Genomic DNA, 263,881 nt, shown 5'->3' with positions numbered 1-263,881 from the left:
CAGTGTCCAGGCTGTCCTGCTAGGCTCTGGGCTGCCCAGCACAGCAAGTGGTGGGTGTTCACAAGGGAGATGAAGGGCAAGCCCTGGGGTGACTGGAGGTCGGTTGTGAAGCCCATGGTTTCTGTCTAATCGTTTCTGAATTATGTGAGCAGGGGAGTCTCAGTCTCCACCTTCAGACAGTAAATTGTCTTGTGAATGGCATACATTTTAGGCAGTTCTCATGAGTGATCACATCCATCACTGGAATGTGATTTTGGAGGTGACAAATGCACTGGAATGATTCCGAGCTTTCAGTAGTTTCGTTGAATGGCTGGACCCAATGGACAACAGCCAGAAGATAACTATACTCTTTCCCTCTGTCCCTATCCTGTCCTGGATAAAATTCTTTGCTGCAATGAGTGTTTTCAATAAGTGTTCCTGTTGGTTCCTGTTGGGCTCTCCTCTATCATTCTTGCAAGCCATTCTTCCTGGCCTTCCAGGACTCAGTCAAAATGGAAGCTGAAAGCCTCCCAGCTTAACATTGTTCTGCTATTTCCCAGGATAGCCTGGGAAATCAGTATAGGAAATGTGGTTTACTTAACGGTTTTTGTGGTTTTGTTTTGTTTTGTTTTGTTTTGTTTTGGAGAGTTCCTTTTTTGGGTGTACACAATCCTATTAAAGGCTCTGAGAATTCCTGCAGATAAAAAGCTGTTAAATTTTATTTAACTCAGTTTCCAAAATTATTTGACCACAGAACTCTTTCTCAAAACACTTCTGTTATTGGTTGACCCAAGTCAGCTTAAGCTAAAGAACGGTGAATATATGATGAGGATATAGGAAGTGCTCTGTGAACCTGAGTCAGGAATCCAACCCGCCGTCAGGATGGACGCACCAAGAAGCTGACTGTTGACTCAGCTCTGAATCCCTGCTGCTATTCCTACTGACCTGCCTCCTCTGCCTCCGGCTGAAGTGGAGAACATAGCACCTTTTCCACAGCTTCCACGCTCACAGAACTTTCCAGAGAGACTGCTTGACCCTTATCCTGTCCCAAGTCCAAATGCCTCGGAGAGAGGCCCCAACTGTATCCATCATCCCCTCCCCTCTTGACACACACCGGGTCCTACTTCCAGGTCCCTCTTCTGGGTTAGTGTGTTTGCAGAGGGGATGTGGGAGTAGGGTGTTCAGAGGAGGATCACCAGAAAAAGGAAGGTTGCTGATTTGTGAGCTGGATGGACACCCACAAGGTCTCCAGCATGAGACTTGGATCATCTTGCGGAACACTGCTACCCCAGCTGCACTGCCTTTTCTGCTCCTTGAACACACCAAGCTCATGTATGCCTCAAGGCTTTTGTACTTGCTGCTTCTTCTACCTGCAAAGTTCCCCTTCTGAATGTTCCCCACAGTATGTTAGGGTAGTGGCATTATGCTTGATTTTTTTTTCTTTTTTTAAAAACATTTTTTAATGTTTATTTATTTTTGAGAGAGAAAGAGAGAGAGAGAGAGAGAGAATGAGAATGCAAGTGGGGGAGGGGCAGAGTGAGAGGGAGACACAGAATCCAAAGCAGGCTTCAGGCTCCAGCTGTCAGCACAGAGCCCAACGCGGGGCTCGAACTCATGAACTGCAAAATCATGACTGAGCCACCCAGGCACCCCGGTTAATTTTCTTTTCTAAACTTTATTTATAATGGCATTAAATTGCTCTCATAAATTAAATATATAAGAATGTGGCACCTAAAACTTCGTATCCCGCCTAAGACTGAATCTGTACCTAGACATTTGAACTATTATTTCTCTTGACCTGGATACTATTTATTTATTTATTTATTTATTTATTTATTTATTTATTTGGCGTCAAGTCAAATGCTGAGCCCAATGCAGGACTTGAACTCACAACTCTTTAAGTTCTTTAAGCTAAAGAACTGAGAATGTGTGGTAAGGATATAGGGAAGTGCCCTGGAACCTGAGATCAAGACTTGAGCTGAGATCAAGAACCAGACACTCAACCAACTGAGCCACCCTGGCACCCCTCTAGTTTAGTTGCTTTAGTGAGTAAAAGACATCTTACACACTGTTTGATCATCACAAAACCTGGGCAGAATCATCGGACCAGCCCTCTCCCTCTCTCTGCCTCCTCCTCTGTTTGAGCACATGCACGCTCTCTCTCTCAAAAATAAATAAACATTAAAAAAATTTAGAAGTGGAATTGCTGGATCATACGGTAATTATTTGTTTAATTTTTTGAGGAACCACCATACTGTTTTCCACAGATTTTGCCATTTTCAATCCCCACCAGCATGTGTGAGGGTTCCACTTTTTCTACCAACATTTGTTTTTTTTTGTTTTGTTTTGTTTTTTATGGTAATCATCCTAATGGGCATGGGGATATTTCATTGTTGTTTTGACTTGGATTTCTCTGGTGATTAGTAATGTTGAGTTTCTTTTCATATGTTTGTGTTCCTTTGTATATCATCATTGAGAAAACACAGAAACACTTCTGGGGATATAATGTACAACCATGGTGACCATGGTTTAAAATACTGTATTCTAGGGGTGCCTGAGTGGCTCAGTTGGTTAAGTGTCTGACTCTTGATCATTTAGGTCTTGATCTCAGGGTTGTAAGTTCAAACCCCACTTTGGGCTCTGCATTGGGCATGAAGCCTACTTTAAAAAAAAAAAAAAAGAAACTTATTCTATATTTGAAAGCTGCTAAAAGAGTACATTGTAAAAGTCCTCTCCACTCCCAGACACAAAATTGTAACTATGTGAGGTGATATAAATGTGTTAGCCTTATTTTGGTAATCATTTCACAATATATACATATATCAAGTTATTACATTGCACACCTTTAGCTTACCCAGTGTTATATGTCAATTATATCTTAATAAAGCTGGAAACAATTTAAAAACACAAAACAATAATAGGCTGTGTGACCATATGCAAATGTCCTTCGCACCCTGGACCTTAACAATCCCTTGTGTCCACCATGAAGGGTTTAACCAGGACATCTGGGAGGTCTTGGGTACTGGTTCCCTCAGTATGTCTTGATAATTCACTGGGTCACCAAGCTTAGTACCTAGCAGTAGGGGCTTCATGTTTGTGAAGGAACACACACAAGAATGAATACACGAATGTGTTGGAGCCAAGAACACGATGGCCCTTAATCATATTTTCTGATAAAAAGCAACAGACGGAGCTGCTTAGCTTGGAATCTTTTCAAGCCAGGACTGAAAACCACACGAGCAAGTGATATTTGACAATATTTATAGAACACTGTATGGGGTGCTGGGGGGTGGGGGTGGAAAGGTACAGAGGCTGTACCTAAGAAGTCAACTATTTCATACTCTCATCATGAAAATGTGGCAGAGGTGTGCGTGTGTGTGTGTGTGTGTGTGTGTGGTGAAGGTGGTGGGACAGCAGGAAGATTTCAGGGGCGGGAGGGTGGGAGATGTCCCCACAATGTCCTTCGTGATTTGACCACCACCTGCCACTCCAAGACCACCTCCTGATGGATCCATCCTGTGCCTGTGCTTCCAAAACCACCACACTTCTCCCTGCGCGCTCACGCTCTAAGTGGAAAGAAGGTGGCCCTGTGGGTCTTCGCTGTTCGGGGTCAAAATGGAGCTCCTAGACACGCGCATTGGGACATAGCAGTGTTGGCCATTGCTGTCATCTCAGAGGGTCAGGCTCTAATTGCTCCCCCCTCCTCCAACCTGGTGTGGGGGACACGGCCAAGGAGATGACCGCGTTGTTAAAGGCCTCAGCCAGGTCCCCCTCAGATGCTCACCACAGGCAGGGTCTGTGGCCTCCTTTCCCAGAGATGTGGTTCTAGAACTCCTCACACAGGTCCTAGAGGCAGAGGTTTGGGGAGCCTGCCTCACCCCTTCCTTCAGTACTCTTCCCACCCTCCTCCTTCTTCTCTACTTCGTTGGCTCAACTTTCATTCCTGCCGTTCTTGACACCCACAAACTAGTACTTTGCTTCCCAAAAATAAATGAGACCAGAGGTGTCTTTTTTTTTTCCTGTCATAAAACACCCTGAGGTAAAATGCACTATTTTCAACCGTTTTAAGTGTACATTTCAGCAGCATTAAATGCATTCACATTGTTGCCCACCCACCACACACCATCCATCTCCAGAACTCTTCCATCATCTCAGGCTGCAACTTGTACCCACTAAACAGTAACTCCCCATTTCCCCTGCCCCAGCCGCTGGCAACCACTGTTTTATCTTCTGCCTCTATGAATTTGACTACTCTAGGTACCTCGTGTAAGTGGAATGTTTGCCCTTTTATGACTGACTACTTTCACTTAGCCCAGTGTCCTCAGGTTTCATCCATGTTGTTGCATGTGTCAGAATTTCCTTTTTAAGGTTGGATAATATTCCATTGTACCTATGAATCACATTTTGTTTCTCTGTTCTTCCATTGATGGGCATTTGGATCGTTTCTCCTTTTGGTGGTGACTAATGCGGCTATGAACACAGGTGTGCAAATATCTGTTTGAGTCCTTGCTTTCAGTTCTTTGGGGTATGCACCCGGAAGAGGAATTGCTGAATCGCGTGGTAATTCTACGCTTCATGTTTTGAGGAAATGTCATAATGCTTCTATATTTGTTCGTTAAACTTACTTTATTCAAGTGTGTAAAATTACAGAAGTAATTCATGCTTGCTTTAGCGAATAATACAAAGATGTGTAATGAAGTTTAAAATCATGTACCCCATGTGTGATCGACGTATCCACTTGGTTTATGTCCTTTCTCACCTGTCTGTGTGTTCATACAAAGAAAACAGAGCAAGTTTTGGTTCTTTTTCTTCTTTTTCTTTTCTTTCTAAAATGAGATAATAGAAACTCAAAAGTTCTCCAACATAATTCCCCAAATCCCGATGAGCTACACACTAAATATTCAAATTATTTTATAGTTGGTTATTAAAATAGACAAAAATAACAGTCATGTGGTCATTACAGTGGTAAAAGTATGTATGCGGGAAGAAACAGCCACTAGAATTGTTGGAATCAAACAGGAAAAAAGCAGGAAAAATAGAAAAAAATGTTAGAACTCGCCAGAAGAAAATGAAAACAGTGATTCGAAAAGATCTATGTACCCCTATGTTTACTGCAGCATTATTTACAATAGTCAAGATATGGAAGCAACCAAAGTGTCCATGGGCAGATGAGTGGATAAAGATGTTGTATATATATATATATATATATATATATATATACACACAATGGAATATGCACAGCCACAAAAAAAAAAAAGAACAAAATCTTGCCATTTGCAACAACACGGATGGGCTTAGAGAGTGTTATGCTAAGTAAAATAAATCACAGAAAGACAAATACCATATAATTTCACTTACGCAGAATCTATATAGGGGCACCTGGGTGGCTCAGTCGGTTAAGTGTCCAGCTTTGGCTCAGGTCATGATCTCATGGCTTGTGGGTTTGAGCCCTGCATCAGGCTCTGTTCTGATGGTTCAGAGCCTGGAGCCTTCTTCGGATTCTCTCTCTCTCTCTCTCTCTCTCTCTCTGCCCCTTCCCCATTCATGCTCTGTCTCTCTGTCTCAAAAATAAATAAACATTAAAAAATATTAAAAAATAAAAAACAATACAAAGAACAACAAAAACCAGACTTATAAATACAAAAACAGTTTGCTGGGGTGGGGAGCAGGTGAAATAGAGGAAGATGATTAAAAGGTACAAACTTCCAGTTATAAAATAAATCACAGGGGTGAAAAGGACAGTACAGGGAATATAGTCAATAATACTGTAATAACTTTGTGTAATGACCCCTGGTAACCATACTTTTTATGGTGAGTATTTCATAATTTTCAAATCACTATCTTGTGCACTAATGTATCAACTGTACTTCAATAACAAAAATAAAAATATAAAAAATAAAACAAGAGAAAAAAAACCCTCCACAAGAAACCAAAATAGTCTTCTAGGTAGCTCACTACATCACTCTGCAGATGGTAAATGAATTTTAAACAAGACCATCAGAGAATAAAGGTCTGGTTTTTTCTGTAAAAGTGAAAATGAAATCTGTCATTCAAGTTGCGAAATGAAATCTCACCCAACACAACAGTCCAGAAAAATGCCGGGAAAGGTAAGGAGAGTTCTTTTAGTAGAAGGAAGTCACAGTGGCTACTGCAGTGAGACGTTCTTGATCCTACCCTTGAGTTCACCAGCCTTCAGCCTGTTGTGTGGAAGGCCTCTCCTCAACTCTGGGAAGAGAGTCTCTAAGATCCCCCAACCCGTTCATGTGTGTCTCCACTTCTAGGGCCCAGTAGCACCCCCTGCCTGAAAGAAATCCCTGATGAATGTCATCACTTATGGAGCAAGTAAATCTCTGACTACAAGAAAAGTTTATCTTTCCAAAAGCACGTATACATATATATTTTCAGGGACAGTAGACGAGGTGTTTTATTTTAGAATCTATAATTAGATCAGCCTTAAATGTGTTGAGAATTTTCTTTCAGGCCATTGTAGTATGAAGGAAAACTGCAACTACCATTCCTTAATTGGGAAGAGTAAGGGAATATTCGTTCTTTATACCTGTTCTGACCATATACACTTATAATGATTAGATTTTTTAGTGTGGAAACATGAGCTGAAAGTGTTGATGTTATTTGATCTTGACGTGTGCAAATTATCCTTCCCTTTATCTTGTATCCTCTGAAAAAATTGATTCTTCTAGTTGTGCAAAAAGAGGTCTACATCCTTCAATCTGGTGTTTAATTGCTGTCCCAGGTTTTCTACATTTGTCTTTGGCTATTTCATTCATTTATTCAACAAGTATTGATCAAGGGCCTTTTACATGTCAGGCACTGCTTAGAACACTGGAGATGTCGCAGTGAATTAAACAGACAAAACTGCTTTGGGAAGCTTATGTCCTAGTTTTGGTTTTCTAGCTTAGTTGGCTAGCTAATACATATTTTTTTTCCCTAACATCTTCCACTCTCCTCTTTAGGGACATAATATAACTTTTGAGTTTCTTCTTCCCATGACTAGAAGAAGGCAAACTCTGTCTTTTGACTTCAAACACCAGTCCTAGTTATCAGTAGAGGATCTCTATCTAGAATCTTCTCACACAGTAGTGTCAGAAACTGTTTCACATTCATTTGCTTTTCTTTGATCCGAGATCTTTTGTCAGTGCCAATCATGTTACCCAGCTGCAGATCTCTCCTCATCGATACTGTCTGGAAGACACCTGGCTTGCAGGAATGTGTCCCACAGGTCCTCCTGGGGTTGGCAGATGCAGGAGTGACAGAAAAGCCAGTCCACACTGACACTGCAGCTCAGCCCACCTGGAGATCTGTCACAGCTGAGGCAATCACCGCCGAGCAATGAATGCCAGTGCTGACTACGGTGCACGCCTGACTCTTCGGGGCCAAGGGCCAAGTGGGAAACGGACAATCCTCTCTGTCCTTACTGCCCTTGGACAACTAGCAGGCTGTCCAATTGCACACACATCTCCATGATGACAGCAGTTCCACCCCCAGCCCCTCGGCTCCAACCATTGTATATTTCCCATCACATTGTTTTAATAATTCTAGGACTGTAAGATTTTCTTTCTTTTCTTAATCAGTTGTGTTTTTAAAACTAATTGTGAGGTTGTTTTCAAGGAATTTTTCAATCTGATCTAAAATTGGAGGTGTTTTTATAATATTCTTATTTTTTAAAAAGGTCTGTGGGGGGCACCTGGGTGGCTCAGTCGATTAAGCGTCCGACTTCGGCTCAGGTCATGATCTCGCGGTCCGTGGGTTCGAGCCCCGCATCGGGCTCTGTGCTGGCAGCTCAGAGCCTGGAGCCTGTTTCAGATTCTGTGTCTCCCTCTTTCTCTGACCCTCCCCTGTTCATGCTCTCTTTCTGTCTCAAAAATAAATAAATGTTAAAAAAATAAAAAATTAAAATAAAAATAAAAAAGGTCTGTGGGATCTATAGTGATGTTCTTAAATTCTTGTTATGGATACTTTGTTTTCTCCTTTTGTCCCCTTTAGTCTTGGTACAGGTTTATCGATCTTATTAATCTTTTTAAATAAGGAGCTTTTGGCTTCAGTTGTTTTCTCTATTGTATGTCTACTTATTTCCATGATTGTGCTTCCATATTTATTTCCTTTCTTCTACTTTCTTTGGGTTTACTTTGCTGCAATTTTTTTTCTTCTAGCTAGCTTCTTGAGATAGAAATTAAGATAATTACTTTTCAACTTCCTTTTTAACATACGCATCTAGTGCTATAAATGTCTAAGTACAGCTAATGGCTGCATCCTACAAGCTTTTTCATAGCATAGTGCTAATATTTATTCAGGCCATACTGTATGTTAAGCACTGTATTAAAAGCTTTATAAGCTTTTTCTATTTGTATATTTATTTTCGTAAATATAATTTACAAATATTAAAACGCACAAATCTTAAAGGTACAACTTGACCAATTTCTACCAATTATATATACATCTATATAGTCCCCAGATCCAGATATGAAACATGTTTATCACTTCAGAAATTTTCCTCATGCTTCTTCCTAGTTAACATCCATGTCCAGAGGTAACCACTCATCTGAGTTCCGTTACCATTGATTTAATGTGCCTATTCCTGAACTTCATGTAAATTATATCCAACAGTAATTCAACAGTATGTACACTTCCGTGTCTGGGTTTGTTGCTCAGTTTAGTGTTTTCAGTATTTATTGCACATATAAGATTTTTTAAATTGCTATGTAATATTCCATTGCATGGATGTGCCACAATTTGTTGATCCAGTCTCCTAAAGATGGAAATTTAAAACGTTTTCTAGTTTTTGATTATTATGAATAAAACTGATATGAAAATTCTTGCACATATTGGTAGGTGGACATACGCTCTCTTGGTCTTATGTGGAATTACTTGCTTTGCCATAGGATATGTGAATTTTTAGTTTTAGTAGATATTGCCAGTATTTCTCATATTTAGAATTACATTGTATAAATGTGAATTTTACTATTTTTCTAATTACCTGATATATCTATAGTTGACAGGGAATTTTTAATGTTTGTCAAATACTTTTTTATTTTATTATTTTATTTTATTATTTAAAAAAAATTTTAATGTTTATTTTTGAGAGAGAGACAGAGCATGAGTGGAGGAGGGGCAGAGAGAGAGGGAGACATAGAATCCAAAAGGAGCTCCAGGCTCTGAGCTGTTTGCACAGAGCCTGGAGATGTGGGGCTTGAACTCACGAGCTGGGAGATCACGACCTAAGCTGAAGTTGGACACTCAACTGACTGAGCCACCCAGGTGCCCCTGTCAAATACTTTTATTTTTTATTAAAACAATTTTTTTTAAGTTTATTTATTTTTGACAGAGACAGAGTATGAGCATGAGCTGGGGAGGGGCAGAGAGAGAGGGGGAGGCACAGAATCTGAAGCAGGCTCCAGGCTCCAAGCTGTCAGCACAGAGCCTGATGTGGGGCTCGAAATCACGAACTGTGAGATCATGACCTGGTCGGAAAGTCAGATGCCTACCTGACTCAGCCACCCAGGTGCCCCAGCTGTTAAATACTTTTAAAGGTCAGGGAACAATCATTAATTTTCCCATTGATTATTATTTTAAAAAAATTTTAAGGTTTATTTATTTTTGAGAGACAAAGACAGAGCATGAGTGGGGGAGGGGCAGAGAGAGAGACACACACACAGAATCCGAAGCTCAGTCTCCAGGCTCTGAGCTGTCGTCACAGAGGCCGATGCGGGGCTTGAACCCATGAACTGTGAGATCATGACCTGAGCTGAAGTCAGGTGCCTAACCGACAGCCACCGAGGTGCCCCTCCCATTGATTATTATTATTTTATTTTGAGACAGAGAGAGAGAGCGTGTGAGCAGAGGAGGGGGCAGAGAAAGAGAGGGAGAGCATCTTAAGCAGGCTCCATGCCCAGTGCAGAGCCCCATGGGGGGCTCGATCCCATGACCCTGGGATCATGACCTGAGCCAAAATCAAGAGTCTGATGCTCAACCAACTGAGCCACCTGGGAACCGTGGTTTTCAATATTTTTGATGCTATGGTAAATGGTGTTAATTTAAAATTTTTTTAGTATTTTACAGCTAGCATATAGAAATATAATTGGTTTTTCTTTTTTTTTTTTTTTTTAAGGCTAGTCAAGTGAAGCAGTGGGAATGGAGAGGGAGCAAAGAAATCTGTAACTCACTGTGATCAATTAATTGTGAACACCACTGCACTCAGACCAGCCTACAATTGGTTTTTCTATATTGATTTTGTATTCACTAAATTAACTTATTAGTTTGCTTATAGATTCTTCTGAAAGTTCCAAAAATATAATCATGTTATCTGCCCAGAAACACATTTTTTTGCTTCTTTGTTTTCAATCTTTATATATTTTGTTTCTTGTCATTGCCATTTTGGAATGGCCAAGACCTCCAGTACAATGTTGAACAGGAGTGAGAGCAAAATCCTTGCCTTGTTCCTGATCTTAGATGAAGAGTGTTCAATCTTTTATCATTATACATGATTTAGCTGTAATTTTTTAAAATAAATCCTTTATCAGATTAAGGAACTTCCCCCTTTTATATAAGTTTCCTGAATTTGATTAAATGCTTTTTCTGAATCTGTGGAGATGATCGTATAGTTTTCCCCCTTTATTCTGTTGATGCAGTGAATTATGGTGATTGATTTATGGATGTATAATTGACCCCACATGACTAAAATAAAACCCATTTGGTCATTAGGTATTTCCTCCTTTTAATTCATTTATGTATTTGATTTGCTAATATTTTGTTTAGAATTTTTGCAACTATGTTCATGAAAAATATGGTTCTGAAATGTTCTGTCCTTATAATTTTCTCTCCTTGTCAATATTTGATATCAGGATTATGCTGGCCTTTTAAGTAAGTTAGGAAGTTTTCTTTTTCCTTTGTGCTCTGAAAGAGTTTGTATATGGTTGGTATTATATCTTCCTTTGATGTTTGGCAAAATTTACCAGTGAAATCATTGCTCTGTGGGAAATTTCTTGATATAATTTCACTAACACTAGTGACTATTCAGACATTTACTTATTCTTATGTCAGGGTTTTGTTCAATAGGTTATAATTCCTGATCTGTTTAGTTAAAAATTATTCTATTTTCTGTTGCAACCTCTTCTCTGGCCCATTGATTATTTGGAAATTCTGTTTACTTTTTTAAATAGCTGGAGTTTTTCCAGTTTATTATTTTCTTATTCAATCTGATTGTGGTTAGAAAATACACTTTGTATGATTTCAACCCTCATAAATGTTTTGCGTCTTGTTTTATGGCCCTGCATATAGTCTGTTTTGGTTCTATGTGTGCTTGAAAGGTATATCCTGCAATTGTTGGGTATCATATTTTATAAGTGTCATTTAGATCAAGAAGATTGATGGTATTGTGCAGAACTTCCATATATTTACTAATTTCTTGTCCAGCTATTCCATAAGCTAATGAGAGGAGGGTTAAAATCTCCAGCTATAATTGTTGGTTATTTCTTCTTTTAGTTTTGTCAAATATTGTTTTATGTATTTTGAAGTTCTAATATCAGGCACATACACATTTATAATTATGTCTTTCTAATGAACTCACTGTTTTATTTTTATAAAATGTCTCCGTTTATATTTGATGGTTCTCCTTATCTTAATTTGCCTCAAATGACTATGATCACTTCGGCTTTCTTGCACTTACTACTGATACAATATATCTCTCAATCCTTTTACTTTCAACTTATCTGTGTTCTTAAATATTTTTAATGTTTATTTTTGAGAGAGAAAGAAAGGGAGAGAGAGCGAGAGCGAGAGAGGGAGAGAGTTGGGGGAGGGGTACAGAGAGAGGGAGACACAGAATCTGAAGCAGGCTCCAGACTCTGAGCTGTCAGCACAGAGCCCAATGTTGGGGCCTGAACCCACAAACTGTGATATCATGACCCGAGCCAAAGTCAGAGGCTCAACTGACAGGAGCCACCCGGGCACCCCTCTGTGTTCTTATATTTAAAGTGTGCCATATATGTGTAAAGTTGGGTCATTTAAAAAGCTAGTCAGCAAATCTTTTTATATTTACTTTTTATCGTATTTTAAGTAGGCTCCACACCCAATGTGGAGCTTAAATTCAAGACCCTGAGGTCAAGAGTCTAACGCTTTACTAGCTGAGCTAGCCAGGCACCTCACAATCTTTGTCTTTAATTGTAGCGTTTGTTCTTTTGTGTTTAAGCTAATTACTGATATGTTTCGGGTTAAGTCTGCTGTCTTGTTCTTTGTTTTCAATTTGTTCCGTCTGGTGTTTGTCCCTTTTTCTCCTTTTGTATCATTAAAAAATATTAAGCAAAGGCAGAATAGACAGTTCTTCTATCATAATTGGAGGATTAAACACCCTTCCCTCAGCAACTGATAAAACTAGACATAAAATCAGAACAAAACTATCACACTTTGATTTAATTGATATTTGAAGGACACTGTGCCATAAAATGGCCAACTACATACTTTGTATGTGCTTTACCATATGCTAAACATAAAATTAAAAGGACTGAAATTATACAGAATATATTCTCTGAAAACAATGGAATTAAATTAGAGCTTAATAACAATAAAAAAAACCCCAAAATATTGGTAAATTAAATAGCAATTCATGAGTTCGAGCCCCGCATTGGACTCTGCACTGACAGTGAGGAGCCTGCTTGGGATTCTCTCTCTCCCTCTCTTTCTGTCTCTTCCCCACTCTTGCTCTCTTTCTCAAAATAAATCAATAAATATTACAAAAAAAAAAAAAACAACAGATGAAGACATTGTAGGAAAAGAGAACTACAGACCAATATTCCCATGAACACAGATACAAATGGCAGTGAAATTAAACTGTAGACCCCATGTGTGTTTGTAAATTATCTGTAACCTTCTATGTGCAAACATGTTCTGAAAGATACCAGGAATAATGTTTACCTAATATTAATGATAATTGTTTCTGGTTGGTGGTTAAAAAAATTTTATTGTTGCACTTTTCTGTATTGTTTCAATTGTTTTTAACAAACATGTTTTATGCAGCAGAATAATCATTCTTTAAAAAAAACGGTATGCAAATTTGCCAGCTTATTAGTTCTAGGTGATGGCAATATGAATGATTTTTCTTTGTGCTTTTCCGAATTTTTAAAAATAAAAATAGGGGCATCTGGCTGGCTCAGTCAGTAGAGCGTACGACTCTTGATCTTGGGGTTATAAGTTCAAGTCCTACGCTGGGTGAGGAGATTACTTAAAAATAAAAATAAAGGGGCGCCTGGGTGGCTCAGTCGGTTAAGCGTCCGACTTCGGCTCAGGTCATGATCTCGCGGTCTGTGAGTTCAAGCCCTGCGTGGGGCTCTGTGCTGACAGCTCAGAGCCTGGAGCCTGTTTCGGATTCTGTGTCTCCCTCTCTCTGACCCTCCCCCGTTCATGCTCTGTCTCTGTCTCAAAAATAAATAAACGTTAAAAAAATTAAAAATAAAAAAATAAAAATAAAAATAGATATTAGTTGTTGGACTTCAGGCATATAGTCTTTAAATTTGTAGGGAGTTTCTTTCTATTCCTATTTTATCAAGTGTTTTCTATTGGGAATGTGTACTGGCTTTTATCAAATGGCTTCCCTGAATCTACAGATTTTACTGTGTGGTTTTAAACTGCCTTACTCCTGAGCTATACGTGCACACCCAGTGGAACCAGCTGATCGCACGGATGTCTAGTCAGTAAGGTGCAAGCAGAAAGCAACCTCTTCCCACTGCTCTTCAAGCCCGTGGGCCCGGTACGCCCTCCCTCCCTCTTCATGGCCTCTTGGGCAGCTTGTGTAGCTTTTCCCACCCTTTTTAGTCTAAGAAGAGTTTTGTTTTAGTCATAAAAAGACGCTATTCAATCCAATATTTAAGCTCTAGCCTCTTACCTAATTTAAATTTCCCACTCCCTTAGCTCTCCCTCAGACTGGAAAATCTGTGGTGGGGACGGGGCACCACTTCTTTCCAAAGTACTGGTCAGGGTTCTTCAGAGAAACAAAACCATATCTATCTCTATATATCTAGAGATAATTCTTTATTAAATGTATCTATTTATTTTGAGAGAGAGAGAGCACAAGAGTGGGGGAGGGACAGAGAGAGAGAGGGAGAGACAGAATCCCAAGCAGGCTCCACATACTGTCAGTACAGAGCTCGACATGGGGCTCCATCCCACAAACTGTGAGACCATGACATGAGCCAAGATCAAGAGTCAGACACTTAACCGACTGAGACACCCAGGCGCCCCTGCAGGCCTTTCTTAAGAGAGTCCTCACCCATATCTGCTACCGACAAGGGCCACTCCAACCACAGTCACTCATCTTGAGTCTTTTTTTTTTTTTTAATTTTTTTTTTCAACGTTTATTTATTTTTGGGACAGAGAGAGACAGAGCATGAACGGGGGAGGGGCAGAGAGAGAGGGAGACACAGAATCGGAAACAGGCTCCAGGCTCTGAGCCATCAGCCCAGAGCCTGACGCGGGGCTCGAACTCCCGGACCGCGAGATCGTGACCTGGCTGAAGTCGGACGCTTAACCGACTGCGCCACCCAGGCGCCCCAAGTCTTTATTGGTTTGTACAACCCTCAGGTGTCAGGAGCTCCTTCTTTGACTTGAAGTAGAAGGCCAAGTGGGGGGTGAGCTCATTGACAACATTTTCCAAACACCTCCTCACTCCTACTCCTCAACCTCTCAAGGAAACCTCATGGTCTGGAGGGTTCTAGTTGGGTGGTAGGGGTCAGGTGTCTTCCTCAAGAAAGGGAGGTGTTTGACAACCTTGCTCTTGTTCTGGGCCTGCGGGCTTCTGCCCAAACTCAGATATCAGGAAGTGCTGTTTTTACTATCCCTTCCACTGGGATAAATCCTCCAGATGATAGTGAAGAGCATAGCATTCTTTTCATACACAGCAGATTTATTAGTGTATTTTTAATGTTTGCTTCTATTTTCATGTGGGAAAATTTTTTCTTCCACTTATCAGACTTTGATATTAAGGTATTTCTAGTTTTATGAAATGATTTAGGGACTTTTCTCTGTAGCTTTGTGTAGTTTGAGTGACAAGGGAATTATTTTGGGAAGTTAAATAGAACTTAGCTGTAAAACAATCTTGGCCTGGTGCTTTATAAAGTGATATATCCCTAACAACTTGTCCACGTTTTCTATTGTTATCCAACTGTTCGAGTTTTCTACCTCTTTCTGGGTCATATTTGGCAATACAAACTTTGTCAGAAAGTCATCAATTTTCTTTCTAGACTTTTCAAATTCATCGCAGTAAAGTAGCACATAATGTTCTTGTGTTAGTTTCTTTGGGTTGCTGTAACAAATGACCACAAACTGGGTGGTTTAAAACAACAGACATTTCTTCTCTCACAGTTTTTACAGGCCAGAAGTCTGAAATCAAGTTGTTGACAAGACTAGTTTCTTCTGGAATCTCTGTGGGAGAGTCTGTTTCATACTCTTCCTCCTGGGTTTCTGTGGCTGTCAATCCTTGGTGTTCCTTGACTTCTATTTTTTTTTTTAATGTTTATTTTTTGGGGGAGAGAGAGAGAGGGTGAGAGATAGAGAAAGTGGGGGAGGGGCAGAGAGAGAGGGGACAGAGAATCCAAGCAGGCTCCATGCTGACAGCAAAGAGCCTGACACAGGGCTTGAACCCATGAACTGTGAGATCATGTCCTGAGCCGAAGTTGGATGCTTAACTGACTGAGCCACCCAGGTGCCCCATATTCTTTGACTTCTAGATACATCCCTCCACTCTCTGCCTTCATCTTCACAAAATCTTTCCCTCTGTGTGCGCCTGATCTCATCTCCTTTCTCTTTCCAGGACACCAGATATTGGATTTAGGGACCTCCTCTAAATCTAGGATAACCTCATCCACAGGTCTTTAACTTAACTATACCTGCAAAGACCTGAATTCCAAATAAAATCATGTTCACAACTATTGGAGGTTAGGACTTGGGCATATATTTTGAGGCGGGGCACTATTCAATCCACTCTACTTCTATTTATAGAATCATGAGAATTGGGTTGAGAGTTTTGGAGGAATATGCAAGTTTACTTGTAATCAGAAAAAAAAATCTTTATTTTCTGGAGTCTTCGAGCATCATTAGTAGAGCCTTGTTTACATAGGCCAACGGCCCCTTTTACACGGAAAATAATTCTATCTTTTCTCTCTCTCTACATGTGTGTGTGGGGATTTGGATGGCAATGCTGAGTTCTAGGAAATTCCTCTCTTGGATGTCACTTGGAGGGAAAGGAATGAAATTTTCACACTTTCTGTCAAAAAGATTATTTGTCTATTTGAGATTGTGAGCTTCCTAAAGAATGGGTCTGTACCTCTTGTTCATCCAGGCATCATTCTGCTCCCATCCCAGGCCCGGACCTTCCCCAGGCAAGGGCTCTCCATATCACAGGGGGTGGGTGGGAGCGGGACCTGTACCTCCTCCCCCTTCACACTAGAACAGGGCCACCTCAGTGTCTCTGTGCAACCTTCCCCCTGCCTCCGAGGAGAAAAATACTATAGCTGTTGGAAACAAGATAGATCATGAAATCTGACCATCTGTGAAGCCGGTTGTCACAAGTCAGGGTTCTATTTGCTAAGCAACTGTAACGAAAACATTGCACATTTTCATCAAGATGAAAATGAAAACCACGATAACTTTGAGCACCGTCATATGGGAAGACACCTATCACAACCGTGTCAGTGGTGCACCACACAAGCCAACAATCACATCACTGACAAAACACTTCAGCCCCCTGGAAATGATGAATTAGACCCACCGGAGTTCTGGAGAGAACCATCTGGCGACGTTTGTGGAGAGAAATCCTGTGGCCACAGAAGAGGGGAGAGCGGAAGCCAGAGAGTCTCAAACTTCCCGAGGTAGCAGGATCACGTGGCGGGCTTGTGAAGGCACAGGTTGCTGGCCCCAGCCCGGAGTTCCTGCTTCAGTAGGTCTGGGGTGGGGAGGATATGCGTTTCTTACAAGTTTCCAGGTGATTTGTAGCAGCTGTCCTGGGGCCACACCTGGAGAATCACTGGCCCAACACGGGGCTTTGGACTCTTCCCTGTTAACAAGCTCCATCTGTGATGTGAGGCAGGCGGTCCTCATACAACATCCTGGGAGATGCTGGTTGCAGAGTGAAAGGCCGAAGGTCAGAGGCCAGGGGCCAGGGACTCAGCGTCTCCCAAGCTGGCGACAAGTTGGTAGGGCTATGAATGTGTGTGGAGCCTTGTGAGAACATTTCCGTGTGTCCACCTGGAAAACTTAAGGCAGATGGAGCAGTTCCTAGAGGGTATTTGAGGTCAGCCATGAGGGGGTTTGGCTTTGGCTTTCACCATGGAGTGTTCAGAGGGAGTTAGCCTGGCCTCTGGTGGGGAAGTTTAGGCCCAGAGGGGATCGTCAAACAGTTCCTGAGAAGGCCTCTTGGCCTGGCCCTGTGTGAGCCATTTGGCACAAAGTAGGTACGGTGAACTTGCTACACTCAAGACAAGACCCCAGGTCCCCAGGGTGTACATTAATCTGGGTCCAAGCAGCCCTAGAGGGAGGAAGTCTCAGAGGGCAGGGGTGAGAGCAGGGGAGAGTGCCCTCTGGGAAGCCAGAAGGCTTCCCTACAAACATACTGAAGGGAGGCAGTGGGGAAAGCCACCCATCTGCTCTGCGATGGTGCCACCTGGTGGACAAGCGGGACCCTGGTCTGGCTTCCCAGGCATTCTGGTACCAAGGGAACCTCAAATGGGGATAATACCAACTCCTGCTGCTCCTATCACAATAATAATGCTAGTAGTGCTAAAAATCGCAACTGTGCATTTTAGAGCTTTCTTTATGTGCGTCAGACACTATTCTAAGCTCTCTGAATGCATCAACTCATTTAATCCTCAACAACCAGTGAAGCAAGTACTCCTGAGAACTCACTTTTTCAGATGAAGGAATCCGTGCCCATAGATTTGTAATAACTTGACAAAGCTGCATAGTGAGGAAGTGGCCTCTGATCCCAGTTGGGGGTGTGTGTGGAGGACACGCTTAGAGTCACGGGTTTGCTGCTCAGCTTGTGAGACCTTGGGAGAGTTATTTAACCTCTCTCAGTCTCTCACCTCAGAGGAGTTCAACGTCCTCCTCACCTGGTGGCAGTTGCAGTGAGAAGTGATGGTAAAAGCCCTCAGCACATGCCTTGGTTGCTCTGAAGGCCAGGGGGCGCCATTCACACAAATTCCCATGTGCTTCCCGGGCTGTGCGACTGCCAGGTCCCGCCCAAGACACAGAGAGCCCTCTATAAGCGGCATTTCAGCTCTTTGCCTAAAAAAAAAGGCATCTCTGTTACAAAATCCCAATTCCTTCCCCAACCTTTGATACTATGCTTCTCAGAGAAAATATGTGTCACTGAACTTCCTTGCAGAGGTGAATTATAAGAAGGGAGACTAACACTGAGCCTCAGACAGAGGAAATCTGGCCCTTATTGGACCCGGGAATCAGCAGTGGCCAGAAAGACTGATCCGGTGACCCCCAGGGGACAGCACCCCTCACCTCCTCACTGCCACCCCTCCAGGACACCCCTCCTGTCCTTCCTCAGCTCCTACCTGGCAGGTCAGCTGGATAGGGGCCATGAGCACTTTGGCTGAGCAGACTCAGTGGACTGTGGGAGGAGCATGGTTAGAGAAAACAGGAGTCTCCTTGGCCCCAGAGACCAAAGCGAGGGGAGGATCTGTGGAAAGACTGAGGCAATGTGGCTGAGTGTGGGCTGGGAAAGAACATGGCAAGCTGAGCATGTCTTGGGCCTGCACCCTACTTAGGAAACCTGTCGTGACACAGGACTTGACCTTGGCATGGGGAGAGTACCCGGTGAGAAGGTGAGCAGGGAGCTTTGGAGCGGCCTCATTCCCAGCCCACAGCTTTGTAAAGGGAATTCCCCTTGAACTTTGGGGTTAACACAAAGATTGCATTTCAGCCATAGGCTTTTTGATGAGCGCAAAATGTATAGCACACGATAGTGTTGGGACAACACTGGCTTAACACAAAACTCTAACCTATTTCATACCTAACTCCAGAAAAAATTTCCAGTGAATTAGAGTTTAAATTAATCATAGCTAACAATGAGTACCTACTATGTGCCACTTACTGTTTCTAGAGCTTTCCATGAATTAGCTCATTTAATCGTCACTATAATGGTATGAGGTGTGGATAATTCCATTTTATTATTTTATGGATAGGAAGTCATCTGACAAAAAGGTGTTAAGTTTAAAGGTATGAGAGGGGCACCTGGGTGGCCCAGTCAGTTGAGTGTCTGACTTTGGCTCAGGTCATTATCTCGTAGTTTGTGAGTTCGAGCCCCACGTCGGGCTCTGTGCTGACAGCTCAGAGCCTGGAGCCTGCTTCCGATTCTGTGTCTCCCTCTCTCTGCCCCTCCCCCACTCATGCCCTGTCTCTCTCCCTCAAAAATAAATAAACATTAAAAAAAATGTAAAGGCATTAGAAGAAAATAATATTTGATGAGTAAGGATCCTGTTAGCATCACATCAAAGACAAGAACCATAAAGGAGAAAATGATAGCTTTGAACATTTAAAATTTAAAATGTCTACAGTGTAAAAATAAATCAAATTAAAAGAAATCACATACTAGTGAAAAATTTGCAATAAGTATGACACATAAGTGGCCAGTACACTTAACAGATGGAAACCAATAAGTAAGAATAATAAAATCTCCAATAGAAAACTGAAGTGAGAACATAAATAGGCAATTTATAAGGAATACAAGTTGAAAAATCTTAAAAAGCCCAACCTTACTGGTGATAGTCAAAGAAATGAAGATAAAAGGAATTAGATGCTATCTCCTTCACACTTCCACCAAGCAAAGATTTTGACAAAGAAGATAACGCCCAGGGCTGGCGAAAGGGCAGGAAATGTGTAGTTTTTACACAGACTCACACATCTTCTCTTTAATTGCTGGGTCGTACTCCATTCTGTGGATCCAGCATTATTTATTAATCATTTGCCAATTGTTGTTCACTTAGATCATCTCCAAATTGGCTTATAAATTCAAAGATCATCTCTGTAATTCTTTGCATCTTTGAGGATTTCTTTAGGAGTGGACTTTTTAGGATGGAGGGTTTTAAGGCTCTGGATGCACGAGGCCAAACTGCTTCTCAAGAAGCTCAAATCTGCTGATTGACAAGAAGAGCTGGGTCAGAGCAGGGCTCAGAGTAGCCCTGGGACCAGGAAAGGAGAGGACAACAGGCAGAATGAGTGGAGTGTGGCGGCTGCCTTTCAGAAGAGGACTGAGCAGGGGGAATGAGGCAGACAGGGGAGAGGTGGGAAGGCAGGAGCTGTGGCCAGAGGATAGGGGTGAAGGGCAGAGCCTTCCAGGCTGGCCATCCAAGGGAAGGAGGGCAATGGAGGTGAGGCTGAGCCTCCCTGCTGATATGCACATGGAGGCAGAGCCCCCCCCCCCCCCCCCCCCCCCGCAGGGCAGGTTGGCTTAGACTGAGGACCTCACACCCCACTTACTGGGGCTGCGTGCTTGGGCAAGTGACTGAGATCCTCCAAGTTTTAAGTGACCCATACAAAGCACAATGACAGATACTTGCTAAGTGTTCAGTAATTGGTGGCTGTAATGACTAGTCGGCTCCAAAAGCATTTACTGATTGGATTCTGGGATCTTGGCTAACATTTACATAGAGATTCTGTGTGCCAGCCATTATTCTAAGGGGGTATATCTGATTCAAAGCTGATAGCCTAATAGCCCTAAGAAGTACAAATATTATCATCAACTCAATTTGACAAATGAGGAAATGGAGGCACAGAGAGGTCGGGCAACCTCCTAAGGTCCTCAGGTGGCAAAATAGCTGGGCTAGACTTGGACAGCCGTGTTCTTATCACCACCCACACAGAGTCTGAGTACCTATAAGACCAGGAATCTCAGCAATACCAACCACAAGTAGGGACACAAAAGTCTGATTCACTTGGGGTTTGGGAGTGGGGAGGAGCTCTTATAGTCACAAAAAAAGCCAGTTGTGGTGCCCTGCATCAAGGGCTCCCTCGGACAGCCTTCAAGAGAGTTAGGACCAAGGAGGGGTCCCAGGCGATCCCTGGCTGTGGGGTGCTCCCCTGGGCTGGAGGTCGGAGGCCCTCAGACTTGAGGCCTCTGCTGGGCTAGACTGGGCTGGCCTGGTTCAGGAAGAGGCTGGAGAAAGAGGCGGCAGGGACAGGACTAGAGGCTGTGTCTCAGGGAGAAGGCCCAGGGCAGAAGTTCTGGAAAATGACAGTGGTCTAGGTTCAAAATGCTGCTGCTGAGTCACCCAGGGGAAGTTGATCTGCATTTAGCTTACTTGGAAGAAGGCGGGGATGTGGGAGATACACTGAAAGATTTCCCTCAAGCAAGTTACATTAACAAGGGTGGTGTAGCAAGCTGGGAGCAGCTTGTCTTCAGCGTGGCGGGGGTGGTGGTAAGCTGAGCACGGCTTTGCAGCCAGACCGAACTGGGTGCAAATCAGGCTCCGTCACTCGGCTGTCCCTGGACCTCGGTTTCTCTTTCTGTGAAACAAGCATCATAGCACCTACCTCGCAGAGTGCCTGTGAGGACTAATGAGATAATATGTATAAATAGCATAGGGTCTGGCTTACAGGAAGCACTCGACAAAACATTTGCTGGTAACCAGTATCTGTGGTGCATGGAAGTCCATGCCAAGCCCTCTGCTGAAGGATGTGGATTAGCTAGTGCCGAGCTCTCCAAGTGTGCGACCAGACCAGCAACGTCACATCCTGGGGAAGATCATTGGGCCGCACCCCAAACCTGGTGAATCAGAAGATCCTGTGTCTCCACCAGCCTCCCAGGTGCTTATGATAGTTGCTAACATTGGGGAACCACTGCCTAGTTTAGAGTTATTAGTTCTGCTCTTATAGAATGAGCTGAAAAATGATATTCTTACCAATAGGGTGACCAAATGTTCTGGTTTTAGCACTGAAAGGCCCATGTTCTAGGAAACCCCTCAGTCCTGCACAGACGGGAACCTTTAGTTACCCTACTAACAACTGGAATATTACACCCGTGGAAGCGATGATGGGATTGTGGCAAAATAAAACAAACCAGGCGCAGGTGAGGGAAACTGAGGGGTGGGTGTTAAGCCTACTGAGGGGCGTGCTGATGTTGGGGGAGGAGTAGGGTTGTTGGAAGGTCTAGCATGGCAAGGGCTGAGAGGCCCTGAAAGCAGAGGGGCCGTTCCTGGGACCCTCCCCCCCACCCCAAGTCCTCAGCAAAATTCAGGAATGGTTGCTGAGAGTGAGCTTTCCTTGTGGAAACTGAGGCAGGGGCTGAACTTCAGAGTGGTATGAGTCTATCTGACTTAGGTTTAAGGCATGAAGGCCCCTGCTGATATCTATAGTAATTACTAACTCATTTAATAAGCATTAAGTGTCAGGGCACCGGGGTAGCTCAGTTAAGCGTTGGACTTTGGCTTGGGTCATGATCTCACAGATCCTGAGTTCAAAGCCCCACGTTGGGCTCACTGCTGTCAGCTCAGAGCCTACTTTGGATTCTCTGTCCCTACCTCTCTCTCTGCCCCTCCCCCTGCTCAAAAAGACTCGCTCTGTCTCAAAAATAAATACACATTAAAAAAACAATAAATATTAAATGTTGACTTTGTATTACCACACATCCCCCTGGACTTGGGGATATAAAAATGGAAGGGATGTGAACTTGTGGACTGTGACCAGATGAATCAACAAGTCAAGCCAGGTTCAGAGAGGACCTGCTGTAATGGAAAGAGAAGAATCCCTATGGTCAAGTGTCTGTTTACAAAGGGCTGGGAAACTGGGGTCCTTTAGTAACCTCAGACATCGGCAACTCCAGGCAGCTGTTTCTTTTATTCACTAATTTTCACTAAAAAGTTACAGGATTCAAGGGACCAGAATCAAGTGGAAACAGCTAGTGGTCTCAGCCCTGGCTACCGAACTGAATCACCTGGGGCACTTAAAAAAATCTCCACATTTGGGTCCCAACCCAAGTCAACTGCCCCAGATTCTCTGGGGGTGTGGTGCGGGCACCGGGGTTTCCCCCCCAAGCTCCAGAAGTGATTCTAATATTAACACACAGCCCTTTGCGGACCACTAGCCTAGGTGGCTATGAATTCGAGAAATGGCTTCGGATGTTGAGTGCCTTTGCTACACACCTTACATCCTTCCTCTGCCCCCTTTCCTGGCCGGGCTCCCACCCCAGTGGTGGTCCCAGCACCCTGAAAGTCCTCTCCCCATTTCACCAATTCTAGACCTGTGCTGGGGCCTGAGCAGCAGGTGGTACAAACCCCGGTGGGGGGAGGTGAGTGAGTCATGTGCGGGTCACACACTTAGTCACGTGGGGGAACTGGGAGAAGGGTGGCCGGCCCCCTCCCTCAGGATGTTGTGGAGGCGGGTTCAGGGATGTGTCAACCAGATGAAGAATTTTGTCAGAGCTTCTTATAAAGGTCAATGGATCTTTGCTCCTTTCATTTCCTCTTGCTGCTCTCAGTGGCTGTGAAACTACCAGAAGGACCTGAAGTCTGAAAAGGAGGCTCAAGGGGCCAGTTTTTTTTGTTGGATAAGACACAGCAGTACAGTAAGAATCTGATACCATAGGATAGTCTCTCCAGAAGAGTGCATGTGTATAGACAATTTTACATATGATTTTGGGGGAGGGGGAAGGGTCAGCCACCCCACTGTCACCCCATGGAAGCAAGGTTACTAACCCCTGCACCAGAGTCCCTGGGTTCCAGACCTTGAAGGAACCTCATTAATCAGCTGCTGAAAGGGGAGGGGCAGGCCCTGCACAACTTCCCCAGATTGCCCACTGCTGTCTTGCAGGTGAGAACAGGATAAGTTGCCACTTACCCGCATGTGGTGGGAGTTTTTATTTTTACTTACTTATATTAATACGGTGCTTTTCAAACTTGAGGGAGCATTATAATCTCCTGGAGAGCTTGTTAAAACACACACTGCTGGGTCTCACCTCAGAATTTCTGACTCAGTAGGTCTGAGATGGGGCCAGATAATCTGCATTTCTTTTTTTTTAATTTATCAATTTTTATTTTATTTTTTAGAGAGAAAGAGAGAGCACAGTGGGAGAGAGGGGCAGACAGAGACAGAAAGAGAATCCTAAGCAGGCTCCATGCTCAGTGTGGAGCCCGATGCAGAGCTCGATCCTATGACCCCGGGGTCATGACCTGAGTCGAAATCAAGAGTTGGACCCTCTTGGGAATGCAAGCTGGTGCAGCCACTCTGGAAAACAGTATGGAGGTCCCTCAGAAAACTAAAAATAGAACTACCCCACGACCCAGCAATTGCACTACTAGGCATTTATCCAAGGGATACAGGTGTGCTGTTTCAAAGGGACACATGCACCCCCATGTTTATAGCAGCACTATCGACAATAGCCAAAGTATGGAATGATCCCAAATGTCCATCGATGGATGAATGGATAAAGAAGATGTGGTGTATATATACAATGGAGTATTACTTGGCAAACAAAAAGAATGAAATCTTGCCATTTGCAACTACATGGATGGAACTGGAGGGTATTATGCCAAGTGAAATTAGAGAAAGACAAAAATCATATGACTTCACTCATATGAGGACTTTAAGAGACAAAACAGATGAACATAACGGAAGGGAAACAAAAGCAATATAAAAACAGGGAGGGGGACAAAGCATAAGAGACTCATAAATATGGAGAACAAACTGAGGGTTACCGGAGGGGTTGTGGAAGGAGGGATGGGCTCAATGCGTAAGGGACACTAAGGAATCTACTCCTGAAATCATTGTTGCACTATATGCTAACTAATTTGGATGCAAATTAAAAAAATTAAAAATTAAATTAAAAGAAAGAGTTGGACACTCAACTGACTAAGCCACCCAGGCTCCCCAAGATAATCTGCATTTCTTTTTTTTTTTTTAATTTTTTTTTTCCAACGTTTATTTATTTTGGGGACAGAGAGAGACAGAGCATGAACGGGAGAGGGGCAGAGAGAGAGGGAGACACAGAATCGGAAACAGGCTCCAGGCTCTGAGCCATCAGCCCAGAGCCTGACGCGGGGCTCGAACTCACGGACCGCGAGATCGTGACCTGGCTGAAGTCGGACGCTTAACCGACTGCGCCACCCAGGCGCCCCAAATAATCTGCATTTCTAATAAGTTCTTAGGTGGTGCTGAAGCTGCTGGTCTGAGAACCAAACTTTGAGAACCACTTATAAAATTATTTTACTTCTGTTCATCGGACTGGGCACGGGTCCCAGGACTGACTAGGAAGCTGAGTTTGAGTCAGAGTTAACGGTTTACCACATCATCGCCAGAATGTACATTCTACTGAAAGCATCCATCAGTGCTAGGCTCAGTGTGAACTCAACTTTCTTTTTTATGTTTACACTTTCACATTAGCATGGTAATGACCTATTTGGCACAATGTTGGAGTTTTGCAAAGCGAAAGTCCTGGGGAACAAGCATATCTCCAGCCTGCATAGAATACCCCGTCTTCAGAGTGCCTGAAGAACCCAGAGCCTTTCAGCTTTCTTAGCTCGGATTGTGAGTTCTCTTGTTCTTTGCATTGAACATAGCTACCCACATTTGAACAAAAATACTAGAGTGTGTGAGAAGCAAACTGGGGTCCCACGGGCCTTAGTGTAAAAACTCCTCTTAATTAAGGGCACCACATGCTGATGGGAGGACACTTCTGAGCATACTGCCTTGCCAGGCAGAATCTTGCAGCAGCTACAGGCAGAGGAGCAAACTCTTAACTGCCAAGTTGAATGCCAATGAGGCTTCTGCTGGTTGCATGTGGTTGAACAGGGTCCTGAGGCACAGTGAGTCCAGGGCTGGATATCATTCCGATGCTGGGGTGATGTTCTAGGGCAGTGCTACTCAAACTTTACTGTGATGCACACATCAATCACCTAGGGGTCTTGCTAAATGTGGATTCTGACTGGGTAGGTCGGGCCAGGACCCCCGCTCCTAGGTGATGCCGATGCTGACATCCGTGACACCTGGGAACTTTTCTCCACTGCCTTTTCACAAGTGTGTGGAGACAGAGGTGGAGTTTATTTTAGATAGTCCTGAGAACCTGGGCAGTGAAACCTTTAATCCTCACAAGCAATGGAACAAGTGGACCCAGTCTGTACCTGAAATTCTCATCTAGTCAGTGCACAACCTCCTCATTGACTGGGTACAAAGTCTATGAGAGCCTCTCCTGGCTCCCCCAGGTTGAGGGATTCCTCTGAATGCACAGATCATAATAGTTCACCACCCCCATTAGGGCATGAACCCCTGTGACATGGAGACTTTTTTTTAAATCAAAGTATAGTTGATGAACAGTGTTATATTAGTTTCAGGTGTCCGACACAGTGATTCCACAATTCTATACCTTACTCAATGCTCACCACATTGAGTACTACAATACTCATAAGTGTAGACAGTGGCTGGGCTGGGATGTTTTGATGACCTCAAACAAAATATTTTTAAACACAAAGTACAGCTGACACACAATGTTCTATTATTTCAGGTGTACAACTTAGTGATTGACAAGTTTTGACATTATGCTGTGCTCACAAGTGTAGCTACCATCTGTCACCCTACAACACTATGACAGTATCATTGACTATACTTCTTATGCTGTCTTTATTCCCATCACTAATTCATTCCGTAACTGGAAGCCTGCATCTCCCTCTCCTCTCCCTTGCACTTGTTTTGCCCAATCCCTCTGCCAATAAAAGTTTGTTTTCTGCATCACAGGTCTGATTCTCCTGTTTGTTTATTCATTTGCTGTTGTTTTTTTTTTTACATCCCACTTATGAGTGAAATAATATGGTATTTGGCTTTTTCTTAGTTCACTTAGCATAGTACTCTCTAGGTCCATTCACGTTGTCTCAAATGGCACAATCTTATCCTTTCTTGTGGGTGCATAATATTCCATTGTGTGTGTCTGTATATATGTGTATACATGTGTGATATGTGTGTATATATATATCATATATACATGCACGTGTATATGTATATACCTCACATTTTCTTTTTCCATTCATCTATCGATGGACACTTGGGTTGCTTTCATATCTTGGCTATTGCAAATAATGCTGCAATAAAATAGGGGTGCCTACATCTTCTTGAATTGGTGTTTTCGTTTTCTTTGGATAAACACCCAATAACAGAATTATTGGATCATATTTCTAATTTTTTGAGGAACCTCCATACTGTTTTCCAGAGTGGCTGCATTTACATTCCCACGAACAGTGCACAAGTGTTCCTTTTTCTCCACATCCTCACCAATACTTGTTATTTCTAGTGACTGGGTTTTAACATCCTCTGTTGCCCTGATGTTTGGCTCAGAGCCCAATGAATATTTGTTGCCTGAATGAATGAAACAATTTGACTTCCCTTCTCTTGTGGGTAATGAACATCAGCTCACTTCTAGGTGTTCAGTGGCATAGCTCACTGTGACATACCGTGAAAATGAGGTAGGGGAGCATTTGGGGTGGGGAGGGTTGAATAGAGTGGAGACATTGACTTCCTCCCTTTTACCAAGATTCCTCTGGATGTGGTGCTGAGAAAGAAGCGTAGGAGGACACAAGTGAAACAGGCAGGAATCTTGGTGGCTCAGGCCAGAATATTAGCAGTGGAGGTGATGAGAAATGGGCAGTACATTTTAAGGGCAGGGTCAGCAGGATTTGCTGATGGATTGGCTATGAGGTGTGAGGAAAAGAGAGGAAGAATTAGGGATGATTCCAAGGTTTTGGGCCTGAGTAACTGGAAGCATGGAGATGCCATCAACAGAGCTGGGTGAAGCAGGAATGGGAGACCAGGAACTCAATATTGGAGATACTTTGACACAGTCTACTTGAGACATCTAAGCGGAGATGTCAAGTAAGCAGTTGGGTGTGAGTGGGGTCTGGGAAGAGATAGACCTTTGGGAGTCACTGGCACATAGAAGGCATTTAAGTGTCAAGACTGGACAAAATCACCAAGAGAGATGTTAGGATCAAGGACCAAGCTCTGGGGTGCTCCAATGGAAGAGGAAGAACTAGCAAAAGAGATCAGGGAGTGACCATGAGGAAAGAGAAAAATGAAGAGATGGCAACATCCTAGAAGCCAATGGAAGGAAGTTGAATAAGGAAGAGGCAGGGATCAACTGTGCCAATGCTATGAGATCAAATGTGAGCAGATTGAGAACCAGTCACTGAATTTCACAAGATGGAAGCCATGGCTGACCTTGAGAAGAAGGGTGGTGGTGGCAGAATGATGGGTGGAAGTCTGTTTAGAGCAGTTTAAAGAGAAAAGAGGGGCGCCTGGGTGGCTCAGTCGGTTAAGCGGCCGACTTCAGCTCAGGTCATGATCTCACGGTCCGTGAGTTCGAGCCCCGCGTCGGGCTCTGTGCTGACAGCTCAGAGCCTGGAGCCTGTTTCAGATTCTGTGTCTCCCTCTCTCTGACCCTCCCTCATTCATGCTCTGTCTCTCTCTGTCTCAAAAATAAATAAACGTTAAAAAAAAATTTAAAAAACAAAAAAAAAAAAGAGAAAAGAATGAGAGCAATTCATGGACTGAGTGTAAATTACCCTTTTAAGATGGCTTCCTGCAAAAGACAGCAGAGAAGCCAGCGGTATCTGACAGAGGCTGTGTATCAAAGGAAAGTTTTGTTCTTTTTTTTTTTTTTTTTCAAGATGGGGAAGATCTGAGAGAACTGATGATGCAGAAGAGAGGGAGGTGAAGAGCCAGAGGAAGGTCCTGGATGTGTTCTAGAGAAGAGACTGACTTCAGTCAGGAGCACAGATGGTTCACCTACTGCAGCCAAGAAGGCAGAGTGTGTGGGTGCAGATGCTTGGGGGTGGGTGGAGATGGTGGAAGGGGGCTGTGGAAATTCTGCTCAGCTGGCTTCAACTTTCTCGGTGAAAAAGTGAGCATCAGCTCAGAGGGAGGGAGCCTTGACACAGGGAGGAGAAGGCTATGTGAGGATAGAGAAGAGAGAGATTCAAAGATGCTGGCCTTGAAGACTGGAATTAAATGGGTACAAGCCATGAGATGCCAGCAGCTCCAGAAGCAGGAAGAAGTTCTCCCCCAGAGCCCCCAGAGGGAGTGCAGCCCTGCCCACACATGGACTTCAGCCCACAGATACTGAGTGTGGACTTCTGGCTTCTAGAACTGTGAGAGAATAAATTTCTCTTTGAAACCACTAAGTTTGTGGTAATTTGTTACAACAGGCACAGAAAACCAATACAGGAGTAAAGGAGATCTGGTTACCAGAAGACCCTCTGCCCTACTCACTACCACGTACCTAGGACCCAGCCCAATGCCCAGTAAATACATGCGAAATGAATGGATGGGCAGGCAGCTGGGCCCGGTGGCCGCCACACCACCGCTCCTACTCTAGTCTGCTCCCAGCCCAGAGGGTGTGAGGAGCCCCTGGGTTACATGCTGCAGCCATTGTCCCCCACAGGGATTCCAAAAGAGGGATTTGGTCTCTTGGCCTCTAGTCCCTGATAAAGGACCCAGAGAGGCTCAGTACCAACAGGTTCAATCAACCGGGAAATGAAATCACATTGCACAAAAGACTGCGATCTTGTGGATGGGGGCAGGGGTCAGTTTTCACAAAAAGCCATGTCAGACACCCCAATCAGTGTCCTTTACAAAGAGTGCCATTTCAGAGCTCTGTCCCACAGCTTCGCTTCAGCCCTGGGTCTACTCAGGAGGTACACACTATCATCCCGTTCTCAGGCAGGGCAGCTGGAGACTGAAGTTCAACTGCAATTGAACTTGCTCAAAGGCACAAAAGGTCAGTGGCGGAACTCGAATCCAAGGCTGCCAGACATCAAGAGGCTAGGTCTCTAATCACCCCACTCACTTGCCCTCATCCTCTGGCTCCAGGTAGGAAGGAGACACTTCCTCATGGCCACCAGTGATCTCCTCCTTAGTTTAGGTTTGCTCTGTAAGAATGTGCTCTGGGCCAGACACAGGCCACTTATAATGTCCTCAGCAAAACTTCAGGAATATCTGAGTAAGAGGAAATAAGACAACTGCTCTTCTTTTCTTTATTAATGGGTTGAGCTACACAAAGACTTGATAAAAAGTTACATAAAAGGCTCAAGCATCGTCGAGACCCTCAGGCATCACTCTCCTGTCACAACAATGGCCATCCGGTAATACTGGGTAGCAGAAGCTGTGCGCTCATGGGCGCTCAACAATTCAAGTATCTTTTGTTCTAAGTAAACCCAACATGGAATTTCTAACCCAATGGAAGGACTAACCCAATGGAATTTCTAACCCAATGGAAGGACTCTGTCTGTGGCTCCAGATTGACTGTCACATGTCTGAGGGGCCTTTGGGTCAGAGCTGCCATGTGTTCGTGGGTCACATCTCTTGGCAAAGTGAGACAGGCCACACTCGGCTCCCAGGCACTCTCCACAGCAAGCAACACGAGGTGGGGTCCAAGTCCTAAGAAAAGCCATCCAAGTGACCCCTGTGTGGCAAAGTACAGGAGAAGCCAGTAGCCAGAGCCCCAGGCTATAGGGGTCGGGAAGATGGCTAAGATTACCTGCTGGAGAGAAAAGTAGCCCTCTAATTGGGGTTGTCAAAATTTTAGGAGGAAATCTGAGAGCACACAGGGGCAAAGGCATGGGGTGGGGAGGTTCAGGAAGGGTGTATTCCAGATGTGAAGGTAGCACTATTCAGGTGGTCTGGAAAACCAGTGGAAACACCAAAATGTCACCAAAGATGAGCCCCATTGGGCTCCTCAGTCACGGAGTAGCATGGCCACCTGATGTTCCAACAGACTCTGCCATGTGGCCATGGAGAGGTACTGTGCTGGGGATGCCCCAGGGTACACTCCATTCTGGCCTATCTGGAAGTCCTCACTGCCATAAAGGCCCACAGTTCTCTAAAACACAGACCTGTCTTTTAAAAGTGTTATTTATCTGTGGGCAACACAAGGTCATGGACAATGAAGGCTGACCCCAGACTCAGCAGCAGGTGGCCTTTCCTTAACCAGTTTCCCCCCTTGAAGAACAGAGCTGAGTTGTGGGCTGACTGCAGGAAGGATGTTCTGGAAGATGGGGCCAGGTGGGCAGGAGCACTGCTGGGATCAGAAGCAGATGGAACCCCTTTGTCTGGCGACCTTCATGGCTAAGGAATTCATTCAATGTCAGCCGATCAGCTTCCAATGGGACCCCCCACTCAGTGCAGCCGTGGAGTCACAGGATCTGCAGAGGGCAGGGGGCAGGGGTGTGCTAGAGGTGGTCCGTGCCCGCTAGTTTTCCAGCAGCGGCCGCTGCCCACCACCCCTTCGCCACGGAGCATCTCCGTCCTTACTTCTTCCCCCCATCTTGCTGCCGCCTCCTCGTCTCGTCCGCACACGGGGCTGCTGCGGACTCGGCTCAGAGGAGCATAAGGGCTGGGAAGAGCCTTGTTCTGTTAGTGTTTAAAATGTCCATTAACACTACAGGATCTTGGGACACTCTGAAGTGCTCAATCTGGAACGCTCTTTGTTATCTTTCCTTTTAGGGTCAGACCAAAAAGGCCCCTTTAGACAAATAAAGGAGTTTGATTTTCTAATTAACAAAAGTCCCAATTATTTCATTCTACACAGAATCACTCCTCAGGTGGGCCCCTGGGGCTGGTGATCTTGCTGAGTTAGGAACTCAGCACACTTTCAAAACCAGTGAAGAATCCAGGTGTCTCATGTCCAGTTGGGTGCTCACTTTCCCAGGTTTCTTCCTCCACAGAGTGGCCAGGCCACCTGCTGGGGCTGTTCTAGTTTGCCTAGTGATCTGACTTGTATCACAGGGGAAAGAAGGTCGTTAGCTGTGCTGCCTGGTCTTTCGACCTCCTCTCAGCGGTGCGCTGCTGTTCTTGCTGTCTCTACAAGCACCCTGGCTGGGAAAACCCAGCCTTTGAATCACTCAGAAGCACCCGAGAGGGAAGTGGCATTGTCAGGATGCTGGGGGAGTGTCCCCTTGCAGACATAGGTGTATGGGAGCCATGGCATCACCCCAATCCTCCTTTCTCCTTTAATTATACGTTATAGTTAAGATCCGAGAGGTTAAGAAAAGTGTGTGCCAGGAAGGCAAGCGAATCTTAAGTTTGCAAATGCTTCGAGGGGTTTGCTCATTTACTGGGCTTTAAGAAGTAGTAGTCAGTCAGTGGACTCAAAGGGAAAATGGCTTCAGGTCTTGCTGCTGTTTTAGTAATAACAGTATTGGATCGTTTTTGGTTAAGATTCAGCACGAACTCGAGTTTTCTGCATGGCGCCCACATTAGCTTACTGTGACGTGTTGAAACGTACATGCCCATGTCAGTGTGTCTGTATCCGAGAGGCACCAGGCAGCACAGGCCGTGAGAAAGCGGGAAGAGACAGATTCGGGAGAGCCCTCAGAGCACAGAATGGAATCTGCACTATCTGAAAAGTAAACGAACCCCTCTGCAAAGCCAATCAGCTTAATTTATACATTTAAAAAGGATAAGAAAAAACCTTCTTAAAACTGACACGCCTGTGCCAGCCTCTCCGCTCAGCAAAATAAAATTCCATTTCCTAATACCTACACCCTCAAACACAGCAGAACCTTCTGGGTGAATGCATCTCTCTTCTCTACAGCTTGGAGGCTACGAGTGGGGTGTTCATCCTGAGGCCTCCAGCCACAGTCCTCATTAACTTCCAGGCTCTCGGTCCCTCCACTTCCATGTTGAGCTGAGTTTTGGCACTGCTGGGAAAACTCAGTTAAAAACAACAACAACAACAACAACAACAATATTCCAGACATGTTCTCAGAGAGGCCTGCTGAAGACTTAAAGCTCCACCAGTCAGTGGGCACAGACCCCTTTAATAAAATAATAATCACTAAAATAATTTAAAAATCTAAAAAAGACACCCAAGCTCAGACACTTTGGGTTGGAGGCTGGAGCCGGCGGGGAATTGATCATGGCTTGTTTGGTACTTTGTCTGAGGTACACCGTTCAATGTCAAATCAATACTGTGTACTTCAAAGAAACAACGTAGCCACTGAGAGAGACGGGGAGGAACCGGGTTGAATCAACGTGAGGGGCTTGGGTGCTGCTTCTGTTTAGCGTTGCTTCCCTGTCTCTTACGAGACACGGGAAAGCCTGTGCCCTTTTGGCAAAGCCGGAGCATATCTCCTTCCTGCCCACCCTCCCTTTCTCCCTTCCCGTGCCAGGTCCTCGGGCCAAGGGTCATGGTTAGAAATGGTTTTCAGTGCGGTTAGGCAGTGGAGGGTCCCGAGGGCCGGCCAGTTCACGGTCACTGTGGCCAGGGTCTCAGGCCCGTCACAATATCACGCACTGCAGTTTGTGGGTGCCGGTGGCCCGGTCTCCCCGCCATTTGGTTTTCTTCTTCTTCTTCTGGCTCTTTTCCGGAATCTGTTGCCTTTTGAGACAGTGAAAGGCAGAAAAACAAAGTCAGAATGGGCTTAGCTTCTCCCTGTCCCACCTTCCTGTGCACCAGGCGGGCCTGTTCTGGATGCTGCTGGAGGGCCTGGCCTGGAGAGTGTCTCTGGGACAAAGAGAGTGGAAGGCAGAGAGGGCAGTGCAAAGCCTGTCCTCCTACTGCTGAGAATTCCTGACATCATGCTGTGGCTACAATTATTTAAATCATAAACTACATTATATGTTATACAGTATTGGCCTCTATTTTTGTGTTTCATATTTTTAAAAAAATGATGGGTCAGCTGAGGGCAAAAGCTCTTTACATGTTTTCTGGTAACCATTCCTATGTCTGCAACCTGCCCTTGGAACGACAGGTCCCTAACCAAGACATCACCAGCCCATGGTGTGGCAGCATATCCTAACTGGAGGCCCATGGGAAAATTTTTTCAAGCGTGAAGAAAGTAAGGGCTGTACTATCACAGTCCATGCTGGGGAATGAGGACAAAAGGCGTGCGTGTGTGAGTGCATGCACGTGGATGTGTATCCTGGGGGTGCTGAGAGGTAGCAGGTGGGGAGTACTCTGTCAGAGCCCCACGTGTGATTTCGTAGCTCGAGCTCACCAGCACATGGCCTCACACTACGTGCTAGATATTTGAGGGCCACTGGGTAGGCTGTTCTGCATGTTGCAGATTTCGGAAGTGGGCAGATGGGCGACAGGGGAGCAGCCAGGAGGCTGGTTCAGTCCTCTAAGCACAAGGTGGTTAGGGCTTGGACCCTGACCAAGCAAAGGAATGCAAGCGAGACCACAGACCAGGATTTCCGATAATATTTGCAGACTGGCAGTGTGTGCAGTCTGGAAAGGAGGCTCATGTGCCTCGCTTTAGAAATTAGAACGGTGGTTGTTCAGGTGACATGTCCCAGGGTGCTCTGGGGTCAGGGTGGGAAAGAAGAGACAGACCTGTCAGTGGTGCTGACAGGTGCGGTGGTGTGGGGAGAACCCCAGACAGGGGGAGGGAGCTGCCCTCAGGGAGCCTGAGCTGCAGAGCCTAGGGGAGGCCAGAGAGGAGGAGGCTGAGTGAGCACCACTGGCAGGAAGGCTTCTGGATTCCCCCACAGGTAGTAGGAGTGAGGGCAGGTGTGGGAAGGCAGGTGGGAAGGGCAGGGAAAAGAAATGAATGGAGGTACAAGAAATCCAAAGCAGGCCCAGAACTGTGCATCCTGGGCCTTGGAACAAGCACTGCGTTCCTCCAGCCCTGCGGGTCCCCATCCTGCCGCAGAGGCCCCGCTTCTAGGGAGGCGTGCCATGCTCACCTAATTACCCTCACCAGGTCATGGAAGGCTTTGTCGACGTTGAGAGGTGGGTCCTTGGCACTGGTTTCGATGTATGGAATCTGGAAGGCAAAGCTCGACTTGGTAAAAGTGGCTCGGGGGTCCACCAAGCCCTGTTCCCTAAAACCGCAAAATCTCAGAGGTCCTGAGGAACTGCCTGCCTTTAGACACCCTCCCCCCACCACAGAACCCCAGCTCCAACAACCTCAAGCCCTTTGGTAGCTTCTTGTTCCTTACGGCTGGAAAATTTTACCAACAGCTTTTCCATTTCTCTCTTGTTCTCTAGTCATAGAGATCTTTAATAGCCCCCCAAAAATAGAAAAGAAGTGATCTTTTTATATACTTGAGGACTAAAGACTGTTTCATTTATCAAACTAAAATAGGATCTGAGGCCATTCTTTTTTTCTTTCTGAGGCCCATTTCTCCACCGTGAAGGGGACCTCTGCCTCTTCCTGGGCCCTCTCTAGAGGGGACTGTGGCGGGAAAGGCCGAGGCGAAGCTGGGCCATGGGCAGGACTCTGCACCCTGGTGACCCCTAGCCGGTCTGTGCCTCCCCGCCCCCAGCATCTATGAGTCTGGGAGCTCAGCCATGTTTACAGAAGGCTTGTGCCTGCACGTTTAATACTGAGGGATCATCATCCGCCTGAAAGGCAGTCAGCACATGGAGAGATGTGGCTGAGGTGGCCCCACAGGACAGGTGTTGAGGGCCATGTCTACACTGAGCCTCGGGCCGGTACATGGAGGGGAACGAAGGTTCCATGAGGTCAGGACACAGTCCTGAGCACACCTCTTCTCCTGTAGCAGGGACCCCACAAAGGCAGGAAGCATTCATGCCCACTCCTCCATCAGTGGAGAGGGTGTAGGGTTTGTACAAAATATACAGGCTTCCCCAGGCCAGAGAGGTAAGCAGCTTGTGACCAGACTCAAGAACTGTGGTAAATTTCATCACTTTTTCCTGGTTACAAAACTAAGGCATTTCATTGTAACACTTTCAAAAAAGAAAAGCCCAGTGAAGAAAATAAAAATGATCAACAGTTCAAGTGCCTGGGTAAGGGGGTGACAGAGTAAGCTGTTACTTTGGAAGAATGTGTTATAAACGACTGCCCAGAACATACCCTAAACTATCCTCACACATTGCTGTGGCTTCAGACAGAGGTCTCGTAGTTGACCCAGACCCCAAGGTCAGGGCACAGGAAGCACGGCTTGCTCAGACTTTAGAAGTAGTCATCCAACAAATCTCTGAACCTCTGAAAACACTGAAAGAAAACTGTCCTCCACTGTAGGTTGTTTGATTGAGACGACTGTGGGCCGTTTCGCCCCCCAGGTCTCAACATCCCTGACCTCACTGAACCCTCCCCTTAACCGTCTGCGGTGAGCAAGTATCTCCATTGTGCAGTGGGAGACTGAGCTCAGAGTCTGACACACTTGCCCAAAGCCACACAGAGGCCAGCAGAGAATCAAGGTTTGAAACAGATGCATGTTCCACTTGCTGCCTGGCCTCCCACAGACAAGTAGGGGTGCCGAGGTCATTGGCAGAGCCTCTTCCAAGCATGGCAGGCACCCCTGTTAGCACCTAGAAGCCAGAGACCCGTGGCACCCTGTGAGGCCAGGACAAGGCACTTCTATGTGCACACTGAGAGGGGAAGCGGGAAGGTGCCAGTAGTGGGGCCCGGGACCTAACTGGGACCCCTTCACATCCTGTGACTCTGCCAGCTCAGCAAGTCCACGGATCCGGGGGCCCCAGACCACTGCTGCCTGCTGTTCCCCTGCACCACTCAGAAGTACATCACTTGTAGCATCCCCTAGGTCCTCAGGCACCCCCCTCCTTCTTTCTGGGCGTCTTGCCTCTACCAGTAAAAAAAGGCTGATGTGCATTTTCTGGGTTCTTAGAATTCTAGGGTTTCAGGAGCAAGGAGACTCAAACTAAGGGAAACCCTGTAATAAACGGTAGTACGCTCTGACTCAGCCACAGGGCTAAGAAATGCCATCTTCCTGCACAGGGTGGGGCACCGGCCTTGCCAGCTAAAGAGGAACTTGCCTTATGAGCTCTAAAATAGGATGTTATCGAGAGTAGCTCGCAGAGTCACTTGGTCAAATAAGTCACTTGGCTGCAGGAGAAAGACGGCTGAGAGAGGGGAGACCCGGTTCTGGAGGTGCGTTGCTTATCTGCAGAATGGAGCTCCTGCGGCCTGCACAGCACCCTCCCCTCTGCACCCACCCACCCAGCTGCTTGGGAGGGATGCACACAAGGTGAAAGCCCTAAGGAAGCCTCCTCAGGCCAGTGTATGGAGCCCAAGGCTGTGAAACAGAGCCGGCTCCTCAGGCCTGTCTCTGTTCAGAATGTCCTGCTGCTGAACCAGCTCTCCTCTGGAGACTTCAGGGCAGCCCTGTCCTGGTCAATCACTCCCTCCTCCTTGAGGCACCTTCTTCACTTGGCTCTCATGATGCTCTGCTTCGGCCCTCATGTGTCACTGACCACTCAGGCCCTTTTATGGCTTCCTCCTCACTTCCCCACATCATTGGTTGAAATGTCCCAGCCTCGGTCCCTCAGTTTGGGGCCCTTGCCCTACCTACACCCACTCCCTTGGTGTTCATGGCTTCAAATGCCATCTACATGCTGCCGATTGCCAATATTTACCCCAGATGCTATATCTGACTGATGTCTTGGCATTCCCATCTGATCATCTGCTCAGCTCCGTAAATGACACAGATATGCAAGCAAGCTCCTGTCTTGCACACACTTAATCCTACTGTCTCCTCTGCCCAGCTACTCTCACTCCTGTCTTTTGAAAGTTGCTCACGCCCAAACCACAGGGTCACCTGCCATTCCCTTCTTTTTCTCTCACCCCATATCCAATCTGTGCACAAACCCTGTTGGCTCTCTTAGAGACATGTCCAGAATCCAACCACCTCCTTGCCACTTTCACGAGTCCCACCCTGGGCCATGTTAACCTGTACCTGGATTATTGTGGCAGCCTCTAACTCGTTTCCCTGCTCCCACGATTGGCCCCTACCAACCCTACTCAACACAGCCACCAGAGAGAAGCTGTCCAGCCATAAGCCAGACCTCATCACTCATCACTCAAAGCCCTCCAGTGGTTTCCCGTCTCCCTCTGAGTAAAAGCCCATAAAGCCTTACACCCCTTCTCTGACCTGACCTCCCGCTACCCACCCCTCCCACTCCTGCTCCAGCTGGCCTTGCCGATCCTCAAACTCCCACCTCAGGGTCTTTGCATTGATTATTCCCTCAGGTGGAACGTTCTTTCCCCAGAGGTCTGTGGGGCTTACTCCCCCACCTCCTGTAAGTCCTTGCTGAAATGCACCCTCCCTAGCAAGGCTTTCCCTGACTACCCTATTTGGAAAAGCATCCTCCTCCACCTCACATTCCTGACCCCCTTCCCTGATTTACTTTTTTCCATAGTACATGTCACCTTCCAACACACTGTAATTTGCTTTGTTTATTATCTTCTCTTGTCACTAGACGTAAGAACCATAAAGCAAGGGGTTTTGTTTCCCAGGGCCTAGAGTACAGTTAAGTGAACATGTGAATGAACACAGAAGGCACAGACAAGCAGAAGTAACTTGCAGTGAGCCCCCTTCCTCTACTCACACAGCTGGGCCCACCAGGCAGGGGGAAGGGGCAACCTTGCAGCAGACCTCCCAGCAGGCAGAGTGGACTTCTATGTAACTGACCAAGGAGGCCAGGGGCCTGGGCTGTGCCTGTGGTGGGGAGGGGTGGGACGAAGCCCAGTGACCCCTCCCCAGCACATCCAGAGGGCAAAGGGGCATCACAATGAACTGAGAAAAAGAAAACACATATGTCTGCTGATATTCACGGAGTGGCCTGGGCAAACCTCAGCATGACCAGCCGTAAGATGGGCATAACGATACCTACCTCAACATGCGGCTATGAGGCCTAAATTCTCTCCCGGCATAATACCTGTCATAGAACGGGGCTCGGTGAACTGCAGCTCGTCTGATGATTCTGAGCATAATCAGGCGGCTGGCTCAGAGAACAGGACAGAAGCCAATCCCTGCACAGCCCAATGATGAATCTGCTGTGTTGAAGGCCAGGAGGTGGCCTGAACGCCACAGCTCACAGGCCACTGTGAAGGCCCTTGGTCCCCGCATCAGAGCCCCTTATGACTGAAGAGAGTGCTTTCTCTCTGGTCTGCTATTTTGTTTCACAACATATCCCTTATCACATATGCCCTCTACCCACTACCCAGGAGCCCCGAGGTACCACAGGGGTGATGGGCATGGACTTGTATACATCCCTGACCATCCAACACACACACACACGCATACACACACACACACACACACACACACACACACACACACACACACACACAAAACCTACATTGTGTTTGGTCGCCATTTCTTTTCCTTGTTCCCTGGTGATTTTCCTCAAATGCATCAGATCGACCTTGTTGGCCACGAGGATCATCGGAAATGACTCTCTGGGAAATAAAGGAACAGCAGCTCATGAAGTTTCACGGCTCTCACACCTGGTGATGGGAACACAGCTGCACCTCAGGCACAGTGCAGCCCATATTGCCTCCCTGGTTGTCCTGGGGTCGGCTCAAGAGTCCTTCTCTCCACGTCTCTAGGCAGGGGAAGGGGGGCTCAGGACTGCTGGTTTGGAGGCTTGCTGCAGGGAGAGGAAAAGGGTTTTCCTGGGAAGCTCCTGGCTCAATACCATCAGTGAGGGCCCTGACAGACTGCTGTGCGGGGGAGGGCTGGCTACCCAGACCTGCTCCCTTCCATCTCCTGGCCACGCTGATGCACCAGCCATCCAGGGCAGCTGTGGCCATCAGCAGTGGCTCGGGAAGAGCACCAGGGCCAGCGTCTGGTACACAGCTGGCATTCAATAAATGGCAGCTGCAAAATCAAGATGGCTCCCAGGAGAGGAAGAGTGGGATCACAAGGCATGTCTGCCTTAAAGATTTTCATTGACTTGGGGCACCTGGATGGCTCAGTCGGTTGAGCGTCTGACTTTGGCTCAGGTCATGATCTCGCAGTCTGTGAGTTCGAGCCCTGTTGTTGGGCTCTGTGCTGACTGCTCAGAGCCTGGAGCCTACTTAGGATTCTGTGTCTCTTTCTCTCTCTCTGCCCCCACCCCTCCACTCTCTGTCTCTCTCTCTCAAAAATAAATAAACATTTAAAAAAATAATAAATAAAGATCCTCATTGACGTATGTGGCCACATTGCTGCCTGAAGGTGAAAGAAATGTCAGTCTTACAGCATTTTCAACATCATTGGGCATTTTCATTTTTAAAAATTTAGAATTTCACAGGTAAAAAATACTACTTTATTATTTTTCTTGCATTTCTTGGGTTAGCCAAAAGGCTGAATATTTTCCCATATCAGAGTCATTTATGTTTTCTCTTTTGAAATTCCTACAGTCAGGAGCTTAACCCACATTTACGTCTCAGAGCTTTATGTGTATATGTGAGTGTGTGTGAGTGTGTATCCCTTTCCCTGGAAAAGTTACTAATACTTTGCGTTTGGAGTTGGTGTGAACTAGACTTTTCTGACTTTACTGAGATTTGGTCAAAGCTTGCTCATTTCCTATTCATTTGTCCTTTTACTCTCTTTGCATTGCCTCTTTAAGAGCCAATTAACTGAAAACACCAGTTAGGCTGAAAAGAAACTACAAATTATTTAATTACTCCATATAATGCTAAGGAAAAAACCAGCCTTTAATTAGGTGCTTGTAAATCCCACAGTCAAATGTGATTTAGCCAATTACAATGCATATGGGAGAGAAAATTCACTTTTTCTTTGAACATGATAAAATTTGGTTAAATTGGGGGCATCAGTGGGGACAGTTTAGGAGAGATGGGAAGGGGCTGACTTAAGGCTTGAAAGCAGTTTGGCCCCATGGAAAGAACTGGGGTAGGAGCCCAAGGGACCAATGTCTGAATTCACCTCTGCCCCTCTGTGCCTCAGTGAGAGAGACTGAGACAGACAGAGCCTGCTCTGAGCCAGAGGCTGGGAGGTCCTGGCCCAGCTGCCCTTACCTGTCCTTGACGCGCAGGATGAGCTGGTGGAAGCGGTCCACGTGCTCGAAGCTGGCCTTGTCTGTCACCGAGTAGACGATGAGGAAGCCGTCCCCTGTGCGCATGTACTGCTCCCGCATGGCGCTGAACTCCTCCTGCCCGGCTGTGTCCAGAACTGGAGTGGGATGAGGCCACTCAGAGGCTGTCACCCCCCACTGTGGAGCCCTCCTGGCCTGCAGACCCCCATGCTGCCACTGCCATCCCCAGGGTGGCTCCAGACAAGCTGTCCCCACGAGAGGCTGCATGAGCTCCCTGGGCTGAGGTGTAAGGGACCCAGCAGGGCCTCAGACACTTCAAAGTATGAGGCTCTAAGAGACTCATTTGTGGACCTGCTGATTCCAACCTACTGTGCTCCCTGGGCCTTAACAGCCTGTCTACAGAAAAACCTCACAAAGTCCATGATCAACTCTGCTACACAACCCCTCTGGGGTCCCCACACCTGGGCTTGGATCCTGCTGCAGCCCTTACAGACTGATTTCTGGGGAAGTTACCTGACTCTCTGAACCCCCTTTCCTCTTTTGTAAAATAGACACAACGCTTCCACCTTGTAGCTCCTTGGGAGGAGAGCCCAGGACATGCGCTGGGGAAGCCCTGAAGAGGCCATCCCAGGTCAGGAAGGGTCCTCAGTTCCGGTGTGGACAGACAGCAGGCAGGCCATGGGGAAGGAGAGGCCTCTGAGAGCCAGGATCACTTGCCCCTAGGATGGGGCTGTCACAGGGGTGATGGGAAGGGAAGCTGGGGAAGGAAACAAGAATGGCTGGGGAGACAGAGCAGGGCACCATCTCGGCAAAGGGTCTCTCCCCAACCCATCCATCCCCTCTCCTTCCCTCCACCCTATGGACTTCTCAAGCCAATTCCCCTCCAGCTTCCTTGCTGCTGAGTTAAATGCGCACCCCCAGGCTGTTTCAGAGGGGTGACAGCCACTGCTGGGGGTTCTCCTCTGAGATGCACAGGCCTGACCCCCTTAGGCCTCCTGAAGCCCCTCAGCATCCCGCAAGTCTCTGCTCACCATCCGGCCTCTCCCATTTCCTAGCTCACTCTACTCTCAGACCCACCTGCCCTCTCCCTGGAGGCAGTGGAGTAGGTAGTTATAGATTTTGGAGCCAGATTCTGGGCTGAGTCTGATTCTTCATTCCTAGAGTGTGATTCAGGGCAAGCTCACTTCTCTGAGCCTTCGTTTCCTCAAATGGGGATGCTAAGGGTTGTTTTAAGTGAAAATATTTAGACCCTTGGAGCAACCCCTGCCACAAAGAAGCTCTGGAGGAGTGTCTGTTTCGAGCTTGTCTTCCTCACCTGGGGTGCCATCCCCCAACCATCCCTCCTCTCTTGCTCCCCTTGCCTTGGCCAGCTGACTCTGACTCACTGCATTCTCGTGCCTGAGCCTCCGGGACTCTCCCCACTCCTGTATAGCCCCTTCATGGCATACTGTTCTTGCTGCCCATTTCATAGGCCCCACCTGGACTGTCACCTCCCAGAGGCAGGGGCCTGGTCTATTCGGAACCTGGCACAAACAGAACTCAAATAGTAGCTGAATGAGTAAATGAATGTGAAGTCTACTCAATTTTGTTCATTCATTCACTGAAGAAATATTGGAAAGCCTACGATGTGCCAGGCAGTGTTGTAGGCACTGTAGATGCAACATCAATGAGGCAAAATCTTTGCTCTCCTGGGACTCATAATCTAGTGGGGAGACTGGCAAACAACTGAATGGGTAATATAACATCTGGTGGGGATGAGTACATACTGTGAAGATCAATATAGCCAGCTGAAGGTAATTGATGGGAGTTGGTGTAATTTTGGGTAGGGATCGAGGACACTAAATAAATCCCATCAACAAAACAGATGAAAACATCACCGGTTTGGCTGAAGGGATGGGAAGGCCCAACATTCAGTTGGTATGTAATTAATGTATTCACAGATTTTGAAGGTGTGTATTATCCAAAACAAAAACTAGAGATCTAGGGGTGCCTGGGTGGCTCAGTCGGTTAAGCATCCAACTTTGGCTCAGGTCATGATCTCGTGGTTTGTGGGTTCTAGCCCCACATCGGGCTCTGTGCTGACAACGTGGAGCCTGGAGCCTTCTTCAGATTCTTTGTCTCCCTCTCTCTCTGTTCCTCCCCTGCTCCCACTTTGTCTCTCTCTCCCTCAAAATGAATAAACATTAAAAAAAATTAAAAAAAACCCCAAAAAACTAGAGATCTAGGATAAGTGAAAAAATATGTTCAGAATTTTGAAACCCCAATTTAATAGGGAGCTGAAAATCGAAATGGACCCTCTGGAAAGGAAAAATGGTCGTTTCACACACTGATTGCCGTAGAAGTAATATTATATCCATGCTTTCTAACAGAATTCTTGGAGGAAATACTTCAGCAAAGTGAAAAATCGGTCCATGAAAGAATATAAATAATGATAAGCAAGGAATACAGCAAAACATAAGAGTTAAGTTTAAATAAACATCATTTTAGGATTTGAAGTAAATTAATGACAGTTTAGAACTAAAATCTATGATGATCCATCTGTGAGGGGCGGGGCTGGGGAAAAGTAAGCTACTACTAAATTTCTTGCCTCATTTAGGAATAGACTAAAGATAATAATTACATCCAGATGTTAACAGAAAAATATAATCACACACACACACACCAACACATGTCTGTACATAGAATAACCACTAGACATAAAACTCAAAAGTTCCTAATCATCAGAAGAAAAAAAACCCAACAGAACAAAGTAAATGGGACAAATCCAACAAAAGGCAAGAATAAACTACACAAAAATATGAACGCTAAAAAAGGAGACATGAAAGAAGATGGCAGACGTAATTCTAACTATGCCTAACAATAGTAAATGCAAATGGATTAAACCCACCTATTAAGGCAGACACCCAATACAAAATCCACTTGTCTGCTACTGCAAAAGACACATATAAACCAAAATGACACAGGAAGGATGAAAAATGAAGGGATAAAAAAGGATATGCCAGCCCCATGCATCCACAAAACAGGATTCAAGGCCAACGCACTGGACAGGACAAATCAGAGTATTTATAATGGGAAAAAGTACAAGCATCAAGGAGTGCCAAAGTCATGAATCATAAGCACATAAGAATGTTGCCTAAGATTCATATGTACAAAAACCTGATTTTTAAATACAGTAGGTATTGGCAAATCTCATGATCATTGTGAGAGAACTGAACAGGCCTCAATGGGCACATGAAAAGATGCTCCACATCACTCATCATCAGGGAAATACAAATCAAAACCACCATGAAATACCACCTCACACCTGTCAGAATGGCTAAAATTAACAACACGAGAAACAACAGGTGTTGGCGAGGATGCAGAGAAAGGGGAACCCTCTTGCACTGTTGGTGGGAATGAACCGGTGCAGCCACTCTGGAAAACAGTATGGAGCTTCCTCAAAAAGTTAAAAATAGAACTAAAGGGGTGTCTGTGTGTCTCACTGGGTTAAACGTCCTACTCTTGATTTCAGCCCAGGTCATGATCTTATGGTTTTTGAGATCGAGCCCCACACTGGGCTTCATGCTAACAGTGCAGAGCCTGCTTGGGATTCTCTCTCTCTTCTCTCTCTCCATCTCTCCCACGCATTCTCCCTCCCTCTCACTCTCTCTCTCAAAATAAATAAACAAACTTAAAAAAAAAAAAAGAACTACCCTAAGACCTAGCAATTGCACCACTAAGTATTTACCCAAAAGATACAAAAATACAGATTCAAAGGGGTACATGCACCCTGATGTTTATAGCAGCATTATCAGTAATAGCCAAATTATGGAAAGGGCCCAAATGTCCTTCGATTGATGAATGGATAAAGAAGATGTGGTGTGTATATATATACGATGGAATATTACTCAGCCTCAAAAGAATGAAATCTTGCCATTTCCAACAACGTGGATGGAGCTAGAGTGTATTATGCCAAGTGAAATAAATCAGAGAAAGACAAATACCATATGATTTCACTCATATGTGGAATTTGAGAAACTCAACAGATGAACATAGGGGAAGGGAAGGAAAAATAAGAAAAACAGAGGGAGGCAAACCATAAGAGACTCTTAAATACAGAGAACAAATTGAGAGTTGCTGGAGGGGAGTGGGGCGGGGGATGGGCTAGATGGGTGATGGGCACTAAGTAGGCACTTGTTGGGATGAGCACTGGGTGTTGTACGTAAGTGACGAATCACTAAATTCTACTCTTGAAGCCAATACGACACGATATGTTAACTAACTAGAATTTAAATAAAAATCTGGAAAAAAAAGAACTGAGCAGGCCTGTCTTAGAGACAGATCACCTGGCCCCTCAAAAGTAATGATCTCAATAATGCCAAATTTAAAAACATCATCTGAGAGAACAAACTTTACACTCAAACAGTAAATAAGCATTTTCAAACACAGGAAATTGTCACAAAAATTGGCCATATATTAAGCCATCAATAAAAATTTCAACAAATTTCTGAAAGCAGATGTCATATGCAGCTATCTTTTTGTCTAACGCAAAACTATCAGAAATTAACAGCAACACATATGTAAAAGAAACTATCCACTTCAAAGTTTAAAGAGTGATACTGCTCAAAAATGCTCTAGTTAAAGAGAAAAGCAAAGTACAAGTTACAAACGATTTAGAATTGAATGACAATAAACCCCTGGTTTGAGGCCAAAGTGGTACTCAGAGGGAAAATTACAGCTTTAAATGCACTTCCAAAAACAAGAGACTGAAAATTAACTAAGCATTTAAATGAAGGGGCTAGGAAAAGAAAAATAAAACCAAAGAGAGAAGAAATCATCAATGAAAGTAGAAATTAAGAAAATGAGAGGAAGTAAAAGTAGTAGATATCTAAAAATCAAAATCTGATTCTTTGAAAAGACCAATTAAAGAAAAAAAAGCCTTTAGCGATTCTTATCAGACAAAAAAAAGAAAAAAGAAAAGAAAAAAGACTAATAAGCCTTTGGATTGAGGAAAGGCCTATGACTATGGATCTAGATATATATTTAATTATGAAAGAAAACTATATGCAGTTTTATAGCAATAAATTTTCAATTCTTGATGAAATGGACAATTTAAGGAAAATATAAATGAACAAAACTGGCTCAAGAAAATATATAAAATCTGAATAGGTCAATAATTATCCATGAAATTAAAGAGACAAATCTCCCCCATGAATGGCACAAAGCTCTTTTTATTAGGGACAAACTGTTCCAGAGCCCAGAAAATAAAGAACTTTCCAGCTCATGGAAACAGCCTAGCATAGTCCTAATCACAAACCGGACAGGGATGGCACATGGTTGTGTGGTAACGTCCAGGCCTGCCCCACCTTTGGGGAACAGGAGCAGCCTGCACATGGGACTCTAAGAGGTGCATTCAGTCAGTCATCCATTTGCCAATTACTTCTTGAGCACCTACGCAGTGCCATCCACTCTGCTTGGTACTTCAGGTGGTTAAAAAGAAAGCTGCATCTCACTATCAAGGTACTTACAGGCTAGCTGGGCTGACACTTGAAGAAAAATAATACAGGACAGAAAGTGATACATACTATTGGAGATCTAGGGAAGGGGCGGGGGGGGGGGGGTCCCTTCAGCTTGGAGGGATAATGGAAGGTTTTAGCCAAGAAGGGATACTTATTCTGCCCTTAAAAGAACAGCATTTGACATAAAAAAGATAGGGCCTGGGGAAGGCCTTCCAGGCAGAGAATCAGCATGGGCAACGGCCTGAAGGCTAGGAAGAAAAGAGTCGTGGGGAGGCTGGTGTGCAGGCATAAAAGGTCTGTGATGGGAGAGAGGTCGAGGAGACCAGAGGCTGTGCCCCTTGGATCCTACACTAAAATGTTTGAACTCAGTGGGTGCTGGGGAGCTACCAAAGGTTCAGAGAGGGGAGAGATGTAGTGAGAGGGTAAGTCTGGCAGCCAAAGAGGGAGGGGACTGGAGAGGGAAGCTGTGAAGAGGTGAAGGAGGGACCAGGGCAGAGGCAACCAGGGTGTCAGCGAAGGCAGGTGTGTTTGAAGTGGAGAGAAAAAAATGAATGGGCAGACACTGAAGACACAGAACATAGAGAATGGGGGCCAAGGGGAAAGAGGAGAGTGGAGGGCGCCTTGGAAATTCTAAACCTTAGGGCCCCAGAAGGGCAGATGCAACCAGGAAGGAGCAGATGGGGGCTGAGCTGGGCCTGGTCTGGTTTGGGCTTCATCCCTCCCCTCCACACACATACACCTGGAAGGGGCACAGGCCCCTTGTCAGTAGCTCTGCCTCCAAAAGAGGCTGAAGATAATGGGCAGCTATGCATTTCAGAAATTATGATTCAGCCTGCATTTCCCATGCCTGATGTCATGAAGGTAGGAGGATTCCAGAGAAAGTATTAGTCACTGTGGGAAAAGAGGTGTTTTGCCGATGTGTGTGTGTGTGTGTGTGTGTGTGTGTGTGTGTGTGTGTGTGCATGTGTGTGCGTGTGTGTGAGAGAGAGACAGACAGAGACAGAGACACAGGCACCCAGGGCAGAAGGAGGGAGAAGAGATAAAGATTCTGGAGACAGAGAGGGTCAGCGCTGTGTACCTCTGTCTGCTTTGCCCCAGTCTTCCCATCCAGAGGATAATGGGGCCAGCAGTGTGGCTGAGGAGGGTTTAAGTGGAAACCCCAGGGCTGTTCTTAGATCTTGTGAATTTCAGAATCCAAGTCCCACGTGTGGGCATGGCATGGGGCCCCCCACCCCCGCAGGTGGGCAGTCAGCATGGGTCCCAGCTGAGCCTTCCTCCTTCTCCCTCCTCATCTCCCTCCCACTCTTCCTCTTCCTTCTTCTCTTCTTCCTCTTCTTCCTCCTCCAGGGCTTTCAGTGGGAGGCACACCCTGCCATGGGCTCAGGGCTCTGACCTTGGCGGCAGCCCAGGGTACAGTCTGAGCTCTTTGGCTGACAAGAGTCCTTCCCACCATGTTCCTACTGGCAGAAGGCACTTTGCTGGGGTTTTATGCACACACGCCCTCTGGGTCCTCTTCATGGCCTAGTACAAATGCAGATACTGAGGCCCAGAACGTTAAAGGGATCTGCTCAAGGCTGCATACTGGGAAGGAGGCCACTCCAACTTCCCCAAGACCCAGCTGTCCCTACTCATCCAGTCTTTTATCTTCAACCAGAGGGTGCGGGTCTGGCCACCCAGAACCCGCCGGATTGTGTCTCAATTACAAGCCTTTGCACAAGGCTTGCACAAATGAACCAGAATACCCTCTCCGCCAGCTACCCCAGCCATCCCGCCGCATGGCTGCAGTCTGCCTCCTCTCCTGAGAGCCCAAGCCTCTGACCTGTGTCTTTGAACCCTTCCTGTTGGGTTATGGGTTCCGTGGGTCTCTCCTAGTCAGTGCCTCCAGGCCTGGCTCAGCTCCCCACCACGGCGGGGGCGGGGGGAGGGGAACTCCAGAGGGCGAGTGGGAAGGGAGCCTGGCTTTCATTTCCCTGGGTGTCTCAAAAGCTTCAGCACCCAATGCAGGTCCAAAAAAATACTTACAGAATGACTAGACAGATCACATGCATGCCATAGGAAATGCAGTTACTGTGTTCGATCAGCCCGGGCCAGCTTTAAGGGAAATCACTAAGAAGTGACTTTTTAACTTGTGTAACGCACCCTTCATGGTGAAGTAAGGGTTCTGGAATATAAAACAACAGAGATGATGATTTCTAGAGATAATACGCCTCCAAGGACCATGCCTGCTGTTTTCTACCTTTCTCTAATCCACAGACCCGTAGTGGGAGGCAGGAGTGATCATGCCCATTTCACACGGGAGTCAGGTGGGGAAGCCTGTGCCCTTCCCAGGAGAAGACTCCAACAAATACATGCCACCTAGTTGAGCATCAGTAGGGATGAGGGCTCTTTACTATGTTACTTGTGTTCCCCTTTCTGGGTAAGGGTATACATGGAGTGGGCTGAGTGTCAGGCAGAAGGGCTGGACCCATCCACCATGCACTGTTCCCAGAAAAAGGGCTGCTTTCTTCTCTAAAGTGCTGGCAGGGTGTGGAAAGCCAGGCCACTTGGGACTCTCTAAGGGGGAGGGGGCAAGATCCTGCAGCACATACGGCTGGCTCCCTGGTGATGTGGAAGCTTCCCTCTGGCAGTGGCCCCAACCTCAACTCACTGACTTAAGGATGACAGGACAGAAGTGCTGGCCACCAGCCTTAGGGGACAACTGCTCGAGAGGCCACACTATGGCAGCTGGGGGAACGGGAAGAAGCCCTGGAATACATTTTCATGGGGTCCCTAAATTCCCTGACCTGGAGAACATATTGCATGTGTGGGTGCACATTCTCTCAGGGAGATGGTCTATGGTTTTGTGGAATTCTTAGAAGAGCTGGGAACACCTCTACCCCAAACAAATACCCCTCTCAGGGAAAGAAGAGGGCAGCAGGGGGGTGGGTCTCAGCTGTGTAACCAGGAACATCCCAGGGACAGATGGTAGCAGGGCAGGGGGGTGCTGGTAATGGAGAGGAACAGGGAGGCAAAACGTTGGCCTACAACCCCATTTCTTCCTCACAACCACTCACAATCAGTGGGGGGGGGGGGGGCAACATTTTATAGGTGAAGAAATGAAGCAGGGCAAGGCGATGACCTGCCCAGGTTCCCACTGCTGGCGAGCAGGAGAGGCACGATTTCAACACCAGACCATCTGGAGCCAAGCCTTGCTCTGCTGCTGGCACCAGCCTGTCTTTGACTGGGCAGCCAGCAATGTCCGCAGGGCCTGTGAAGAGGCACAGGTCTACACGGAGGGGGTGAGGACAGAGCACCGAGGTCTGCCGAGACGGAAGACACCATCCCATCTGCTTACCCCTCAACCTTCCACCTACCTCACACCTGCCCCTGGGTGGCCACGCATAGCTGGGAGGAGAGAACTCAGAGCCGTGCTCCTTGCTCCCTTTAAAGTCCTAGCACCGACTTCCGGGGCCCTTAAAGCACCCAACAAATCTAAACGTGTCCCCATCCAGTCTTCTCCTACTCCTGGGCCACAGCTTCCCACGGCCTCCTCTGCTCCAATCTCCATCCCCAGCTGAGTGAAACAGGTGTGAAACAGAGATCATCAGCTAAATTCCACAAGCTTCCAAATCAACCCACCTTACAGACCGAGGAAGCCTCACACACTGCGGGGGAGGCAAACGCAGCCACTGCAGAAAATGGTTTAGCATTTCCTTGAAAAGTGAAACATGGAGTTACCATAGGACCCAGCCAGTCCATGCCAGGGACACACTTGAGAGAAGTGAAAACATATCTACACAAAAACTCGCACACGAATGTCTGAAGCAGCACTATCCATTGAAGCCCCAGAGTGGAGACAGCCCGAATGGCCAGCAATGGATCAGTGGATAAAGAAAATGTGATGCATATCCATATACTAGAATACTATTCGCACATAAAAAGGAACGAAATTCTGATACAAGCTCCAACAGGATGCACCTTAAAAACAGCACGTTGAGTGAAAGAGCCTAGTCACTTTCTAAGTGAAAGGCTACTTAGAGTATGGTGCCATTTATATGAAATGTCCAGCATAGGCTGATCTGTAAAGACAGAAAGTCTGTCAGTGGTTTCAGGGACTGGGGGAGGTGGTGGGGGAGAATGGGGAATGACTGCTTAATGGAGTGAGCTTTCTAGGGGGAGGTGGTGGAAATGTTGAACAATCAGTGGTGATCCAAGTGATTGCTGATTTGTGAATCAGTCAGCAGTTGTGACTGCACAACTGTATATCTATACTATTTAAAGGAGGGAGTTTTCCATGGAGTTACATCTCAATTAAAAAAATGTATGAGGGACCCCCTCTCTTTTTCTCTGAAACACACACTCCCACTGTCTTCTTACTACGGGGATGACCTGGCCCTGCTCCTGTCCAAGCCCATCCCCTCCAAATGGACACTGGATCCTGTCCTCTTCCACCTATACAAGGGCACTGCTGCTATTGTTGTCTCCTGCATCATCCATTTCTTTCTCTAGTGGTTCATTTCCACCACAATGTAAACATACTTTAATTTCTCTCACCTTAAAAAAAAAATTAAAGTCAAAAAAATTACAAGTAAAAACCCTGCCCCTTGACCTCACATCTCCTTCTGGCTGCTGTCCATTTCTCTGTTCCTCTTTACAGCCACACCCCTTGACTTGTCTGTTCTCATTGCCTGCTCATCCTCTCCTCCACTCTCTCTTGAATCCACTATGATCAGACTTCCATTCCTGACCACTCTATCAAAATTGATCTAGTCAAGTCACCAATGACTTTCATGTCACTGAATCCAGTTGGTACTTCTCAGTCCTCAACCCACTGGGCCACCTGCTGACATCTGACATTAATCTGGCTCGTGCACTCAGGCCAGTAGTTGATGGTTCCCTCCTTTCTGAAGAGCCTTGGGACATCGCTCTCTCCGGTTCTTCTCCTACTGCAGTGACTGGTCCTGTTCTGTCCCTTTATCTCTCTACCCTCTAAATGCTGGTGGGTCCCCACACTCAGTCCCCCAATTCACTTCGTTGGCCACCTCTCATCTCATGGCTTTACATGTCTACTCCAAAATTTCCATCTCCAGCCTATACATCTCCCCTTACTCTAGATTCAGACATTCGGCTGCCTGCATGACTTCTATCTGTATATGAGAAAGGCATCTCAGATTTAACATGTCCAAAATTAAACTCTTGATTTCCCCCCAAACTTGCTTTTCATCAGTCTTCCTAATCTTGATAAACCTAACCATTCTACCAGCGTGCAGGCCGAAGGCTTTCTCTCTCTACCCCCACCCCATGCCATATACTCCATCTACAAATGCTGTTGTTTCCTCCTCCAAAATACAACAGGAAGCTAAGCTAACTCCTTCTCACTACCGCCTTCAGCGGTGCCCTAGTCCAAAATCGTCACGTGACTTTTAAGAGCAATCAACATGAAGTTCTGAAATCAGGGCAAAAGCGTAAATTAACTGCAGGGGTATAGGATCTGTCAACAATGTAAGAGGAAACCCACCTGAGGTTTAGGGTACAAACCCCAGGACTGAATCCTGGCTCTGCTGTGACTTTGAAGGGGGAGGGGCATACATTGCATACACACTGTCATCACACAGCCTTGTTGAGCTGACTCGAGGTCACTGCCTGATGGGGTGAACCTCAGCTCCCAGGCCGGCTAGTGGGCTAAGCTGACACAGAGCAAGAGTAAGATCTTTTGCTTCGGGGTCAGAGGAATGGGGCTCTAATGAGCTGTGTGACCTTGGACATGTTATTTCCCCTCTCTGAATCTTGGTTCCCTCCGCCTGCAGGGGCCTTACCGATCGGAGGACGGCTGGACAGGCGCTGGAGCAGGAGGTCTGGGTCCCCAGGGACACAGGACAGCAACAGCAGCAATTTCCCAATGTTATGGAAGCATTTCACTACTTTATCAACTAGTATGGCAATACTGGTGGGTACTGGCTAAGGAGCAGCTGTGCTCACCGGCATGGTGGAGACATTAACCTCAGTTTAGCAAAACTGTTAGGAGGATGAAATAAAACAATCCCTGCAAAGTCCTTAACACAGGCTCTGGCCTTCCAGAAAAGTCTGGTCAGGAGTAACTGCTCCCACTGCAGTGAAGCAGAAGGAGCCACTGTGAAAGAGGGTTTGGCTTCAGTGCACCAGGAGGCACTGCCCTGAACTCCTTGGAGATCAGTAAGCCCCACGTTACTGGAAGCATTCAAGCAGTGATGGCTGGCGGAACCAGAATAAAGAGTCAGGCAGAGGCCTGCAGGGCTGGATTTCATAATCTGAGGCCATGTTCCCTCATAAAGAAAAAGAGGGAAATTCCTCCCACATCACTACCAGCAGGAAAAGAGGAGGATGGGTGGAAAGGTGGAACGACAGGCCAGCTCTGGCTGTACCCCACTTTTAGTTGGGGGGCCACGGGGCGGTGCTTACTCTGAAGCTCTAGCTCAGAAAAATACACTCAATAAATGTTCCTTTTCCTCTCGCTGCCCTTCCAATGTCCTCCTTCCCTCCTCCTCCCCAGAAAGAATGTGGATTCAAGTGTTCAGGGAAAAGCCAGGTCCAGGCTGCTCCGAGAAGACAACAGCACTTGTGTCTGAGGTTTGGGCAGAAGCCAGGGTGGAAACATCCCAGCTTCTGAGGGTGCAGGAGAAGGGCTGGAGCTTTCACTCTGCAAAGACCAAACTGTCAATGGGGACACAGGGGGCCAGGGCGGCTGCAGAGCTGGGCCTGGGAACCCACAGTGGGAAGAGGTGTCGGGAGAGTTAGGGCCGCTGCTGTTCTCCGTTGGTGGAAGAAAGATGCAAGGCTGGGAAGAGGGTGGGACTGGGAACCGTACAGCTGAGAAGCCCAGTGACACCCATCCCTGTTGTAGGTAGGATTGCGGAGGATGCGGTCAATACCCTTCCCTGCAGGGCCAAGGTTTAGGCGCAAACAGGACAGGAAGGGGGATGTGCTCAGCAGAGTTAAGACGCCCTGGGCCTGCTCTGCCTCTAGCTTGACTTAGGCAAGTCACTTCTCCGTCTGCACCAGTTTCCTTAGGTATATAGTGAGGGGGGTGATACCATAGAGTTCAGGAGCCTGCCAGCCCTAGCCTAACAGAAAAAAATAGGCTCACAAGAACTCCAAGACAAAACAACTGGAAGCACGGACTGGAACAGATATCTGTACGCTCGTGTGCACAGCAGCATTATTCACAAGAGCCATGAAGTGGAAAGAGTCCCAGGGTCTGCTGCTGCACAAATGGGCAAACAAAATGTGGTATATACATACAGTGGGATATCATTCAGTCTTAAAAAAAGATGAAATCCTGACACATGTTACAACGTGGGTGGATGGACCTTGAAGACATTGCACTAAGTTAAATAAGCCAGTCACAAAGGAACCAATGCTGTATGAGTCCACATACATATATGAGGTACTCAGAGTAGTCAAATTCAAAGAGACAGGATGTAGAACGGTGCTTCCAGGGGCCGGGGGAAGGGGAGTAGGAGTTATTGTTTGCTGGATGCAGAGTATCAGTTGGACATAAGTCTGCGGAGGGATGGTGGCGACGGCTGCACAATAACATGCACGGACTTAAGGCCACAGACCTATACACTTAAAAACAGTTACAATGTTAAGATTTATGTCTATTTCACCACAATAAAATCATACGTACATACAGATGTACATACATACATACATACATACATACAAAACCTCAAGGCTCTGCCCAAGGCTTGGTTCTTCCTCATTCATGAAACCTGAGAACTGGGATATGGTGAGTCCTGTAGTTGAAAGCCAGGGTGAGGGGGGGACCAAAGTCAAGGACCGAGAGAGAAGGCTGGAGAGCCGGGAGAGGTGGGCACAGCAGAGAGGTGGGCACCGGGCAGCGGCGAGACGTTCCCAGAACTGGGCTGTAACAATGACATGACAGGTGAAGTCAGGGTCCCATAGGACCTGTGGGAAAGAACCCAGAGCAGGCTTGCTCCAAAGCCTAGTAGTCCTAGACACTGGGGACCCCAGCTGCTGGCCCCTGAGGTCAGCTGTCTCCTGTGTCTTAGATTCTGGGAGAACCAGGGCAATGAGGTCCCTTGAAAGAGAGCAAGAAACAAGTCTGTAAGTAAGCAGAAGCCTCTGAGAATCCTGTGTGGCAACCAGAGAAGGCTTTTTGAGCAAGCCTGGGAAGAATAGTTGGCCCTCTGAAGGGCCTTGGGCAAGTTGCAAGACAGGTGAATATGTCTTTTGATCCTGATAATCCAGGCCACGTTCCCCTCTTCCCAGGATTTCAATGTCCATTCCCAGAGGTCCAGGGATCAGCTTGTTAGTGGGAGAGGATTTTCCCACCCAATCAGACTAACAGAGAATCCAGGAGACAAAGGGGAGTTCAAGCCACTGCTAGCTGTGTGAATCTTGCTGTGCTTTATTTTTAGGGAGATAACAACAGTAGCTAGCACAGTACTGTTGTATTAAAACAGAGCATATGCAACGTGCTTGGCATGAAGTTTGCACATAGTAATTGCTCAGTAAAGATCATTACTGCCCTCATAATTATCCCCCTCCTCCTCCTCATCAAGCTGCCATGTTTTTGCTCTTTTTGAATTTGGAAGAAGAGCAAACCCCAGAATTCAGAGCCCTTGGAAGGCTTCCCAGGCTTAGCACTGCGCCCCCCCAGGATGGTATGGCCTCCAGGGAAGCAGGAGGTCAGGACTCTGGATGCCCGAGGAAAGTCTGACCATCCCAGGGCTGCAATCCACCCTAGAGGAATCTAGACTCAGAAGGGGTCAGAATTATACTCAAGCGTAAATATAACCAGCCTTTGATTAAAACTCCCAAAACATGGGGCAGGCATCTTTTTAAATGCCAGACTAATTAATATTTAAAAGGAATGTTTTAAGCCTTTCTTTTCTTTTAACATTTATTCAGTTTTGAGAGACAGACAGTGAGTGGGGGAGGGGCAGAGGGTGAGGGAGACACAGAATCCAAAGCAGGCTCCAGGCTCTGAGCTGTCAGCACAGAGTCTGATGCGGGGCTTGAACTCACAAACCATGAGATCATGACCTGAGCTGAAGTCAGCTGCTTAACCAACGGAGCCACCCAGGTGCCCTGACCTGCCTTTCTTTTCTTAATACAAGACTTAACTCAGTGGAGAAATGTAGCAATCTAGCATCTGTGCCTGAGGATGCCCTGGGTGGGCAATGCCCTGAATTAGGTTGGGTTCAGGGGGCAGGTTGAGAGGCACAGCATCCCAGGGGAGCCCAGGAGATTCAGAACACAAGCTTTGCAAATTTGTGCTTATAAAGTAGTGCTGTGGCCATGCTTCCCTTTTCCCTGCTGCTGCTGAAATAATAAATATTTTTATTGTGATAATAAACATTATCACAAAATCTTCCTAAAAATCACCCTTGGGAACTTTTTTTCCCCTCAGAAACGAATCTAATACCCAAAGTTACTTTAAGAAAAAGTTAGAGAAGTCAACACGGCTGTATAGAGAACTAATATTCATTAAGTCCCAATTATGCACCAGGCAATGATGTTGCTCTCTTACATGTATTATGCCATGTTTTTCGGGATGTTTTCTGTGGAAATAGTCCAGAATGATGTGCTAACAGCGGTCCTTTGGGAAACCCTAAGGACAACCTATCCTACCAATACATTTCCAATATTATGTTTGTATATTGAAGATTCTCTTAAGTCCCACAGTAAAGAAACTGCTTATAGTTCTTTAACTCCGTATATCCCAAAATGCGGCATATAGTTGAATGGGTGACGCATGAGATGATTTTTAGCAGGTGCATAAATGTAAGTTTTAACTTTTAGTGGTTATAGATATTTATTATATAACACAGCTAGCACTTCACACCTGTGACTGCACATATACTGTTCAGGACTTAGTCATACATTCATTTCACACACATTTACTGAGGACGTACGATGAACCAAGCAGTCGTCTAGACACCGAGAATATAGCAGTAAATAAAGTCTCCGCTCTCAAAAATTTATATTTTATCGGGAAGCAATAAAAACTCAAGTAAATATAGGGAGCAAATATATGTTTACCAGTAAAAGGTAGAATAAAGAAAAAGAGTTAACAAGGAGACAGAATGACAGGGGTGGGGTGGCTGCTGGTACAGATGGTTTGGTCAGGGAAGACTTCTTAGGTAAACTTAACATTTGAGTGGAGACCTACACAAAGGTGAGAATGTATTGCTGAAGGAAGAATGTTCTAGACAGAATACCAAATGCAGAGTCTCAGAGGCGGGAATGTGCTTGGTTCCTGGGGAATGATTCAGTTTCACGACTACAGCCAAAGCCCTGAAGGATGGTGGTTTTTAAAACTATGATATAATTCAAATACCATAATATTCGCCCTTCCTAAGAAAAAAAATTTTTAATGTTTATTCATTTTTGAGAGGCACAGAGTGAGTGGGGGAGGGGCAGAGAGAGGGAGACACAGAATCCCAAGCAGGCTCCAGGCGCTGAGCTGTCAGCACAGAGCCCGAGGCGGGGCTCGAACTCACCGACGGCGAGATCGTGACCTGAGCCGAAGTTGGACGCTTAACCGACTGAGCCACCCAGGTGCCCCTCGCCCTTCTTAAAGTACACATTTCAGTATACACACAAAGCTGTCACATTTTTTTTTTAAGTGGTGATTCAGGGGGTGCCTGGGTGGCTCAGTCAGTTAAGCATCCAACTCTTGGTTTGGCTCAGGTCATGATCTCATGGTTTGTGAGTTCGAGACCCACATCAGGCTCTGTGCTGACAGCATGGAGCCTGCTTGGGATCCTCCCTCTCCCTTTCTCTGCCCCTCCCCTGCTTGCACTTGCTTGCTCTCTCTCTCTCTCTCTCTCTCTCTAAATCAATAAATAAACTTTAAAAAAATTTTTTTTAAATGAAGTGATGATTTGGTTCTGGTTCCAGCCAAGATGGAGTAACAAGGACCAGATTTATCGTCTCACTTGAAACAACCAAAGACCAAACAACATAACAGACATTCATACAACGTTCCACCCAACAACGGCAGAATACTCATTCTTTTCATGTGCACATGGAACATTTACCAGAGAGAATATACCCTGGGTCATAAAATAAGCCTCTGTAAGTGTTAAATAATTTAAATCATATATTTTATGTTCTCTGACACAGTGAAATTAAAATAGAAACCAGTAACAGAAGGATCTCTGGAAAATTCCTAAATACTTGAAAGCTAAATATTTCTAAATAACCAATGGGTCAAAGAAAATCTCAGAAGGGAAATAGGAAAGTATTCTGAACAGAATGAAAATGAAAACACAGTGTATTAGAATGTGTGGGATGCTGCTAACCAAGTAGTCTGGGGGAATTTATAGCACCAAATGAAGATCTTGGAAAAGAAGAAATGTTCAAATCAATCATGTAAGCTTTCACTTAAAAAAATTAGAGAAAGAAGAACAAATTAAATCCAAAGTAGGCAGACAAAAGGAAATAATAAAGCTAAGAGTGGAAATCAATGGAACCAAATGGGAAAAGTCAATGGACTCAAGAGGTGGTTCTTTTGTGAAAATCAATGATATCGATAAATCTCTAGACTGTCTGTTTAGGGAAAAGGAGAAGACACAAATTAAAAACATCAGGAATGAGAGGGGAAACATCACTCTGGATTCTACCAACATTAACAGGAGAATAAGAGAATACCATGAACAACTTTACGCCAATAAATTTGGTAACTCTGATGAACTGAACAACTTTTTTAAAGACACCAACTACCAAAACTCACTGAAGAAACAAATAACCTGAATATCCCTATATTTACTAAAGGAATTGAATTTGTAGTTAAAAAATCTTCCAACAAAGAAAACTCCGGCCCCAGAGTGCCTCGTAGGTGTATTCAACTAAATATTTAAGGAAGAAATAATACCAATTTTGTTCAAACCCCTCCAGAAAATTGAAGAAGAGAGCATATTTCTCAATGCATTCTATAAAGCTAGCATTACTAGGCATGACAAGAAAACCACAGGCCAGTATAGCTCTCAAGAACATACACACAAAAATTCTAAACAAAATTTTAGCAAGTCAAAGCCAACATTACATAAAAGAAGAAAGCATCATGACCAAGTGGGATTTATCCCAGGGAGACAATGTTGGTTTAACATTATAAAAATTAACATAATTTGCCAAAATGACACACTAAAAATGAAATACCATATGAGTATCTAAGTAGACACAGAAAAGCATTTGACAAAAATCCAATATCCACACCTCATAAAAATTCTCAGTAAACTAGTAATAGGAAGTTCTTCAACCTGATAAAGGGAATCGATAAAAAACCTACAGCTAACATCCTATTTATTGCTGAAAGACTGAAACCTTTCTCCTTAAGATCAAGAACAGGACAAGTATGTTTTTAGTCAGTGAAATCAGGCAAGGAAAAGAAACAGAAGCCATCCAGTTTGCAAACGCAGAAGTAAAACTATCTTTACTCGCAGACATGACCATCTCTGCAGAAAGCCCAAAGGAATCTACTAAAAAGCCACCAGAACTAATAAGTGAACTTAGCAAGGTTGCAGGTTACAGTTAATACACAAAATGCAACTGCATTACTACATATTAGCAACAAACAAGTGACAACTGCAATAAAAAAATATCATTTATAATACAGATTGTAGATATAAATCTGACAAAATAGGTAAAAGACCTATGCAATCAATTCTGTAAAACAACTGATGAGAGAATTAAAGAAGACCTAGGGATGGGGCGCCTGGGTGGCTCAGTCGGTTGAGCGTCCGACTTCAGCTCAGGTCATGATCTCACGGTCCGTGAGTTCGAGCCCCGTGTCAGGCTCTGTGCTGACAGCTCAGAGCCAGGAGCCCGTTTCAGATTCTGTGTCTCCCTCTCTCTCTGCCCCTCCCCCATTCATGCTCTGTCTCTCTCTGTCTCAAAAATAAATAAACATTAAAAAAAATTAAAAAAAAAAAAAGAAGAAGAAGACCTAGGGGTGCCTGGATGGCTTGGTCAATTGAGCTTGAGTGTCTGACACTTGATTTCGGCTCAAGTCACAATCCCTGGGTCGTTGCATCGAGACTGAGTCAGGCTCCATGCTGAGCCTGCTTGGGATTCTTTCTCTCTCCCCTTCTACCCCTCTCCCCTACTCACACTCATGCTCTCTCTCTCTCTCTCTCTCTCTGTCTCTCTCATAAAAAATAAATAAAAAAAAATAAAGAAGACCTAAGTACATGGAGAAATACTGCATTCATGGGTTGAAAGGTTCAACATTATGAGGATGTCAATTCTTCTCAAATGTGCAGATCTTTAGATTCAACACAATCTCAATCAAAATCTAGAATTTTAGAATTTAACTGGTTCTTATTTTTTTTATTTTTTTTTTATATATATGAAATTTATTGACAAATTGGTTTCCATATAACACCCAGTGCTCATCCCAAAAGGTGCCCTCCTCAATACCCATCACCCACCCTCCCCTCCCTCCCACCCCCCATCAACCCTCAGTTTGTTCTCAGTTTTTAACAGTCTCTTATGCTTTGGCTCTCTCCCACTCTAACCTCTTTTTTTTTTTTTTTTCCTTCCCCTCCCCCATGGGTTCCTGTTAAGTTTCTCAGGATCCACATAAGAGTGAAACCATATGGTATCTGTCTTTCTCTGTATGGCTTATTTCACTCAGCATCACACTCTCCAGTTCCATCCACGTTGCTACAAAAGGCCATATTTCATTTTTTCTCATTGCCACGTATTAACTGGTTCTTAAATTCATATAGAAATGCAAAGGACCTAGACTGGCCAAAGCAACTTTGAAAAACAACAAACTTGGGGACTTAACAATACATGATTTTAAGACTTGTTATCAGTCTACAGTTATCAAGACAGTGTGGTATTGGTGATAAGACAGATGGATAGGTCAAACAAACAGAATATATGGGCAACTAATTTTCACCAAAGGTAAAAAGGCAATTCAGTGGTGAAAGAAGAAACTTTTCAACCAATAGCCCTGGAACACCTGCATCTCCATATACGAAAAAAACAAAAAAACAAACCCCCAACCTCCCCCCCAAAAAACAATTTTGTTCCATACCTCACACCATATACAAAAATTAAGTCAAGGTAGATCCTAATGCTAAATACAGAACCTAAAGCCATTAAACTGCTAGAAGAAAATGTAGGAAGAAAACCTTTGTGACCTTGGGTTAGGCAAATATTTTAGACATGACCAGAAGCACAATCCATAAAAGAACAAGCTGATAAACTGGACTTCATCAAAATTAGAAGCTCTAGTCTTTGAAAGACACTGGTAAGAGAATGAAAAGCATGTCACAGACTGGAAGAAAATACTTGCAAATCACATATCTGATAGTGCATCCCAGTGGCTTTCAAAGCTCACTTCCTACAATTACAGTCTATCCTTAATGGCTCTTTGTTTAAAAGAGAGACTCAGTACGAAGTCATAACCAGTAAGAATCTGGAGCAGCGGTTCTCTACTTTAGCATCACCTGGAGGGTTTGTTAAAACACAGATTGCTGGGCTCCACCCTCAGAATTTGAACCAGTAGAGCCTGAGGGTTTTCATTTCTGGGAAGCTCCCTGGTAATCTTAGGCTGCTGGCCTGGATACCACAATTTGAGAATTGCTAATCTAGACCAATTTAGACTACACTAGAAACAATGTCAAATGCAAGATTTCCCCCTCTCAAAGGGAAATAAACTATGCTTGCTAAAAAATAGTTTGTCTCTTCCCCATTTTTTTAGGAGCCAGAGACATCTGTAAATGTTAATCAGAGCTTCAGATCAGCAAGAAATAACAAACATGACATCACTGGGTTGGCACGATGCTAGCCTCTTTGTTGAATACGCATTTTCGTTGCCACAAAGCTATTCAGAATTCACCCTGGAAAACATACACGGCCTGACACCGACCATCCCATAATGACAACGTGAAAGACACTATCCGCCCCAGGGAAGTTGGTCAACTTCCTCTGACCCTCCGCGTCACGTGCCCCACCCCCATGCAGGGCTACCATCCGTGTCTCACCGTCCAGGATGGCCCATTGATTGTCAATCTCCGTATGTTTCAGGTAGGAGTCTTCGATGGTCGGGTCGTAGTCAGGCACAAAGATCTTCTGGAAAAACTGGATGGTGAGGGCGCTCTTGCCCACACCCCCATCTCCCACCACCACCAGCTTGTACGTGGGGAGGTTGTCACTGGGGACGGCACTGGTTGCCATGTTTCTGATAGGTCAGACCTGGGGAGGCAAGACATGCGTAATGAGGCAGGAGGCTTTTTCCTTTCTGACCTTGAGTGGAAAATATTCATGAGTTTTCCTCCCTCCTTATAGAGTAGTAAATACTCCCAATTATATGTTTATTCAATCATCTATTGAATATCAACTATGTGCCACACCCGGTCTTGCAGACGTAGCACTACTAGATGCCATGAGGTCTTTAACGAGTAAAGCCAAAAAAGCCGTGTTAAAGAAGCTTTTCCATCACTAAAGTCTGCCCTAGTCATGTACAGGTGAACATGTGCGTGCCAGTCTGAGCAGGGATGGCACAGAGGTTCACCTTTTACATCAACTCTAGTCACAGGACTGCTGTGCTTGAGGATTTGAGGCCCCCCAAACTACAGAAAGGACGGGCATAGCAGCCTAGTACCCCCCCACCCCCCGCTCTTAGAATTTAGTGATCCTGGCTCCTTTCTCTCAGTCTCCTTGCCCATGGTCATGCAGAAAGTTGTGCTGGTGGGGCACCTGGGTGGCTCAGTTGATTGAGCATCTGAGTCTTGATTTTGGCTCAGGTCATGATCCCAGGGTCATGGGATTGAGCCCCGCACTGGGCTCCACACTGAGCATGAAGCCTGCTTGGGATTTTCTCAAAATAAAAACAAAACAAAACAAAACAAAACAAAAATCTCTCTCTCTCTCCCCCTCTGCCCCTCTTCCCAGCTTGTGCGCGCGCTCTCTCTCTCTCTCTCTAATAATAAAAAAAAAAAAAAGTTGTGCTAGAATCTCGTGGCATCTGGTCAACCTGTTTTAGTTGGGGGGGGGGTGGAGAATGATGTCACGTCTAGCGAAGGCAGTGGTTCTCAAGCAGGGGCAGTTTTGTCCCTGGGGGACATCTGCAATGTCTGGAGATAATTCTGGCTTATTAGTGGGTGTTACTGGCATCTAGTGAGCGGAGGCCAAGGCTGCGGCTACACATCCTCCTACAACGCACAGGACAGCCCCCCCCCCCCAATAAAGAATTATCTATCCTGCGATGTCAGTAGTGCTAAGGCTGAGAAACCTTGAGCTAAGGAGACCAGGCAGGAGCCAGAAATGTGGCGCCAGGATTCCAAAGAATAACTGAGCCTTAACAGATAAGGACTGACTGTGAAGAGGTGATGGCAGAGGAGTGAAGAGTCATCTTTGGAAACAGTGTCATAGAGAGACAAGGAGGAGAGAGAGGCAGGGAGCATGGAAGGAGCCCTCAGCCAAGGGTGGTTGCCAGAGACTTAAGCCGCTACCTGCGGACGCGCCAGGGGGCCAGGGAGAAGCAATACCACCTCCCGTTCTGGCAATCCTAGGCAGCATGGAGACAGACCTGGTGCCAGGGGAGCACAAGCTTGATCCTGCCTCGGTGTACCAGCAAAGCAACAATCTCTGTGCAACTGGGAGGCAGAAAGGCACGGTGGAACGTGTGACAGGGACACTGAAGGGTCAGGGGACAATGGACTGGGAGTCCCGTGTGCACTGCTGCTTGTTGGGAAGGCCGTGCAGAGCCACCATTTCCTTACCTATCAGATTAAAGGGCTGGATTTTTTACAGTTATTTGCAGCTCTAAAAGAGTCCTCAACTCTAGATTTCAATACAAAAGGTGTTAGACACAAATGTAGGTTATGTGGCCACACTGATTCGCATGGGGCTACAGGAGAGAGTGATTGCATAACCTTGTGCAGTTACGGAAGCTTGGTGTTGACATTTAGGATTTCTCTGCAGTGACAGGAAGTACAGGCGCTTTTATACCCTGCGGGTGGCGTATACGTCTGTCCTAACCAGACTGAGAACACACTCGCATCAATATATCAAAATGTAAAATGACATACCTTCTCTTGGGCCTATATGATATATGAGAACTTATGCTAAGGAGATAATCAGATGAGTGAACGAAGATGTTAGGAAGAGGGGCAAACATGGAAATGACTTAAATGCTGCGGGGGGGGGGGGGTTAAAGAAAATGTTTATCTACACAATGCAATACTATGTAGCCATTAAAAAGGATGACGGTCACTAACCTAGAAAAAGTTTATATTAGGTATGAAAAAAAAACCCAAACAGCTGCGAAACAACACATACGTATGATTGCACGTCCATGAAGTCACCCATCTATGAATCTGTATGTCTAGATGTGGTTCTAGGCAGAGAGAAGACTGGCACATTTGGGGGTACCTGCTCAATTTTCAACTGGCTACAACAAGCTAGTATTATATATGTATCCTGGGAAAGCTTAACAACATTAAAATATTCCCACCCGTAGGACTAAAAGGTACAGCACAGGGAATAGAGTAGATGGTATTGCAACAGTGTTGTGTGGGACCCATGGCAGCTACACCTGCGGTGATGACATAACATACAGAGTTGGTGAATCACCATGTTGTACACCTGAAACCAATGTAACGTTGTGTGTCAACTATCCTCAAAGAAACAAAGTTTTTAAATGTTCCCACCAAATAAAAGGTTCAGGCTACCTGAAAATGTAGGACACTGTGTCCTTCCAGGGGGGATTTAAGCTCCTTTGGTGCAGGATATCAGGTCCATTTGGTGCTGCACCTCCCTAAGCAGGATAAAGGTGGGGACACATTGAGGCCTTGGTGAACTGAGTTCTCCCACATGATGAGAGATGACGATCCAAGGGGCTGCAGGACAGTTGGAAGAAAACAGGGCTAGCTCTCTCTCCTTTGCCTCTCAGGTTTTGAGGAGCGAGATGTTGGTGTGGTCCCCTCACTGTCCTTCCTTACCCGTCATCTTGGCCGTGGGTGGACAGGGACACTGGGCCAGGGTGACCATATTTGCCTGTGAAAGAGGCTCTTTTTAGAGCTCCCTTCCATTCTCTGCTGGCAACGACATGAATAAAAAGTACTCAGTGGGTGGAAAGGTATCAAGAAAGAAAATTCTTTCTCTTGACTTTCTTCTCAAAATAAAACAAGATAAGAAATACACTAGTAAGTATGATAGAGGACACGAACTGAATCTTTGAGGTGGTGCTCAGACCACCCACAGGAGAATCACCTGGGGACCTGCTTGCCAAGCAAGGCAGCTGGCAGGAAACGGTCAGATGAAGGGCTCCTTCCTTTCACAGAGTCCTGCACTCAGGGGTTGAGCTCCCAGGAGACCACAGGCAGCCAACTCGGGGTTCCCTCCCAACTAAGACTCAATGGAAGCAGGTCAGAATGCACAGTTAGCACAAAACTTGGACCGGATCCCTTGTGGTGAAAAACCCTTTAGCACTGCTCATAGCTGATGGGCCAAGTTCCGGCTCCTTCACTGACATTCGAGGCTGGCACTGGTTGCCACTGCTGACCTCTCCAGCGGTAGCTATGCCACAACCTCTCATACTCTACTCTCTCTTTCTCTCAACCAGCTTTGTGCTCACCCAGTGTGCTCTATGGTCACACAGAGTCCTCTGCAGATACCCAGGGCCCCCCTCGGGGAGCATACACCTCTTCACAGGTCAGGCCTGGGCCCAGGAATCCCCTCCTATGGGAGGCATCACCTTCTGGTCTGTGCCCTGTAATTCCTTGTGCAGAGGGCACGAACAAGCTTGAAATCCACACTTAAATGTGCACAAAAGGCAGGGACTGCAACTTGTCCCTCTCTGTGTCACCAAAGCCTAGCAGAGCATCAACAAGGATGTAAGTCTAGCTGAAGGAATTAGAGGCTCAATGCCGGCATTTCCAAACAACTATCAGACCACCTACTGGCCACAGCATTGGCCCTGACCATGCACGGGGCTAAGGGGCAAGCAACCCTCCCAGCCAGGGGTTAGGACTGTCTTCCTCCTTCTACCAGGTCAGACCAATCACATAAAAAAGCCCTTCTGAAAGCAAGTGTGGGCCCAGGAAGGGAAGAAGGTGTTGCAGGGGCATGAGAGTGAGTCCAGAACTCCCCCTCCCCCAATTCTAAAGGCTCTTCTCCTGATGGGCATGTTTTTCCAGGCTTCAACCTCCCCCCAAATAATCCCTGACTAAATGATGTCCTTGTAAGTGCATGCACCACACTCCTACAAAATAAGCTGGACTCGAGTGGTGAAGAGAAAGACTTTTTTTTAAAAGTCACCACAAGCTATGATGAAAATTGGTTGGTGGTTAAGAAGCAAAATGCTTACATTCACAAGACCTCCCCCTCCTCTCCAGCCTGTCCGACTAGAAGATCAGAGCTCTTTCTAGATCTTTTTAGATTAGAGATCATTCTAGAATGTCAGTTCTTTACCTTTTGTAGATCATGGATAGCCCCTCTGAGGTGGGAAGGTAGTGTAAGGTGGACCTAGGGTCTCTCTCTAAAGCTCCTCCACCAGTTTTCTATGCTGGATACTCTCCTACTGACCAGGTAAGGGACCTTGGGCAAGTTACTGTTCATAGCCTCAGTTTCCTATTTTGTAAGATGGGATGGGTTAGAAAATTACTTTGAAATCATCGGAAAATACTTTGCAAGATTGCTCTAAGCATGAAATTAAAATTATGAAATGTTCCCAGCTTAGAGAAGGTGCTTAAATGTTTGTTTTTGCACCTTGTTGACTTTGTTCCCAGGAGAGATTCCCTCAGTCTCTCTTCCCTCCCCCTCTCACTTTGTCCACTCAGAGGCTCCCCCATCAGAGCCCTGCTGCCATCTCAGCTCTGCCGGAGGCCTGTGTGGGATCGTCACCCATCATTTAGAACATTGTTTCCATGGGAAATGGCTCTGAGGTTCTAGGCAGCCCCCTCCACTCAGAAACCAACTTTTGGAACAGCAACCACTTGGGCGGGCGTTGGCGGCTGAGCACTGGTTCCCATGGCAACCACTGCTCCTACAGCCCCTCCCAGTCCACGGGCAACCCAAACCTTCGCTCATACTGGAAACTTCTTCCTAAAAGACAGTAGTGCTGCCTGGACAATTTTAATAACACGTATACAAAAACTTCGGGCATCTCTAACCAGAGAAATAAGCTTTTTTTGGCTGCTGTCTTTGGCTCCCTTTCTCTCTCAGGGTTAGCACCATCTGGCAAGGTTTGAAGTTGTTTCCTGAATGGCAGATCCGTCTCCCCACGTAGCTCAGAAGCTCCACCGGGACAAGAGCCACATCTCCTTATTCCGTTGCCTTTTACGGGGCCAGGCAGGGCCCGAAACACAGGAGGCTCAAGGTCTATTCACTGACTGACTGCTGGATACTGCCCCAGTGAAGCCTTCTACCCACCCAGCTCTCCCTTAGGCCAAGAAGCAGGGGTGATGCTCCCAGGAGGTGGGGGGCTAGGTAGACAGATGACCCCACAATAACCTCTTCACCCAGCAAATTTCAAAGTGTGCTTGGAGGGTTCTAAGAACTCCTGAGGACAGTCTTGTACAAAGCCTCCCTTGGTTCGCAGGGGGACACTAGGGGCAGGGATGTCATTAATAGCCTATGACTACAGTCAGGTAATTTGAGCTCTTTTTTTATGTTTGCTTATTTATTATTTTTGCAAGAGAGAGAAAGAGAGAGCACAAGCAGGGGAGGAGCAGAGAGAGACACAATAGGAAGCAAGCACTAGGCTCTGAGCTGTTAGAACAGAGCTGGACACGGGGCTCAAACTCATGAACTGTGAGATCAGGACCTGAGCTGAAGTCAGACACTTAAATGGCCGACCGAGCCACCCAGGCATCCCCAGGCAGCTTGAGTTCTATTTGTGTCTCTGATATGGACTCCCTGTGTGACCTGGAACAAGTTTCTTAACTTCCAGGAGCCTGTCTGCCCACCTATAAAATAGGAGAACAGGACGCTCCTGTGAGGCCCCTGTGAAAAAGACCAAGGGGCCCTCAGCAAGGGCATATTTGTACTGCAGGTGAAGTGGTTGGACCCCTGGTCTCCCTCCAACCTGGTAGACTCCAGTGGTTTGGACCACTTGCCGGCCGCATCCACAGCCCTAAGAGCGCCTGCACTGCACAGGGCCACTGGAGGACCCAATACAGTAGCCAATGTAAATGCCTGGGACAACAGAGGGCTCCAGCAGCCCCCAAAATGGCTGTGTCCGGTGGCTAGGATCCTTTACCAAGTCTGTTGCATTCTCCCAGATTGCCAGTTTCTAGGGCTTCTACGGGGCTTTTTTCCGAAAAGAATAGCCCAACACATTCCCCGTTTTTTAAGTGGGCGCACAAAAAAGAGGTAGCCTGGGGGCGCCTGGGTGGCCCAGTCAGGCGTCTGACTCTCGATTCCAGCTCTGGTTATGATCCCACGGTTCATGAGTTCAAGCTCCACGTCAGCCTCTGCACTGACAGCTTAGAGCCTGCTTGGGACACTCTCTCTCTCTCCCTCTCGCTCTCTTTGTCCCCTCCCCCACTGATGCTCACTTGCCCTCTCTCTCTCAAAATAAATAAATTAAACAAACAAACAAACAAACAAACAAACAAAAAGAAATAGCTTGCCTTGCAGACATTTGTCAAGGGGTCCACAGGCTCCCTGGCCTCTCTGTGCACCCCATCCCCATAGCCAGCACCACTTCCAAAGCAATGCCATACAGTCCTGGCCAGAACAACTGATGCCCAGGAGAGACTCCATTGCAATTACACTCCCCACCATTCAGTGGGCAGCTGCGGTGGGCTGGCTGGACACCAAAGGTCATCCTGGGAACCGTCACACCACACTGCCTTCAATTCCTTGGGTGATTAGTTTTATAGCATCACAGCATTTCTTTGACTGTCATGGTGACTTCACTAACCCACAGGGCACTCTTCATCCTTGTCCGTAGCTTCCTTGGCTACACGACTAAAGGACCACAGATTCTTGGAGCTGGGGCAGTGGCCAACCCAGAGTCTCTGCAAAGATGCTGCTAACTTTATTGAAAGTTTAGTTTTCATTGCTTTTTGCCTCTCTACTTCTACACTAAACATTTTAAAGATCCCCCCCCCAGGAACCTTATCAGTTGAACTGCAAGTTGTCTGATAAATAAAGCTGGAAGAGGGGGAACACTTACTATTAATGGAGCTGCTGCGAGAGCAAATGGACTTTCCATCCCATTGAGCTGAATCAGCTCTGGGAAGCTAATCTCATCTCCATGATGTCTGGGTGTGCCCAGCTCAGGGATGAGGACACGCTGGGGGGAGTGACCCCACCCGTGTGGAGGAAATGGCTCTGCATTCCAGGAGCTGCCCTTCCCTTCTGCACAATTCCCAGAAATGGGCAGCTTCCCCAGGGCTGCTGCCTTGCAGGCTGAGCATAAATGGTGTGCCGTCCCACCAGGGGTCTAGGCCATTGGTGTATCCCTTAGGACTTCACTCTCCTCTCCCTCAGACCTTGCTCCAGCCTGTTGTCTCACATGGCTGCTAATCCCAGCCCAGCCATGTCACTGCACCACTCAACCCTCCAGGAAGCCAGTGCATTCAGCTCACTCCAGTATTAAGACTTAACCACCCATCCAACCATGTGCATAATTTTGTGCGATAAAGGACCTTAAATACCACTGGCTTTTAGATGGTGAGTATGTGGCGCAGGGGCCATTCCTCCTGTCCCCAGAGCCACGCAGGCATCATAATTGACCACTGTCCTCTTCTGGCTCAGTCGTGAACCCTTTTTGATGCAGCACCTTGGCAGCCAGAACCAGGTGACTGATCCAGAGAGGAAACTTGTTTGCCACCCCAGATCTAACCCACCACTCTTCCGATTCCCTCCAAAACATATCACGTACCGGCCGTCCTGTTCTGGGTGGGGGCGCGCAGGACCTTTAGGGGGAGCCTGCCTGGTTGTCTCTGGAAAATTCTATTACCCAAGTCTTGTGCTAATACATCAGCCCCTGCTTTTCTACCCCATCAAATCCAAACTCCTCTGCCGGGACCACACCTGAACTGCTGGCAGAGATGGTCAGATAGGGATCCAGAGATCCAGGCAAAGGCCAATGTTTGAAGTAAGCCAGGGGAGGGATGCAGTGCCCTTGGCCTTACTTATGACCCCCAAGTCCCACATGCTTCCTTGTATCACTGCTCATACTTGGGTCTTACCCACTAGCCCGAGAGTGACTCCTGACAAGGCCTGGAGCTGAGCCACTTATTTTTTTTTTTTAATTTTTTTTTTTCAACGTTTATTTATTTTTGGGACAGAGAGAGACAGAGCATGAACGGGGGAGGGGCAGAGAGAGAGGGAGACACAGAATCGGAAGCAGGCTCCAGGCTCTGAGCCATCAGCCCAGAGCCCGACGCGGGGCTCGAACTCACGGACCGCGAGATCGTGACCTGGCTGAAGTCGGACGCTTAACCGACTGCGCCACCCAGGCGCCCCAAGGAGCTGAGCCACTTATGACCCAGCAGTGTAAGTCCCAGAGTAGGTGTGTAGAAATACCTACTGTAATAATTACAAGAGTGGTCAATGCTAAAAACAACTAATGATTAATTAATTAATTAATTAATGTAAGTGATGTGTCTGATGCTGTTGGAAGATTTTACCACGTTAGCTCATTTAATTCTCACAACAGCCCTATACGGAATGACTCTGATTATCCCCATTTTATAGTTGAAGAAACTGAAGTACAACAAAGTAAAATAACTTTTCTGAGGTCATCCAGCTAGAAAGGGGCAGTGCTAGGCTCTGAAACCACACAGTATGGCTCCAGAGCCCGTGGCCAGTCCATCATCCTAGGCATTTGTTCATGGCTGGCGACATGGTGAGTGGGTACAGGGTCAGGCCAGGCCAGAGGCAGCAGATCCAGGAGTGCTGGAAAGAGGTCAGCAGTGAGCCGGGAGAGTGATGTCTGAGTCAGAGAGGCCTCCAAGGCCACATCCCTGCTCCTGTGGGGGAGGCGGCCGAGCAGGTCAGGGCCCAAGAGGCACCCAGGGCAGATACTAGTCACTAGGAACAGGCACGCCCCGACTCCCAACTGGGACAAAGTGTGCCAAACAGTGTCCGGCCACATGCTCCTTTCCTGAGGACCAGGGAGGAGGCTGGGGGATCAGGCAGCTAACCCTGTGGGAGCACCAGGTAGCTTTGAGACCCATTTTCCAGCACCTCTGTCTGGGCCCCTCTCCACTGTGCTGGTCGCTGCCCTGGGCCCAGCCTGTCTCCTCGTGCTCCTGGACACCAGCTGGTCCCTACCCAGCTTGGGGCCGGCCCCTCCCCTGGAGCCCCTCATCACAGAGCCTGAGCCACTGACTCAGGCAGCCTGCAACTTTAAGCAAGTTACTTATCTTCTGCACCTTGGTTTCCTCTTCTGTAGAGGTGGGCACAGTGGCTACACTGATTTGCTTGGCTGTGTCTGGCCCACCGCAAGCGCTCAGTAAACATCAAGTTGTTACCATCAGCAACATTCTTCAAAACCCATCTCAAGCCCTTCCTCCTGCAGGAAGCCCTCCTGCCTCCCTCCAGAGTCCTGCCCGAGCTCATGCCCTGCGAACTGGCTGGTTCCACAGTTGACAACTCAACAGAACTCAGCCCTCACCACTCCTTCTGGGGTGTGTTCTCACGCTGGCTGTGTATGGGCCTCAGCCCCCCCCCCCATTCTGCCCTGGGGGGGCATCTTGTCTGTCCACAACTCTTTCTGCCGTCCCTAGGGAGGCTGACCAACAAGAAAAGCCAGGAGAGACTGGGTAGCCCGCAGGGCAGAAACTCTGAATATTCCAGAAGCTCTGAGGAGAGGGAAGCAGATGGGGAAGGGATACAGGGTCCGGTGGGAAGAGGAAGGTCATGCAGGCCGGCCGGCCGGCACAATGAGGCAGGACCATGCAGGGTGGCATTCAGTCTCCCCATTTTACCAGTGGGGAGACAGAGTCAGGAATGTTAGGGCATTTGCCCAGGGGAACAGCGTGGTAACGGGGAAAGCTGGGACCTGGCAACTAAAAACTAAAGCTCTGCCTTGCTCAGCACCCAGCTAGACCAGGGCACCTGGTAGGTCTGAGGCTCTGGGAACAGAGGCGTTAGCGAGGGCCCCAGTGTCTTAAGGCCCACATAGACCTTCAAAACAACATGCCCCCACGGCAACTCTGGCTCACGGGGTATTGACACCGGGCCTCTCAATCTCCAAGCTCCCACCCCAGCATCCTCCACCATGTCTCCATGTCCTACCACCACAGGGAGGGTGGCAGTGAACTCCAGGGGTGCGGGCAGGGCTGCCACCTGGGTCACAGCTTCCTTCAGGGCAGCTAGGGCAGAGAGGAGGAAGTGGCTTTACGACTGAATTCTTACTCTCAGCCCCAGGGGCCTATTAATATGTACCTAGTGCTGGGGCTGGGGCTGGGGCAGTCTCTCCTCAGCCGAGGAGAACTTCGCAGCCTCACATGGGAGCCTGCATGCCCACTGGGAAAGTCATTCTGGCAGTCACCCCACCGGGGAGGGGTGGCTTCTGCGCACTCTGGGAGTCCCCAAAGTGAGGACCCTCAGACCCTGGTGGGCCGCCACCGTCCTAGTCTCTCCTCATTCTGCCGCAGCAGCCTCCTCACAGCTCCTCAGGGGGCTGCTCAGGCTCAACCCTTCTCCGAATGGACTCAGCCAGGGGCGCCTGGGTGGCTCAGTGGGTTAAGCATCCAACTTCATTCAGGTCACGATCTCACACTCCGTGAGTTCAAGCCCCACGTTGGGCTTTGTGCTGACAGCTCAGAGCCTGGAGCCTGCTTCAGATTGTGTCTCCCTCTCTCTGCCCCTTCCCTGCTCACATTCTCTCTCTCTCTCTCTCTCAAAAATAAAGAAAACATTAAAAAAATTTTTTTAATTTTTAAACATTAAATTTTTTAAAAAGCCAACAACCACCCCCCCTCGAGACCCCTTGTCTCTCCTTCCTGCCCTCTTCCTCCCCTAGCAGCTCAAACACCTCTCCTCCCTCAGATCCAAGGCCAAGGCCTAGCAAGTCTGCCACTCATGGCAGGTGCACCTCAGGGGCTCAGCTCTGCCCCCCTTATCCTCCCACCCCTCCAGCACTATCGGTCCTCAAACAGCCCTGGAGCATACTGCTCCTCCCCAAAAAACCGCCCACGGGCGTCGGAAGCTCTCCCACTGACCAGAGCATTCCAGGCCCTCCTTGAACAGCCCCCAGCACCACTGGCCTCCTCATGCAGCCTCTCTGATGATTCCTAGTGTGGCATCCTTGAGGACAGGGACTCCGGCCCCTGGCAGAGCACCTCGGAGTCTGCCAATGAAAGTTCTCTGCCTGCCCTGTCTCTTCACCTTCCCTCCGCCTGCGAAAACATTCCCTCTCTATGGAGAAGCCCCCCTGTTTTCCCCAGCATCCTGAAGTGATCCCTTCCTCCCCAGCCATCTCCTGCCTTCCAGGTCTCCATCAATGCAGCCACCGCGCTTGTGTCTGGGGAGTGCTGGCCAGGTGGCAGGTGGCAGGGTGCTCTGCGGCCATTATGCCATTTGACTCCTCACAGCCAAGAAGGTGCCGTTTAGCACCTGTTAGTGATCAACCCTGAGGTCACAGAGGTTCTGTGGCTTGTCTGTCTGTGAGTCTGACCACAAAGCTCCCAGCTCGGCCACAGGGCCGTTCTACCTCTTCTGGGGAACAAGCCCCCCCTCCTTCTCCCTTCAAATCTGGGAGCTGGGGAGCTGTTTCCCTGTCAGATTCCCCAACTAGGGTAGGGTTGGGGTCTGAGGGCCGGACCTCATCTTCGTTACCTCTCTAGAGCCTGGGCACAGCTTTCTGCACAGAGACACTGCAGGGGTCTGCTGTCGGCATTTCCACAATGCAGGGTTGACACTGGGAGAAGCCGGAATTCTGGCTCGGGTAGCGGGTAGGGCAGAGGTGGTGTGGGCGCTATACCCGATGGGCCAGCTGGGTCCCAGAGTAGTGAATGGTGGCTCTCATAAGGGACATATCACGTGAGGAGTTCCACTGGACACACATGGGCACCGGCCCATCAGGAGAAGTAGGGGACAGTGAGGGAGTCCTTACTTGCCACTCACACTTCCAAAACACCGAGCCCCCTGCAGCTCCCAGGTCCCAGCTCCCTGACCACTCCACCTGCTGGTCTGGGGATGCCACACCCTGTCCCTGGATCCTGCTGGTGACAGCAAGGCAAATCTCCTGGTACTGTCCTTCCCCTGACTAGAGTGTGTGTGTGTGTGTGTGTAGAGCACAGCTTCACAGACTGTCCTTCAGAACTGTGTCAGCCCAGAGCTGCCTGTCTCATGGAACCGTGGCCTCACACTAGCACACTAGGAAGTAAGTGGCCCAGCAGAAGGGCAAGGATGGTGCCAGACAGCACAGGGAAGGCCTCGAGGCCAGGGACAGTCATTGCTCTGTGTCAGCAGCCCCCCTGCCAGAAGATGGACACTTTTGCCAGGCCTGACTATGGCTGAACTTCAGCCCTCCAATCCTGGCTGACCCACTATCTGAACTGCTTTCCCTTGCAGTAGCAGAAAGAGGCATGTGGGAGACAACTGAACATCCCAGCCTCATGTGTTCGCAGAGGCCAGGTCGATAAATGAGAGAGGCAGGTGAGTGCAAGCAGCAGGGAGCAGTGGAGCCTGCAGCAAATCAGAGACTGCTGTTACCCTCCACCGACTGCTCCAACATGAACCTATCTGTAAAGGGGTTGCCAGGTAGCCTAAACTGTTTAAGAGTAGCCAGGAATCTGAATTTTACATGAGACTGAGTTTTTGACGTTAGCTACCTGTTAAAAAGTTTTATACATTGTATAAGGCAAACGAATCACCCTTGGGTGGCTCCGGCCCACAGGGGCACCTGCCCCCAGCCCTGGCCACCTCAAGCATGCCTCAGCATGCCCACATTGAGTGGGAGCCGACAACTCTCTGCACTGCCCTGGCCTGGCTTCGGCCACAAAGAGGCATGATAAAAAAGGACATGGAAATGACACTGAGGAGTAACAGCAGCAGGGGTTACTCAGCCTAGAGACTTTGCAGGGGCACAGTCATTAGGGGGAGGGCACACAGCCCACCCGAGGAGTGTTCAGAACCCAGGGAGGTAAAGGGCAGAAAGACATATTCAGAAACGACCGTTGCTTTGATTTGTTTCTATCATTTATATTCACGATGTCAAGCACCATTCATGAAAAATGTTAAAATTTTTATGTTGAAGCTAAAATGAGAAAGAAACATGGTCCAGGCTCTTGCCTGAGGTGGGAAGAAGCAATCCAATCTCCATTTTAAAAGAGTAACCAGACTGTAGAGATCTGGGCTGGAGCAAAATGAAAGGGAAACTTCCTGAAAACGAGGTGGGCATGACAATGAGCAGCTGGGGAGGTTGTGGGGGTTTCCTTGGAAAGGCCTATGAAACAAGGAAGGAATAGGACCCAGTAGCCTGAATCTGGAGGGGTGCACCAGGGCTGGAAGTGGGGTGGTAACTTTTCAGGGACCCTCTCAAAGTCCCGATTTTAAGCCCACCCCGCTGGAAAGGCAGGAGGCAACTTTTCACATCTCACTCTCCAAGTGCAAAACATTGGTGCATTTCTCCCACCTATTTCTCCCTCCCATTCCTCACCAGCCTAGCCAGGCCAGACAGCTGTGCCTGGGTGGGGGAGGGGGCAGTGGGCACTGCTGGGAGACCGGCTCCATTCCCAAGGGGTGCGACCCACCCAGGAGCCACCACCGGCCTCCCACCTGTTTTTTCCATGTACAGCACTTTTATCAAAAGTCCTGCATCAAAGCATTTGCCCCTCTGCTAGGTATGTGGCCCTAGGCCACTGCTCAATCTGTTTGTGCCTCAGTTTCCTCACTTGACAGAGAGATGCCAGCCCGAGATGGACTGAGGTATTACTACTCCTGCTGCTTGGCCAACCCAGGATTTAACAAGGAAGCACATTTTATTTCTGATGATGGAGGAATGACCAGCATCCACAACCCATGCTGACTTGTTTCAGGGATGCAGAGAAAGAGGAAAGCTTCAGAGCTATGCCCCGCCCTACAGCCCATCTCAGGGGACCGTGAGGGGACCTTCCCAGGGGCATAACGGCCGAAGACAGAGCAGAAGTTAGGAGCATGGAAATAGGTCCGACACGTCCAGTGCTGAATCCTGGATGCATCACGTACTGGCCGTGTAACCTTGGAAAACATTATAAACCCCTCTATGCAAAACTATTGTTGGTAGTAGCAGCAACCAGCTGCAGGTGCAATCAGGCTGGGTCCTGTGGCCAGGACGGAGCATTATAATGCCTGTTTATTAAGTCCTGACAACATCCTCAGCACTCTACATCTACTCCCCTGAGCACGCCCTACCACACCCCAGACTAGGTGACATATTACTGTTACGCTCTTCCAGATACTCAGCTGTCCTTGACAGCCCTTTGCATTCCTTACTTATGTAATGTGTCCGTTCCATGAGCACAGGGCCTGTCCTCTGTTCTATTCTCCACCGTCCCTCGGGTGCCCAGCACATGCCTGATACAGAGTAGGTGCTCACTAAATATCTGTTGATTTACATCAGCTCTAATCCTCACGGCGATTCTGCAAGATGCTGTAACAGGAAGGAAAAAAAATTCACACTTGGGTTCGCTCTGGTCATTGGGAAAGAAGCCCTAATTTAAGAATTTGAGGTGTCTCATACTGAAGGTGCTAGCTTACACCTAGCTAATGGTGTAAGGCTAGGGTGCAGAACTCTGGCTTAGACAGGCTCTTTGGTGGCTCTTTTCTGAGGCCAAAGTGTAGGCTCGCAGCCGAGTCCAGGACAGATGTCATTACTGCTTTGCAACCAAAAGTAATGGAAATTTGGAGTTCTCAGAAGTTCTGGGGAAAGTGTCCAGGAAAATCGGTCCCTGGAAAATGGCAGTAAACTAGGCTTGAGGAGACAGGCAGGCAGGGAGAAATCCTTTAAGGGTGAGCAGGCAAGAGGAGGATGTCTACTACTCAGTTTTAACTCCTGCCCTGTTCTGAACAATGGGTAACCCCCTTTCTTCCGAGCCCTTGGCGAAAGCCTGTTACACACACTGGCTGTGGCTTAGTGGGGCTTAGGGAATGAGGAAGCCAAGCTGATTGTATACATGCGTGGGGCAAAGTGGGGCAGATGACCAGGGAGGCCAGATGGCCAGCAGACACGGTCCCCACTCTGAAATCCTCAGAAATACTGCAGATAGGGAGAGTTTTCATCAACACCTGGGTAATTTTTAAAGAAAAATAAATGATACACTCAGAGAATTTCTACAAGGAGAAAATCCTTTGGGGAGAATGAAGAAATACTGGGGAGAGCACCTCCCCATTTCCACATATGTGGGATGAAGGCCTGATCCAGCATAGCTAGATCAGGAAGAACGGGATGGGGTGGCTGGGACATCTTCACTGTTACCTGTTAGAGACCAGGCAAGGGAGGCTCACACTGATGGGGGGGGGGGGGAACCACCCTAGGTCACATGACGATAGGTAGTGGGGCAGAAATTGGAGCCAGGGCCCTCTGGCCCTGCAGTCCCTGTCCCTTCCTGGTCTCCTGTGGGTCTTCTGAGGTGGGAAAGGAGACTGAGACTATCTGTGGCCCCTCTGGCTGCCAATTCTGCAGCCCTGCTGGTGGTCCCAGACCCTTGCCAGAGACCCTGCCTGGGGCTCTCTCCTTCCACACAAAGAGGCTCTCCCAGCCCTCCACCCTGTCTTTCCTATTCACTCACACCAACCCTAAATAGAAAAAAGTCCCTGTTAAATGCTTTATTAGAATGGTTATTTTGTTGGACTGCCAAGTGACCTACTCCTGCTCCCCCTTTCCATCCCTCCAGCCATCCCCAGTTTGAGTCCAGAAGTAAAACAAAGGCTTTGTTTCTTTATTTTGATTTCCTCTGTAAAATCTCAAACATGCAGGAAACACCCACCCAGTCCCAGATAAGTGGACTCAGGCCGCTGTCCACTGCGGGCGGGCGGGGTCGGGGGTCAGTGAATGGGGGTGGATGGGAAGGTTCTGATGCCAGCTGACCTTAGCTCCCTGGGAGGCCAGAGGGCACCTGGGGCCTGGCTTCCTGGAGAAGGGCTGGATGTGAGGAGCACAAGGCCTTCCCAGCTCCTCTGCCCAAAGAACCTCAACCTGAGGAATGTGGGTGTGGAGGGATGGCTGAGAAGACAGATCTCATACAGTTATTTTTTCATATATGCCCCCAAGGCTTTGGGACAGTGGCTCCACCCTTTTCCATCATCTCTAGTTACAATAAAGCCAGCATTGAAAGAAGAACACGATAGAGGCTATTTTGGGCAGCTGAGCCGACTTGTGAGAGAATGGTCCTTGCCAAGAAAGATGGGCTCGCCTCTATCTCCTCCGTGGGCCCTACATTTCCAGCAGAATTCAGATAGAAAGGGGTGAATGTGTGGGTTATCTAAGAAGGGGAATTTTCAAGAAGGTATGATGCAATTTTGTAAAGGATAAAAAAAGAAACCTAAATGGAATTAAAATTATTTTTGCTTTTGAAATGAATACATAATGCTTTGGGGAGGCAAGAACTTTTCCCTTGACCCCGTGAGAATGATTAGTTCCAATGGGGTAGGTGGGCCTCTCCCAACTCCACCCACCAACCCTCTGGCAACCTCCACGCGGCTCCACATGCCCACAGACATTTTCACTGTTTGAGGACTTGGGTACAGTGTGGGTATTTGGTATAGCAGGGCCAGCCTATACCAAATATATATAGCAGATACTTAAGAAACCAGAACTTTTCTTTTGAAAGCGGGTTGCATTTCAAATAAAAAGGTTTTTTTTTTTTTTTTCAGGAGTGGGGGGGTTGGGGGAGAGGTGATAGGACTTCAGGGAAGGTACTCTATTCTGTTTCATTGACCTATCTACTCCTGTTCCAGGGCCATACCACTTTACCCTAGTTTTGTAGTATTTTAGTATCTGGTAGACCAGCCCCTTCTCCTTTCTCATTAAGGGTCTGTGAGCAAGGGAGTAAAATGCTCAGATTTGATTTTGATATTTCATTTTGCATTTTAAGATGGGTTTATAGGAGGGGCGCCTGGATGGCTCAGTCGGTTGAGCGTCCGACTTCGGCTCAGGTCATGATCTCACAGCTCGTGAGTTCGAGCCCCGTGTCAGGCTCTGTGCTGACAGCTCAGAGCCTGGAGCCTGCTTTGGATTCTGTCTCCCTCTCTCTCTGCCCCTAACCCACTCGTATTCTGTCTCTCTCAAAGATAAATAAACATTAAAAAAAAATTTAAGATGGATTTACAGGGGGCAAAATTAGAACAGAGAAACAGAATGATATTGCAGTAATTTAAGTGAGTGATGTGAAGGCCAGAGCCAGAGTAGAGATGTTCAGAAATAAGGGAAAGAATTAATTAGACATAATCCAAGTCATCAGATTAAAAAAAAAGAGAGAGAGGCATGGGCCTATGAACATAACATGTATGTGTACTTCTGTATAACCAAATAGGAACTTGTTTTAGACCATGTTTAACTGCCTTCACTGGTGCAGTCCCCGGCTGCTTTCATCAGAAGACAAACCCCAAGGAGCAGGTCCCTCTGAGGTCCTGGAGCTCCCGGCTGGCTCCTGTGGCATCTCCCTCAAAGTGAGGGAAAGCAATGCAGGCAGTGTTGTTCTTTACTGGCCACTCAGGGACAGAGAACATTTCAATCCATTCTTACCACTTAATAAAGAGGATTTGGGGGCCACCTCAGGTCCCCATGTTCTCTCATGAAACTAGTTCAAATCTTCATCTCCCATCATGACTCCCTGCAAATGGGATCCGCGTGGGTGTGGAAGGTTTTTCTGGAAGTTTTTGAATCTCTTCTGCAAAGCTTTCCAAAGTGTGACTCTGCTAACTGTTGTCACCCAAAGTTCAAGCTTCGAAGGGTGATGCAGGTTCAGGATCCAGCATGGGAGTCACGCAGGGGTGGATGGCAGAAACAGCTCGGTGAGGGGCTGTCTGGTCATCGTCACATCAGGGAGAGCCACCCTTCCCTATTCACTCAGCCAGCAGAGCAGGGCCCAGGCCCGGGCACTGGTGCCCTCCTTCTGTGGCAGCTGCAGGGGCGAAGCCAGGGATTGGAAAGGTACCACGCTGCACTTTAAAGTAATTCTACACTTGAGAATAGAAAATGAATTTTGCTAGGGTTTGTGTAAGATGAGCTGCTTAGCAAATCACTGCCATCTAATTATAAAAAGAAAATTATGTTTCTTCTCTCTCTATTCCAAATATATATGTCTACCATTTAAATGGCATTTGCTTTGGGCAGGCGGGACCAAACCGTGCTCTGCAGCCTGGCCTGAACCCACAGTGGTCAAGGTAAGTGCTTCTGAGAGTAGGTCAACTTTTTTTGCAAGGGATAAATCCAGGAGCACCCACTCGCCCTGCTCCCTGGTGGTTTCTCCCCAGCTATCAGCCACCTGGATGGAGGCCCAGGGGGCACCTGCTGAATTAGACGGGGACAGGAAGCTGAAAGAGCCAGTATGCAGAAACTCAGGAGCCAGGCTCCAAAGTCTGCTTCAGGCTGAGGACAGGCCCAAACCAGCCAGGCCTAGTGACCAGGGAAACGGCTGCAGTCCTGCCTTCCCATGCAAAGGATGGAGTCAGTGCACAGTAAATGGTTGCATGTCTTCATGTTGGGTACTGGCACATGGTGTTTGTCGTGTGATCCTTTACATTTTCATTTTTTTATTTTTCAAAATTAAAAAATAAACCAAGTGCACAGATGACTTAGGGGTTCGCAGCTGACAATAAGACTAATGGGAGTCAGGGAAAACCACAGCCGCCCAGGCTCTCTCTGCCTCCCTGCACCAACCAGCTGCTTCTGTGCCTCTGTGGCTCTAGCTGCCTCATAACATCCTCATGCATAGGCTGCTCTGCCCCCTCTCCTCACGCATGGGGCCTTTGCTCCACCGCAGCACTGACCATGTATGGTCAGACCCCCGAGGGACATGCCCCATGAGCACCAGGAAACAAAAGACGTGTCATTTTTGGTCTATCTAGTTCTGGGAGCAGCACAGGGTAATTAACAGAAGGACCATGTGCTTGGGGACCAGATGGACCTTGGTCAGATCCCTGGACTCTGGATTCCTCAGGCCTTGACTGGAGGTGGCCTATTCAACCACCCTGAGTCTCAGTTTCCACATATGTAAAAGGCCAACGGCAATTGCTGTGAGGCCTAGACGTGGCTAGTATAAGAGTGTCTAGCCCAGGGCCAGCCCACAAGTCTTTGCTGAAGGGAGTGAAGGAGGAAGGAGGAAAGGAAGGGGGAGGGGAGGGAATGAAGAGAGACTGATGGTCTTTAAACCATACAAGTCGAGGAGCAGTTGAAGAAAGTGGAGCTGGTATTGGAGAAAAGGCAGGATTGTCAGAGATTCATGTGGTACAGAGCCAGTGGGGGGAGGTTAAGGGGAGAAAGGAAAGAACTTTGCAAGGACAAGAGATTCCCAAGTGGAAAAGTGGATGGATTTGGGGGCAGCAAGCTCCCTATCTCTAGAGGGGTCCAGCTGAAGCCAAAGACCCACCACACCCTTCAAAGGCTGCAAGGAAGGGACTTCCCTGTTGAACATTTCCCAGCCTTTATTCAAGGGGGCACTTTCCCATTTGGGCCATATTTATTTACTAGTGAATTATTACTGGCTTAATCTTTACCTAAAAATCACCATACTTTTTTTTTTTTTAAGTTTTTTGTTGTTGTTGTTGTTGTTGTTGTTGTTGTTGTTGTTGTTGTTTTTGTAATCTCTATACCCAACATGGGGCTTGAACTCAAGACCCTGAGATCAAGAGTCGCACATTCTTCTGACTGAGCAAGCCAGGCACCACCCCCCCCCATACTTTTTAACTTAAAATCTCTCTCTAGCTTTAATTTGAACAAAATATCCATTTAAAAAATGGATATGATGTGATGTTTGGGTTTTTTTAAAGTTTTTATTTATTTATTTTGAAACAGAGAGACAGAGAGCAAGTGAGCTGGAGAGGGGCAGAGAGAGGGAGAGACAGAATCCTAAGCAGGCTCTGCACTATCAGTGCAGAGCCCGATGCAGGGCTCGATCTCACAAACTGACACAGGGCTTGATCTCACAAACTGTGACATTGTGACCAAAGTCAAGAGTCAGATGCTTAATCCACTGAGCCACTCATGAACCACATGCTTGGGTTTTATAATACATATAAACAAGTGTATTAAAATGAAATGATGCTGTATGTGTCCCACCTAAAGTTCTCTCCCTGACCACTCTGAGAAATGTGCTGTACGGGATCTGAATCTAGACTAACCATGCTCCAGGGGCCCCTGCTGTGTCTTTGATTCTGTTATCTGCGGTTACAACCCTGAGGGCAGGCAGCAAAGTCACAGATGGGGCCTGGGTCCTTGCAGCACAGGATGCTCTTAATCCTTATGGCCCTTTCTGGTCTCCCAAGCATGTTCTCATGCGTGTATTTCATCTAATCCCATGACAACCCTGAGGGCAGGCAGCAAAGTCACAGATGGGGCCTGGGTCCTTGCAGCATGAGATGTGCCCACGGCCCTCTAGACAGAGGACAAGAGCCGGGGCACAGAGTCCCCAACTCTCCATCCCCTCCTCATTCTACCAGCACATTAGGGCACAGCCAGATCCATCCCTGGTGCTCTCCCAAATCTCGCCCGTTAGCTTCACAACCCAGATGTCAATCATCTGTGATGTGTTTTATCCATCTAGGGGGCCAGATGCCAAGCTCTGGAGATGAAAATATGCCCCTCTGAGACAGAGAACGTCACTTCAGCAACCAGCAATGACCCACACTGTCATTTGGCCACGTGGCCCTCAGTAGTCCCCACCTGATAAAGCTACCAAAAACACCTAAAGGTCAATGAGTGGGACATTAAAGAGTTAAACACACATTGCTACTTCATGAACCCTGCAAGAGGGATGGCTGCATGGAGCTGTCTTGGATCATGCCAACCTGCTAAAAGGCCCTAGAGGCGCAGTGGTGGGGGCAGGGGGTGCAGTCTCTGGGAGCAGGCAAGACCAACCTCATCATACGCAGCAGGAACACCACCTAGAAGACTGGAGATGAGCACCAAGGAATGCATGTCAGGCGCCAAGGGGTGCAACACACTGTCACCTCAACCTCAACATCAGCTCTGTTGTCTGAAGCATGCACTAAAAACTTGCCCGCTCATTTTCACTCTTGACCCCGGACTCTACTGTCACAGCCGGATAGCCTGGCTGGGAGGGCAGAGCCGCAGTGTAGATCCTCAGTAAACAATAGTGAGACAATGTGGCTTAGACCAGGGGATCTAACCTGGAATCCAGGGCTTGTTGGAGATCCATGAATCCCCTGAATTGTATGCCCAACTCTGTACACCCAAGCAACTTTTCTCTGGGTTTCTCACTGGCATATTAAAGAGGCTGTGACCCAAAAAGGCAAAAAACCATTGCTCTGGACACCAGACCCTCAGCCTTCTTGGCTGCCTTTCCCAGTCAAAAGCTTGCTGAAAGTGGCACTAAGAGTCCATCTCTGTGTATAGTGACTTCACAAGAATCTGTGGAAGATCTAAGCTCTGCCTATTACTTTCCTTGAGTTTTGTTATTTGCAGCCGAAAGCAGCCCCACCGACCCCAGTACCATAAGGCCAGTGGCAACACCCAAGATTGGGAAGGTTGGCAAGGACAAAATTCCTCTCAGAACTTGAATTCTCTGCTCAGCCCCTAGACAATGGATACTTGCCAGACGCTCCAGGGCACAGGGAGCTCACCCAGCTCCTCCCTTTTTCCCCATCCCCAGACAAAGGTAGCTGTCCATCTTAGATGGCTGGATGCCTGCCCCAAGCCTGGCAGGGACAGAGCCTCTGGGACTCAGTGCACACTCTTGATGCTTGAGAATATTCCAGCTTTGCACATGCACGTGTTCCCATTCAGCTCACATAAGTATGATTTGTACAAACTATACAACGCTCACGAACAGGTATATTTTCAATCACTTGCAGGAGGAACACTCCATCGGGGCATGCGTTTCATGGGCAGAACTGATTTCAGGCAGCGTAAAATATAAAACGAAGGTCACACTTCCTGAGAACTCACTTGATCCAGCAGGCTGGTCAACATGCAAATCTGACTGACATGAGGACCAGTCACCCCAGGAGCTAGTGTGGTTCATCACAGTCCGGTAGTCCTCCCTGGTTCCAGGTGATCACTCAAACTCGGGCACCAGCCCCAGAGATTTGTCACTTTGTGAGCAGCTCAGATCAACTGAAAGTGTGAAATACCTATGGTTAGAGCTAATAATAGACTAAAAGTTATACCTGCCACAAAAATGTCTTCTGTAGGCGAAAGTATGAGTTGTGGAAAATGCAAAGTGCCTTTTTCCAGAGCAAAGCAGGCAAGCCTGGAAGCCTCACCAGGGTTCAGCAAGGAGCTCTGACCCTCCTCTCCAGAAAGAAATGTTGAGGCCAGGGGTGGGGGTGGGGGCAGTTTCTGCTCCAGCACCCAGCATACTCGACACCACCGGCCTTCAAAGAGGCTGGCAGACCTGGCATCCTTGAAAACCCCAGAGCATCAAAGCCTAATACCTCCCGACCTGGCAGAGAAAGTACAAAACTACACCATAAACCGCAGACAGAGAAACTCACTGGCTGCTGGGAGCGAGAACAGATTCAAGGTTGAAAAACATGGCCCCAAACATTTTCAGCCCCAGTCAGCAGGGACACGCAATTTACAGGAAATTAGGAGAGTTATAAAATGTTGGCCAGCTGGAGTTTCTTCCCTGGGAAGAGAAGCAGGAGAAAGTCTTAAGAACTGTCTCGGTGAAGTACTGTGCTCACTGCAAAGCCCCTGACACGTGTCAGTTATTAATACCAACAACTCACCACCCCACACTTCAACCTGTACTTGGCAACAGGCTGTACCTGGAGCCCTAAAGCCGGGGACAGCCAGACCCTCAGAAGAGGGGCCTGAACAGCCACATGGTCTCTAGATAGGATCCTGGGCAAGTTACTGATAACTTTCTAGCCACAGCTCCTCATGAGCATATGGGGATTACAATAAAACCTCAGGCAGAGTCTTGTCAAACGATGAGAAAACACACCCTGGTCAAGTGCCTGGTCTGTGTGAGCCCTGCTGGCTGCTACTATTGCAGTGGGGCTTCAGGGTTTTAAGTCAGATTTCCTTATTACTCTTTTGAGGCTAGAATCCTGAGCCTTGTCACTCATTCTCTCTGGTCAGGTCCAGGACAGAGTGTGCGTCTTGGAGAGGCAAGAACCATTTAACCCACGGAGGTTAGGTACCAGCAGAGGCCCATGGGGGGAGGAAGGGGAATCCCAGAGCTCTGCCAACCCAAGAGGCGGCCCTTGTCTCTCTCTCTCCAGACTCGGCTTTCTCCACGGCCAGCACAGACCTCAGTTCCAGCCACAGAGTTGAACTGGATGTCCAGTGCCCGTGCTCCTACCAGGCATCACCTCTTCTAGGAGGCCTTCCCTGCCTTCCACACTGTCTGATCCCACAACCCCTGCGCCTCCCTAATCCCGTTATTGAGCACACTGCGCTGTCGCTCATGTTTTACCCTTACCTTCCCCGCAGAGCAGGAACAGGCGCTATGCCCCACACAGTGGGCACCCCAGCCAGGTCCGGTCAATGAATGAGCCGGGCCTCAGTTGTGACCACAGTCCCAAGCCCCGCGGCGCAGGGAAGGGTTGTTTGTGCAGCAGGCTGCTTTTTATTATCGAGATAAATTTGACAACACCCCTGGCAGATCCCTGCTTAACGCCATTTTAAAGGGGGAGAAAGAGTACCCCCCCCACCCCCGCCGCCCACCTCCCCGCGGGTCCTCACCCAGGCAGACCAGAAATCCTAGGGTGGTTCCGTGAAAGGGGCTCTCTGGGCGGCGGACAGGCCCTCCCCACTGGGGTCTCTATTGTGGCGGATTTCTCGCTCGCACAGCGTTATGCCGGAGCCTGCGGTGGGAGCAAAAGGCCACTCCCCGCCAGTCCCAGGGCTCACGCCGCGCGTGGGGAGCGCCGCAGGGCCCGGGGAGCGGCCACACCTCCCGCCCGGAACAAAGCGCCGGGCCCCCTCCACGCCCCGGCGGCTGCGACCACTCACCGCGCGCTCCAGCCCCGGCTCGGCTCCGGCCCTCAGGCCGCCGCCTCCATGCTCGCGCGGCCGAGGAGGTAGCGCCGCGCCCGCCCGGCCCCACTGCAGCCGGACTGGCGGCTCCCGGCCCGCCGGCCCTCCGGCCGCTCCGGCCCGTCCCCGCCCCGGCGCCTCCTTAAAGCGACCGCGCAGCCCGCGCGCGCCCCGAGCGCCTGGCGCGCCGCGCATTCCTTATATTGCAACAGCGCCTGCTAAAAATAGAGCGCCGCTGCGGGCGGGGTGGGGGGGCCGCGCCGCGACCCCGCCGCCCCCGCGCGCACCCGGGCCCCCGGGACGCGCGGCCAGCGCAGTCCCGGCCACTAGCGCCGACTCCCGCGGCAGGCTCGGCGGGGGGCAGGGGGGGCGCGCCGCCGCCTTCCCCGCGCCCCCGCGCCCCCGCGCCCTTACCCGGTCAGACCCGCGGCGCCGCGGGGCTGGCGTTAAGGTGGACGCGGAATGGGAATTCGCCCGGGCCTCTTTAAGAGCCTCTGCGCCCCAACCTCTAAGTCTCCGCTCCGGCCGAGCCAACTTCTGAGCCTCCGGACGCCTCCCCAGTCCTTAGCGATCCCGGCCGCCACCTCCACAGCCTTCGCTTCGAATCCCCGGACGTGTCTCTTCCTAGATCCTCACCCGGCGCCTCTTCCCGCAGGCCCTCGTGGTGCACCATTCCTGGGCCCAAAGTTCGTTGGGATGGATGCGACGGGCTCAGGACTCGCGCTCCATTTTATTGTTTCAGTTCGGCTAAGTCCTCGCCATCAACGACATTTTTTCCTTATTTTAAAAAATGGAAATATAATTTACATACCCTGAAACATCGCCTTTGAAAGTGTACAATGACGTGGTTTTTAGTAGATTCGCAAAGTTGTGAAACCGTCACCATTATTTAATTCCAGAACATTTTCATCCTCCCCCCCAAAAAAAATACCCCTCACCCATTGGCAGACATTCCCCATTCCCCATCCCCCCCCAGTCTCTAGAAACCACTAATCTACTTTCTGTCCCTATGGATTTGCCTATTCAGGACATTTCATAGAAATGGAATCATACCACATGTGGTCTTTTGTGACGGCTGCTTTCACTCAGCCCTATGTTGTCAAGGTTCATCCATGACGCGGCACGCAGCAGCTCATTCTTCTTCTGGACAGAAAATATTCCATTGTACGTAGACACCGCGTTTTGTTTATCCATTTCCGGTGACGGACAGTAAGGTTGGTTGTTCTTTTTGGCTATTGTGAATGAAGCTCCTGTGAGCGTTCGTGTACAAGTCTTTGTATGAACGTATGTTGTCCATTCTCTTGGGGGATAAACCTGGGGGTAGAACTGAGTAGAACTGAAGTAGGGGTAGAATTGTGGGTCATATGCTTAGCTATGTCGAACTTTGTGAGGGCCCCCCAAACTGTTCTGCAGACCAGCTACACCAGGATGTAGCAAGGATGACGAGAGGACCGATGTCCCTACATCCTCACCAACACTTATTATTGTCTTTTTGATTATAGCCATCCTAGGGGGGAGTGAGGTGGTACCTCAATGTCATTTTGATGATTGGTATAAATTTTGAAGACCTTTTTTTTTTTTTTTTGTGGGTGGACCTTGATGATGACCTGGAACCACTTGACACAACCAGGGAACCCATCTGCTTGTCATTTTGAGAGCTTCACTGTCTACCCCAAGCCTAAGAGGAGCTTCCTGCAGAGTCCTTCATGCCATACTGGGGCTTCCAATCCGATGCAGGTTTTGACTGGCACCCCAGGTACCATGCAGCCATTTGGTGAGAGCTGTTGTGTCCCCTGCTTCCACCTGTTGCTCTGAATGAAGTCCCTGTGGACCCCAGGAGTCCCCATGGGGGGCATGTGGATTATGAGCCGTCATGTATCTCACCTTGGTAGGGAGTAAAAGAAATGGCTGAGGAGGGGGTTGAGGGAGAGATGCTCATCTTGACTGGCTGGGTTTTACCCTGAACCTGCTTCTTCCTCTCCCTTCCATTTACCACAGGCCTTAGGGGCGACTGGCCGAGACCTGCGTGTCCTGGTTGTCTGCCAGCCCCTCCTGGGCCCCCTGTCAAGAGACGTCCTCTCCCGGGCCCTGATTGGCACAGCACTCTGGCAGAAATGCCCTCAGCTTGAGCTGAGACAACACCTGCATACGACCGAAGATTTGTTTTTATACCACTTTCACATACAAATCTTTAAAAATCTGCCTTCTCAGAAATGGAACCTAAACAGCTAGCAATCACACACAGGTACCTGGAATTCTCTAATGCAGGTTGTGACTGGGGGCTCAGCTCACAACAGGGCACTTGTCCCATTTGGGCCGTCTCCTCTGCTCTTTGAACCCTAAAATAAAGTATGGTTCAGTCAATGGGAAACAGGGGCTTTGGAGAACAGGGTCGCTGAGGCCCGAGTGTGATAGTCGATTCATTCAGTAAACGCCGCCAGAGGACCTACTGTGCCAAGTGCTGTGGCAGAGACCCACCTCCGGGCAAACTCAGAGTGCCATCCAAGGGTAAGTGGTGTGGAAGAGAGAGGTACCAGTGCCTGTGGGAGCCCAGAGGAAAGACACCTAACCCAATGTGGGGAAACCATGGGTGCCCAGAGAAGGCTTTCTGTGAGAGGTGATGACTGAGCCAGGGCTCAAGGGACAAATAACACTCAGCTAGGCTGGAAAGGGAGAGAGAAACCTTTATATGCCGAGATATCACTGAGATGAACTCTCCAAAACCTCCAGCAGATCCGTGTGGCTGACCAGGTATGTTTGCAGCATGGTAGAAGGCCAGACTTCTGGCCAAAAACCCAGGCTGGACTCAGGCCCAAATTTCAGGCCCTGATGTCCAAGGCCAGCCACAGGGCCAGAAGCCAGCTCCTGCAATAGGACGAAGACGAGAACCACCGGGCTGACCCAGAGAAGAACTTTCCTGCTCAGAGACACAAGCAAATGTACCACATCCTCTGCAGTGTCCTGTGCTGTCCTCTCTGCCCCAAGGCTTGCTGCATGCCATGCCTCAGAGCAGACCCAGGCTGGTGCCTGGAGGTTCAGTGGGCAAACCTAGGAGGCCTGGGGACTTTGAGGGCCAGGAGCCAGCCACTTCATTGTGGTGCAACCTTCCTCCAGAACCGCCTGCCCCAGTGTGGCCCCTGGGGATAAAAGCAGCTCTGGGCCCCTGAGCACTTTGGGCCCCAGACATGGGCACAATGATGAGTCTGTATACCTCCCAACAACCTGTGCGGAAGGTCTTACCTGCCCTGTTTGGGACATAAGGAGGCACAAACCTAATCCCATCCAGCCAGTAGACTGAGAGTCAAGGTCTTCTGACCACAGAGCCTGTACTCTTTCCCTTATCTCTAGTGGCCTCAACGGGCAGTCCACTGTGTGTGTGTCTGGTGTTGGGAAAGCAGGGAAAAGGTGGAGAAGATACTAGTCTCCTCAGGCTTGTGGCTACAGTTAGATCTTTTGTTGACCCTGAAGCACCAACCATGGGTTAGCAGAAGAGCCTCACGCCACCCTCCCACCCCCACCCATTCATCCCCTCAGCTGACCTTTCCTCTGGGCCAAGTACAGGCTTGTATTCACTGGGCCACCCATGATATGGCACCAAGAACTACATGCTCCTCTCTCAGGGTTTTCATGGCTTGTACCAATCCAAATTCGGTTGTGTCTCATCTTCAGCTTTCCCTGCTGCCCCCTTGGTACACCCCCTCCTGCCCCAGTCCCATTAGAAGCTAGGCCTCAATCCTAGAAGCTAGGATTTTCTTCTCTGATGCTTATGGTTCCTGATGCTTGTGCTTTATCCCTCACATGGACTTCCAGCTCCCTGGGGCCAGAAGAGCAGCTTTCAGTCAATCCATGACCGAGTCATGGCCAAACTTCTCCAAAAACTTGTCCATACTCAACTCATATGTTTGTTTCTCATCATTTGTTTTTCTCTCCGTTGGCCCTTCCTCTATTTAAACTAACGTCCAGTGGCTTTTAAATATTTTTGGCCACAACCCATAGAAACATATAGGTTTTACATGGAAAACCAAACATGTACACATACAAGTGAAACAAAAATTTAAGGAAACAATACTGATCTTTACTATATGAGACACACTCTGATCTATTCTATTCTATTCTGGTTCATTAAAAAATGCTATAAGGGCCTGTTAAACTGATTTCATGCCCCATTAATGGGTTGTGACCTACAGTTTGAGAAGCATTGAACCCAGATATATTGACACTCCAAGCCTCAAGTAGTGACATTACAGCATATATTTGGCAAGAAAGAAAAGTCAACTCTAAGATTTTAAAACAGGTAAAAATTTGAAAATAAAAGAGTTTTGAGACTCAAAAGCCTAGGAGATTTCCTCTTCTGGGCAGGATGTAGTAGGTTGTGGGAGCCAGTGCTCCTACTGCAACAAGATGAGATGAGGCTCTCCAGCTGTCCCCTCACTCCTCTCCCTGGACATTTGCCAGTTTGGGGCACTGCCTAATGATCAAGGTTTGCCTAAAAGAAAGACCTCTAATGGAGGAAAGAGAAACCTGTAAAGCTGTAGTGGCTACATGGGACTAGAATGAAAAAGGGACATGGAGGCCTTAGAAACACAACCAATTTTCTCCACAGAGCATTTGCCGAATTCTGGGTCTGAATGTGCATCTAAAAAGCAGAGTGAAATCTTCCACAGTCTCACAGCACTTAGAAAACAAAGGCTTCCCAAGAAGAAAGGGCCTGCCTCAAACACAAGGCCAGCTCCTATCTCATGACGTTTGCCAGATTTTGAATCTGCAGGGGGACGGAGTCTGGATGGTCAGTTTGAGAACTTCTGAAGGGCAGAACTGAATCTCCACAGTCCTTCATGCCTGAGGGTACAGGGAACCTGCAAGGCTCTCAGTCAAAATCCACATGTGAGGAATGCGGGTAAACAGAGAGAGATTGTTTTGCAAAAGTTGAAATCCAGCCTCAAATTAGCTTAATCCTTCACTGGACTGAGACAATCATCCCTCATGGCCATCTGCTTAATGGAGGAAAAAAGGAACATTCTGTGGCAAGTTATATCATCTAGAGTCTCTATACCTCTTACACACAATGTCTGCATATAGTAAAAAATAATGAATCAAGTGAAGAGGCAGGAGACTAGAATCAATAAGCAACAGAAAAAACAGACGCTAGAAACAGACACATAGATGAACACAGCTGAGCATAGGATTGCTGAACTTGAAGACAAATTTAAAACTACACTGAAACAAAAGTCGAGGAAAAAAGACCCAGAGAAAAAGAGATATTAGCATAAAAGATAAGCAGGACATAGTCAGATGTCTAACATTCATATCACTGGAGTCCCGGAAGGAGAGGAGAGAATGAGACAGATGCAACAGTCAGAGAGATAATGACAAAAAGTTTCCAGCCAGTGAAAGACATTAAATTCATAGATTCAGGGGGATTGGTGAATCCCAAAAGGGCAAGCACAAAGAAAAGTACATGTAGACACATCAGAGTTAAACTGCTGAAAACCAGGTAAAAAATAATTTTTTAAGCATCAGATACCTTTCTTCAGTGAGAAAAATCCTTTTATGAACATGTCCTGGAGCTGAGAAGCTGAACTTGAGCTTGGGTGAGAGCCATGCCCCACTACACCAACGCTATGGCCTCGCCTCTCAACAGGAGACATTCTGCACCTAGGAGCCTGAGACCAGCATCCTGAGCATCTTGCCTCATGAATCACTCAACCTCAGCTTGCCAAACAGTCGAAAAATGATCATCCTTCGTAGCCACACGTTTTCATGTGTCTTCGTGTTTGAAACATTGTGACACCAAGTCAGAGAAACACAAATTGCCTGGATTTTGAACCTGGAAGGCAGGATTTGCTCATTTCCATTTAGCCCCATTTTCTGAAGTCCAATTACCATTACCCTTGCTGACAAACAAATTCAAAAACATTTGAATCCTTGATGGTTAGAATTTTATTTTACTTTATTTTTTTAATGTTTATTTATTTTTGAGAGAGCGATAGACAGAGTGCAAGGGAGACCCAGAATCCGAAGCAGGCTCCAGGCTCTGAGCTGTGAGCACAGAACCCAACGCGGGGTTCGAACTCATGAACTGGGAGATCATGACCTGTGCCAAGGTTGGATGCTTAACTGACTATACCACCCAGGGGCCCTGATGGTGAGAATTTTAAAACACTTTTTTTTTAACGTTTTATTTGTTTTTGAGAGAGAGACAGAGAAAGAGAGAGAGAGAGAGAGAGAGAGAGAGAAAATGTAAGTGGGGGAGGGGCAGAGAGAGAGAGGGGAGAGAGGAGCCAAAGCAGGCTCTGTGCTGATGGTAGACATTCCAGTGTGGGGTTCAAACTCAGGAACTGTGAGATCACAACCTTGAGCCAAAGTCAGATGCTTAACCAACTGAGCCACCCAGGAGCCCAAAAACATTATTTGCATATTAAAACAAATATGGATATTGTATGTAGTCTTTGAAAATATGCACACATCTTTTTTTTTTTTTAATTTTTTTTTTCAACGTTTATTTATTTTTGGGACAGAGAGAGACAGAGCATGAACGGGGGAGGGGCAGAGAGAGAGGGAGACACAGAATCGGAAACAGGCTCCAGGCTCTGAGCCATCAGCCCAGAGCCCGACGCGGGGCTCGAACTCACGGACCGCGAGATCGTGACCTGGCTGAAGTCGGACGCTTAACCGACTGCACCACCCAGGCGCCCCTGCACACATCTTTAAAATAAATCTTAGCAAAGTTTAGAGAACCCAGAAGGGCGTTGAGCAGTATGCCCTCACTGGCACAGTCATTCACGAAGCTTCAGGGGACACACTGAAGGAGCAGAGTCTTTAGTATTGAGATCTGTGTGGCTGACTGAGATCCAGATCTGCCTCACAAGCTTCTTTTGTCTGCCCAAAAAGATGGGCAAGGAGTTCTGTTCTAATGAGAAGTTAGACAGGAAATAGGTCCTGCTCTCTAGTCTCCCAGGACAGCCTAAACAATCAAGGGGCAAAACTCATTACCTCTTTGGAGGTGTCAGGAAGTATGAAGGTCTGAGATTTTAACCTACTTGGAAGATAACAAGTTATCTTTCCATTGCCGTATGGATATTGACAGAAAACATGAAACTCCTGGGTCAGAGGTAAAGGCTAGGTTACTCCTCGCAGTTATAGTAGTCATCAGGATATTAGCATTTTTGCACAGGATTCCAGAACCTCCATTCTCAGAGGACAATGCAAAGAGGGCCAGGTACACCTGCATGTGAAGTGGGTTGTGTTATAGAAGAACCCTGAGCTTCAGGAAACAAGCTTTTAAGTGGAGAGTAAATATGCTTGCTATAGATGGAGACGTGACCTCTACCTTCCAAGGCTATAAGCAAACCTGCCCTTTGTTTTAGAAGGAGATGCTCTCTCTATCTTTCAAGGCTGTTCACTGTGTAAATGTTCCTGAAAAGAAATCTGAGAATAAGGGCAGTGAGTGCCTCTGCTTGCAAAGTGTGCAGCAACATGAAAGACAGTTGGAGGAATGCCACTGACAGGAACCTGGGATCAGATGGCTGTTCATGGTGCAGATGTCTCCTTGCTGTCTCCTCTAACCTCTGGATAAGCCTGAGTGGTAGGTAGCACAGGGCTCATTAGTCCTGCTCATGAGCAGAACCTGAGGGTCTATGGTAAGAGTCACTAGGAAGTAGCTGGGACAGCCTGCCCTACAGGGACTCACAATATAGACAGCAGTTAGATGGGACTCCCCAGTGACTGCTACAACATGAAAAATTGTAAGAGTCTGATGCAGGTTGGTGGCCTCAGAGACGGGTTGTTTCCATTTTGTGGCTCAAAGGCTTGTTTTCAAAGTCAGTCTCACAATCCACAAAAAATAATTGAACTAGTAGGTGAGTTTATCAAGGTCTCAGAACACAAGGTCGACATACAAAACCCAGGGGCACCTGGGTGGCTCGGTTGGTTAAGCGTCCGACTTTTTTTTTTTTTTTTTAATTTTTTTTTTCTTTTTTTCTTCCCAACGTTTATTTATTTTTTTGGGGGACAGAGAGAGACAGAGCATGAACGGGGGAGGGGCAGAGAGAGAGGGAGACACAGAATCGGAAACAGGCTCCAGGCTCTGAGCCATCAGCCCAGAGCCTGACGCGGGGCTCGAACTCACGGACCGCGAGATCGTGACCTGGCTGAAGTCGGACGCTTAACCGACTGCGCCACCCAGGCGCCCCAAGCGTCCGACTTTTAATTCAGGTCGTGATCTCCTGGTTGGTGAGTTCAAGCCCCACAATGGACTCCACACTGACAGGGTGGAAGCCTGCTTGGGATTCTGTCTCTTTCCTTCTCTCTCTGCCTTTCCCCCACTTGTGCCTTTTCTCTGTCAAAAATAAATAAGTAGGGGTGCCTGGGTGGCTCAGTTGGTTAAGCCTCCAACTTCGGCTCAGGTCATGATCTCACAGCTTGTGAGTTCAAGCCCCACACTGGGCTCTGCGCTGACAGTTGAGAGCCTGGAGTCTGCTTCAGATTCTGTGACTCCCTCTCTCTCTGCCCTTCCCCAGCTTGTGCTCTCTCTCTCTCTCTCTCTCTCTCTCTGTGTCTCTCTCTCAAAAATAAATAAAAACATTAAAATAAATTAATTAATTAAAAAATATATAGATAGAAAACCCAGTGTATTTCTATGAACTGTCAGCACATAATTGGAAATGAAGTAAAAACATAAAAACAATTTTGCAATAATAGCATTTACAAACATGACATACAGGGGTACCTAGGTGTCTTAGTTGGTCAAGTGTCTGACTCTTGGTTTCAGCTCAGGTCATGATCATGAGGCAGGTGAGTTTGAGCCCCATATCAGGCTCTGGGCTGGCAGTGCAGAACCTGGTTGGGATTCTGTCTCTCCCTCTCTCTCTGCTTCTCCCTCACTCGCTCTCTCTGTGTCTCTCTCAAAAATAAATAAATAAACTTTAAAAAACACATGAAATACAAATGACTTCCAACAACTATAAACATTGCTGAAATGAAAAAGTAAATAAATGGAAAGGTGCCATATTCACAAGTGGAAGAGTCAATATTATTAAGATGTCTATTCTCCTCCAGTTAATCTTAAGATTTAATGCAATCCTAATCAAATTTCCAACAGGATTGTTTAAAAAATACTAAGTGACATTCTAAGATTTACATGAAAATAGCCAAAGCAATTTTCTTTAAAAACATTTTTTTAAAAAACATTTATTTATTATTGAGAGACAGAGAGAGAGCATGAGCAGGGGAGGGGCAGAGAGGGAGAGGGAGACACAGAATCCGAAGCAGGCTCCAGGGCTTTGAGCTGTCAGCACAGAGCCCGACACGGGGCTCGAACTCACAAACCGTGAGATCATGACCTGAGCCAAAGTCGGACGCTTAACCGAATGAGCCACCCAGGAACCCCAAGCCAAAGCACTTTGCAAACAAAAAAACAAAGTTAGAGGAAGACTCAGTCGACCTGATATTAAGACTTACTATGTAAGCAGCTCAGGTTGCTACAGTAAAACACTATAAACTGGGAGGCTTATCAACAACAGAAATTTCTTTTCTCAGAGTTCTGGGAGCTGGAAGTCAGAGATCACGATGCCAGCATGGACAGGCTCAGGTGAAGGCTCTCTTCCTAGTTGTAGACTGCTGACTTTTCTTTGTGTCCTCGCATGGCTACCTCTCTGGCCTCTTTTTATTCTTTTTCTTTTTACCCTTTGACCCTCTTCAACTTTTTCTCCAATCCCTCATTCCTGGTCTCTGCAACCACCAGTCTGTTCTTTATATCTATGAGCTTGTTTTTTTGTTTGGTTGTTTTGTTTTGTTTTCAATTCCACATATAAGAGGGGTCACACAGTATTTGTCTTCGTCTGACTTGTTTCATTTAGCAAAATGCCCTTGAGGTCCATCAGTGTTGTCACAAATGGAAACACTTCATCCCATTCTTTTTTAGAGTTGAATAATATCCCATTATATGTATACCACATCTTCTTTATCCATTCATCCATCAGTGGACACTTAGCTTGGTTTCCATATCTTGGCTACTGTAAATAATGCTGCAATGAACATGGGGGTGCAGATATTTTTTCCAAGGTAGTGTTTTTGTTTTCTTTAGATAAATACCCAGAAATGGAATTGCTGGTTCATATGGTAATTCTATTTTTAATTTTTTTAAGGAAAACTCCATAATATCTTCATGGTAGCTGTACCAATTTCATTCCCATCAACAATGCACAAGGGTCCCCTTTTGTCCACGTCATCACCAGCACTTGTTATTTCTTGTCTTTTTCATACTAGCCATTCTAACAGGTATGAGGTAATATCTCATTGTGATTTTATGTATGTATGTATGTATTTATGTATTTATTTATTTACTTATTGAGGAAGAAAGAGAAAGCATGAGCAGGGGAGGGGTAGAAGGAAAGGGAGAGAGAGAATCTTGAGCAGCCTTCATGCCCGATTCAGGGCTCGATCTCACAATCATGAGACCATTACCTGAACTGAAATCAAGAATTGGATGCTTAACTGACTAAGCCACCCAGGCACCCCTTCCTTGTGATTTTGATTTGCATTTTCCTGATGATTAATGATGTTGAGCATCTTTTCATGTACATATTGGCTATCTGTATATCTTCTTTGGGAAATACCAATTAAACTTTTTAAATCAATATTTATTTATTTTTGAGATACAGACACAGAGATAAACAGGGGAAGGGCAGAGAGAGAGACACACACAAAATCTGAAGCATGCTCCAGGCTCTGAGCTGTCAGTGGAAAATATCAACTTAGATCCTCTGCCCATTTTTTAAAATCAGATTGTTTTTGCTGTTGAGTTGTATGAGTTCTTTATATATTTTGGGTTTTAGCCCCTTATCAGATCCATGATTTACAAATATCTTCTCCCATTCAGTAGGTTGCTTTTTCATTTCTCTCCTTCAGATGGTTCCCTTTGCTGTACAGAACCATTTTATTATGTCATTCCACTTATTTATTTTTGCTTTTGTTGCTTTTGCTTTGGTGTCAAATTAAAAAAAATTCCAAAACCTATGTCAAGTTGCTTACTGTCTATGTTTTTTCTTAAGTGTATTCATTTATTTTAGAGAGACAGAGAGCGTGAGCAGGGGAGGGACAGAGTGAGAGGGAGAGAAGAATACCAAGCAGGCTCCACACTGCCAGCATGGAGCCTGATGCAGGGCTCAAACTCACGAACCTTGAGATCATGACCTAAGCTGAAACCAAGAGTCAGATGCTCAACCGACTGAGCCACCCAGATGCCCTTGTCTATGTGTTTTGTTTTGTTTTGTTTTCTAGGAGTTTTGTGGTTTCGGGTCTTACATTCAAGTCTTTAATCCATTTTGAGCTAATTTTGTGTATGATGTAAGATAGTGGTCAAGTTTCATTCTTTCACGTGTGACTGTCCAGTTTTCCCAATACTGTTTATTGAAGAGACTATCCTTTCCCCATTGTATATTCCTAGGTCTTTTGTCATGAATGATTTGACCATATATGCATGAGTTTATTTCTGGGCTCTCTATTTTGTTCTATTGATTTGTGTCTGTGTTTATGCCAGGACCATACTGTTTTCATTACTATAGCTTTGTAATATAATATGAAATCAGGAAGCATGATGCCTTCAGCTTTGCTCTTTTTCAAAATTATTTCGGCTATTCTGGTTTTTTGTGGTTCCAGACAAATTTTAGGAAGACACATGGCAGAAAGAGAGGTAGCTAGCCCTCTGTCCTGTTCTTAGGAGAGCGCTAATTCCATTCATGAGGGCTTTGCCCTCATGACCTAATTACCTCCCAAAGGTCTCACCTCCAGATACCATCCCATTAGGATTAGGGTTACAACATATGAATTTTGAGGGGACACAAACGTTCAGTCCATAACACTATACAACAGTAATCAAGACAGTGAAGTACCAGCATAAGGACAGATAAATAAATCAGTGGGATCAACTGGAGAGTCCAAAAGGAAACTCACACTTACAACCAACTGATATTTGACAAACATGCAAAACAACCGAAGGGGGTAAAGCAAAGCCTTTTCACTAAATGGTACTTGCATCCATATGGGAGGAAAGGAAACAAACTTGACCCTTACTTCACATCCCACCCAAAAAGTAACTTGAAGCAAACCCATTCATGGGCACACCCATTCATGAGGCATGTAGCAACAACAAGAGAACAAAGTATTGATACATGCAATAGCTCAGAAGATTCTCCAGGGGATTATGCTGAGTGAAGAAAAGCCAATCCCAAAACGCTGCATGCTATGTAGTATGATCTATACATCATTTTCTAACATGTGGCAAAATTTTAGAAATGAAGGACAGAACAGCGGTTGCCAGAAGTTAGGGACTAAGGGGGAGAGAGATGGAGGAGGGAGATGGGTGTGGCTATAAAGGGCAACACAAAGCATCCTTGTGTTCAGGATCCTGACTGTGGTGGTGGATACATGAACCTACACAGATGATAAAATTTTATAGACACACACACACACACACACACACACACACACACACACACACAGAAGTGGAACCAAAACTAGGGAAATCTGACTAAGAGGGGTGGATTGTAACAATGTCGATATCCTGGTTGTGATATTATACTACAGGTTTGCAAAATGTTACCATTGGGGAAACTGGGCAAAATGTACAAAGGATTTCATACTATTTTTGCAAGTGCATGATTCTGCAGTTATCTCAATAAAAGCTTCAGTTAAAAATAAATTTGAGATGGATCATAGGCCTACATGTAAAATTTTAATAATTCCTTTCATTAGAACTTTTTTATAATTCCCAGGAGAAAATAAGGGACTGTCTTCATGACATGGGAGTGGGCAGATTCCTTAGGAAAAGATTTTTTAAACAAGGCAAAGAAAACAATAAATATAGAATTAAAACTGATAAGTCAAATTTCACCAAATTAAAAACATGTCTGGTCATTAAAGTCATCACGGTAACTTCACGCTGGCAGATGGGGGACGGAGTCTGGGGGAGTCCACATCTGATACTTCACCATTTGGGCTCAGGAGCAGCGCTCATCACCTCCACCCTGGCTGAGAAAAAGTAATCAAATGGCTCCATCTGGCTGCCAGGAATGGCGGTGGCCACTGTGATCCTTGGCTGGGAAGCCACCTCCCAGCGATGGCCCCACACTGAGGAGAGAGGATGGCAGCTCAACAACAGCAACAGTAATGGCTTTATACTATCAAGAAAACTTAGGAGGCATTGTCTCTCTCCACAACATCCCTGAAAGTTGAGTACTCTACTTCCCATCTTAAAGTCTAGGAAACTGGACCTGAGGAAGTTGAAATAACTTCCCCGCACTCACACAGCTAGCAGCTGGTAGGTCCAAGGACCCACCCTAAGTCTGTTGGACTTTTTTTAAAGTCGGCTTCACTCCCAGCATGTAGCCCAACCCAGGGCTTGAACTCACAACCCTGAGATCTAGAGTCAGATGCTTAAGCAACTGAGCCACTTAGGCATCCCACAAGTCTATTAGATTTTAATGCTCCTAGCTGCTTTCCTCAGAGCCAGTCACACTAGAGACATGCTGTCATTTATGGCAAAAGAAACCATAATATCTGGAAGCAGAGAGGTGTGAATGTGTCTATGCTTTTATCATCTAACGTGAAAAACTGGAAACTACCTGGGGAGATACATGCATTGGTTTGTGATTTTGCTCTTAAAGTAAGTTCATTCTTGTTTTACACAGTCACAACACAATCCTCAGTGTTTTAATAAAGAAAATGCTCCTGGTATCCAAATTGGATCACAGAAGGGTTTCCCTTGAGCAAACCATCATCTTGTGGCAATGAACATAACCGGTAGGAGTAAGAATAATTTTTGTTTGTTTTTTCTTTCTTTCAGATGCCAAAACACAGCAGTAACCTTTAAGGTTAGAAGCTTTTGCATTAAACAGAGCAACACAAACAAGTGCCTTCCTTAGGGCAGGACTTTTGGGCAAAGCAAATCAAATCTTTGATGGATATCATAAAATACGTAAAAGACAGAAATTTAATTAAATCAAGATGTAAAAAGCTGGGGTGATCCATTTGGGGAAAAACTGAGGTGGCCATATATTGTCCAAACTGTACATTTTATTTTGAAAGTAAAAAGGGTTGATATTAATAATTGCACAGGACAGCAGGCATAACGTCGGAGTATAAAGACATGTTGCCCTAAATTTGTCCTGCGGTTTAACTTGGCAAAGATGTGACTACATTTTATAATAGAGACCAACCAGTAGTGAGACATCTAACCCTTTCAAAAAGAACAAAAAGTATCTTTCAGTGTGCTGGCAGGAATTTGGCATCTGATTTGAATTTTATTTTGGAAATGAAGTTCTAAGGGAGATTTCAAACCATTCAAGAGCTTCAATAACCACCACTCTGTGGCAACACACATTACTTGCATTTAGTAGACCCAATTTGTAATGCTGTGTCTTACAGACACCCCTGTATGGATGTACCATAGTCTGTTTATCCATTCACCTATTGAAGGACATCTTGGTTGTTTCCAACTTGAGGTGGTTGTGAATAAAGCTGCTATGAACATTACATGCAGGCTTTTGTGCACACCTAAGTTTTCCAATCAATTGGATAAACATGTAGGAGCATCATTGCTAGATCATATAGTAAGACTATATTTAGCTTTGTAAAAAAACCGCCAAACTGTCTTCCAAAGTGGCCGTATCCTATTTTGCATTCCCACCAGCCACAAATGAGAGTGTCTATTGCTCTGTTACTCTTCACCAACTTTTGTGAACGGTTATTGTTAGTTTTTTTGGGTTTTAGCCATTGTGATACGTGTGCAGAAATGTCTCATTATTGCTTTAATTTGTAATTCCCTAGTGACAAATGAGGATGAGTATTTTGTTTTCATTTGTTTACTTTTCATCTGTATATCTTATTTGGTGAGGTATCTGTTCACATGTTTTGCCCATTTTTTTAATTGGGTTGATCGTTTTCTTGTTATTGAGCTTTGTGTGTTTTGGATAACAGTCCTTTATCAGATATGTTTTGCAAATATTTTCTCCCAGTTTCCGGCATTTCTATTTAATTCTCTTAACAGTCTTTTGCAGAGCACATGTTTAAATTTTTTATTTAAAAAAAATTTAGGGGTGTCTGGGTGGCTCAGTCGGTTGAGCATCTGACTCTTGATTTTGGCTCAGGTCATGATCTCACGATTTTGTGGGTTTGAGCCCCACATTGGGCTCGGCGCTGACAGCCCAGAACCTGCTTGGATTCTCTCTTTCTCTCTTTATCTCTCTCTCTCTCTTTCTCTCCCTTCCCCACTTGTGTGCTCTCTCTCTGTCTCCCTCAAAATAAATAAATACACATTAAAAGATTTTTTTAAAATTTGAGTATAGTTGATGAGAAGTCGCTAATTTTAATGAAGACTAACTTACAAATTTTTTCTTTCATGGATCATGCCTTTGGTGTCATGTCTAAAAATTCAAATCCAAGATCACCTAGATTTTTTCCTATGTTTTCTTCTAGAAGTTTTATAGTTTTGTATTTTACATTTGTCTATGATTCTTTTTGAGTTAATTTTGTGAAAAATGTAAGATCTGTGTCCAGATCCAATTATTCCAGCACCATTTTTTGAAAAGATTATCCTTTCTCCATTGACTTTCCTTTGCCCCTTTGTCAAAGATCAGTTGACCACATTTATATAGATCTGTTTCTGGACTCTGTTGTGTTCCATTGATCTATGTATCTATTCTCTCACCAATACCATGCTGTCTTGCTTATTGCATCTTTATAGTAAGTCTTGAAGTTCAGTAGCATCAGTTCTCCAACTTTGTTACTCTTCAGTATTATGTGTCGGCTATTCTGGGTCTCTTTACCTTTTTTAATGTTTATTTATTTTTTGAGAGAGAGAGGGAGAGAGAGCACACATGTGAGTCTTTGGGGAGGGGCAGAGAGAGAGAGGGAGTTAGAGAATCCTAAGCAGGTTCTGTACTGTCAGTATGGAGCCCCATGTGAGGCTTGAAGCCACAAACTGAGATAATGACCTGAGCTGAAATCAAGAGTAGGACACTTAACCAACTGAGCCACCCAGGTACCCCTCCTTACCTTTTTATGTAAAATCTAGAATAAACTGGCTGATATCCACAAAATAGCTTGCTAGGATTTTCATTGGAATTGTGCTTAATCTACACATCACATTGGGAGTAATTGAGATCTTAAGAATATTGATTTTTTTCTATCCACAGACATGGAGTAGCTCTTAATTTACTTAAATCCTTTTGATTTCTTTCATCAGCTGGTATTGATTTCTAGTTTAATTCCACTGTGGTCTAAGAATAGACTCTGTATGAATTCTATTCTCTTAAATTTGTTAAGGTATGTTTTATGACCTGGAAAGGGGTCCATCTTGGTGAATATTCCATGTGAACTTGAGAAGAACCTGTATTCTGCTGTTGTTGGATGAAGTATTCTATAAATGTCAGATTAAGTTGATTGACGTTGTTGTTCAGTTTAACTATATCCTTGCTGGATTTGCCTGCTGGAGTTAGTTATTACTAAAAAATGGTGTTGAAGTCATTGGTTATGATGGTGAGTTCGTCTATTTTTTTCTATACAGTTGTATACATTTTTATTTCATATACTTTGATGATCTACTGTTAGGTACATACACATTAAATATTATTATGCCTTCCTAGGCAAGTGACACCTTTAACATTATGTTTTGTCCTCTCTTTATTCCTGATAAACTTCCTTGTTCTGAAGTCTGCTTTGCTTGAAATTAAGATAGCTACTCCAGCTTTCTTTTGGTTAGTGTTAAGATGGCACAGCTTTCTCCACTCCTTTATTTTTGACTTATCTGTGTCTTTATATTTAAAGTGAATTTCTTATAGACAACACACACTTGGGTGTTGCTTTTTTCTTTTTTTTAAGTTTGTTTATTTTTGAGAGACAGAGAGAGAGAGAGAGCGAGCGAGAGCAGGGGAGGGGAGGAGAGAGTCCCAAGCAGGCTCCCCACCCTCAGCACAGAGCCCAGCAAGGTGACGGACTCCCCAACTCACCAATCCTGAGACTGTGACCTGAGTGGTAGTCTGGAGTCAGAAGCTGAACTGACTGAGCCACCCAGGCGCCCCTGGGCCTTGCTGTTTTATCCATTGACAATTTCTGTCTTTTAATTGGTGTCGACTACTCACACCTTGTTTGTAACTGTTTTCCATTTGTTCCACTTGACTTTCATGCATGATTTTGCATTTGTAATTTTGTATTCGTTGTTAAAGGGAATCCCTTCAGATTCCTCAAAACCTGGAGCCCCCCCCTGCCTGGCATGCATTACGTACCAACAGAAACGCTGCACACCAGCTCTGGTTGGGCAGGAGGGATGCACGGCTTGGGGACTCAACCATAAAGTACAGGAGTGCCCAGGGTCTCTGCTGGGCGGATCCCAATCCCCAGACACTGACAAACGTTTCAGCCAATGGGAATGTTCCTACAGAACAATTCAGACAGCAAGGGGGCGGGGCTGCCTCCCGCCTCTCAGCGGGGCCCACAGTGGGCGTGGCTTACGTATAAGCCTGGTTACTACCTGGACGTTTACGCTTTGTTGCCCTGACGACTGTGGCTGGGTCGCAGCAGACTAGATTGGAAACTCGCTTGCAGCGCGTCGAGGACAGTGTACCTGTCGAGAGATCGTCGCGGTGTCTCAGTTTCCCGGGAATACACGGCAGCAGTAAGGATTACAGGGTTCCGTGGCCTTTTCCTGCCTGAATTCTTCGCCAGGAGCTCTGATGCCTGAAGGGCTGTGTCGCAGGCTCCCCGACTCCATGCGGGGAGGGGTCTTGGCAGAAAACCGTCCGGAGAGCCACGACCCTGCGGGCTGCGGGCTCCACTTTCCCCGTGGGGTGTTCATTTTGCATCAGGGCATTTCTTTGCTGCCACTTATAATTACCTCTGGGTTTGTGGGTCTTCGCAGCGGTTTGTCTCCAGGCTGCTGTTGGAAACAGCGGGAGCCCTTAGTAACAGGGCTTCTGTCTTCCTTGCAGAGCCATGAGCAGCAAGAAGAAGGAAATTGCCCTGCAGGTAAGCCTCAAGGGGAGCTTGCTTCCAGCGTCTGGTGGGGGTTAGGGATCGAGGAGGATGGTGTGGAGTGAGAAGAAATGTATAAAAATGATGTTATTTGCCAGCAGTGATAGACAGTGTTCTCAAACTTGAATATTGTACCCTTCCATCTTAAAGGAAAAAAAAAATCTCCACAAAAAAAAAGACAACTTTTTGTGCCCTTAAAATATAAGTAAACATAACATTGGGTATAAGCTTTTTATGTTTATAGTGCTTATGCAAACCTAACCCAAACATGAATTAAAATAAAACTAAAAAGGCAAGAAAATGTGAACAAATGCAATTCGATGCTGACATATTTTTGTTGAAATATAAATGCAGCTTGCCGTGAGAATATGATGTAGAGTTCTCTACATTTTGAGTTTGGGCATGCTTCTGTAACTACATGCTCTCTGGAGACTCAGTTCTCACCACTGCTTTTTACTATCATTTGCTTATTCAAGAAATATGTTTTGATATTTTATGTGCTACACATTCATTGTACAGAGCACTTTACTTCATTTGCACCTGGAATGAATGAATCTGTAAGCCAGCATCTGCTTTTTTTTTTTTTTTTTTCCTGGTCCTAAGCAAGAAGGAGTGTGGGACACCTGAGTAGCTCAGTATTTCAATCGTTCAACTCCTGAGTTTGGCCCAGGTCATGATCCCAGGGTCGTGGGATCCAGCCCCCACATCAGGCTCCGGACTGAGAGTGGAGCCTGCTTAAGATCCTCTCTCTCTCTCTCTCTCTCTCTCTCTCTCTCTCTCTCTCTCTCTCTCTCCCCCTCTCTCTCTGCCCTTGCCACACTTGCACTCTCTCGCTCTCTCTAATTAAAAAACAAAGTGCTTTGTCATAAGCAGATCATGTGGATGATCTGTAATATGTGCACATTTTAAAGCAAACTTACAGTGTCTCTTAGTTCAGCTCATCTGGATACATGCTCAGGCTACAGGCACTTCCTGCAAAGTAGCAGTGACCTTGAGACACCTGATTTCCCTTTCATTGTCCTTCATGGCATGAGCATGTGTTTCAAAAGCCTAGTAATTTAAAAAGGGAGAAATCAATGTCAGTGTAAGGATAGCGTGTACGAGGAGAGGGTGGGAAGAGCTTTGGAATGAAAGTCTGAAGACCTGATAGTTCTTGACTCTTCTCATAGGCAACTGACACTGGAGATAGATCAAATAGGCTCTCTTGCTATAGTTTGCTCATCTGTAGAACAAGGCTGTCCAGTGCACTATCCCTAAGGGCCTTTCCAGCATTGATGCTGTAATACTCCAGAGTTATGAAACTTTTCACATGCGGACATTCTGTCTGTAAATAAATTCTAAGCACCTAGTCCTACCACTTCTTGCTTTGTGAACGATTTCCTCAGCCTCTCTGAGACTCCATATCCTTTCTGTAAACAGGATAATAGATAGCCTGCAGAGTTGTTGTGACAACTGATTGGATTGATTGCTGCCTATGGTGGCTCTAAGATTTTTGCCCTATATGATTGTCTTTTCATCTGTTTATGCCCTATGTCCCCTTTGGGGCTAATACTATTTTTTGGTGACTTCAAAAAAAATGTTATTTCCCAGAGCTCTGAATTCAATGTCGTACTCCGAGTAAGGGCTCCCATTTGCTGAGGTGGAGGGTGATTGGGAGTACATGGGGATATATGTATAAGCATTGCCTCCACCAGGCAAGCTCCTTGAAAGCAATGCCCTAGGGTTTGCCAGCCCAGGAACCCTGTCCTCTCTCTGGGTAAGACTATGTAGGGCTCCTTCTGTCACTGAGACAGAAATCGCAGGACATCAAGAGACAGTTTGGCCAGAGTGTGCCACACGTTCCCTATTCATCCCCTACCAAATACAGGGCTTAGTCAAGTCCAGACATTTCCCATACTGTTCTGCTCCTGCCCCATTCCTGGGAACAAGATTCTCTAACTGTTCAGGTCCTGGCTCCTGTGCTGGTGTGGCTCATTCCATGCCAGGGGCGCACCACAGAGAGTTGCTAGTGACTGACAGTTGAGCCTCTGGAAGAGACTGTTATGAGAGAGGGTGGGGGTGGGGACTCTTCTGAACCCTCGGTCACCTTTTCAGGACTACATTTGGGAGCCCAGGATGAGTTAGTCCAGCTCTCTTAGGTCATTTAAGGCATCAAGAAACTTCTGTTTTTTTCTTTCTTTTTTGTTTTTCATAGGAACAAAAAGCATGGAAATATGATTTCTTTAAAGATGGATCTTTAGGAGTGCCTGGGTGGCTCAGTCAGTGAAGTGTCCGACTCTTAATTTCAGCTCAGGTCATGATCTCAGGGTCGTGGAATTGAGCCCCTCATCGGGGTCTTTGCTGAGCGTGGAGCCTGCTTAAGAGTCTCTCTCTCCCTCTGCCCTTCACCTGCTCTCTCTCCCTCTCTGAAGAAGAAGAAGAAGAAGAAGAAGAAGAAGAAGAAGAAGAAGAAGAAGAAGAAAAAGAAGAAGAAGAAGAAGAGGAGGAGGAGGAAAGGAAGGAAGGAAGGAGGGAAGGAAGGAAGGAGAAGAAAGAAGAAGAAAAGAAAGATGGATCTTTAGTAAAAGGTTTGCAGATATTACATGTTTCCAGCTCTTTTAATGGGACAAAGACCTGAGCATACCTATATTAAGAATGAGTAGTAATTGTCATGGTCTTTTAATTTTTATAGTTTTAAATTAGCCCTACAAAAACTTACTAATTACAAAGGGAAAGAGATTAATTTCACAGTGCAGAAGACTCACAGACCACCTTAAGTGATTAAAGTGAATATCAACAAGAAGGGGGCAGATCGAATTTGTGTGTCACCTGATAGGATGCCATGAGAGAACACTCTTCTGCTTTTCTGATGCTCCAGCCCATCTAACCAATTCCAACCAACCCAGAGCTGCACAGCCTGGATCTAATCAGGGAACATCAAACATGCCTGAACCGAGGGACGTTCTACAACATTATTCCCTCATAGTCATCACAAGCGTCAAGGTCATGAAAATCAAGGAAAGACTGAAGAACTCTTCCTGACTGAAAGAGACTAATCCAGCAGATGATTCCAGTGAGATCCTTTGCCATTCAGGACATTATTGGGATGATTGGTAAAACCTGAATGGGATCTGAAGATTTTTATATTAATAATCTATATCAGTGTTTATTTCCTGACTTTGATGGTTGTATTGTGGTTATATAGGGTAACGTATTGAGGGATCTTGATATATAAGATTGGTAATTTAAATTCAAATAATTTCAAAATAATTCAACTTATTTAATAATTTAAATAATTCAATAAGTTCCTTTGAAAAATTTTAATGTTTATTTATTTTTGAGAGAGAGAGAGAAAGAGCACGAACAGGGGAAGGGCAGAGAGAGAGGGAGACACAGAACTCGAGGTGGGCTCCAGGCTCCGAGCTGTCAGCACAGAGTCTGACACAGGGCTCAAACTCATGAACCGTAAGATTGTGACCTGAGCCAAAGTTGGAGGCTTAACTGACTGAGCCACCCAGACGCCCCTCAAGAAGTTCTTCATACTGCCCTTGCAAATCTTCTATAAGTTTGAAATTGTTTCCAAATAAAGACATTATATAAAAATGTACACTATTAATAATGTACTATGTATAACATAATATGTATTTCTCCTTGACTTTCATTTATGATGGAAACTAGAATACTTTATAGATAAGAGAAAAATGTGAAGAAATGGCAACAAATTCAAATGCTAATTATTTCTGATGTTGATGTTTGGATATATTTAGCAAAAGATGTGCAAAACACATACACCCAAATAGCACAAAACATTGCCTGAGAAATTAAGGAGGATTTAATAAGTGATGAGAAACATGATGTTCGTGGACTAGAAGACTCAATGTTGTCTCTAAGATCTATTTTTTTCCAAATTGATTCAGTGCAATCCCATATAAAGTATCTGCAGGAGTTTTTGTAGAAATGGACATTTCTAAAATATATACAGGAAAGTGAAGGATCAAGAATAATCAAACAATCTTGAGAAAGAAGAACAAATATGGGAGCCCCACACTGCCTGATTCCAAGACTTTTTACAAAGTTACGGTAATCAGAATAGGGTGGTGTTGGCAAAAGAATAGAAAATAGGTCAATGAAACAGAATAAAGTCCAAGATAAACCCATGCTTATGTAGTCAACTGTTTTTCAACAAAGATGCTAAAGCAATTTAATGAGAAAAATAAAAGTTATGCAGAAACAAATGTACCTCTACGTGGAAATAAAATTAACGTCAATCCTTCCCTCACAATCCAGACAAAAATTAATTTCAGGTAGCTCACAGACTTAAATGTGAAAGCTTAAATTATAAAGCTTCTGGAATGTAAGAGCATCTTTGTGATATAGATACACAGTACAATCAAATAATACAAAGGCCAACGGTCCAATAAAGAAAATGGACAGACCAGTGGGCATTTCTCAAGATACATAAATGATAAGCACACTAAATAGTGCTTATTTTAATAAATGCTTATTTTTTAATAAGCATTATCTAATAATTTACAGCGCTTAACACCATCAGTCATCAGGGAAATGAAACTACAGCCACCATGAGATACTGCTACATTACCATTAGTGTGGCTAAAATTTAAAAGAATGACGTCACTACATTTTGGTGAGAATGTGGAGCAACCAGGACTCTTACATGTTGCTGATGAAAGTTTAAAATGGGTACAACCACTTTGGGAAAAGCGCAGGCAGTTTCTTACTAAACTGAACATACATTTGCCCTATGTCCCAGCCACGCCACTCCTTGAGCATCTACTTACTGAGGACAGAGGAGAACATGAGTCCAAAAAGATGTAACAAGTTGTAAGTCTTTGTTTATAATGGCCCCAAACTAGACGTAGCCCAAATGTCCTTCAAGCAAATTACAATACAGTCATACGATGGAATATGCTCAAGAATAAAAATGAACTACTGGCACGCAACTACACAGATGCACCCCAAATACACCGAGAGGAACCAGCACAAAACCATACATGCTGCATTATTCCATTTAGAGGAGGCTTTAGAAGAGACAAATGTACTGTGACAGATAGCAGATCAGGGTTCACCTGGGGTGGGGAGCACGGGTGACTGGGAGAAGACAGAGGAACTTTTGGGGGTGATGGGAAAGTTCTGGATTGTGATAGGGGTGTGGTGACCTGGGTGAGTGCATTTGCCTGAACTCGGTGAACTGTAACTCTTTAGTTCTGCGCATTTCACTGTACATGAATTATAGCTCAAGAGCACATAAAAAGAAAAAGAAAAAAAAATGAATGAATCCCTCTCTGTGTATAAATTTACATAAATGTTAAAACTTGATTTGAGTGAGCACAAAAGTTGCAAAAAGATATCTACAGTATGGTACTATTTATGGACATTTTATGGACACAATACAATTCTATATGTTGTTTTTTGGACAAGCAACAAGAAAAAGCTATTTTTAAAAGTTGACTGAGGGGGAAGGGAAACAAAAATAATATAAAAACAGGGAGGGGGACAAAACAGAAGAGACTCATAAATATGGAGAACAAACAGAGGGTTACTGGAGGGGTTGTGGGAGGGGCAGTGGGCTAAATGGGTAAGGGGCACTAAGGAATCTACTCCTGAAATCATTGTTGCACTATATGCTAACTAATTTGGAAGTAAATTTCTAAAAAATAAAAAATAAAGTTAAAAAAATAGATGAAGATAAATAAAAAAATAATAAACATTTAAAAATTTATTTACCAAAAAAAAAAAAAAAATTTGACTGAGGGCCACCTGGATGGCTCAGACCATTAAGCACCTGACTCTTGGTTTTGGCTCAGGTCATGATGTCATGGTTCCTGGGATCAAGCCCTGAGCTGGGCTCCGTGCTGACAGCTCAGAGCCTTCGTGGGATTCTCTGTCTCCCCCTCTCTGCCCCTCTCCTGCTCACGGATGCACGTGCATGTGTGCTTGTGTGTTCTCCCTCTGTCTCTCTCTCTGTCTCTCTCTCTCTCTGTCTCTCTGTCTCTCTCTCTCTCTCTCTCTCTCTCTCTCTCTCTCTCTCTATATATATATATATATATATATATATATATATATATAAATTGAGATTTTCTTAGGTTAGTGGTGATTCCTAGAGATGGAGACAGGAAGAGAGAAAAGGAGAAAGGTAGCTTGGGGAAAGAAGACAGCTTGAGCTGTGTATTTGTACCTATTTTGGGGAGAAAGGGAGGGACAGAGGGAGAGAGAGAAGTAGGTAGGTATCTGGAGTAAATACATCAAATCATTTCCCCATCTATGCCCTCACTAATACAGCCTTTGTTCTCTTTGATGGTAGGTTAACATCAGCACCCAGGAGCTTTGGGAGGAAATGCTCAGTTCCAAAGGACTAACTGGTAATTTAAGATAATTTTTGAGATCCATCCTTTTCAAAATTGCTAAACAGCATATTGAACCATGAAGAGAAAGGCTGCAATGAATGCCATTTCCTATAATCTTGAGTTTCATAGATAAAGGACGAGGTAACTTCTTTGTGTGTATATATATCTGGCTTGATCATCTGTCAGTTCAGGAAAGCAGTCAGTACTGTCGGAAAACAGGGTTCCCTTGTTTTAAAGCTGACTGTCAGACCCAAGTGCTGTTTAGTGTTAAGGAATGAAAACCTTTTTTTAAAAAAAAAATGTTTGTTTGTTTGTTTGTTTGTTTGTTTGTTTGTTTTGAGAGAGAGTTAGAGAGCAAGTGAAGGAGGGGCAGGGAGGGAGACAGAATCCCAAGCAGGCTCTGCATCAGTACAGAGCCTGAAACAGAGCTCAGACTCACGAACCATGATCATAACCTGAGCCCAAATCAAGAGTTGGATGCTCTAACCAGCTGAGCCACCCAGGTGCCCCTGAAAACCTCTTCCGATTACATGAAGCACAAAGGGGAATGTATGGTTAGGAATGTGAGAATCTCTTGGAACTCAGGGGCTGGTAGGAGAGCTAGACCTCCCAAGGGATGGGAACCAGGGACTGCACAGTCATTAGGAAACAGCAGAGCCACCGTCCCTGGGCCTCCTCGTCCCTGTTGTCCTGTATGTTATCTATTGCTGTGCAACAATTTACCCCAAAGCCTAGTAGCTTAAAACAACGAACATTTATTATCCCACAGTTTCTGTGGATTTGGAATCCAGGTGTTGCTTAGCCTCTGGTTTGGGCTCTCCCCCCAGGCTGCAGTGAAAGAGCGAGACAGAGAATGTCAAGCCCAACTAGAGTCCAGTTTGCTTCCAAGCTCCGTCATGTGGCTTTGGCAGATCTTTAAAAGTCATTTCCAACTTCATTCACGTGGCTATTGGCAGGACTCAGGATCCTGCTGGCTATTGGCCAGAGACATCAAGTTCTCGCTATCAGTTTATCCATCAGGCTACTTACAACACAGTAACTTTCTTCCCTAGGGGAAGAGGGAGAGAAGAGGAGGGAGAGACCTATGAAAGTCATAGCCTTTTTGTAACTGAGTCTCAGAAGTGACATCCCATCGCTTTGCCCTGTTCCGTTTGTTAGAAGCCAGTCACTAGGTCCAGCCTGCACTCAAGGGCAGGGGGTTACACAAAGGCATAAACCCCAGGAGGCAGGAATCCCTGGTGACATCTGAGAGGCTGCCTACCACAACTGCCCCTACTATTCCTTTCTCTTCCTCATTTACCATGCATACCTCTGGGCTCCCCTCTCTCTGTGTATCCACTCACTTCTACCTATAAATACACTGCTCAGCCGGCTTGTCTCTGCTCTCATCTGTCCCCAGCACCACCTGCCCCAAGTGACTTCAGAATTCAAGGCCCCTCCCCCCCCTCCCATGACTCAATTTTTCTTTCCAGTCCCTTCACCTACTGTTCCCTGAGATATGCCCTGAGCTCCCACCTGTTTCCTGAACATGCCACAAGTCTCCCCACTTCTTTACTTTTATCCATGTTGTTCCTACTCCCTGGAACGCCATGGCCCCATCACAACCTGGAGACATCACCCTCATTCCCAGGCCCAGCTCCAAAGCAGCTGCCTTGCATGCAATTTTTCCAGAACCTCTGCATGGTCACTTCCCCCTGGGAGTCACCTGGGCTCCAGGGTGGGACTCTGTCTCAGTCTCTACCCTCCCGCACACATCCAGCTTGGTGTGGCCCCTGTCTGGAGGAGCACGGGTGGCTTTCCCCCTAATCTCTAAGGGCATCGTCTTTTTCATCTCGGTCCGTAGCCGACTTGCCCAGGCCAGGTGCAGAGTGGGTGCTAAATCTCGCTGAGTGTATGTGTGAGTCTTGCCACGCTCCACTACTTGAGGGATTACACAGCTTTTTTGATGGTGCCAGGTCTCAACTATTTTGTGTGCGTGTCTCGTCTGTACAACCAGAACATGGCTCTAGGGCAAAACAAGCATTACCTCTCATCATTCTTTAAGAAGTTGCCATGTTCCAGGCACCCTACGTGATCAGAGCTGACGTCTGCTGGGTGTGGACTCTGTCAAGCCCTGCTCTGAGCGGTGCCAGGGAATTGTGCTGACTGGAGGCAGCAGGGGCTCATCCTTCCCTTCTTATCAGGCTCTTCCTTCTTTCTAGAGCTGTCAGAAATTTGCTTCCAAAATCAACCCCTGTCTTGGAAGTCCTGCCTTCTGCTGGATCATTTTCATCTGCCTTCAAACATGCAAGTCTATTCAGATTTACACACACACACCCCTTTTCATTTTCTCTGCCATTTCTTTCCTTCCAGATGTCTTCCCTGTTTTCCTTCCTGTCTCTCAAACTGTTGCTATACTTCCTCTCCAGTCCTGGTCTCCCTCATAACCTTGTGAAGCGTGCCTTTGTCGCCACCACTGACTGCCCAGAGAGCCAGGGAGTGCCAGAGGAGCTGGGAAGCTGAACCATGGGTGCAAATCCTGTTTGCTGTTGTCCTCAGAGAAACCCAGAGCTTATCCTCCACCTGGGTACCCAGGAGGCCCAAATCTGTCTCCTGCCCCTGCTGGTGTCTGGTTGCCTTTGGGACCACTGGTCTTAGATTGTCTGGTTCATATTGGAAACCCAGCATGTCTAGAATCTAGTTCACTTTTCTCCCTCCCCCAAATGGTCTCTCCCTGCCACCACCCAGTTCTTTTCCTCTGCCAGGCTCCAAGGTGGAGTCCTTTCCATGCCCAGGTGACTTTCACCATCCATCTTTCCCTTCCCTTTCCAAGTCTCATGGATTCCTCCCTTCCTTTCCTCCCACCCCCAGATCCCCCTCTGAGCCTGGCTTCCTCATCCCTCCCACACCCAACTTGGTTCTCGCTTTTCCCCTGCAAAACAATGCTGCTTGGCTGAAACTAACCGATGCTCCTGAATTCATGCATCTTGTTTGTTTCCTGGAGTAGTTGAAAGAGCATGTACTATGGCATCAGACAAACCTGGGTTCAAAACTAGGTTCTACTCCTGCACTGGCAGCACAGAGCCTGTTTGGGATTCTCTGTCTCCCTCTCTCTCTGCCCCTTCCCTGCTTGTCCTCTGTCTCTCGCTCTCTCTCAAAATAAATAAACAAACATTTTGGAGGGAAGAAAAAACTAGGTTCTACTGCTTGAAGATTTAATTATTCTTTTTTTAAACCTTGGGCTAGTTACTTCATCTCTTTGAACTTCACACAAGCTAGCACTTTTTGTGTCATGATCGGGCTGGGCATGTCTCGCATGTATCTGGTGCACATGTGTTGGCTTAGCTTGCTTAGCTTTCCTTACAGGCCCTGTGGCCTAGTGCAGTCAGGCAAGAGGGTTCCCTCACACCCAGTCCTGACACACTCCAGAGACTGGGTGGGACAAACGACCGAAAAAGTATGCAAGTTTCCCTTAGGTATCTATCAGGTACACTTTCTAGGAGAACACTGTTGATTTTATAAAGTAAATAAAACTCTCCTTTACCCAAAACAAGTGGCTTTTAATCCATCAGGGGAAAATGTCTCAACTGTGTTTATTATCAAAGCAGCTAAGAGTAATTTGTATGTTGACAGGCCACTTACAGTGACCTCTTTCTTTTAGAATAAATAGTTTGGGGTGCCTGGGAGGCTCAGGCGGTTGAGGGGCCAACTCTTGATTTTGGCTCAGACCGTGATCTTGTGGTTCGTGGGTTCAAGCCCCACGTCAGGCTCCGTGCTGACATGCAGAGCCTGCTTGGGATTCTCTCTCTGTCCCTCCCCACTCTCTCTCTGTCTCTCCAAAATGAATGAACTTTAAAAAAATACAGTGTTAGTACACTTCAAATATTTATGGAGGGCCTGATTGACCTTGAAAGAAGCCTGAAAATTACTTCAGGTAAAGGATCCACGTTAAGAAAACTGTTTTCTACCACACTTACTCCATCATGTTTAGAATTCAAAACACTGAGTTCGTAAGAATGAGGGGCAGTTTGTCCGTCCCCATGCTTGCTTCTACTCTAACAAGGTAATGAATCCCTTGACCATTAAAGAACCCTGCAAACAGATGTCCACTGGAGAGGAGATAGAATTTGCAGGTATAAATCTTGCCTGATGTGGTGAATGCTGGTGCCCACTAATCGTTCCTGATTCTTGGTTCCATGTAGTTGTCGACGTCTATCAAGGGTGGTGTGGCCCCTGCAAACCCGTGGTGAGCCTCTTCCAGAAGATGAGGATCGAGTTTGGCCTGGACCTTCTGCATTTTGCCTTAGTAAGATCCTCCCCCAGCAGAGCATCATACAACACTGTAAAATAATTAAACACTTAAAAGCAGGAACAGGAATCAGGAGCTGCTTTTTCCAGATCATTGAAAAGGCATCGGTTATGAATTTTTTGGTCATCGGTCATAGATGCTTACAGTTTCTCTAGAGATGAAGATTCCTACCCCCACCCCCGCCTTTCTGACAATCACTCTGGGCTTGGGCATCTCTTGACCCTGTGCACAGGGAAGGGGTCCGTGTCACTCAACACGTGTGCTCCTTCTGGCTCATCAACACTGTAGACTCTGAAGTCTTATTCCCAGAGCACGGCATTTGAAGATCTCTGTGCTCTGCTCCATCATGGGGAACTTCTAGCAAATATTCGCTTGGATGAACGTATGGAAATGGGAATACATTCCAGAAAAGTGTGCAAGAGATGATCGATATGCCGCATGGATTAGAGGTGCATAGGCAGACCGCAGGAGAAAATATACTCTGTACACACTGACCTTCTGACACTTCTGGAGAGAGTGTGGGAGGGAGATGGCTGCATGGGGAAGTGTTAGGCCCCTGCACAGGGTTTATCAGACACCGAAGGCAAAGTCTGGGGACTTTCATTGCTGGCAGTAGTAGGATGTCAGGCAGTGGAGCCCCCTGGTTTGGAGCAGCAGCTGGCTGGGGAGCAAGAGAAACCCTGGCTTCCTCCTTGTGTTATTCTTCAAAAAAGCACACCGTCAACAAGTTTTACCAATATGTTGACAGCAAAGTTATTCTGATGTAAAGACCTTAGAAGGAAAGGCATGAGAGCAAGCCAGGGCCTCACCTGGTAGGGGCAGTCACAGTGTGTATGTGAGTGGAGGGAAGGGTGTGTGTATATGAGTGTTTACGTGTGGGGTGGTGTGTGTGTGGGGGATATGTGTGTATATATACATGGCCTCTGTGTGTGTGTGTGTGCGTGTGCGTGTGTGTGTGTGTGTGTTTATGGGGATATATGGGGTGTGTGCCTGTGTGTCTATTGTCCTGTGTGGTTCTCCCACCATCGTGCCCCTGCGTCCCTGGCACCCCAGAGCCCTCCTGACAGCTTGTTTTCTTTAGGCAGAAGCAGACTGTCTTGATGCCCTTGAAAAATACCGAGGGAGATGTGAGCCGACCTTTCTGTTTTATGCAGTAAGTATATTTTCAGAACCAGAACCAGAACTTGTGCAGATCGTTAGGGTTCAGAGGGAGGCTTCTCACTGAAAGTCACCAAGTGGCTTCACTGATCCAGACAAGTGAGCATTTTCTCCTTGACTGCATTTGTTATTTGGGGTGAGGATAGATGTACTTAAGTCATGGTAATGCAGGTCCCTGCCTAGGATGGTGGCCTTGCTCGTTGGTGGAGGGGGCTGGGAAGACACAGCTCCTGATGGTCACTCTGGGCTCAGCAGCCTTCCTGACTGGCTGTACGTGGGAAAGAACGGGAGTCACTCAAATGCGTATGCTCCTGGCTCATGGACACTTTTGACTGATGCTTCACAATCAGAGCACGGGGTTTCAAGATTTCTATTCTCTGCTCTATAAGAGAGGAGCCTTCAGCAAACGTACTCCTTTAATGGGGTAGACAACCTCCGCATTCACTTTTATGTAACCATAAGATGTGAAGATATGTTTACAGAAATTCGGAAATGAAAGGGACTATTGTGGAAAGCCAAGTAGTTCAGTGTTTTCAAAAATAATTTGGATGTTTTTGGGTGTGACATCCGTGCCCTGGCCCCACGCCCCTCAGGGCCCACCACCTCACACCTGGCTTCCTAGCTGAGGCCCTGAAGGCAACTGACTGGTAGGCTACTCCTGACTCCCGCCCCTGCCCTGTACAGTTGGGGGAACTGAGGCCAACCCACTCCCATCTCCTGACAGCCAGGACAGGGTTGTTTAGCTTGGAAACCTTTGGGCTCCTGTGCTCAGCGCTGTAAGCATTCCAAATTGGAAGCTTATGGTAAACATTATTTGAGCACTGATTTTAAATTTATTTTGAGAGACAGAGATAGTGCAAGCAGGGGAGGGGCAGAGAGAGAGAGAGAGGGAGAGAGAATCCCAAGCAAGCTCTGCACTGCCAGCACAGAGCTTGATGTGGTGCTTGAACTCATGCAACAGTGAGATCATGACCTGAGCTGAGACCAAGAGTTGGACGCTTAACCGACTGAGCCACCCAGGCGCCCCCGCTGAGCGTTGATTTTTGATGGAAGACTACAGTTATGTGCTGAAACATGGGTGGGGATGGCGGGAGAAGTGGGAAGGAGCCAAAGTGACAGCGGAGCACAGGTGCAGAAATGGGACCTGTCACAGGGGTTTGCTTGAGCCTGTAGTGATTAAGGTGTAAATCATAAATCATATCGGACTGTGGGAACAGGTGCGAAGGCAGCAGGCTCCAACCTCTCACCCTCTTGAGGGCCACTGAGGGGCAGGGTGGAAATGGGGGAGGCCCACTTTCTGCTAGCTTCTGTGAGTAATATGCAGAGACTGCCAAAAAGGTCAAAACAGGGAACTTATGTCACCCCAAATGGCACCTCCACTGTGAAGTCTCCTTTGACCACCCCAGGTGGAGCTGGGAATCCCTTCTTGCCCTGAATGCCAAGCATCCGGTACATTTCCCTTTTTTTTAAATTTTTTTTTAACGTTTATTATTGAGAGACAGACACAGAGCATGAACAGGGGAGGGGCAGAGAGAGGGGGAGACACAGAATCTGAAGCAGGCTCCAGGCTCTGAGCTGTCAGCACACAGCCCCCGCGGGGCTCGAACTCACAAACTGTGAGATCATGGCCTGAGCCGAAGTCGGTCGCTTAACCAACTGAGTCACCCAGGCGCCCCCTGTACATTTCCCTCTTAAAGCAATGATCGTATTCTATTGTAATTTTTTCTTTGGTATCACCAACTCTCTACCCCTTGACTTCCCAGTCATTGAGGCAACTAAGCTTTTCAGGTTTAGTGTTCATATCTGTTGCCTCTATCTTGGTGCTTGGCATAGCAAGTGCTCAGTAGACATTTGTCCAGTGGACAAGCCACGTATAGGCCACATTTCATCACTCATGACCTAGTGTGCCCTGCTCCTCCCTTAACTAACTCTCCCCCTCCCCTGGCATTTTCCTGAAGTTTTTTTTTTTTTTAATGTTTATTTATTTTTGAGATAGAGAGCGCGCAGGAGTCAGCATGAGCTGGGGAGGGGCAGAGAGAGAGGGAGACAGAGAATCCCAAGCAGACTCCGTGCTGTCAGTGCAGAGCCCTATGCAGAGCCTGATGTGGGGCTCGATCCCTCGAACAGAACTGTGAGATCATGATCTGAGCCGGACGCTTAGCCGCCCAGGTGTCCCTCCCTGAAGGAAGTTGAAAGGAGAGACATGGGGTAGAGGGCAGAGAAGCGGATGGCGGCCTCGACCTTGGGCTTGCTCCTAAGCAAAACTCCTGGACACTCACAGTCTCTTGGAAGAGAGTGAGATCTGTGCAGACGAGGTCAAGTGGTCTGAGTAGCGCGTGTGTACCGCGTTCTAGGGCGGAGCACTGGTGGCGGTGGTTAGAGGAGCAAATGCCCCGCTACTGCAGAAAACCATCCTGGAGCAGCTGGAGGCTGAAAAGAAGGTGCTGGCTGAAGGCTGCGAACGGAAAGTGGTAAGGAGCACTCCCAGAGCGGCAAACCCCATGTTTTTGTTCCCTCCCCCACTAATTCTCCTGGAGCTGTCAGTGGAAAGCTTCATTAAATGCCTCCCTCTGGGGGCCCTTGAGGGCTCAGGGGGAAGCATTGGCATGGGTTTTAAAGGCTTCTTTAAAAAATTGTTTTAAATGTTTTACTTATTTTTGAGAGAGAGAAAGAGAGAGCACGAGTGGGGAAGGGGCAGAGAGAGAGGGAGACACAGAATCCGAAGCAGGCTCCAGGCTCCGAGCTGACAGCACAGCTGACACTTCACCCAATGAGCCACCCAGGTGCCCCTGAGAGATTTCTTTTAAAAAAGCTGCCCCCTTCTTCCAAAACACTTGATCTTCATTTATCTATGTCCCTCTCATCCCCCACTTCAATTCTTAACAGGGGTTTCTAGAACCCTCACAATGAGTTCAGAAATGAAAATAAAGTTATGGAGTCAAGTAGTGGATAGAAGAAGTCAGCCTCAGGGTGACTCACCCCTGGTGGCCTGCCTTCACCTCCCATTCCTGAAAGGTTTACTTGTGATCCCCCGAGGGTTTGTTTCTTTAGTTTAGAAATTAAGCTGTCATTCACATGAGAAATAGGATCAGCATAGCTTGTGATTTTGATAATTTCCACGATAACACAGACTACAAGTTTTTCACAAATAAGTGGCTGCCTTTGAAAATCAACACCACCTTAGATAGAGGTATTTCCTGGTGCTTTGAGCTCTGTCCAACGAGCCTTAACGTAGCTTAGTGTTCGTTTTTCAAGTTTTCATATTCAATTCCAAGTAGCAAACCCCTATTTTTATAGAGTGGGTTAGAATCAATCATATTTTTTCCCCAGAAAATCACACATTTTCCCTGTGGAGAGAGAATGATCTCTGTCTTTACTACTTCCTTGCATGGTGCAGCCAATTGCTTAATATTTCCTTGTGTGTCGATTATTCCTTCGTCTTCTTGCCAACTCTCGATTTCATCTTTTCTACTTGGCGCTTGTGGAAATGGACAGAATCTAAACCTTAAGATCAGCATAGATTTCTTTGTCTTTGAACACCCTCACCCCCACCATCATCCGGCCACTAAAAAGGATCTTGTAAAGTTTCCAAGGCTGATGATCTTGACCTCCTTTTTTTTGGCTCTGCATTTTGGGCCTTTGCTTTTTTGGCTTCTGTAGGCTTCTGAAGGTCTTTGTGGTAATTTTAATTAGCTAACTACTTTCTGTTTGTGACCAATTTGTCCTAGATTAGAGACGAGGCTCTGTCTGATGAAGATGGCTGCTTCACCTGTGACAAGGACAGTGGTGACGATGAGGACATGGGTGAGTATAGAGCCAATAAGCAAGGTGAAAAGGCAAAGCAGACTCAGATTTTTAAATCTGAGTTTTTAAAAACCTTATGAGTAGGGGTGCCTGGGTGGCTCAGTCGGTTAAGTGTCCGACTCTTGATTTCAGCTCAGGTCATGATTCCACAGTTTGTGGGTTCGAGCCGTGCATCGGGCTCTGCACTGACAACTCGGAGCCTGCTTGGGCTTCTCTCTCTCTCTGCCCCTTCCTTGTACTCTCTCTCTTTCTCTTTCAAAATTGATAAACTTAAAAAAAAAAAAACAACACCTTATCAGTCATCAGTGTTTTGGGCAATCTGAATTCTAGGAAGATTAACCATGAAACATTTTGTTTCCGATCACCTGACTTCAAACACACTGTGTCAGATCTCCCTTCTGCCCTTTCTTGGCATCTTCAGCACCACTCGGACTTCAGCTGATCATTCAAGTATAACCAGTATGACTTTCAAGGCAATTACCATGCATCAGGAAAAGTCCCACCTACTAAAATGGAGGGTAGAATTTCAAGCAGTGATGCTGGTGTTGCCTTGGTCTTCATTTGAGCTAAAGAGCTCACTTCGTATTTTCACCTTTTTTTCTAAAATGTCCAAAAGTCAGCTGTACCGAACACCTTCTCACCCCACAACCTCGCACCAAGTATCAACTCATGGATTTCACACTCCTGGGCCTCACAGTTATTCCCGAACCTTTACTATGAGAGAACAACTTGACCTGACAGAATGGAAAGCAGGAGTCAGAAGGGCTGTTGCTGGAAGGCAGCTCTTCCACAGGGTGACAGGAAGGCACAACGGAGGCCAGGCTTGTGTGACCTCGACTCCAGGTGTCTTGGACTCCAAGCCATCTCTTTGTTTCTGGGGTTCTGCTCCTCAGTGGTCTCTGATCTCTTCCCCACTTTCTTCCCCTCCTCCCTCCCCACCCCCTCCCAGCCCTTCAACCACGTTCCTGTCCCTTGTAGCTAGGTTGAGGTCTGCAGCCAGACCTGTGCCTCTACTAGAGTCCAAGTGTGCAGAGGCACAGTCAAGAGGCCGGGAGGGTGGGGGGACCCGGGAGCTGAGTGCAGAGGCAGCATGGTCCCTGCGGATGGCCCCGTGAGAGCCTCAGAGATGGCTGCTGTGAACCCAGCACCTGAGAGCACCATCCTCGGCTTTTTGCAGCGCCATGGGGGAAGACCTGCACCTTGGCCATCATTAAGCCAGACGCAGTGGTCCACGGAAAGACTGATGAGATTATTATGAAGGTAAGAGAGACAAAGCTTCCCGACAGACACCCTCATGTCTCTCTTCTGGTGGAAAAGCAGGGGCGGACATCGTACAGCCGTGTGCTGGTGGGAAAAGAAGGCTTCTGAGAAGCTTTAACTACAATTCCACTTAAGTAAGTTAAACATTTTAAATCCATTTAGAACAGATACGAAGAGGCAGAGGGTCTCCGCTTTTAATGTTACCTTTCCCATTATCTTTTACTTCTCAACACATTTAGATATGAATTTGGGCTTGATTTACCCTTTCATCATATATGTGTCTTTTTACAGATCCTGGAAGCCGGTTTTGACATTCTAACAAATGAAGAGAGAACCATGACAGAGGCAGAAATGCGACTTTTCTATCAACACAAAGCTGGGGAGGTCAGCTCATCTGCTTTCATACATCCGACATAATCTCATTTCTTTCTTTCTCCAACATTATGTTTATAGGTTGATATTAGTTTGGGAGAAAGCAGAGTATTACGAAGAACAAGAATATGAATTTGCTCTCAGAATAATGATTATAGCCTGTATCAGGTTAAAGTTCTTTGGTTGCAAGGAAGAGATTTTGATTCTAACTTAAGTAATAAAATAAAGAATTTACTGGAAGGCTACTCCATAACTCCCAGAACTAAAGAAGACAGTTGAAGGACTTGAATAAGAAGGTGTTGGGGAGAAGGACCAAGACCTTAGGAGTGGAGTTCCATGGACAGTCACTTTTAGGTGCTGCTGTTGGACAACTCAGATTCAAACACTTTCTTCTGCTTATGACTCCCCTGCTTGAGAGGGAGGCCTGGCCAACCTAGCTCGGCCATAGCCCCCCTCTCAGGCGAGATGTGTGTGTCTGGTGGGGGTGGGGGGAAGAGGCGTCATGGTTGTCAGCCAGGGTTGACCGGGCAGCCGGGGTTGTCCTGCCTTTGCCTTCATCTGGGTTCTCTGGGTGTGGTTGGTCATCACCACCACCCCTCCCTGGGCCTTCCGTGCGCATGCTGGCTCGTGGCAAGGCTGCTCACTGAACCCCTCCTGTCCTGTGGAGGGATGGGCCCACTGACCCACTGTTGGCCCCAGGGCCCCGGACCCAGGTCACTGTTTCCTCTCCTTGTGCTAGGAGGCATTTGAGAAGCTGGTGCATCACATGTGCAGTGGACCGAGCCACCTCCTGATACTCACCAGGACTGAGGGCACTGAGGATGTGATCACTGCCTGGCGAACGCTCATGGGGCCCTGTGACCCTGATGTGGCAAGGAGGGAGCAGCCTGACAGGTGACGTCACCAGCTGTGGTCTTTTCGTTCATCTTAAAACCTGAACCCAAGGAAGCCAAGAGCCCTGCCCTCTATTCAGCCCTGAATTCCCCCTTTATATATATTTGGAGAGACCCTGAGAGTTACACATTTGAGGCAGCCCTGAGGAGGCCTCTCCCTCTGATCCAGTCTTCACTGTTCTCTCTGCAGCCAGAGGTTTCCAGTGTGATCCCAGAACCACACGCACAACTCATCCAGGAAATACAGATTGCAGGGCCCCACCAAAGCCTGCCAAGTCAGAGACTCTGGGCAGGACCTAGGGGTCGGCATTGCAGACTCAACCCCCTCTACCTTCCTCCCCTCCCAGGGTGTCCTAAGGCTCCCTGGAGTCTGAGCACCCTGTTCTGCACACTGCACTAGGCTACCTTGGCCCTGTATTTAGCCTGGCATTGCCAATGCCAAATCCATCATCTTGTCTTTGAAGCTAAGAGAAGCCCAGCCAACAGGAAAGAAATGAGCAAGAGACTAAGTAGCTGCAGTTGTACCTTGTAGTTGTCAGGGCCAGAACATTCATATATGAACATTCATATGTGGGATGAGTAAGACAGCCCAGGGTTCAGATCCTAGGTTGCTGCATATTCAGTCAAGTCCTTTCTCTGAGCCTCAGTTGTCTCCTCTGTAAAATGGGATCACGATGCCTATTATGGGAGGCCACAGTGTTGTAAAGAGCACGTCCTTGGGCCATGCATTAATCCCTCTGTGCCTCAATTTCTTCATCTCAATCATGGGTGCTACAATGCCTCAGACACTGATGTGAGGATTGAATGTGTATATGTGTGTGAGAGTATATGTATGTGTATATATGTGTGTATATACAGGTATATCAAGTACTCAAAACAGTGCTTGACACAAAGGAAGCCCTAGCAATGTTAGTATTATCTTTCGGGGTTACTGACAGATTAACTATGAACACCTACATTAAGCTCTTGGCAGGGTGCTAGTCCCTAGTGGTGCTATCAACAAAATGGCAGCTCCTGAGCTTACACCATGACTCACGCATACTTAAACTGAGAATCACGACAGAGCGTCCCTCATAGAACTGTGGCACACATGAAATGGGATCATGTATGTGAAGCACCTGGCGACGTGCAGAGAAATCACAATGGAATACATGTCAGCTACTATCCTTGCTGCTGTTCTTGGCATTTCCAAAAGAGAGAAAGCCATTCCACAGAAATGCAGCGTGCTAACTGGTAGCTGGTGACCATGTTGCCAGAGAGCAAAACATTTCTCCTCAAATGAAACAAATGTTTCTTGTGCATTTTGCCAATGTTCCCAGTCTCCGCGCTCAGTACGGCACAGAAATGCCCTTTAACGCAGTCCACGGAAGCCAGGACAGAGACGACGCCAACAGAGAACTGGCACTGCTCTTCCCCACTTTTAAGTTTTCAGACGAAGTTCTAGAAGCCTCTCTGGGTAAGTCATCAAGGCAGTTTGGTCTTTATTACATCTGCAGCAAGTAAGCTGGGGGTGCTGATGGTTATGTGGCAATCAGGTCTTCAATCTAATAAGGTCCTGTCTGGTGAAGGGCCCATTATATAACCTCAGTAGCAGTCCTGATCTGTTTTGTAATGATGTCACTTTTTAATACCGCATTACTTTTTTTTTTTTTTTTTTTGCTCCATTCTTACTTTGGAGTCATATTTTCATTGCAAAGTTACTTTTGCAGTTTCTTGTGGAAACTGCTGAGAAGATTTATCTAGCTTTCTAGAATTGTGCTCCAAAGCCAGAGGCCAGATGTCACTTCCTCACTTCCTGTGTGTTTCACACACCCCACGCCGGACCCTTGGTAGGGTTGCTGAGTGGTAGATCGTTATACAGAAGGGCCCTGAGCCTGCTGTGACTCTTGCATCCCTCAGCCCCCACTTTTTGGGAAAAGTGTGCGGGGTCATCTCCACCTCCAAATCTGGGTGAGAAACCCAAGGGGTCCAGAGTGCATGTGACTTACCTCACTCCACAACTAGAAGTAGGCCTCACTCAGAATGCCCCTGCCGCCGAGTTGGGTATCTGTGGTTTGAGCCTGAGGTGAAGGGGCCAGGGGCTAAGAATCCTGGGAAAAGCAAAGGACGTGAGGGTGGGATTCCTGGGAGAAGACTGCGTGCAGATCTGAAATGGTAACAACATACTTGTACACAAACGTTTGACTTTTAACCAATATATTTACCTAAGTGTTTTATATCTTCACGGTCTCCTCAAGATCTGAATCTGGCTGAGTAAGAACATAGGTGGTCTGGGATGGGAGCTGGCCAGCACCAGACCTCATTTAATCCCTGCAGCTGCCAGCAGAGGGACAGGCTGGGTGTGGAGGGCGTAGAGAGATCATGGCCAAGTGCAGCTTTAGGCGGATCAGACAGACCCAGGTTGACACACGCAAACCCATTCCCCTCCTAGGAGGACTGGGGTGACAGTGGCACTGCTAGGGCCAGCTTTCCTCTAGGGACCCACCCTCAGAGACAGCCCATGGTGCATTCCTTTAGGTGTCCAGGGCCAGGCACATCTCTGTCCTTTTGGGGGGTAATTGGAAACAAGTAGTTTAACTCAGGGCCAAGTCTGGGGGAGGAGGAGAGCAGCCTGGCTGGGGAATAGTCATCGGAGCGATTGCGGACAGTGTTGGGAGATCATGAGCCTGACTTCTGGGCCAAGTGATGATGAGCAAAGGGGACAATTACCCAGGGGTCTGAGCCAGACCACATTGTGGGAATAAGTGCACAGCCTCCTGGGAGCAGGACTCTGAAGCAGCCTCATCAGGGTGCTGATGTTCTGCTCATTTGTTTAATGGGCCAGGCTTCCTCAGTCGTCAGGAGCACCGTGTGCTTTCCAACTTACCCGGCACTTTCTCTGCTAAGGGTCAGGGGTCAAGGGCCCTGGAGACAAGACAGTCCTGGGTTTGGATCCTGGCTCCACTATTTACCAGATGAATAGCCTCGGGAAAGTTACTTACCTTTTTTGGACCTCAGTTTCCTCATCTGTGAAATGGAGATAATGACAGACTCATTATTAGCCCTGTAATATCTCCACAATAGCGATCTTCCTCGCAGGGCTGTCGTGAAGATGAAAGGAGACAAAGGATATTCAAGTTCTTAGCCTGGGGCCTGACCCATATTAAATGCTCAACAAATAACTCATTTTCCTATTTTCAAGATTTTTAAGCAACGTCCATACCCAACATGGGGCCCGAACTCACACCCCCAAGATCAAGAGTCACATGCTCCACCGACGGAGTCAGCCAGGCACCCTTCATTCTAATTTTTAATTCCTGGTCCCTAACATACTTATTAGGGCCTCTCTCTGCTGTTTCCTCCACCCTGACCCCTCACTTCATCCTCTGTGATGTAGTTAGACCCCCTTTTCCTGCTTCTTCTGGTGAGTAGGAGAGAGGGCTGGGACAGGGCTAGGTTTCAGAAGTCCTGCAGAACATCTGTCGTCCCACAGGCCACGAGGCCGAAGGAGTGGTGGGCCCCACTGAGGTGCTTCGCTTCCCTGAGGACATGGACTGAGACGGCTGTGCAGCTTTTCCGGAGCATGTGACCAGGGTGAGGCCACGAGGCCACAAGATGGAATGTCTGTGCACTCCAATCAGCTGCACAGAAGGAAACCTCCAGAATTGGAACCTCTTTTCCACACCAGTACTTATTTGGTTTAGCCATCTCTCATGAACAATAAACAGAATATATATACTTTCCTGCCTTATTAAATAGTATATAGAACATATACTTTTTTTTTTTTTTTGCTACTTCTGGGATTTTTATAAAATAAATGGACATCAGTTATTGTATCCTGGTGTGACAGGGTGTCATCTTGGGGGATGAGTTACACAGGACAGTGTTTCCCCAATAATAAATCTATTTATAGATCAAATAACTTTAGAGTTCAAGCTGATAACTACCAACTTGAAAACAGTACAAAAAGATTGGTTAGAACATTTCCAGGCATAGCGACATGGAGGCAGACAGGTACCAGCTTTAGTCTTCACGCTGCCTGCCCAAGCCACAGAGGCTGTCCCGCAAAGCCGCCTGACCTCCCATCTGAGGTTCTCCATGAATCAGGCCGTGTTCATAAAACAATGCTTGGGAGTTACATTTGGAACCGGTGTTCATCTCATTTTCTTGACGCTCCCTTCCCCCATTTCTTTGGTTTCTGACTCTGGCTACAGCCTAATTTTTAAAGTCTGAGAGCTCCCAGTGGAGCCAAGTTGCCTCCAGCTTTCGCTAAATCACCTGGTTTAGCCATCCTTCCATGGGTGTGCCCTTGACAGTCACTGGAGGTTTTCAGGAGAATGTTAACTATTATTACCCCCGTGAATATTAACATGGATAGCCACTCCCTCCTGCTAGTTTGCTCTGTGATCTATTTGTAAATTCACTATGCCCAGGCATCCGCTTTGCTGAGGAAAAGGCTGTGTTTGTCTACTCCCCAAGACAAATGTTAGCGATCTCCTTCTCATTTGCTGGTTTTCTCCAGAAGACTTAGCTTATGACTTGAAGTTCTTTAAATGCACAGTTAGCTCCCAGAAGACTACTCTTGTTAGGTGCATTGCTCTTTTTGCCAATATTATGTTGGCACTGGGGACAGAAGGATGAGTCAGGCTGCAGGAAATGAGTAGCAAGTCTCCTCGGAAGCTAGGAAGCCAAGGATCTTCCATCACTGGAGAGATGAGAAATGGTGTGACCAAAGCCTCTAAAAGCAGGTGGGGGAGATGAGTAGGTGGGGGAACCAAGGCTGTGGGGGTGATGTGTGTTGTTGTCTGAGATGACCTTTAAGCCTTCCCAGGAAATAGCTGGGGGCAGTGGGGCTGGGAAGGGAAGGCAGGAAGGGACACTAGAGTGGTACAGCTGGTGATGTGCTCTTTCCATCTAGAACTTGGTAGAGTATTTTTCTCAGAGTCTGGAAGGCTCAAGGCAGAAGGAATGGGGGCAGGGGGTGGGGTTGGAGGAGAGAAGCCTCCTGAGACTGGCTAAAACGTCAGCCCACACTGAGGATGGAACTCCTTGGCAGAGACCTGGGCCTGGCTTCCTACAATGGAAGCAAACCAGTGGATGCAGGATGAACGCTAGGGCAGGCTCTGCCCCGTGAAATAAAGACAGAGCTTCCTTCCTACCTAAGGACTGGCTCTGGCCCTCCACTCAGCGAGAGGGCTGACTGCTCAGCAGAGCCAAGGCCAGGAGCCAAGGGCTGCAGAGACAGCAGGAAAGGTGGCTAGGTAGGCCAAGACATGGCCCTTGAGGCAGGGGTTCCCTCAGTTTTACTCCAGAAGCCAGGTCATAGGCCACAACTAGCCTCGTGCTGGAAACCCCCCCACACCTCTCTGCCCAGGAAGCAGGAGAAATCTGCAAAGGAGCAGGACTGGGGCAGCACCAGCCCCTATCCCAGGTGGCAAGGTGTCGGGACCTCTCCCCATCGGTTCTCCATCAGAATCTGGGGTCAGACCCCCATTTCCCAGGTCTCACTTCCATGCTTGCCCTGTGGCAAGGGAATTCCCTCCCCTGCCAACCACCTCACCACCCTCCCTCCACCAAGCTCTAGGGTAGATGTCCTTGGCTTTCTGTTTCTAGGGAGCCCAAGAGATAGGAGATGCTTCTCTACGTTTTAGAGATGGGGAAAAGAAGTAGTGTGCAGTAAGTAAAGAGCACCTGGACATCCCTGCAGAGAGAGCGCAGCTGGTCATCCGCCAAGCTCGGGACCTGAGTCCAGTGGGTGGTGGCAGTAGAAATGTGGCTGAGGAGAGGATGGAAAGAGTAGACACAGCACTGGGGAGGTCCCGGTGGCTGGGAGCGGCCACCTGTAGAGGGTCTGCTTGCTTTCAGGAGGCAAGAAGAGGGGTTCCCAGCTTGCTGCAGATGCCCCTGTAGGGTAGCTATAACTCCCACAGGGCACCGGCCCCTGCTCTGAAATATAGTCACTTCCCAGCCTCTTACTCACCAAGAATCATAGGTTCCAAAAGCCAGTACACAGTATCTTCTAATGTTTCCTAATGTTCTAGACATTTGGAAAACAGACTCCTTTTTAGAAGTTGCCATGATTTTTTCTTGGCTTTTATTAGCATGTGTTAAAATCATATTATCCAAACACTACCAGAAGAACATGTATTGTTCTGCATAAAGTGCTTAAGGAAAAAAAAATGCAACTTATTAAACTGGACATTCTTTTCTAGTTCATAAATTTTGGGTTACAATCAGGGCACAAAAGGAGAAACAGAGTGCAGTATTAGAGAGAGCGAGAAGCTTAGTGAAGGACTCGGGTGGAGACACAGACCACGCCCCATTCCTCCCACTTTCTTGCCGACTGAACACTGCACCCGCATAAAGCAGCAAACAGCTTTAATAAATACATTTTTCCTTCATTTAAATCAGAAAAGTTAATTATAGTAAAGCACTTTTTCTCTGACCATCTGTTTATAGCCACAGGCAAGATTTATCCACAGAGTTTAAGTGTGAAAGTGTTGGTTCATTGGGCTTTCAGCTTTCTAACGCTATCTGGGTTCAAGATTGTCTCAGCAATTTGTTATTGGTTTCTTTATATTTACCAACTCTATAGTGTTTTGTGTTACAAATGCCAACCAAGGACATTTTCTCAGTACTAGAAATGTCAATGAGTGGACCTATATAAGGCTTTATTCCCAGTAAACTCGATTTTCTTTAAACTGGCGTTCTCACATTAACACTCTGTTGGCCGCACAAAACCCAAGTCCCTGCTGTGACAGATTTTTAAATCGGTGGTGTTCTGAAAAAAATAACAACTTGGCAATCTCTGTGTTTGAATCTTGGGTGGTCATGTTGAGAACAGGAAAAATTGCATTAAATACACTTAAAAACATTCATTTGCAATCAAACATATTTAAATCCTCCAAGGAAGGTGCAGGTTGGTGATGGGGTGGCTGCGGTGTGAGCAGCCCCATCAGGAGTGGCTGGGAGGCTTGGGGTTCTGTCAGTGGCACACACTCATGACAAGCGGCTGGGTCACAGACCTCGCTTCCGGGCCGCAATGCCTCTGAACTTCTTTTAGCAAAGGGAAAAGGAAGGCTGGTTGTTCCTCCAAACAGTCAAGAGCAACCTCTGTTGAGTTCACCTTGAAGCTGACCCAGAAGCTGGAGCCAGGTGCCAAACTAAAGGCTGCAGCAGGGCGAAGTAGCACTCGCTGTCAGAGAATCCATCTTCCATCCGCTGGGGAGAGTCCCTTTCCCTCGCTCAAACTTCAGTGCTTTGGGCTTCATGCAGGACAAAATCTCAGCCACATCTCTTACTCAAATTTTGATCTCATTTTACAAAAGCACACTGAATAGCAGTCCTGAGTGACTAGTAGAATTAGCTGAGTATAGCTAAGAGAAAAACAGCTTTCTAAGCTATCCTGTTCTTTGCTTCCTTCTACAGGTGAGTCTGTAGAGCATTCTTTAGTTTCACAGTGATATATGCTATTTCAGGAAGCACAAGGTGATCAGACTTTGTTTCCAGGAAGTGATGACCTACTTTAGTTTGAGCATAAGGTTCCACGACTGGCTCTATATCCTGCCAGATACTGCTACACCGATGACAGGATTTAGGGCAGTCGGGAGGCTCTTGGTGCCCAGTTCCTGCCAAGTGTAGCATGCCAGAGTCAGGGCTGGGCTTTCACTATCAGTAGCTATATTTCCCCCTGATGGTTCAAAAATCCTATTGTGAATTTGTTGCCTCACTCCACTCCACCCTGTCCATCTGACTTGGAAGCCTGAGAGCTTATTGAATTAGGCTGAAAAGAGGCTCTGTACCTGCTGATATTGACGGCAGTAAGATGCTAGCTTACTATTTTGCACAGCACCATATATCATGCCTGTTATTCAGGCCAACTACAGCCAACCTTTTTTCTTTTTTTGTTTTTTGTTTTTGTTTTTTTTGTTTTTGTTTGTTTTTTATAAAGAAAATCTATGTAAGTTGAGGTTCAGAAATGCATATATTTTTTACTTACAAATATTCATCTGACCAAAATTCAACATAACCTTTATGGAACACTTAACAATTGTTTTGTTTTTAAAATAACATTTCATTCAAACTGTATATAATTCAGTAAAGTTTTTTATACAGCAAGCAATGCTTAAACCCTGGAAAATCTGTAGAAAAGAGATTTTCACACAAAATAAGAAAAGAAAAATTTGAGGTATCCCTCACGCACACACATCCATTCATTCTGACCCACGTGCACACACACGCACACACACCTATGTGTGCAGAGACACATTCATCCTCACTCACAAAGTGGCTGCAGCATAGGCAAAAAATTGTAGGTCCAAAGGAAAATGATTGATTGTTCTAACAAAGAGTCCAGGTAGCTCAGAAAACAAAACAAAACAAAACACAATAGTCCTCTGAGGAAATTACTACCTCAAAAAAATGTTCTCAAGATGAATTTGAGATCTAAGCCTACCAAATTGCTTTTGCAAAACAGCTCCCTGCAGTCCAAGGTGACTTGTGCAAATAGAAGGAATCAAATGAGGCTAGTTCCTGTACTTCCTTTAACAAGGATGTGGGATGCTCGCAGGTGCCCAGGGTGCTCCCGTCACGCCAGGTACTGCTGCAGTGCCGTCTTTGCCCTGAAATCACAAAGTTCCTGTTAGCCATCATCTGAGAAGTGGAATGAAGGCAAAAGCCCTGTGGCTCAAAGATGGTAACGTGGGGTCTAAAAAGGTAGATCCCCAAAGGGAAGCGGGGTGAGCCCAGCTGGGCGACTACCACACGGGGCAGAGATGTGCGGTCAGTGGGTAACTTCAATCCCAGGCTGGCTGCATTCCTCTTCCTGAGGTTCTCTTAGAAAGGGCTGCTCTTGTCATTACACCTGTTGCAGCTCAGGGGCATTTTATACTTTTCCTTGGTCACTGGCATTTAGGTGTGACGTATCTGGAATTCTTTACTTTCTCCTATTGCCATGCAGGTTTTATCTAGTGCTCCAGGACACTGTGGGGGTACACTTAGGGTTCTGGGAAGCTAGGAGGAAAATTGACCCAGGGAAAGATATTCAGGGGCTGATTAGAAGGTGCCTGGGGGGCCTACAGCTCATGACCCAATGCTGACTCATGGTTTCAAATGCCTTCAAATTGAGGAATGAGGTTACAGTTTCATCTCATTCTTTTTTTCATGCCTGCTGGTATAGACCAGTGTGGGATGGCTGGAAAGAAGGCAGCGAGTTGGAGAGGAAGAGACACGATGTGGGCGGTGGCCTCACCCGTCCTGATCCTTGTTAAAGTGTCTTCCTTTGAGCTAGGACTGAGGTAGGCCTCCTTTACTACTGCAATCATGAACTTGGTAAAGTTTCTCAAGAGGCTACAATTGTGGGAATTACAAAGTCAGGTTTTAGCAATGGTCTCCCCCTTCTAAGTTATGGAAAGAAATGGCTAAAATGTTTAGTTACAATTAGCTGATGAAATTAAGCCAAGGTAGACTGGGCATGCAGTAAGCTCGACACAAATGGAGTGTCTGGTTAAGTAATGGGACCTGCAGTTTTTAAAGTGGAAACTAAGGGGTGTTCTTACAATTATCTAAGACTCTATAAATATAGTAACTGCAAATAGTCCAATCCATCAAAATGGGAAGCCCTGTATACACGGTCTCCGAGTTATGAAATAGTTGGGTTCTACAAAGTCATTTTCCTACAGAAACAAGTTGATGAATGATGCCACAAGCTGCCCTTTAATGACCATCCACCTCACCTCACAATCCCAAGGCCCTTTGAGCCTGAGGTGGAAAGGGCTGGCCGACAATAGCTCCTCATCTCTAAGTGTTGGAAAGTCAAAGGATCACAAAGCCTTAAAGACAGAAGGACACTGACAGATGTCTGTGCCATGGTGGGAATGTCCACATGAGGGTTTTGACTAAAATTAGAACTGCCAATTCAGACTCCTGAATCTTTCTCGGGGGCTGTCTATGTTATATTAGACCTTAGTGCATACCTTACCATCTTTCTGTTATCTCTTAATATCTAAGGAGTCTTTCACAGATGTTTTAGAGGCAAGATCATGGTTCCTTAGATGGACTAGGTAAGGTAGCCCAGACCTTGATTTTTTTTTTCTTAGACCTTGATTCTTTCAGTGGGGTTTAAAAACTGCTGAAAACTTACGTGCCATACATATATGGGAAACAGCATCAGACTGGTCTAAGCAATGTAGGCCAGGGCCAAAACCTATTGTACAGCCTGCTGGTGAGGCCTCTTTTAGTGTTTCAGGTCATCCCAGAAACGATTTTAAGCAGAATTATTTTTGTTTCTCAACAAACCTGAGAAAGGAAAGCCAGGGAACGATCTGGCCCTCAGCCAGGACAGACGGGCTGATAGCCTATCATCTGAGTCAGCAGCCATACTACTGCTGTGGAGGTGGGGGCAAGGGTGCTGGTCCTTAAAGTACCGCTCAAATCAAGGCTTCAACATGTGCCTAACTTTGACTCGCCTTTGATGTGATACTCACCGAGCAGCAGCCTTGAGCTGCAGTTATTTGGGGATTTGTCTACTTTGACTCACAGGATGGCAAACTTCAGGGAGGCAGGAGCCCCATCTGCTCTGTGTGCTCTAGAGTCTGGCACAGCCATTCACTTGAGGAGCAATTAGCAAGTGCCTTTTCCCTCGAGTGGAACAGACGAGCAAGCTGACAGCCACGACAGTGTGGTATATCCTATGGGTGTTATGGGAGGTCCTGGCAGACGGGGTCCCCTGACAAAGCATAGGGTGCAGAACGGATCAGGCAAGACCTTTTGGAGGAGGGGACAACCTGATATGAGTTTTCAAGGATAAATGGCCACTGTTGGGGCATTCTCTTCCCTTGCTTTCAGGATACCTTCTGTGCCTGGGTCTCTGTCTGCCTCACTGGTTGTTCCTTCATTTCCTTTGCTGGATCTTTTTCTTTTCCCCTAACTATTCGAGGGCCCCACAGCATGGTTCTTATAGCCCTCCTACTGCCTTCCTCTCTCTTAGTCTCCTTAGGTGACTTCATCCAGCTTCAGTGCTTTATATACCATCCTAGTTTTTATCCTCAGCCCCATTACCTACCTATGTATTATTAGATAATCCACCACTATCTAGCTGCATCCAAAGTCTGGCATGTCCAAACAAGAATCCTCAATTCTCCCTACCCCAACCCAAATTTCTCTTGTATTCCTCATTATCTTGGTAAATGGCAACGTCCTATTCTGTTGTTCAGGCTAAAACTCTAGGCATTTTCCTTTCCTCTCTTTAACAATCTTACATTAAATCCATGAGCAAATCCTGTTGTCTCTATTTTTAGATTAAATCCTGAATCTGACCACTTCTCAATACTTCTACCACTGCCACCCTCATCTCATCTCTTACCTACATGACAATAGCCTTGAACTGTTCTCCCTTCCCTGCTTGCCCAGGTGATTCTCTACGCAGCCACCAGAGTGATCTTGCACAAATTCAAGTCAGGTAAGGTCTCTTCTGCTCAAAATTCTCCAATGACTTTCTATCAAACTCTGATCAAAATCCAAAGTCCCTACTATGGCCTATAAGGCTTTTTGCTTGCTCCCTGCTGCCTCCCAGAGTCCACTTATTACCAGTCCAGCCCTCATTTATTTATCTGCAGTCCCACTGGTCTCCCTGTTGTTTCTTGAACATGTCAACCTCATTCCTGCCTCACAGCCTTGCACTCACTGTCCCCTCCGTTAGAATACTATGCTTCTGAACATCTGCCTGGCAGACTATTTCATCCAGATCTTTGATCAAATGTCACATCCTCAGAGAGGACTTTACTGGCCCATCTATAGGAAAATAAACTTTTTTATACTTCATTCCTTCACCTTGCTGTTTTTCTCATAGTACCTCTCACTACCTGCTATCATATTACATATTCATTTGTTTGTGGTGTCTTCTGTACTAGAATGTTAAGTTCCACAAAGGCAAGGACTTCATCGATTTTATTCACCATTATTATCTCCAAGGCCTAAAACAGTACCCAGTAGAGGTTACTATTGAAAAAAATTCTCTGCCAAAGGAATGGGGAATTAGGCGGAGAGTGGACTGGGTAGCAAATCGGATGGAACAGAATGTGTAGATGCATGAAGATGTGATACTGTGACAGGGAAGGTGTGGCTGGAGTACAGGGCAGGGGGAGCACAGAGAATGAGAAAGGCAGAGTTAGGCCATGGAGCACTTGTGAGCCACGTCCAAGAGTGTGGAGAATGAACATGAGCGGCAGAGTGTATACAGCTAGGGAGAACATTTGCGGCTATTTTGACGTTACACAGATCTCTGATTATGATTCTTGCTTCTCTGAGTATATTGCGAGGACAGCAAACCCTCAGTGGACACTGCTGTATTCCCAGCAGCCAGGCCAGGCTGACACAAGGCAGGTGCTCAATGAGGTTTTGAGGTAATGGATGTTTTTATTACTGGCCTTCCTTTCTATTTTAATGTCAAGAGAATGATTTCTGGATCCTCTCCAGATATCCACTAAGATGGCCCAGGCTCATGTTAACTCTCAATAAGATGAGAATCTTTAAAAAATTTGCTGATTATTAGTTTATCTTACTCAAAATTCCTACAGTGGCTCACAGTTAATGAAGGGAATTCAAGAATCTAAAAGATTTTAAGTTTGGCCATGTGAATTACTAAGCAAGCCAGACCCTTTCATAAAAGAATCCAACATACCCCAAAGCAAGGCCCTTTTATTTTGATACTCACTTGTCACAAAGGTTTGAATCTGGTGACTGACTCAGTTTGTGTAGAATATCTACGATGCCCATGTCTCGTAATTTATCCTGGCGTTCTTGTGAACCTAAGAGATTAAAGCTAACAGGTTACTGGGAACACAACCCAGGCATCTGCTTTCCTTGATGTACAATCAACAATCTAGAGCCTTACCAGGGTCCTTTACTCCCCATCCTTCCATACCCCTGATCCCCAGTGAAGTTGGATCCCTCATGCTTGGATGCTCAAAAACTGGTCTCCCTGCTCCTTGACCCTCCTTCCTGTGTCCATCCTGGATTCTGCTGATCGAGTAATGTCTCCAAGGACTATAGCATCAAGGTCAGATTCTTCAGCCTGGCACAAGGCCCTCTGCCATCGGGCCCCATCTTCGTCTCTTTCTGGACATGTAAAGCCAGGCTCTTCCTAGTTCAAACAGGTCTTGTTTTCCCCCTTCTAATCTCTTTCACCCTGCTCTAACCTCCCAACACTTCCTGCAGTCTCCTGGTTAGCATGTGGCAGTTCCAACTTCGTACTGCACTGTCCTCCCTTTCAACTAGACTAGGACCTCCTTGAGGGCAGTTTTGTTTCCCTGGTGCTTGGTGTCTAGGCCTACATGTTGAATTCAATTTCTCTTCCTTCCACTTTGTTCTAGACATGGCTGCTGAGTAGAATACTCCTCCTGGAGTCTTTCCTCCCCATCAAGAGCCTGCAGTGACTCACTCATTCACTGACCTCCTCTATACCCAGTGAAGCAGAATCTCTTGGTGTATAGCCCAGAAATCTGCGTTTTAAAAAGTTCCCCAGGTGATTCTTAAGCAGCCAACAGCATTGAGACTCACTGTTCTTCCACATCTGTCTGCCACCTTGGCTGGACACTGGAATCACCTGGAGAATTAAAATACTTATGCCTATCATCTGCCCCCCCACCCCCCATTAAATTGGTCTGGTGCAAAAATCCTCAGGTGACTCTAATATGCAGTCAAGGTGGAGAACCTCCAATCCACAGAGGCCACTTTCCAGACTGGCTGCTTCAGCACTCGTGTATTTCTCCTTTCTCACCAATGCACCCACTTCTCCATTAAGCTTATCTGCCTGGGGTCCTTATATGTGCCTCCTCTGCACACAATCAAAGACCCATCTGCCCACCTCTCATCTTCTTCAAGTACCTCCCACCAACCTCCTCCTCAGCCTTCTCAAGGGCTCCTCCACCCCCATTCTCTGTAATCCGCTACAGCGTTGACTCCAAGGTAGGGGCTCAGTGTTAGCTGTCCAGCTGACTCAGGCTAGTCCCATTGATTCTCATGCCAAGGTGACTCCGCTGGGTACTTGGAACCCACTGAATGAGGCCTGCACCTAGGATCTCAGGGGCACCTGCTGCTTTCCCTCCCGTAATTTTCTTCAGAACAAATCTCACAATCTCTTACCTTCCTCTTCATTCCATATGAGGTTTGATATACAAAACATAGCGGCAAGCTGCAGTTTGACATGTGAATGACCCTATTTGATGCAGAAAAAGAAAAAAACAATATGGAGGTAATCTTACTCGATGTACTTTTTTGTAACATACCACAGGCAATTCCAATAGGCTAAAAGTGTGAATTTGGGCTCTCAAACTCCAGTGGGTGAATGGGTTGGGCTTAAGACAACAGAGAATGGTAGGAAATCTGATAAACTGGGGAGTGAAGACTTGCCAAGAGACATTCACATTCAGATTTTAGAAACCCTCTGGTAAGGCAAACAAAACACCTCCAGGGCTCTATGGGTAGTTTACAATTTATCACTCTCTCTGTTTTTATCTACACTAGGAAACTTTCAGGTCTCCAGTGGTCAATAAATTGGATGAATGTGCCTTTTGTATTTGGCTACTGATGATCTAATTCAAATTACTTTTTTTTGTTTTAAAGTTTATTTTTGAGAGAGAAAGAGAGCATGAGCAGGGGAGGAGCAGAGAGAGAGGGAGGGAGAGAGAATCCCAAGTAGGCTCCACACTATCAGTGTGGAGCCGGATGTGGGGCATGAACCTACCAACTGTGAGATCATGGCCTGAGCCAAAATAAAGAGTTGGACACTCAGCCACCTAAGCCACCCAGGTGCCCCAAATACTCTTATTCCTAAGAGTACTACTCTTACTCTTAAAAGTAAATTACTCTTATTTGTGGGGTGATGTCCCCCAATACTTGATTGAGTCTTTACTTGCTTTATCTAATGTTTCTACTATTAAGGAGCTTCCTCATCTTCTGAAACACAATTCTTATTTTTCTTTATGTACTCAAAGTATAACCACTTTTGTTAAAGTTGGATCATTTACCCATATAGACTGCTTTCTCCTACATGACAGAGGACCCAATAGTAAAACAATCATTACAGATGATTTTCCTATTGATCAATTAAGAAAAAAGTCCCCAGTACATTTAAATAAAATGCATATCTGGAAAATACCAGTGGCATAATATACTCAACAGTTTTTGAAGGCAGAGAGATTTATCTCATCATGTAGGACTGTATCTCAACAACGCACAGACAGGAAGTGGACGTGGCTTTCTTCACTACAATTCTATGGCTGGTTATTCTTTTCCCTTTTTACCTGTCCAGACTTTTAAATTGTACTCTCTCTCTCTCTCTTTTTTTTAATGTTTGTTTTTGAGAAAGAGAGACAGATCATGAATGGGGGAGGGGCAGAGAGAGAGAGGAAGACACAGAACCTGAAGCAGGCTCCAGTCTCTGAGCTGTCAGAACACAGCCCAGCACAGAGCTCGAACTCACAAATTGTAAGATCATGATTTGAACTGAAGTCTGACACTTAACTGACTAAGCCACCCAGGCACCCCATACCTGCCAAGACTTTTAAAGAGATACCCAGTTCAGGTTCCACAAAGACAAAACATAATAAAACTTATCATCTGCTCCCACCTGAATGGGTATTTGTTGAATAAATGAAATGATATACTGTACAAAAATACATGTTTACGATGTATAAGTTCATTCATTCTATACATATTTCTTGAGGAAACAAATTGTGATGGAGGAAACTACAGGGTGAAGGGGTGGGAATCTAATTTAGGTGGAGAGCACAGAAGAGATCTCTTTGAAGGAGGCAAGATTTTTGTTTTAAATGTTTATTTTGAGAGGAGAAAGCACAGGTGCGTGTTGAGTGGAGGAGGGGCAGAGAAAGGGGGAGAGAGAATCCCAAGTAGGCTCTGAGCTGGGCTCAGTCCCATGAATTGTGAGATCATGACCCGAGCGGAAATCAAGAGTCCAATGCTCAGCTGACTGAGCCACCCAGGCACCCTACAGGAGGCAACGTTTAAGCAGAGACTTAAGGGATAGAAAGGTACAAGTTGTGCCAAGAGCAAGGGCCTAGGGGCACCAAGAGGAAGGAAAAGTTCCTGAAAAGGTCTGAGGTAAGAAGGAGCTACCAAGCTTGTGCATACTGAGAAGGCAAAGCGGGGCAACTTTCAGAGAAGTGGGCGTGGCTAAATTGTGGGCCCTTGTAGGCCAGAGAAAGGACTTCAGATTTCACTCTGAGTTGGGAGGAAGCTCCCGAAGGATTTAAGCAGTGGATGGTGAAGATCTGACCTGGGCTGAAGGGACTGGAGGAGTGACCGTGCAGAGGTGTCCAGGAGGCTAGTATAGTCAATCAGGCGTGAGATGCTATGGCTTGGTCCAGAGTGAGGGCAGTGGTGATAGAAAGAAGCAAAAAGAATCCAATTTTGCTTTGGGGGAACGACTGACAGGACCTGCTGAAAAACTGGATTAATGAGGTGAAAGAGCTCGAGAAATCAAGACTGGCTCCCAGGTTTGAGCAGGGCAGAGGTACTATACTGAGATGGGAAAGATCAGGAGAGAGGAAACTTAGGTTTAGGGGAGATATTTAAGAATTCATTTCTAGCGCATCTGGGTGGCTCAGTTGGTTGGGCATCAGACTTAGCTCAGGTCATGATCTCATGGTTTGTGGGTTCGAGCCCCATGTCGGGCCAGTCTGTGCTGATAGCTCAGAGCATGGAGCCTGCTTCAAATTCTGTGTCTCCCTCTCTCTGCCCCTCCCTTGCTCACGCTCTCTAAAATAAGAGTATTAAAAAAAAAAAAACCCAATTTTTATTTTTTTAATGTTTATTTTTTGAGAGAGAGAGAGAGAGAGAGAGAGAGAGAGACAGACAGTGTGAGTGGGGGAGGGGCAGAGAGAGAGGGACACAGAATCTGAAGCAGGCTCCAGGCTCTGAGCTGTCAGTACAGAGCCAGACACAGGGCTCGAACCCACAAACTGTGAGATAATGACCTGAGTCAATGTTGAATGCTTAATCGACCAAGTCACCCAGGTGCCCCAAGAATTCATCTTTAAACATCACCTTCAGGAAGCATCAGACAGGCACATGGAGATGTAGAATAGGCAGGATATATGAGTCCAGAGTTCAGAAAACAAGTCTGGAGGTATATCCTCCATGTGACCCTCCTCTACGCCCTGCCCACATTAAGAAAAGAACAAGGGGCGCCTGGGTGGCGCAGTCGGTTAAGCGTCCGACTTCAGCCAGGTCACGATCTCGCCGTCCGTGAGTTCGAGCCCCGCGTCAGGCTCTGGGCTGATGGCTCAGAGCCTGGAGCCTGTTTCCGATTCTGTATCTCCCTCTCTCTCTGCCCCTCCCCCGTTCATGCTCTGTCTCTCTCTGTCCCAAAAATAAATAAAAATGTAAAAAAAAAAAAAAAAAAAAAAAAAAGAAAAGAACAAGCGTTTGCAGAGCTGCAGGCACCATCAGGAAAGCTTGTTGTCATAGCTTTTGAAGGCCAGTAACCATTACTTTGTTTGTATTTTATATTGTTGGATACTATGGAAAATGTAAATACTATAAATGCCTATTCCATTTATCAAGACTACTAGACCAGAGCCCAGAAACCAAAAAAAGCATATAGAGGATGGTAAAAGCCATGGGAGTGGATGAGATCCCCCTAAACCAGGGGTTTTCAACCACAGCTATACATAAGAATCACCTGGGGAACTTTCAAAAACCCTGATGCCCAAGCCACAACCCAGACCTAATAAATCAGAAGCTTGAAAGGAAAGGGACAAGGCTACAATCTTTGAAAGCTCCCTAGGAAATGCCACTGTGTCATAGTGTAAAAAAGACCACAGGTCTCAGGAGAGCATGTAGGAGAGAAAAGAAGAGTCCAGGGCTAAGCAAGGAGGGATACTGTCATGGAAAACATAAGAAAAGAATGTTTCCAAGAGGAAATGTCAGCTGTGTTGAAGGCTGCTGTACGTGAGGTGAGATTAGGAGAGAAAACTTTGGATTTGGCATCATGGAGGTCATTGGTAACCTTAAGCAGAGCAGTTTTAGTTGAGTGATGAAGTAAAGGCCATATGAAGTAGTTAGAGTGAATTTTAGAGGTGAAGAAGGAGTTAGCGTGTATAGAAGATACTTTTACAAAGCCTGGCTATGAACAGGTATACCTCGGTGGATATGGGAAATCAAGAAAAACTTTGAAAAGATTAGAGATACTATGTGGATCTGGTATTGGAAAGATAAGGGAATTCCTGGTTGAAGCATTACTGCTTCATTCAACAAATATTTACTGAGCACATACTAAAGGCCAGGCATCGTCCAAGGTGATAGATATGAAAATGTACAAAAAACTGACCTAGTTCTTGCCTTCATGGAGCTTAGGAGGGACACAAACACTTTATGTATCACTGTAATTCAGCTAAGTGCTCTGAAGGTAACAAAGTATAACCCACATGGATAAGAGCCCACAAGATGTGTCAGTTGAGCTCAGATCTGAGAGGTTAAAAGGCACACCAAAGAGTGTGAAGAAAAAGTGTTCCAGGCAGAGCAGAGCCAGCATGTGCAAACGTCCCAAGGTAGGAAGGAAAATGCATGGCCTTTTTAAGGAACAGAAGGAGGTCAGTGTAATGAACAAAGCAAAGAGGGAAATGAGAGGAGTTGGGGACACGGATGAATCGGATCATGCAGGACTTCACAGGCCATCACAAGGTGGGTATGGATGTTATTCAAGGTGTTAACAGGGAGCCACTAAGGGATTCTGGCCTCTATTCTCATAATAGAACAGAAGGTGAAGTCATCACTATGAGTGATGAGGGAGAGAAAAGGTGAGGTTTAAAGAACAAGAAGGTAAGAACCCATTTTGCATGAGAGGTGTCAGCTTGCTGGAGAATCACAGAGGGGTAAGTAGACACTGCTGAGTACCCATGGTGGGGGTGGGGGTGGGGGTGGGTTGGTTGTAAACTGTGAAATTAACATGAAACCAATCAGCCTGGTTCTATGCCTTTCTCTGCAGCTGTGGACTCTGACAGGCAGGCAAAGAGAAGACAGGTTCACCCACAGTTAGGGTTTTGTTAGGAGACACTGACAGAATGAAAAGACTGTCAGATTTTGGCAATGGGCAGTTTCTGCTGATGACAAGATCCACGGGATGGCTGTGGCAATAGGTGACCGACGTGTTTGGAAGTAGGTAGCAGATTGTGTTTGCAAGCAAACGGGTCAAAGAACAAGTGCCACGGGTGCTGGAGGCTTAAGAGCTCACACACATTAGACAGAAGCCTTGAGAGTTAAGACGGGTTTCGGGGCACTGAAGGAAATCCAAGAGCCCAAGTCTTCACTGAATAAGGAGGCAATCAGGAGACAACGAGGGTGGGGAATGGGGTGATGGATGGGTGGTAATACTGCCAAACAGCACAAGCTTCAAGGCCTTCCAGTCTCTTTTTCTTCAGGATGAAAGAGAGCTCCTTAAATCTGTTACAGAGTAGTCTCTTCTTTTTTTTAATCTCTGCACCATTTGTTTTGCACTAACAATGCTATAGTCCCTGCCTTCTGATGAAGCTACCGTGGAGCAGTGAAAGGGACAAAGGCCTACCATGTAATACTTGATTTTCTGCAGGATGTCATCATTGGTCATAATGAGTTCTTTTGCTGTAGTCCCATCTGCTATGTTGGCTAGGATGCACAGTGTCTGGAAAAGAACAAAGGGCTGGTGATCAGGAAAGCTCTGTAGTCCCAGAGGCAAGCTCTCAAGAGCCCAGGCAATTTCCCACCTGAAGTACACAGACGCTCACAGGTCCCACTCTGATCTCTTCTCTCCTGACACCATCGCCAATGAAGTAACCACACCTAAGGAAAGTCTACCTTAGGCAAAAGAGAACCCAAATATCTCATTAGTTTCTTTTGGGGCATAAGCCATCACTGGACAAAGGCAGCCATGTCTTATAGTTCATGCTCTCATATAAAACTGTTATCATTTTCTTGAAAATTTCATTCCTAAAACAAACTCTTATTGCTAACCCAATGAGGTTTCTTCAAAAAAGTGGTCTCTTTGGTGGGAGCGTCACAGGTGTTGCAACCTCCCTCCTGCCCGCACGCTCCAAGTGCTACCTGCTCCCAAGCTCCAAGCTACCTCACCTTCTGGGTGAGGGCCTGGATCCTGTCCACTAGACACATGCATTTAGGATCTCTTGACTTTTAAAAACCTGGCTAGAGGAACAGAAAGGTAAGGAAAATGTGTGAAGGAGCTTAGTCCAGGTTGGCCTAATGAGACTGGAGGGAGCCTGTGCCAGCTGGCAGGTCAGGGTAACCTGAGGATAATCACCACAATGGCAGTGGAGGAAGGGACTTTCTGTCAGCTGCTAGGAGTCTCACAGCCAGACCAGCAGGAGGCAAGGGTTAGGCAAAGGTGAGAGAACTGTGGAAAGGATACTGAGCCAGTCAGTGTCAGTATCTGCAATTCAACAAACACTTACTGAGCACCTACAATGTGCGCGCACTCTGCAGGGCATCAGGTAAGACAGGAGTAACACACACTACCTGACTTTGAAGCCACCGCACAATTACATCTCACTGTGATGTGACAGAGGAAAAATGGAACCGAGAAAGCATGACGTGCACTTGCTTGATACTTCAATGGTCAGGGAAGGCTTCATGGAGGAAGTGACAGTGAGTCCTGGAGCACAGCGAAGAACCACTCAAACAAAGTGATGAGAAGTGCGAATAGGGTCTAAATTCAAATACTTTTCTCCAACTCTAACCTTTCTTCTGGCAGACTTAAGCTAATTAAGCTTGAAGATTACAGCTAATTGAGGAGACTGTTTTCTTACTATGGCCTAAAGCCTCAGCTATAAAGAGTGTGTGATCTTATTCTTCTTAGATTAGGGAGTGAGTCCTGAGGTTTGAAAAAAAAAAAAGGAAAAAAAAGTTTGCCTCTGGGATACAAGACACATAGAAAATGCAATTTATAATTCAAGGCTTGAGCAGGCACCGAGGTCTATTCCAGGGCACGAAAGCCATGATTGAGAGTATGTTGATATGCTCCAGAAGTATGTGAGATGCTCTGAGGAGGATGTCAGATTTCAAAGTGAGCTGGAACATGTGAGCCTGTCAACAATCTTGGCAAGCACAATACCCTTGAATTTCTTAGGACTAAGGGGACGGGAAGGGGATAAATAGGTTTGGACTCTTAACCATGGATCACAATTTAAAAGGCTTCATGACCTAGGTATTTCCAGGAAGAGGAGGGAATGACAAACACCTTTAGCCTTATCTAGGCAACAACTACCTACCCCTCTCTTACCCACTAAGACAAATATAAGGGGGATTTCACGAAATATTTCTCAGAATAGACTAGTTCAGCAAGATAGGCAAGTGATTCCCCTTCTTGGAGTGCACGAATACACCCATGCATGCTCAGGCTTGGACAGCATGGCAGAGTGAGCTACAGGTCTGTTTTGAAGCCCACACAACCCCCACTGTAACAGTCTTAAAAGGATCAATTAGTTCTTGGGCCCAACAATTTAACCTGGAAGCTAGGGAGCAGAGAGGAAAGCTACACAGATGTCCATGTGCACATGGCACACACACATACTCGTGTGAACAACGGGAGATTAATGATATGGAGCAGGGACTGGCAAATTATAGCCTGCCGGCCAAATCCAACCCACTCCCTCTTTGGCCAATAGAATGTTCTTGGAAAATAACCATGTCTACTTGCTTACATATTGTCTATAGCTGCTTTCAGGCTAGAACAGCACAGCTGACTGGATGACCTGCAAAACTTAAGGTATCTACCCTGACCTTTGTAGAAAAAGTTTGCCAAAAAAAAAAAAAAAAAAAAAAAAAAGTTTGCCAACCCCTGAAATAGAGAAAATAGAGGGGAAAAAAAATCAATGAAATCAAAAGCTTCTTCTCTGAAAAGATCAATTAAGTTGATAAACCTCTAGCCAGACTGAACAGGAACAAAGGAATCACCAACTAAAAGAACAAAAGGGGAGACAAAATGCAAAGAATACTACAGACTTTAAAAAGATAAGAGAATATTATGAAATACTTTATGTTAATAAATTTGAAAAAGATGAAACGGACAAATTCTTGAAGGACGCAAAATACCAAAGCTCACTCAAGAAGAAATAGGTAACATGACTATTCCTCCTTCTGTAAAAGAAATAGAATTTAGCTAAACACGTTTCCACAAAAGAAATACAATGTTCCAGATGGCTTCACTGGTATATTCCACCAAAATTTAAGAAAGAAAGAATACCAATTCGTCACAAATTCCTTACAAAAACTGAGGAGGGAATGCCTTCACCTCATTCCCTGAGGCAAGCATTCCCCAATAATCAAATATCAATATTAACATCAGATAAAGACATCACAAGCTATACAGCATTATCTCTCGTGAATATAGATGTGAAGCATTTCTTACCAAATTTCAGTAAATTGAATCCAACAAAATATGTCAAGAATAAGACATAGTGACATTTTAATATGGTGTACCTCTCCATTTATTTAGGTATTTAATTTTTTTCATTATCAGTGTTTTGAAGTTTTCAGCATAGAGATCCTGCACATATTTGGTGAGATTTATACATAAGTATATCATGGTTTCTGAGCTACTATAAATGGTACTGTTTTTAGAATTTCAAATTCTACTTGTTCACACCACTATATTAAAAATACAATAGCTTTTTGTAATCATCAAGGCAGTATGGTACTGGTACAAGAACAGACACTCAGATCAATGTAATAGAATAGAGAACCCAGAAATGGACCCACAAACGTATGGGCAACTAATCTTTGACAAAGCAGGAAAGACTATCGAATGGAATAAAGACAGTCTCTTCAGCAAGTGGTGCTGGGAAAACTGGACAGCAACATACAGGAGAATGAACCTGGACCACTTCCTTACACCATACACAAAAATAAACTCAAAGTGGATGAAAGACCTCAATGTAAGACAGGAAGCCATCAAAATCCTCCAGGAGAAAGCAGGCAAAAACCTCTTTCATCTTGCCCGCAGCAATTTCTTGCTCAACACATCTCCGGAGGCAAGGGAAACAAAAGCAAAAATGAACTACTGGGACCTCATCAAAATAAAAAGCTTCTGCACAGCGAAGCAAACAATCAGCAAAACTAAAAGGCAACCAACAGAATGGGAGAAGATATTTGCAAATGACATATCAGATAAAGGGTTAGTATCCAAAATCTACAAAGAACTTATCAAACTCAACACCCAAAAAACAAATAATCCAGTGAAGATATGGGCAAAAGACATGAATAGACACTTCTCCAAAGAAGACATCCAGATGGCCAACAGACACATGAAAAGATGCTCAACGTCACTCATCATCAGGGAAATACAAGTCAAAACCACAATGAGATACCACCTCACACCTGTCAGAATGGCTAACATTAACAACTCAGGCAACAAAAGATGTTGGCGAGGATGCAGAGAAAGAGGATCTCTTTTGCACTGTTGGTGGGAATGCAAGCTGGTGCAGTCACTCTGAAAAACAGTACGGAGGTTCCTCAAAAAACTAAAAATAGAACTACACATGCACCCCCATGCTTATAGCAGCACTATCAACAATAGTCAAATTATGGAAAGAGCCCAAATGTCCATCGATGGATGAATGGATAAAGAAGATGTGGTATGTGTATACACACACACACACACACACTGGAGTATTACTCGGCAATCAAAAAGAATGAAATTTTGCCATTTGCAACTACGTGGATAGAACTGGAGGGTATTATGCTAAGCAAAATTAGTCAGAGAAAGACAAATATCATATGACTTTACTCATATGAAGACTTTAAGAGACAAAACAGATGAATATAAGGGAAGGTAAACAAAAATAATATAAAAACAGGGAGGGGGACAAAACAAAAGAGACTCATAAATATGGAGAACAAACTGAGGGTTGTTGGAGGGGTTGTGGGAGGGGGGATGGGCTAAATGGGTAAGGGGCATTAAGGAATCTACTCCCGAAATCATTGTTTCACTATATGCTAACTAATTTGGATGTAACTTTTAAAAAGTAAAAAAATAAAATTAAAAAAAATACAATAGTTTTCTCTATCTCGTAGCCTTGGCTAATTCATTGATTAGTTCTAACTTTTTTTGATGAGTCCATGGCATTTTCTATCAAGGCATTCATGTTGTCTGGGAATAGTTTTATTTCTTCCTTTCCAATCTACATGCCTTTTATTTCTTTTTCTTGCCTTATTGCACTTGGTAGCAACTCCAGAGGCTGCTGAATAAGACTGGGAAGAATGGACATACTTGTCTTGCTCCCAATAGAAGGACAGTGATAGATATGTTCACTACTTGTCTTGCTCCCAATAGAAGGACAGTGATAGATATGCTCACTATCTTGATTGTGGTGACCACTTCATGGTATATACCTATGTCAACATATCACAGTATACACTTCAAATATATGTAGCTTATTGGATGTCAATATACCTCAAGAAAGAAAAAGACATTATCAGATAATGTCAGAGAAGAATTAAACTTCCAGCTAACAACCAGATAGTTTAAGCCTCCCATCATCACCTACCCACTCCCAGACCATCACCAAGATGTATATGAAGAGTATAATTTGAGTCCTGACAGAACACATTACTGTTATTGGTCTTTTTTTTTTTTTTGGCCCTCATCCAAATCTTGCCTCAACTTTTTGCCTTGCTACACTTTTCAAGTTAAAGGAAATCTATCTAGGTGAGGCATTTTTATAGACAAAATGGACACCTATGCTCTTCAGGTAGAATATTTTGAACAATGCATCTTCTTCATTGTTGTGTTCAAAAGATCACATTCAACCTAATTTCAGTGATGCCTATGAGATTAGTTTTTCTGTGTTAAATTTTTATCAATGAACAAAGTTGTTTATTATTGAATTTTAAGAGAAATCAGCTACCATGTCCATCTTAAAATCACTTTGTCAAATATTTTTGCCTTTTTTGCTCACAAATTCAATCACAGCCCCCACATTCTACCACTCTTACTTCCTGGATTGTTCTGAAGCCTGAGGAATTACTCTCACTCAGGAACACAGAGAATGCGGAGCATGGGCCCTGCACTTAGACTCTAGGTTCAACTCTCCACTGATGACCTTGGGCAGGTTTCCTCCACGCATGAAAGTGTACAGCTCAATGAATTTTGAAAGTGAACACACCATTTAGCCAACATCTATGTCGGAGAGTTGAACATTACCATTGCCTCAGATCTTGTATTAGAAATTTAAGTTTGTAGGTGACCTTTCTTTTTATGACAAAACATACACTATGTTAAAGATCCTATAATAAATCCCAGGAAATACAGAAAAGTAATTCCCAAACTGTCCCCTGATGAATGCAGGGTCTCTGTATTTTTATGCCTACCCTAAACCTGCTGTACTGAAACAAAACAGAAAGTAGAAGTATGGGATAGGAATAAAGAACAGGGATGTATTAGAGTTAAAAAAATGAAAAATGACTCCACCATAAGGGATTATTTTATCAGGGTGTTACAGGAGTTTCAGTTCAGTGCATGGTGGATATAGAAAGCTGGAAATGATGAGTCCTGGAGAGTGGATTCACTCTGGTATGATCAAAGGTGATATCCCTATATATACAGGGACAGTGTGCACAGTGCATGACACAGAGGGTGAAACTACAGACTCTGGTAATGTTTTCTTCTATTCTGGGAGGAAGAATTCTTGAAAACAGTTTCAGGGGTGATGGAGGATCTTTCTTCTCAAATCTTTCTGGTCTCTACAGCACCTCTGATCTCAGCAACCTATCTTTCGCAGATCTGAATATTCAGGAGACTCCTAATGAGGATCCTTCTTGATATTCACACGTGGAAGATTTTCCTCAGGGGAAAATAAAAGGGGGTGGGGGGACACATACCTGCTCTTTGACCTCAATGTTATGCTCTCCTTCCAGAATAAGGGTGACGGCTTGCATAATTTGCTTCCCATGTGTACTCATTATTTTATCTATATGCTGCAAAATAATGGAAAACCCATTATTATTATCTGGGGAACAGAGAAAAACACCATAGAAAAGAACAGAAAGCTTCTCAAAGTTAAACAATATAATACATAACTGCTTGAAAGAGAACTGCATATAGAACTAGATACCAACGGATAGTGTTTATCATAGTATAAAACTGCATTTTGCCTTCTCTCTCTCTCCCTCTCTCTCTATATATGTGTACACATATACATATAGAGATATACATTAGGTACACACACATACATATATATTTTACATTTTTCTGGATGACTTGAAGATAAAGAGAACACAGACTTGGCCTGATAAAATACAGGACTGCAATCACTGGGGATCCTCAAGCCCAAAGATATTAAAGAAAAAGGAATTTTAAAAATGTATGGGGAAGGGGGAGAAGCCAGAGACATGGAAAATATGGCACAGATTTACTAACACCCTGGCGCACAAATGTACGAATAAGGCTCAGAAAACAAGTGAGGCACAAAGGAACCACCATGGTTCATCTACCTGAATGTCACTGACACTGTTGTTCATGGAACATTAGAGAACAAGGAGAGGGACCCCATGAGGCTCAGCCTCTCCTGCTTTGACATATACCCACTGTTCCCCATGCTGACATCTTCAGAGGTCAATCCAGTAAATGTTGGCAGGGTGAGGAGCTATCTATGGAATAGCACTGAGAAGGATTCTTTAAAGGGAAAGAAGCAGAGGCCCCAGAGGTAAGTGATTTAGGCAGATGAGAAAACCCACTCTGGCCAGCAAACCAAGTAAGAATAAAGTGACATAGCAAGGCCGGCTCACATCTAGCATGGAGTAAGGAAAGGGAGACAGGACAGGCAGTGGAGGAATGGAGGGTCAGGTGGCTATATGGTAAAGCAGCTCCCAGAACACCTATGCAAGTGATATTGATACTAACTTCAAACTTCTTTGGAAAGGGGCAGCATTTGAATCACTTCTGGGCAGATATCGATGGGAACAGTGAGGGTGGGCAACGTTTCGCACTGCATATGCAGGGGTAGTTCATCTGGAAACCTGGATGATTTTACTTACAGGCCGAGTAGAGAGGAGATTTCTAAGAAGTCCCAATGTCTTCATCAGCACATTCAAATCTGAATCTGATAATAACCGGAATAGCTGTTCAGTACTCAAGCTTCGTAAAATATCTGCTTTTATTTTTTGTTCAGCCTGAAATGCCATATTCTGAAAGGATTAAAGAAGTTTCAAGAATCATGCATAATTTGCTTTATTAAATTATATTTTAATAGTAACTCTGATAATTTTCTTTTTTTTTTAAATTTTTTTTCAACGTTTTTTATTTATTTTTGAGACAGAGAGAGACAGAGCATGAACAGGGGAGGGGCAGAGAGAGAGGGAGACACAGAATCAGAAACAGGCTCCAGGCTCCGAGCCATCAGCCCAGAGCCTGACGCGGGGCTCGAACTCACGGACCACGAGATCGTGACCTGGCTGAAGTCGGACGCTTAACCGACTGCGCCACCCAGGCGCCCCAAACTCTGATAATTTTCAAAGTAAAAATAAAAGCTGCAGAAATCCTTAAATTTAAGTCACATTATGTTTCTGAATCCTGTTAATCACCTATTAATTATATCAAGAGAAAGATAACTATAACTCCTATATACCCTCCTGCATAAGGAATATGACCACTTCCTGATATGGGCATTTGAGTGTCTTAAGATTTGTCAAATAAATACAAAATCTACTGTTAGTTTTAAAAAATTATTCAATTTACTTAGACTAAAAAAAGGAAAAAAAACCCAAACAAAAAACCAGTTCACCCATTTCTCCCACCACTGCCTCTGGCAACCACCAATCTATTATCTGTATCTATGAGCTTGATTACTTTTGTTTTTTTAATTTTTATTTTTTAAATTTATTTTTGAGAGAGAGAGTGCAAGTAGGGAAGGGGCAGAGAGAGGGGGACAGAGGATCTGAAGTGGGCTCTGCACTAACAGCTGAGAGAGCTTGATGTGAGGCTTAAACTCACGAACTGTGAGATCATGACCTGAGCCCAAGTCAGATTCTCAGCTGACTGAGCCACCCAGGCACCCCTGAGCTTGGTTACTTTCAAGAAATCTTTCTGGTTATCAAATTGCCTTCTGTGCACTTCAATAACAAAATTACTGCTAAGACTATACTGTGCCACCCATTTTGAAAATAACTAAAAAGGACTTCCATATTATGGGTTCAAGTTAGTAGTGGATTTTGTTAACTTTACCAGCCCTGAAACACCTAGTATATTCACAGTACTATGCTAGGGTTGATATGGCTGGGCTATATTATATAGGAAGCTCTTCAAGGGGTAGGAGGTGAATCCAAATTACTAGCAACTCCAGATGGCTGGTGTCTATTTTGCTCCTTTTTCTCCTTCCTGCACAAATTATGGCTTACCCCAGCTTAACCTGAAGCTATAAAAACATCTGAAGAAAATAAAAACACAGCCAATTCCAAATAACTCGTAAATCAACTTCTGGTACAAAAATCTCTTGTAAACTAAAGACATTATAATACGTGGTTATTGCCCTACAGGAACTTATTTTTAATTAAGGAGCTAAGACATGCGAAAGATGAAGTTACCTAATGACACAAGGTGGCATGGCAGAGTAAAAAGAGTACGGGGCTGTGTCACAAAGACCCAAGCCAGGGGCGCCTAGGTGGCTCAATCAGTTAAGCAACTGACTTCAGCTCAGGTCATGATTTCACGGTTCGTGAGTTGAGCCTTGCATCAGACTCTGTGCCGACAGCTCAGAGCCTGAAGCCTGCTTTGGAATCTGTGTCTCACTCTCTCTCTGACCCTCCCCTGCTCACACTCTGTTTCTCCAAAAAAAAAAAAAAAAAAAAAGGAAAGACTCAAGCCAAAGATGATTCCAGGATTTGATATTTGGTGGGCAGAGAAGAAAGCAGCAGCTGGTTATACGGTGACTAAGGAGAATAAGATAGTTAATATGGATGAGGAGTGGGATAAGTTCAATTTTCAACAACAAATTGTACCTGTCAGGGAGGCCACAAATGAAGTCTCACAGGCCATTTAAGTGATAGACCTGGGAAACAAGGGACAATTTTGTTTGGGTATATATATTTCAAAGTAACTTCTATTAGGGGGCGGTGAAACCATGAGAGTAGGTGAAGTCCCTGAAACTCAAGTGTAAAGGGAATTGGAACCTGGGTACTGAAACTGGGGAAACATTCCCTGAGAAGGAGGTTAAAAAGGTGGCTGGGAAGAAAGTGAGGTTTAAAAAAAAAAAAAACAAAGCTAACTCCTGGGAAAGAGTCTCAAGAAAGAGAAGTGCTAACAGCTGATGCAAAGTTTAAGAGAAAAATACCCGAAACTACTGGATTCGGTGTTTGCTTAGAAGATGATTATTTCTATCACAAAGTTTGTCTGAAAAAACAGCAGATACACATGGAACAGGAAGAAGAATATGAGTCTGAAACAGGTTCAAAACCTTTTGTCATCACTTATTACTTGTGACAACCTGGATGATTCATTTACCCTCCAAGTCCCAGTTTCCCAATTATAAAGTGGATATAAACCAATATAACTCAAAACAAGAATTAGAGATAAAACACAGTGCTTAGTGTCTGATGCATAGTAACTAAATTGTAACTACTATAATTATATTTGAAGAAATCCGTGTAGGATTTTCATTTTCAATTTCAACAAATTTTATTTTAGTAAATCTTAAGGAAAAATGGTTATTGACTTCATAATTACAAAGTTTTATAATTTAGATTATCACAAATTATTTACTAGAAGTTGTTAAGAAATTATTAAGCACTTATGCATTGTTCTGTTACACTGGGCAAGTTACTTAATCACTCTGTGCTTGAGTTTACTTGTCTGTGAAATATGAATACTCCTGGCTTATCTTATTTCAGAGTTGTTACAAAGAGCAAAGGAGACATGAAAGGGCTTTGTAAAGCAGGTAGCTTAAGGCAGGTATCAATATATTCATGATAAGGAAAATTGGCTTTCTCCATGTTTGATGTCCAGTTTCAACATGTATCCACTTTCCTTAATAATAAAATGGGAGAACTGTGGCACCCAGTGGACGTGCAACTTGCTTATATTCAAATCTGAAAGTTGACTACTCAGTCTTCCAGGTCCTCGGTCATTAGAAAACTGGGCCAAAATAACATTTTTTAAAAAGCAGATTGCAGACATTTCAAATTACACATTCTTTAGTTTTTACTTTGATAACAGCTCCATTCTCTTTGTAAATGATGACATATATAAAAGAACGAAACATACCATTAAAGCCCAAATTCCATTCACTCGCAAAGCGGGATTTTCACTTTGGGTTAATCCACAAAGTAGTTCCACAGCTCCGGATTCTAAAATTGGCTATGATTGGAAAGGAAAAATGCACAGTTTTAAAGTCAGGTTTGCGACTGAATGTATATATACCCTGGCACTCTATGGTTTCTTTCCTACTCTCACCCAACTCCAAGCGACTTTCACAAGGATACAAAAATTACCTTGAGAAGGGCAAGAACAGTTCTTCTCTTAATAATTCCAACACTAAAAATAGTCCCAGTCATTTCTCTTTTCTATGTAGTTCTGAAAGACTCCGGAGTTGTCTTAATTTCTGTACATTCCACACATGACCTTATGATTCCACTATCTAATTCCACATTCTCATGCTCACCGTCATTTGAGATGCTCACTCCCTGCCTGCTGCACACGTGTATCCCACGTGTTCTTCACCTGCTGGGACTATGACAACATGGTGGCTTAGACGGAACTTACATAACCAAACTCTTCTTTCCAGATTGTCAATGTTATTCCAAACATGCCGCAGAACCCATCTTTTAGAACTACTGTCAGGACTACCTATGAATGGTACGAACAAAACTGCCACATACTTTTATAATCATGCCACATTTTACATCTAACATAGCATACTTTATTACTTAGGATCCTTGGCTGAAAACAGGTTTAATAATTTCTCAAAAAAAAAATTCACACCTTAGAGGAAAGATCTACTGTCACCAAAGAATGCTTAAAAGGCTACCTTTCAAGTGGGTTCCAGAACTGTCTTAAGCAATTCAGACTTACACAGGGGAAAAAAAGGGCAGTGCTTTTCAAAAATTTTTGGAAAAGGGTACACATTCCTCCACTTGTACAAATTGGTTTTGTTCTTTTTGAAACCCTTTTTGAGTATGGTGGACACAAAATATTACATTGTTTCAGTTGTACAACAGTGATTCAACAAGTTTATATATACATCATGCTATGTGTACAGCCCATCACCATATGATGCTATTACAATACCTGTCACTCCTGAGACTTAACTCGTTCCACAACTAGAAGCCTGTGTCTCCCAATTCCCTTTCATCCATTTTGCCCATCTCCCCACCTCCTGTTTTGTTTGTTTTTTATTTGGAAGTAACTTCAAACTCATAAAGCGGCGAGAATAGTATAAGGTACTTCCACTTACTCTTTTCCCAGATTCAACAATTTTTAACATTTTGCTGTATTTGCTGTATCATTATCTCTCTCCTTCTGTATGCCCATATCCACATTTACCTTTTTCCGAACAATTTGAAAGTAGAGCATATACCCCTCATACTTCAATATGTATTTCCTAAGTACGAAGATGTTCTCTTAGATAACTACAGAGCAGTTACCAAATTCAGAGAAATTAACGTTAAAACAATACTTTTATCAAATCTATAGTCCGTGTGTCAATTTTGTCAACTAGCCTAATAAATGCTTTTATAGCATTTCCTTCCCTTGCAGTTCAGGGTCCAGTTTATTTTTAATATTAAAAAAATGGGGGCACCTGAGAGGCTCAGTCGTTAAGTGTTAACTCTTGATTTTGGCTCAGGTCATGACCTCACGGTTCCTAAGTTCGTGCCCTGTTTCACAGTGATAAGGGCGGGGCCTGAATGGGATTCCCTCGCTCCACCTTTCTCTGCCCCTCCCCCGCTTATGCACATGTGTATGCACGCTCCTTTTCTCAAAATAAACTTAAAAATTTTCTTTAATTAAAAAAAAAAAATCAATCACATTAATGATCCTATGCCTGAGCTCATCTACCTCACTTCTAACCAGACCCTGACTATATATTTGGAAGGTAGATCTGAGGCAACAGAAGAGCTGTTTGGGATGATAAATGGTATTGTACTGACTGCAATCAGATCATCATCACGCCAAGAACCCCAGGACCAGGGCAGAGAAAAACAGATGGAAACTATGGCATCCTGTCTAGACTTTCTCTTCCTTCAGATTAACTCCCAGTCTCTCCCCGTTTGTTCCAAGATTTCTGCTGGCTGAATAACTGTCTCTGAACCTCTACCTTGTTACTAAATGCCTTCCTAATTATAGTCAAAAGCCTACAGGTATTGCAATGCCAAAAAGAAACTCAACAAAAATGGAACTACTAAATAAAGGGTAGTGGCTAACCCTTGGCTCGCAACTGGGCAGACCAGAGATATTTTCACATAATAAAACTAACTTTATAAGGCTCCTTCCCTCCTTTATTAAAGCTTATTGTAGTTTTCCCTAGTCTAAAAACAATACATACACATGTAATTTGTAAAATGTACAAAAGGGAAAAAATATTCCCACTTGCAATCCCTCCCCAAACAACTACCGTTAACATTAAACATTAAAAAGATGATTTTCCAATGGCAGCAGTTATTTTCTTGAAACCATTTCCAATCCTGGTTTATAAAATTGAGTCTTCATTTATTCTTTAGTATATACAGTTTGAAAACAGTCTATTACTTTTGTAATTATTCCTTACATTTGCAGTTGTGGGCAGTTTAGGTTAACTGTAAGCTACAATATCTTTTAAATAAGCTTCATATGCCAGACAGAAAAGGGAGAATAGGAAATTAAAACCGTATTTTGAAAAATGATTTAATTTGCATGCACACCCCTCATCAAACAATTCAGAAGTAGTTTTTAAACCCCAATCCTGCAATTTCAGTTAACTGCTGTGAAAATTATTTGACTAAGCTCTAGACTGGGCAAAGCCTAGGAAGAGAAATTGATACTAACCTCTTTGCTTGGAGAAAATTCAAGAAGAAGATTACATAGCATGGAAGATGCTACTACTAGGATTTCATCTGGTGCATTTTGTAAAACCTATGGAATTTAAAAAAGGGATGCTATTAATGGTTTGGAACAATGAAGGTGAGATCATAAGAACAAATGAGAACCAAACACAACTTATCTTGTAACGTGACTTTTCATTATCGGAGAAAGAGTTAGGAAAGATCCACTTGATACCGTGTCAAACCTTACCTGGTGCTCTAATTATGACTAAGACCCTTGCACCTATCTTGCAGGAGAAGCTACAGCCCCACTGCCAGGATGGCAGGTGCTGCACAGAAAGAGACAAACACAAGTCAGGGAGGGCGTGCTCTATACGACAAGTGTGAACACCACAGGATGGCTTTGGGACAAGTTAGCTCCATTTACTCCATCACATCAGACCACTTATGAAACCACAAAGTTGCCCTAGGGCCTGAAACGTTCTGATGTATGTTGTCTCTAGAAGGACCTGTTTGACCAAGAGCATGGATGAGTCAAGCTACTACACAGCTAGGGCAATGTGGGGACTGGTTTTCAGCACTGGAATCACAGCCCTGGTCCCAACCCTAATCCACTTACTAGATGTGCTCAAGTTTACTTAAATATGCTCAAGTTTACTTAACCTCTCTGAGTCTCTGAATTGAGGAAAACTGCACTTCCTTCATAGGACTTTTGAAGATTAAATGTGATACGGTGAATGTTAAGGGAAGCAACATGAGAATAAAGAACACAGACTTCCTGAATGCAAACTTCAGTTCCATCACTAAATAAGTATACTAATTCCTTGGCTGTAAAGTGGGGGATAATGGTATTGTTGTGAGAATTAACATGTGAAAAAATTTTAGAACAGTAACTGGCACACAGAAATGCAAGTTTTTAAAGTTAATTTATTGTCATAACTGTTATCATCCACCTATAACAGGTATGAAGTAAACAAACTGCCATGGACTCCCACTCAACTCGGAAGACAGCAAAGCACAATGACAAGTGTTAGTCACCATTAGCTGTTATCAGAACCTGTGGTTTCTAGATTCTAAGAGAGAAGGCTTCAGAAACACCACCACTTATATGGAATATCCACTTCAACTAAATCCTCTGCACCAGCGATCAGATCAGGATTGGACTCATGGTCCCAAAAGGAATCTTAGAAGATCTAGTTATACAAACTGGAAATGGATCATCGCAAAAAAAAAAAATTCAGAGTTAAACATGTTATCTGCTTTCTTCAGCTAAATCAAGTCTGAAGTTCCCAAGAATAAGCAAGAATTACAAAATAGAAATAGTTCTTTTAAGATACCGCATTTTAACTCTCCTGTGCACCGTTACCTAGTTGATGAAGATCAAATCTCATATACTATGCATCCTGATCTCTGTGTTTGCCACAACCCCCTCTGAGATTATGTATCTTCCCTTGCCATATCCTTCCCTTCCTATATCCCTCAGGTACACGCCCTACCCGTTCTTTAAGCTCGTCCCCATTCCACAAGCTCCCTTGAAGCCCTTCCAGTCAGAAGCTGTTCCATCTTCCTCTGAACACCTCCTGCCTTAGTTTCTGACCTTTCCTAGGACCCTTATTACGGCCCACTATTCAAATTCTTTGTGCAGCCATGCCAATCTCCTTTGCTATTAACAAGTTTAAGCTTCTTAAAGGACTAATCTATCTATGGTCTAATTTATCCTGGCACCTATCAACTGAATGGCAGTGCACAAAAGGGGTGCTCAAAGAATGTGAATTAATAAAAACAGGGGTGCCTGGGTGGCTCAGTTGGTTGAGTGTCCGACTTTGGCTCAGGTCATGATCTCAAGGCTTGTGAGTTTGAGCCCCACGTCGGGCTCTGTGCTGACAGCTCAGAGCCTGGAGTCTGCTTCGGATTCTGTGTCTCCCTCCCTCTCTGGCCCTCCCTCGCTCATGCTCTGTTTCTCTCTCTCTCTCTCAAGAATAAATAAAACATTTTAAAAAATTTAAAAAAAAGGAAAGCAATCATTTTGCAAAAATTATACTACTTAGAATCATTGGTAGAAATAAGTGAGTGTCTACCAAGGCTTTAAAAAGTTGCTTTAATAATTGACTTTAAAAATACTATTCGTTGTTATATAGAGATTAATGCACTTTTATCGAGTTTTATTTTCAAATGAGGTAACAATGATAAAAAACAGGATAGATTCTATGAAAATTTTAAAAACATTACTCAATGTAGTGTAAGATATAACACTGAAATTCAGAAGCAGACATCTAACACTGACCAAACAGAATTTCACCAAAATAAGGACAAAAAATGACAACAAATAAAATTTTTAATTAAAATCAAATGCCTATTCTTCTATAGTTTGCTAACCAATAGTTGAAAACATAGCAAAGCAAAAGGGGAAAAAAATCAATAGCCATGCAAACAGCCTTTGAACAGAAACCTAAAAGTATCTGAAATAAATCAATGATTTACTTCCAAGCTTTTAGTATTACATTTTGTGCAACAAAGTAGTAGTTTGATACACTCACATGTACCCAAGTGAACAAAATCCTTCTACATGGCTCACCAAACCTTTGCCCAGGTAGAACTAGCTAGAAACAGCATGTTGTTCCACTTCTGATTCATATGAGCTGAGCAATTAGAGAAAATGGCTCCAGAGGAAATATTTGGGAATTATTTTGGGAAACAGGAGAGCATTAAAAAAAAAAAAAAAAAATCTTGAATGGACAGAATCAATGAATCCAGATTATGCTACTATGAAAAAGGTGCCATCTGAAAACAAGAGTGCCGATCGCAAAACAGCCTTCCTGAAGAGAGCACTGGTCCAACTCTTTCACCTGGTGCTAATACCCCACCCCTCTACCACAGTATGAAGACATCCTTATGCTTCCTACCTACATGGACCATACATAGTGTTTCTGCTCATGCTGTTCCTCCCTCTGGAAAATCCTCCCGCCTTCCTTTTTTCCCCTCAAAGCCCCACTTCGTATTTTTCCTGCCTGAAGCCTCCCCTATTTCTACCACAATGATGTCTCTACTGTAACCTGAAGCTTTAAGATGAGAGCAAGTGGTCTGTAGTGTGCCCAGAGATTTTCATAGTAGGTACTGAAAACCAAAAACCAAAAACTTAAATAAAAAAAAATTCTGTCAATTAAATGCAAGGTGTATGATGACTTAAAAAAAAAAAAAAATGGTGGACCAGAGACCAAGTTGACCTATGGTTCTGTAATATATCGGGGGGGGGGGGGGGCGGTGGCGGCCATCAGCAGCCACCTGATGCCTAGTTGAAGTCTTGATTCAGACTTATTTGGCCTGAATGACTTTTTTGTTTTTGGCCCTCAAGGAAAGCTATAAGACCAAAGAAGTGATATTGGTGTAGAGAAGCAGAAGATAACACTGTGGTAAAAAAAACATCCAGGGATTCCCAAAAGACTAGGAACAAGTTATATCTCTAAATGGCTGATTTCTTTCCTTCTTATAATTAAAAATTACAAAGACTTTGGATCAAGTCTAAAGTGTAATAATACCAAACATACAAGGAGATAAGATGAAAAACTTAACTTTCGTTTAAGAAAAGATAACTAGGCACCTGTTTCCCTGTCACACTTGAGATGCTGACCCTGGAAACAGTTCAGCAGACCTTGAGATGCTTACAACATCAGATTTGAGGAGATAAATATTCAAAATGTTTAAACAAACATCAGCCATGCTCCTAGACCGGGAGGGCGGTCAGCTACCTCAACTCACGAAAGACTCTGTGGGAATGGGTGCTGCTTGCTGCTTGCTTCTTACCTTCATTAAAGGTTTCCACACAGCATGATCCTGGAAACTGGTTCGAAGCTGCTGCACAGATCTAGATAAACTGTGCAAACATCTACAAAGAACAATCAAAATTAGCTTCAAAAGAAGCTCAAACTTTTGCTTTTCAAACACACTGCTTGGCATTTCACTAATTACTGATATGCACTTCAAGTATATCTATAGACATTGTTAATTCAACTACTTCAGGGCTTCACGGGCTTTTCAAGCTAGCTTCTCTGTTAAACGATGCTACACACTGTATGAGTTCACCTGAAAATACTTTTGAGTAACATTTGGATTCTGCGCTTACTCAGTGAAGGTCCGGAAAGGAAACAGGTTAAACACACGGCAAAGGGTTTTTATTCAGACCATTTAAAGCTCATACCTGACGGCAGCTAACCGCACCTTGACACTAGACTCAGACAAGCCAGTCACAATTCGGTCCATCATATTTTCAGTCTCAATGATCTGGAGAAAAAGGTTAATGCTGCATAAATAACAACATGAAGACGACAAATTTCACTGCTTGTAAATGCAAGTATGTTAATATCCATCAGACGTTTAATGTTGTTTCTAGCAAGAGTTTTGACCCCTGGAACGATCATTTTGTGGTGGGGGCAGGCAGCTAGCTCATCAGAAATATCTGATGAAATACCTTTCATCAGAAAGGTAGTACTACCCACTAAGGACCTGCCAGAATGATAGGCATTAAGGGGGCAGGATTTTTATTTTTTACAAACACTGAAAACAGTAGCTACATGGCATAAATATTGCAGAGGTGTTGCGTAAATAGTATTGAGAAAAAGTAAAAGATATAACTGAATTATCATTGGGCAGGTTCCTGCCAGAGTGAGATTCTAGAAAAATCGTAGTCCACACTCAGCCCTTTATGAGATCTGCAAGTTTCTGACAGAGCCAACCTGTGACTACTTTCTTACCAAGCAAATGGAAACTAAATATTTAGAAAAGTAACCCCTGCCATCTTTTTACTGTAGCTCTATGTCCTGTTACTGCAATCAGAAAGCTTTTTTTGTTTTTTGATTTAAAAACAAGATAGCTTACAATCTTCCTTCATTTAAGCAATGTATACATACAAAATAAATACTGTGTGGAAGAAATTAAACTTAACTTGTGTGGTCCTATGGACAAACCATATATTAGAAACAGTACTAACACAATCCCAACAAAAATGTTAACAAAAAAACCTAATATTCGTTAAGTACGTCTACGTGCTAGGCATTGTGCTAATAAGCTTATTACATTATCTGCTTTAACCCTTTTTCAGGCATTATTATGATTATTCTCATCAGCATATTGGGAAATTGAGGATTCTAGATGATATAGAGTTTGCCTGGGATTACAAAACTGAGAGGAACCCAGGCATCTGACTCCAGAGTCCTGATGCTTAGCCATGCTTGTGATATGGCTGTGGCTACAGAAGTGTGCCTGTGTTCACGAGGTTGTCCCCAACATGAGTGACACATTAATGGGAGTCCTTACTCCCACCTAGGAGAACACCTGGCTGGGAGAACACTTGGAAAGATCAACCTGGGGAGCTTAAAAAACAAAAACAAAAAACTTCAGGCCAATTAAATCAGATTCTGTGGAGTAGGGCTCAGGCACCTGTTGGCAGAGTCCAGTGCGTAGCCAAGGCTAAGGATCACTGAGCTAGACCAAAATGACAGGAGTTAGAAGGCTGACCTCAGAACAGGAGCGGGTAGGAAATCTCCAGATGTTCAAGCCACATGGGAAGAGAAAACAGTGTTGAAATTAACAGTAGTGGGGAGAAAAATACCAACTACTAAGAACACGGAACCATACTTTAGCTATGGAAGAGGAATAATTTTTTATGTATCAATTTGCAGGTTTCAAAGTGACAGAAGAAAAAGTACATATTGATCTACTCCTCTCCCCAGACCAAATATAATCTCACCCTTACTTGTATGCACATCACCCTGTCCTGTTCCTTCTAGGCCCTCAGCTTCTATCTACTTTTGACCCTCACAGACCTTGCTCCCTGACCTGTATGCCCTGCTCAGATATACCACTTAGTAGGCAGATTCCCCGTTTCACTGTCCTTCCACCACTCATTCCTGCTTCATATCCCAGACCACTGATACTACAATGGAAGTCACCAAACCTGGCAGCCTGGTCTCAGTGTATGCTATCCCACCTCAGCAGGACCTTCATTCCTGGGTCCATCAGTGCTGCACTGACCGGCAAGAGATTCCAATATCCCCTAGGATGGTTGCTTCCTATTTCAAATTCTTCCCACCTCCTCATGCCCTAACTCCCTCTGTGCCCACCTCATTTTTGCAGGGACCTTGCTTTCTTCCTGGGACACAACTTCCTACTTCTAATATGTGTCCAATATTTCTCTTCACTCTTTGTTGAAGTGGGGTACTTCAAGCTCAAAGCCCTTCCACCCTGATCCAGCAACTACTTTCCACACCTCTTTCTTGCATCTTTATTCTGCCCCACCCCACTGGATCCTTCTCTGGCTACCCTACTGCCCATTTCCACCTTGACTTAAAAAAGACACAAGTGCCCACACTTTAACCTCTTTAAGCTACAGTCCTCTCACCCCTTCCCTCCCTGAAATGGTCGCATGTCCCAAGGCTCTACCCATCTCTCATCCTACGTATATGACAAGGATGTGACTTCAAAATCAGCTTGATATTCCCTCATCTAACATTCTTTATTCCAAGAATAAAGTGGTGGTGCCAAGGGGTGGGAGCATATGATTACTCTCCAAGAGCTGATTATTTTGAAGATGGTACTTTGGAGATGGAGAACAGTTATTAGACTGGCTGCAGGTGCTTAGGAAACCTGATTAGGGGCAAGACTTGAAAGAAGCTTCTAGAGGCACCGGGGTGGCTCAGTCAGCTGGGCATCCGACTTCGGCTCAGGTCATGATCTCATGGTTCATGAGTTCGAGCCTCGTGTCAGGCTCTCTGCTGACAGCTCAGAGCCTCGAGCCTGCTTCAGACTCTGTCTCCTTCTCTCTGACCCTTCCCCACTCACACTCTCTCTCAAAAATAAACATGAAAAAATTAAAAAAAAAAAAAAGAGGCTCTAGATAATGTTTACTGGCCACATCCAGCCAAAGATGTAAATCTGCCAAGGGACAAGTGTAGCAATCATTAGGCATATAGATTTGCTCTATAATCTTGATCAACTCACTTGACCTCCCTGGGCCTTCAGTAAAATCAGGGAAGAGAGCAATGATTATTTGACTTCCCCCCAAAAAATCACGTTAGATGGGGCAAAATTATCACATTGTTCAGAAGTGACATGGGAAACAAGGTACGGTAGAAAAGACAAGATAGTACAGGTCTAGTTAGACAGGAGGTCAAAATCAGGGAGCGGGCAATTAAGAGCAAACAGGGCACAGCTCCTATTTACATGCTCACATTTACTTATTTATTCCGTAAATACCTGAATGCTAGACATGGTTTTAAAACTTGAAGACAAAATGGTGAGGGAGAGAAAGCCCTTGTTCCCACCAAACTTACAATGTAGGATAAGCAAGTGCAATGAACTATTTAATGAGTGCTATGACACTCTATGGAATCTATGGAAACTATGTTAGCAAAAAGCACTTTAGGGATGACAGGGGCCATACGGTTTAAGGCAGACAGAGTGAATTAAGCATCTACAAATGGTGAGAGGAAAAACATCCATTCTCAGACTAGGATGTTTTACTACTGGCTGGGAAATGGCCATCAATGACCTTACCCAAGAATATTGAGGCTTAGGCCAGCAGACAGTGGAGAACTATGTTAGCAAGGCAGTCATTATAACCATCAGAGCAGAGCCTCATGCTTTAAGTTTCCTGGGGGTGTGGTGAACGGTATTTTGGAGATGGAGAACAGCTATATTCTGGCTGCTACACCTTTCCCCTGTGTTAGGATATAAAATAGTAGGACTATTTGGAGGTATCTTCTCTTTTATGTACAAGGTGACCCTTCTTAGGTTACAGTCTATCCAAATGTCTACAGTAGGAGGCCTGGATCTGTAACCAAACTTGTTGTGGAGAGACTTTAGTAACCCTGCTGAAGTTCTCGAAAGCCCACTACTTGAATGCCTGGTCTACTTTCTCCATCAAGGTATCAGTCTAGGAGCAAAATAATGCAAACTCAGAATGTGAACCTAGGATTCCGATCCACAAAGGTATTCTAAGAGCCTATGTGAATGAGCAACATGATCTAACTATGGTTTTGCATTCTTGAGGGTACTGAGGTCATCTGTGCAGGGATAAAAGGAGCATGATAGTGAATATACTGACCAAAATAAAGATAAAAATGTGATTATAAGGCAGAGAAAGGTTTGTAATCAAATTCAGAGACAAAATTTTCAGGTCACCTGGGAAGGAGTTGGCATTGGTTGTTGCCATAGCACTCGGACCCCCATGAAGGTCTAATAGAGTATCAGATAACTTTTCAGACCTGGGGTTAGAAAGCCAAGCACAATAAAACATGTTCTCCATGGTGCCTTTCAACAACTTCGGTACTGTGCTACAAAGCCTTGATAATGATGGAGAGCCAAGTCCCAGCCCCTGCAAAGGATTGGAGGTCTTTCCAGCCTATAAGAGCAATGCCAAGTAAAGCTTGAAATTGTTCTGCCTCATGATTCTTGCTGGAGATTCCCCAGCCACAGTTCAGCAAATATGCCCTATGGCACAGCTTGTGAATTTGCTTAAAAAAAAAAAAAAGGGAAGGAAAGGAGGGAGAAGTGCCTCTGTTACACAGACACTGTGCCTGACCAGGAATATTAGTGGATGAACCTTCAGAGTGGAAGTGCCATTTTTCTTTCTTTGCTCTTTTCAGGGGCCTGGGTTATAAATTTAACTACAGAATTAACTCATAAAAGAATGCTGCATTCTAAATTGATCAAGTTTTAGGTCAATGGACCAGGTGCTATGCATTTCTCTGCTGGTGTCTTTAGTCTTCATGACTACATGCTTTTGCTAAGCTTTTTTTCTCTGTCATTGTGGCTCTTGCAGGGGTAGATGAGGATCTGACACTTCTGTTATTGGGACAGGAGAACCCTATGGCCTGTGGGAGTAAAGGGCAGTCAGCCTAGAAGGTGCATGGGGGAAATGCAGAACCCAGATAATCCTAAGGTTCCTGGAACACATGGGAATGTTAATAAGATGAAAATGGCCTTGGCTTATAAGGAAATTCCCTAGTCTTCAATGAGCTCTAGTGAACTCACATTTTAGTTGTGGCCAAGTCATATACCATCTTTTCCTCAGAGCATATGAAGAACTGCAAGAGTCAGAATTAAAAACAAGACCCAACAATTCTTCCAGCATGACCCTGGATGAAGCATTTTCCAGTACTAGCAACTTCAGATTGGACTTTGAACTGTAATCGAAACAGGTCAAGCAGAGGATGCGAAAAACAGGCAGATTCTTAGTGGTGTCAAGAAACTTCTTAGACAGCTCAAAGTGGGTGGGTATGGAGTTAAGGGAGTTGGATGGTGAAGTGGGCATTTTCTTAACATCAATTATTTATGCTAATGTGCACAATGGCCAGGCAAATACAATTCAATTCCAGGTAGGCTAAATCCCAGAAAGTTTTAACAGAGGATGACAAGAGAGAACTGGTCAGAAAGAGTGAAGACTTGGAATCAAACTCTGTAAGTCAGAAGAGGCAGTTCTAAGATCTAAGCAGTATGTTATTAAATCCAGAAAGTCTAGTTAAAGCAGCAGGGACTAGCAGCCAAGCAGGATGCAGCACATGGAGGTCAGGAAGAAAGAGTAGGTCTGACAAGGAAAAAGGATCTACAATAGACACTGAACCTATTAGGTGTGGATGGCGACTCTTTCGTCTAATAAGCGTTGATGTAGAGGAGTCCCAGGGGCCACCATTTATGGTCTAGCCCCTCCTAAAACTTATTTTTCTAACGTCAGTGAAATCAAGAGACTCGTTTTAGAAACAGGGTATAGGCTGGAAGGATGGAGAGGGGCCATGAGATGACAAGATAGACCCTAAAGTGAGACAAGCATGTACAACCAGCTCATTTGGTGGACTGAGTGGAATCAACAGGGGTCTGGAGAGGGATCCATTCCTAAAAATGGAAAACCAAACTTTCCCTAGGTTTTAGGAAGTGACCATACTGATTTTGCCACAGAACACTTAACCAAAAGACATGATGCCATGCATATCATGGAAATGCACTTAATATTTCTAATTCTTGAGTACATCCTTCACCAATTCCTTTATTAAAACAAAAGAGCAAAACACACACATACCCCAACAGCACATGGCCTCCCATGAAACAAACAAGGGGCAGCTGCAACTCCTGCTCCTGAACAGGTTCAGCTGGGAAACCAATTCTCTGACTACACTCTTCTCAATGCCATTGAAAGTAGCAGACTTAACTATCTGAAAGAATTAAACACAGGTATGGTAATTTTTTGGCTGAAAAATATTAAAATCTGAAGAGGATTTAGAAATAAATTTGTCCAACTTCTTAAGTTCATCAAAGAGGTCTCTGCAATTCAGGAAGATTAAGTCACTGGTCAAGGTTCTCTAGGCAAATGGGGACAGGGCTAGGGCTCCACTAGGTTTTCTTCTAGTGTAAGGTCCATTCCACTTGTGCTTAAGGATGAGATTTTTGCTTAGCCTTAGTAACTAAATTGAGATCTGACTTGGTAAACCAGGGAAAAAAGAGAAGTTAAAAAGTTATCAGTGCTAAAAATAAATAAATACATACATAAAGTTATCAGTGATATGGAAACTACAGTCTATATACTGACATCCAAGGCCAATAAAAATTAGTACACTATACAAAAGAGGTCATAGTTAATAAACTGAAGAGCCAAGGTGGGGGGGGGGGGGGCGGGAACAGGTACAATTCACAGGGCCTTCAAGAAAGAAAATGACAAATCAATGATTTAGCTTGCCTGGGGGTAAAAATGCCAAAGGTTGAGAGAATGGAAGTCAATGGGGAAAAGATAAGCCAAAAAAAACACTGTGAAGAAACCACAAGAGTTGAGTTCCACTGACTTTTCCATGGAATTTCCTGATGATCTGATCTCCATTCTAGAATCAGGATCTAGCTTCCACAGATACTACCTAAATAGAACTAATACTCTACTGTTCTCAGGCCAAAAGCTCCATTTGTTCTAGATGAGAACAGTAGACTTCCCACCCACAGCCTATTCTCTGTGATATCTTTGCCACTACTCCAATGTACAATTTTCTGACATTTTCCTCAAGCAAATATTTTTAAAATAAAGGGTAGTTTTTACCAAAGGCTTTTTTTCTACAAGAGCTTCTCTTAGGACAAATCACTGATCAACACATATTCTGGAGTCTCACTAAACATTTTACAAAGTTTTTCTTCCATTCTCTCAGTCTTCCATTGCTCTCTACTCCCACATTTATACCAAATTTCTCTAACTTAATGATCTTAGGAGGTAGGGAGTGGCAGGAGATAGTTATCTTCTCTGAGGCAGAGAAGGGAAAGAAAGCATTCTAAGAGTTGATCCTCAGGGCTCATTTTCTTCCTTTCTCTGGAAGGCAGTGAACTAAATTAACACCTAACCCCTCCTATAGGCCTAATGGGAACAACAGCACTTCACTTTAAGAGTGAGGTCAAGGTGGAAGGGGTTCTTAGGGTGGGCCCATTCTAAAGCTTCTATATTTCATTCTTGCTTTTAAGTCCCTTTAGGTAGTATTTTGTAATTTCTACCTCAGGACCTTTTTCTCTTAATAGCTGAGCAACTTTCACTTATGTTAAATGTTTAGAAGAAATACTCAAAATTCTTAACTTTTCTGTGCTTTGGAAAGAAGTGGGAGCTCTCTCTTAGCCCAACTTCTTTTTCCCCCAAAACCAAACACAGTGTGTCAGAAATACTTATGATGTCTAAAAATAGATCAACACTATGGAAAAATATTTCTCTATATATAATAGTTTGATTTTTAAAGCTCAATCATCAACTTAATGGAAGGACATAAATAGCTGCTGACTTATATCAGTACATAAATAAAACCATTAAAAATTACTTCTCAAATAACAGAACTAGAAACTTCCTTTCCATCTTTTACTGTTTTCCATGGATCTGAATAATGGATTGCCAAGAACTGTGCAAACGATGGCTCTGCTCAGCCCCTATTCCTCTATATACACAGCCATGCATGCAACAGTGTTGATTATCCCATAGGTTGGCTGGCTGAATTTTAATGTCCAGACATACACAATTTATTCAATAAACACAAGCATAGCATCTACTATTTGCCAGGTAATGCTTCTATGGAGTTTATATTCTAGTTACGAACATTATAGCTTAACAACGGATAACTATTAAAAGAAGATACAAGTTGCCTTAAGTTTAAATCTGTTCTATAAGAAAGCTATCTTGGGGCGCCTGAGTGGCTCAGACGGTTAAGCGTCCCGACTTTGGTTCAGCTCATGATCTCACGGTTAGTGAGTTCAAGCTCTGTGTCGGACTCTGGGCTGACAGCTCAGAGCCTGGAGCCTGCTTCAAATTGTGTCTCCCTCTGTCTGCCCCTCTGCTGCTTGCACTCTCTCACACTGTCTCTAAAATAAACAAACATTAAAAAAAAGTTTTTATAAGAAAGCTATCTACAAAATAAAAGCTGAAACAGTACCTGACATTAATTCTGGATGCTTCCTTTCTAGAACGCTAGTTTACAACGTGATCACATCTAGACAGTGCCCTTAGAAAAACATTTCCAAATGATGTAGAACAGAGATATGAAGATCCTTCATTCTGTGGGTCACAACTTCTGAAAATGATTTTAATATTTTACAAGGGGAAGGTGAAGCTGCTTTCAAATAAACTTTTTTTCCCCACAAATAAACCCTTATTTGAGATGGACTATTATATAAGAGATGAACTCTTCCAGATTCATTCATAATAGCTATTTTAATTACAGCTGTATCTTAATCATATCTGGCTGTACTGATCATGATAAAATTGGCTTTCAATGTAGACAATGCTTTTTATTGCACACATAAGGTACTGGAATTACTACATAGCAATTAGTGTCTCATCTTCTTAACTACTTTAGAGTGTAAGCTCCTAGGGGCACCTGGGTGGCTCAGTCACTTAAGTGTCTGACTTTGGTTCAGGTCATGAGCTCACGGTTCAAGGGTCCAAGCCCTGCACTGGGCTCTGCACTGATAACTCAGAGCCTGGAGCCTACTAGAGATTCTGTCTCCCCCTCTCTCTGCCCCTCCCCTGCTTGTACTATCTCTCTTCCAAAAAAACAAAAAAACAAACAAAGAAAGCCAGATGAATAAATGGAAATAAAGCATCTCACTACACAGTTTGTACCAAAAACTATGTGATAGAAAAGACACATTTTCTGAATCTGTTTTTAACCAGCTAATACCAGCTATTAAGTTCCCTCAACTGAAAGCATTTTCAACTATTTTAGACTATCACACATTCTCCTGTAAATTTTCTTGCCATCGTATACCATAATTTGGCTCTAGTAATGGTATTTAACGGTACATGAATAAAGTTATCGTTAACAGCATGGGCTTTGGAGTCAGAGACTGGGATATGATATAGGTGCTATCACTTACAATCCGGGTGGCCTTGGTCACATTGCTGATTTCCTAATCTGCAACAGCTATCTCACAGGGTCATAGGAGGTTTAAGGGTGATAACATGCCAATGCTTAGCACAGTGTCTAACACACAGTAAATGCTCAATAAATGGTAGCAGTTATGTTAAATTAGGTTTCCTAAATAGGTTATCACTTGATATAAGTATCTGAGTTATATAAGTTTTGTATGCCCCCATACCATGTAACATAATGCTTCATATGTTGTAAAGGCTGAATAGATGTTTGTTTAATGCATGAACTGGATCTTTATTTTTCTCTTTGGGATGGTGAAAAATCTTATTCAGGCAACTTTGCTAACCAATATACAGAATCTAATAACATTTCCTACATAACTATTATCCAATTTGTCTGGGGTCCGTTATATGCCAAAATCATTCAAACAAGGGAATCAACATGTAGGAAAGTATCCAGTAACAATATCCTATCATCAACACTTGATAATGCCTCTTTTGCAGGAAGTTAGACAACTGACCTCTCCCCCCTCCTGTGGCTTTGGTATGGTCCCATCTTTCTATATAGTCCATTACAAAGAGGCAAATGGGAATCAGAGTTTTTCACCACACCAGTTTATGGTCATTTATATTTAGCTATGCATTACCAGCATAAGGTGAGCCAATTTTTTCTGTAAAGGGCCAGACAGCAGATATTTCAGGCTTTGTGGCCTTAATGATTGTGTCACTAAGTACTCAATCTGCCACTGTAGTGGAAAACAGCCATAGGCAACACAAACAAAGCAACATGGTTTTATTCCAATAATACTTTATGAATATTTTGTCAATTATATTTCGATAAAACTGAAAAAAAGAAAAAAAACCTTTATGGACACAAATTTGAATTTGACTTTTCAAATGTCAGGAAATATTCTTCTTTTGATTTTTTTCCCCCACCAACCATATAAAAATGTAAAAACCATTCTAAACTGGCAGGTTACAGAATTATTACATAGGTAATAAGTACCTACAGGCTATTGTTTGCCAAGCCCTATATTTATATTTATAATTCTGGGGAAAAGTGTAGCAGCAATGGTCCTGGTTCCTTACCACAAACTTGACTTTCTTAAGGTCTACTACTCCACAAATATTGTATCATCCCATACATTTCATTCATTTCCAGGAAGAATGTTCTGAAAACCCAACTAAGTTACTAATTTTAGAGCTCTACAGATCTAATAAAGATATTTTAACGCATTTCTTGGTTTATAAGATATGCCTTAATTGTTAGACTGTAAACAAAATAACCAACTTGTAGTTCATACTTTAAGAATAAGAACTGTAATTCATTGGTTAACGCAACTACAGTACCACAACTAATAACAGAACACTCAATTTTATGTCTCCATTTAATGAAACTCTGAAATAAAAATTCATTACTTCATTTTATAAATACCTCTATTATGTATATAGCATTATCACTCCCAGGTTTGGTTCTTTCAGTATGCTGAAGGCCAACGGTCTCAATTATGTGGGCAAGTGGCAAAACCTGGTGTACTGTCCCAGTTAACTCTTTAAAAATACTTACCATCATGAAAGAATGTTGCAGAGTTCGTTTAAAATTCTTTGGTAGATTAGCCTTAAGAAGATAACTAACAATTTAACCACAGATTAAGTCAAGGAATTCTGAATTCTGCATGAATTTTATTATTCAATAGCAGAGCCAAGTCCTGAAGAGTGCTACTTCTGTGGTACCGTCGAAAACCTTCAAAATGTTCAAGGTGTTTGCTTCAACACGCAGGCTAAGGCTCAGAAATAATTCCTTGCATCTGCCCAATTTCATGGCAGAGGCAAGTACAGAAATTTGACACTGTGCCTTTTAAATGACCATTTAAAATTACTCAACTTTGCAAAAAATATTTAAAAATATAAATTCATGGTATAATCATACTGTTACCCAGAAGACAAACTAGCAATAAAATCAAGCTACAATGGATGATAAAAATATTCAAAAGTGAAATGCTCAGGCAAGTTTTTCACAGCAGAAAGATACTAAGAAAAACTGACCTATATTTATAAATATGCTTTAAAATCTTGTAACTTTAAAATTACAGAAGAATTTACATTTGTTCAAAATTTGAACATTTGTATTTGGGTTAGGATTTTATACAAATGATGACCCTTTGGTGAAATGACATCTAAGGCAACCATGAACAGTAATACTTAGATAACCAAAGTTAGGTAGAATTTGGCCTCTTTACTCTTCTCAAGACATCTATTACCTATGATTTTGACCCATTATTGATTTATATTGTAACATACTATTTAACTCCAAGAAACAAATTATATTTGGTGCTTTGGAGAACATGCTACAGCTATGCCAAGAAAAAGTTTTAAAAACCAGTATTTTAAAATCTAAGAGTAAAAAGACATCATTACAACTAAAGAAAAGGCTTATGCTTCATATATTCTTTTTACTAGAATAAGTTTTGGAAATTTATAGCATAAAATCACTACCTTCATTGTAAACTCTTAAAAATTTATGCCCCAATGCTGTTCAGCTTTTCTAATACACTTGAAAATGTTTATTTTTAATCTTCCAATGAAATCATTTAAGATATTCTAACAAACGCTTCCATTTATTGAGCACCTACAGGCACCATGCTAAATATTTTAAATACATTAGATATCATCCCCACAATGACCCTGCAGATACAACTTCCTTTGCTAGGAAAAAGTGGGTAGAGAGAAATTTTTTTCCTTTTCTTATTTTTCTCTGCCTTTTCAAACAAACAAACAAACAAACAAACAAAAAAACTCAACTGTTCGGTTTAAAAAGAAAAAACATCTCACACTTGGCTACGTTCTTCACATGTAACATACAAACATCTGTGACTAGATGATTTTTTTTTCCCCCACAAGGAACAAAAAATTAAGATTTCATGTTTTCAATTCTTGAAAATATAAAAGGCATGTAGAAGAAATTAAAAATAATAAAAATATTAATTGCCAAATCGATTCCAAGATAGTTATATTGATATCACCATGTGCATTTTAATTGGTTCCCAATAATTCTTTCATCCCCTAGAAAATTCTTACTAGCCATTTCTTACTTTTCTCTGACTTACTGAGGTTTTATTATAAATGCTGAGCTTTAAGGCTATGTCTTACTGCTGTTTACCTCACCTCTGCTTTCCCCTTCCCTCCACCCATTGGGTAATGTTTATACAATGTAGGCAGCTCAATCAATCCAGAAAGAATTAAAACTCTGACATTCATTAATAGGGGAGATATTTTACACAGATGTATAACACTGGTCCAGATTCATACTTGTGAATGCTATACATTTTTCAAACTCATACATGTAGACACACACGCAAAAAAACCCTAAGAAATAATGGTAAAAATTATTTCAAAATTAAACAACTACTACACCATAAACATGTTCTCTTTGATCTATGTCAAAACGAGAAGATACACCCTTGGGATTGTCTGCCTATTAAAAAATGGGAATTTCTTGCATTTTCTCTGTGCTAAGTATAGTGAAACTCCTTGCCTATATGATCAGATATAGATTTCCTGTATTTTAAAGCTTGTCTGTTCATATACCTGTGTAACTGCTAATATAGTTATGAAAATTCTTAATGCAGAGAGGCCATATATAATTGGATTAAGGGTGCTTAATGATGCAATTTTGCAATATGGTTTACTCATCCATCTGTCCATTTTTTTTGTCATCCATTCCTTCTTCAAGTATTTATTAAGTACAAACTACGCACCTGACAGTGTTGTAGATGCTGGGAATATGGTGATGAGCAAAACATAAAAAAATCCCTGCCCTCATGGAGCTTACATTCTAGTTCCTCAAAAGGGATCTGCAACTAAGATAGAAGTACTCAAAATCCAAGAGGAAAACTTTCTCAAAAGCTCCCTTAGTCAGATACCTTAAAGGAGCAAAGGCTACAATAAGTACTGCATTTAACATTTGTAATGTGTCTTATTTTTATCAAAAATAAAAATCATATCTTATTAAGTTTATTAATTTCCTTGAATTTAATTTATATTTACTACTTATTTTCCTCAATTTCACCTTGTTTATGATAAATTCCTCTAGTTCCTTGAAGAGAGTCAAAGTGAGACAATCCTTTTAAATTTCAAACCTAACTGATGATCAGTAGGTATGAATCAAGTGAGAGTCTTCATAAGAGCAATTTTTTGTTATAAAGGATTTGGCTTCATAATTACAGGACTGTCTGCCAGCACTGCCTCTGCATGACTTAACTGCTGACTGGAGTTTTGACTGGGGATGCCAATACCTAAAATCATGTTAGGTATCTTCTTCCCTTTTTACTGTCCCATTAAATGAACATATGCTTCTTAGCATTAATATGCAGTAAAGGCTGTCATTAGAGACTAGACTTTGTCTGTCCATGGCAGAGATTACAGCTAATCTTTACCTGGCCCTGCTGTCAGTACACTTCCTGCTAATGTGCTCTGGACCCTTCTTCCACTGAGCTCTCAATTGCTGCCTCTGCCCTTGCTTTCTCTGACCAAAATCCTTGAATTACAATTCTAAGTTCATTATGGCCAGGCCTCATCTGTTGTCATGCTCAGTGGTCCTTCATCTTTTCTTGGGGCTTCTCCCTCTTCATATTACAGCCAACAGTAAGTAATGTTTTCCACTCTCACCAGCAGAACTTTTCCACCCTCCTTAACTTTCTAACAGGACACTGGGAAAACGGTAAACTTCAGTATGCCACAGGGTGATAATGAACGCAGAGCCAGGAATCAGAATACCAACTTTGCTCTGAACAGAAGGATACAGAAAGATCCAAGCATATTAAAGGAAATGCCACTCTGTCTATGGTTTCTGTATTTTCATTTCTATATTTATTCAGCAAATACTTATTGAGTGCTTATTAGGTTCCAAAGACTATTATACAGTTGATTTCTTTTAATGGAAATCCACCAACACTGCTCCAAAGCTGAAGTGGTAAATTTCTAACCTGTAGGTCATATTCAGTCTTTAGCTTAATTTGGTCTACCTCGGAGAGAAGGATCGAGAAACAGAAAAGCAGGCCTTTAGAAGTCTTTAGAAGCAATAAGATAGACTAACTCTACAAAGCGAGAAGGCCTGTATCTTTCTCCTTTATTGCTATGTATACCTCTCACTGTCTCTACCTCTTTGCTCTAGTTTTTTCTCTTCTTCATTCTACCTCATTTCTTTAACTGGCCATTATATGGCAATGGGATATAGGTTATTTTCTGTATTTATTGAATTACATTCCTATTTTTAATTTAAAAGGCAGACCAAATTAACACTTCATATTTTTATCCTAAAACAGTCTTTTTGTTGCTTTTGTTTGGAGGAGTGGGGAGAACAGGGCTACAGTCCTCGGAATTTCTTTCACAGATTCTCTACTCAATTAACTCAGTAACTGAAATTCCACCTTGGCAAGCAAAAATATTGCATTAAAAGATAAAACAATAATAAACATTGTACTTCAAGAATCTACACAAAAAAAGGATACAAAGTTTATAAGGCATAAGTGTAAAAGGTAAATAACTATTTCATGAAGAAAGCAAATAAAAATCTCAGATAATTATTTCAACAACAAAAAAAAGGAATAGAAATAAATGCATTCAAAGGAAGAGTTATCATTTACCAATTTTTATACACTGAAAATAAGGATTCTCCACTCCTAAGAACCATTTTCATGCAGATTTTTATCACAAATTATATATTTTCCATTTGACAATTTCTCTCTTCAGTAGTTGCTATAAACTGTAAATTATTCCAACACTTAATTTCCCAGGATTAAATATCTTCCTAAAAACTCTATAATCCCCATCACATAAGAATGTCACAGTATCTTTTCTTTACCACACAAAAAAATTATATTATAACTTATTCTTTATTTGTCATCTTTCTACAGAAATTATCAAGATTTAGCCTTGCCAGGAAATTATACACATTATGAATACAAGCTTTAATAGACTACTAATCAGACTATTGTATTCCAAGTATTTCTATAGAACATGATATCACAAATTAAGTCATTAATTCCAAAACAGTAGTTTATTAACAAAAAAGTACAAAGAAGTACAAATGGACATCCTACTTTCCCCCATTATGGTCCATCTATCTATCTCCCTTTCAGTCCATGGCACAGCCTTCTTGAGCTAAAAGAATAGGCAAAATACTTCTCTTTCCAATGGGCCTAATAACCATCCCCAAACAAATCATTACGTATTTAAGTTATACAGTCAATGTCAATTTTTAAAAAATGTTTTATCTATAGGAGTTGCTATAAAAGCCTCTTCCCTTGCAATATATCATGTACCTAAACTGAATGAAACATATCAGCATCAACATTCATAAATCATGCTTAGATACAGGGAATATCAGATCATTAGCATATTTGCCTTGAAGTAACAGATGACGAATGAAAGCGTAGAAGTGTCAAAAGGAATTTTCATAGATATTTACTAAAACACTTCAAGTCAAAAACATCTTGTTAACTAAATTGAAGTACATGGAAAACATTCAGGTTAGTTGTGTTTTTTGCACTGATTTTTAAATCAAAGCTACTCACATATCTCATCTATTATTTCAATTTTCTTCAGCAATGGTTCCTTTTCAATTTATTTTAATAAACCTACAGTTATTCCATACTTCTCGTTCTATAAGCCCAAAGTACTTCTCTGAATCACAGTAAATTCCCAATACTTTTCGATTTTTCTCACAGGGCTACAGATGGGAGATTTAGTGAACTGCCATGTTCAGTAAACAATGCTCAATTTGCTCTTTTGGCTATAATTCTTCAAGACAGAACATGTGGATTAATTTACTGATGTTCCTAAAAGCCATGTGTAAAATTTATCTTACATTTTTTTTGAATGGGAAGCTCCAGCCTTTTAGTTTGTGGAGGCAGCCAGGTCAGAGCTTACTACTACACTTTAGTCCCTGCCTATAACTAGTCTCATGAAGAACAGGAGTTCAGTGTTAGACTAGACTATAGTAACATAAGGTGCTATATCAGTGAAACATTTTTGGGGAACTGGAAAATTCAGATGACCACTCACTAAACATAAAATCATTATTCCACAAAGATTTTATTCACATCAAACTTGCACAGTAGCAAAAAAAAAATCAAAACATAACTAAGCCACATATCAAAGAACAATATACAATAAGGATTTGAATTTCTCAATGGCATTGGGAAGTATTTCCATAAATAACATTTACAATTCTAGTGTTAGATCTTTCAAGGTGTCTGAAGCTTCACAGTGCTAGAATTGATTTTTATCAACACATGCAAAAATGTGCAACATAATAATTCATATTAATGACAGAAAAAAGCACGCCAGTTATTTGTCATTCCAGCACGGCCATGCCACTCTATGTTCTAAAAACAAACAACCCCCCAAATCCGGGTCCCATTCATTCTTCAATTATGCCTTTAGTCACTCTGCTTTATTATATTCAAACAGTCACTGTTAGTGCTCTTCACCACGACTTTCAGGCTGACGTCACTCCCTGCCTGCTGGCTGTCAGGACTGGGGGACGCCCCTCTCCCAGACTCACCTTCTTCCGGATGTCTTCATCGTTTGCTCCTAGAGAGGCATAGAGCTTGAATGCAGCCTGGCGGAGTTCATGAGCGTGTTTTAAGTCATGATCAAGCTATGGACGGGGAAACAAAAGGTATATTGCAACTCAGTCTACATATTTAATTTTCAATAAAACTATCTGAGTTGGAAAAAAATTTTAACCACTATTAAGATATTAGTGCTATCATTGAATTCCTGGTTATTTTGGGGTTCTGTTCACATAGGACTGAGCCACTCCTGTGTTTGTGCCAATATGACCTAGAATGCATGCAGTCTGCTTCTGTCTAAAAGTGGACACAACGTTTGACACTGGAATGGTATATGAAAGACCTTTGTGAAACTCTGACCCCTAAACAGCGTTCCTAGAGAGGAGTTTTAGTGGCACTGATGCTTGCTCACACCAGCTCTTTGAAATGCCCTCCTCAAGAACAAGGCACATTCAGGCCTTTCTAGCCTCAGAATACAGCTGGTAAAACTTGAGTGCTGCTACAGTACTTTTAGAAGGTTTTCTTAAACATGAAGAACAGCGCTGGCCCGATTTCAGTATTTACTAAGATTTTAGAAAAGAGGGAAACCTTTGTGAAAATCCTTAATAAACAATACACCAAGGTAATGATTGCTATGTATCTATTACAATTACCTGAGATTTATATTCGGAGGCTTTTTTGATACATTTATTAAAATTACTTACTGGTATGAAAACAATTAATGCTAACTTTACACATGTAAAGTTTTTAAATGATCAATTCTTCCATACACCTGTTTTGTCACTAAACCACCATAGATGTGAAATAGAAGCATGTTCTCACAACACTTTAAATGACTACAAATCGTTAAGTATATAAAGCTTATCAATAATGTACATAATTTTATAACTAATTCACCCAAATGACTACCACTCCAAATGAGTTGCCTTTGAAAGGTTCACCTTTATGCAATGATGTGTTATTTATAACATTCTAAGACCCTTCTTTGAAACTTCCTGAAGAGCTAAGTGGCTTATTAGCTACAAAACCCTAACAATGATATATCTTCATCAAGTAAGAGTTTTAAGTTAATTGTTACTGACTGTGCTGTGTGAAGATGGGGAAATAAATCCAGCTGGGTAACATCATTTAGAGTAACAACAGTAGTTCTAAAAATATTTTGATCAAAGCAGGCACTGATGGATTATGGGAGGAACTCCTCAATATACAACACTCATTTTGATGTATAAGTTCTGAAATATCTAAAGTCGTAAGTACTTTCTAGTCATAACATATAGTTAGAATATTGACTTGGATTAACATATACCATGAAAATCATGCACTTACTAACATGCAAGAATTTCCGACTATGGGTCTAGTGTCTATATTTTTATGGTCAGAAACCACTGTATAATCCATCATCAAAAACAGAGGAATAATCTTCTCTATACCAGTTAAATGATTTACACATATATAGGCCACAAGTTCTTGTAACTATGTTTCCTCACTCTTCTGTCCATCAGAGTATCCTGTTTGCCTTGTCTGGACAGTCAACTGAGGGTGTTCATGAGGCCACAGTTAGGACTTGCTCATGTATCTTTATACCAGTGAAATACTGTGTCAGCGTGAGGAAGTCCACAAGGGAAAACAAACAAGGTAGCTGGTTCAATGTAACCCATTACCTGTGCTGCAAAAACAATACCACTAAAGGAAGAGCAGGCGCTAACTTTAATACGTAGTGTACATGACTAATACCAGTAACAGTGAAGGTTACTTCGGGCCCTTTCTGAGACAGAGAAAACATAAACCCTTAAGAGTTCATTTTATTTTCAATGTTAAATGCCAAATAAACAGTTGCCTGCCAAATGAAGTTTTGGGAAACTCAGGGGCATGAGAAAGGTCAAGAGGAAAGTTTTTAAAAATTTACCATCGGGACCACTGGCATCAAAAATACAGTCACATTCATGAAACAGTACTGGTTACTAATTAGGAGACAATCAATGCTTTTTCTACCATGATCTCCTTAAAAAAAAAAAAAACAAACTTTCTCTAATTGAATATTGTTCTCCTATGCTTAGAGAAATGGATATGACAAACAGGCTGAGAAGAACAAAGTCAAAAGACCTATCTAGCTATTCTAAGGAACTTACGGTTTGTGAAAAAGTTTGAGAAAAGCACAGTTTGGTTCTTATGGTCTCAAACTAGAGGTTAAATAGTACTTTAGCTGACACTAGCAGGACCAAAACACAATATAAAACTGAAGCAAGGAAAGAGAAGATGACAAAAGTTAGACAGTGAAAGAGAAAGACAATGGCAGAGAGTAAAATAAGGCCACTCAGTCACCTATCACAGAAGAACACCCTTGACCTAAAGAATGAGAATATAGCAACATAGATGATTCTGGGAACTTAAACAGGATTAGATGATGTTGCTGTAATGTCAACACCCAGCTTAGATACACCATTATTTTTGGGTTTTAGTTGGGAATTAGGGACATAATTTTCTTCCTTCCTGATTTCCTGCTTAGTAAAAAATTTCTGGTAATTACATGAAATAGACTGGCTTCAAAAACCCATAAAACATCATCTTTGTTATCAAAGATTCCTTCATTTAAAGGAAGATTCCTTTATTTAAAAGGGCTCTGAACTGTAATTATCAATTGGTTCAAAGTTGTGAGCAGTAAGAAAACCTTTTAAAAAATCCCTTCGCTTGAGCTGCTGAAAAGGAAAACAGAACATACCCTTTTAATATCAGTGATGGCACTCACTGAGCTGGGATACTTGAAATAATCAGCAAGCATGGCAATGAGGTGATCAGTTATGCTAGCGATTCTCTGTAGCTCAACATCTGGTTCAATCAGATAGGCGAGTGTCTCAGCTCCTTCAACTCTCTCCTCTAGTAATCTCTCCTTACTGCACATTCGAACCAAACAAGGCAGTGTCTGGAAGGTAGTGAAATTAATTATTGGCTTTGTGGTAAAGGAAAAAGCTTGATGGAGAGCATAAAATAAGTGAATCAACTCAACGGTTTTTAGTGGCAGTCAGGTTTGTTATCAAATGTTTGAATAAGTACTTTCAGAGAATAAAAAGGTTTTTTTGGAATGTAAAAACAAAGTTCAGAGTATATTAATCATTTGCTCTGGCATACCCAATCTAATCATACAACAGAAGTGCATTAATACAAACTCCCATCAGGCCTTTGTGATGGATAAAATTGAAACTTTATTGTACAACCTACAAAAGACATTTAAGAATCTCTAATAAATCATGTGTGATGTTTCTGTTCCACCTATGTATTTATTTACTTAAAAGACATCCAGCAGTTTAATCAGGAACAACTTTGCCTTAGAAAAAGTATGCTATCTTTTCCTTAGCGAATAATATGGATGGGATGGCTTTTATTTTTTGTTTGGGGATCAATACCTACAGTTGCAAAATCAAAATACAACTTTAAAAATTCAGTGATCTTACCATTACTCAGATTTCATGAGTTTTCCTTTAAGTGAGTAAAATGCATCCATCACAGTTCCTAGGTTTTCCAAGTAACTCCCTAAAATGACTGTATCTACTAGTCCAATTTTACCTGAGGTCCTTCAAAAATCTTAGTTCTGGTCTTGGTAATTTATCTACATTAGGTCCTTGATAAGAAAAAAAAAATCCCATGTATTTATTATTTCTTCTTCTTTTTTAAATTTTGAACATGAGCCGGGGAGGGATAGAGGATCCGGAAGTGGGCTCTGCACAGACAGCAGCAAGCCTGATGGGGAGCTCGAACACACAAACTATGAGATCACGACCCGATCTGAAGTCGGACGCTCAACTGACTGAGCCACCCACGTGCCCCTATTTACTATTTCTAAGGCTGATGAACCCACTTTAAAGAGTAACGTTGAAGTGGAAACTGAAATGCTCTAATTATAGGAAGCTTTCCTCCATTATCATAGTCAACTCAACTGTGCTTTGCTCCTTCCTAAATTTCTACTGTATTTTTATCATAGAGGGTAGCACTTTATTGTTCACTATTGATTTCCTATCAGGCTACTGTGTGCTTTATAATACAACCCCAGGCTTCCAAGAGGAAAGCCTTATTCTTATTTTCTTTTGAACAATTACTAACATTTATCAATCCATAAATTCACAGATTATTGAATTAACCACTCACAAATACTACACAAAGAAGATGCTATTAACATAGTTTACCAATATGGAGGAAACAGAGGGGTAAAGCATTTGAATAAATAAACCAAGGTTACTTGCATGAAAGCCCTTAGAATTTTACACAGTGTTGCTTACTTAGGGGGTCCTCAGATCTCATTAAAATAATTGAGTTGCTTCACCAAAGTCTAAACAAACATTAGTCTTAATGCTCTTTAATCCTTGGGTTCATTTTGCACACTGAAAATGAGAGATCTTGCATTCATAAAATGATATTTTATTTACATCGTTCTTTGTGGCTAATAAAACATTTAACATATTTAACATACTGTTATCTTCAAAATAACCCTGTGGAATAGACGAACAAAAATTATTGCTTCCATTTTCATGAGTCACCAAAAGAATAAGGGATGTGTCCAGGGTTACCCAAGCCAGTTGGTGGTAGGAGTGCTGAAATGAGACTCGAGGTCTTAGAACTTTTAGGGACAGTCTCTTATGTGGGTTTTTCCTGAGTTCTAGTTGCTTTGGACATGTCACAATGATGTTGATGGTTTTCATGTGTTATTTACTTTTCTTTCTCATTATGTCTTTTGATTATCTGCTATGAAGGTGATAAAAAATCTTTATCTGCAGAGCTGGTGAACTGCTTGCCTATAAAACTATGTTGTAAGTTTAATGAAAATCAAGGATTAAAATATATTTTCTATTTCACCTGAATTTTACATATTTTTACAATTTCTATATCCTAATTTAACAAAAATGAAAAAGGTGACAGGAACGATTTCATTTTGACTCTTAAAACACATCTAAAACCAATTTTTGAAAATTACATGGCATCATATGGGGCACCTGGGTGGCTCAGTAGGTTAAATGTACGACTTTGGCTCAGGTCATGATCTCACGGTTCGTGAGTTTGAGCCCCGCGTCAGGCTCTGTGCTGACAGCTTAGAGCCTGGAGCCTGCTTTGGAGTCTGTGTCTCCCTCTCTCTCTCTCTCTCTGCTCCTCCCCTGCTCACACTGTCTCTCTCTCCCTCAAAAATAATTAAATATTCTTTTTTAAAAAATTTAAAATTACATGGCATTTCATTTAAAAGAAAAGCGTTACGTTTTAATAATGTTATTTTATGCTATGCACACAAACCATGGTGATAAATGTATAAAAAGGAGAAAAAAAAAGGGAATACCAATATTTATATTCAACACTTAGGACTGTGTAATGTTCACATGTGTTTAGAATTAATTAGCTCACCTTTAATACAATACAGTTGTCATCTGTCCGAATTGCTCCAGCTCTACACATGTAAGTTAAACTGGAATAAGATGGCAGAGAGTAAATTTCTGCTTGTGTTTTAAAGCTCTAAAAGAAAAACTCCCCACCTTTAAAATATTATGGGTAAAAAAAATAAGACAGCTATTCTTATTTATCTTGAGGGAGAAGGTTTTCACATTACCTTATATGAGGGTCTACCAATTCAAAAACAACTGATAGATCTAGACAGTAAGCCAGATATTTTTCAAAAATACATGCAAAATTGTTTTAAAAATAAAGGATAAGAGGATAAGCTTTGAAGCTAGGTGCTGGACACATTGGAGTTCCTTATACTTGTCTCTATACTGTTTTGTTAAAATTTTCCATAATATAAAGGGGAAAGAGTTAAAAGTAAATATAAAGTTAACACTGTCTAAGATTAAATGAAGTTGGGATATTTTAACTCCAAGAAAGGTAGTGTAAGTATCACAGAAGAAGCACTTAACTTGTCACAGAGCTAGCTATCAGAAATTAACTACTAACTCTTCAGAGCTTGCCAGCAATGGTTTTGAGAACTGGGTCAATGATTTGGTTCTACTGAAAAACAATTTACCTTCACTATTATATCTGGCTTTGAATAAGAATAAAATTACTTGGTCCTCCCTAAGCAGGTACTGAACACTGAGCACTTCAGAAACTTAAATTAATGAATTTCCTTTTTGAATTAGATTCCTTTAGTAAGCTGAGGGGGCAGGGGAAGGACTAAAACACTCAATATCCTGGCTTCTACAGAAAGCTATTAAAAAAAAAAATAAAATTTTTACTTAGATTGTTGAGGACTGAACTGTTTATCTTAAGACTTGTTACCCACATTGTTTTTTGAAACCAGTTCCATGAGAGAATTCACCTTACAAATAAAGAGGCAAATGCTCAATTGCAAAGACAAAAAACACGCAAAAATACAAAACAGTATACTCATATTAAAAAAAAAAACAAAAAATTCACGATCCATTAGTATTTTACTGAAAATTCCTTACTCTCACCAAAATACTAGAGAGCCACAAATTCTTAAATACTGGAACTCAACAATTAATTTAGCAAAGAATAGGTGCTCAACCTATTAACGTATTGATAATTACAGAACTGACATGTACTTAATACTTATATGAGCCAGGACATGTGCTAATAATAAGAACTTGACTATCTTATAAACTGTCACATCTCTATGAGAATTTTATGCTTTGTTTTTCTAAACTTGAGGAAGCCATATTTTATGAAATCATGCCTTGGTTATCAACCTCAACTAATTCTCACTCCATATTTTCACATCTTTATATTTTCTTGTCTTAATCCTTACCATAAATCTGTTAGTTAAATCTGATGTAATTCTGTTTTATTTCAACTGAAATAAGGAGAATGAAACAAAGTAATTTGCTTGAATGAAACAAAGTAATTTTCTGTAGACAGTCTTAGCCATTAATTAAATGAGTGTTGCCACTCTGCATGCTACTAGTAGGAAGCGGAGTAAAAAAATTCATGCCCATTTAATAAAATGTGAGACAATCCCATGACTTGCAAATTCTAAAATCCTGAAAGAAGATAGGGACTGGAAGTGAGCTAATTAGGCTGTTCAAAAATACTCTTAACATATTGATAAAGCACTGTCATTCTTCCCACACTATCTTGATTTTTTACCATTTTGCTGATGTGAGCTGCATCTCAATAGGTTTATCCCTCTGTAACATCTTCACAAAAATTTGTGGTAATAATTCTCCATCAACCAAAACTAGAAATAAAGCAAAGAACAAGAATTAAGGAATTCTTTAAATCTACAAAGTTCATAAATTAAATCATGTAGATGCCATTCAAAGTTCCAGCCTACCATTTACCAGCGTCATCGATACCTGGGGGTTTTCAAAAGCTAAAACTGAGAAGCATTTCAGTGCTTGCATTCGAACCTGTAACAATAAATAAAAAAAATGCATTTATGCATTTTAAATGTCTCAGAATCTAAACTCTTCTGAAAAAACAAAATACTAAAAGAAGGCCTCAAAGGAATAAAAATAACACCTGTATATCTGAAGAGTAGAGAAAGTTAAACTTAATTATAAAAAGCTGAAATTAATTTTGAATGAAAAGAACAGGAAAAAGTGGCAACTAAAATTCAGATAAATTCCTAGTCAAATTTAAAAGAACAATGTACAAAATCCAATGTTAGTAAGACAAAGAAAACTTAATAACAATTAATCACCAACTGCCTTTCAAGTAGGGTACTTCTTCCCAAACTACAAACCAGAGAACTGAAGACGAGAAACTAGGAACAAATGAAAAACAGTGTGCTCTTACAGTCATATACGGGATGGGGTTGGGGCAAAGAGAACAGAAGGAGAGGAAACAAAATTACAGTAAAAATTTGAAAAGGACTAATTTCATTTTTACAACACCCATGAATTGTGTTCCTATTCCTCATAACTAGATTACTGAGGCCAAACTCTTGACCACATACGGCATATTTTACAATTTGTAGGTGCTCCTATGAGAGCTATTATTTTTCACTCTTTCTGTTCAGTTTTCATCAGTCTCATCCTCATTTCCAAGCCTGAGTTCACATGTGATGTTTTTGTGTGCAACTCAAGATTGGCAGGCTGGGCAGCTGAAGTGTGGGGAAGCCCTGTCCCTCACTTTGGCAATGACCTGCTGCCCTAGCATGTGCACACCTAAAATGTGGGACATAAAATATGTCAGTGATACTGACAATGGAGCAAACGTTACAAAAAGCAATGTCACCAAAACCTTTTTCCTTCCACAACCCATATCTGTTACAGTAGATAAGGAAGCTTGGTGCAGAAAAGACAAGAAAGAAAAGGAGGGAGAATTGAGGGAGTTAAAGAAGACAAAGAGGAGGGGCAGTGAGTAGCCACCCCAGCAATCGTTTCTTCGTGTGCCAGTGCTGACTGCTTCCTGCTTCTATGTGGCACAGGGCAGAGGAAGCAGCTCTCTCCCGGCTCTGATTAATTTCAAGCCGGGTCCATTCCCCATTCCTATCCTTGTGAGTGCTTCACCAGGATCAAACTTTGGGTCTCTCAAGTAGAAAGAACATAGGTAGTAGCAGGCTGCAATACAGCCAAGCACCAAAAAAAGAGCAGATCAGAATCAGTGCAAGAGGACAGAAGACAAAAAGGACTACTGCTCTCTCTGCTCTACAACAAACTCCTGGCATACCAGCACTAATGTGACACAATTAGGACAATGCCCCATTATTTGCTATAACTTACTAGTTGGACAACAATGAAGTGACACAAGTTTTAACGTAACATTTGATTATATAACGTGATGCTGTTTACCTATATATAAAAGAGTGAAGAAAATTTAATTAGCAAGTCTGAAAACCTTTGACTTTTTAACCTAAAATACAAAACGGAACACATTTTAAATGTTGATATATATGTGGGTATACACTGTAAGTTTCAGTCACTGTGGCTCAATCAAAGCCCTTTCTGACACAGCAAGCCACTGTTTCCACACACTTCAAGGCAACACCTCATGTGTGGCTTTGGCACCAACATCACAGCAGAGAAAACTATAAAAATCAATAGCAAATCAAGTCACAACCATATTCTGAATAAAATGCAAAGGCAAGGGTGGCTTTTAAAATTTTTTAAAGAGGATGCTGTAGTATAACAATGCCCCATAACATTTTATTGATAAAATGTTATTCTTGGTCACAATATCTATCAAAGCACCAATAAAATAGATGGGCCTCCTAGATGAAGACTCTAGAAACCAAAAGTAAAGTATAAAAATCTGGCCATAATTTTTAACATCTTACTTTGTAAGATACTGAGGTTAGTAGGTGAGCAATATTCTGAACTGCACCATGGTTAAACAAAATTGTTTGATGATCTGGACCCTGTAAGAGAAGAGAATTAACAGTACATTAAAAAGAGTAATGATTCATTCCAACAAAACATTTACTTAAATGTAGAAAAGCACATCCGCTACAATGCAGAATTCTCAACTACCCTTCTCTTGCATAAATCCATCCTAACAAGGCAGAGTAGACAAGGGGCTGCCATTTCTTATGTCATCCCAGTTCTGTAGAACTGCTGCTTCCTTACCCACCACCCCCCCCCCCCCAAATAATGAAGGGGACAAAGAAGCTACCCTGATAGGCACACACTGTTTGCAGTTATTAAATAACACACTATCAGGGCAACAGAATCACTGTCAATTCTACATTTCATGTGCACAACCTTCCACTATGTCCACTGAAAATAGTGGTAATCATTCTTACAACTTTAGACTGATGAGCTCATCAGAGGAACTCTAAAACTAATTAAGTACATGGAGAACTGGACCAAAGCTTAACTCATCTCAATACATCAGGAAAGTTTGAGTAATGGATGGTGGAAAACAAAGCACTCCATACTGAGAAGTGCAAGTGTTTTGGTTTCTGTTTCTATCTGATTTCTTTTAAAAATTTTTTAATGTTTATTTATTTTTGAGAGAGAGAGAGACAGATAAAGAGGGAGACCCAGAATCCAAAGCAGGCTCAAGGCTCTGAGCTGTCAGCACAGAGCCTGACATGGGGCTCAAACCCACAAACCATGAGATCATGACCTGAGTCCAAGTCGGCCACTTAATCGACTGAGCCACCCAGGCGCCCCTATCTCATTTCTCTTCTTAAATCATCATTTCTTAGCACAGGAAGGTGAAGAAATGGGAAAATTCGGGGGTTTTATTTTCCATCAACAATCTTCTACCAAGCAGTTTACTGAAGATCTTCAAAGTGACAGAAGCTAAAGGTTTATGCAGGGCTTTGAGGTTGCCACAGTTCTTATGTGCTGATTTTAATTTTTTAATTTTTCAAAATTTATTTTATTATTATTTTTTAATGTTTATTTGAGAGACAGAGAAAGACTGAGCATGAGTGGGGGAGGGGCAGAGAGACAGAGGGAGACACAAACTCCGAAGCAGGCTCCAGGATCTGAGCTGTCAGCACAGAGCCTGACGCGGGGCTCAAACCCACAAACCCTGAGATCATGACCTAAGCTGAAATCGGACGCTTAACCAACTGAACCACCCAGGTGCCCCTAATTTATAATTTTTTTTAAGTTTCAGTAATCTCTATACCCAGTGTGGGGCTTGAACTTACAATCCAGAGCTCAAGAGTTACATGCTCTAACAACTGAGCCAGCCAGGCACCCCTCCTATGCATTGATTTTATGTACCACTCACCCATTCAATAATGAAGTCAAAGCAAGGATAAGGATGCTACTTCATGCTTATCATTATTCAGAAAAGAAAAACACAGCTGGGAAAGTTGGCTTTCCCTGGACTCACCAAAGGAAACCAGTTGCTAGTCTAGAAAAAAACTCTGAAGCCAATTTTTCCAACCCACTCTTTCGCCAAGTAACAACTATCCTGTAGATGCTCAGTCTTTCATGGACCAAAACATCCATCATATGAAGTGGGAAGATTAATATTCATTGTCCTAAATCACAAAACACCCATATTCTATTTTATAGGTAATAATTCTATTAAAAGAGCCCTTTAAAAAACAAAAAAACTTCAGTCATTTCTCTCTTAATTTCTATACATTTTCTAACTTCTCCTAATATCTGATTATTAATTGATACATAATGTCCACACTTTATTCAGGCAAACCCACATTACATATATTAGGTACTTTCTAATGTCTCACTATTAAAAACAATGCTTTATCGAACTTTTTTTCTAATGTTTATTAATTTTTTGAGAGACAGAGAGCAGGGGAGCGGCACAGAGGGAGGGAGAAGCAGCTGTTGGCACAGAGCCCTACGCGGAGCTCAAACTCATGAACCATGAGATCATGACCTGACCTGAATTCAGAGGCTCAACTGACTAAGCCACCCAGGTGCCCCCATGCACATTCTTTCTAAGAGCTAGTTCATGTATGCAATATCTGTACTGATGAAGCCATATTATGAAAAAGATGAAGCACAATGCAATTTACTTAACATAACTGGTCCCTGCTGCCTACAAGACATAGTTTTTAAAATTCTTCAATTTCTTTGCCCCAAGGATAGCAGCAAATAATGATGACAAAAGCAGCTCTTCCTCCTCTGTGCTTGTACATAGGATTATGTAAAAATAATTACAAGGAAGCAATTACTGACGGAACCAACTAGAGACAGAGCTTTCATTTGTTTCTTATCAAGTCTCTTGATCAACCTGGGCTAGTGAGGCAACATCCACAGGGTGGGAAGCAAATAAGTCACTAAGTTTTTAAGCTCCAAAAGACAGGTCTCAGAAGTTTCGGAGTAACCTGTTTGAGAGCGGCAACAATTTAGTTCCAATTCATTTTACTAGTTCTTTTTCGCTCCTTAATAAATCAGGGAGAGAATTTCAAAGATATAATTAGGATTAGCTTATAAGACAAATGCTTTAATAATCCCTTTTTCTGTCTCCCCCTCCCCCAAAGTATGTAAATGTATTTAATATTGAGACCAGTACAGCTGACCCGTGAACAGTGGATTTGAACTGTGCGGATCCACTTCTATGTGGATTTTTTCAATACACACAGCACAGTACCATAAATGTATTTTCTCTTCATGATTTTCCTAATAACATTTTATTTGTTCTAGCTTACTTTATTATAAGAATACAGTATATAATACATACAAAACACAAAATATTGTAAGAAAACAGTATATAGTACATATAACACAAAATACTCAACTGCTTATCAGAAAGTCTTCCAGTCAATAGTAGGCTATTAGCAAAGTTTTAGGAAGTCAAAGGGTATATGCCGATTTCTGACTGAGCAGGGTTTGGCACCTCTGACCCTTGCACTGTCCAAGGGTCAACTGTATATTCAAATTTGTAAGTCTTAAGTCTATAAACTAAACAACACGAAAGTAAAAGGTTTTTATAGTTAATGACTATACAGAGATCATCAAATCAATTATTTTCAAAGATTCACATTACTAATCAGTAGAAAAATTAACATTTTATTTTGGGCTAATTATCACTGGGTTTATAAATGCTATTACGTTTCCTAAAGTCTAGTTGTATCTCAGAACACTTAAATTTGGTCCTTTAATTACAGTGGCAAATGCTAATTATTATTAGCATATCAGCTAAAAGAAAGCTGAGTTAAGGTGATTTTCTCTGATAACATCTTCAGTTCTGTCAGTGGCATGAGGATGCTGAGTGTAAGTTCTTCCAGCAAAAGAACCAGTGATTTAATGGTATTCTTTCATCCACGATTTCAGCTAAAAAAGCACTGAGAAGTTTTAGATGAGCAAGCCTAAAAGGACTTAAAAGTTTCTGATGAGTCATTCTAAAAGCTATTGGAGGGGCGCCTGGGTAGCTCAGTTGGTTAAGCATCTGATTTTGGCTCAGGTCACGATCTCAGTTCCTGAGTTCGAGCCTGGCAGGGCAGAGCCTGCTTGGGATTCTTGCTCTCTCCTCTTTCTCTGCCCCTCTCCTACTTGCACTTTCTCTCCCTTTCTCTCTCGTAAAATTAACGAGCATACTTAAAAAAAATAAGATAAATAAAAGCTATTTGGGTAACTTCTGGAATGGGATTATTCAAACTTCTCACGATGTAACAGTAATTTGACATGTAGTAGTTACACCCCCAGGTCCAACTTTCAGTGCCCCTTTGGGATTACTGTGGTTATAACTAGTAGATGCTGTGCTCTCAAGCACTCATCACAGAAAGATTTTTAACAAGGCACAGGAGTTCTGGAGTATCCTTCTTTACCTATCTTCTCGGGCTAGCTAGAAGACTTCATTTCACTGTTGGAAAATTCTACACCTTGTTGAGTTCAGCTCCTTTTTAGCAAATGAATTGCAACAAAATTGTCATTTTTCTCAAAGGCTATCTTTGCTCACCTCAAGAGATTAAAGGAGTGTTTGATATCCCTGGTCCTACGAGTTAGCTTACACACTGTCAAATCAATCTGAAAAGTAAACTTCAAAGACTTTTGATAAAATTCTTAAATTCTAAATGTCTTAAATAGAACTGAATAAGCTGTGAAAGTCAGCTAAGATTTGGGGATGGGAAGTGGTTAAACAAACAATAATAATACTTATTATTATTGGAATAATAATGGAACCAAGTGATTTAATTTTCATTTCTTTGGGAAACTGATCTAAAATAGCATAGATCCGTGATCTTCCTAATTTCATATGTTGGTGTTCACTTCTCTTTCCTATATTTCCTATAGTTTCCCAAACTCCTTACTTTGTCTTTGTATTATAAATATAGGTAGGTGAGTAATGCTGTCCTGAACAACTTATAGAATCATCAGGCAACAAAAAATTATTTGTTTAGAAATTAGCAAATGTGTAGAAATTATGAAAGTTCTCAAATAGATAATCACCCATGGCTATCTAAAGAGTACACTCAGTATATAAACTAGTAAGCAAAATAAGTAGCACTTTATGACACTGTTAAGTTTAGGTTCAGGCCCTTTTAGGAACAGAAATTTCTCTCAACAATTAGCACAGAAGAATCTCCCACTTCTCCGCATAGGAAGGACATCACTTAAAACAATTTCCAACAATGAGAGTATGGGGAAATAGTCATGATCACATACTACTGGTAGGAGTATAAAATGGTACAACCTCAAAACAAGACAATAAATATATGGTAAAATTACAAATGCACACACTTTGACTCAGCAATTCCGGTTCTTATAAAATGCTTTACACAAGTTATTTTTGCAGCATTGTTTTGTGATAATGTAAGACTGGAAACAAGGCAAATGTCCAACAATAGATAACTGGTTAAACAAATTACTGTATATACTATATAGTGTATACAATATAATTATTGTATATAGTATATAGTATGTAGTATTTTACTATATTGGACATACTATATACAATACTATATATATATATATATATATACACACACACACAGTATATATGTGTGTGTATATATATATATATACACACACACACAGTGTGTATATATATATATATACACACACACACACACACAGTGTATATATATATACACAGTATACTGTGTGTGTATATATATAGTATTGTATATAGTACATAGTACATAGTACACATTGTATATAGTATATAGTACACTATATATACACACTATATATACACATACATATATACATATATGTACGTATATATACACACTATATACATACATACATATACACACACATATATACATACATACATATACACACAATATATACACATACATATATATACAGTATATATATATACTATACATGTATACACCATATATATATACTGTGTGTATATATATATAGTGTATATATATGTATACTATTGTATACAGTGTATATTGTATATAGTAAAATACTACACTACCGTTGGAAAAAAAAATGAGGGAGCTCCTTATGTACTGACATGGGGTAAGTTTTAAGTTATGAAAAATGCAAGGTGCAGAACAGTATGTATGTAATGCTACCATCTGTGTCCCAAAAGGGAAAGAAAAGATATATACATAGGTCTGCTTCTATATGTATGTTATCTCTGGGAGGATACACAAGGATGGCACGTCTTCTGAGACCATTTAAGATTTTACACTACAGAGAACATTTATTCTGGTTCTTACTTTACAGCAGTGTGAGAAGATCTGACAGATGTACTCCTGGGTGTAGCGGGACCTGCTGAGCAGCGCCATGAGATGTGGGATCACCGTGGCATCCTGCAGTCAAAGGAAAAGAGAGCACGGTAACAAGCAACTTAGGCATTGTGAATACACCTAACCAATTATTTCCATGAGCAGGTACATATGCAAGCTTCTCAGCTTAACCAGTCAATCAAGTCTCTTTAAGGAACACAGCAAAACAAAAACAACACAGTCCCCAAAACTGTTCAGGTAAAGGACAAGGAGAGGGGCTTCAATATTCATCCTCAACAACAAAATACAAGAATGGGAAATTCTCAATTTCTCTCCAATAAACAGCCTACATCCCCACAATAAAACAAAATCATTTCAAAAGACTTGACAGAAATCTGTTCTGAAACCAAAATGTGAATAAGATATACAATAATAAATAGCCTATAAGGAGGAAATATATAAAAATAACAAGCGACAGTTTTGATCTCTGAGATGTTGCAGTATCAGTAACTAGCAAGAATCAGTATCAGTAACTAGTAAGAATTATGATGACTGTAGTTACCTAATTTCAATATTCACAAGACAATTTATAAAATATCAACTTCTCACTTAGAGCATGTTCTCTGCCTACTGCTGACACTTAGCAAGATACATGATGGAGCAGTGGAAGAGAGGAGAATCTGCCCAAACTGCTGCAGGGCTCTCCAAGAATCTCTTTTTTCTTAGGGTGCAAAGGCAATTAAAAGTTGAAAGGTATTTGGACTGAACCACAGATGGAAAAAGAGACTTAGCTCAAGCCTCCTAGTCAATGCTGTCATGAGTCCTGGAACTATATATCCCAAACATGAATGTGCATGCAAAATCCCAGGGGATATTCAGTATGTGCAGATTCTGATTCTGTAGGTTTGGAGTAGCATCTAAGCTCTCAGATGCAGCTGATGCTGCTGGTCCATAGACCACACTTTGACAAAAGACAACAGAGGGCAAAGAAGGCAACTTAAGAATACCATGCTGGGGGACACCTGGGTGGTTCAGTAGGTTAAGTGCCCGACTTTGGCTCAGGTCATGATCTCATGGTTCACGGGTTTCAGCCCCTCATCGGGCTCTGTGCTGACAGCTCAGAGCCTGAAGCCTACTTCAGATTCTGTGTTTCCCTCTCTCTCTGTCCCTCCCCCACTAGCACTCTCTCAAAAATGAGTAAAAACATTAAAAAAAACCTTTTTTTTTTTAAAAGAGTATGTTGGCATGTTGGGATGAACAAGATTTGGGGTTTCCCTTAGAAAGAAAAAGAATGCCCAAGATATATAACAGCTAAGTAGGAAAATAGAAGGCTGCTGATTTCCTATAAGTAGAATCTTTCCCTTGGCTTGTTAGTATAATCCTCTATATTATCATAAGCAGTTTAAAAACAAAATGAAAAATTTAGAAAACTTCAAAGAAAATCACAGAAAGAAAAGGAAGAGAGAAGATGAGAATGTCAAGCACATGTCTGTTTTTATGGGGGGTGGGGGCAATGGTTACATTGATAGAAGACAGGGAAACAAGTAGCAGCTAAGAAAACAGGCAATTGAAAGGATGATACAAAAGCTTCTCTTAAGCTCCTGAAACTACTTCCACCTCCTTTCTTTCCTCCATTGCTCGCTCATCCCGCAGTTTTCCTGTTACACCTGCCTCCTTTCTGCCAATTGTCTCACAGATCTGCAATTTATAGTTGATTAAACAAAGCAAAGAACAGTTGCATAATTTGCCCAAAGGCACCCATCTGACAAAAAGGATTTCAAACTAGACATCCTGTCCTCATCTAAGTGGACTGCCTTGTTTTTCAGTCTACTGCCTGAGTTGCTATGCCTGCTACCTCTATACAATCCAAATCACAGACACCAATAAATTAAACTAAAACACTGTCATTATCCTATGCAACACTTTTCACAGACTTACATTGTCTCTGAGGCATAAAACTGAGATGTTTCATAATTTAGACATTCTCACTGTGAAAGCCACTTAATGTCCCTGAGCCTAATTGTTCTTATGTAAAAGTTAAGTTGGTATAAACCAGTTTTCCAAATTATGTACCATGATCCATTAGTGGGTCATAAAATCATTTTGGAAAATGAGGAAGAAGGAGTTAAAACTGCTGGCCAGGATCAATTCCTCACTGTTACCGGGAATGTAGAGAAACTTATAGGGTAAAGAAGACAAGTGATTGGTTTAATCTCTTTGTAAACATCAAAATAGGACCTTCAGGGAAACTGACATTTACTAGGAGGAGAGCTCTTCTCTGTATAAAGCTTTGTGGAGGATGTCCCCAATTTATGACAGCTTAAAGCATAAATCATTAGTTCTCAAAGAGTGGTCCATGGACCAGCAGCCTCTGAGCTACCTGGAAACTTGTTAGAAAAGCAAATTCTCAGGCCCTACCCCAGACTCACTGAATCAGAAAGTCGGGCAGTAGGTTCCAGCAATCTGTGCTTAATAAACCGGCCAGGTAATCATGGTCTATGCTTGAGTCTAAGAACTGTTGTACTGAACAGTATCGATTTATGAAGAATAGCTCCCTGAAGAATACTGCACAAATTCCTGATGTGTAAAATTGAGATGTTGCATAATTTAGAGCTTCCCTGCTGTGTGAAGTGACCCACGAACCTCAGTTACAGACCTTATGCATCATTATGGGCCAAAGGAGCATGTGTCCAATGTGGGGAGGATGGACTATAGAGACTCATGACATTCCATCCTCCCCCTGCTTGCTATGCCTATGCCTCGATTGCTTATATTTTTGAAATATTCGTAAAATGTGATTCTAGATAAGAACAGGCATGTGTCCTATCTGACACTGATTCTTTGTGTTGGCTCAGAGAAACACAACCAGTATATTTTTAAGAACAAGAAAGGTTAGAATAGAAACCAGAGGGCACCACATTTATAGAATTGTTTTGTGAAGACTGTCACAGGAATATTCTTTCTGTCTTCACCTCCCCCCCCCCGCCGTCCTGCATCCCCTTTCTCTCCCTCTCCCTGTCTGTCTGTCTGTCTGTCTCTCTCTCTCTCTCTCACACACACACACACACACACACACACACACACACACACACACACACAGTGTGGCAATGGAAAATGCATTTCTTATCATGGACTACAGGTCAGAGAGTTTGAAAAATATTGGCCTGGATAATGTTCATTAAGAAGTCTCATGTAATCGATAAATAAATGCCCCCTAATAATCCCTGAGGTTTTTGAAATCTATTGAATGACTCTAAAGATCTCCAGATTCTCTCACACATGTTCGGATTCTAGCCCGGCAAACAAGCCTCCCATAGGCTGGTTCTGGGTCACCTCTCCAGTTGAAACTAACACTGATGACTTTCCCACATTAGACTACTCTGCCCACCGCCCTGCATATTCTTACACAGATCTTTCCTAGAATGGCCTCTTTCCTCTCCACTTCTCTAAATCTTATCCATTATTCAAGATCCAGGTCAAATTCTCTGTAAAGCTGACTCTGCTGGATTTAACCTAAAGTACATTAAATATATTGTCTTTAATTTGGTATTAAGAGATCAAAATGGGTTTTTTAAACAGCTTATAAATTCCTCAAGGTCTGATACTATCTTCCACTTCTTTAAAAGATCTAGAACATCTGATATCTGCCTATTAGCAAACACTGACATACTTGAGATTTTCCTATAACATAGTTATGATGACTTTTGAGATGCCGAGTAAAGCAGAAGTAGGTTGTTAGTGAAAGCTAACTGATGACTCAAACACTTCCACAACTCACTGTATACAGTAGCTCCTCTGGAGTGACGGGACTGGTGAAGATGGTGCGCAGGCACCGGAGGCAAGCTTCAATGAACTTCAGGTCTGGAGACAGTAGTCCTGTCAACAAGAGATGTGAGACTCCTCCTTTCAATCTGTATTTTAAACACTGCAAATTGATTCTAATTTTTACTTGTACAAAAATGACTTCCTTACATACCTTGCAGTAAGGCAGGGATAATATGGCAATCTAGAAGAGACTTGACATTGTTTTCAGTACCCATAGCAAGACTCCCCAATACCACTGCACATTCAGTTTTCAGCTCTGTGCTTGAGGTTTCTTGCTGAAGCAAGTACAATAATCTAAAAAGAAGGAATTTGATAAACAGAGGAGACTAAAAAAAATTAAACACAAGTAAATTAGCTAAAAGTAATGTAACAGAAAAATGCTACCAATACATCCACATACTAAAAGTATGGTTGGTGAGCTTATAGAAGGCTAGGAAATGGTCATTTGTTTATATCAATTACTAACTTAATAAAGGAATATTTGGGTAAAAAAATCAAGAAGAGAGTTTATTCATTTTGAGCCAAAGAACTATTACATACAATCTTAGAATTTATCAGGACTATTATTCTGAAATTTGTCCACAAGTAGACAGAGCAGCACCACAGTCCATGTTATCTTCCACTCCAGGATATGAAGACTCTGGACAGTCAAAGCCAAGTGCTGTCAGATCTTAAATTCAGACTAGGAAGGGACCTGGACTATCCAGAGGTATAGTTCAGAGATCACAGAGGTTTAGCCTACAAGAAATAATCAGACTCCTTGTGCAACTCTTCAAGCAAGGAAAACTCTTCTTTCCCCAGTTCTCCCATTTGGGGAACCAGGAGATCCTCTCATTTCTACCCCAGCCTTGCCTGTCAAGCAAATATTCCCTAAACTCTAATCATCCACCACTTACGACCATCTCCTTTATGTTCTACAGTAAAACACACACATTCCTTAAAGTATATTTACATACACTGAACACTAATCCCCTAAGAAAGGCTGCTGAGAGTTTTATGGTTACCACAGTATATATTTGAGGTCAGTTATGATAAAAACAATAAAGCCATCAATCCTGCATCAAAAGACAGATATGAAGAAAAGAAAAAAACAAAGTATTAAAAATTCTGAATAAAAAACTTACAGCAACTGTATATAAAACTTAGTTCTGAGTACCAAAGGCAAAGAGAAAGTTATACAGTTATCACTGTCTGCCAAAAAGAAGCTTATTTAGTTCATCAGAAAAAAGATCAAACTTTCTAAGTTAAAAAACAGCAAATTCTAAAAATTAGAAATTAAAAAAAAAGCAGGATTAAAAATCAAGCAGGAATTTTTGTCAATTTATTTTAAAAAGGTTTTGAGAATCCTAAGAAATTATTATCCAATCATATAAAACTGCCAAAGCTCTGAGGAGACAGAGAAGAATCAGGCTGGTATATATTGTCTATCTACCCAACACATCTTTATTATAGGGTCAATGATCTTCCTAAATTTCCAAAAAAGTATTAATATATTTCCTTCATATTCCATTCTCTGGTATTTAAAAATTCCTAAAGATATGCTTCATATATTTCAAAGCATTTATTTTAAAAATTAAGAGGCTTTTAAAACAAGATAGACAACATAGAAAAAAGATGGGTCTTACAGAGGAGAATGAGAAACACATCAGAAACTTAGTATGAATAGCAGAAAAGGGGCTGATAGCAAACATACCTTGGAACAGCTCCTAAAACAATGAGATTGGCTTTCTGCTTGTTGTTTCCAATTACAGCATTTTTCATGTCTCTGAATTCAGGGAAAGAGAAAAGGGCAAGGGATGTTGAGACCTCAGAGAAACATCAATGATCAATTCTTTGCACTTTATCTTTACTATGCAACATCTTGGATTGACAAGTATAAATATCAGTGACAAAGTGAAACCCCGATCCTTTTTCACCTGGAGTACCAAAGGAAAGAACAGAGATAGGTACTGAGTGAACCTGAGGGCTGTAATACAGGAGAGTAGGGGAGTGGGGGAAGTGGGAGATACCCTGAGCACTCATAGAAGACTTCCAATACAAAGACTGTTGAGTTCTTCAGAAAAGGCCCACACATTATATCTAACGTTGCTTCAGGGATCATGATTTTGTTCCTTTCTTTCCTATTTTTCTGACTTCTTTGGGCTGATTGTTTCTTATGGTTCCATTTTATCTCCTTTTATTGTCTTATTAGCTGTGCTTCTTTGAGTTTTGTTTTGTTGCTTTTTAGTGGTTGTCTTACAATTTACAGTATGTATGTTTTAACTTATCACAGTCAGTCTTCAAGGAATATTATCTTATTTCGTTTGTGTTCTAAGAGCCTTGCAGGCATATACTTCCATTTTTCCATCCATTCTTTGTGCTATTACTGTCATATGTATTTTTTTAATTGGTTAGAAATAACAATATATTGTTACTATTTTTTTAGTTAAGCAGCCTATTACCTTTCAAAGAGATTAAAAAATAAGAAAAAAAACTTTTATTTCCCACATATTCACCCATATTTTTTATTGTAGCTACACTCAGATCTTTACTTCCTCAGGAGTAAAACTCTATTCCACAAGAACAGTATCTCTATGAATGACCAATTGGTTCACAAACACTGGTCCCAAATGACAGGTTGAGAAAAAATAAATAGCTCCAAGTAAACAGAGTACTACTAATAAGATGATTAATAAAAAATACCCTCATCAGTCAGTAGTGCTATCTTAATATAAAACACTAGAATGCTAAGTGATTCTACACAGCAGTGGTTCTCAAAGTGGGGAAGAGAGGATTAAAGCCCCATAGGGGCATTTTGGAAGTTAATGAGGGTGTCTGGAAATTTCTGGCCATAGTTTTACAATTAGACAGAAAGTGTTTTTTGTATACTTTTAAAGAAAATGGAATTTTTCGTATTGCATTTGTCCTGTAAATAAAAAGAAGATTATACTTTTTATTATAAGTTATTTCATTTTGGGAAATCAGACCACCAGCACAGTGTCCACTCACAGTACTAGAGTTATCAATACCATACATCAGTCCACATTTTCAGCTCTTGCACTCACACTGCTGAAGTTTTCTAATGTATTCATGACTAAATGTTTACATATGGAAACATTATAAATTATCTTAAAATTTTTTTTCACTTATACTATAAGCAGGGAAGGCATTATATTATTTTTGGAGTTATATATGTGAGGAGTTTTATTATTACTAATTTAATTTCAGGGTAGCACAGGCGTCATTAACAAATATTTATGGGGGGATCACGTCTGACAGTGTTAAGACCATCAGTATAGAGCCTCAAAGTTCTTAGCTCACCAATTTCTTTCATATCCCCAATAAGTTCCTCTACATTGCCACACAGTGTCTCTTTTGACTCTTTCTAGGCAACAGAGCTCTAACATATACAGAAATGTTTTGTCAACTTTGAAACTTAGAATCCTAAAAAATTCTGTAATTGGTAAACCATGATTTTGTAGAAAAACAGTGGAAAACAGGGAGAAAAAGCTACTTTAAAAAATCAACAAATGTTATAGTCAGCATGTGTTTCCAATACCAACCAAAATCATCGGCATTAAAAACCCTAATAATTATAATGTCTTTTCTCCTTAATTACCTTCTTCAATTATGGCAGAAAAATACTGCTATGATGCAGTGATGTGCTGAAAGCGGATTCTTGCCACAAGTTTTTGAATGGCATTTTCCCAAGTTTGGAGCCAACCACTGTTGGCCTAGTCTTCCTCCCAGTAGCTCAGTGCCTGAAGGTAGGTCTATTTTTTTTCAGGGCCTTATCTGTTTCTCTCTATAAACCATCATTCAGATCTTCTACATGGTTCACAGGGCAAAAGTAAGAGTATTTTTTCATTTATGGGGACTAAGCTGAATGAAGCTTACTAGGGTTTTAACCAAGTTCTGATAGACAATTATAAAATCATGGGATATCAAAGCCTCACAGAACAAAGCATAGGCTTCTACCTCCTTATGGAGATTTACTTCTCAATCATCAACTTATAGACACTAACTTAGCAGTTTACCATTTACTTTCGTCTTCTTGCCTTCTCTTAATGTGTTCTGTCTATACTAATGTAGCACATCCATTTGTCCAGCAGGTATCTATTGAGAGCCTATTTTTTGCCAGGTACCATTCTCTATTCTGGAATTCCCAACAGGAACATTTCCCCAGATTTCTCTCCACTCTTCCTAAACTAAGCAGAAATGAGGTGTCCTTACATTACCTTATAAATGTGTTCCAAGTATCTGAAACCTCACAAAAGTAAATGTTTTTATAGACAAAAGCAAACAAAACCCCCTCCAAAACCAATTTTCCAGTTCTCTTAATAGTTCACAAAAAAGACATGAAGGAGGTAGCTGGTAGTTACAGAGTAAATGCAGACTGAAGAGAATACAATTATTAAAATGGACCAAGGTCTAAAGAAAATAATTCTTGCTGTGGCTTTCGTAAGTAAAATGTATCTATGGTACATAATGAAGAGACCTTAACACCCAGCAAATAAATTCTCATCAGGTGTTAACTATAAAGGGATACTAGAAGATCATTTCTATGAAATAGTTACAACCAAAAGAAATAATCATTAGCATATATACTTATGTGTAACAGATCTAAATATGGTATAAGATTAAATCTCAGAGCCAGCCAGAGTGTAGCTATTTTCTCTCTCTTCTCCTTATCCCCTCCCTCACACCTTCCTGTGGCTAACTTTACTCATCTTTCAGGTCTGATCATAGATATTCATGTCACTTCTTCCAGGAAGCTTGCCCTGACAACTCCCAGGTCTGGGTTAGGTGTCCCTGCTAGCTACCCTCTATCATAGCACATTCATTATTTTGTTAGAATAGAGGTCTATTTCCTCTTGGGAGGCAAGAAAGCCAGTATGACCTGAAAATATCAGAGAGGTTACTATCAATGGATCACAAAATGCACCATAGAGAAATCCAGAAATTTCTGTAAAATGCAAACTCAAAACTATCATCCAAGATGGGGGCACAAAAAAATTATGCAAACTTATACACTGCCTTGAAGTTTACAAAGGCAGTTTACAAAGGCATATCTATTATTTTATTTAATCTTCATCACAATCTTGAGTAATCTTAACCCCATTTTACTGATGAGGAAGCTAAGAATCAGGTTTGGGGCTTTTCTCAGAGCTCCACATTAAATGATAGAGCCAGTCTCAATCCATGTCTTTTATGTCAAGTGTTTTTTCCATTACCTCCAGCATATCAGGCAATCAGAACAAACTGATCAAAAAGAAGTCAGCTAATGTATTTCCTTTTTCCTCCTGTGTTTCAATTTTACATTTTATACAAGATAAAAGCATTTCTCATTTTAAAGATATCCTTTTCCCAGTAGATCAAAGGAATATATCTCATATATACCAACTTTTTAAAAAGTTTATTTTTGAGAGAGAGAGAGTGTGTGCATGCCCAAGTAGTGGAGGAACACAGACAGAGGGAGATAGAGAATCCCAGCAAGCTCTGTGCTGATAGCACAGAGGGGGCTCGAACTCATGAACTGTGAGATCATGACCTGAGCTGAAATCAAGAGTCGGACGCTTAACTGAGCTACCCAGGCGGCTCTCATTATCTACCAACTTTTAATACTCAAAGGAAAAAAAGCCCTACTTATATACTACTGAAATTCAACAATTAAATTTTGAGCTCAGCACTGTGTTAGGCTCTATGAAGAATATGAAAGCATCACATAATGGGATGTTTGAAGAGTTTACAATCTTCTTGGGAAGATAAAAATAATACTAACAATGTAAAGCAGTGCTATATTATAAATCAAGTGTTTATAGGCCTGAGATAAATGGATGATCAGACAAGCTTACCAGGTTTTTAGGCAATGGCAGGAACTAAATGAACTTCAGAAAACGGCCAGGATTTAGATAGTGAATGGGAAGGGCAAATGGAAAAGCCATTCATAGAAGACCATATTGGAAATGAACACATCTTATTTCTAGGGCAGGACCAGGAGCCTAGATTAAAAAGAAGTGTCCCTTTAAAGTGGGAATACTAAGCAGAACATAAAGAAAAGTGACAGGGAGAAGAGACAAACTAAAGAGGGATAGATTAAGGAACAATCAAGTTTCCATCAGAAAAAGCGTGTCAAGGAAGCAGTGACTAATGAAGGTAAGCTGAATGTGGATTGGATGGGAATGCAGATAATACTAGAGTCAAGAAAGGGAACTAAACGGCTGATGCCCTTCCTCTGTGGTCCCATAACTACTACCCTGTACTTATGATTACCACAGCATTCACTAACCAAACTATAGTGGACTGTCTATTTAGCTATCTGACTCCTTCACTAGACTTCTGGATCTTCCAGAGCAATGACTTTATTATTTATTTGTATACACTCTCACCCTATCACAATGCCTAGCACATGGTAGGCACTCAGGAAACGTTTGCTGAAGGAATTACGCAATCCTTCCAGATATCAGGTTATGTGAGACTAAGATGGCAGCCACGAGAATCATTAATACAGAGCACATTCTGAAGAAGCAGTTAATAAGATGATTTGATGGGTACAGGAAATTGGATATATATCTTGAGTGACTACTTCAAGTCTGAGTTCCTGGATGCAGAGAACAGTAGGAAGCTTGGAAAATAAGTCCCTTAACAAGACAAAGATCTATCTTGATTTTGGACACAATGAATTATCTTTGAGGTGAGATAAAAAATATCCAGGTAGAAAGCTAAAAGGTAAGCCTTGGGAATATCCCACTCTTTGAAGATGGGAGAAGAAGCCAATATTAAGATGTTACAAAAATGCATCTGTTAGGGTATGTTCTTAGCTAAAATCTACCTAGAATCTTTTATTTGCCCGCTAATAAATGGACTCAAGAAGCATCTACTTTTACGTGGAGGTTAACCTTTCTACTTCCTTTCTTTAGTCTGAAAGAGATTAATTTTCAGTGTGGAATAGAAAAAGGTTTAAATATTAAACCAACATGTACAGTGCCTACCAGAACTTGTCTAAATTAGAATATTAGGATAGTGATCAAAACCAAGAGAGAAAGTAAACACTGCACTTTGCAGTTAAACAATAAGAAAAAATTTTTAAAAGAACTGGGATCTAGACCTGCTGGGGAAAGTTTTAGTCAATCGGTCAAAACAGTGTAACAGCCAAAACAGCATAAATTTTAAATGAAAACCTAATACCTAAAAACAGAAAATTATCTTTAAAATCATTGAAGGCTGAAACCACAAGCTAAGGATCAAGTATATCATTTTCATTTTGAACCAGTATTACTTTTCACTTACCTGAAGAAGCTCCTGTTTGGAATATTGTACACTCAATTCTTGGTCTAACTGGTATGAAGTAGCCAAAAAAATACACTGGATACTGAAAACTACAAACTGATATAAACTTTAACCTCCTTCTGAAAACTTCCTGGTCATAAAGACAAAATCACATTTGTGGGTAGCTAGACTAAGGTGACATGGTGAACAACTTACAAAATTATTTGGATTTGCAAAATTATAAACATACTCCCCTGTCCCTGTAATTATAATTATGATGTACTTTTTGGAGAATATAACATGCAAACACCCAAGTATAATAAGCTTTCCATTATCAAGGATGGTTAGGGAGTGAGATATGCTCATATTCTAATTAAAGTTACCAGTGCCACATGTGACCTGCCAATTGTAGAAGAATTAGATAACGGGACATTAGATAATATCCAAATTGAAATTATTTTTAACGTAAGGGTTTGATCCAGGAGGCACTTGAGAAATTTACAGTGAACTTCCCATTTTAAGTCAACTGAGGCATTTATTGTGTACCTGCTATACATACAAATTGAACAGAATTGAAAATGGACAGTACTTTAGGTCTTTTTTTTTTTTAATAAACAAATTATCCGGTTGTGTAGATTTTTTGGAATGTACATGGCATTAGATACAGATCTAATTCACTAGCTCAGAAATTAAAAGTTAACATATTTAACTCTTTGTTTTATCAGTGTGTACTTACAAATCACCCTACATTCTCTAAAAATGAAGAGTGCAATGTAATAACTGCATTAAAATAAATGCCAGATTTTAGAGCATAATAATAAATCTTTTTAACACATGTAATCATTCCAAAGAACATCAAAAATGTTAGAACATTATAATATGGCAGCAGTAAGTTAAATGTTCTACAAATATGACAAGATATATATACACATATGTATACAAATATACAGCTATTCTTGATATTCAAAATTAACAACACATATAAAAACAGCTTACCTATCTGTGCATAAAACTGTATCATCTGATTTAATAATTTCTGGAAAAACTTGCCAACCTTTTAAATAGACTGAATGGTCTCAAAATACATAGGTTTAAACAAATAAGACTTACAGTCATTCCATTTCATTTGGTATATGGTCATTTTTATTTGTCTATAACACTTTTAAAAGTCACTAACAGAACTATTTCTTTTGAATTATCCTAAAACTTATATTTTAATTAAAAACTTCTCAAAATCCAAAGCCTTGATTTTATGAAAGCTCATATCTTTAGCTCATGCAAGGAAAATGGGACATATCTATATTCTACTAAACCAAAGGTACATAATTTCCTGGAACCAGAAAATCAAGTAATCATTACTAAAATAAACTTATATCATCAGCACATTAAAATATGTTGTAAAATAGGGGCTCCTGGATGGCTCAGTTGGTTGAGCATCCAACTCTTGATTTTGGCTCAGATCATGATCTCATAGTTTGTGGGACTGAACCTGTTTGGGCTCTGTGGTGACAACACAAAGTCTGCTTGAGATTCTCTCTCCCCCGCCTCTCTGCCCTCCCCCCTGCTCATGTTCTCTCTCTCAAAATAAATAAACATTAAAAAATAATTAAAAAGGGGGGGGCACCTGAGTGGCTCAGTCGGTTAAATGTCCAACTTCAGCTCAGGTCATGATCTCACAGCCCGTGAGTTCGAGCCCCACATCGGGCTCTGTGCTGACAGCTCAGAGCCTGAAGCCTGCTTCTGATTCTGTGTCTCCCTCTCTCTCTGCCCCTCCCCTGCTCATGCTCTGTCTCTGTCTCAAAAATAAATAAAAACATTTAAAAAATAATAATGATAATAAATAAAATGCCTCAGAAAATAATTTTTAGAAGTGAATACTTGGTGAAAACCTCCCAACAATTCCACAGTACCCTCAACTGAGTTTAACAAGACATCCAGTCTAGTTTCCCCATTCTATTCAACGTGGAAACTACAAAGCCAGCCAAATTTGCTTATATCATTTTTTGCCTGTCAACACAGGGCCAAGTAGGGATATCTGCTGATCTTTTCCTGGAGATTCACTACTTACTATAAAAACCAGATGAGGTGGTCTTATTTATGAAGTTTTTTTTTTTTTTTAAAAGACCACAGTGTTAAGCAGCTTTGACAACCTACATAAAGAGTTGAACAGTTATTCTTCTTCAACTATGAGATTTAATTAACGTGGTTGACCTAATATACTAAAATATCCTTTAACTGTTTTTTAAAGTCATAAACAGATCTCCACACTAGAGGAAACTCAGAACTTGCAACCCAGTATAGTTTATTTGATGCAGCTACTCTGTTGTAGTTGCAGAGGCTACTATTTATGATATATATAACTGACCTCCCTGCTTTCTCTACTCATATCTTACTCCTACCTAATGACCTTCTATTCAGTTAGGCATTTCAAACTTTGCTCTTTTAAGGTTTGCTTCTGTATCCAAACCTTTAATACAATAGGATCATTTAAAATTATGCTAAATATTGTACTACTAACAAAACAGTTATTTCTAGAGAACTCTTCATTTTTCAACAATTAAAACTAAGCACTTCTGTTGCTTAATACTATTTTTCAGAAAGGACATATTCACTAACTATGTAAAATGGTCCTTTATGACGTGGGTTTTCTGCAAAGAAGATCCCTATATGTATGGTGGGCCTATGGCTCTAACACAGCTGAGTCGATTAGTTATACACCATGATGAAAAGTCCTCATTGGCCTTTAATTTCTTCAATTTTCTTTTTCCAGCTCGTATGTTTTATATCTTCACAGTTCTTAAGAAAAATCAAATTTAAAGCTGGAAAAATAAAACTCTGGTTGTCCTATCACTAAAGCTAGTTGTCAATTTTTGAATGTCTTTCCAACTGGTTATTTTGGACGCAAATCTGATTACTTCAGCTTCTATCTTCTCCTTCCCTAAAATTAGGCTACCTTTGATTATTTACACTCTGTGGCTACCTCTCTGCTACCCATCTATTTTGGTCTAGTAATGGTCTCTGTATGACTCAATTATGGCTGTGTAATGTGTCTAAAAAGGAAAAAATCGGTCCTCTCTCTTCCTAAACATCATTTTGGCTCCCCTTTTCTTCTATCAATATTGTACTATTCTGGTATTAAGGTTACTTAATAAAATGTTAAAAAGAGTTCACATTTTATTCTCTTAAGTACAATTAATTTTCAGACAGTGACAAAGTTTAGGACAGAACTGAGTCAGAAAGCATAAATTTTCTCTCTGGAGACAAGGACAGGTTATCAAATCACCCTACACATATCTGTATAAGGCCAGCTCTATTCTGACATAAAGTGAAAAGATTTGGGGTAATCTATGCTTTTCAAATTTTAAACAGATTTTACTATTGTTAAGAAGCAATTGCGTATACTGGAATGTTACCACTTGCATTCTCTTGTCCTAGCCCCTCTCCCTCTTCTGTTAGTTTGAATTGTTTTTATGTTTGTATTTTTATTTTTCTTTCTCTTCTTTGAAAAGAATCATCCTATTTTTGAAGTTGTTTTATATTAGAGTCAATAATGACTAAGCACTTAAGTGCCAATTTGTGGGTATCTACAACATACCAGGCACTGGATTTTTTACCTCTGACTTAATTCTTACAACTTGGCAAAACAGGCATATTACACTCCCTTTACAGATGATGAAGTTGAGGCTCAAGGAAATTATGTAACTTGCCCAAGCACACAGCTAGGAAAGACCTCCACTAGGAAATGTCAAGAATTCAACCTCCTGTTGTCCCAACTCCAAAGACCATACTCTTTGCACTCCACGATCCCTCCACAAAAACCTTTCTCATCTATTTCAGCTAACAGCTTAGTCTTCAAGACTTGATAACTTTAAGAGGCACTATGGCCATCAAGCTTCACCTTAGGTGGTTCATTATAATATGCTCTTCCCACAGTATTTGATGCCTTATTTATCAACTTTCAAGAAGCTATAGTGTTCTTTGATAAATGAGAAATTTCTCAAAGTAACAATTAACACCTAAATTAGCTACTCATTATCAGATACAAGTCAAGATAAAAGACACAGTAATCTTGATTGACAAGATTAGCTTTTCTCCTAAATAACCACTGTAGCAATCATAATAAAAATGATAATAACGTCATCTTCTATCATTCACAGAATACTTAATTGGTCTGATATTTTCAGCTAAACTACTTACTGAACAACCCTAAATAATATCTAGGATTACTAATATACAGAAACTATCTGCCTAAAGAGGAGTATTAATCAAACCTATCCCCACAACTAATCTCTGTGTGTAGGTACAACCCAAACTGATTTATTTAACAAATGGATTTAATACCATTTTTCCTGGCAATAATCAAATTAGTTTACAAAGGGGCTGATTAAATCATTACAAAGTCTCCTAGTTAAGGGGACAAAAGCAAAGTCAACATAATGAGAAAACAAGAACTATAATCTCCTGTTTCTGTAAACTGAGAAAACGTGAAGACAAAGTGTCAAGTATGCCAGGTGGGTCTACATCCAGCTTCTCACCTTTTCCAGCTCATTTTCAACAGTCAAGCAGCCTTACTCACTTTTATCTTGCCCCCACTTTACAAATCCACATCCCAAGATATGCTTTATACAACGCCCTTTTTGTTGGGGTCAGGGTGGGATGAAGTAGGGGGAGAATTATAATCTGTAGAGATTTTTATAAACAAAGCATCCTAGTCTTTCCATGACTGAGCAAAAGTTAAACTGAAAGTACTATTTGGCTGATAACACTAACAGGGTAAGAGAAGAATAAAGTGATTCATGTGTACTATCCCAAATGTCCTGACCTGTTTTTCTTTTCTCCTTCCCCTGGCCACAGTTCAGGCCTGTGGGCGCTCCATATCTGCCAACCCTAAAAGGAGTCTTAGGCTAGACTTTCTTCTTTAGAAGTCATGTGTTAAGAGCATAATTATCTACTCTTGGGATAGAAAATTCATCTTTCAATCACTTGCAATCTTATCACACTTGTCTGACTTAACTTTTTATTTAAGTATTAAAACCTTGGGCATGTTGCTTAAAAATGTTTTCTCTCATTAAACACTAGGGAATTTTGGAGAAAAGAAGGGCATTTTATCAAGAATTTATTTAACTTTTCTAATGACTGCTTTCTAAATTCTGAGATTTAAAACATCAGTAGGAGAGTCAAGCCTTACAATCAATGAGTTAACCAAAAACAAAACAAAAAACCCTACTGACATTCTCCCAGCCCTTTCCAATTATAAAAGATCATCAATTTTATTCCCTTGCTTTTGCTGTATATTAAAGTCACAAAAGCATTCTCCAAAAAAAAAAAAAACAAACATGTTTTAAAATGGTAAAACAGGTATTCCATAAAAAAGTTAACCATGTCAGTTAACAACTATCAGACAACTCTTTACAGTACAATATTAAAGTTATGAATACCAAGGGATCTTTCCAAAATGGAAGAAAAAAGTTCTAATCCTGCATTTTCAGAATTATAATATTTGGCAAATTCAAACACAAAAACAAACAAGACTTTTTGATAGACTCTTAAATACATACTACTTACATGACACCTTGTAGAACTTTCTGGGGATCAGGGTCAAATAGCCTGTCAACATAGTGGCGACTGCTAGCTGTTACTTCCTAGAAAGTGGGGGGAAAAATTATGACATCTGAAGCCATGCAAATCACAAATTCACAGCATCACCCACATCAAACAGCTATTTAATTTAAGGCAGATGCATTAGAATTTCTATAAAAATACTTACTATATTAATCATTCTCAGAAAAGCTTGTGACAAGATAAATAAGATGGGGAAGAGAGAAGATACCTAGTTCTCACTAAAACCGTAATTAGACAGTGAGATCTTTGTGGCGATCCCTGCCAGCTTTGCCAACAGAACTGAGCATAAGTATTAAGAAGCAAGGTAAGTTTCTTAATCAACTGTTGGATGTCACTTTCATATGAACAACAGATAGGACTATTGCTTCTGTTCAGTACCCACTAAAGGGAGAGAAAATCTGGCTCTCAGCAAGGAAAAAAGGGGAAGCACTTGATAAACAGTCCAAGAAGGGTAGTTCACAGGCAAGAGGAAGACATCCAGTCTGATGCAGAGAAGCTACGATGATAGGAAGCAGACATATGTAAAAACAAAAACAAAAACAAAGGTAAACGAGTTGTCACACTTTCTGTGAGGGATTTATCAAGTCCAACAGAGTTATCTAGTCTGAGATGGCTGAGGCTATGTAGAAAGGGGGGAGTTAAACATAAAGAGCAAGCAGAGACACTTACCTCTTTTTATTTGTACTGTGGAATTTCCTCTATTATATTATTTTCTGTAATACTTTGGGGGGGGCAATATTTTTTATATTTAATTTTCATTACTTAACTTTTTAAGATTTTCTTTAAGTAATCTCTACACCCAACAAGGGGTTCAAACTCACAACCCCAAGATGAAGAGCAGCATGCTCTACTGACTGAGCCAACCAGGCACCCCATTTTTTTTTTTAAAAAAAGAACATACATTTAAGAACTAGAGAAAAAGGATTTTTGTCCCTTCTGTTTCTTTCTGATGGCTGCTGAAATATGCCCCTGTACTGCTACCCATTCACAATGAATTATCATGGAGAGGAAGAAATACCGCTCCATTTTACCCAGAACCCCTAATCAGAAACAGCTAATTGACAAGACACAGTGCCAGCTTAAACCTCTGAGTCACCAAAAATATCTCTGGAGAAAAACTGCATAAACTCTAATTTCCTGATAGTAGAATTAATTCAAAATCAAAACATTTTTTTCCTATTATGAGCTTGCTACCAAAATATCCTCATAAGCAACCCAAATGCCTACTTTTAGTATGCACTCCATTTATAAAGAACAAACAGTGGCAGCAAACAAGCAAAACTGATAGAAATACTTGTGCCCAACAGATACCATTAAAGTACCTGCTAACAGGATTTGGTTTACTGAAAATAACAGAATCAGAGAGTTAGAAGGATTCTTAATAAGTATTTGTTCCAATCCCTTAGCTAACAAATGAGGGATGGATCTTTACTCTGATGTGAGATTACCAAAGTTTAAGTAGGGATGCAAACAACAGTACAAATACATCAAAAAATAATATATCAAGAGCAAAATCCAGAGTAAAACTCAAAATAGTATTCCTATAATATAAACAATGAGTTTTGTCACTCCACTTAAACATATGTGCTTCCCTGGGTTTCCAACATTTTAAGTCCTTCTGAGTACCTCAGACCCTTAGTTTCCCTTCTATCCAGGGGCTGATCTTCAGTTTTACTGTTCCTCTTCACGTTCTCTCTCACAGCTCTGGATCTCTTGCCTTTCAATGTGGTTTGGAAAAGGTGCTTGGGTTTAAGACTTGTATCTTAAAAAACTTAAGTTTCACCCACGAACAGCAACTCTCTTTACTACTCTGTACCTGGTTCATTCAATTTTATAAGCACTGAATACCTGCTACATGCAAGGCACTGAGGAAGGCATTGAAGATTTTAAATTTAGCACGGCATGGTTCCTGCCCTCAAGAATTAATTCTCTACTGCAATTGTGTTTACACCTTTATATTCCCTACTAGAATATAAAACAGAAGTAGAAACATATATAGGCAGCACTGAGGAGGGAGTTTAGTAAACTAGGAGAATCTGTGATGAAGGCTTCTTAGAGGAGTTAGTTTTGTCAAACAAATAAGACAAGGGAAGAAAGAATCAGTGTCCCAACACAGTCATAGTGCATATGAAGCCAACACATATATACCATTAGCAAGTACATACCAGTTGCTAGCAGTGAGAAAGAAGGGAGGATAGATGACATCAAGAATGTAAAACACAAAAGGCTAACCAACAGGTGGCCCATAATTGGAGTACAGATTGTCTTTTGGTCACAGTTCTATGCTAGGTGCCAAAGAAGACACAAAAGGATGTTACAGCAGAACCTTGCATTTAAGGGGCTTGTAATCGAGAAGGGTGTCAGGCATGTACACACACACACACACAAAACAATCCTCTGAGCTAACTAGGTAGCAGTGAGCTAAGGGGACATAGTCACAAATTCAATTTTACTCTGTGCTTTTGCCTAACATATTCATTGATTTGTCTTTATGGGACAGTTCTTTTATTTTACTGCTTCCCTTTATAGACTAGGCACCTCTCCCCTTTCAGCCCTCTTCTCTTTCAAAAAGCAACCTGGAAATTTAAGAATTTGGGAAAGAAGGCAATTGATAAAGATAGTAAACAAACTGGCCAGGGAAAGCTTCTCTAAGAAGGTGATATTTGAGCAAAGACCTGAAGAAGATGAAGGAGTAAGTCATGTAGCCACCCAGGGGTGAAGCTGTTCAGGCAGAGAATGCCAAATGCAAAGGCTCTGAAATTGGAAGTATCTTCTGTGATCAAACAACAGGAGGCCATTATAGGTTGGCGCAGAATGAGTGAAGGAGAAAGCCACACAAAATAAGTTCAGAGAAGAGGGGCCAGATGGTAAAGAGCTACACTGTCCAATATGATGGCCACTGGCCTCATGTGGCTATTGAACATCTGAAATTTGGCTAGAACTGAACTTTAAATTTCTTTTTCTGGGGGGGGGGGGGGCGGGGAGGAGGGGCAGAGAGAGAGAGAGAATCTTAAGTGTGCTCCATGCTCAGCAAGGAGCCAAATGTGGGGCTCAATCCCACAACACTGAGATCATGACCTGAGCCAAAATCGATTTGGATGCTGAGCCATTCAGGTACCCTGAATTTTAAATTTTTTAACTTTAATTAATTAATATGTAAAATTTTAAAACCAAGACTGGATTCGGTTATTAGGAAACTTTTAAGAATGTCTGGAACTACTTGGGTATGTATATCTACTTGTTTAACTGTAAACTGTATGAAACCGAAATGCCAATCAAGTATTTCCAATCAAAATTTGGCATCCAAATTGTATAAAATACACACCAGATTTTGAAGACTTGAGATAAAAAAGTAAAATAATTTAATTAATAATTCCTTATGTTGTGTTTTGAAATAAAATTTTAATACATTGGTTTAAGTTAGATATATTTTTTCTTTTTACTTCTAGAGCATGGCTGCTAAAAACTTTAAAATTATATGTGTAGCTTAAATTAGTTTTCCACTGGATAGGGCTGGGATAGAGCCCTGTTAGTCATTGTAAGGATTTTGCTTTTTATGGTTTGAATTGGGACGCCATTAGAGTTTTGGGAAAAGAGAGACATGAACTGACTTGTTTTAAAAGGATCACTCTGGGGGTGTCTGAGTGGCTTAGTCAGTTAAGCCTCTGACTTCGGCTCAGGTCATGATCTCGCAGTTCATGGGTTCGAGCTCCACATCGGGCTCTGTGCTGACAGCTCAAAGCCTGGAGTCTGTTTCAGATTCTGTGTCTCCTTCTCTCTCTGCCCCTCCCCCACTCACACTCTGTCTCTGTCCTTCTCTCAAAAATAAACATTAAAAAATAATAATAAAAAAATAAGTAAATGGATCACTCTGGTTGCAATCTTAGAAACAGACAAACGCATGGAAGGGGATGGAGGACAAAAGCAGGGAGACAAGTGGGAGGCTGTTTCAGTATCAGAAATGCTGTTATTTCAGAGAGATGATGGTAGCCTGGACTAGGACAAGAGTTTTGAAGGTAGTAAAGTTCACTCAGATTCCAGATAAATGTTGAAGTTGAAATGACTATCAAATTGGATATGCTGTCAGAATAGATATGGGCTATGAAAGAAGAGAGGAGCCAAGAGTAACATTTAAGGTTTTTTGCCAGAGTATCCAGAAAGATTTGAGGTGTCAATTAATGAGCTAAGTACGACTGTAAGTGATGCAGATTTGAGAAAACCAAAAATTCAGTTTTGAATATGTTAGGTTTGAGAATTTTATTAGCCATCCAAATGAGAATGTCAAGTTGGCAGCTGGATATAGGAATCTAGAATTTAGCAGAGAGTAGTGGGCTAGAGATACAAATCAGGGAAGTGCCAGCATGTTAATGGGATGAGTTCACTAAGGGAGTTCACTTTACCATGGATAAAGCAAGGTCAGAAGAGTGAATGCTGGAGCACCTGGATCAAGAAGAATTCCCCAAATGAGAGAATGTTTCAAGGAGAAAGTAATCAAATATCCCACATATGAATAAAGTACAGCGTAAGATGATGACTAGGGCCTGATACAAAAACATGGAAGTCATCAGCAACCTTGGTAAGAGCAGTAGAGGCAGACTGGTGAAGCCAATGACCATTTGAAGAGGGCATAAAGGAAAACAGGAAAAGAGGAATTAGAGAAAATACAACTCTTTCAAGGAGTGTCATTTTGCAAAGGAGAGTGAAGAAACAGACTAGTAGCTAGAGGGAGAAGTGGAGTCAGGAGACCATTTTTTTTAAAGATGGAATTAATTAGAGCATAGTTATTCACTGATGAAAAATCTTTTTTAATTTAAACATTTTTAATGTTTATTTTTGAGAAAGAGAGACAGAGCATCAGCCAGGGAGGGGCACTGAGAGAAGGAGACAGAGAATCCAAAGCAGGCTCCAGGCCCTGAGCTGTCTGCATAGAGCCCAATGTGGGGCTCAACCCCACGAACTGTGAGATCATGACCTGAGCTGAATGAAGTAGGACACTCAACCAACTGAACCACTCAGGCGTCCCTGGAAACTTTAATAGAGAAAAAATATGCTGCAATGAGGCAGCAGGAGAACTTTTGGAGCAATGTTCATGAATAATTGAGAGGGAACAAGATTTACTGACCAAGTAGAACATGGAACGTATAATAACTAGAGAGAATTAAGAAGATGGATATGGCAGTGAGCGCTTGTGGACATGGTCTCTAATTACTCCTATTTTTTGAGAGTAAAAAATGGTGAGAGTGGGTGGGGACATGGGTGGTTTGAAGAAAGGAGGAATAAGAAACCGAATGGGCCAGGAAAATGTACCAGGATTGCCAGGCAGCACTAGCCTTCTTGAGGTTCATAATTATGAATTTAAAGTATGACCAGTCAGCATGGCTCTTTTTTCCCCAGCAACATTAAAATGTACAGAAGTAGGCATGAAAAATAGAGCTGAATTTAACCAGGGTTGGAATTTCATCACACAAGGATGACAAAGCTAGGGGAAGGGGTCAGCTGAGTTGAAGATATATACAAAGTTGTGATTGTAATGATGGATCTACTGAAGGCCAGTGAAAGAATGGTAGGACTAACAGACTCTAGATAACAAATGGACTCAAGGATTGTTGACAATGGTGCAGTGGAAGGAGTGGCTTGGAAGGACAGAAGGTGGTGGCTAGGATACCTGAAATTGAGATTATGGACGAACTTTAGTTATCAAGTCAAGGTCTAGGAAATGGCCATGGGAACAAGTACCTCAAGGCAGGATGGAGGATATGGTCATTGGGGAAGCCTACAGCTTAATAAAAATTATCTACATAGGCAATGAAATTTTCATATTTCCATAAATCATCACACAAGTAGTTCTAGAGAAAGTGACCATGAGCTACGAGCTAAATCTTAAAGAAATGAAGGAGAATGAGCCTATAGATGCACAACAAGGTAGAGTCAGAGAAGATACAGATCAGGACTATTTAGAGAAAAGGGAAAGACAGGGGTCTGAAAAGAGCAATGAGGAGCAAGTCTATTTCCATCTCTAGAAATAGAGGGATATCAAAGACATGGAAGGAAAAACAGCCACCAGCTGAAGTTTACAAAAGAAAGCTGGGAAAAAGTGTCACCAGAGGAACTCCCAGGTCAGTCTAAACAAAAAAGATGAAAGAAATGTTCAGAGAAGCAGCAGGAGAAAGACCAAGGGATGTGGATAGAAAACTAAAAAGACAATTATATGGGCATACGGAATGACCCTAGACACCTGGACTTTTTGTGGTAGTTAATGTAAACAGATATAAAGAGCTTAATCCTGATGATCTCAAGGGAAAAAGAAGTGTGGCTGATACTGGGGAGGAGTGGAAAGAGCTTTGGGGCTCTTCTTCATTCTTGCCAACAACAGTGCAGGGAGGGACAGTTTGATCTGGGCACTCCTTATTTACTCCAGAAATAGGAGAAGCACTGGGGTTCCTTCTTCCCTCCTGCCCATAGAGATAAGAGGATTAGGAGGGTTTCTGATGTCCTGTCCTTTCAAGATGTGACTTCACTTTCAATTCAAAACACCAATGCCCTTTTAAATTGCTTCCTGTAACTTCCGGTAGCTAAACACATGGTGAATCTTCCATTCCTCCAACTGACCGAGTGAATGTGCCAAGCAGCCAACTAAAGCTCAGGATACAGTCTGTGCCCACAAAGGAGAGCAAAGCTAGCCAGGGTCAGACTGTGACCTCCGCGATTTGGCACAAGGCTTCAAACAAATGACCTAACAAGTCCTTAAAAGCTGGATCTGAACTCATTTTATGCATTCAAAGCTGCAGTAAAGCTACTACAAATGTATATATAAAACCCCTGTTGCATTTTATACTTACTAGCACTCCCTGAAATTATCTTACATGAAAAGGTACATGGGTACCTTTAGCAGAAAATTTGTAGATACCAAATTTGTGAATCAGAGTTAATTCTAAGAAGAGTTGAATCCACCGTGTGTACAAACAGGTATTAATCATTAAAAAGAAAGAGAAGCCTGAAGCAAATTTCTTTTTGTAGGAAAACAAAAACAGAAACAGGTAATAAGTTGCATTCCATTATGGAGAAGTACTAAGGAAAGCAATCTCCCTTTTATTAGGGTGACCTACTAATGACAGACAGCCTCTAAGATGGCCCCCAATGATACCTACCTCCCGGTATTCAAACCCTGTGAAATGTGTTCCCTTGAGTGAAGACTGGACTTAGTAACTTGATTCTAGCAAACAGAATGCAGTGGAGGTGACGGAATGTCATTTCAGAGTTGGGTGTGTGTGTGTGTGTGTGTGTGTGTGTGTGTGTGTGTGCGTGTGCGTGCGCTGTGCCATGCTGTGCTATGGAGAGGCTCACATGGAATGGAACTGCAGGAAGCCCCCCTAGCCGTCGGCCAGCAAGGAACTGCAACTGCCCACATGGAACTAAATCCTGCCAATCCTGCCAATAACCATGTGAGTGAGCTTGGAAATAGATCCTCCCTCAGTTGAGCCTTCAGGTAAAACATGGTTCCTCCTAACACCCTGACTGCAACCTCTCAAGAAACTTTGGGGCAGAGGTACTGACTAAGCCACACCTGAATTCCTGACCTACAGAAATTGTGAGATAATGAATATAAGTTTTAAGCAGCTAAGTTTCAGGGTAATTTGTTACACAATACAATAAATAATACACCTTCAATTTTTTCATCCAAAATAGGATAATTTTAAACAGTGAACGAGAGCACTATTACTCGTTATCACAAAGTAACAAACATAAATGAAGAGTGCTAGAAACAAAGTAGGCTGTACGATCATCCTACTTTTTATCCTTCTTTAGTAGTACCTAAGAAGAAAAACTTAGAGATACCTCAGAAAACTGGCCAGACAATCCTGAAAAGGCAAACTAAAACAGTCTCTAATTACCCTTCTGAATAAGACACAGACAAGGCACTTTCTCACAGCACTGCTGAAGCCTATGGGTAATCACAGAAGACATTTTTCTGCTGCCTCTCTGAAGCCTTTCAGTCTGCCCCACCCAGCTGCCACACTCTCCAGCTGCCTTGCTGAAGCCAGCGGACACACAATCCACACAGGGAACATCTCATTGCCTGGCCCTGATGACCAAGAAGGGTGGCTTTCCAGAGCTGCACAGGACTATACAACTGGATAGAGAGCTCCTGGCAGGCCACCACCCCCAGGACCCTGCAGAGACAGAAAGAAGACAAATACAACACTCTTCATGTGAAAAAAGCCTATTTGCTTGGCATAGAGCTTCAGCCTGAAGGCCAGGCATCAAATTTCCCACACACTAGAGGCTAAAAAGGCACTCCCAGGGAGACAACATACTTGTCCACCACCTGAGCCTTGGGCTCAGCAAAACTCCCCAGTAATGAGTTTATACACTTGCCTGGAGCCCAGACTTTTGCAACTGTTGCCCTAGGGACACCTCTAGATCCTATGGTTTGGAGGTCCACAGGAACTACAAATGTAGCCCCACAGGACTGCATATATTTGCACAGTTGAAAAACTGCTGCCTGAAGGTCTGGCTTCCAATCAGCCTGAAACTAGGTGCTAAAAGAGATTCCTTCTCTTGGATTGCTCACAGGTCTTGGCACATCCTCAATAACAGGGGCTTATCAAGAATAAATCAGGCAGTTTAAACAATCACAAAAGTACAAGAGACAACCAAGAGCTAATCAAGGTTGAAGGATAAGGATCAGAACCTACATAAAACCACTCCTTCAAGACTGAGAAAGGTAGCTGTTTTGCCTGACAGAAACAAGCGCAGATAATCAAACAAAATGAGGAAACAGAGAAATATGTTCCCAACAAAAGACGACAAAACCTCAGAACAAGACCTTAATGATATGGAGACAAGGAATCCACCTGGATAAGGAATTCAAAATAATGGTCATAAAAATGTTCATGGAACTTGGAAGAATGGATGAACATAGTGAGAACTTCAACAAAGCCAAAGCACCAAAGAAAAGTCACAGGGCTAAATACAATAACTGAACTGAAAAACACACTGGAGAGGTGCAAACAGCAGACTGGATGAAGTAGAAGTACACATCAGTGAGCTGGAAGATAAATCAATGGAACTCACCCAAACAGAGCAGCCAAAAGAAAAATAATCTTAAAAAATGAAAATAAGGGATCTCTGGAACAACATCAAGTAGAATAACATTTGCATTATAGGAAGTCCAAGAAGAAGAAAATACAGATAAAGACACAGAAAACTTACTTGAAGAAATAATGGCTGAAAATTCCCCTAAACAAGGAAACAGACATCCAGGTCCAGAAAGTCTAGAGAGTTCCAAAGAAAATGAACCCAAAGACAGCCACACTAAGACATATTATAATTAAAATATCAGAAGTTAGAAATAAAGAATCTTTTTTCCTTTTTGTTTTTGAGAGACAGAAGGAGCATGAGCAGGGGAAGGCGAGAGAGAGAAACTCGAAGTAGGGTCCATGCCCAGCTCTCAGCCCAGAGTGGGGCTTGATCCCACAATGTGAGATCGTGACCTGAGCCAAAATCAAGAGTTGATCAACCGAATGAGCCACAGAGGTGTCCCAAAAGAGAATCTTAAAAGCAGCAGGAGAAAAACAAATTGCTATGTTCAAGAGAAATCCCATAGGCTATCAGATTTCACAGCAGAAACTTTGTAAACCAAAAGGGAGTGGCTTGATATATTCAAAGGGCTGAAAGGATAAAAACCTCCAACCAAGAATACCCAGCAAGATTACCATTCACATTTGAAGGACAGTTTTCCAAACAAACAAAAGCAAAAAGAGTTTATCACTATTAAACCATCCTTACAAGAAATTAAAGAGACTTCTTTAAGCTAAGAAAAAATGACACTAATAACAAGAAAACATACAAAACTAAAAATTCTTACTGAAAAAGGTAAATAAATATATAGTAACAGTAGTGGATTAATCACTTATAAAACTAAGATGGTTAAGATAACAATTGGTAAAATTAACTAAAACTACAATAATTAGTCAAGAGATACTAAAATAAAAAGATGTAAAAAGGGGCATAAAATGTACGGTGAGAGAAAATAAAATTATAGTTTTGTAATGTATTCAAATTTAAGTTGCTATTAACTTAAAATAGACTATTACATACCCAAGACAATATGTGTGAATTTCACGGTAACCACAAAGCAAAAAACTTACGGTAAACACACAAAATGAGGGGGCACCTGGGTGGCTTAGGTGAGTATATGGCTTTGACTCAGGTTGTGATCTTGGCAGTTTGTGCGTTTGGGCCAGCATTGGGCTCTCTACTGTCAGTACAGAGCCTGCTTTGGATCCTCTCTCTCCCTCTTTATCTGACCCTACCCCAATTGTGTTCCCTCTCCCTCTCTCAAAAATAAATAAAACATTAAAAAAAAATTTTTAATGCACAAAATAAGAAAGAAATCTGAACACTAAAGAAAGTCATCAAACCACAAGGGAAAAGAGAAAAAGAAACAAGGACAGAGAAGAACTAAAACACAGCCAGAAAACAATGAACAAAATGGCAAAAAGTACATACCTATCAATAATTACTTTAAATGTAAATGGACTAAATTCTCCAACCAAAAGACATAGAGTGGCTATATAGATTTTTTTTTTTAAAGGACACATCCATACCTTGCCAACAAAAGACTCAATCCAGAAGGACAAAAACACACAGAGACTGAAAGTGAAGGAATGGAAAAAGATATTCCATGCAAATAGAAAAAGAAAACCAGTGTAGTGATTCTCTTATTAGACAAAATAGACTTCAAAACAAAGACTGTAATAAGGGACAAAAAGAGGCACTACAAAATAATAAAGAGGTCAATCCAACAAGAAGATACACCATTTATAAATATATATTCACCCAACAGAGAAGCTCCAAAATACATACAAATATAAATAAACATAAAAGGAGAAAAAGATAGCAAAACAATACAAATAGGGGATTTTAACACCCACTCCCCTTGCCTTAAATCAATGGATTGATCATCCAGAGAATCAGTAAGAAAACATTGGTCCTGAATGACATATTAGACCACATGGACTTAATAGACATATACAGAATATTCCATCCCAAAGCAGCAGAATATACATTCAAGTGCACATGAACATACTTCAAGATAGCTCACGTTAGGCTACAATACAAGACTCAATTTCAGGAAGACTGAAATTATATGTAAAGCATCTTTCTGACTACAATGGTATGAAACTAGAAATCAATTAGAAGTAAAAAACTGGAAGAACTACAAATACATAGAGATTAAACATGTCACTGAACAACTATTGGGTCATAGAAGTAATAAAAAAATACCTAGAGACAAATGTAAACAGAAATACAACATATCAAAATCAATCAGATGCAGCAAAAGCGGTTCTAAGAGGGAAGTTCATAACAACACAGGTCCACCTCAAGAAACAAGAGAATCTCAAATAAATAACTTTATACTAAAGGAACTAGAAAAAGAACAAAGCCCAAAGTTAGCAGAAGGAAGGAAATAATAAAGATCAGAGTGGAAATGAATGAAACAAAGACTAAAAGACAATAGAAAAGGTTGACAAAATTAAGAAACAGGTCTTCAAAACGATAAACAAAATGGACACACTTTTAGTTGGACACACCAAGAAAAAAAAGAGAGAAATTCAAATGAAATTAGAAATGAAAAGAAGCCAAGTTACAACTGATACCACAGAAACACAAAATCATGGGACTACTATGAACAATTATATGCCAACAAATTAAACACAGAAGAAATGGATAAACTTCTAGAAATTTAAAATATTCCAAGACTGAATCATGAAGAAATAGAAAAGCAGAATAGACTGATTACTAATAAGAACATTCAATTAATAATCAAAAACCTCCCAACAAACAAAAGTCCATGACCAGAGAGCTTTACTGGTGAATTTGAGAAGATTTAACTCAAAGATTTAATATGATTCTTCTCAAACTCTTCCAAAAAACTCAAGAGGAGGAAAAGCTTCCAAACCCATTTTATGAGACCAACATTACCCTGATACCAAATCTGGATAAGGACACCCCAAAAAAGAAAATTACAGGCCCAACATCCCTGATGAACACAGATGCAATAATCCTCAACAAAATATTACCCAACCAAACTCTACAATATATTAAAAGGAATAGGGGCGCCTGGGTGGCGCAGTCGGTTAAGCGTCCGACTTCAGCCAGGTCACGATCTCGCGGTCCGTGAGTTCGAGCCCCGCGTCAGGCTCTGGGCTGATGGCTCGGAGCCTGGAGCCTGTTTCCGATTCTGTGTCTCCCTCTCTCTCTGCCCCTCCCCCGTTCATGCTCTGTCTCTCTCTGTCCCAAAAATAAATAAACGTTGAAAAAAAAAAATTTTTAAAAAAGGATTATACATCATGATCAAATGGGATTTACTCCAGAGATGCAAGAATGGTTCAACATCCAATAATTAATGTCATACATATTAAAATTAAAGATAAAAATTACATGACCATCTCAATATATGCAAAAAAACATTTGACAAAATCCAACATCCATTTATTTAAAAAAAAAAAAACAAAAAAACCTCTAATATTGGTTATATAGGAAACATGCTTCAAAAATACTAAAGGCAATACATGACAAACCCACAGCTAAGATCATACTCAGTGGTGAAAAGCTGAAAGCTTTTCCACTAAGATCAGGAACAGAACAGTCAATTCTTTCCACTTGTATTCAACATTGTACTGGAAGTCTTAGTCACAGCAATTAGGCAAGAAACAGAAATAAAAGGCATAATATTAGAAAGAAAAAATCAAAACTGTCACTACTTGCAGGCAATATGATACTATATATAGAAAATCCATAGATTCCACTAATAAACTATTAAAACTAATAAATGAATTCAGTGAACTTGTGGGATAAAGGTAATAAAAATAATGAACTATCAGAAAGAAAACAATCCCAATCATAAGTGCATCAAAAAAGAATGAAAACTTTAAGGCACAGATGAAAGAAACTGAAGACACAAGTATTCTGTGCTCATCAAGTGGAAAAATCAATATTGTTAAAATATCCATATTACCCAAAGCAATCTACAGGTTCAATTCAATCTCTCAAAATTCCAAGGACATTTTTCATAGAACTACAACAAATAATTCTAAATTTTGTATGAAACCACAAAAGACCCCAAAGAGCCAAAACAACCTGGGGGGGGGGGCGGGAAGGGAAACTAAGAGTTATCATGTTCCCTGGTTTCAAATTATACGACAAAGCTTTAGTAATCAACACAGTACGGTAACAGCACAAAAACAGACACATGTATCAACAGAAAAGAGCCCAGAAATAAACCCAATTCTATGTGGTCAATTAACTTCTAACAAAGAGTCAAGAATATACAGTGGGAAAGGACAGTCTCTTCAACAAATCATGTTGGGAAAACTGAACAGCTACAATACAAAATAATAAAAATGGACCACTATTAAAAAAAATGGAACACTATTTTACTGTATACATAAAAACAACTCCAAATAGATTAAAAACTCAAATGTACAACCTAAAACCATAAAACTCCTAGAAGAAAACATAGGTGGTTAAGCTCCTTGACAATGGTCTTAGCAATATTTTTTATATCTGACTCCAAAGGCAACAGAAAAAAAATCAACAATAAACATATATGAATACATCATCCTAAAAAGCTTCTACACAGCAAAGGAAACAAAAAGGCAACCTACTAAATGAGAGAAGATATTTGCAAATCATATATTCTATCAAAGGTTAACAGCCAATACATACAAAGAACTCATACAATCCCGTAACAAAAAAAATCCAATTAAAAAATGAGCAGAGAATCTGAATCGGTATTTTTCTAAGAATACACACGATGGACAACAGGCATTATGAAAAGATACTCAAAATCATTAATCATCAAGGAATGGCAAATCAAAACTAAAATGAGATATCACCTTACAGCTATCAGAATGGCTAGAATAAAAAACAAGAAATAACCAGCGTTGGCAAGGATGTGGAGAGAGGGAATCCTTGTGTACAGATGGGAATGTAAATTGGTGCATCCACAATGGAAAAACAGTATAAAGGTTCCTCAAAAAACTAAAATTAGAGCTACCACATAATACAGCAATTCCACTACTGGGTATCTAGCTGAAGAAAATATAAACACTAATTCAGAAAGATATGTGCACCCCTATGTTCACTGCACCATTATTTACAATAGCCAAGGTATGAAAAAAAACTAAGTGTCCATTAATGTACGAATGGATAAAGAAGATGTAGTATATATAACTGACCCTTAAACAACAAAGGTTTAAACTTCATAGGTCTGCTTATGTGCAGATTTAAGGTACTATAAATGTATTTTCTTCCTTATGATTTTAATATTTTTTTCAAGCTTACTTTATTATAAGAATACAGTATATAATATATACAATACATGTGATATTTGGCTGTTGATGTTATCAGTAAGTCTTCTGGTCAAAACTATACTAGTAGTAATTAAGTCTGTGGGGAGTCAAAAGTTATATGTGGATTTTTGACTGCATGGCAGTTGTGTCCCAACCCTCATGTTGTTCAAGGGTCAACTATATATACTATGGAATATTACTCAGCCACAAATGAGAATGAAATCATGGCATTTGTGACAACATGGATGGACCTTGAAGGTATTATGCTGAGAGAAGTCAGAGAAAGACAAATACTGCATGTTTTCACTTATATGTGGAATCTAAAAAATGAAACAAAACAAAATAAAACCAAGACTCACAGACACAGAGCATACATTAATGGCAGGGGCGGGGGGGTGGGGGGGGAGGAGGCAGGGGACCACATGGCTAAGGGGAATCAATAAATACACAGTTTCAGTAATAAAACATATGTCATGGGATGTAATGTACAGTACAGATCATGGGAAATAGAGTCAATAACACTGTATTAATTTTGTTAGGTGACAGATGGTAACTAGACATATTGTAGTGACCATTTCACAATGCATAGAAATGTCAAAACGCTATGTTGTACACCAAAAAGTAATATTAATACTGTATGCCAATTATGCCTTAATAAATAAATATAAATCCCTGTCACTTGGAAAAAAAAATTCTTAAGGAAGGGTTTTGAATGTCGAATTACTAAATTCCAGACTTACCACATACGGGATTTAACTTAAAAATTAAGAGAAATAAAATTGTTCCACTGCTGTTTTACAACTTGAAGTAAAACAAGGAGTTTATTAAACAATGAAGACTAACAGTGTTAATAAGAAAATATCAAGCTATTTTATTTTGTTCATTAAAGTCTTGCTGTATGTACATTTCATTAAAATATAATGTTCTTTATTTCTAACATACTCAAGCATTGTGTGGCAGGAAGAACAAATGATCTGGCATTTGAAGACTTGGGTTTGAGTCCTCATTCTACTACTTACTAGCCTTATGACTTGGGCAAAAATAAAAATTTGAGACCATTTCTTCAATTATAAAATGGTGACATTACGACATAGCTCAGAGTGTGAAACAAATGTAAAGGTACCACACAAATAAGATTTCAGGGAAATTCTATTTTCATATAAAAAAAGATAATTGCTTTAACAAGTATACTAATGATTCTCTTGATTATTTATCTTCATGATTAAAGTCTAACTATCCAAAGATACCCTTTTTCTTTTCTTTTCAAACATATCTTTTTTTACCTGATGCCTTTTTCCCAGAGCACGCTAAGTACTCAGCAAGAAATAGGCATCTGAGTGCTAAACTTAAAAATCTAAACTTTCATTATTTGAGATTTTTAAAAACCATTAAAATGTATAAAAGTAATAATCTGTGCATTTCTATAACTTCCATGGTAACTTTAAGTGTTATGATGGACTCAGAGAGAATATAACAGTTAAGAAAACCAATACATAGTTCAAGAAGTAATCAATTTACAGTGTTCTTTCTCCCATACAACCAACCCAGAAGAAAAAGGGAAATAAGTATTTTATAATACCTGTTATTTGTTTATGTTACAGTTTACAAAATATTTCATATCTATTTTCTCATTTAAATCACGTGGTCTTTAGAAATTAAAACGTAACGATTCTCAAAGGGAAATTCTGATCCCTAACATATGAATGTTTAAACTAGTAATTGCCAACAAAACAAACAAAACCCTAGTAACTGCCAATCAAATTTAACATCTCAATTATCCCACAAACTACCAGGAACTTCAAGATAAAATTGCTTTCATAATCTTCATCATTCAGCACTGTAAGGATAAATCTTGGTTTGGGGGAGGGGCGCCTGGGTGGCGCAGTCGGTTAAGCGTCCGACTTCAGCCAGGTCACGATCTCGCGGTCCGTGAGTTCGAGCCCCGCGTCGGGCTCTGGGCTGATGGCTCCGAGCCTGGAGCCTGCTTCCGATTCTGTGTCTCCCTCTCTCTCTGCCCCTCCCCTGTTCATGCTCTGTCTCTCTCTGTCCCAAAAATAAATAAACGTTGAAAAAAAAAATTAAAAAAAATAATAATAAAAAAAAATTAAAAAAAAAATCTTGGTTTGGGGGAGAAATCAAAGAAACACAACTAAAAATATACGATGTTTGAATTCCATAAAGATTCCATTTAAAACCTATTTCAGGCTGAAATCCAATATATGAAATATTCAATTTACCCTTGCATTATGCTAGGTGCTGGTAATAGATAAAACAGAGTCCCTTACCCAAAAGGCATTCACAGTAAAGAAACATATATGTAACTTACGAGTGTAACTTACAGGATCAGTGCAATAAGTGGATACAAGATAAAGTTGAAGATATAATTAACTGAAGTACTGAAGTTAGGGGTGGAATGGGAGGTGATGTCTAAGCAGTGAGGATGATTAATCTGAAAAACTAGTCTTTTTTTCCTCCCTTTTCACCTAGCAAAATAATACAAGAACTCTAGGTGGAGAGCACAATACACGCACAAGAGAACATGGTGTGTTCGAAAAATGCAATTTAGTATTATGATATAGTATACACTTGGGAATCCAAAACAAAGCTGAAGTTGCACCCTTTAATTCAGTCAACAAATATTTAAACAACTATGCAGGCACTTTTCTTCTAGGCAATAAACAAAGACACACCTCCCCAAACTCACCTTTGCAGAGCTTCAGCAAGGGGAGAAAGATAAAAAGCAAAGAATGTAATAAATAAGTGATACAGATTAGAGGACTATACACAATATGGGGGAAAATGTTTAATAGCACATTTTATTTCCATGTCCTTATACTATACACTCTCACAAGCAGGTGGGAGGAAAAAGGGCAGGAGAAAAAGAGGGAGATACACACACCACTCAAAAAGTCCCATGTTCTCTGCAGTTCTAAACAGGAACAGCACTATTCCCTAAGATACATTTTATAAATCCATGTAAGTGATTTTGGCTGTCAAAATGACAACAGGTGTCACTGATATCTAGTAGGCAAGGACTCAAGATGCTGGCTGGATGTTCTGCAATGTGTGGGGCAATGGGCCCACATCCAAAAGACTTTCCACTGTGCAGTCATGTAGGCAAAACAAAATTTTAAAAATTAATTATCTGAGGGGCCCCTGGGTGTCTTAGTCAGTTAAGCGGCCGACTCTTGATTTCAGCTCAGTTCATGATCTCACTGTTCAAGAGTTCCAGACCCATGTTGGGCTCTATGCTGACAGCATGGAGCCTGCTTCGGATTCTCTCTTCCTGTCTGCCTCTCCACTGTTCTCTCTCTCACTCTATCAAAATAAATAAATCAGCTTTAAAAAAAAATCGGAGTCTAGAATCTAACTCAATTTTGCATATGAACACAAAATATGTTCTGTATTTTACAGTACAATCATTTTCCCAAAAATGCAACTCCCATATGAATAAGGAAAAGGTTGTACTTTGTCTTGTTAGGAACTTTACCAAAAAAGGATCATTGCAGAAAGTCACATTAAAAAAAAAATAGACAATTCTTTCCTAATTTTGAGAGCAAAAAATCTGTCCATCTGGGCCAATACAAAAAAAAAAAAAAAAAAGAAGAAGAAGAAAGAAAATCATCAACAAAGACTGACCTTTTCCTTGCAAATAGGTATCATGCCCTTCCCATGTATCCCAAAATTCCCACTTACCTCCAAATCAAAAAAAAAAAAAAAAAAAAAAAAAAAGAAGAAAATGCCCAAGTACTATTTAAAAAGATTTTGGTGTTCTGTTGTTGTTTTCTTTTAATTTTTGAATTCTGGTAAACCTCTGGCCCCATTAGAACTCAATGAGATTCTCGTCCAAATTCTTTCACACCTGTCATATAGTATTTTTGCAACTATTTTTATTTATTTTTTTTAATCATGGGATTCATACTTTGGTGTTTCTAGAGGTTCGCAGCATTTCTCTCCCCCCAGATGAGAAATCTAGTTTGGCTGGGTCCTATCTGTATAGAACATAACATAATTATGACAACTGAGACTCCTAGAATATAATCTGCTTTAATTTCACAAACTCAATCATGAAAATACTTAAATACTTCATTTTTAACTTAATCTACGTGGATAAGAGGCAACCCTCAACTCTCAATAATTAAGACTCAAAATAGGACTTTACATGTTAAGAAAACACTTTAAGATAAATAGTAAATAAGTCCATGCCCAGAGTTTGAAAATAAAATTTTAAAATGTGTAAGACTGTACAGTTTTTTTCTGTCTTAAATTGGGTATTTGGAAATTTGGCTCTGACACTTTATATAAGAGCATATGACAGTGCACAGTCTGCCTCTCTAGTTCTCAGTTTCCCCAATTAAAAAAAAATGGTAAGAATGAACTAAAGATTATCTACAGATTTCTTCCACAAAGACTCTGTAATTTTACACTCAAAGAGGGATTTTTTTTTCATAATTCAAAAACCAGAGCACAGTTATATTAAAAGGGATATGAAAAGTAGTCTTTATTTTTTCTGTGGTGAGTTTTTAATGTAATAAAATATTATTGTAGCTCTTGTATAATATCAACAATTGCTATAAACATGCTTTGGTGGTCACAAGAAATGGAAGCAATTTAGCATTCATGCTTCTTTCTAATCAGGTACTGCAGAGTTTATCCTTTTAAAGTATGGTCAAATCACAAGGACTTATTTGGGTCTGGATGATCTTTAAGGTTCCTTCTAACTATTAAATTCTATTCGTTTACTCTTCAAAGTAGATGGGAATGTCTGAAGACCGGGAGCCAAGAGGAGACCCTTCCAGAGAGAGTAAAGGAACTAAGTAAAGATCTATGGTACGAACAGCCTAATCTGGAAGTCCAAGGAAGCAAAACCATCTCCGGGGCATAGGAATGACAAAGGTTGTGAGGGGTTTTACAAAGACTGAGATACTCTGGGTTGGCTGAGGTTCATTTAGATGCCTCCCAAGATGATAAAATAGCCCAGGAAATCCACTAGATTTATTAAAATGCTTCTCAATCTTGACATAACAGAGTAAGGCTATTCAGTCATGGTTGCAGTGTCTTGGACCTTAAGAATATTGTAAGTTGTTATTCAAGATTGAAATAATATAATGGCTTAGAGATCCTGGGTAACCATCTTTCATGGTACACCTTCTAAGTGTTACTGTCCACACAGGCTGTCTCCTGATTTTTAAAAAGGGCTTATTTGCTTTAGAGTTTTAGAGACAGAACACCAGTGCCTCGGAGCTATCCATGGTGCTTGACTCAGATGCAGCCCACCACTTACAACAATTGGTGCATTAGCCTTCCTACTAAATAGTACCATTAAGGATCTGTCTGACCCATCATCCACACAGTGGCCTGTGACAATCAGGCTAGTATCATGGGCCACTTGTAATCTCTGTCTATTCCACTTTGCCTGTGCCCAGACCCCCAAGTGCCTTACTTTGTCCCAGCATGGATCTCCAGCTAACCTACCCTTTTCTCCCAGGCCTGCTACTTCATCTGCTATACAAAACCCATCCTGTGGAGATGGTGTACTTATAGAAGATCACTGGCATACTCTGGGCAAAAGATTATGGTTCTTCCAAGCCAAGTCCCCACATGCCACATGATACTTTATATGAGTTTTAAAACCTTACTATTATTACAATTTTTACCATTCAAAAATGAATATAAATGACCTTTAAATTTTGCCATATATGTTTGTGATGGACTTTGGGATCAGTAAAAAAGAAAAAAAAAGGAAATATTACAAGACTGATGTGTGAGCTAGTTTCAGAGAATCATAAACCACTTGAAATTATGTGCTTCTTTAGACAGATGCAGGTTTTTCTGGGGAAGAGGGTGTTGATTCTCCTATCCTTAAAAGGTTAAGAACCACTGATCAATATGGTAATGACTCCCAAATAATGATCACCCCAGGTTTAAGCACTAGATTTTTATGTTTGTGATGTAACAAATATATTTGGTCTTTGCCCCAGTTCCTGGCACAAAGCTACTAAAATCCTTGGGATTCCTTAAGTGGTAAGAGTGTCTGTGGTTATTCATAAGGATCCCCCTTTGAGCACACCTGAGTTTATGCTAATGAACGATTAGGCTAGGGCCCCAAGAGAGCCTCAGGATGAGACTGGTAAACAGAGAGACCATATGATTACAGGGCTGGAACTTCTAGTCCTACCCAGCAATCTCTGGGAAGGGGGAAAATGGTGGTGGTGGTGGAGTGGCAGGGGGTGGCGGTCGGGGTGGGGGTGCTGGAGATTAAAGTTCTATAAAAACACTTGAATAAAATTTGATGAGCATCTGGGCTGGGGAATGCATCCATGTGCCAGGAAAGTGGCATACCCCAATTACATGGGGACAGAAGTTACTGCATTTGGGACACATCTGGATCTTGCCCTATGTGCCTCATCATCTGGCTGTTCACCTGTATCCTTTATAATAAACTGGCAAACAAAAGTTAATATTTTCCTGAGCTTTGTGAACCATTCTAAAACCAAGGAGGGTTGAGGTGCCTGGGTGGCTCAGTAGGTTATGTGTCTGACTTTGGCTCAGGTCATGATCTTCTGGTTCGTGGGTTCGAGCCCAATGTTGGGCTCTGTGCTGACAGCTCAGAGCCTGGAGCCTGCTTCAGATTCTGTGTCTCCCTCACTCTCTGCCCCTCCCCCACTCACACTCTGTCTTTCTCAACAATGAATAAACGTTAAAAAAAATTTTTTTTTTAAAGGAGGGTGTTGTAAGAACATCAGATTTATAGCTGGTTGGTCAGAGGCACAAAAAAACCTGGACTTGCAATTGGTGTCTCAGGTGGGGCAGTCTTGTAAGACTGAGCCTTTTACCTGCGGGATCTGACACTATTTTTAGGTAGGTAGTGTCAGAATTCAGTTAAATTGTACAACACCCAGCTGGTGTCCATAGAGAACTGGAGAATTGCCTGGTGGTATAGAAAACACTCCAGAATATCCAACTGCCTATTGCACACCTCTAAAGAGATGTCCAGAAAATACAGCAAACTCAGCAGATCTAAAATGAAACTTATTTTTCCTCCATACTCCCCTAACATGTTCCTCTCCTAATCCTCAGTAGATGATACCACCTAATTGTAAAGGTAAAAGTCCTGTCAATCACGTTTGATTATAATCATGACTCTTTTCCTCACTTCCCTTACCTTATCATTCACCAACAACTTTTTGGAAGCCTAATAAATTCTTAAAATACTCCTGAAGCAAAAGAATCATGTGTTCTATAATAATTTTGCAGGTGGTAATGACCACGAAATATTAGTAGACCCTATACGCTGTAAACTCTTCCTACTGCCTCCACAACTTTTCATTTTCATGAGGCAGCATAATACTCTTATCATTCCCCCTCCTCCAATAACTGTATTATGAATATACTGGAGAATGTAGCTAACTCGTTATTCTTCTAATTTTATAGAAGGAAGTCAAAACAGTTTTTCCTTTATCAAAGTGACAACTGGAGGCTGTTTCTACAAAACAACTCTTATTTGGAATTCCTTTCACTCCCATCTAAATAGTCCCAGGAGGGGCGCCTGGGTGGCGCAGTCGGTTAAGCGTCCGACTTCAGCCAGGTCACGATCTCGCGGTCCGTGAGTTCGAGCCCCGCGTCAGGCTCTGGGCTGATGGCTCGGAGCCTGGAGCCTGTTTCCGATTCTGTGTCTCCCTCTCTCTCTGCCCCTCCCCCGTTCATGCTCTGTCTCTCTCTGTCCCAAAAATAAATAAACGATGAAAAAAAAAAAAAAATTTAAATAGTCCCAGGGATCATAGCACCACTGCTTAGTGAAGACCGCTGTTCTCTGGTTTCCAAAAGCTAACAAGACTTTTCCTTTGTCAATAACTCCCTATCTTTACCCAGAAGCCAATATGACAGATGGTACAGCAAAACAATCGCCAACTCAGAAATAAAAAAGATACAAGTCAAAACCACTGAAATTCCTGGCTCTTGGCACTATTTTAAAACTCTTAATGAAAATGGGAGGAGACAGGAAGGCTAGATCTCCAAGTGAAATAGAAAGACCCTACACAAAGGTGTTCTAACTCTTGGTTAAGTTCAAAAGACTTCTTGAGCACTCACTGAATTCGGGTGGCAATCTTTCCTTAAAGATACAAGATGCCCAGAAACATACAAATGAGCATCTGCATTCTTCATACATTGCCACTAAAGATTTAGAAGTTCATCCTGTTAATTCCTTTTGGGACTGACCACCTTCTGACATACCCTGAGCTTTCTGGTGCTTTGTGGAGTGAATTAATGGCAAACTTCAAAATGTGCTGACCAGATTTTACTTTGCTTTTATTACTAAAAACCAAGAGAGGCCAAATTCATGCCTATAGTATAGCCAGGCTTACCTTCACATAAAAATCTTTCCTATTGTCAGTTGCCCATGTAAGAGAGCAAATCAATTGTTTATAATTATTAAGAACAGAACCAAATCAAGGAATACTCAGACTTGGGCTACCCTGTACACTTCTACCAGCCGTTGGTCAAAAAGGCATAATGGCACTAGGAAAACATTGTGAAGAAGACAACTAAAATAGATGCCTTAGCTGTCTATAACAGCCTACAATGTTATTCAATGGCATTTTATTGTCTTTCCTCTCAAATCATTACGAAGTGACCAAAATAAAATGCAATCATCCTCTTAACAGTCTTTCACAAAGCATAAATTTGCATTTCGGTTAAGTCCAATTACTAATTGGACTCAATTTTTAATTAAAAAAATTTTAAACAGGTCGTGTGTTTGGTGTTAGATCTAAAACTTCTTCACCAAGCCCAAGGTTCTGCAGATTTTCTCTTGTTTATTCTAAAAGTTTCATTTTATGTTTTACAATTAATGGTAATTATGTTTTATTTTAAAACAAAATTAATTATGTTTTACAATCTATGATCCATTTTGAATTAATTTCTGTATAAGGTTTGAAGTTGAGATCAAAGTTCATTTTTTAACCTATGGTTAAGAGGATGAAAAGATAGGGGCGCCTGGGTGGCTTATTAAGTTAGGCATCTGACTTGTTAAGCTCAGGTCACGATCTCCATGGTTCATGAGTTCAAGCCCCGTATCGGGCTCTGTACAAACAGTGCAGAGCCTGTTTCAGATTCTTTCTCTCTGTTCCTCCCTAGCTCGTATGCGCACATACCTGCTCCCTCTTTCTCAAAATCAATAAACATTAAAAAAAAAAAAAAAGTAAAATGAAAAGATAAACTACAGACTTGGGAGAAAATATCTGCAAAGCACCTATTTGACAAAGGACTTATATCTAGAATCTATAAAGAGCTTTCTAAACTCACCAGTCAAAAACCAGCCTGATTAAGAAGTGGGCAAAAAGGACATGAAGAAATATTTCACTAAAATATTTCTTCATATTTCAATAGAATATGGATGGCACATAATGAAAATATTTTTGACACTGTCATTACACAAAAGCAAATTAAGACCATGACGAATTATCACTAGACATCTATTTAGAACAGCTAAAACAAAAAATAACAATACCAAATGCTAGTAAGGGTGCAAAGAGTCTCTCGTACATTACTGATGGGAATGTAAAATTGTACATCCACTCTAGAAAAGTGTCAGTTTCTTTGAGAACATATATTTACTATACAACTTAGCAATTGCACTCCTGGGCATTAATCTCAGAGATACAAAAAGTTATGTCCACATAAAAACCTGAACATTGGGGCGCCTGGGTGGCTCAGTCAGTTGAGCGTCCGACTTCAGCTCAGGTCATGATCTCACAGTTTGTGAGTTCGAGCCCCATGTCGGGCTCTGTGCTGACAGCTCAGAGCCTGGAGCCTGCTTCAGATTCTGTGTCTCCTTCTCTCTCTGCCCCTCCCCAACTTGTGCTCTCTCTACGTCTCTCAAAAAATAAATAAATGTAAAAAAATAAATAAGTAAAAACCTGAACATGATTGTTCACTGCAGGTTATAATAGTCCAAAACTGGAAATAACCAAAACGTCAAATAGGTTAGTAGCTAAACTGTGACATCCATACCATGGAATACTACTTAGCAGTAAAAAGGAACAAACTACTGTCACAACTTGGATGGATCTCAAGGGCATTATGTTGTATGACAAAAGCCAATTATTATAGAACATGACAAAATCACAGGTATGGAAATTAATGGTCACCAGAGGTTAGAGATAGCAGGCAGGGGGTGTGGGTAGGTGTGAGGTAGCAAAAGGGAGATTTTTGTGATGATAGACTAGTTCTGTATCTTGACTGTGGTAATGGCTACACTATATACATATGATAAAATGATACGGAACTAAACATATATCAGTATCAACTTCCTGGTTTTGATACTGTACTACAGTTATATAAAATGTAAACAATAGGGGAAACTGGGTAAAGTGTACACAGCATACTATCTCTGCAACTTCCGTGAATCTATACGTCAGAATTAAAAGTTTTAAACAATCCAATCAATGCAAAACCATCCAAGAGTTTGGGAAACATGGGAGAATTTATAAATTTGTTGCAAAGGGTGATGTTGTAATGCTAAGTGCAAACCAAAGATGGATAGGGATGATCATGGTGCACCCTAGAAAGACAACTGAAGAGTTTGTTCAATTTCCCGAAACATAGTTCTACCATTTACTGAATGCCTATTATATGCAAGACATAGTGCTATAAATAGGAGTGGGCTTAAGAAAAAGAAAAGGTCAAGCATTTACCTCTGAATTAATTTACTAAGAAGACAAGATAGAACAATTGTTAAAAGCCCCAGGGCCTTTGCCCGGAACTTGCTCTTTTGTTTTTCTAGTTCGTTCTTAACCATCCTTGAACTTTTAGTTCATTGTCACTTCAGAGAAATCCTCCCTACCTCTCCTCAATGTCCTCTACAATAGATCAGGTTCCCCTACCACATGCCCATACAGCACCCTATGTTTTTCATTCATAACACTAATCACCACTCACTATCAAAGAACTGTGTAATGATTTGGCATCTATTTTCCCCATTAGGGTAAATTTTCCTAAGGGCAGAGACAGGTCTGCAGCTCACCACTGCATTCCCAAACCCAATGCCATACCTAGCAAATGACAGAAGCTCAGAATATATTACATGAATAAAAGCATACTATGCTATAATTCATATGTACAAACAACCAGGAAGACATTAAGGGTTACTGGGTTTGGAAGAACCCAAGATCACTTCAATTTGAAAAAGCCAGTTGATATGGGACAGAAGGTTCATGCAGAGGATATGGAATCTTACATTTAAAGCTGAATAGGATTATCAGCCTTTCGGCAATAGGAACCCACTAAAGAAGTGAAACAGGAAAGCAGTGTGTCCAATGTCTTCTATAGGAAAATTACTGTGGAGAATGGATTTGAACTGAAAGGGTAACGCCTAAGAGGCAGTAAGAATAGTTTTGAGGACATTGTGGTAATGCAGGCACAAAATGATATGAGAGGGTGGCCATGGGAACAGACAGATGTGTGAAACACTAAGAGCCAACAGACCTTAAGGACTGATTAGATAAACGGACATGGAAGGGGAAGGGCCAAAGATGATTCAAAAGGTTTAACGGTGAGTGATGAAATAAAGTACCATAAACAGAAATGCAAAGTGATAATTAAGTTCTCTTAGAAGGGAATGTGCGTTGTTAGAAATCTTAGGTAACATCCACACAATTGAAGATGTGACAACAGGTGGAGAAAAGTCAAGGTTGGCAATGTAATATGTGAGTTGATTACAGTTAAGGTTTTAAGAGTGAATGAGATCTCTCATAGAGAAGAAGGTATATAGGGCCTTGAATGAAACCCTTAAAGCCATTGAACTGCCCTTGCTTGAATTACGTTTATCAAGCCACGGAGTCATTTGGACCATGAGATCCCTGAGGGCATATCTGATCTCATCCTTGCATTCCCTAGACATATACACTACAGAGTGTTGTACATAACTGGTGCACAGTAAGCAGCCTATGAAAGAAATAAATTATTTTCAAGATAATTAGTGATTAGTATTTCCTGTTCCACCTGCACTATTTCAAAAGGTGGTGCCATAATGGGGTCTGATTTCCCAAGGCTCTATAACTGATGAACTGACAGACAAGACTTTGGAAACGGTGAAAAAACTTTAAAAATAAATAAATAAGCCCTTAATGAGATTAGAACTAAAGCAAATCCCCACTATGAGTAGGGAATACTCTTCAAGAAGTTTCTGCATAGGGGCGCCAAGGTGGCTTAGTTGAGCATCCGACTTCAGCTCAGATCATGATCTCACAGTTGATGGGTTTCAGGCCTGAGACAGGCTCTGCCCTTACAGCGTGGAGCCTGCTTGGAATTCTGTTTCCCTCTCTCTCTCTGCCCCTCCCCCATGCATGCTATCTCCGTCTCAAAAATAAACAAACATTTTTTTAAAAAACTAAACAGGAAATACTCTTTAGTGAGGGAGTGAAACAAATGAAAAATTTCCACTGTATGCACTACACAAGTTGACAATGCACAAAAAGTAAAGAAGCTTCAGGTGAAATGAAGGCTAGAAAAGATAATTAAAGGGAATTAAGGGCAGTTGAGAGGCATACTTCAAAAAAAAAGAAAAAAAACATAATGAGGGAGGGGTGCCTGGGTGGCTCAGTGGGTTAGGCTTCCAGCTCTTAATTTCAGCTCAGATCTCACCGTTAGTTGGCTTGAGGCCCTCGGCCAGCTCTGCACTGACAGCGTGGAGCCTGCTCAGGATTCCCTCTCCCTGCCTTGCCCCTGCTTGAGTGTGCATTCTCTCTTTCAAAATAAATAAATAAAATTTTTTTTCAAGTTTATTTATTTTTGAGACAGATAGCAGGGAAGGGGCAGACAGAGACAGAGACAGAGGATCTGAAGTGGGCTCACTGACAGAAGAGAGTCTGACCGGGGCTTGAACTCACCAACTATGAGATCATAACCTGAGCCAACGTCAGATGCTTAACCAACTGAGCCACACAGTCGCCACAAATAATGAATACGTAAAAAAGAAAAAAAAAAACATAATTAGGGAAAAGTCATTCACCTGCTCTCCCACAAAACATTCCTGGGTATTAGAGGTAGAGTAACAGGCTAATCTTATTCAGTGCTTAGATGAACAGTGTTTCCCCAAAATGCAGTATGAAATAAGGAAAAAGACTGCTAAAATTAGTCAAGGGGCAAATTTGGTGACAGCCCTCCACCAAATTATCTAGGTTGCAGTATGCCACAAGGTTCTAACCCTCAATCATAGCAAATATCCTAAGTGCTTCCAGATAGGCCAGTGTCTCTGAGGGAGAAGTCAGAGAAGAATAAAGAAACCAGTTGGGGTCACAGATTCTAGGAACCTGACAAGCCAAGTAATCTGTAATTCAACCACCCTCTCAATATCAGCTTCCACAAGTCTAAAAGATAGCCAACCATTCTTTGCCTATTTCCAAGAGCAGCAAATGGACCATGGGTAAAGTGACTATTCTGAGTTGGACAGCTCTAAATTGTAAAACCCTTTGAAGTTATCCCTCAGCAACTTTCACTCCCGGTCCTGGTTCTCAAGAGCAACACAGTGAAAGGGGAAAGTTGTATTTTGGATTTTAACTTGAAAAAATAAAAACAAACAAAAAAACAAAAAACCCCCTAACAACTAGGTATTACTTCCTGGCGGATCAATACGTTTCCTTCTTCCAATAGTATGAAAGTTTTATCCCCCCCCCCCATGTTTGACTCCCCTTTAAGGAAAAAGTAATGCCAGGCACAGGTTCCTCTACACCCTGAGCTGCGACCTCCAAAGCAAAGCGGAGAAAAGGGGCTTAGGCAACTACATAAGCTAGAATATGTTGCAGCTGGTATGAAATCCCCGTTGCCAAGAAGCAAGCAGCTCTAGCCCGTGCCGGGACGCGACAGAAGCCAAACAGACCTGGCCTGGCCGTTCTCAGGCTATGGGGGCCAAGGTGCCTGCACCTCCTCTAGCCAAAGCCACGGGGGGCTGAATGGGCGCTTGTTCCCAGGCCAGCGGCAAGCCGGGCGCCTCACAGGGTAGAGCGCTCGGCCCCGGAGAAGCGGCAAGCTGAGAGGAAGGCTCAGTGAAGCACCTGGCAAAGACCAAGCCGCGCCACCGGGCCAGCAGCCCGTACGCCCAACCACCCTGTCCGCCAGAGGCCACCTGAGAAACGGCACCGGTGGGAGCGCCCGGAGTTGGAGACGTTTCTGGCTTGGTCGGGGTCCGGTCTATTCCGCCCGCCCACCCTCTCTCTCCGCGGCCCAAAGATAAGCCGGGAAGCCACCCCAAGGAGTGGTGTCCAGGAGGCACTCCGCGTTTGGGGTGAATGCTGCGGGCCGGCCCGAGCTCTCGAGCTGGCGGGCGGCTGCGGCGGTCACTCACCGAGAGGACGCTCATGCGGATTGGGGTCTCCAACAGGCACGCCATCTTGAGCCTTCCCACCCGGCTGCGGCCGGTGCCGGCGCGGGGGCCGGCACTTTCGACAGGGAACTATTAGGCCAACGACAGGCGCCTTCTGCAGAAAGTCAGGTAGGTAGACGAGAACGTACCACGCTCTAGGCACAGTTAAAGTACAGCCAGGGCCTGCGGAAGGGAGAGGCAAAGAAAACCGCGCCAGGGGCCTCCCCTCGAATCGTCCTCTCAGAAACAGCAGCTACTCTCAGCCTGGGTTAGAGGTGGGAGCGGGCAGCAGTTTCCGCATGCGCAAAGAAGATCTGCCAGCCCCACCTGCCGCTCGCGGTGGGCGGAGCCACAGGGGCGGGGCCTCGCTCTGGCGCTGCAAACTTCGCGGTTGATTCGTTACAACGCGGGAGCTCTCGTATTCATATTCTGATAAACTACTTTGTGTAGTCACGTACGTAATTTGAAGTTCACATTCACATTCATTATCTCACTCCTTTGCACCAGACTTCTAGCGTTGTTATTATCGCCATTTTACACATGGAGGGACTGTGGTCTCAGAACCAGGTCTTCGGCGTAATCTACCCGACCCGTTTATTCTGGTGTGATGTTAAAAGATACTCTAGAACCAGAACGCCTGGGTTTAATCTTTGCTATTTATCATCTGCATTATCTCCAGCAAGTTACTTAACCTCCCTATGCTTCAGCTTTCTCTTCTGTAAAATAAGAGTTATGAGGTCGGACAACTAAAGCTTTTTCAACATGCCTTCAATGTAGAAAGTGTTATATATGTGTTAGTATTTCCCCAGCCTCTGAGTCAAATAGAAAAAAAAAAAAAATGGGGACAAATATCTGAAGAATTAACACTAAAATTCTTCAAATAAAAATTAAAAATTCTCCAAATAAAAATATGCTTCTAATTATATTTTCTGATTAGTTCAGTTTTCCCACTCCGCTCGTGTGTGTGTGTCTACAAAACTGCCCTCGACTTGACAGTTTTCACCTTCCTGCTGCCTGTAACCAGTAAGGTTTTCATAGAATGGTTGCAATGAGCCTTTTTCATTACTTTTCTTTTTTCCATTTTTATAGCCACTCCCTCATTCAAGCTGTTACTACCTCTCCCCTGGACTAGAGCAATAGCCTTCCGACTGATCTTGTAGCCTCTAGCCTTTTCACTTTGCTCCTCGCTGCTTTCCTATCTTCTTCCTGTTTAGGTATCCCCCTTTTTTAGAAAGTTCCCCTTAAGCCAAAGTTCCCCTTTGCTTTCAGAAAAACCCTACATTAGAACCTACTTTTGCTAACCAAAGAAATCCAAAGAGGATGTTCACTTTTATGAAAAAAGGTAGTAAGTAAAAATAGAAGTCAGAGTTTGTTTTTGCAGGGCCCTAATAAAGGCAGCCCTCAACCCCAGACAGCAGGGGAGAGTGGCATCCCCAAGCTCCTTCCCCCAGGAACTACACTGAATATCTCAGTATCAAAGCCCATAATTTTGAACTGCGTCTGTGAGCATTTGTGCTTTATCTGCATTTGTTTTGTGCATCTGTTAGCAAGATAGGCACCTTCTGCAGAAAGGCCAACAGAAGCCAAACAGACCTGGCCTGGCACTATCAGGCTGTGGGAGCCTGAGAAAGGTATCAGAAATGCCTAAGAGAGGTTGTTTTTCAGGTCTGGGAATGCTCAAAAATGTTTCCATATAAATTAATGTTAATTGCTTCTTTATGCCATTTTGACTTAGAAAATTTTAATAAGAACACTTTAATTTTGGATAGAGGGGGAAATCTGTATTTGGTTTCCCAATTTATTGTAGCCCTAATCATCCTTGTTCATGGCTTTGTGTTTCCAAAGAATCTGTTGAGTTTCTGGAAAGCAGGAATTTCGTTTTAGACTTTTCCTTTTGTAATATTTCCCAAACTTCAGTAATCAGTATACCACCCATGCAATCTTTGTCAATCTGCACCAAGACGTTATTATTCACTCAATATTTTTCTTTAAGGTCAGTTTCAATTCATTAAATAGTTTTAGCTTCATCCTAAACCATAATACTCTGTAAAATCAAATTTTTGTGCTACTTATTTTATTCTAGTCCTTATTAACATAATAACTACAAAAAAGTATAAATGTCCATTCACCACCTAAAATCATGTCATATACTACATACCACTGCAGAGCAGAGCATAACCCTTGCACAGAGATACAAAAGTATCAATTGAATTTTCAGCTGATATTTGTATCATATACAGTTGTGATAGCTGTGTATTATTCATGCTTCATCCATTAACTTAAGTAATATATCCTCCAGGAAGCCCCTTCCCCAGGTATAAGTTAAGTGACCCCTCCCCCATGCTTTTATGCATCACTGTTCTTGCCACTAGCATAGCATCTCCAACAATATATTGTAATTTTTTGTGATTGTTTACTTATTTGTCTCCCCATTATGCACTTCGGGCAGGTATTAGAAATTTTATCTACTAGGTCTTTTATCTCACTACCTAGCATAGAATAGTCACTTAGTAAATGCTTAGTGAATGAATTTTTACTTAGTTTGAACACTAAGGACAAATCCTGGGACAGTGATTTGGGTACAGGTAGTTTATTCAGGAAGTGTTTCCAGAGAACAGGATTGATGGGTCAGGCAGAGTAAGAAAAGAAAGAAGGAAAAGTCAATATAAGGATCCATTATTGAAGTCGCTGCTTACTCCTTGAGGAATTCTGAAAAACATACAGAATGCTCCCCTGGATTTCCCTCTTGAGGTTGGAGCATTTATCCACCACTTCCCATCCTGTATTGGTTGAGGGCTTCCCTGGGCTGTTAACTGTCCTGGATTTCACAGAACAGTGAGGTCTTCCTTAACCTGGTATAGAAAAGCAGAATCTGTGGGCTTACTTTTGGGGTGAGATACAAACAGTATTAATCTGAGCTTGCAGCAAAACCATCATTACAACTGTGGCTGAAATCAAAGTGGAGAGAAGCTAGGGAATGTGATTCAAACATGCAACACCTTTGCTACTCAGGCTTTCCTATTGTTTTCCAGAAGACTGGCGTGGCCAATTTATGGGAAGGAAGTGTTGATTAGCAAACCTCTAAGCTTGAGGACCAGGAATCTCATTTCTAGTTCAAATTTTGCTGCTAAATAACCTTAGGTACACTCGTCAAAGCCAATTAATGAGTAGAAACTGAGGGGTAATAAGAAATTTCGATTTAGCTTCCACATAACAGCAACAACAAAACAGGTAACTTGGGCACTGTGGTGAGGAGAGGGAAATATCCACACTGACTTACCTACAAACAGGAATGAAATTTTCCTCATTCTCCCATAGCTCTTATCTCAGAGAAGAATTAATTTTGGAAAAAATAATGACAACAAAGTGTGAATTTAATAAACAAAAATAGAAATACAAAATAAAAAGTAACCAGAAGGAAATCTGAAAAGGATTTATAAATATCTAAGTACAACTGCCAGGATAGAGAAAGACATATTTTTGAAAGTAGAATCAAACCTGTGCAAAAAGAGGAAAGCGTTAAGTATAGCAAGATAGATGTAAAACAAAAAGTGGCCTCAAAAGGAATTTAGAAGAACCTTTAAGAAAGATTTGAAAACAGAGGAGATTCTTTAATTGGATCAAAAAGAGAAGATGTATTGGGGGTCTGGGTGACTCAGTCGGTTGAGGGTCCGACTTGGGCTCAGGTCCTAATCTTACAGGTTGTGGGTTCAAGCCCTGTGTGGAGCTCTATGCTGACTACTCAGCCTGGAGCCTGCTTTGGATTCTGATTCCCTCTTTCTCTGCCCCTCCCCCGCTCGTGTGTGTGCACACACTCGCTTGCTGTCTCTCAAAAATAAGTAAATAATGTGAAAAAAGAGACAGAAAATATGCCAATGGTGGTGCAGTTTAACAGTCACTAACTTATGGGTTTACTTGTGCACACATTGTCGTAGGGGATTCAAAGTCAAGACACGGTTCCTGCCTTGAAGCAGACAGGGATAAAAGTGAGACTCTGAGAGGTTCAATGATTTGGTTAAGATTGCTCAGGGAGTAAGAGACTTAATCAATTTGGGCCCAGACTTCTCTGTTTCAAGATCCTTACAGAGCTCTCACAGTCTCCTGGGACCTGACAGGCCTCTCCTACATAGGACTAATAAGCCTCACCTAAGCAACCAGCTAATTAAGTAAAGTATACAAGGACTTTGCAATGAGAAATAAAGCAACAGAAATTTATCAGGTGTTTGGAGGGGGTAAAATGTGCCTATGCATAAAGCAGCAGTAGTAAGACGTTGAAAGTCTTTTATTAGAAACTACAGTAAAAAGGGGCGCCTGGGTGGCGCAGTCGGTTAAGCGTCCGACTTCAGCCAGGTCACGATCTCGCGGTCCGTGAGTTCGAGCCCCGCGTCGGGCTCTGGGCTGATGGCTCGGAGCCTGGAGCCTGTTTCCGATTCTGTGTCTCCCTCTCTCTGCCCCTCCCCCGTTCATGCTCTGTCTCTCTCTGTCCCAAAAATAAATAAACGTTGAAAAAAAAAATTAAAAAAAAAAAAAGAAACTACAGTAAAAAAATAAAATGTTCTTTTTATAACCAAATTATGGTTCTAGAATTCCAACTGACAAATATAGAAAAAAATGGCGGAATTTGAAAGCTACCACATGACAGCCATATGAGTTAAAATTGTTTGAAGCAAGAATCATCAATGGGTGCTTAAACTAATTGGGGAAAACATAATGAAAAACAGGATATTCAGTCTCAAAGTATCTTCCCACAAGTTGCTCATGATAGTAGAGAAACTTGGTAGACATCAGTTCATTCAAGGGACCGAAATTAATATCATCACTAATGGGATAAATAGACACCATGATAAGATGCACTAATAAGGATACAACATCACTTCCATGGTATTCCTGCCAAAAATGTATGAGTGTAATCATGAGGAATCATCAGACAAACCCTAATTGAGGGACATTCCACAAAACAACACACCCACATCTTTTAAAATTGTCTCGAAAGACAAAGAAAAGCTAAATAATTGTTCTAGATTAAAGAAAAGTAAAGTGGCATGACAACCAAATGCAATTTGTGATCTGGAATTAAATTCTGGATGAGGAAAAAAAAAACCAAAACACGTTTCCCCCTCTTGCTACAAAGGATATCAATGGGAAATTTGGCAAGATTTGAACAAAATCTGTAGATGATGTATCATTGCTAACGTTCTGACTTTGAGTATTGTACTTTTGTTACAAAGAGAATGCCCTTGTTCTCAGGAAATAAATACACAATGAGGAATTTAAATGTAAAAAAATTGAGTAGCTATGGATTAAGCAATTATTTTTCTTTAACAATGAAAAAGGAACTCATTTAGAGAATAATGTTTTTAAATGTATTTATTTTGGGGGCACCTGTGTGGCTTGGTCTGTTGGGCATCCAACTCTTGATTTTGGATAGGGTCATGATCTCACAGTTCGTGAGATTGAGCCCTGAGTAGGGCTCTGTGCTGACAGCACAGAACCTGCTTGGGATTCTCTCACTCCCCCTTCCCTGCTCGTGTACTCTCTCTCTCCCTCAAAAATAAAAAAATAAATATCGGTAACAAAAAGACACCTCCACCCTGAACGATGGCGAACATGTTAGGCAGATGTGTTTGAAAATGAAGATGTGAATGTAACAAGTAAGTCTGATCTTTTTACCATTTACAATACATGAATGGAAACTGGAAGTTATCCAAACTTGTAAACAAGAGATATTACTTAGTGGTTTTTTTTTAATGAAATCAGGAAGTCCAATGAAGTGTATGACAAATTTAAGATTCAGAGGCTAGAAACACCACAGAACTTTTATTCTTTTGTGGTGTTTGTGTCTCTTCAGTTTAGTTTTACCACCACAGACCTGCTCCCTTCTTAGTTTTCTAATTGAGTGTGCTGCCACCAGGTGGTGGTAAATGCCATAATCATCTAGTTCAATTACAAGATAGAGATAGCAAGGATGGATGTTTTTCTTGATGTTTGTCATGTTTTATTTATAAACAGACTTGAGGGGCACCTGGTGGCTCATTCAATTAAGTGTCTGACTTTGTCTCAGGTCATGATCTTGCTATTCGTGGGTTCGAGCCCCATGTTGGGCTCTGGGCTGACAGCTCAGAGCCTGGAGCCTGCTTTGGACTGTGTGTCTCCCTCTCTGCCCCTCCCTTGCTCACACTCTGTCTCTGTCTCTCTCTGTTTCAAAAATAAACATTAAAAAATTATAAACAGATTTGAGAACTCATTGCCCAGATATCTCCATAGCTCACTCCCTTACATCACAAAGTCTTCTACTCCATCTTCCCCTATCAACATGGTCTTCCAGAACCACACTATATTCACGAAGTACTCTACTCCCCACCTCAGCATTTCCTATCCCCTCAAGCTGCTCTATTTTTAATCATCCATCATTTAAACATGGTTCTTCCTGTGTTCTTTATTTTTATCCAACTCATTTGTCTGGATTTCATTTTCAAATATTTTTTTTTTTTTCTTCAAAAGGGGCCCCCATGGTATTGTTTCCTTGGAGTTCTTTTATGGTTGAAAACATCTGTTTGTTGCCTTTCACTTGAATGACACCTTGGCTGGTATAACACATAGGAAAATAGAACCGATTCTAGGTCTTTTAAGCAAAAAGATCACAACGTTTTTGGAAGGGCTAAAAATGCAGGGGGGGTGGGGGAGGAAACATATCTTACTTCAGATCAGGAACAGTAGGAAGTTCACTAGCACTGAAGGAGCTTGAGGCGCTGAGCTACCACTGCCATGGCTAGAGCCAGAAGACAATAGAAAGAGTTTTTACTTTTCTTCACCCTTCTAATTTCACTCAAATGTTCTCATTTGCAAAATGGAATCCAGACCTCAGCTGGCAAAGGAGTCTAAGAAATATAGTTTCTTAGTTCTAGCCCCTGCAACACGTGGATGGGTAGAAACTAAAGATACACAGAGAGCAGGGAAAGTGTATATATATATATATATAATATACCTATCATACACAATATATGTTATACGTATGAGTAAGTGGCAGAAATGGTGTTCCTTTATTCCTAAATATATCTATATCTGTATCCATATCTCTAACTATAATATGTAAGTTTCCTAAAAACAAAGAATTTCCTTATACAGCCACAGTAAAATTATCAAAACCAGGAAATTAATTCTGATGCAAGACTATTGAATTTACAGACCGTATTTATATTTTGCCAATTGACCTGCTAATATGTTTTATAGCACCATATTTATGAATTCAGTCTTTAATTTTTAATCTCTCTCAGTTTGTCCTTTATTTCATGAGCATATTTTTTACAAAGACAAACCAGTTATTTTTCAATTGTCTTTCTCAATTTCAATTTGTCTGCTATTTTTATTTTTTAATGATTTTTTTAATGTTTATTTTTGAAAGAGAGACAGCGTGAGCGGGGAAGGGGCAGAGAGAGAGGGAGACCCAGAATCTGAAGCAAGCTCCAGGCTCCAAGCTGTTACCACAGAGCCTGATGCAGGGCTTGAACCCACGAACCATGAGATTGGACCTGAGCCAAAGTTAGACGCTTAACCGACTGAGCCACCCACGCTCCCCTGTCCGCTATTTTTCAAGATTAGATTCAGGTTATGCATTTTTAGCAGGAATATCACAGAAATAATATATGTCCTATCAGGAGGCACTTGATGTAGATTGGTTCATTCCTAATGAGATTAACTTTGATCATTCTGTTAAAGTGACGTCTGCCAGATTTCTCTAGTGTAAAATTCTTATTTTTGTTTGTATTATAATGAGTATGTTTTGGAAAGATACTTTGAGACTATATAAGTAGTCTCAAATAATAGATACATTGAAACTATGTAAGTATCCCATTACTCTCTAAAGTTTTACCCAGTGGTTTTAGCATCCATTGAAGATTCTTGCTTGAAAAGATAATAATGAGGATAATGTAATGCTTTCTTATGTAAAATCCCTATTTCCCCAATTACTTATTTATATTGATATAGAACACAGTTGACCCTTGAACGACACAGGTTTGAATTGTGTGGGTCCACTTACACATGGATTTTTTTCACAGTACAGTACTGTAAATATGTTTTCTCTTCCTTATGATTTTCTTAATGTTTTCTTTTCTCTAGTCTACTTATTGTAAGAATATACTATGCAATACATGTAAAACACAAAATATGTGTTAATTAACTGTTTATGTTATCAGTAAGTCTTCCAGTCAACAGTAGGCTCTTAGCAGTTAAGTTTTAGGGGGATCAAAAGTTATACATGGGGGGCGCCTGGGTGGCGCAGTCGGTTAAGCGTCCGACTTCAGCTAGGTCACGATCTCGCGGTCCGTGAGTTCGAGCCCCGCGTCGGGCTCTGGGCTGATGGCTCAGAGCCTGGAGCCTGTTTCTGATTCTGTGTCTCCCTCTCTCTCTGGCCCTCCCCCGTTCATGCTCTGTCTCTCTCTGTCCCAAAAATAAATAAACGTTGAAAAAAAAAATTAAAAAAAAAAAAAAGTTATACATGGGTTTTTCACTGTGCAGGAGTCTCTGCCCCTAACCCCCACATTGTTCAAGGGTCAACTGTAATAGATTCCTACTTTATTCAGTGGCCTATAGTCTGTTACTATGATTTTGCATTTTCATGCTGACATTGTTTCAGATTTGGCCAGTGGCAAAACTTCAATTGGTGTCTCGTGATATCTGAGATTCTTTGAACACATCCTTGCTTTCTTGCACAAGATGATCCATTCTCATTTTGTACCTTTTTTGCCTTGGAATCAACGACTTCAACAAGCAGACTTGATTTCTTTTAGAGGAGAATGCTTTTTAGAAACCAAGGTCTAGGGTCGCCTGGGTGGCTCAGTTGGTTAAGCATCGGACTTGAGCTCAGGTCATGATCTTGAGGTCTGTGAGTTCAAGCCTTGCGTCCAGCTCTGTGCTGACAGCTCAGAGCCTGGAGCCTGCTTCAGATTCTGTGTCTCCCTCTCCCTGCCCCTCCCCCACTCGTCTCTGTCTCTGTCTCTCTCTCTCTCGTAAATAAACATTAAAAAAAATAAAAAAGAAACCAAGATCTGGTTGCCCCTAAGAAGTTTAAATGAATACATGCTGAGCCTCACCCCAGGTTATGCTCTTTTTAGCATGTTTCCATTGTCGACATGTGGTGTCTCTTTTCATCTTGCTCATTGCTGGGTGCTCTATCTAGATGCTGTCTTTGCTCTGATAGAACCAAGGAATTTCTTTCCCAGCAAATCTGAGACCTACCTGTCTGTTTTCCTCATGGGACTACACACACATTTTGAGGGTACCTGTCTGTTCAATGAGTGGCCTTTCACATTTGCAAAAAGAATTATCTTCATTGTTCACCCCATCCATTTTTCTCTAACAATGTTCCTGTTTTTCCTCATTTAAAATGGGGAGGGGAGGTGAGAATTTCTCTTATATTTGATTCTCTCTGCATTTAAGAAAGTCAGTGAGAATTCTAAAGTTTGGTGACTCACTGGTATGGCCTCTAGAAATGGGGTGTGGGTTGGAAACAGGAGCTGAGCCACAATACACTTCTTCATCCTTATTCATTATCTTCTATTTCTTTCTTTGACCGCTAGTGTTTGAATGTTATGGCATTAAGTTATTGTTTCCTATTGGTCACAAAAGAAGAAAATTCAAATTGACTGATACATTAAAATTTTCTTGTAAACTCTGCATGGCACTTATAAGGAGATACCATTGTATGCCTAACAAAATGGCTAAAATGTAACAGACAGACAATACCAAGGCTGTTGAGCATATGGGATAATTGGAATGGTCTTATATTACTCAGGAAAGTGTAAACTGGCATATCCATTTTGGAAACTGACCTATTAAATCTAAACATATCTAGTCTATACCCAGAAATTATATTCCTGGAAATAATCCAAGAGAAAGCAGTGCTATGTCCACCAAAAGACTTTTACAAGAATGTGCATGGTGGTTTTACTTACAATAGCTCCAAATTAGAAACAACCTAATTGTCTTTCAGCAGGAAAATAGGTAAGTAAATGATGGTGTGTTCACAATGGAATACTACACAGCAATAAGAAACAGCATGCTATTATGAATCTATAATATAGATTTATGGATGAATCACACAGACATTAAATTAAGCGCATATATATAGAGAGACATTTGTATGAAGTTTGAAAACAAAGCAAAGGTAAACCAGATGATGAGGATTAAGACAGTACACTTATGATGGAGGAACCTCGATGGCTCCGACTCTTGATTTCAGTTCAGGTCATGATCTCTTGACCTGCTTGGGATTCTCTCCGTCCCTCTCTCTCTGCCCCTCCCCCACTCCTATGCATGTGCTCCCTCTGTCTCTCTCAAAAACAAATAAACATTAAAAAAAGAGTACACGTATGATGAGCACTGAATAATGTATAGAATTATTGAATCATTATATTGTACACTTGAAAGTGTTATAACACTATGTTAACTATACTGGAATTAGAAAAAAAAAAAACGAACAAGCAAAGCTGATTGATCTATGTTGATAGAAGTTAGAATAGTGCTTTTCTTTCGGGGATAGGGGCTTGTGAGGAAGTACAAGGGAGCCTTTCTGAGTACTGGAAATATTTTATATCTTGATATGGGTGGTGGTTATATGGGTAATTACACATGTAAAAATGCATGTTCATGCAATTTGTTCATGTTACTTTATTTAGACCTCAATTAAAATAAAATATTTTAAATGCAAGAAAAGAATATCCAGAAAAAGACAATTCCTGTAGCTTAAAAATAATGGAAAAGGATGCCTGCATGGCTCAGTAGGTTAAACATCTGATTTAGGCTCAGGTGGGATTGGGCTTCATACAGACTATGTGGAGACTGCTTGGGATTCTCTCTGTCTCCCTCTCTGCCCCCCCCCCCACTTTCTCTCTCTCTTTCTCTCAAAAATAAATAAACTTAAAAAAATAAAGATAAATGGAAAAAGTTAAACTTTGCAGTACTGCAAAAGCATCTCTTCTTATGTATTTCAAAAATCCAAATCAGAAGGAAGACAAAATATTAAAAAAACAATTAGAAATACTAGATTTCCATAATTTTCTTCTCTTGATCAGTTTAAATATCATGAAAGTTATATCTTGTAAATTTGAAAGAAATTGCCTGTAATTCACTCTGAGTACAATGTCCTTCAATGGATTTAAATTTTCCAGTATTATTATCATGGTTCTGTTTACATCATCTGCTTAATTTTTAATTAATTCTGGTGTCCTTGTTCCTAAAATGTTATTTTATGCAATTTTTTAAAATGAGAGTTGGATTTGTCACTGTTATCTTTTTTTTTTAAAATATTTTTATTTATTTATTTATTTATTTATTTATTTATTTATTTATTTATTTGGTGCCCTCTCTGAGGCAAAAAATATTTTATTTTTAAGACCCCACCTGGGTCTAGAACTCACAACGTCAAGATCAAAAGTCGTGCTCCAACCGCTGAACCAGCCAGGCGCCCCACTCTTTGTATTATCTTGATTAGATTACTTTTCTTGTTAAATTTGCCAGACGTGTTTGGTGTTACTGATTTGCTTATTTCTGTCTTGGCCACTCATTTTTCAACTGTCAGTTTCGTTCTTTTCCCTCCTGGATGTTTTCGAGACATTCTTCTGCTTTCATTGAGCTCGCAGTCTAGTTATGCAAACACCTATTTGGTAGGAAAATAAAGAGTCCCCTGCTCCTTTAAAAAAAAAAAAAAAACTGATAATTTTAGAAACCCTTCGGTGGGATAATTTTAAAATAGTCAGTAAGTTTTTAAGTTTTATTTAAAAGTTATTTTCAGTTTGATGTGTGTGTGTGTTTTTTTTCCAAAAATCTTTTAATTTCTAATTTGCTCTTAGGCAATTATCTTTGCGTTGACAGGTTCGTCGTAGGAATTAGCCAATCGCACCGGCTCACTTTTTTAGTTTGGCTTAATTTTATCAAACTAAACTACTACTTCTGTGTTAAAGAAAACAAAACAAAACTATTCTGGTTTTGATTTTTATCATCTGTCAGACTGCTAAAACTGAAAGACCCAAGAAGACAGACAGAGCTCGAGTCAATTTGAAAGCTGTCTCAAATCCTGGAATTCTTGCCCTGCTCCATCCTCTCTCGCGAGATTTGGAAGCCGGAAGTGGGTTCTATTTCAGGCGTCTCTGCGAGGCGTGTGCTCAGTTAGTGTTGGCGGGAGCTGAGCGATCAGTCTGCTCCTGGCTCGCCGGCCTAGGCTGGGTCTGGTCTAGGGGCTTGCGGGCAGCGCTCCCCGTCTCCGGCCGGCAGGATGCGGGTGGCTGTGGCCGGCTGCTGCCACGGCGAGCTGGACAAGATCTATGAGACGCTGGCGCTGGCGGAGAAGCGCGGCCCCGGGCCGATAGACCTTTTGCTGTGCTGCGGCGACTTCCAGGCGGTGCGCAACGAGGCCGACCTGCGTTGCATGGCCGTGCCGCCCAAGTACCGCCACATGCAGACCTTCTACAGGTGAGCAGCGAGGTCCGGGCCTCAGACCCAGCGGTGCGAGGCGTGACCAGCCGGCAGTGAGTGAGTGGGAGAGAACCCGGACTGGATTCGAATTCCCCCTGCCACTGACTCGCTGTCTCCCTTACTTACCTTCTTTGTTCACGCTGTGTCTAGGAACTGGTGCTTCGTAAATGTCACTTTTCTCTTTTCCTTTCACCTGTCTTATCTGTTTCGGAAGGGATCGAAGCCTGAGGGGAAAACCTGGAGGAAGAAGCTGACAGGGTAATCTACCTTGCACTTGATAGGACTCTGGGACTAGTCTATTTACTGATGCAAGAGTTTTTATTGGACGCCTCCTCTGTGCTCGTCCGCGTTCTAGAAGCTAAGGTTAAGAACTGACAAAGTTCATTGAGCGTACACTGGCTTTAAACCCAAGGTGGCAGACCTTCATTCTTAAGAACAAGTATAGGCAATTCACTTAGAAAGAGCTTTTTAATTTTTTATAATGAGCTCAAATATCTCCTTTGGGCCTTATTTTGCTTTTCTGCTATGCCCGATTGCATGGGCATGCCTAATTGCTTTTCTCTATGCTTGATTTCTGCTATGCCAACTGACAACTTTACTCTTATGTTCTAGGTATTACTCCGGTGAAAAAAAGGCCCCAGTTCTCACAATTTTCATTGGGGGAAACCATGAAGCCTCAAATCATTTGCAAGAGTTACCCTATGGTGGCTGGGTAGCGCCAAACATTTATTATTTAGGTATGTGTTCTGGGTAATTTCTTGCTTTGTTTGTAATGGAAGTGCCTGTCAGGATTTGTATAACAGGCAGCATCTTGAGATATATGGTGTTTGCGAAATGTCTCTTAATTTAAATAGTTAATCATGAAACTGTAATTAGAATGATTAATTTAAGTAGGTAATTATGAAAATATGTCCATGCTTCTAGTATTTTGAGCAATATAGATAATAAAACATAGTAAAAAATGCAAAGGCCTTATGTACTGTTTGCAATCCCTTTATTTTTTCTTACTCTTTCTGTTGATTGAGAAAACTCAAACTTATTATGGTGGAAATTGTTAAACATACAGAAGAATAGAGAATAGTATAATGAATCTCTGTACGTGTTAACCAGTTTCAACAACTATTATTCTGCCGTCCTTATTTCAACCCCACTCCCCTCTAAACTTTTACTTAAGTAACTGTAATTCCTCATTATTTATTGCTTAGTTCATGTTCAGATTTCTGTGATTATCACAAAGATGTTTGTTTTACTTTGTTTGACTTGTTCAAATAGAATCCAAATGAGGCCTGCACATTTCATTTGCTTGTCATGATTCTGAAGTCTCTTAGGCTGTAAGTGTCCCTTTTCTCTCCTACCCATGCTTGTTATTTGTTGCAGAAAATGGGAACTTTTTCTTGTAGAATTTCCTGTGTTCTGGATTTAGCTGATTGGAATTTCTTATATTGTTTAACGTGTTCCTTTTATCCTCTGCATTACCTGTAATCTGTGTTTAGATTTACAACTGGATTAGATTCAGGTTCAATTTTAGTCCTGTTAGACTATTTAGTCCATTCTTTTCTTCGCTTAAATGTTTTCAGCTCTAATGATGACATGATAACTTCAGAAATATAATTTATCTACTTCATTACTGATTGATCTTTTGACAACTGTAATATTATGAAAAGATGTTTGAAGATGATCAATCAGAAATAAAATATAGAAACTGCAGGTTATTTATACTTTATACCTGTTGACTTTCAGATGTATAACCTATAAATCTATCATAAGACACTTTTCCTTATTTCCCTGCCAGCCCACTGTAATATTTGACTAAGTACCAAATTATGTCTATTTTTCTCTTAACATACCTAATCTCATTGGCCCTTCCTTTCTGCTTAGTATCTTCCCTGATCTGCTTCTAGGCCTTTCATCCCTAGTCTGCCTCTTATATTGTTGGCATATTGCTATGTGAAAGAGTAACTTCATCTTGATATTTAATTTTCAAATAATTTTAGGACTGCATGGAGTTCTACGCCTTTAAACTGTTCTTTTAGTTAGTAAAGAGATTGCTTCTGCCAATGGTAATTTTGTTTAACTGTGTACTTTTTCAGGTTTGGCTGGTGTAGTAAAATACCGAGGTGTAAGGATTGGTGGAATCTCTGGTATCTTTAAATCTCATGACTATCGAAAAGGTATTGTTCTGAGAATTGTTTTTAAATTTTAGAACTTGCATCTTCAGACTAACTTAAGCATAATATATAGTTTGACCTTTTCATGGAATTTTTTCTCTGAACTGACTACTTTCAAAAAAAATTGTTTTTAATATATGTTTATTTTTGAGACAGACAGAGAGAGTGTGAGTTGGGGAGTGGCAGAGAGAGAAGGAGACACAGAATTTGAAGCAGCCTCCAGGCTCTGAGCTGTCAGTACAGAGTCTGACGTGGGGCTTGAACCCATGGACTGCGAGATCATGACCTGTGCTGACTGAAGTCGGATGCTTAACCGACTGAGCCACCAAGTCACCCCTGAACTGACTACTTTATTTTATACATATGAAAAGTTTGAGAGTACTAGAACAAATTATCTCTGTATCCACCATCTAGTTTTTTCAAGTCTTAGCGTTTCGCCACTTTTAGTTACGATTTTATTTTGTTTTATTTATTTTTTGAGAGAGCGAGAGAATGTGTGAGCAGGGGTGGAGCAGAGGGAGAGATAGAATCTCAAGCAGGATCCATGTGGGGCTCGATCTCACAACCATGAGATCATGACCTGAACTAAAATCAAGAGTCTGACGCTTAACAGACTGAGCCACCCAGGCACCCCAGTCAGGATTTTAAAGAAATAGTACAGATTCAGTCAGAGCTCATAGTTTATCTGTTCTCAGTCCTCTTCTCCTTTTATCCTTCCCTTTCCTTACCACGAGTCACTCTTCTGAATTTGGTGTTTGTTATTTGCTTGATTATGTCATTACCAGATAGGTAACAGCTTTAAACAGTGTACAATGTAGCATGTTTTAAATTTCATATGAATGTATCATTTTGCGTGTATATTTCTGCAACTTGTTTCATTGTTTAATGTGTTTTTGAAATCCATGTTGATACATTCATTTTAATTTGTGAATAGTATTCTATTATAGAAGCATATGGCAGTGCACTCATTTATTACATTGTATCTGAAAAAATTGATCTTAGGGGCGCCTGGGTGGCTCAGTCGGTTGAGCGGCTGACTTCAGCTCAGGTCACGATCTCGCGGTCCGTGAGTTCGAGCCCCGCGTCAGGCTCTGTGCTGACAGCTCGGAGCCTGGAGCCTGCTTCCGATTCTGTGTCTCCCTCTCTCTCTGCCCCTCCCCCGTTCATGCTCTGTCTCTCTCTGTCCCAAAAATAAATAAACGTTGAAAAAAATTAAAAAAAAAATTGATCTTAAAGGAATAGCTTGAGTTCACATTGATTTCAAAATTTTATGAATTAAGTTGGCAGCTAAAACTTACATCCTCTGTGTAACTGTTAAATCACAGATCTGTTCCCTGCTGCCCTGCTCCCCATGATTCTAAACTATTGGCAGGGGAGTACAAAAATAGGTTGTCTCCTTCACGGCAGGTGTGAGTGCAAACTGTCCTCCACTCTTTGGAGGACAGCTGGTAATCTGTGGAAATTATAAAAGTACTCTGACCCAGGAGTTCTACTTCAGGAATTTAATGTACAGATATATTCCACACATGCAAGATGATGTGTACACATTTATTATTTCAGCCTTGTTTGTAATGGCAAAAGGTATGAAGTAATTAACTCTAACATAACTCTATCATGATAAAACTATACAATGCTATGAAGCTAATTTTTTAAAAAAGTAGAAGAAAGCAACTCTATGTGTAACTGATACACAAAGAACTCCAAGTTAAGTGAAAAAAAAAAAACAAAACAAAACAAGGCATAGAACATGTTTCAACTATGCTGCTATTTGTGTAAAAAACAAAGAGAGGATAAAGAAGTTTGTGTATTAAATGCATAGATGATGTCCCTGGAATAAAATACTAAAACCTGATTAACTTGAGTTGCCTCTAGGTAGTGTTAGTAGTTAGTAGGAATAGGAGGATCCCTGCCTCCCATTGTTTTATCAGCTTTGTTGAGGTAAAACTTACATACTATTGTAAGTATACAATGTCGTGATTTTGGTAAATTTATGTAGGGTTGTGCAACCATCCAGATTTAAAACATTTCTAGTATTCCCAAAAGTTTTGTAGTTAATCCCTGCTCCCACCCCAGCCCTGGGCATCACTGGTTACTTTTTATTCCTTTCTGATGATATCTCTTAAATTTTAAACTATATGAATAAACAACATATTCCAAATTATAATTTAATTTAAAAAATAATAAGCCCCTCAATTATTTAGATTTATAGTTAGTGATCACTCATTAGCAGAAAATACCAACATTTTTTTTTTTTAATACCAGCCTTTTAAGAGCAGTGTTTTCATAGAATTTTTAAGAACCGAAACGGTAATGACAGACCTCCGTTTTGGAAAAGTGTGTGTATGTTATTTGTATTTGCCGTATTTAAGGGAGTTGAATATAGCTTATTTCTCTTCTTTAATTCAAGGTCATTTTGAGTGCCCCCCTTATAATCCAGCTACAATAAGGAGTATATACCATGTGAGAAATATTGAAGTCTATAAATTAAAACAGGTATGTAAAAATTACATTGCAGCATACTTGAAAAAATTAAAGTCATTCTGTACCAAAATGTGTTTTGATCATTTTGGTATACCACTTCCAAGAAATATTTCAGTATAGAATACTTCAGTATTTCTAAAGTTTGGATCTTGAGTTGCTTTTAGGAGGTTCACAGATGAACATTTTTTTTTATTCTAATGTTATGCATTTATTTTAGGAAGTAATAATAAAATAGAACATTTAATCTATGACTGTGTATATTACTACTTAGAATAAGGGTAAAGAATATATGTTGGAATAAAGTGATACTTTAAAGAAAATATTAGAATATTTCATTTTATTTTTTTTATTTTTTTATTAAAAAAAATTTTTTTTCCTTAATCTTTTTATTTATTTTGAGACAGAGAGAGACAGAGCATGAACAGGGGAGGGGCAGAGAGAGAGGGAGACACAGAATCCAAAGCAGGCTCCAGGCTCTGAGCCATCAGCACAGAGCCCGATGCGGGGCTCGAACTCACAGACTGTGAGATCATGACCTGAGCCGAAGTCGGACACTCAACCGACTGAGCCACCCGGGCGCCCTAGAATATTTCATTTTAAATAATGGTATTAAGTAGGGAATAAATAATGGTAAGGAAGATAGAGAATGTGGTAAAATTGTGAAAGTGGTATTGGAACACTGGCTTAACTAGAGAGTAGCTGACACTAGGTTTTTGTTTGAGAACCCATTAAATGCCTGACACTGGGCTAAGCAGTTATCACACATGACATTTCATGTAATCGCCACACAATTCTGTGCAGTAAGTATTACTCTAACTTTGTCACGTTAAGGATGAGAGATCAAGGCTCAGATAGGTAAGCAGCCTTCCAGGGAATTCCCTAGGAGTTAGGTGGTGGCGTCGCCTGAAGCTGTCAGACCCTTCCCACCATGCCCTACAGCCTCTGCAGGAGCTTAAGGATGCTCGTGGGCGTTTCTTTAATGTCCTACTCATAACAGGTCCCTACCTTGAATCCTTTTTCCCTTTCACCCATCTCAGTCCTACCAGTGTTTGACGACCCAGCTTAGATACCAGTTTTCTAGTTTAAAGCCATCACTCTTCTCTGAATTTTCATCACACTTACTGCCCGAATCAGTTATTCAGCGATTATTCATATCCTTTATCTTGTATTGTCTTGAACACATAAATTATTTTAATTTAGTTTTCCAAGTTTTGTTGCCGATTACTTGAAGGTGCTGGGGATGTGTAATGTATGGAGTATATTTTGTAGCCTCCCCATGAAGACACCAGCTACCTTGAATACCTCTAGTATAATTTATGTAGCAAACAGCATTTTTTACGTGTATGCTCTATGAGTCCATTAGAAAAAAAGAAGGGATTTATCTTTGGGTTTTACTATATTATTTACATTAGAGATCTCATGAAATCTGTGTCTCTCTGTATCTTAAAACAGTTCCTTTACTAAAAGTGACAAGAATAATGGTTATTGTATATTTCAGAAACCGTATGTTAAAGACCATGGCTAGTTGGCAGTTAGATCAAAGTATGTCTCTGTTGACCTGCCTTGCCATGGAATATAAGGATGATTTGTGAGGTAGAGAGAAAGCTTTTTCTCCTTGCTTACATGAGTGAGGAGTTTAGCATTTCTTAGTATTTCTGTGACCTTCTTAAATAAAGTTTGCTTAGAATGAATTACATAGAAATCTAAAGATCTAAGCGGTTAAATAATTGTGTGGTGGTGGAGAGAAAGTGTAGGGGATTGCTTTTGGCTAATCTGTTTTTGGGTTTTCTTTCTTTTTCTATTAAAGCTGAAGCAACCTATGGACATATTCTTATCTCACGATTGGCCAAGAAGCATATATCATTATGGAGATAAGAAGCAACTTCTCAAGACTAAATCTTTTTTCCGACAAGAAGTGGAAAATAACACATTGGGAAGTCCTGCTGCCTCAGAGCTTCTAGAGCACTTAAAACCTACCTACTGGTTTTCCGCACACCTTCATGTGAAGTTTGCAGCCTTGATGCAGCATCAGGTAGAAACCAGAACATTCTTTGATTTGACAAACACTTAGCAAATATCTGTAGGCTAAGGCACTGTTGGCACAGTTGTAAATTTAGAGAAAGAGCTCAAAGATAACTTTGCTTTTGCGAGTAACTCCATATCCATTGGGCAGGGAAGAGACAAGCAGGCAATAAGTATTATTATTAGTGATTAGTGATAGTAATAAGTTTGTGATGAAAAGTGCCATGATGCTGTGGAAGTGCCTACACCAGACTCTGGTGAATTGGGGATGTAGACACAGAGGTGAAGAGATTGAGAAGGTTTTCCAAAGGAATTGATTGTGCCAGGAAGCAGTAGAATATGAGGGCAGTGTAGGTAGGGAGCCCAGTGTGTGCCAAGGCTAGAGGTCTGAATGCGTGGTGCGCTGGGGGCTGCAGCAGTCCCTGCAGCTGAGGCGAAGGGAGAGATGAGGCTGGAAGGACATCCTAACTGCCTGCTGGACCATGTTCTGGAGTTTGGGTTTTAACCAGAAGGTAATGGGGAAAGTTGGGGAGTAGTGAAACCAGACTTTGATTTTAGAAAGATTAGTTTGGTAGCATTTTTGTGTATGGATCATAGTAATGTAAAATGGGAGGCAGAGAGGCTATTTAAGCATAAGATGAGGTTCTAGCCTGTGGCAGGGAGGGAACACAGAGAACGCGATCTCCAGAGAGATTTTGGAGGCAGAATCATCAGGATTTGGTGATAGAGGGGGACTTCGAGAATTTTCCTTGGGTAGCTGCGTGGGTGATAGTGCTTGATGAAAGGTAGAGAATAAATAGAGATTTCAACTTAGGCTTTTATGGAGATAGTTGTTTATTCTTTTCCCCTCCCATTCTGACTGACTTTCCACCTAAAGTATTCCATAGGGAAAACATTTAGAAAACGCTGGGTTAACAAGGTTAGAAATTCCTTCTCGAAGTCTTCTATAGAATTTTTGAGAGTCTTTAATGTGCTGATGGGCGTCGTCTTTCTCCAAGAGTGAGTGGAGTGTGGGGTGCAGTGCTTCTTGAACTTGACCATACTCTTTTCTGTGGTGGAAGTGCACTTTAATGATGTTCTTCAAGTACAGTTTGGAAAATTCTGTTTGGAAACATTCCTGTGGGCCCTTTCTGTTGTGGGCTTATCCTCACTCCCCAGTTTCATTGGGAGAAAGAGGCAAGGTTACTCCTTTTCTCTTCCTTTGGACCACTGCCAAGGTGATTATCCTCTTTAAATGTCCAAGTTATCCATTCAGATCAGTCACCTTTTCTACATCTTTGTTATTCTCTCCCATCTCCTAGGGCTCATGACATGCCCAAAATCCTAGGGCCTGGATTTTTACTGAACCATCGGCTTTGGTTCTTTCCCCCCATTCCATCTTGAGTTGTCAGCCTCAGGGAGTTCTATCTCTGAATGAATATGTTCAGTCCCTTTTAATTAGCTCCTCAACCTCGACTGCCTTTGCCAGTGGTCTCTTTCAGCCCCTTTACCAACACCAAAGATCACCTTTTCTCTCAGAACTGCCCCACTGCCAAGATCTGCCTGCACTCTCTGTGCCTTCACCTCTCAGTCCATCACCACCATTGGGCTGAAACCTGGCCCACAGCAGGGTGTCCCATAGCTGCTTCCTGTCCTTTTTCCTACGTGGGCCTTACTGTTCTCAGTGAGTCACTTTTGTACTTCATCCAATATGACCTTCATGTTGTGGTCCATCACCCCCTGCCCATGTTTCTTTTCTGCCAATTCAGTTTTTACAAAATAGCTTACTTGGGGGGCGCCTGGGTGGCTCAGTCGGTTAAGCGTCCAACTTCAGCTCAGGTCACGATCTCACGGTCCGTGAGTTCGAGCCCCGCGTCGGGCTCCGGGCTGATGATGGCCCAGAGCCTAGAGCCTGCTTCCGATTCTGTGTCTCCCTCTCTCTCTGACCCTCCCCCGTTCATGCTCTGCCTCTCTCTGTCTCAAAAATAAATAAACGTTAAAAAAAAAAATAGCTTACTTGGAATATAATTTACATGTCATAAAATTCATCTATTTAAATGTACAATTCAGTGAGTTTTAGCATATATCCAGAGTTCCAGAGGTTTCCAGAGCAAACAGCACATAGCCCAGTTGTAGAACATTTCCAGCACCCCAAAAGATGTCTTGTGCCTGTTTGCTGTGCTGTTTGCTGTCAGTCTTTGTTCCCGCTCTCAGCCCCAGGCACTAATCTGCTCTGTGTCTCTGTGGATTTGCCCTCTTTGAAATTCATATAAGTGGGATCAAAGTCTATAGTCATTGGCACGTGGTTTCTTTTGTTTGTGTGTTTTTGAGGTTCATTCGTGTAGCAAATATTAGTATTTCTTTCATTTTTATTGTTGAATAATATTTCATTCTGTGAATGTATCCCATCACTTTTGGTGTTGTATCTAAGAAATCTTTGCCTAACCCAAGTTTATAAAGATTTTTCCTTATAATTTCTTTTAAAAGTTATATAGTTTTAGCTCTGCCAGATTACTTTTCAGCTCTTCTGTTATCTTAGCCTTTGCGTTATATACTTTGATTTAGCACTGGCATTATCATCAGCATTAGTGTCTGCTTTGACTTTTGTAAGGAAGTTGAAGCCCAGAGAGTTTAAGTGCATTGCCCGTTATTACACAAGTGGTTGCAGAACTAACTTATTTTGGAAAAGTGACAGTTGTTGCTTTGACACATAACTTAGGGGTATGTTTAATAAAGATTGTTTCCATCCTATTCTGTGTATGAATTACTGTGATGATTTAACATTCTTTCTGGGGGTGCCTGGGTGGCTCAGTCAGTTAAGTGGCCAACTTCGGCTCAGGTCATGAACTCATGGCTCACGGGTTCGAGCCCTGTGTAGGGTTCTGTGCTGTCAGCTCATAGCCTGGAGCCTGCTTTGGATTATGTGTCTCCATCTCTCTCTGCTCTTTATCTGCTCATACTCTGTCTGTCTCTCTCTCAAAAATAAGTAAACATTAAAAAAAAAATTTTAACATTCTTTTTAAAATTATGGTTCATATTTGTAGGCCAAGGATAAAGAACAGACGGCCAAAGCAACAAAATTTTTAGCCTTGGACAAATGCTTACCACATAGAGACTTTCTTCAGGTAAAAAGAAAATGAAATAACTTTGCAATATAGTTTTGCTCTTCCAATGATTAAAAAAAAATTAATTTTCCCTTCAGAATTTATTTGTGCTCTTTATAATTTATGTATTGTGAGAATTTTGGAATACGTTACATTAGTGTTTTTAAGCTACTAAATTAAATTCCTTTTAAATTTTATTGTTATACTGAAATTCTTAGCATATTAAAAATAGAAATGTTTTTCTTAAAATTATCAATTTCTTCCTATAGGTAATAGAAATAGAACATGACCCCAGTGCTTCTGAGTACTTAGAGTATGATATTGAGTGGCTCACTGTTCTAAGGGCTACTGATGATCTTATTAATGTGACGGGGCGCCTATGGAATATGCCTGAAAATAACGGCTTGCATACAAGGTAAGTCTGACATTTAGGGTTTGCTCTCTCTGGTGCATGCACGATTTTTTGTCCCCTCCACCTTTTTTTTTTTTTTTTTTTCCTTAAATCAAGGGAATTATTGTTAAATGAGTGTCAGAATAATTCAAGGGTTACTGACTGGTATGGAAAACTACAAATTTTCCATCTAAGGGATGTAAGAAAATGGGCTATTGAGTACCAACCCAAATTAGCACATAAAGCGTGTGTAAAACTATAATGTGGTGATGATTTGGTTCACACATTAAAGTAACTAATGCTTATTTTAGAGTGTGAGTTAAGAACAGCTTTTTCTTTTTTCTTTTTTTAAAATTTTATTTATTTATTTTGAGAGAGAGAGAGAGAGAGAGACCGCAAGTGAGAATGGGGTAGGGGCAGAGAGAAGAAGAGTGAGAGAATCCCAAGCTGTCAGCACAGAGCCCGATGACATGGGACTCGAACTCATGAACCATGAGATTGTGACTGGAGCTAAAACCAAGATTTGGATGCTTAACCAACTAAGCCACCCAGGCACCCCAAGAAGAGCTTTTTCTAAGAATTGTTTTTATTTCAAAATGGTCCTTTGGTAAATTAACTGTAATTTTATTAAACAGAATTTTTATATGTGGTTTAGATTTTATCCTTACACCTGAAGTCCACAGTTAGATCTTAACCATTTGTTGTCTGAGGCTGATAAAATGTAAAAAGCTATTGTTTTGGACTTTTGTAGGTGGGATTATAGTGCAACAGAAGAAGCTATGAACAAAGTATTGGAAATACTGAATCATGACCTCAGAGTTCCATGTAACTTCAGTGTAACAGCTGCTTGTTATGACCCTAGCAGGCCACAGACACAAATGCAGTTGGTGCATAGGATCAATCCCCAAACTACTGAATTTTGTGCCCAGCTTGGCATCACTGACATAAACGTCAGGCTGCAGAAGGCCAAGGAAGAACATCACTTGTGTGGTGAATATGAAGAACAGGAGGACCTGGAGAGTAATGACTCTGGTGAAGACCGTAGTGAATATAACACAGACACGTCTGCCCTGTCCTCTATTAATCCAGATGAAATAATGCTAGATGAAGAAGAGGAGGATGAAGATAGTATCGTAAGTACACACAGTGACATGAACACACCGTCTGTAGAGCCTTCTTCTGATCAAGCTTCTGACTTCTCTGCAAGCTTCTCTGATGTCAGGATCTTGCCAGGTTCCATGACTGTATCTTCTGATGATACATTGGGCTCCCCAGATGGCAGAGAGGGGAAGCCTGGTGAGGCTCTGGAGTCGGAGGATGGAAAGGACTTAACCGAGTTGCCCCTGAAGAGGCTGAGTGACGAACATGAACCTGAACAAAGAAAGAAAATTAAGAGGAGGAATCAAGCCATCTATGCTGCAGTGGATGATGACGATGCAGCATAAGACAATTTACTTAGTATTATATGTAGATATGTGATTTTTAAGACCATATTTTTAGAGTTGGATTTTTGACACTCAAGACTTAACTTTGTAATAATGAAGTTACATGAGAGAATTTTAGTTAGGTATTGACTTTGTCTTTAGTCCTTTGTATATTTCAGATAAAAATATTAAAATTTTATATATTTACTTGATTGAGTACCTTTTTTTTTTTGAAGGCGTATACCATTCACTTTCATTATTTTCAGGAAACACTCACGGGATACCTACTCTGTACCAGGCACTTTTCTGTAAAATGGCACTATAAAGATGAGTAAGACCGGAATTTCTACCTTTGAGGAGTTACTACCACTGTGAATATTTTTGTGTATAAAATATGGCATCTTTATATTTTGTTTTGCAAAGTCATTGTTGCATGTACGATTTTGTATGCTTTCATTTTATTTATTATAAATATTTTCCCTGGTCTGCTCTTAATGTCTGTCAAATATAATTGAAATTGAAGATGGTAGGTAAGGTTTCAGGAAATAAATTACTTTAAATACTAAACATTGGTAAACATAAAGTTTTACATTCAATTGTTGAGATGAATATAACCTTGTTGATTTTGGCATAGTTTAGCTTTAGCTTTAATTTTAAGGTGACTATAGTAACTGTACAGGTCATTTTTGACACAGTTCATCTTAGTATTAATTACTATCAGGGATTGAATTGCACAAATGCTGCCCCTCGTGCTGGATCATGTGGCTTGTTAGTAATAGAGTATTTTATTTTTAATGTTTATTTATTCTGAGAGAGAGAGAGAGAGAGAGCACATGCATGCAAGCAGGGGAGAGGCAAAAAAAGAAAGAGAGAGAATCCCAAGCAGGCTCTGTGCTGTGAGTGCAGAGCTCTAAGTGGAGCTCTGTCTCACAAACTGTTGAGATCATGACCTGAGCTGAAACCACGAGTCGGACACTTGAATGACTGAGCCACCCGGGCACCCTAGTACTAAAGTATTTTTAAAGATCCACATGGAAAAACTATCCCTCCATCCTGTCTTTGGTTAAAAATGTCTGGATCGCCTGAGGAGATGGTTACCCTGCACTTTGGATGAGGAGTCATGAATCCAAAAACTATTCTGGGATGTCATCCCACAGCAGTCCAAATCCAGGGGTCATTAACCTAGGAGAATGCTGTAGCAACTGGCTTCCATCTTGTCAGCCTCTGACTTGAAGAACGTGGAGCAATTTCTCTTTATTGCTATCCATTTTCTTTCCCTTTTTAAGTTGAATACTTATTTTAGTTTTCATTTAGTTTCAAAAGGATTTTCCTCATCACTGATTTAATGGAATCCCATAGTTCTGACATTTAGGTTTTTTCCCCCCAGAAATTATTATTTTTTTAATGTAATTTATTGTCAAATTGGTTTCCATACAACACCTGGTGCTCATCCCAACAGGTGCCCTCCTCAATGCCCATCACCCACTTTCCCCTCTCCCCTACTCTCCATCCACCCTTAGTTTGTTCTCAGTATTTAAGTCTCTTATAGTTTGCCTCCTCCCTCTCTGTAACTATTTTCCCCCTTCCCGTCTCGTCTTCTGTTAAGTTTCTCAGGATCCACATATGAGTGAAAACATATGGTATCGTCCTTTCTCTGCCTGACTTAATTCACTTAGCATAATACCCCCAGTTCCATCCACATCGCTGCAAATTACCAGATTTCATTCTTTCTCATTGCCAAGTAGAATTCCATTGTATATATAAACCACATCTTCTTTATCCATTCGTCAGTGGATGGACATTTGGGCTTTTTTCATAATTTGGCTATTGTTGAAAGTGCTGCTATAAACATTGGGGTACAAGTGCCCCTATGCATCGGCACTCCTGTATCCCTTGGGTAAATTCTCAGCAGTGCTATTGCTGGGTCATAGGGTAGATCTATTTTTAATTTTTTGAGGGACCTCCACACTGTTTTCCAGAGTGGCTGCACCAATTTGCATTCCCACCAACAGTGCAAGAGGGTTCCTGTTTCTCCACGTCCTCTCCAGCGTCTATAGTCTCCTGATTTGTTCATTTTAGCCACTCTGACTGGCGTGAGGTGGTATCTCAATGTGGTTTTAATTTGTTTTTCCCTGATGAGGAGTGATGTTGAGCATCTTTTCATGTGTCTATTGGCCATCTGGATGTCTTCGGTAGAAAAGCATCCATTCTTTTCTTCCCATTTCTTCACTGGATTATTTGTTTTTCGGGTGTGGAGTTTGGTGAGTTCATTATAGATTTTGGATACTAGCCCTTTATCCAATGTGCCACTTGCAAATACCTTTTCCCATGCCGTTGGTTGCCTTTTAGTTTTTGTTAATTGTTTGCCGTGCAGAAGCTTTTTATCTTGATGAGGTCCCAATAGTTCATTTTTTCTTTTAATTCTCTTGCCTTTGGAGATGTGTCGAGTAAGAAATTGCTGTGGCTGAAGTCAGAGGTTTTTTCCCCTGCTTTCTCCTCTAGGGTTTTGATGGTTTCCTGTCTCACGTTCAGGTCCTTTATCCATTTTGAGTTTATTTTTTTAAATAGTGTTAGAAAGTGGTCTAGTTTCATTCTTCTGCATGTTGCTGTTCAGTTCTCCCAGCACCATTTGTTAAAGAGACTGTCTTTTTTCCATTGGATATTCTTTACTGCTTTGTCAAAGATTAGTTGGCCATACATTTGTGGGTCCAATTCTGGGTTCTCTATTCTATTCCATTGGTCTATGTGTCTGTTATATGCCAATACCATGCTGTCTTGTTGATTACAGCTTTGTAGTACAGGCTAAAGCCTGGGATTGTGATGCTTCCCTCTAGTTTTCTTCTTCAATATTACTTTGGCTATTTGGAGACTTTTGTGGTTCCATACAAATTTTAGGATTGTTTGTTCTAGCTTTGAGAAGAATGCTGGTGCAATTTTGATTGGGATTGCATTGAATGTGTAGATTGCTTTGCGTAGTATTGACATTTTCACAATATTTATTCTTCCAATCCGTGAGCATGGAATGCTTTTCCATTTCTTTGTGTCTTCAATTTCCTTCATAAGCTTTCTATAGTTTTCAGCATGAAGATCTTTTACATCTTTGGTTGGGTTTATTCCTAGCTATTTTATGGTTCTTGGTGCAATTGTGAATGGGATCCATTTCTTTATTTCTCTTTCTGTTGCTTCATTATTGGTGTATAAAAATGCAACTGATTTCTGTACATTGATTTTGTACCCTGCGACTGTGCTGAATTCATGTATCAGTTCTAGCAGACTTTGGTGGAGTCTGTCACATTTTCCATGTAGAGTATCATGTCATCTGCGAAAAGTGAAAGTTTGACTTCATCTTTGCCAATTTTGATGCCTTTGATTTCATTTTGTTGTCTGATTGCTGATGCTAGGACTTCCAACACTATGTTAAACAACAGTGGTGAGAGTGGACATCCCTGTTGTGCTCCTGATCTCAGGGGGGAAGCTGTCAGTGTTTCCCCATTGAGGATGATATTAGCTGTTGGCTTTTCATAAATGGCTTTTATGATGTTTAAGTATGTTCCTTCTATCCCAACTTTCTTGAGGGTTTTTATTAAGAAACGATCCTGTATTTTGTCAAATGCTTTTTCTGCATCTATTGACAGGATCATATGGTTCTTTTCTTTTCTTTTATTAATGTGTTGTATCACATTGATTACTTTGTGAATATTGAACCAACCCTGCAGCCCAGGAATGAATCCCACTTGATCATGGTGAATTATTCTTTTTATATGCTGTTGAATTTGATCTGCTAGAGATTGTTTAATAAAGATAAAAGCAGAAAGTAATTATGTATAAAATAACAGAGTTCATTAATGATGGTTCTCAAAGTAAATAATAATAAAAAAAAGTCCTCTAGCTTGTCTAATCATGAAAGTACAAATGCCAAAAAAATAAAAGAGGTAAGTAACCAGTAAAACAGGGTATTCAAGTAAATATGGGGTTACTCTCATAACTGGGTACAGATAAATTTGATAAATGATTACTTTCCTAGGAAATTACAATTTACTGAAATTCATCCTATTAGAGGTAGAAAGTGA

General features: G+C 42.4%; 4 protein-coding genes across 9 annotated transcripts; 2 read left to right on the top strand and 2 right to left on the bottom strand.

Moving 5' to 3' along the window:
* Positions 1-29,985: 29,985 nt before the first annotated feature.
* On the bottom strand, positions 29,986-85,373 carry MRAS (muscle RAS oncogene homolog). 5 transcript variants are annotated; one of them, XM_047099162.1, is made up of 9 exons: positions 85,247-85,373; positions 83,231-83,398; positions 61,197-61,407; positions 40,698-40,851; positions 39,035-39,134; positions 34,654-34,733; positions 33,260-33,343; positions 32,506-32,663; positions 29,986-31,166 (listed from the first exon to the last, which is right to left on the bottom strand). In XM_047099162.1, the coding sequence occupies exons 3-8, from the start codon at positions 61,387-61,389 to the stop codon at positions 32,552-32,554; spliced, it is 723 nt and encodes a 240-aa protein (XP_046955118.1). In that variant the 5' UTR covers positions 61,390-61,407; positions 83,231-83,398; positions 85,247-85,373; the 3' UTR covers positions 29,986-31,166; positions 32,506-32,551. The 5 variants fall into 5 exon arrangements, with proteins under 5 accessions (XP_046955118.1, XP_046955114.1, XP_046955115.1 ...); XM_047099158.1 differs by having other exon boundaries at positions 29,986-32,663; positions 85,247-85,372; XM_047099159.1 differs by lacking the exon at positions 85,247-85,373 and adding an exon at positions 83,779-84,009 and having other exon boundaries at positions 29,986-32,663.
* A 17,885-nt stretch (positions 85,374-103,258) lies between these two features.
* On the top strand, positions 103,259-124,953 carry NME9 (NME/NM23 family member 9). Its single transcript, XM_047099684.1, has 11 exons — positions 103,259-103,291; positions 109,599-109,656; positions 113,823-113,926; positions 115,011-115,082; positions 117,442-117,558; positions 118,816-118,891; positions 120,069-120,151; positions 120,443-120,535; positions 121,263-121,417; positions 122,736-122,872; positions 124,889-124,953. The coding sequence occupies exons 1-11, from the start codon at positions 103,259-103,261 to the stop codon at positions 124,951-124,953; spliced, it is 993 nt and encodes a 330-aa protein (XP_046955640.1).
* A 2,973-nt stretch (positions 124,954-127,926) lies between these two features.
* Positions 127,927-236,040, bottom strand: ARMC8 (armadillo repeat containing 8). Of its 2 annotated transcripts, XM_047099554.1 has the most exons (22): positions 235,754-236,040; positions 206,993-207,069; positions 195,873-195,944; positions 194,331-194,473; positions 194,133-194,230; positions 190,346-190,438; positions 184,571-184,651; positions 182,624-182,699; positions 182,437-182,527; positions 180,742-180,802; positions 178,079-178,279; positions 175,350-175,445; positions 158,606-158,688; positions 158,212-158,293; positions 154,415-154,501; positions 151,658-151,750; positions 148,438-148,587; positions 147,283-147,378; positions 140,978-141,073; positions 135,538-135,610; positions 134,108-134,201; positions 127,927-130,016 (listed from the first exon to the last, which is right to left on the bottom strand). In XM_047099554.1, the coding sequence occupies exons 1-22, from the start codon at positions 235,796-235,798 to the stop codon at positions 129,983-129,985; spliced, it is 2,022 nt and encodes a 673-aa protein (XP_046955510.1). In that variant the 5' UTR covers positions 235,799-236,040; the 3' UTR covers positions 127,927-129,982. The 2 variants fall into 2 exon arrangements, with proteins under 2 accessions (XP_046955510.1, XP_046955511.1); XM_047099555.1 differs by lacking the exon at positions 206,993-207,069.
* Positions 236,041-247,954: 11,914 nt separating this feature from the next.
* Positions 247,955-260,018, top strand: DBR1 (debranching RNA lariats 1). Its single transcript, XM_047100154.1, has 8 exons — positions 247,955-248,239; positions 248,855-248,979; positions 250,333-250,413; positions 252,818-252,903; positions 254,699-254,923; positions 257,937-258,017; positions 258,266-258,411; positions 259,139-260,018. The coding sequence occupies exons 1-8, from the start codon at positions 248,043-248,045 to the stop codon at positions 259,830-259,832; spliced, it is 1,635 nt and encodes a 544-aa protein (XP_046956110.1). The 5' UTR covers positions 247,955-248,042; the 3' UTR covers positions 259,833-260,018.
* Positions 260,019-263,881: the final 3,863 nt, after the last annotated feature.

Source organism: Lynx rufus, unplaced genomic scaffold (genome assembly GCF_022079265.1).
Source record: "Lynx rufus isolate CCGP_SWC_20201006 ecotype Redwood Valley unplaced genomic scaffold, mLynRuf1.p SCAF_5, whole genome shotgun sequence".
NCBI lineage: Eukaryota > Metazoa > Chordata > Mammalia > Carnivora > Felidae > Lynx > Lynx rufus.
Note: the sequence above shows the minus strand (reverse complement) of the source record. Positions and strands in the feature narration are given on the sequence as shown.

Excerpts from the sequence above, each read along its gene's own strand:
- DBR1 (XM_047100154.1), top strand. The coding sequence starts at position 248,043 with ATGCGGGTGGCTGTGGCCGGCTGCTGCCACGGCGAGCTGGACAAGATC. Across the intron at positions 248,240-248,854 it reads CACATGCAGACCTTCTACAG|GTATTACTCCGGTGAAAAAA; the intron begins GTGAGCAGCGAG and ends CTTATGTTCTAG. Across the intron at positions 254,924-257,936 it reads CAGCCTTGATGCAGCATCAG|GCCAAGGATAAAGAACAGAC; the intron begins GTAGAAACCAGA and ends TCATATTTGTAG.
- ARMC8 (XM_047099554.1), bottom strand. The coding sequence starts at position 235,798 with ATGGCGTGCCTGTTGGAGACCCCAATCCGCATGAGCGTCCTCTCG. Across the intron at positions 207,070-235,753 it reads TCCGCATGAGCGTCCTCTCG|GAAGTAACAGCTAGCAGTCG; the intron begins GTGAGTGACCGC and ends CCCACTTTCTAG. Across the intron at positions 180,803-182,436 it reads CAGCTCACATCAGCAAAATG|TTTAACTTACATGTGTAGAG; the intron begins GTAAAAAATCAA and ends ATCTTATTCCAG.
- MRAS (XM_047099162.1), bottom strand. The coding sequence starts at position 61,389 with ATGGCAACCAGTGCCGTCCCCAGTGACAACCTCCCCACGTACAAGCTG. Across the intron at positions 40,852-61,196 it reads TCAATGGGCCATCCTGGACG|TTCTGGACACAGCCGGGCAG; the intron begins GTGAGACACGGA and ends ATCCCACTCCAG. Across the intron at positions 32,664-33,259 it reads ACCGGCACCCACAAACTGCA|TGCCAAAACTCAGCTCAACA; the intron begins GTGCGTGATATT and ends TTTTCCCAGCAG.
- NME9 (XM_047099684.1), top strand. The coding sequence starts at position 103,259 with ATGAGCAGCAAGAAGAAGGAAATTGCCCTGCAG. Across the intron at positions 115,083-117,441 it reads CGACCTTTCTGTTTTATGCA|GGCGGAGCACTGGTGGCGGT; the intron begins GTAAGTATATTT and ends ACCGCGTTCTAG. Across the intron at positions 120,152-120,442 it reads CTGATGAGATTATTATGAAG|ATCCTGGAAGCCGGTTTTGA; the intron begins GTAAGAGAGACA and ends GTCTTTTTACAG.